General features: G+C 39.7%; 4 protein-coding genes across 11 annotated transcripts; 2 read left to right on the top strand and 2 right to left on the bottom strand.

The window, feature by feature from the left end:
- Nucleotides 1–43037: 43037 nt before the first annotated feature.
- MSANTD3 (Myb/SANT DNA binding domain containing 3) lies at nt 43038–51484 on the bottom strand. 3 transcript variants are annotated; one of them, XM_082330419.1, is made up of 6 exons: nt 51114–51484; nt 50734–50906; nt 47832–47888; nt 45288–45591; nt 45146–45194; nt 43038–43882 (listed from the first exon to the last, which is right to left on the bottom strand). In XM_082330419.1, the coding sequence occupies exons 4-6, from the start codon at nt 45558–45560 to the stop codon at nt 43473–43475; spliced, it is 732 nt and encodes a 243-aa protein (XP_082186545.1). In that variant the 5' UTR covers nt 45561–45591; nt 47832–47888; nt 50734–50906; nt 51114–51484; the 3' UTR covers nt 43038–43472. The 3 variants fall into 3 exon arrangements, with proteins under 3 accessions (XP_082186545.1, XP_082186543.1, XP_082186544.1); XM_082330417.1 differs by having other exon boundaries at nt 45146–45591; XM_082330418.1 differs by lacking the exons at nt 50734–50906; nt 51114–51484 and adding an exon at nt 49100–49179 and having other exon boundaries at nt 45146–45591.
- Nucleotides 51485–52646: 1162 nt separating this feature from the next.
- On the top strand, nt 52647–75240 carry LOC309598475 (uncharacterized protein; the record flags this gene model as incomplete). The annotated part of the gene is made up of 16 exons (XM_082329107.1): nt 52647–52697; nt 53609–53677; nt 54156–54186; nt 56385–56444; nt 56859–56939; nt 58213–58349; nt 60252–60374; nt 62013–62055; nt 63238–63357; nt 64141–64282; nt 66344–66389; nt 66726–66785; nt 68856–68963; nt 70674–70770; nt 71779–71976; nt 75161–75240. 16 exons carry the CDS (start codon nt 52647–52649, stop codon nt 75238–75240), a joined length of 1446 nt encoding a protein of 481 aa, XP_082185233.1.
- A 3410-nt stretch (nt 75241–78650) lies between these two features.
- On the top strand, nt 78651–143218 carry TEX10 (testis expressed 10). Of its 6 annotated transcripts, XR_014229116.1 has the most exons (17): nt 78651–78724; nt 79205–79331; nt 83323–83511; nt 84325–85031; nt 90834–91077; nt 93120–93232; nt 95516–95754; nt 101067–101202; nt 107326–107501; nt 108392–108569; nt 123961–124049; nt 125273–125406; nt 136830–136910; nt 139076–139257; nt 140270–140480; nt 141735–141934; nt 143201–143218. XR_014229116.1 is itself a non-coding variant. In XM_082321000.1 (16 exons), the coding sequence occupies exons 3-16, from the start codon at nt 83332–83334 to the stop codon at nt 141846–141848; spliced, it is 2784 nt and encodes a 927-aa protein (XP_082177126.1). In that variant the 5' UTR covers nt 78651–78724; nt 79205–79331; nt 83323–83331; the 3' UTR covers nt 141849–141943. The 6 variants fall into 6 exon arrangements, 5 of the variants coding, with proteins under 5 accessions (XP_082177126.1, XP_082177125.1, XP_082177124.1 ...); XM_082321000.1 differs by lacking the exon at nt 143201–143218 and having other exon boundaries at nt 141735–141943; XM_082320999.1 differs by lacking the exons at nt 141735–141934; nt 143201–143218 and adding an exon at nt 140603–140813 and having other exon boundaries at nt 107329–107501.
- Nucleotides 142275–239734, bottom strand: INVS (inversin). Its single transcript, XM_082320863.1, has 16 exons — nt 239608–239734; nt 230987–231153; nt 201232–201405; nt 196111–196278; nt 189795–189975; nt 186003–186112; nt 181526–181697; nt 175415–175570; nt 173650–173879; nt 171747–171853; nt 168215–168427; nt 159314–159615; nt 154454–155261; nt 147086–147318; nt 145993–146073; nt 142275–143127 (listed from the first exon to the last, which is right to left on the bottom strand). Exons 1-16 carry the CDS (start codon nt 239711–239713, stop codon nt 143012–143014), a joined length of 3324 nt encoding a protein of 1107 aa, XP_082176989.1. The 5' UTR covers nt 239714–239734; the 3' UTR covers nt 142275–143011.
- Between the last annotated feature and the right edge of the window lie 4461 nt (nt 239735–244195).

The raw sequence follows: 244195 nt of genomic DNA, 5'->3' as shown, positions 1-244195 counted from the left end.
TAAATTCACCAGCATTCCTGGTGTTACTGTCCCAGCCACCTGTGTTTTAATACCTTGCTTGTCGTTTCATCAGACTTTGATTGTCCGGGGTTTCGGGTTCTCTTTGAAATACTAGAAGAATGATCTTTGCTAAGACTATTTATCGTCCTGCATCCACCAGGCCAAACTAGAATTGTGGTGCAATTTTGGAGCAATGCTAACAGCGTGATGGGAAACCCTGAGTTATACAAAGGGAGGCTACAGATAGGTTAAAGGATTGAACAGATGAGACAGAAAGAGAGGAACACTAGGAACCATTTTTAGGAGTTTTCTACTGTAAAGCCAAAATGGAAATAATTTAAATGGAATTTTTATCAGGAAAGGATTGCTTATCAAAATCAGGGAGACCCTCCACAGTAGCCAGTAAGCTGGTGATGCCCTCCTGCAAGTGGGCCAAGATCCAATTCCAAGTCTTTTGAAGAAGTCTGCCATACACCGTAACTGTACTCTCATTTCCCTGATTTCTCTCTTCTTTTCCACAAAAGGCTTCTTAAAAGGTTTTAGTTGCACTCCAGTGCAGAATAGGAGTCAAAATGTGTGACAGCTCATATATTTTGTATATCTATTTTTTCATATATATATATCATATATTTGTATATTTCTGTATCACTAAAGGCAGTGTGGAAAGCGAAAGAAGCGGCTGTCGCTGGCTCAGAGACACAGCCTGTCCTCAGAGAAGCCTCTGTGACACCAGAAGAACACAGCACAGCGTTTTCCGCAAGAAAAGAAGCAAAAGAGGGCTGGATCTAAGGCCAACAAAATGGGGACTGACATCTTCATTAGTATAAAAGTTATTACGAAATGTGTGTGTGTAGGAGTAGGAAAGCAGGGAGAAAAATGACTTATAAACCTAGATGTAACGTCAGCTTGTTGGGAGGATGCAATCCCATTCTTCTCCTGGCTTTGCTCTTCTGTGTTCCTCCTCCTCAGTCATTTAGTGGAAGAAAAGGAGAAGCAGAGGATGAAATGCCAAGAGCCCCGCAACAGAGGTTCAGCAGAGTTTAGACATCTGAAGATCCACAGAAAAAAAGCCAAAAACTTTCAGGGAAAAAAGAAGGCGTTTTTCTCAAAGCTTGAGATGGAAAATAGGAATGCAGAGAAAAACTGAAATGAAACATGAAATATTTTCTCCTAGAACTGAGCAAGTTACGTTAGCTTGATGCTTAAATTGACATTGTTATTATTGTTATCGCTGCAAGTCAGTCTTTTAAAATGTTTTTGCTACCAGCGTAAGCAGCACTGCAGCACTTGAAAGAAGCAGGTCACAATTTAGAAACGCACACCGAGAGCCAGGCTGGCATGTGAGTTGTCAAGATTTTGCTCAGTTCTTGAAAGTCTTCAGTTTAATGAAGTACATGAAAATCAGAATGAAAACTCAAAAGTTCCTGTTCTTTCAGATACAGAATCTGAAGACAAAAGTAAAATAAAACCTGATGTAGCTATTATTGTTGAGATTATAAAAGTAGCTAAACAAGTTATGCTGGTTGAAAGGTTGGATAGTTTTGTCTGCTACGCTAACAAGTGACTACTCCAGTACCTTGGTTTGGATTCGTACTCAAATTTACTGTGGGTCCTTAACTATGGATATATAAGTATACGATTTCCTCTCCAGGAACGCGAATTGCTCCTTTGTAAGCAGTATAACATATCTATTCCCATTCTGTTTCTGAGATCTATGAACATATCTACCTTGTTTTGTTCGTTATTGGACAATTTTTGGCACTTTCTAATACTTTTACTGTTTTAGAGACACGTCTCCAGAGGAAAAAATCTGTTTAAATACATTTGCAAGTTGTCTGCAGTACAACTCTGTCTTCTAATACTATTTATATCTGTTATATCATTATATACAAATTTATTCTCATTAATAACACCAGCAGTAGCATTTTCTATGTGCTATATGATTTTTCACATATATTTTTAGATTTTTTCAAAAGAATTAAATTTAATTTTCATAAACAAGTAATGACTGCAAGTATTTCACTTTATATAATTAGGGCAAGTGGTGGGTGGGGGCAAATTTGACCTCTTGCCTTCAAAACTCCCAGAATTTTTTTTAGTCTCTAAGATAAAAAAGCGAACATTTTATGGATACATCCTACCACAATATAATTTTTCATAAAGCATTTGCTACCATCCGAAACCACCTGACACTAATAAAGCAGCTAGTTTAACATTTACTGATCCTCATCCACTCCTGAAAAGCAATAAACAGGAATTTTTCATGGAGTGAAAATCTTAGGGAATCTTCCCAATTGCAGGGTAGGGGAGAGCTCTTTTATCCGCTTTTATAGCACGCCTTCCCTCCCCAGTCCCTGAACGCCCATCTATCCCAAGACAGAAAGATTTTGTTAATCATTACATCTTTGCAAATGGGGCTGAAAGGACCCTCAAGAGATCATACAGAACATCCTTCCCTGCTTCATACAGAAGCAGCTGTACCAAAACCATTCAGAGGTTTCAGATCGGAGAAATGGCTTGTGAGCATGAAAGCCTTGTCTGTTTTTTCTAGCTAAATCAATTGATATAATAAAAAAGCACCACATCTTTCTAGTCTTTTACATGCTTAGGCCATCATAGCTGTAACAACACAGCTGTTAAACCACTCCCAAAAGCTGCTTATACTGAAGAAATATAGTTTCTATGAGTACCCCAGAGATTTTATTCCAGCATTTAACTATTACTAAAATCACAAAATTCTTCCCAAGCATCTTAACCTAAATTTTCCTTACTGTAACATCAGATCGTAATTTCTTGCCCTAGCTGACATGAAATTAAACAATAGCAACTAACTTCACAGCTAACCCTATATTTCTAAAGATTTTAAACTTTTTTCCCTTTATTCTTCCCATCTCTAGACTAAACAATTATTTTAATCCTTTCTTGTAAGTGGTGTTTTCTCAGTATCTGATCATTCCTGTTGGTCTCCTCTGGACTCTTCATCTGGTCTGCATTGTTTCTCAAGTACCCCGCTCCCAAATGAGCGCAATACTCCAGCTAAGGACCTACCTGGGCTGAGTAGGACAAAAAGATTATGCATGTATCTTAGAAAAAACACTCCTGTTTTTACAATCCCATTTTTACACAGCATTTTCACAACAGTGCAATGCTACTGACTCAAGTTTAGGTTGCGATCCACCAGATTTCCACATCCTTTTCTCCTTAGCTTGTATTGCCGAGCCAGCCATTCCCCATTTGAGTACACGATTTATTGCTGACTGAAGATAAGCCTTTGCACAAAACCTTACAGACTCGCATCCTGCTTGGTTTTCCGGAGGTTGTGACTGTCAAAAATCACTCTGAATTTGACTCTTGTCTCCCAGGGTGCCTGAAACCCGTTTCAGCTTGGTGACATCTGCAGGCTGAATGCCCACATGCTCTGACCCATCAATCGAGCCATTCATGAAATAGGGAACAGCTCTGACAGACCGCTGTGGAATCCCAACCTGAATGACAGTCTTCTCAGTATACCCCTCCAAAATCTCTAGTACCTGTATTCTTCGCCCACAGAACAACCTCAGCAAATTTTGCTTCTCTAGAAATGGCCCGAAACAAGAAGAAAACACCGTCTTTGTGGAAGGATTCCTCATTTGAGAACGAGGAGAGGAAGACTCAAACCGACAAGTGCACTAGGAGTTCTCAGACATCAGAAAAACATATGCTGGAGACGCAAATCCCTGTGAAAGACAACGAGGCCAAGAAGAGCCCGCTTTCCAGACAATGCTGCCGTGACTGCGAGGTGAGAGCATAATATTTGGAGTTTCAGCAAAGGAAAAAGTTTGAGAGGCTACTCAGCATCATGACTCCCAGGGATCAGTACACTACCAAATGTAGCAAACAGCTCCTGGGAAAGCAAGACAATGACCCCAGAACTGCCACGTCTTCAACTTCACTCTGTCTCAGCTCCAGCGTTACAGAAGAGGGAGAAATCCACTAATGGTGGATTTTTACAGTCCTAATGAGGGACAAAATTCGATTTTATGTTAGCATATGTTTTCAGCAAGCTAAACGTACTGAAATGACCACCATTTAGCATCAATACAAACAAAATTTAAGAGTGAAGGAAAAATATTTAATGTGTTTAATGCATGCACGGATGTTGCTGTTGAATAGAGAGCAAAAGCTCTGGTGCACCAGGCACCACTGCAGTCACAGAGCAGGTCAAATACATGATTGCAAACAACACGTTTTGCAGCCCCAACTTAATAGACTGCATCATGCAAATTATTTATTCGTTGTCTGCCGATGCAGCCTTGATTCAAAACCGTAGCTAGTACGGTCTAGCCCAAAGCAATCTCATCATCGGACAAGAGCCTGGGTACAGACCAAATCCTTTGCTCATATACGCTCCTATTAAAGGTGTTCCACTGACATAGGCTGCTAAGCACAACCACCTTGCACAATTTTACACCACCATCCTGCACTTGCCCTGGTGCTGCATACCAGAAGGCACTTATCAGCTGGAAAAGATACAGGCCACAAAAATGATCAGAGGGATGACACACCTCTGCTATGAGGAAAGGCTGAAAGAGCTTGGGTTGTTCAGCCTGGAGAAGAGAAGGCTGCGGGGAGACCTGATTGCAGCCTTTCAGTACTTAAAGGGGGCTTAGAAGAAAGACGGGGACGGACTTTTTAGCAGGGCCAGTAGTGATAGGGTAAGGGGTAATGGTTTTAAACTAAAAGAGGGTAGATTCAGACTAGATATAAGGAAGAAATGTTTTACAATGAAGGTGGTGAAACACTGGAGCGGGTTGCCCAGAGAGGTGGTAGATGCCCCATCCTTGGAAACATTCAAGGCCAGGCTGGACGGGGCTCTGAGCAACCTGATCTGGTTGTAGATGTCCCTGCCCGTTGCAGGGGGGTTGGACTAGATGGCCTTTAAAGGTCCCTTCCAGCCCAAAGCATTCTGTGATTCTATGATCCAGAATAAGGTTTCAAAAAAAAAAAGGTAAAAGAGATACGCTGGGTATCTTGCAATTGTAGCTGCACGCCTGCGTACCTGAGGATTGCACTTGAGTGAACAGATCCTACCTTGTCTACACTGAAATGGTTGTATCACACACTGTCACTGGGGACCCTGGGGGTTCATAAGTATTCGGGGTGCATTTAGTTGGCATTATGTTGGCAGTACCTACATTTTGTCCAACCCACCTGTACAATCCTGTAAGTCCATCCATTGAAGTTCTGCAATTACCCACGTAGTATTTTTTATCTTGACAACAGCACAACACAGCCTCAACTGCTATAGAAACCTCAAAGATCATGACTCTGAAGGTAACTTGAACTAATTCCACAATTACTGTCAACAGCTCTGTGGGAGCTCTGGACCGACAGAGCAATGCAAACGTGTTCCTAAAGCATTTCCACCTCAGGATGTTCAGCTGGCCCCTAACTCAGTCAAATTCCTTGCAAAGCACCTTGAAATTTTCATTGTTCGTGCAGACCCAGGAGTCTGCATTAGGGTCATCTTCCTCTTAAAAAAAACATCCCCTTGGTACACTTAAGGCTGCATATTTGCTCTTGCGTACATCTTCTTTGATTTGACCTCAAAATGTTTGTAGAAATCCTGGTCTGTGTTTCCTAGTAGTGATTTGCATAGAAGGCCAACAATGAAACTGTTTCTTGCAAAGAGCAGCTCTTGCTTCTGCTGGCCAAGTATGGCTGGATTTATTTATTTATATATATATATATATATATATAAGCATATACCTTTGACATATAACTGACCTTCTCGTACCAGCTGGTAGCTGACAGGAAATTAATTTCTGGGGCAAACACAATGTTTTGCTTTTCACATCTTGTAGCAGCCGTGCCCCATTCTGAGCATCGGCGAGCGCTGCAAAGTCCTCCTGTCCTGCTCGCCGTGGCCGTGTGGTGACAGCGACCACCGCCAGCGAGCTGTCACAAACACAGCAATTAGGCAGTAATTGTGTGGGAACATTCGTGTTGAAAAACTTCCCGTTGCTTACCTCATGGCCAAACCGATGACGTCTTCGCTCTGCCTGTACCAGGGAAGCAGGCAGGCGCTGCCTGCTGTCCAGGTAACCCCCTTCAAGTGGGAGCAACCACAGCTGAGCAAAATCGCACTTGTGCCGTTCAGGCAGATTGTGTTAGCAGTTGATGAATTGTGGTTATCTGAGCTATAGCTTATTCCTCATGGGTAAGCCAACTCAAATTGAAAACATCACCACTCTTCAGCAACGAGTTTGTGTGTGTGGACATGAGTCAAATTAGAAGCAACGTCTGAGTTAGGACTCCAGTTATTCCATAGTGAAGACAAGCCCGTGTTATCCAAATCACCCCCTTCCCAGGACTCAACTTTATTGGTTATTCAAACATTACTGTAAAAAAAAAACCCCTGGCTGACACTTCCTACCCAAACTTGGCAATTCCTTGAATTTTCCTCCAAAATCTGCTTTGTCCTAGCTGTCTCTGGGCACAAAGAGACACTCCCACATCCTTTACATTCCAGTTGGGGCTAATTGAACTCACATGTCAACATGAGTCAGCAGTAATTACCAGGAATATTAAGGAAAGATTTGGCACCAGACCTTGGTTATTCAACAGCAGAGCCCCCATGTTTAGTGGGGTCTCGGCTTAAATCGAACCCCTTAAAAACACAACAGCAAAAGCCGTACCCAGTTCTCAGTCCAGTTCGACTATTATAGGCAGTTCCTCATACCAAAAGTGTCTTTACTATATTTTTAGATATACCTACAGAAAGGCAAATCTAATGGAAAAATCATTTCTGACTACTAAATCCTCCACAGTGGAGTTTAAATCTGTTCATACGCTGAAACCGATGAATCAGTATTAGGCTGGCTGGCTGGTTTTCGTAAGCATCCGCACGGCAAAGAGGGCCTAGCAATGCATTTCCTCCTTACGATTCCCGGGCAGAAATCCGAATCGATGGGAAGTTAAGGTAATAACGTACCTCCCCCTCCCATGGCTTCAGTTGGAATAAAAATCCTGAAACCACGACAACACGGATTTTCCACATGCGGGTGTTCATTTCCCCGCCGAAACAGTCCCCCTCAGTACACCTTCATCCTAGGGGCTGCGGAGCCTTGGGCTTCCAGAGCTGAAGGCTGGAGGTGTTTACACACGAGCCCAACACAGCCCCCAGAAACCCAGTCCTCTCCTTGAGACCAGAGAACACCCAAATACATTTTTACGGTCACCTACGGAAAAAAATAGGTTGTCGCAAACATATATACTGATGCAGAGCTGCGGTGGATGCGGCATTGAAAAGCGAGGACTGTCTCAGCGTGTGCTCAGGCAGGGGGTGCCGGCAGGAGCAACGGCGTTAAAGTTGCTTATCCAAACCTTCACTGGTAACTCTTTCTGGTTCTTAACATCTACGGTATTAGGTACTTTGTTTTTCAAGGAAAGAAATTCTTACTCTTGCTTGCAAATTAACCGAGTTGTCTTGCCAGTGAATTTGATCTTGTCAGTCATTACGTCTCTCGCTTAAATGCAACGATTTAGTCTTAGCCCTGGATAATAACACTCTCTACGGTTCATAAAGGAGAATTGTTTTATTTTATCTACTGCAAACATATGTGCATCAACATTCTTCTCAACAGACTACTTCTGAGCCCAACCAGATCAGTCAGTTTTATTTAAATCCAGTCCTGCTTGTCTTTTTGAAACCTCCAACTACCAAACAACGTCAAGCATATTCTTGGGTTTTTCTGGTGGGTTTTGTTTCCTTTTTTTTTTTTTGGTCTTAATAGTCTAGCTCCTAGAAACTCACTAAATGACGCACAAACATTGTTTGTGCCCGTCTTCGGAACAGAAAAAAAAGTTTTTTACGTGATATAACTTGGTTTTATGCTATTTGCGTTCTTCTTTAATAAAGACACAAAACTACAGCTTCACCCGAAGACGTACAAAATCCTTGTTTACTAAACAAAGTAAGGCAAAGTCAGAAAAAGCACTGGAGCCCGTACACACGCTTTGCCGCTCCCTCACTGATTTCTCCCCCTTTGGTACGTCAAACTGAAACACAACACGAATTTTTAGCTCTGAAGTTATAAACCGCTGAAAATGAAGATTTGCAGGGGAAGTACTGACTGACCCCAAAGCATACCCACCCCGTTCAAGGCCAAGCGAGCGCAATTCGGGCTTGAAGGAGGCAACGTGAAACTTTATTTCGCTTGCTTTCCCCCCGAAGGTCCCTGGAGGCACCGGCGGAACGGATGGGTGAAGCCAGATGCGGCCAAGGCGCCCGGGCAGAGCCCGCCGCCCCGCCGGTTTCAGCCCCGGGACGGCGGGGCAGCAGCCCGGGCACCCCCGCCCGGCGGCCAGCGGCGCCCCGCACCTCCCGCCGCTCTCGCCCGGCAGCTGCCGACCGACCGCCACCGGCGCTCGGGTGGAAGGAGCGGAGCGCGTCCTGCGCGGCTGCGGTCCCGCCGCCGCCGCCGAAACGGCCCGGAGGGGAGCACCGACACCCCGCGGTGGGGGGGGGTAGGGGGTGAGGTGGTTTGGGGGGCGAGGTGGCCGGAGCCGACGGTCCCCCGGCAAAGCCCGGGCTGAAGCCTCGCCTGCCCGCCGCGAGCTGTCGGGATGCAACGACTTACCCCACGGTCCCCGCCACGACCCGGGGCGGGGGTGCAAAGTTTTTCCGGGCGAGGAGCAGCCCCCGGCCGCGGCGCAAACCGGGCGGCCGAGGCGCGGCGACGGTGCCGGGGCGGAGGTGCGGGCGCGGGCGGCGGGAGCGGGCCGGAGGGCGCCGGGGGGCGGGGAGGATGCTCGGCCGCCGCTTCCCTCGTGATTCAGGTGGCGGGCTGGCGGCCGAGTGACAGGGCGAGCCGCCGGCGCCCCGCTCGCACGCGATCCCCGGCCCCGCCGCCGCCGCCGCCGCCGTCACCCCCCGCCGGCGGCAGAGGGCGCTGCGGCGGCGGCCGGGGGCGGGCGGCGGCGGCGGCGGGGCCGGGGGACAGCGGGCGCCGCCGGACGGGGCCGCGGCGCTACGGGCGCGTCTCCGCCGCTGCTGCCCGCCGCTCCGCCGCGGGACAGCGCGGGGCCGAGCCGGGCATCGCCATCCCTACCCCTACCCCCCCGGCCCCGCTGCGGTGCACCTGCCCGCCCCGCCGCCCGGCCCGGCTCTCCCGAAAAGTTGAAAGGGAAGAGTACCGTGCGGGTCCTTCCCCGCCCCCGGGAGGTCCGCAGCAGCCCCGACCCCCGCCCTGCACCGGTGCCTGGGGGCGGGCTGCCCTCTCGCCGCGGCGGGCCGCTCACTGCCCCTCGCCCGCCCCGGCCGCTGCCCGGTGCGGGTGTCTTGGCGCTTGTCGCCTTGCCCGGTGGAGGTGCACCTCCCTCGGCGTACCGGTGCCCTCCGTTCAGCACCGTATTTACCGGCTTCACCAGGAAGCTGAGTAATAGCTGGGATTTTTTTGTTTTTTTAACTACCAAGGGGTTTTTTTCCCCAGAATGTTTTGCCAACAGATTTCTGGTTTGTACTGGAAGTGGCAGGGGACCCCAGTCAAGCAGCATGGCCTTTTGCGAGAGTGGTGTTAGATGCTGGTGCTTGCTAAGTACCTAAAGCGGCTCTCGCACAGGAGGCTTAAGGGCAGGACAGGCAAAACCAGAGCAGGCTGATGCGGAAAGTCCGAGGTAACCAAGTGAAAGAGAACCCTCTCCCTGGTGGGATGCCAGTCCTTCGTGAGGAGATCCAAACGATGAGCCCCCAGCAGACTTCTGGGACTGGTTGCTGCGGGGAGGAACTGTCTACCGCTCCTCAGCCCTGGACGGCCGAGGTGTCCCCTCGGATGCAGACGCTGGGGCAGGTGCCACCTTCCGATAGCAGAGCCCTGCACCACCTGCCTTCGCCCCAGACACGGTGCTGCAGCTTCCCAGGCCCCAGCTGGCTTAGCTCTATAACCATGGGCAACCCTTCTGGGAAAGCCCAATTATCAAGATACAGGTGGCAGGAATAATGTATAGGAAAGCAAAGAACTCCACTTTTGCTAATTATAGAGTCATAGAATGCTTTGGGATGGAAGGGACCTTTAAAGGTCATCTAGTCCAACCCCCCTGCAACGGGCAGGGACATCTACAACCAGACCAGGTTGCTCAGAGCCCCGTCCAGCCTGGCCTTGAATGTTTCCAAGGATGGGGCATCTACCACCTCTCTGGGCAACCCGTGCCAGTGTTTCACCACCCTCATTGTAAAAAGTTTCTTCCTTATATCTAGTCTGAATGACCTAATAGATGTTTCATCCATACGAAGCTTTACTCTCAGATTGCTTGTGGTACAGACTGAACGAAAATGCAGTGCCTGGCCATGAATTTCCTGGGGAAGGAGTGGAGAGGAACAAGGGTGTTAGAGAGTACCTGAGCCTTCCCTTCTTCCCTCTCGCCCTGGTCAGCAGTGAGGAGGGGGCACCAGCTCCATGGTCGGTCTCTCTGCTTGCGGTTGTGTGGCTTCCCGGCTCCCCCAGCAGTTCAGAGCTGTATCTCTCTGCAGTGCCCCACCGCCTGACCTCCCAATCACTGTTAAGTCTTTGCCTTGACCGCTCCGTCTTGCTTTCAGCAGGGAGACCTCATTTTGAGAAATGTACCCGCATAATAAGCTTCCATCCCTCTTTTGCCCATGTTCTTCAAGACGAGGGGAAGCCCAGACCCCAGCCCTCCTGTCCTGCACATGAAGATTGACGAGCCCAGCTCGCAGGAACACTATTGTTCCAGCAAAATAGAACCAGTCAGTGTTGTTGATTGCTCTGTTACATCTTCCCAGACAGAGCCTTGGCTATAAAAATAGATGCAATAATCCACATGGACAGTTGCAATTGTAAACGACATTCAAAAAGCAAAAACGGAATTCATAGTTTGACACAGACATATCCCCAATCCGTCAGGATGTGACACACTGGCAGCGTGTCTGTGCCAAACTATGAATGCCATTATTTACTTTTCTTCTGAATGCTATTTACTATTGTAACCTTCACAGTAAATTAGTGTATCTATTTTATATTGGACATTTTCTGAGAGGCTTTGGTATTGTCTGCACTTATTATATTCACAGAATTGATGTAAGTTAGACCAATTTGGGCCACAATAAATCTTCGGAGACTACAGACTGTGCTTATGTTAGGACGATTTGCCAGCATAACCCTACCAGCAAAATCCTATCTGGCAGAGGCGAGGCCTATGTTTGGAAAGAGAACTCAAAGGCCATCAACACTGAATAACTCTCCACTGGCTGGAACAATGGTGCTTCTGCTGCCAGGCCATTGACAGGGAGTGATTTACCCAGAAGAGAATTGGGGGGGGTTGGGGGGTGGAGCCCAGAAAGTGCTGGATAATGGTGAGACAGTCATGGGACAACTATTGTTCATCACTTCTCCTGGTGAAGGCAATGCTGCGGAGGAGAGCCGAGGAGCTAGGAGGTGTCTTGGTGGGTGAAGACACATCTGAGCTCGTTGAGCAGGCATGAACCGCTCTCAGTTAGAAGCGGTGTCACCACGTGGTGTTCAGGCCACTCTACCAAATCTCTCAGCGAGTTCATTTGGCTGGGAACGGGGCCGAGATAGCATGTGTCCAGCTTGGAATTTGGACCCTTTTGCACCTGTCTGCATCGATACGTCCGAAGATGGTGGTTCAGATGTTTCATGGGAGCTTATTCCACGTACAGCTGAATGACCCAGCCTGCAGAGAGAATATTTGTGCCGTGTTCTCTTTGCTCCCTGGTTTTTAAATTTTGTTAAAAGTAATTACATTTGCCAGGCAAGAATTGTTTTTTATAATCTCATGCTGCTGACTGTTTATACTTATACCAGCTATGTGCAGATCTTTTTTATACAAGTTAGGCTTACTGAACAACTGCCAGATAGTTCTGCTTTCCTTCTTGAATTTTAATTGCTTACTTGCCCAGCATCTATTTTTAAAATGGAACTGTAAATGGAACAGTAAGTTCCATCACTCACCATAGAGGCAGAGGGTCAGCACCCTCCTTACTCCTCCTCCGCTCCCTCCTGCAGGGGGAATGTGGAGGAATCGGGACCTGAGCTGTCAAAGCATTTAATCACGGGCATAAGCATTTAAGTTTAGGCATGCATCTAGATGCTTTGCAGGACTGGAAGTAGAGCTCAGTATTTCACAGGGCTGAGACCAAGGTTATCAGGACGTACTGATTTTATATTAGAAGTGCGATCATCTATAGACTCACACGCAGAAATGCACACGTATACGCAGAGACACAGAAATGGCTGTAGTTGCAGTGCACGGAGAGTGGGAGGCTACAGACCCGTGCAGTCTCAACTGCGTTGTGTGACCAGGAAAGCAGGTTCTGGATAGTGCTACTACTTGGTTTATAGACCCTTCATCCACTTAGTAAATCTGTGCCTGCACGGGATTTCAAAGCTGAAACTTTGAAATATCAGTCTGCTTTCTCCTCACACTCCCTCTAGTTGGTGGAAAATGCAAGTGTGTTCATTCAAAGGTTTGAATACTGAATCTAGACTCTCATCCACACCTTCGTTTTCAAGACCACGTGCCATCAATTTCTCACATAACCCCACTTCACTTCTGGAAAATAATTATAGACCTTAGTCTTCATCTGCCTTTTTATGGTCATCATTACTTCAATCCCCTATACACTCAGAACATCCATTTTATCTCTAGAATTATTGCTTTTCAAATGTAACTGGCATCTCAACGGTATCCTTTTGATCATTTTTTAATATTTCCCATTATTTTTAGACTACCGGGAAGGGAGGTGATCTTGTGCAGGAAACTAGCAGGGAGCTGGAAGCCAACATAATTTTCTTCTTGATGACTTAAATGACACACACTATTTGAAAAAAAGAGACAGACATTCTTAATATTCTCATAAACACAAGCATTTCCTCATGAAGCAACACTGCTTGCTTCTTATTCTTTCCATACTGCTTTTATAAACTCTTAAAGTACAAAGTGATTGAAATACAGTAGGTCTCCAGATTGCCAGAGCTAGCAATTTCAAATTACCTTCTTTTCTTTGAATAGAGTTATTCAGAACGATCATATCCTATTTAAGGGGAAAAAAAGAAAAAAAGATGTGCAAGATGTTTGGATAACATTCTTCTTAAATTGCAAGCCATTTTCACTCCATATTTAGTCCCTGATTCAATCAACGGCCCATAATAAATGCAGAAGTCAAATCATGGCTCAAAAAAGCATCATGATGACCAGTTGGTATTTTTTTTTTAATTTTTCAAGATGTGTTTAGCTGATAGTGGATAGCTCTCTACACTTGCATACTTCTAAGGGACGTCTCTATTAATCTCATCTGACTGTTACACAGCAACAAAAATTTCATCATCTGAGCTACTTTTGCTTCCATTTTCCTCTTCCTACTCCTCAGAGGGCTGTAGGTTGGTAAAGTCTGTTGTGCTGATGGTTCGTTGAAGGCTTCTGAATGCTGCGGAGAGGGAAAGAGGAACTTCAGTTGATGCACTGCTGCTGCTGCTGCCTGCATGCAGCGGCTGCTGCTTGCTTGCTTGCTCAGCAAGAAGCCGGTCTGGGGGCCGTGGGGGACAGAAGGCTGAAACCGCTGCTCGCTGCTGCCTGGAGTAGTGGTAGATGTGAGATCTCAGATAACAGCACCCTGGAAGTCACAGTGACCTCCGTATTGAAACTCAATCACTTTTGTCGTCACTTCCCCACCAAGGGGAAGGCTGGCTTCAGCCAGGGGTGGGACCCGGTGCCTAGCCCAGAAACTGTAGGTGGGTGCCTGGGGAACAGAACCACCTTTACAAGCCACCGGGGAAATGGAGATGAAAAAGAAAAATGAAGCGTTTTAAAATAAATGCAGAGAGCTCAAAAGAAGAATGAGTGCTTATAACGAGATACTTCTTGCATCCTTCTGTGGCACTTTTTGCATCCTTCTGTGGGCTCCAATTCTGTTTCTAGCAATTTCCCCGACCTTTCTTACCTAGAAGTCCATATCAGCCTGTGAATTGCAGCAAAATGCAAGGAGAGATGTTTAGCGCACTAATATAGAGACTGGAGAAAGAAGAAAAGATGTTTAGAAATCTAAATTTAAATCTGTATTTTCCCAATGGGAGTAAGCAGAAAGAAAATGATAAGAAAATATGTATAACAGCACATTATGAGATACCAAAATATGACTTGTTATATTATTCATTTATTGTGAGAAGGCATAGAGACAGCTAAACGGACTTGATTTCTTTAAGTATAAAAGAGAGTGCTAAAGCAACAGGGAAACAGTAGAGTGGAGCCCTTACAGGTCATTATTGTCTATAAAAATCAATAAATAACTGCATCATGACAGTGAGTTTTTAAGTCAGTTCATTCCATATGGTCCATCTTCCCTCAGACAAGTCAGTTGCTAAAAACAAGCAATAAATCATCCCCATTCTTTTATTTTAATACTGTAAAGAATATTTGTTTTTATAACCAAATTGATTTAAGACTTAGCATGGCCACAAAACATTCTAAACAGATGTCTGACTTGAAAGACACTAGCATACTTTCTTATCCTGCAGTTACGGAAATTTGGGGTGCATGTAACCCGAAACCCAGATTTTTAAGCCCAAAGGAAAATGCATTTAGATCACATAGATGTTATTATAAATATGTATTTGTAATAACTGACTTCAATGAATAGAAAACTTGCTTGCTACACAGCTCTGTAACTGAATTAAAAACTGTGCAAACAGAAAAGTTGTTACGATACTTAGGATTTATGTGCAGGGGAAATATCACGGTATTAATATGTGGATTTCTGTTTACAGCTATAGATGGCTCAGAGAAGGGAAAGTTTTTATTGACACATGTATGAAGAATCCGATGGGTAGCACAGCCCATGAGCTTTTATAATTGTTTCTGCATAGCACTTTCTCTGGGAAGTATTAGAAATGTTTTATCCTGAGGGACACAGCAACGGAGGAGCACGGAACACTTCTTTCTTCGACCCTGGGCTCAGAGTTATGCCAGTATGGCACCAATATTCTCTTTCAGCAAATTGCCTGCTGCCTACCCCTGGCTGGTGCGTTGACTGGTAAAGCGGGCATTGCACATTCATCAGACTGTTCTGGAGCTTTGCCAGTAGACGATTAGGACTGGTAAAGCAGCTAAACTCAAATCAAAGGGCGAAAAACCAACCACAGTGAAAAGGGGCATAGTCCTGATCTTTTTCTGAGTCCTGCATAAGATAGAGGGTATTTCTTCTGTCAGGAGAAAGCTCACGGATCTGATAAGAAGCTACGCCAGTCCATCTCGCCCCTGCACACAACTCACTTGGACAGCGCAGGCATGGGGAGCTTGTGTGGCCAGCTAGCACCGATCCCACGCTGCCCCATCGCTGACTTTCTGCCTCTGCTCACCCTGCTCCCTCTCCAGAGCCCCCAGTTAGAGACTACCTGGGAAGGACAAACGAGGCTGTTCCCTGAAGGAGCCTCTGGCATATGAAGGAGCATGCTATGGGAACGGGTGCCTGGCCGTGATGTGGATGAGCAAAAAGGCAGTGCCGGGCAGGGACACCCTTAGCTCAGCTCCCAGTCCCGCTGGGCAGAGCTCCTTGAGATACTTGGAGCATCCCTAAGCTGCCCCCTCCCAAAGAGCAGCAGCCCATAAGATGAGGATAGGGCACAGTGGACTTCTGCTGTGGAGGACAGAGATGTAGAGCAATTGGTTTTTCATGCTCTGGATGGCCTTGTGAATTTTAAACTGGCAGAATAGCACTCGCCAATTGTGCATGCTTGTCTGTGTGCATGTGGTGAGGAATGGGAGGGTAGATCTGGACACATTTTTGTATTTTCATTGAATTTAAAATGTTGACTACCGTAAACTGCAATTTGATGTCCAGTTTGAGTGCCTGGACCTACCAGGTTCCTTGTGGACGGTCTGAGGGAGAGAGGGTTTGCATATGGCTAACAGTACAGAGAAGGAAAGCTCTGCACGACTCAACAGCTTCTTGCCTGTCCCACCATAAGTTTAAAGTATTCATCTTGGTGAGGGAAGGCAGTACTGTCTCTTGTGTTCTCCCAGGAAATAGTTTGGCTGCGGGTATTTCATGGACATGACTTTGTACACAACTAAGTACAAAGTATAGGTGTTACCAAGTGTGCAAACAAGTGTGCAAATATTATATATATATTATATATATATTACTGTGCTAACAGTTCAAATTAAGGAAAAGGGAGAATTTGAGGTAATATCTTGAACACAATGAACACAAACTTACTGGAGTAGACTGCCTTCCTCAGGGCTGTTGCAAGAAGACAGCAGCCCAGCTTTTAGATCTATAGGGACTTTGCTCCCTCAGGAAGGGAAGAATTGAGACGGGTGAGTCTTGCCAGCACAATACCTGGTAGTGGTTGAATCACTTACGTGCTGACAGAAATAAGGTTTGGGAACCCTGTAGCTTAGAAGACAGGAAGCAGGCAGAAATTTTGCCAGTGCCTGTCCTCATGGAGTTTGGTTGTTCACCTTTGCAAGGTGCCATGTCACCCTCTGTGTCAACTGGCATTTTTAACAGCCACATCCCATTCAACCACCTCAGGTCCCTCTTCTGCTAGGTCATCTGGAAAGTTTAACATTTTCATCTCCCTCTGCTGTCATCCTTGGCCTTTCATTCTCTGTCTCCTCCTTCACCTTTTCCTTGCCTTAGAGACACCTTTGAGAAATCCTGCTGTTTGTCCCAGAGGCTTCCCTTTCCCGCAGACAAGCCAGAAGTTTGGCCTTCCTTTAACTCAGCAGGTCAGTACGTTTCAGGAACAGGCACGAAGCTGTGTTTGTCACTACAAGGCTCCATGGAGAAGATGCAGCCAAAGTGTTGCTTCAGTGTGCCTTTGCCATCTTCCTCACTGTGATTTACAGAAGAATTGAGATAGTGCTTGATACCTTTACTATCAAAAAATGCTCTGCCAAGATACATAGTGAAAATTCACAATCTTTTTCTGAAGTGATTTCCTTTCTGATCAAAATCCAATATGTACATTGTAGGAGACAAATACTCAGCTATGCTATGCTCTTCTCTCAAATATTTCTGTAACAGGGTTCACGGTGTGTCAGGATGGCCTACGAAAGCCAGGTACACAGCACTACAAGAGAAGCAATGGCCAGGTTAGAAAGCTAACACAGAGGAGATATTAGATATTTGAGTCAAATTTTGGCATCTTTTGTAAAGACAGGATAAGTAGCATTAGCAGGTCTCATTGTTGAATATCTTGACATTGTTATATCAAAACCAATGAAGCTTTAGAGGTTTGATGTAACAGGCCAGCTGAACTGGATGGCACTAGACCTTTACACTTGTTTTTCCAGCTCTGGCCAATCTGGTCTTGCCCCTTGCTTTCCCAGATACTCACCCCTTGAGCTGGGAAGGATTGCTATCCCTTCTCTAAGCTCACAAGAGGCAGATTTTTTGCCCCCAAAAAAATGAAGGCAAGGCAAAACCCAAACTGAGATGACATATGTAGCAGGCTGGGCAAGGGCTCACGTTCAGTCATTTTCACCAGTGTGCTAATCCTGATATTCCAGTAAAAAACAAGAGTCCCTGGGGTCAAAGAAGAAACATCTAGTCTTTCCCTTAGGGAATCCTACGGGATTTTTTCTGCCTCTTTGGAGCTTTGAAATCAGCATACCAACCTGAGGCACAGAGCGGTTTTTACCATCTTCTCTGAAGCGTTGCTGACAGGGAAAGCGTTCTCAGGGGAAGGAGGCTGGCTGGTGGTGGAGCGAGAGGATGGGGTGCCATCTCCATTTCTGCAAAGTCTTGTCAGGCTTCAGCTATCTAGTGCACTCTTTCAGGAGGAGTCATCAATCTTGTTTTCTTGGCACCGGTTGTCTGTCATCAACCTCTCTACTGTTGGCCATGCCTAAATGTGTGGGTCTGAATGAGTGTACCATGCCAACAATCCTGTCCAATTTCAGAGCTGGGAGACATGACGGGAGCCTTGCCAAGAGTGGTGTTTGCCTCTAGTGCTATTGTTGGCCACTTTTTCAAATCCTTGGTCTTTAGTCCATGCTGTAGTGTCACATCTGGAGCCCTACACAAGCATTACAGTGGCAATACCACCAAGAGCATCAGCTTCTGCCTTGCTACAGGACTGTCTGCATTGTCACTTTACCCCAGGGACAGGCAGCAGTTGGAGCATGATGACCAGGACTAATCAGCTGTATTTGCCAGGGTGTGCCTGTTGAGTCCTAAAGAGTGCAAGTGCAGCAAGATGAAAACTTGGCTGTACCAGAATATTAAGGTGGAACAGTAGCATCTGCTGACTTTCACCTCAGGAGCAGTATCATCCTTCACATTTCTCTCCCCCTGTCTCATTCCTCCCATGCAGCACAGCAGCAACAGGCACTGCCATGCCCTGAAGCAAGAGGCAGCTGCAGAACAGCAGCCCTTTACAAACTGGCTAGCCAGAACTTGAGTACCCTACTGCAATTGCCCCTATGGATGGGGCAGATTTGCATATCCCTCTGATCCCAAGAGATCACCTTGGGCAGCAGTTGGACTCCAGTCCTGTATACTTAGGCAGGGGCATAATCAGACAAGAGGTTGTAGCTGTCTCCCTCTGTCTTTTATAGGAGTTGGAGAACTACATCAGGACTATTGCCAGAGTCACCGCAGTGTGAGAAGCTCATCTACTATTCACTAAGACTCTGCTAGTTAAAGTTTTCTTGCACTGTCTTTCCTCAGGAGTTCTCTTTAGATCTCCTCTATGTGTCACATTTTGCAAATGGAGAGTCTTTGCTCGCTTTTGAGTGCCCAGATGTGCAGATAAATTTTCCTGGTTTGGGGGTGAGAAGATCAAGGCATCTTTCTTAAGCATTTTGGTATGTATGCCTGGAAATTGAATCCAGTCCCTTTTATAGTTGATCATTGCCTGGCAAAAAGGTTCATATAACAAGTTGGTCGGTGATGCAGAACTTAATACTGTGGTCACAGTTTTATACCAATGGTGAGAAGCATGCAATAATGCTATTTTTGCAAATTAGATTGTTAGTTTTGAACTTTCAGAACTGCTTAAGTTGTTCTTTGCCTGCACTCTTGAGAGGCTCATCCTGTAGGTTTAAGAACAGAAAGCCACATGCAGGCTCTGGTTTTGTTTTAGGCTCTTAGTGAAAGAAGCTAGTGTTAGGAGAAGATCACACTAAGTGGTTACAATATTGTCACAGTGACTTGTGCTTTTCCGGTATTCTAAGCAATTGAACCAAGATTCTGACTGGGTAAAATGATATGGTGCATCCCATCTCCCTCTCCAGCACGATCTGCTAATGTTATTCACATTCTTGTAACTTTTGAGGACAGATATAGCTAGTGAGGGATAGTGAACAATGTAGTTTTTAATCTTTTTCTAGTATTTGTCTTATAAGGCTGTTCTGTGCAACTCTTGGGGGAAATATGCTTCTAGAAAATTCAATATAAGTCATTTGAGAAATCTCATTTGAGATTCCTATTTTTTGACCAACACTTAGAATGACAAATGGATTTTCACAGTTCACCAATAAAGTATGGTACCAGAGTGATCTTTGATCTCTGAAAGCTCAGAAGTGCTGATATATATTAACACAGATGGAATATATATATATAAACATATATAAATATATATATATATAAAAATATATGTTTTTATATATATATATGAGACAACTCCAATCTGCTAAGCAACTTCTTATCCGCTATTAAAAGGAGAAAGTGGCACCCATCTACTAGTTGTTCCCCAACAGGCACTCCAGCTACGAAAGGGAGATACCGCTCATCTCCTTTTCCTCCAGTATTAACTGACCAGGGAAAGGAAACCAGCCATGCTCTCCTTTCTTTGCATTGCTTTTTCTGGGAAACTGTGATCTGTGGTGGGAAGATGGATGTAGCAGGCACATAACTATCAAAGCCTCAAAGAGAGAAGCAGGAATACTCTACAGTTCTGAAAAGAGCAATTCATGATTGTGTCATTTCATGTGTCATGCTTGTTTTGTTCAGCTGTGAATGTCAGCGAAGAGACGGATTCATTTCACACTTGAACCTCCCCTGCTGCAGATGGAAGTGTGCAACCGCCTTCTAAATTCCTGGTCCATAACGTGCATCACTTACTTCTGCCTGCAGATGGTACGTACTGTTCTTACAATTCACCATCTTTCTTCTCTCCTGGGTGGCCAGGAAAACAGTGAAAGCTTGGAGAAGAGTAAGGGAAAATGAGCGGAAAGAAAGTGATCAAAGCTGTTTAGAAGACCAGTGATGAGAGCTGTTTTCTTTAAGGCCATCCTTTATCGCTATATCCGCTGTGGATGGGCCCAACCACTCTATACAGGTGAGGTGCAGTGTCTACCGAGATTATCCTCTCTAGGTCAAATCCCTGCACTGAGACATTTCCAGTTGTATGTAGACCACAGACAGACAACAGACGGATGTTGAACTGAAGAATAAAGAGTTCCCAGTGAGATTCCAGAAATTCCTTTGGTATCCTGTTCAAGTGCTTCAATATCCTATTAAAAACTTTCCCATTATTATTTTCAGCAAACCAAGTCCATTTATTCTTGTCCTTTTCCCAGTGGAGGTTAGTAATAAGCAATCACCATTCCATTCTAATCTGTAGGATTTAATAAGTTCCTTCTAGAAAAGAGAGGAAAACAGAAAAAAGCCTGTCTCCTGTCCTTTGCCAGACATCATTATTTCTAAAACTCTGGTCACTCTTGTTGCCCTACTTGGGTTCACTTTTGGAGGTCTTTTTTACTTGAAGTATTGTGTTTAAAACTAGGCACTGCTTCAGTTTGCTAGCAACTTATCCAAAACCAGCACTCTTACGTGGCAAGATGGGCTGGATGATGTTTGTCCAGCAAGGCTTGATTCTTCAGTAGAAAGGTAGATAAAACAGGAGCAACAAAGCAGTTTAATTATGTTTCCCTGGAGGTAACGTGGGCCGAGGAACATGAAGATTCCAAAAATCTAATCAACATAGAAATTAATTGCTCAGATCTATCTTTAATAAAGGGGTATAAAGCTATCTGGTGGATGCTTTGCAGCCTTTCAAAACATGCAGTTCTGCTACACTCAAATCTTTGGAGAGAAGATAAAGTACGTGTTTGTCCCAAACCAGAGCTCAACTCTGCATGTCATTTCTCTCCCTTCAAAGGTTATAGGATTTTTTCAGAATGACCTAACCATGATTTTTTCCATAAAAAGACTCTGCAGGGTAAGATATAGCACCTCTTTTAAATTAGACAGCCCAAATCTGCTCATTGCGCTGTGTTAATTCCTGTTCATTCATTATGTTAGGGGCTAGTGCACCAAAGAGTGACAAGATTAATTAAAGCAGCCTGGCGAAGCTGCCTAGGGTAGGGGAGCTGCACTAGAATATCCTGAGCCATATTTCAACGAATTGCTCTGCAGATTGTGTCTGTGGCAGCCATCATGGTCAGGAAATTTTCTTGCCTTAGCAATGCCAGCCTTGTGCAATAGCACTCCCCATAGCTTTAAGGATGACAGGTCTCAGCAGGAAGAAAAAATGAAGCTATGGTGATTTCTGGTGGTGTTCTGCAGCAATTTGGAAGCTTTCCACTTTCAAGACTTCATTTCCCAGTGTGGAGAAAGAGCATGGCTAGAACTAGCACTTTTCGCTGCTGCCACTGGTAGTCTTACCTTCACTAATGACATTTGGGAGGGGGGAAGGAGGAGAGGGACACATTCACTGTGCACTGCAAAAGATGGACCTGTAAGACTTCTACTATTTCCTCATCCCCTGTTTTCAAGACGTAGCGACACCATGAGATCTGTCTCTGGGCAGATTGCAGAGACACACATTAACCAGCTATGGAAACCTGCAGACTTCTGCCAGCATCTCTAAGTCTGTCTTGCTCCTCAGCTAACCTCTAACTTCTTCAGGTGTTTTGGTGTTTTTCCTCTACAGCATCTGCAGTCTCTCCCAACCTCTTCACAAATGCTTGTGTCATGTAAAAACTGAAGTCTTGTGTAGCAAAAAGCTCCTTCCCCTTCCAGGAGCTGACTTCTTTCTTGTGATCACCTCTGGAGTAAGGACAGATGGCTCCAGTCTTTGCCGAGGAAAAGGAGTGGATTGCTCCTCTGCCAGTCCCACCAGCGCAGGTCTCCTCCCACTGCAGCGAGACAAAAAAATGAGGAATCATCTGAAGCGGTCCCTCTCGCATGCCAACTGGAACGCTGTTGTTTCTGAGTCACCGCTAGGGCTTTGAGTACTCTCTTCACATGTCTCTTATCCACTAGTCCTACCCTGACAGACAGTGTGGGAAGAATGTAAGTGTTGTCATTCCAGAAGTCGTCCCCCACTGTCCTCATAGCCAAAGGAGAGGGTTTGAGGCACGACTGTGTTGCTGTTCATCTCTGCTGAGCCTCCTTAGTCCTAGGCTTCAGGCTTGTCTCATGAAGGCAGAGAGTTTTCCTGCTATGCAGGAAGACCAAGGCATCTGCCACAAGCCGCTTGCCAGCACAACTTTTATGCACCAAAGATTCCTTTTTTTACAGGTTTTTTGGACAGCCCAAATGCAACCTGTATTTTCAGACTGTTAAAATATTCAGTAATAGTTATCAGCAGCACTGAAATTCCCAAGCATGCTTCTTCAGAAAAAATACAGGTGATAGCAAAGGTATTTGTCTGCTCGTTTTGTTCTTTCCACTACTTTCTTTTACTAGCAATTGGAGGGATTTTATTTTGTCAAAACAATTATGGGAATGGCAAAACTTTTATCTGTTTTAAGCAGGTGAAAGAGTGCAGAAATGAACCCCCAAAACAATTTGGACATCTGTGTTTATAAATGCAACTTGACAAGTGGAAGAACTACACCTGGCACATGACTTATTGATTACACATTGTGATATGATGTGCTGATTTCTTAACATGCTGACTTAGAGTGGCTTACAAGTTTCACTATTGTGTTCTGAACCAGTTCCTTATTCTTTTCCAGTATAACATTTGAGTTAAAGACAAGTATTTTTAAAGCACAAATGGATCATCATTGACACCACACCGTTCACAGCTTCTGATTGTCTCTAATGCCCATTCATACATGCTCTGTGGACTTAGTGCTGACGTTAGTTAGCTTCTCTGGCTTTCAATTCAGTGTTTCTTTGACTATATTTAGATAATACAGAGTATCTTATGTTACAAGCGAATGAAGACATATATGAAAAAGGGGGAATCTTATCAATGTATATAAATACCTGAAGGGAGGGTGCAAAGAAGAGACGGTCTTTTCAGTAGTGGCCAGTGACAGGACCAGAGGCAATGGGCACAACCTGGAACACAGGAGGTTCCCTCTGAACATCAGGAAACAGTTTTTTGCTGTGAGAGTGACCAAGCACTGGCACAGGTTGCCCAGAGAGGTTGTGGAGTATCCACCCTTGGAGACATTCAGAAGCCATCTGGACATGGTCCTGGGCAACTGGGTCTAGGTGATGCTGCTTGAGCAGGGGGATTGGCCCAGATGACCTCCAGAGGTCATCTTCCCACCTCAACCCTTCTGTGATCTGTTGTGATCTACGATTCTGTGAAAAAAGACATGATAAAATTTATTTAAAAATTAGAATACTCTGTCTGTGTAAGTCAAATGTTTCTGGCACTACAATAAATTATTTGCAGAATCATAGTTTAAAAGTGTCTTTTTATTTCAGTTAAGTAGAACTTGGTATCCCCTTGTTTTGCTAAGGAATAATTAGATACTAATTAACTTCCTGTCAAAATACAGAATTTCTACCCATTTTCTACCCGTGCTGTCTGGATCTTCCTCAGTCGCCCAGAACTATATTGCACAAGAAGGGTCAAACCAATTCTTTGATGAGTCAGCCTGCTTATTTTTCTGTCCAAGTTCAAGTCAATGAAGCCTGACTTTCTTAGTACTCAGAAGGAATGGAGATGAAGAGGCAGAGATATGTAGGGTATTCCTGTGACAAGTGCGTCAGCCTTTCCCTTAGTACATTTCTCCTGTGGTTTTTGTGGTATCCAGTATGATACACACCATTCTCGTTGCTGAGTGCATTCATTTCATCTGATGCCTGATGTCTGCCTCTTGTTTATTAGTTGCACTGTTGACACAGTCCATAAACCTAAAAGCAAGGAATTTATCATAAAAACATAGGTATTACCAACAGCACAAGAGTAATTCTGTGTACTGTGGTCAAAAAGTCAAATATCCCCAGTGGTTTTCTTTGCAATGGCTTTGCTGATGTATCAAAAATGGTGGAAAAGAGAGTGGAGACCGACGTTATTCCAGAGATGAGTCCTTCACAATCCTTCCTCCAGGAATCGCCCCAAGTCCCCAGTGCAAAGGAAGAGTCCTTTAGCTATGGCTGTACATTTGATACCTATGTGCATCTGACAGTCCTCTCAGGTGCAGAAATCGCTCTCAGGCCTCTGGGACAGACATCTTCTGCAAAAATAGTATTGAGAAAGAAAATCTGGAGACAGTCATTTCGGAACTGCACATGGGGGATGCCAGCGGAGCAGTGAAGCTCCAGTAATATCTGGTGGAAGGGAGGAGAACTGGGACAATCCCGTGAGGTATATTGTTTACGTAGGGTTTGGACATCCCGACCCCAGTTTTCTTGGTGGAATGGGAAGTGCCCTCATGTTTCCTGCTTAGACAATTGTTGCGTTGTTTGGGCAAGGGTACCAATGCATGGCAAGAGAAGGAAGGCAGAGCAGAGCTGGTTTGGACCTGCCTCTAGCGGTCATGGCTGTAACATTTCTAGGACAGAGCCGATCTATCGTTAGCATTGGTGCTTGAATAAAGCACAGAGCTCAGGCTCACAGATCCTGCAGGACCTCTGACTGTTTGCATAGACTATGTTTCCCACAACTGCGTGTCTCAGGAAGGTTTGTCAGCTTGGGCACGATGTCAGACTCAAAGCGCTTCTCAGTACTTATGAGGGCCTGCACATTGGCAAGTAAGCTTCCTGCACAGCGAGGGACTTGGGAGCAGGAGGGAGATAGCTAAGGAGGAGTTCTCCTGGTGTCAGCACGGGTCCAGTGGGACTGGCACTGATCCAGAGCTAATGGGCTCTGGCTGAACAGACCTGACTCTGCCGCTGGGCATCTGCCCACCATACACTCACCTCTGTGTTTCAGCGGTAGAGCATTTTTCTGAAGCTACCAAATGTTGTGAGGCAAAAGCTGACACAGGCTCTCTCCCCATCTCTTACTTTCCTTATCTCCTCTACCAATCGCCGCGTTGCCCATAGTTCCCTTATCCTGCTATCACAGTAACCCCGAAGCGGTTCACGTCCAGGAGGTGCTGCATGCTGTCTGCCTGGCCGAGCAGTGAGCTAATAAGCCTTCCTGGATTTCAGAGCAGTGGGTATCGGCATAAGATGCTCAGAAAGCACTGGGACTTTGCCAAAGGTAACGAGCCCAGATAGACTCAAGCTCATAGCTGTTCATCAGATTACTTAACGTAGCCCAGAAACAGCTTGGCTATTCTGCTGACAAGAGTAGTGCAAAATTGGTGGAAAGCAGTAACTTTACTGGCTAGCAGGAGTGCTCCAGACTTACCCAGACAGGCAGTGGTCTTTAGTTACTTGTTTACATTCTGTTTCTTCAGTAATACAATAAATATCAAGTAACTCTTCTGGAACTTGAGATAGAGATCTGTCGCATTTTTCAGTCTTGGCACAGATACTCTTTATTAAAAACAAAAATTGGGGGAAGAGGGGGAGTTGAAACCAGAAAACTTATCATAGATGGTTTTTCTGTTAAAGTGAAGGAAACTGATAATGTCTGTAGATTTGACTTCATTGTAGCTTGCGCAAGTGCCCGGGTAGCAGTAGTCCACAGGTTCCTCTTTTCTGCCCACTGCAGTCTTCTGATTTTCCCCAAAGTGACTAGAAGCAGAGAACAGTTTATTATTCATTTAGTTTACTCTACTATAGAATACATGGTTTACTACTTACTCTTTGAATAGTCTCACTCATGTTTAGAAAATCCTTTGGCATTTTTGTATATTACAAATATATTGGCAAATGCAAAAACTATTTCTGTATTTAGCTTATGTCCTCTGTGGGTTCGGCCATGCCATTTCTAACGAGATCCCAGCAGCCGGAGAGTGCAGAAGGGGCTCACTCACAGCAGCCACCTGCGAGGGGGGTGCGAGCCCCTCTCAGGCCTCCTCCCTCCAGCAGAAAGGCCGTGTGAGCAGCTGACTGGAGTGGGGTGCGTCTCGGTTGACATCTGTTTGCAGCTTTTGGTTTACAGCTATCCCATTAAAATAAAGGTCTGGTGGCGGTAGGTATTTGTATTTAATGATAGAGGGCCAAGAGATGTGTGCCTGTGCAGCTTTGATACTTGAGATGAAGGAGCCCCAGGCAAGCAAGACAGGAGAGAGGGAGAAAAAAATTAAAATAAAATAAGGATGTCTTTCTTTGCTTGTAGGGACTAGATGTGGATCCTGTTCACCATTCATTTCTCTGCTAAGAAAATAGACTTGTGGTACCCTTGGACCTGTAATGTCCCAGGGGAGACAAGGAGGCTGGGGAGGCAGGACAGGGAGTGGGCTGACGGGACTGCAGTGGCTGGGGCGGGCAGCAGAGTGGTGACCAGCAGGCAGCTGGTGGTAGGCAGCAAGGGTGCCTGCTGTACCGGCCCGTGCCAAGGCCCCTGCCTGCAGCGGGAGCACTGCCAGGGCCTAAATACCAACCCCTGGAGCACCGGGATGCATCCAGGCCGGAACGATAAGCTGGGAGCGGGTGCAGCGACTAGCTGGGGCAGCGTGGCTGTCTTACCAACCGTGCAGTGCTGAGAGTCAGGACCGGGTCAGGACGACTGCCAGCAGTGGATGGCTATTTCTCCTATTAGTTAAGCAGGTTTTCCAAGTTTGTATATTGTTGTATTTTTTTCTCCTCTCTGGCCTCTCTCCTTGGGTCAGAAAATGTGTACATCTAGTGCCCTTTTGTTTAGCTCTCAGCTTGGGACCGGGAAAAAGTTACTCATGGCTGAGCTCTCAGGGTATAATTTAATTTCCTGGGTCTGGGGCTGGTAATTTAAACTGGTGTCATTTAGCATTTTTTTACCAAGAGCACCTAGAAGCTGAATTGGTGGAAATGATATGACAAGGTACAGGTATGCTTTCTTTGAAAACGAGAAACAAATGTGAATGCTGCCAAGAACCATGAACTTCGGTTATTTTGTGTGTATTTTAGTGTTATCTGCTCTGATCAGCCTCCCCAGTCTTTGGTTGTCTTTGTTTTCATTTTCGCATGAACACAATGATGGTGCTTTTAGACTGAGGTATTTCAGGCACTGTGTCTTACGCAATTTGCTCTTAAACAGCTGAGACATGGGTGCCTATCTGTGTATGACAAGGATTAGTTTATTGCTTATTTAATAGAGATCTTGAAAACTTGTTTAGAACTGTTTACATACAATTTTTTCAACAATTCAGATTGCCTCAGGCTACGGCATGTTCCCCCCATGCTTAATGTGCAGTGTGTAACCCCCGTGTGGCCTCAGGCAAATGGAGTGGTTAAAAAATTTATGCACTGCGTGGATAAACAAAATCTGGGAGAATTTCCCTGAGCCTTTGCCTGGATTGGCAAAATGGTGTGATTTTAAAACATGAGAGTTAGTACCTGGCATTTCTTATATATGCTGGCTTGATGAGGAAAAACCTGTACGAGAGAACGAGTGTTTCTAAAGAAACCCCACTTAGGGGGTATGTTAGCTGTGTATGTTCACAGCTAGCCCTGTCTAAATAACTTTTTATAAGACAGCGACTACTATCACTGAAATACAACCCTTTTTCCTAGTGTAGACGTAACCTGAGAAAATAAATGCCTCAAAGACTTTCAAGAATTTCCCTGACTGGGGGATGCAAAGGACACGCCAGACTGAGATGGAGATTTGGGGAATTTCTGATGGAAGAAACAAAGAGGAGGCTGCCAAAATCTCCTGCGGGTTTAGATCCTGCCCTGACCCTTGTCAAGGATTTCCTGGAGCCCGGTATCAATGGCAAAACTTCCACAGGCTGAAAAATGTGAGGATTTCACCTGCAATGTGTTTCCCTTGTTCTGGTTTTGTGTTGAACCCACAAAGCTCTAGACTGGGAGGGGTGGGGGTGGTAGCCAAAGGATTTGGAAAGCCTTGCTCACTCAAATTCTGCTTTTAAGCAAAATACAACAGGCTATATATAGGCCATATGTAATTCTGATTTCTCTAGGAAAGCGATTGATTTTCTTTCAGGATAAACCAGTCTCTCACTGGCTTAGGCTGAAACGAAATAAAGATGTTGGCTTGGCTTCCAACACCAGCGAGGAAATTAATTTTAAAACAGCACCGTCCGTTGCACCAGGCCAGCATTCGCCTGGGCCTCAGGCCGCCGTGGAAAGCCGGGGGCGGGGGGGCAGCCATTTTCCTCACACCTCCGGCGCAGGGCCCCGGCCCCTGAGGGGGAGCTGGCTCTCGGGGGCGTCGGGCCCCGCCGACCCCCAGCCCCCGCTTTGAAGCCAGCCCCTGGGTGCCGGGGGTGACCCCGGGGGGGCCTCCCCACCTCCCGGCAGCCGGTTTGGGAGGCGGGCGCAACGAACCGCTCGCACGGAGGATGTTTCCCCCTGGGGAGCTGCAGCCGCCCGGCGCTTCCCGGGAGGCCGGCGAAGGCCCGGGGACTCTCCTGCTCCTCGGGGAGGAGCCGCCTTCCCCCCTGGGAAAGCGGCTGCCGCCGGAGGAGCGCCCCGACGCCGCGCTGCCCACGGCGGCCCCGGCCCGCAGCCCGCGGCTGCCGCCCGCTGGAGGGAGCGGGCAGGGCCTGGGGCAGGGGGGGCCGGGGCGTCCCCTCGTCCCGCTCGTTCCCCCGGGCCCGGCGTTTCACCCGCCGCCACCCGCTGAATCAAGCCCGTAACCGGCTTACCGCGCCCCCGGGGGAGGCACCGGGTCTCCACGGGGTGGCACCGACACGTCAAGCAGCCCTGTGGTGGTTTTTCTCCCGGGCTTACTCCGCTAGAGCACCTTTTTTCTCGATTAAAAAGCCCTTCAGCAATCTTTTTTATTCCCGAGGGGAGCTCTTACGCACTCAGACCGTGCTACTTTACCAAATTCTTATTGATGAGCCCAGAAGGCTGCTCTCAGTAAGACAGCTGGTAAAAGGAAGCCTCTCCCACCCGTCACCCTGAGCACTTCATGGCTCGTATCCACACCCTCACCCCTTCAGTGTTAACACGGCGTGAAGCGTAGGCACGAGGTCCAACAATATTTTGTTGCTGGATTCCCCGGGGCTGCCTAGGGAAGTATCACGTCCATCTCTTACCACCATCCCACGTTTATATTCCCTTTTAGTCCTCTCCGCAGGCGCGCGCCCTCAGGAGCGCGGGTCGATGCCTGCCCCGGTGATCCAGAAACGCCGCCCGCTCCCTCACGCGGGGAGTCCGCTTTTCCCTTCAGGCACGGCCTCTGCGCGTCCGATCCAAAGGCAGCGCCTTGGGTTTGCACCGAGGTGCTGCCGTGAACCGGCCCCTCTCGCAGGATAAGCCCGGCCGTATCATATCTCTGCCCTGCCCTATCGCTGCTCCCTTGGCAGACTTGGTGCTAACTCTAAATGGGAGCGATGACTTGCGCGTTTCCTTCAAGATTATTCCCGCTACCAGTGCCTGCGGAATGACTCTAGAGAAAGCTTTGACCAGCAACTGCTTTTCAAGCGTTTTTATGCCTGTCCGTTAAGCAGTTTTTAGGCCATTTAATTTGCACCATTTCTTTTTCATAAATCATGTTAGACTGAAGCAAAGAGTTTGTCAACGTCCATGTGTTTTTTATCAGTGCAGTTACCTCTTTTATCACAATTCTGACTTTGTCTAAGAACAAAACCAGACTTATTTGATAAGGTTTTTTTGGGGGTTTTTTTGTTTGTTTTTTCTCTAGAAGGGATGCTAGTTACATTCAGATTTCCCTACATGACCCTTTCCTCAACTAGCAACCATCAGCGCTCCTCCAGGTTTCTGAGTTTTCCCAGTCTTCTGAGATGAGTATCAGTTGAGCAGTAATGGTCAGCCGGCATTTCTGGGACTCTTGGTACAAGTTTCCTGCACATTTTAATGAAAAAACCCCAACCACCTAAACCCAGTCGTTCCCTCTAGCACAAATCTGATGTTCTCTTTCTGTAGAAAGGACTGTGAGGTTCTTTGTCATCCTCATATGACAAATCAACCTTCACCCATAAATCAAGATCTTACTGCTTTCTAAATACAGAAGAGACTACTCATTTTAACATTTGCCTTTTCTGTATCAATAACAGTTTACCATTGGCATATAGTAACAGGACTATATACTTTACATTTTTAAGTGTTTTTGTTCCCTGTCTTGTGCACCTCAAAAACTCTTTTCTTGTGTTTAGGTCTGCTGGTCTTCTTTTCCTACTGTGTTTAGCTTTATTTATCACTATTGAACTTCATTAGCGTCTTGTCTATATTTATTACTATCTATTTTCATTCCCTTCTGTTTGATAAATAATGCCCTCACTGCCAACAGGTACATTCGTATCCCCTTTGAAGCAGACTGTGTCTGTGTTGTTCTCTTCACTTCACCACCAAGAGCATGAAATGTGGACACTGTCCTGACCCACCCCTTCGGCTGGGGCTGCACGGCTAGAAGGCGCGTCCCCTGGGTGGTGGATAGGGGATCCCTCTCTGGAGGGTGCACCGGATAAAATTGAAGAAGGTGCCGCGAACCAAGGCAGCCTAAGGGAAGGCCACCCTGACAGAAAAACCACTGGCCCTCCAAGTCATGGGGGCTGGGCAGGAGGCCAACTACCTCCTCCTGGAAAAAAAAAAAAAAAAAAAAAAAAGTTGCAGAAACGACGAGCATCAACTCGGAGATGGAGAAAATCAGTAATGAAGTGAGGAGGAGGAGATGGAACTGGATCGGTCATGTCTTGAGGAAAAAACCAACAGAAGACTGCGCTGTGGCCCTTGGGTGACTCCAGAGCACGCAGCCGCAGACCGATCGAAGTGGAAGAATGATGTTCGCGCCTTGCGTGCCTCCTGGCACTGAGAGAATTCAGAGATTCAGTCCTGACCCACCTGGTTTAAAAACTAAAGGGATATGGCGGCAGCACGGTAGTGACTGCCACCATGGGGAGCCAGTCAGGTTTATAATAATTTGTCATATGAGATCCTTCAATTCATGGCTTTACCTTTTTCAAGGAGCACTCAAATTAGCTGCGAAAAAAATCCAGATTATGGCATAACGTGCTGAATCTTGCAGATGCGATTACAAGGAAAAAGTGCTGAGTTTGATGGTGTCATCAGCCACAAACCTGGTTACTTCTGTTCAGGAATCAACAGTGGTAAGACAAAGGTTGTAGACAGAAGCCTTCAGGTGCACAAACCTGTATTCCGCTGTCCTGTGGTCACATTCTGGAAGTCTTCAGGAAGATGAAACGATTTGAGGAGCATCCTGCTGGCCAAAAGCAGTCATCTAGCACAAAGGCTTTTTTAATTCAGGGGAACTATTCTTTCCTATTGTAAATGAGTTAGAGAATAAAAGAAGCAACCTTATTTTTAAGTGAAGAGTGGCTTCTTGAAAAGTATAAAAGTGAAATTCCATCCCTACTTTTATATGCAATTATGCTACCCTTTCTTTTTTCTTTCAGATTTCATTAAAGTATTTGTTGTCTTCTGATCAAATGCACTGGAAGAGATTTGCTGATATTTTTCTGTATTGATTAAAAACCAACCTTGTGTTGATGTAAGAGAAACTGACTGAATGAGCTATTCTAACCCTTATCTGATTTGAACCAGTCTTAAGACCTATGAGTTTGTAACTCAAGGTTCTACAAGGAGAGATAGGGCTGCAAGCTAAAATAGCAGGAATCGGCTTCAGAGCAAATAAAGGAAAGTATTTCTTCACTCCGCATATATTGCAGCTGTGGAACACATGGTTACTGATCGCTTACATAGATTCAGAAAGATCTTGGAGAGATCTATACAAGAAAAATCCATTGAAGGTCATTATATGCAAAGATTCCACTACGGTCTCATGGAGTATCTGCCTCATGGAGCAGTGCATACTATGGAAGTATTGTACACGTGCTTTTATTTTTACTTTTTGCTGGGCAGATGCAATTGGCCTCTTTTGTAGGCAGGATACTGGATTAGGTGGAGCTGTGGCCTGATCCAGAACAGCTTTTGCACGGTCTTATGTACATGAATCCAACTGCCTCTAAGGTCTTGTCCCAGTTCCTCTGGACATCATAATACTCACCCCAAAGTTCTACGTGTGGCATAGATGAGACACCATTGGGAAATTGTCCTGTACCAACATGGCTTTCAGTACATTGGGTCTGCACAGAAAATCCTAGAGAAGCAAGGAGAAAGCTCAGGTTGTCCTTGTCCACTCGTTGCTCTCCCTCGCCTCTGCTCGCTTCTGAACACTCAGCCTTGTGGGTTTTCACACCCCGCCGTTCACCTTGCCGCTTGTGAGTGGGACGGACTTTCACTTTCTTGAATGTGTCACAGCGTGGTTTAGTTTCCTGGATTTCTATGTAGGCTCTGAACTGATGTCGTCAAGATGGTCTTAATAGGAACCCAATTATTTTTATTGCCCATCAGTGCCCAACACAGGCTGCCCAGAAGCAAGGTGCTAGTGCTGAACTCAGGTTCAAATCTGACCTACTCAATAGACCTGCAGGATGAACGTTTCAGAGGGACCGATGACTGTATCAGCATTTAATCGAACAAAATATAAAGTTTTGTGGAGAATACGTACAACGGGCCTCACAAATAGCACTTTCTCCCACAAAATTTGGCAGTGTAACTGAGAAAGTTTCTCTGTTTCATGCAGCTGAGTAGAGTTTAGTTTGAAAGACAGAAATAGCAGTCGTGTGTAAATTAAATGACATTATTTGAAAACAACTCTCAACGAATGAGACTAAAAATCTCATCTAATTAATGCGTAACAATAGTTGATGATTTATTGGCTTTTCTGTGAATATACAGCTTCTATTAACAATATTTAGATACATTTTCTCAGAAATTCTTAATTATTTATGTTTAGTAATTTATGATTAAACATTTTACAAGAAACAAGGCACTAAAATGTACAGTTAGTCATCCTTATTACATACGCTATGAGTTTCAGACACACAGTAGATTCCCCTCACTTAGACAATTATTGAATCTCTTCCTCCCGTGGTACTTTTTGTTGCATTTCATACATCCCCAGCCTTTAGAAAGTATACATTTTAGGGCCCTACTTTTGTCTCCGTTTGCTCACTGTTTCTGTAGCAAAAGCAAAGATTTTGCTGTGAAAATTAGCTACACAATAAAGATGATGAAAACCCCATTCCTCACATTTCGAAGGATTTGGACATACTGTGAGTTCCTTAGAGATTTAAACTATAATGTAGGCATTATTTACCAATTAAAAACAACAGTAACAAAAAAATTTTGTTTAAAGGTGCAATTCCCAAAGCTACTTCCATGCAGGGCAGAACCAGCTTTGGTGGTGTTTGAGGCACTAAAATACTAACCCAACACTTTACAACAGGTGAGATGACTGAGGCTGACACCATGCTAGGAAAGTCAGATTAGCCCAGTGGCTACCATTTGGCTAAAATGGGGTCTTAAATAATGTACAGTTTTTAGTGCAATTTAAAAAGCAAAACCCAGAAACTGTTGCTAATAAAAGCAAAAACCACAAGAGATACCATCTAATACTCCATTAAAATATTTAGTATCAGAAGGAGTGTACACATTTTCAAGTATCTTACAACAAATAGCCCAGTACTTAAGTGCTAGTTCCGTTTTAGATGCTCACCGACTATAAGCACAAACACGGCACAATGTAATTTTATATATTGTTAAAATACAACAGAATCTAATGTCACATAATAAATACAACATGGTGTAAAGAAAGAGTGATTTCCTAACTATTTGATCACTTACTTATACAAAAATGACAAAAAGGGGAGCACCCAGATTCAAGTTTCTCCTTGAGATTCTCAAGCTCTTGTGCTGGCAATATTTTAAAGGTCCAATTTTCAGTGCCTCTGCATTTAGACTGCAGTGATCCTGAGCCCCCTGAACACACGTGGAAAGATTACCACTTTCAGAGGTTTTCAGAGGATCCTTGCAGTCTCCTTGACCAAAGGAATTCAGGTGCAATTCCAGTGCTGGTGGAACAGACACACAAAATAGGGGAAGATTCTGCAGGACAAGACAAAGTGATGGGTGGAGAGAGAACCTCGCGGAACAACCTCGAATAATACCCCGGCTCGTTGCCAGATTAAAGTGAGAGGTACTTTTTCCCCTTGGAAAGATAAGACTTCTAAAAACTTGGCCAATAAGACTTCTCAAAACATGGCCAACATGATGTACCATCACAAGATGGTAGTACTGGCAGAGAGGGCAACAACACATTTGGAAACAAATTATCTCTTAAAGCGTTTTCACTTCTTGGGTATTGTAAAAATATTTCTGTTAAACTGCATGAATTTTTGGAAAAGAGAGGTTCTTACTCACTTAGCAATATGAGTCATTCGAAAATCACAGGAAGGAAAAATGTTAAAGAAAACCATTATGTGATTGCTTTTGATAAGCAAAAACTAATTTTTTTTTTTTCCTTGTAGTCGCATAGGTTGGAAATTCCAGAAGATGCCCAGAGGAAGCGGGGCTCTGGTGCTCCCTGGAAATTGGTGGGATCTGAACGTGTAACCAACACGCTCTGTTGAAAATCCCACCCATGGTTTCTAAAGGCCATTTTGCCCAGAAGTCCCGACTTGCCATGACCCATGCTGAAGACAGCGCGTCAGCACCTCTGAAAAACAGGCCCTGTAAGTACACTAGTGCTGCTGGATGCTAGTTGGTGGTAAAACAGCTTGTACATCTTGTAACTGGAAGTTGAGAAACACAACCACAAAAAAAAAGCTATGATTAGGGCTGTGCCTTCTAGTTCTCTGGAAAGTAGAACAGACCAGAATATCTCTGTATGTGCATTTACAGATTACCAGAACTTTTTTCTAGTACCGATCTAAAATGTCAGGACATCTGCATCTCGAGAAGCTGAAAATTGGATCTCTCATTATTTAACCTTAGACTCTTCAGAAAAAAAAAAGGTGGAAAGTATAAATAAACACAAAAGTCCACATATAGCTGAAAATACAAAATATTAGAAAAAGATTTGATACATTGTTCCTTTGGTTGAATTTATGTATATATGTAACTGGGGATGGATTAACATAGTTGGCTTTATTTTTTTAATTAAGAATGTGAACTGCTTTGATGGAAGTAGCAAAGATTTTGCAAGGAAGAAAGGTGAGAGTGTGCCTGTGTGATATATTAACCATAGCAGTTAACCAAACCCTAAGAGAAAACTGAATCTGTTGGACTGAAGCTGTGTTAATTTATCGCTCTTGGTAGTTGAACGCTGACAGGCCATAATTTTAACCTGTCCCATGATTTGGAAGATTCTAATATATAACAATTTTAAAAAACAATTGCTTACCACCCAAAGCTGTTTTTACAAATCACCAAAGTAACCCACTGCTGTTACTACGTCCATACTTGTGTTTTAAGTTGTGACAGGATGTGGGCTAGAGTTTGCTGTGCCGTGGGGCTCGAGATGCTTATGTCCATACTGTGTGTAAGAGAAGGGCTTAAGTTTAACCCAGTCTTTTCTCATGCCTGATTTTCCCAGCCTGGTTCCCTGACAGTGTACTCGTGCTGGATTTACAGACGCAGCCTTGGTAGCTGTGGCATTTGGACCAGAACGAGAGCGGAGATCTACACTTACCTATCAAGCCCGCGGCAACACGTAGCGAAATGTATTGGCTTTAGCGGGACTGTGGAAGTATAAACTGGAAGCAAGCAGTTAATTTATCAGTCTACAAGAGGAGTAAAAGCAAGATTTACCCCAGAAGACAGTGTTGTAATGGGCTGAGACAAAGTACCGTTGCAATCGTTTATTGATTATATCTCTAAATTTGCCACCTTATCAGTGTGACAAGGCACCTTAGTGACACAGTCAGCAATGACGGTTGTTCCTGCTGGCCAAAGCTCCTTATTTTTTTATTCAAATTCATCCACCACCGCCGATTTGGTAATCGGAAAAGATGCAGGGAGTCAGTGCCAGGCAACTTGAGAACGTGAGCCTCTCACCATGGTCTGACAGGCACCACTGCTTGGCTAAGTGCAGCCAAGTAGGAGTATCGCGTTCAAGAGGAACAGGACAAAATCGGTATGGGAAGTCCTCTTCAAATGCTATCGGCCACCAACGGAGTACAACATAAAGCCCAGTCTAGCCTCAGAGCCCTCATGCAAGCCAGTAATTGAAAGCAAAACAAGTGCCTTTTGGAAACTAAAGTTGCTTTATTTGGCAAGGACTTATTACACCTCATTTTAGATGGAAAGTTGGAGGTAAGGCAATATTTGGATTGGACATTATTGTTCCTTAAGCAGAGGTTGAACCTCTCAGGTCAGCACTGATAACTCCCAGCCTGCCAGAACTTCTGCCCTGGTTTAAATACCAGATCCGTCACATCACCTCCCTAATTTGCACTTTTCAGAGTCTCAGTATATGAGAGCATTTACAAGATCTTTTTCAGATAAATGGAATTTATCACGTGTGTGTCAATTCGGACTTTGTACAATCCACAGGCTTGGTATTCAAAAGTTATAAAGCCACATGGCTCATTGAGTTGAAGGGCAGTTCTGTGGGAACACATCGGCGTCTAATAGAACAAAACAATTTTTAGCAGAGCTTCGGTGAGAGTAACAACAGGTCAAAATTTCAAAACTTCACAATTAAACAGAAGCAGGAGGTTTTTTTCCCCACATTATACTATGATACAGAATGCGTGGCAGGAATTTATATCAGCGATTCAACTGGTCCGTTTGTGGCTTAATGCATAATTTCAGGGCATAATTCTAAGAAAAGGGAAGGGACTTGTACGTGACCAAGTAATGGACAGAGCTTGAGCAGCTTATATGTCACCTCGTTAGTGCCATATAAATAATAAATTACTACTAAATTGGTGTCTAATGCCAGTTTCAGATTCAGAACTGTCCAAGAACAGCCTCTTATATCTGAGAAGAAATATCTGAAGACTTGTGGAACACAATCAATCTCAAGTCGTGCTGAATACAAACCTGCTTCTACTCTCTTGCCAAACAAATTTGATTAATGAGGTGCTCTAACATTTGGTCAGAAACTGAAGCACACAACTATTCTGCAGCTGGACTGAATAACAAAAGGAAAACAAACAATCTCAATCAACATTTTAAAAACCCCACATAAATTAAATGAGGATGATCTAAAAATCTATCTTGCTTTATTTCTGTTATATTAGAGAGTTATGTCCCTACATATATATAGGTAGTGTAGCTTTCTATCTAGCCAGCTTTTCATCAGGAAGGCAACAGACTGTTTCTAGCTATTTTGGCTGTTTAATTCTTTTTTTTTTTCTTTTTTTTTTTCACTTTTGTTTTTGTCCTGTGGCTGTTTTGACAGATTGGGAAATCTAGACTAGGATGAATTAGAAGATTTGGCAAAAATACTTCTCGATTCTTACTGTTCAAGAAGTTGACCATCCAGTGAGATACATCCACACGCCTTCATGAATATAACAATTTTATAACCCACAGCCACGCGGTGGACAACCTTTTCCTTTTCCTTCCTGTATAGCCTATGCCACCTGGCAGACTACGTGCTGGACAAATTTCACGTGCCTTTCCGCAGTGCATAACATGCGTGTCTGGATAACGCAGTCCCAGAAAACTGTCCAACTTCAGTTTAGTAATGAGTGATGTCTAAAACAACTCTGGCAGGATTCCTACTTGATGCGGTTACTTTTCTTATTGTCAGGCACTTGGAGCTGTGAATGGTGTAATAGAGATGTCCAGAGTCTCAAAGGAAAGAGTAATGAGGGAAGGTGAAGACCATGCGGGGGAATTGTTTGGTGTACATGACAGCGTTACCTCTTGGGACAGCTAAGAGCTGTCTTCACTTCTGACTCAGTATGAAAACCGTACCAGCCCTCTTTTTTTTGCCTTTGCAAGTTTTTCATTTGTTCAGTGTTATTAACATGACTGATGATGTTGTGGGATGCCTAATCCCTTCACCACCAGAACAGTAAAATGTTCAGAGCCATGGCTAGTACTTTTCTATTTTATTGCTCTTGTTTTAGGCCCAGAAATCTGTCCACATTTCTATGTGCACCTTCATTACATATAGGGGAATCAAGCTGTTTTATGTAATTCCATGACCAAAAAAACAAAAAAAAAAATTAAATGATATCTAAGAAGCAAAGTCCCTTGTAAATCAGCAGCACAGAGGTTAATCTGTGATACTGGAAACAGAGATCACTGCTTGCTTTCACTGTAAAAATATATTATTATCCTATTCTTATAGATGGCAACAAATTGTCTTCTTTCTTTCTATCAAATGTACAGAGCTGTCCTCTGTAATGTTTTTTAGATTCTATTAACCGTCACTGCGTATTATCCTATCATCTTCTTACTTGGTTTATTAGCCTAAATGTATTAATTTTAGTACACATTAGTACTTAATTTGCACGGAAACGTCTCTGAATATCTAACTAGAGACAAAGTTCAGGAAGAGTGATGATGTGTGAGTTTACAGTCAGCTGCTTTGAGAAGAAACAGAAAAATAATGCAAAAGACAAGCAATTATCGTATGAAAACAACTAAGATGCATCGGTCTTATAAAAACAGCTTTGAACAAGCTAGCTCAAAATATGAAATCACAGGACTACTTATGAGGGACTTTACTTGCCTGGAAAAAAATACAATGAAATGTTATTTTAAGATTTGCATGTAATTCCCCTACCCCCAAAGTAACAATAAATAAATGTGTAGCAGTTTATTGTTTCAAAGTCGTCATGAGAAAAATACCTGAAAATGTGATACTGCATGGATGTGGGGTTGTACAGACTGTGACCATAGAGATTCAGAACGAAACTGGAAGCATCACTATGCAAGTGGGCAAGAAGGAAGAGGACACATTGTAAAAGCCACTGTAACTATAACCAGCAAAAAAAAAAATCTGCAAAAGATCATTGAAAAACACCTATGTTATCATACAAATCTTTGGGAGACTGCTAAAACTTGGTATTGGAAACACACAAAGATAAATATTCACTAAACAAAATTCAGGACAGCATCCTCAGCTGCACTAGATGTGGTACAACTCAGAAAAGGGTGGCCCTGAGCCACCCTTCCTTTCTCTGGTCACGGGGCTGCAACGGGGCGATGTCGACCCCGCGGTCTGAGCGCCGAGCTCAGCCACACCAGCTGCACCTGCTCCGTAAGGACGGCTTCTCGGAGCAGCGGCTGCCCAGGGGGGCTGTACCTTTCAGCCCTGGCTAAGCACATCTCTGCAGTGTGGGATGAAGCATCGTCGAGAGGATTTGTGGCAAGCAGCGAGATCCCTTGCTCCTGCGACAGAGCAGCCTGGGCGTTGAGAGTAGTAGTATAATAAGACGGCAGGATGGGTTATTTCTTTGTCAAGGTAAGAGCCTCAGTTTGAGGAAATACCTGTGAAAATCTCCACTGAGACTCTTCCACTAGTGAGAAAGAAGGAACTTTGGAAAGGAAACCCCAAACTTAACTTCTGCAGAACCCCAAGGATTTATGAAGAATCAGTACCACTTACACAGCTTCGGCACCCTGCATTAGCTCTGGTCCTGAGGAATGACTTTGCAGTCACAGACTGTCCTCCCAGAATTACATGGAGATGGAACGGGGAAAGTGCTCTTCTCTATACAGACCTTTCTCTGTACTAACCTCTCTTCAAAATCCTCTAATACATTTCCTAGCCTGCGCGCAGCATCCAGAATGTACGGGCAGCTGTGTAGAAAAGGCTAAGTAACCATGCTTTCTGTGGAAGGGGAAGATGACGACTGAGGAGCACACACTTCATGCTCAAATGTTATCATATAGGCAATCTGGGCGAGAGAAAGGAAAGAGCAAAACACATAGCTATGGATGAAATCCTCTGCTCGTGTTGCTGGTTAAAAAAACAAGAGGGGGACACAGATGTAAGGAAGAAATACAGGAGAAAAAAATCAACGAATAAAAAAGATTATACCAGGTAACAAGTTAGATGATCTCCAAGGAGAGACAGCACTTGGAGCCAGGCTCGTGTCATTTTGGGGAGCATAAAGGAATTCACCGCACCTTGCCTAGAAGGTCATCGTTGCTCTTCATAAGAACATAGAGGCTGACAACAATGGCCGCTACAGACCTGGTATACATTTTTTCTTACGGAGTTTAGCAGGGCTCATTTTGCCCAGTGTATCTTTTAAGTTCATTTGTGCCAACAACTTGTATAACAAATCCAGAGAAGAACAGGCATGTTCTTCTTCTTAAAATACTGCTGTATTTTATCTCTGGGAGAACCTTGGGAAAATGCCTGTAGAGCTTGGCCAAATGGTTAACAGGAAAACACAGTTATATGAAAGTATTTGAATGATGTAAGCTAGAAAAAAGGGAGAGGAACAAATGGACATATCGTCTGAGGTGGCTGTATTACATATAAGAAAAGTCAAATAGAAGAAAAGATAAACCCTAATACCAGAGGAAATAACAGCAAGGAAAAAAAAAAAAAAAAAAAAAAAGGTAAAAGCCACATTTCTCAAGTCATTTAAACTCCACCAGACCAATCACTTTATAAAGCCTTTAGATGGAGAAGCCAAAGCCATGCCCGGAGACACATTACTTCGTCTTGTTGATCTTTTACATTTTTCTGTGTCTATCACCCAACCTTATAGCAACCAACAGTCAGCCACAGATGGGAAAGCAAAAGCCTGTGTCACCAGGAAGCCATCTATTCCCTGTGCCACAAAAGCTTCTTGTATCATTTGTGTTAGGTGTGAGATTGCCGTTCTTCCTCTACGCATGTACTGATCATTCTTTCTTTCATATCTTCATCTTGGCTCTTCCTAATTTTTCTCCTGTGATCTTCTTTCTTTTAAATAGAAGCTGAATTAAGAGGGTCTATTGTTTGGCCTAAGAACTGTAACTGTTGGTCTCAGAATAAGAATATATACCAAAATGCAAGGCATTGCCCACTTAGTACAGTCTGAAAACATGCATATTTCAAATGATTTTTTAATATAAAAATAAAACAATCTTTCATGAGCAATGGTATAACTTCCAGGAGTCAAAACTACCCTTATCTCACATTTCATGAGATTCTCCCTGGACTATTTCATACCTTCTCACAGGGTTATCTAGACCTGGATTGTCTCTCTCTTCTTGTTCTCTTCACAGTGCTGAAATTGTCTCCATTCATCACCTGTTGACACCTTAACACACATGGTTTCAATTTCACAGTTTCAAATTACTTTCATTTAGAAGGAGTGCGGAAGGAATCCCATCATTGGTTAAGACAAATCTCTTTCCTATTCTTTTTTCTGGATGGTGCCTGAACAATTGTCATAACCACTCAAATAACTGACTCATCTTCCAGACCACAGAATGCAACCTCAGAACAAAAAAGGTCCTCACTACTGTTTACTTCTTTCTTTTGCCTCTACTATTATTATACCTTCCAATAGTGTTTCCATTCAGCAGAAGAAAAAGCGTCCATAATGATATCCTTCTTTGGAAGTCCTGTGCTTCCTTCATACAGCCAATTTATAAGAAAACTGAGTTTGCTGGCAAAAAGATCTGTCTTCAGATTTCATACATGGGCTATTTTTTTGATCTTGCAGCAGCTCTACAATTTTTTTTTTCTCTGTCATATAAAATAAGCTGTAATAAATCACTCCCATTGTGATTGCTAGTGTTAGCACGTTGAGGGGAGCAATGCAGGTACCACAGCATTAACCACAGTGAGTACTGTGGTTGATAATGGCAGTGCTTGCAAAGATGAATCACCAGCAGGGAAAGCAGTTCAAGGAAAAGAAACACAAAAAAAAAAAAAACCAAAACAAAACACAAAACAAAACCAAAAGAAACTCACTCCACCAGAAAGAACATCCAGGGAAGAGATGGGAGTGTAGCTGGGAATGTGTGTTTTGTAACATGCTCTAATTTGAATATGTTGTTCACTGTATGGACTTGCCCTCATGAATCATGATCTGAAAATACTTTATTGAATAATGGGATACTTAGGTTTTTCAATGAAAATTTATGGTTTTGTTCATTTTTCTCTCTGCTTCAAATGACGGTCGAACGCCTTCCTGTAAAACTGCTTTTCACACATCAGAAGTTCTTATGAATCTTTGCAGTTCTCTATTCACATTTTCTTAACCCTTGCCCCACTAGACTAAATGATTGCCTGGGGAAGGATTATCTTTATTTGTGCTTTCCTACCGTCTACTGTTCCGGACCCCAAACTCGGTGGGGCTGTTCATGTGAACGCTTTCATACAAATCATGTCCGTCACCCCTCACTGACAGCAAAGGCAAGAAACACACCACCGTAACACACAGGACAGAACAAAACAGAACAGTGCTCCAGGACAGGAATGGTTCCCTTGAACTGCTTCCCACCCTATGTGAAGGAAAAGAGGGCGAGTCTTAGTCTTTCCTTTTAGCTAGGGGGAGGTTGAAATACTCAAACTAGCTGCTACGCCATCAAGTACTGCATAGGGAGGTAGAGGGAGACTTCCTGCCAATGGACTGGCTGGCTCGCTAAGTTTTAAGAGCTTTATGAATTGTTAAGAAGCTCTTCCCCTCAGAATGACTCCAGGTGAAGAGCACACAGTGCTGGCAGCAGCGTGCAACCCTCCTATTTTGTTATTCTACTTGAATACGAGATGGGCCTGGAAAAGAAAGGACAAGCACAAAGGCTTTTGAGAAAGAAGTCAACTTCTTTCCAACTTCTTAAGTGTCAAGGCTCAAACAACAGGAGGGCCAGTCCACAACCATTTCTCTCCATCAGCCAGCCAGCTGGAAAATATTACCTTTCTTCATACGCAAAAGGCTCAGTTGCTACAGTGCTCCTTTTGCTACTTCCTTCATTTTCACATCTTCTATGAAGAATATGTTATGAACTACATTACCTAGAGACAAGTTTTTTTTCCTAGGCCCCAGCATAACAATCCAACCAATACCTGTCAATTGCCTTTTGTCTCAATGGCAGAGAGCAACTCCAACCCTTGCTTTCATTTGGGAAATGGTAGATGGGAAGAAACAGAAATCAAAATAAACACTATAACCTGACGTTTAAAGCTGTTAAGTTTTCTTAAGAATATCCAATGTAAGAATACCCAGAGTACCTTAAATTTCAAAAGGATGCTAGGGTATTCTGAGAGGGGAAAATAAGTTCACATTTTAGAACACGATGCATGTCTGAGACTTAAACAAATCAGAACTACCTACAAATGGACAATACAGTTTTCCCCTTGGTGGACTCTACCACTGTTTCCCTAAACATGAAGAGTCAAAGTGTGTTCACTATCAGCCAGGCACCTATCCTGTCACTGTACACTCACATTACAAAACCCTCTTTCCAGTGCGCGTTACTCATAAATGTGCTCAATCAGACTGACTCTCTGCCCCTTTGTGTTCTACGGTGAATTAGGAAAGGGTCTGTTAAAGGATGACACAGGCCATTCTTTTGTGATGGTCTGCAGTTTTCTCTCCCAATACATTTTCTTTTTATTTAGCACTTCCATTTTTATCCTGTGTTCCTCTTCGGCCATCTCACACTCTCTTTCTATTTGCTGTATTTTTGCCACATGAACTTCATTCATTTGGATTAACTGCAGTTGCAAAATTGACATTTGCTGATGATGTTCTTCCTCATGCATCTTTTTCAGAGCACTTTCCTGAGACGCTTTGCTTCTGTAGTTCTTATCTGGTGCTATTCTGACATCAGAACACGAAGGCTCAGGTTGGGAGGTACCTTCACACACCGGGAAATGTACCAGCTCTTTCTCTTCATCACAAAGTTCTCTATTTGAGACCACAAATGACTCTGCAAAACATAAGAGGAGAAAGTATTATAGCATTTCCTTCTTCTCCCTCAAGAAACACAATCTTGTGATAATATAGTTATTGGTGTATGCATCTAAACCTCGTGCTCCTGTACCATAGAGAGACGTCCATGGCTGTAACGGGAGCTTGGAAAACTAAAGTGAATGTAGACATTTATAAGCGGACACCTAAATTTAAGTGGCTGAGCCTGGAGCTGAACCTTAATGCAGCTGTTTAAGCCAAACCTGTATGTGACTTGAAATATTTTTATGAAAGATCTGAGTGTCGGGTGAAGAGCTGTATCAACATGAATACCAAGAGACTGAGGGAATACTAGGAAGAATACTACTTATTCCTTTCTTATCGCTACTGTACATGTTGTAAATGCAGTGGTGTGTATTTTTAGGAAAAAAATTACATTATTCTAACTTTGAGAAGGTTCTACCAATTCTTCTGAAATAAAAGAAACTACTCATGGAATAAAATAGTTACCACTGAAAATAAGGGTCTCAAAATACATTCCTTTACAAATTCTGATGACTACTTATGGTAAATACAATTATGAAAGAGACGTTGTAAGAATGTTATCTAACAATGTAGTTACTGTTGTCTTTTGAGCATGAACAGCCTTCTATGCGTGATCCTGACATAATAAAGTTTGCAGGAAACCACCGTAGCCACCCTCCCTTCTGGTTTTGGATTATTCCTTCTGCGTATGCTTGTCAAACAAAGAAGAATGTAGTGCTGAACTTTTTCAGAAAGGCCATTCTCCAATGGGGACTGCAGTATGAAGTATGACTCTACGTACTGTTTTTAGTCCGTGAAAACAAAGGAAGAAAGACCTACAGAGAACTCTTGCAGCAGACAATTGTGTATCAATTTGCTGCTGGTGACTTTTGGTTTTTTTTCGTGCTCAGACAACCTTTTCCTAGCAACACAATACTTTTAAAAGGATCAAAATATCCTTGGGACTGTTTCCTGGAAAGCCAGCATGATAGGTACTGTGATGCTTGCCACAAAGTAGCAGATATGTCAAAAACTGATGGAAAAAAAAAAAAAAGGAGTAAAAAAAAGGGTAAAACCTTGGTTTGACTCCTGGGGTCCTAGGGAAACACATGGCGTCTTGGAATATCATAGCCCTGAAATTACTTTTCTATAACCAGCAGTCACAGCTAAGTGGAGAGATTTGGACTGCTGAAAGAGAATCACTGGCAAAATCACATACAAAACAATACTACTTGCATTATTACAGTAACATTTATACCTTGACTAGAAGCATCAGGCTGATATTCAGAATCTTCTTCTGGTGGGCTCTGCAAAAAGTACATTTGCTCAGGCATTATGCTGGCAATCTTCTCTTTCCCTATGATGTGAGCGTTTATAAGTGGACTAATACTTCTTTTTACCTTCTCCCGCCTTTCATGTGCCATTATCTTTTTTGTCCGTGCCTTGATATTTTCCCAGCATTTCTTTAACTGTTTGAAGTCTCGCAGTGATACACTGGGCTGTGAATTATATTCATGAGCTAGTGCTTGCCAGGTACGTTGTTTAAGAGCAATAGTTCTTGCATCACTTTTTTTACATTCAAGCACGTATTTGTATTTTTCAACTAATGCAAGCAGCACACTCTTCTCCACTTCTGAGAAGTACTTAGCAGGCTTTATTATTTCGTTTTGCATTTTCTACTGTTTCTCCAAGAAGCCAAAAATCCTATGAAAACAATGTTGAAAGCAAAAAAAACAAACACAAATTAGAATTGGTTACAGTATCAGGAAACTGTTTCAACAAATAACTCCTAAGCATAGCTTCCGATTCTAACACACTTCATTTTCTAGAATAGTTTGAGTAGTTCTAGAGTACATAATGAAACATTCAGGTCAGATATTGTATAATTATATGCTGTTTTCTATTGCCACTTTAGCGGCTACACTGTTACAGAAGTATACCATAATGTGGAGATGCTTCTTATCTTTATCTTTGTCTTGATACAAAATATTCAGTATTCAATTTACTTAGTAACTTATTTTTAATAACTTGTTTTCCTATTCATTGAACTTTGTTACACCCAGAGAGTTTTCAAAGCCCTGAACGGGTCGAACAAGTTCTGAAATCCAGCCCTCGATAGCTTCAGGTTTAAGTTTAAAGCCACCTTCAGCAGGTTTGGGTTTCCTTTGGTACACAAAAGACCCTCTTCTGCCCTTGCTGACTGCGTATAACTAACTTCTCCCCTCTCTCTACAATATTTGAAAATTGTATGAGAAATAATAGTAAGAAGTTCTCTTTTTAAAGACTTCTGCTGGTTTGGTTCTCCCCCATGCTCAGCTGTCCTTGACTAACAGCCAGCAGGCAGCAGGATCCTGACTAGTATTACAATCCTGAGAAGAGGCAAGGGTTGCAAGAAGCCATTAATTAATGACAGAAAACAACTGCTCTGAAGTTACAGGTCCTTCGCCCTTTGCTGCTGACTCTGCATGTGTGGCACTCTTCCTTATGCTTGCACTGCTGGTCACTCTCAGGAGCGAATGACCAAGCTAAAAAGAGTTTTGGCCTCACTCAATGCAGCCACTGCTGTATACTTACGCCATGTTAACAACTGCCTCTCTTCTCAAGCCTAGGATTTACATAGTCAATAGGAAAAAGGTAGATGATACCAGAGAATTCTTAGCCAAAAAAAAAACCCCAAAACCCAAAAACAAAAAAACACCACAAAAAAGCGCAGTGTTTCCTTGAATTATTAACACATGACTGTGCTGCAAAATGTAGGTTTTTTTATTTTATCTTTCCACACCTCTTTCCCCATTCCCTCCCACTACAACTCTGTAGCCCCAATTACTTTTGCATTTTGGGTAGAAACTTCTGGATAATTAAGTAGAAAAAGGGGGAGCAATGCTGTCTTAGCTCACATTTCTTCTGGTTTTAATCATAAAACTCAGAGATGGAACATACATAATAAGATAAGTGGTTCATATTCCTAACAGTCTAGGACTCTCCCAAAATGAATTTTCTAGTATTTTGCCCATTGTTTCCACTACTTCCCTTATAACATTACTTGAAGATGCAATAGATATCACCATCAGATTTCCTCTTTTCAGTAATTTTTCCTTAATTCCACTGCACTAGCACTCTCTTCGTAGCATCCTGGTAATTCCTTTCCTCCAAACGTCTTAATACTTGCAGTTATTCTCAACTCTTTCAGTGAAGGCAACTACTTATATTTACAAAGAAAACTAACAGACAGGCTAATATCAAAATGAGAACCCAACTCTGACATAAGAAGAGGAGCTTTCTCAAGTAGCCCATTAAATAGGATAAAACCAAGCAAAAGAAAAGAGTCAAAGAATAGAGGAGGCAGCAGGACAAAGCCTAGAATAGCAAAACTGAAACAAACTGGATAGAAATAAGTAATAGTCTGAGTTTAAGGTAGGTATCTTAAGTCATTAGCAGTGGCTAAGTTGTACCCTTACTGAAAAAAAAAGGCAAGAAACACTCAGTTTGTACTTTCTGTCACTGCTCAACTGGGCCATCGCTGTGCATGTACCGACTGGACAGCTGGCACCTGTGTGGTTCCTGGCTAGTCACCGTTCTGCTGTCTCTTACCAAATGCTGGTGTCATGAGGACATGGGAGAGCTGGAGTTTTTGCAGCAGACAGGATTTAGGGAACAAAGGGAAAGATCCATAGGAAACCAGACTTTATTAGTTCTGCTGCTCGCGGAACAGCTTGTTTGTTTTGCAAGAACGAAAAAGGTGGAAGAAGGAAGAGAGCTGGGTGGCTGAGCGTAGGGAAGACAGTTCCCTAATACAGCATTTCTTCCATCACATGATATCAAGTTATTTATTGCTCTCTGTGAAAATTTAGTCACCCCATGTGTTGGTGACAGGAATTCTTAAACACCTATAATCCCACAGAAGAAAGTAAGTGTATGTAAACAAAGTTGAAAGTATCACATACCAATCATTATAATGTCTAGGTCTAACAGAGAGAAGAGAACATCTGCTTCAGAAGTTCCTTAAATAAAAAATAAATTAAAAAAATAAGCAAAAAGTCAGGAAATGGACATCCTAACAAAGAGATACTGAAAACTGTCAACATCACTGCATGACAACAGCTCTCAAAACATGTAAAGTAAGGAAGACTTATAATGAAACAGACTCTATCTACTAATCTGTTTTACTTATGTACTTATTGTATCACTCCAAACCATTGAGCAGCTTTGAACAGCTGCTGAAATGAAATTCTTGGGAATAAATATTGATGCTTTGTCCTGTCTCAGCTTCAGTTTCACTGAGGAACAGAATGAAAAGCAGTCCCACCAGCAAGTCGTAAGGTCCAATAGCTTATGACCCTGAAAAACCACGATCAGAGACTCCATGTGATCAGGAATGGCTGATTCTGCCTTCTGGTGATGCATGTAAATCTTATTTCTAGCTTTGAAAAGGTGTGAGAATCTCAGACCAAAAATCATGACATGTTTGTGTGCAGCAAATCCCTTTAATTAGAAAAACAATGGATTTTCAAGAACCTTAGAGATCAAGTTCAAAAAATTAAACAATGATACCGGGAATTCCGGATTCCAGGTGCTAAATATTTAGCTACACAGACTGGCAGAGATCAAATGATATAAGCAAATATTTTTAAAAAATTCCAAATATGACTTCATATATATTAATAACCGCTGTACTAGGATAAAAGCTCATTTTTCATGGATGGAGCCACAGCAAACCCTTAAGTATCACTTTCATACCACACTATCATTTATCACTATTATTTTCACTGTGGTACTATCTGAGATCCCCAGTCACAAGCTCAAATATTGTACATTTAAGAATGGAAATGTAGGTCCTACTCTGAGAAGAATACAATGTATTAGTCTTCCCTTCCCCCACACACATTTGTAACTATTTTTTTTCCTACACATACACACTGTACTTGTGTCCTTTCCATGAAAAAGCCAGGATTATGATCCAGGATGCACGGAAGAACTCAAGAACTGGTGAAAGCAGGTCAATGCACTTACTACACAGAAGAAAAGAGTTCTTGAAGATTCTTTTCAAGCTCTTACATGCTTAGCCCGCTTGCTTCAATATATTAAAGCCCATTTTCAGTTAAGCGAACAGAAAGCACTCTGAGATGTCAGAGAACTTAGAATACTGAGAAGCTGCAGCAAAACACCACCATATATTTATATTCACCTCTTTTTCTTCATGCATATCAATTACCTTCTGGCAGCCCACCGGCTCCTCTGCAGAATATGAGAAAGGACTCTCACAAGCCCAAACAATTTCCATGTTGAGGCTAAAAGATCCTTCTCGGACATACGCCCAGGACACAATTTAGCATGTAGGAATCTGTGCTGAAATGGAAGTAGTTTACTGTGTACAGCTCATACAGTAAACAGGATTGACTTGGGAATGTGTAGGCACATGAGGACAGTTGCACAGTAAATTCTAAGAAACAAAGAATGGAATGCTTCTCCCACTCTTACAGGTGCCCAGGCTCTAAGGCATGTGCAGTAAGGAAGTACTTTATCCTAAATATCTTCTCCTGGCATGGCTCAATTCACAACTTGCCTTAAAACAAATCAGTTTCCTAAGTATCTGTCCTCTCACACAAACCTTTATCGCTTTAAAGTAACAAAAAAATCTCTCAGCTCCTCATTGTTACTTTGAAATGTTGTGTGGCATTCTTCTTTTAAAGACTATAAAGGATGTGCTGTGATCTGCTGGAAGAATATCTTGAAAAAAAATTACACAAGTGAAGAAGTGCACATATGTTCATAAATATGTATATATGTAGTATTTTGCTTGCACACACCTAAACATACACCCAAACTCCAACCAGTTGCAAAGAAGCCCATTTAAAAAAAAAAAAAAAAAAAAAAAATCACTTCAGGTTGGCATGTGTGAGCATTTTCAGTCCCTGAAGTATTTTTTAGGCATAAGAAAATGCAAAGAGAAGGTTATGGTGGAAGATTTAACCCAAATGTTAAGGTTACACTGACCAAACCCAAAGAAAACAGTTTGCTAGCAAGCTGTGGTCACTTACGGTGTGAAAATGGAATTAATTTACCAATGCCAACAGGATTACTACCAGAAATAGTTAGGGATTGAAAAAAAAAAAAATTATCTATCTTAAATTGCAGATGAAGCTTTAAGCATAGTCAGTAATTAAAAGCATTGGAAATCAATCATAATTCTGTCCTTTTCATCCAGCATTTGAGGGTGAAAGAAAGGCATGGAAATGCAATGACCCAAACTAGTCACAACAAGATGTTTATATTTCATTTGAATGACAGAACCAGCAGTAAACCGTGTCCTTCTTCCTCAAATGTTAGGTTTTCCTCACAGAGCTTCCATCAGGGTGTTCCAGGCCTGACCCTGTCTACCTTGAGATTTGAAATCACTAGGTAATTAGGTGCATATTACAAATGTGAATAAGATCTATATGGAAATTGTGTTACATATAATCAGATTTAAACAAACAAACACACACAAAAACAAACAAACAAAACAAAAACTCTTTGGGTGCTTTCCCCCACTGTTTTAACACAAATTAATAGTTATCATGGATCATCCAGCAAATGAACACAATAACCAATTAGTAAAAATTCACAGTACTTCGCCTAAATTTGTCGTGGCAAATTTTATATACGTATACACGCAAATGTATTTTTTAAAAATATATATAGCATTACATTATATATACACACACACAGATATCTTTTAAGCTGGTCATTCCGCTACCTATGGAGGACATCCAAAGCAGTTTGTGCAAAGAAAGGTAATGGACGCAGGTTGTTATTTCCAACGATTGCCTGAAATTCATCAAAAATAGGCATAAACAGGAATCCTACCAGACTCTCCTGCACCCGAACTTCTCAAACATTAACTCGAGCTTGTTTTTATTTCCTCGCTAGCTCCTCTTCTGCTTGAACGAGAAAGGAGAGCAGGTCCCGGCTCGACAAAGAAGACCGCTCCACCCAGGGCGGGCATGCAGGCTGCGGCTGAGGCGCGGATCCAGGGACATCTACCGCGGCAGGAGGAGCGGCAACCGGTCACGGTGGCACCCAGCGCCCGCGGAGACCGCGCTCTGCCGTGCCGGCGGGGACAACCCCACCCTGCAGCCCCCGGCTTTCTCCCTCCTGGTAACAAAGCGCCGCCGAGAGCCGCCGGCTCCCCTCCCTCCCCTCTCCTCCTCCCCCCCGCGCTGGGCGGCCGGGCCTGCCTCCCTCACCTCCTCGCCGGCAGGTCGCCGGCAACTCCTTCAGCTCCCCGCAAACCCCGCCATGGATTTCCGCCTCTCCAGACGAAAAGCGGCGCGGCACCGGCCTCTCCCTCACGGGAGGGCCGGGCGGCGGGGGCCACCGTGCCGGGGGGACGCTGAACCTTCAGGTGCTGCCGGGGGGTGCGGGTGCGTTCTGGGGAGCGAGGTGCGAACGCCCAACGGCCGCCGGGAAGGGGTCGGGCAGCCCCGTCTGCACCTGAGGCGGGCCCGCGGGCGGAGCTCCCGGGCCGCACGTCGCTAGCGCGGCACCCCGCGTCCCCCTCCCGCGCCCCCGCGGCGGAGCGGGGTGGGGATCCCTGACCCCGCCCGCCCGTCCGTCCCGGTGCAGCGGCAGGAGACGCCAGCTCGGGCTTTACCTCCGACAGCGCCCGGCGGAGCGAGGCGCCGGTGCGCCAGCGCCCCCAGCGGCGACTGGGGGAGGCGGGCGGGGGGTGCCGCGCCGCTCCCCCGCCTCGCCCCGTTCTCCTACCGCCGGCGCGGAGCTGCCGGTCCTCGCTACCGTACCGTCCCCCTGTCCGGCCCAGGCTCCCGCGCCCCTTCCGCGCCTAGCGTGACGCAGTTCCTGCCCGCCCGCTGCGCCCCGGGCCCCGCCGGCGGCGGCGGCGGTTGGGAGCGTAACGGCGGGCGCGCGCGAGGGAGCGAGCGGCAGGCGGGAGGCGCGCGCGTGGGCTCTCCCTCAGTCCCCTCCCCTCCGCGGTCGCCTGAGGAGGAGCGGGGAGCCGCGGCGGCGGTTCCTGCGGGTCGGCGGGAGGGGGCCGGCCGGGCAGCGCCGGTGGCCGCTGGGTGCCGGCTCCCTCGGCTCCTCCGGGTGCTGCCCGCTCCGGGGCTGGGGTAAGCTGGGTGCGGCGGCGGCCCGGCGGTTTCCCCGGCTCCTTGAGGGAGCAGGTGCCCGTCCCCTCCCCGGCAGAGCTGGAAGTGTCGGCAAGGCCACTTCCCCGCGTCGTGCTGGGCCAGCTCCGCGGGCGGCCCGGGGGCCGGCTCGCTTTCCCGGCGCCTCTGTTGGCGTGGCGTTTGCAGCTTCGGCCCGCCGCGGTCTTTTCTTCACAAAACCCCGTCGTGTCCTTGTTCCAGAGGCGTACTTCGGGCTCTGCGTGCCTGGCTCTTGCCGCTGTGTGTCATCTGTCCCGGCCCGTGCGCGCGTTTCAATCCCAGGAAAAGAAGGGGGGAAGCTTGGAATAGTTCGGATTAGTTTTGCTTCGGGGTGTGCGTGATCTTCTGGTGGCTTTGTGTTTCCTGAGGGAAACTCTTGGAGAAGAATTGTTTCTTTCCATGCTGTACTTTTGCTCTCCAGTTAAAAACATGATCGCTAGCCTGGAGATTTAAAGGCTGAATGTAATGGAGGGTGAGGCACAATTAAAACGGGAACATGCATGATCCTTAAATGGGTGGAACAAGAATATGAATGATTTTGTGAAGCTAAAGTAAGAGTTTGCAATCTTTTTGCAATTTATCTAGAGCTTCCTTATCATCTAAAAATCAAATATGGACCCTGAAGCTGAGATAAAGAAGCAAGTAAACCCTTTCTACTGCAATGTAAGTATTCCTTACTGAAAACTGTAACTAAAACAAAATCATTTTGGTAAAGTTGGACCAAACTAAGTGTGAACTTTTTTTTTTCTCTTGAGCAAAATTGATAAACAGCACTGGAGTTGAGCTTATTTTGCTGTCTTTGTCATGTTTGACTTGGATGTGTCAGGAACGAACTTACTAAAATGAATAATTTTAATAATATTATGTTTTTAAATAAAGGCATTCTTTTACAGTGGAAGATTAAACTGCAGCTCCTGTTCAGGGAAAAAAAAAAAATCCTAGTTTATCTGGTTCTCAGATTTATTGCTGTTGCACCTTGGTTTTTTTAGCACCTTGTTTTTTTTAGAGGAGGAGAAAATATTTGGACTGCTTTTGTGCATTCACATGAATTGAAACCTAATCTGCTCCTGTTCTGAATCAGCCCAGGCATAAACCAGCTGTGACTGGAAAACTTAATATGCATGTGAGTGAGGCAGGCCCCAAACTGATGAGAGTGTTAGTCCAGATGCAGCACTGAGGAGAACTGGCTCATCTTAGACAGGTGTACTGGCGTGTTACAATTATGCTATGCCTCTGGTTCAGACTTGGTTAACGGTGTGTGAGGAAGATCTTGGATCTGTCTTTACTTATCCACACAAAAATATGCTATGAGATTTTTGCAGGATTCTGGAGACATCTGAAATTTTTATGTGATGTGGAGAGTCCTTTTCATTGAACTGTATTTGGGTGGTCTTGGAGTCTCATAAAGAAAAGTTCTAGAAGCTGCTTTAGTGTGTCTTTGGAGGAATAGTGCTTTTGTAGAACTTAGCTATAGTGACATTTTGATAACAGATTTGGGTTTTTTTGATATCAGTGGTATTTTTTTTCTGTTGGTTTGTGCCCAATGCTAGAAATACTTCTTCTCTTTAACCTAGATTTGCAAAATCTGGTGTGCTTCTGCATTAAACTTGCAGACTCACTTCCTTGGATTCAAACACAAGACGGTAAGATCAGTTTTTGAATGCACCTTTTGTCAGATTTTAGATTTATTTAGCAACAGAATATGGGTTTGAAATCTGATTTTTAATGTAGTGTTAAAACATGCAATTTCAGATATTCAGCTAGTTTTGTTGCTTTACTATTTTGTTTACTGCAATAAAGTAGAACTTAGTTTTTGTACATTAGTCTTATCAGAAAATGTTGTTACAACTTCGTGTCTTGTATTCTGGATTAGCAAAGACAATACGTGAGAATACGTGGCTGCTAATAAATGCAGAATGGAATTATTTAAATCATAGACAATCTAGAAAAAAAGATGTGTGTGTCTCTAACGTTTCATGTAATTATCTATTCACCTGTGATAATCTGTGGTGTTGGTGTTAATCTAACTTATTTTATAAATAATTAAATGTTCGCATTGTTATTTTTTGAATATTAAGTGTCTGTCTTTCTTCCTGGTCGGTTGATGACTTGGTAACTTAGGTTGAAGAAGCACTGAAAGCTCATGGCATTGGTAAGTGCAAGTTTTTTTACTTCCTACTCTGTTCTATAGATGCACCTTTCTCCCCACCCCAATGTAGTTGTTTATGAAACAAACAAGAAAAAGACTTTCTCAAGACTTGCGCTTTAAGACCTGTCTTGTGTGCTTTAATGACATATCTATCTAATCCTACAGAAATCAATCAACAATACAAGCAAGAGGTATGCAAAGTTTATTAAAAAGAGCTAGCTACAATACTACAAATCACTGACACTGAAGTTTTGAGAAACCTTAAAGCATTCAAGACCTTAGAGACCTTCGAGATTTAAAATGCATTTTAAAAAAACTATGCTTCTTAAAGCATGTAGAAATACTTTTTTCTGTATGTATTTTATATTTGTTTTTTAGAAGAGCTTATTAAAAATACCTTAATTAGCTGAAGCAAAGTACTTTTAATAGGTTTAATATATCATTAAACCTTCCCCAGGTCTTTATGAACTGGTCTAGTTCCAGAAGGAATGAAGGTCTAACTATGTTCATAATTGTTCTCCTGCTTCTGTTTCATGATGCACCAAAATGTATTTACAGGCTTCTACAGTGCACTGCTACTAGAATTTGGTTTGAAAGTTGTGGCCCAAGTATACACAGTCACTGCACCTACTCAGTCTGGGAATTTTTGTACAGACTGTAAAGCAAATTTAAATATTTAGCAGCTCGATGCTGCTGAAATGGATGCCCTGAAATGTTTAGAGGTGAATTGGAAGATAGTCATCATGTCTTTTTATTTCTTCTTTTTTTTTTTTTTTTAAAGGATTGGTTTGCCACTAAAAAACTTGATGAGTTCTAGTGACCAGAATGTGATTCATGTTATTAGAATCTCTGTAGGTTTATCTTCATAACACTTTATTTCTTTTCTTTTACTCTTCTGATCTTTTCATTAAGATCATTTCAGAAGGTTGGTGATAATGCAGCCAGTATTAAGTAAAATCTAATTGGCAGGAATGAGCTGGCAACTTTATCAGTTTATAAACATGATATAGTTTGTAACTTAAATACTCAAGAAAAGTTTTAATGAAGATTCTCTCTCTAATCAAATCATATGTGACTCTTTCTGATGTGGTAGTATAGGCTGAAGCCTTTTGACTCACACCTTCTGTTTAGGGTTTATTGTAAGCCTTATGCTCAACTTTTTATCAATATCTGATGTTTTAGTAAGAGATTACTCGCAACAGGAGAATAACAGGGTTGAGGGGCATTTAAGAGATGAAAAAAATAAAATTTGCCATCAGCTGGTGTTGTTTCAGGTACTGCTTTATTTATTTATTTATTTTATTACCATATAGTAAAATGCTGAGCTTTCTGAATTTCTGAAATTCTATTCTTCTTGTCCTATAGTGAATGCGTGAAGCCCCTATTCACAGAATAGCAACTTGCTTCCTGTGCATGCTTGGCATTCCACTCCCAAACACACAGAATCTCATCTTGTACAGATCTCTCTCCAGGCTCCTCAATGGCAGATCATGTTACGTGGTCACCTCTGTCCTACCTTTCTTACGGTTCTGCAGCCCCAGCCCTATGACACGCCATGTGTGGACAGGAAAAAATATTTGACTGGGGAGAGGATAGCTGCAGAACTTTTCAACAAGATGGGAAGGTTATGGGCTGAGTCAAGTGCCCTGGCAGGCAGCATGTGGGTTGGCAGTTTAAGCACCTCAAGTTCCGTGGATTTAAACTGAATTGCTGTGATGTATTGCGTTACAGTAGTCCTGAAATTTATGAAATGAAGCTTTGCTCATTATAGAATAAAAGATATTTGCACCATGGTGAATCAGTCAGGCTTTTCCCTTGTTGAAGGTTGTCTTCTATATAAATTACATTACAGCCAAAATTACTTGCAATTTAAGCCACTATTTACTAATTTAATTTTGTGATGTGTGTTTGAACCTATGTTGTGCGATAACTAGTGGCTTGGTTGGTCTTCCTCTCTGTCTGCTTCGTTGAATTGCCTGATGTTAAATAACTTCGTTATTGTTTGGAGTAAATGTTTTTTGATCATTTTTTGCAAAAAAAAAAAATAAAAAAAATCTCATAGTACATTCAAAACTAAACATAGATTGTTTATCTTATGTCACCAAAAGCTCAAAGAGTTTTCTTTAAAAAAATCCATTATCATACCAAATTGGTTTTTGTACTTACAATTTTATTTCCACTTCTGGTTTGTTTTTATTTAGTCAAAACTGCAAGTGGCTCAGGGGAGCAAGTGAAAACACCTGTAAAACTTCCTGATTATGGTAAGAATGTTTAATAGGAAAAAAAAAAGAAATAAAATGTTTTGAGTACAGTATTATAAGTGATGTCTAGACCTTAGCAGGTCATTGGGAATTCACTTTTGTTCATTGTATTTTCCATCTGCAGTAATATTTTTTTAATAACACTTAAAACAATATTTGCAAACAAAATGCTATAAAAAGAATGAAAATAGAATTGGGGGGATAATGTTTGTCAACAACTGACTTAGTTTGTGATGTGGGGCCATGTATAAGCAGGACTCACTTGAATATGAATTTCTCAGCATATTTTCTCTAGGCCAAAGGTGAAACTCAGGAGTTCGTTTCATTTTGGAGTGTTTTTGTCACGTGACTTGAGACTTGGAAGACTGACAGATGGATGATGTGGGATTACATAAAATTGATTTTATCTTACAGTGCAAACTGAGCCAGAGAGGTTTCATGGACAGACCTTGGAAGAACAGCTTAATACGTGTAAAGATTCAGAACCTGCACTTGGTGAGGGTTTTTAATACTGAATTGTTTGCTTGTGTGATGTTTACCTTTAAAGAGTACCAAGTAATTTTTTTAAAATGTAAAATTAGATAATGTGTAATAAAATCTTACTAAGTTTACATTGAGTACCTAGTAGTATGGTATGAAAGTGACTGATCTTAGTGCCAGAATCGTTGGATTTGGCCTGGAATATTTTTTATTAGGGTAGATACCATAGGCTGAAAGTATGCTCTAGACACAATCTAAGGTGAAATGACAGAAAGGAACTTTGACTTAAATGATTGTTACTGTTCTTTGCAATTTAACTGCTAATCCTGTGGAGGGAAGGGAGAGAGAAGTGGACAGGAAAAATAGCTACAAGGCATATATTAAAATGCATTCCCTTTAAATAGTTACAAAAGAATTGTTGCTATTAATTTTTTAGGTGATTTAAAAAAACAAAATTGCCAACTTCTATGCAGCAAACATAAGGTGTCTTAAAGAAATTCAGTTTTCTACCTTTGGTGTTGAGGAAGTGTTGTGGTTTAACCCCATCCAGCAACTAAGCACCACACAGCCGCTCGCTCACTCCCCCCCGGTGGGATGGGGGAGAGAATCGGAAGAGTAAAAGTGAGAAAACTCATGGGTTGAGATAAAGACAGTTTCATAGGTAAAGCAAAAGCCGCGCATGCAAGCAAAGCAAAACAAGGAATTCATTCACTGCTTCCCATGGGCAGGCAGGTGTTCAGCCATCCTCAGGAAAGCAGGGCTCCATCACACGTAATGGTTACTTGGGAAGACAAACGCCATCACTCCAAACGTGCCCCCCACCTTCCTTCTTCTTCCTCCAGCTTATACACTGAGCATGATGTCATATGGTATGGAACAGCCCCTTTGGCCAGTCTGGGTCAGCTGTCCTAGCTATGCTCCCTCCCAGCTTCTTATGCACCTGGCAGAGCACGAGAAGCTGAGAAGTCCTTGACTGGTGTAAACTCTGCTCAGCAAGAACGAAAACATCAGTGTGTTATCAACATTATTCTCATCCTAAATCCAAAACACAGCACTCTACCAGCTACTAAGAAGAAAACTAACTCTATCCCAGCTGAAACCAGGACAGGAAGTCTAGACACGCAAAAGATAAAATAACAAAATAATGATGGTTCTGAAACTCTTGGTTCACGTGTTTGGCGTGTTTCCATTAAAGTTTCATTTAATGTCTCTTTTGTAACTAGCACTGATTATTTGTCTCAGCAAACATCCAATTTCCTAACTTTTTTTTTTTTTTTTACCAATACAGGACTTAATTATGTAATTGAATACCGATCAAAAGACAATTTCCCTTTTCTCTACGAATGTCAACTGTGCCACTGTAAAACAGGACTGAGTAACATGTTCATGCATGTTTGTGGTTCCAAGCATAGACTGGCATACTTGGTAAGTTTTTAAAGTAAAGATTTTGGGGTTTTTTTTTGGTTATAATAATTTAAGTAGAGAATTCGCTACTCATATTATGATTAAAAAAAAAAAGGTGTTATATAAGCTTTTGTGAAAATGTGTGTGTGTTTGTGTTGCAACTGTGCAACTTGGTTTATGCATCAATAATGTGTATGCCTGTCCATGACTGACACTGAGTTTTAGTTTATTCTGCTTTGGTTGACCAGCAATGCCAATAGTGAAATCCACAGCTAAAATTGACTAGAAGTAGGTTTTTGGCTAAATTTTGTATTATATTAAAGAACTGGATCAATGAAGAAATTGTTCCATCTTTCAGATGCTTTAGACTAAAAGGAACTTAATTATAAATGAACATGATATGTATTGGAGAGAGGCTGTGACTTGGAATGTGGGGGGAAAAAAAAAGTTTTATTCCCAGTTTTGTGGCTGGACAAGCGATGTAAGTTCTGTGCCTGCTTTCTGGAAATTTGCAAAGCTCTTAATGTTCATGTCAGCCCACGAATGCTTAAATACATTTTGCTTTGAACTGTTGATTTTTTTTAGTATGTTTACAGAAATGAAGCTATCCAGTCTTTGAATGTTTACTTCAATGTATTTGTTCAGGATGGGCTTAAACAAGACCGAGAAAGCAATATTCTGAAAAGTATTTTGATACTTTCCATAAAATACCTGCTGAAAGTTGGTATTCTACCCCACGTATCTTAAAGTCATATAAAGTTGTTGAGTTCGTATGGCATTTTGAGGGAGTTTTAGAGCTAATGTTGTTATCGGGTGTATTGTGATGTGTCTGCCATGATATCCTCCATAAACATCATGCTGATTTTGGTTATTAACTCCGATGTATATGCTGAGTGAGACTTGCATTGGTAGTTTTGATATTCTCAGCTCTTGTATTTCTTGTTTACTTTGAACCGTTTCCTGCAATTCTGAATCTTATGCTTGTTAACTGCATCTCTGTTATATTCTTAAATACTATAAGATATAATAATTCAAGAAGGATAACTTTTAAGTCATGCACCTGGGATGGAATAACCCTAGGCAGTGGGACAGGCAGGAGACTAAAAGGCTGGAATTTGCTCTGCTGAAAAGTAGCTGGGGGTCCTGGTGGACAGCAAGCTTAAGATGAGTAGTGTGCCCGGGCATCAATGAAGGCTAACAGAAAGCTGAGCTATGCTAACAGCAAGCTGAGCTATACTAACAGGAGTATAGCCAGTAGATCAAGGGAAGTGATTATTCCCCTGTTCCTGATCCTTTTTAGGCCATATCTAGAATATCGTGTCCAGTTTTGTGCTACTGCAGACAAGAAAGTTAGTGATGAAATTGAGCAAGTCCAGTGGAGAGCTGCCAAGATGGTCAGGGGGCTGAAGCACTTGCCCTGTCAGTAGAGGTTAAGGTAATTGGGCTTGTTCAGCCTGGAGAAGAAAAAGTGTCAGGGGGATCTAACAGTAGCCCTCTAATACCTCAGGTTATTAAGATGGCAGAATCAGGCCTTTAAGGAAGTGCATGGCAGTAGCATAAATTCAAACATGGGAGTTTCATACTTGATAATAAGGAAGAAGTTCTTCACTGTGAGGGCAGTCAAGCATTGGAGCAGGTTGCCCAGAGAGATGGGGGAATCTCTGTAGTCACAGGATTTTAAGACCCAAGTGGACAAAGCCCTGTGCAACCAGGTCGGCGTTCAGTGTCAACCCTGTTTTGAGCAGAAGATTTGGCTTCAGTTCCCTAAATTATTCTGTGATTCTATAAATAATCATTTTAGAAAGTTCTGCTATGTATTTGCAAAGGTTGACTTATCTCCTACGATCATTAGCTGTGCTAGGTCTGGAAAGACTCGCGTAGGATAAAGTGTGACTTCAGGATTTGTGTTTCCGTATTTTCTAGAAACAACATTATCCTGAGATAGCAGAATCTGATGAAGTTAAGGGTAAAGGCTCCGAACTGAACAGAAAAGTTAGGCAAGTTGCATTAACGATTGAGAAGAAAGAAGGAAGAAAACAAATAAAGGTACATTTCTTTAAGAATTCCAGAAGTTTCATATTTATGTAAAAAAAAAAAGTAATTTCTGTTATGGTGGGCAGATCTGCTTTGGATGGTAGGAAAATCTTGCTTTTTTAACCTTTATTACAAGTGCTTTCTGTCATCTTAATAATTTTTCCAGGATTACTCTGGACACAATTTCCCATTGGTCACTCCCATCATAAGTATTTCTCTTGTTTGAAATAATACTCTTGCTACCTGAGTCTACAAAAATATGACTCTGGAGTGCAAAAATAACACAAAATATCTATATTAATATTTAATCGATTCCCAGCTGGGGGCGTGTATGGGTAAAATAACTTGTTTCGTTGTTGCTAGGAAACTATGACTTTTCTGAATTAGTTTCTGCTTTGTTAGCACCTTGTGCCAATTCTCAGAGGAGCCAGGTAAAAATTCTGGTAGTACAGAGGGAAATGTGGGAATCTGCAGGTGGATATAAGGTTATCAGCAATGCCACAGGATCACAGGGGCACCACAGGCTTGAATTCTTGGGGAGCTGCACCCTTAGAAGCGTGTTTTTATGAAGGTATCTTCATATTGCTCTCTGTTGATGTTTACACCACAGTAGTATTTAGAAATGTTTACCACCTTTATCTGGGCAGGATATTGACAAGGTTTCTTCTTGAGGTGTACCTTACCACTGATTCATGACAAGTTTACTCAGGTGCTTAGTGTTCTTTATGGTATGCATTAATTTTTTTTTCTCCATCAATTTCAACATCCTGCTTGTTAAGCAGTGTTTTTTGGCAAGATCTCTTGCTAATGCTACTAAATGTGCATAGGCTAGGTCTCACTTCAAAGCGGAGTTCACAATACTACTGTGTTTAAGCTCGCTATGTCCTGCTCATCTGAAAAAAGAGCCATGTTTCTTTCTGTGCAATAGTATCACAGCTAGGCTCAAGGATGAGAGCCTGTACTGATCCTACTCTTTTTTGATTAAAAAAAAAGTATGGGAATATTGGAAGATCAAGTCTTTCTTCTAGAGTGAATGCTCTAGAAAGGAGAGATTTCAGATTATCAAATTCAATCTGTCTGCATATCCTTCATTTTTAACTTCTGCTTAAAAACAAAACTGACTTGGCAGCAAATTTTTTTTTTTTACCTACTTAATTCAAATTTCTTCTTGATTCAAGACTGTATATTTTACTTGAGGCTTATGTTCATGGATATAGAAATAATTAATTCCATCTATATTTTGTAGACTGTTGTTTTTCTAGGAACATTTTCACTACATCCATAGCAAATCCATCCTTGATTTAAGAGACTTTTAAATAGAGTGTGCATAACCTGGTTTAATTTTACTGCTACATTTTCTGAAACCAGCTATTCGATTTTTTTTTTTTTTTTTTTTTTTTTTTTTCTCTAACAAAAATTTAGTTGTGGTAAATAAGTGTCCAGGTAACTGACTGACTGACTTTTTTAATATACATTCATATGTATATTTAATTTACATATTTCATTTAATATACATTCATTAAACACATACTTATGTGTTTAACATTACTGGTCATATATCAGTAAAAAAATAAATATTTCCCTCTGATGAAAGACCTATGGAATAATTTTATCTACAAAATAGCTAACATAAGTGGGTTTTATTTTTAGGTTGTTACAGATGCTCCGATAATGAGGAGGAGATGGCAAGAATGTAAGTGTGTTCAGTGGGATGTAAATTGTACGTTTCTAATTTGGGTAAACTCCCTTTGATCTAAATCAGCTTGATTTAAGGGCAAATAGAAAGATTTGGTCAGTAACTGTAGTGTGTGCTTATGTTCTAAGCTGCATTTTGTATGGTTTATATTGAAAATTTGATGGATGAACAAGTTCTTCCATGGGCAACATAACCACAGAGACCTGTTTTATATGGCTTTGTTCTCTCTCCCTCTTTCCATCCCAGTCCCTCTCACTTCCCAGGATCCTTTACCTATGATTTCTTTTTATCTGGTAACTGCTGTAGTTCCCACAGTGCCAACTACTCACAAGCATTTTGGTGAAATGGGCAAAAGCAGCAGGTCGGAGCTCCATGCGTGTATTTAATTTGCAGTCTGGAAAGCCAGACAGAATTTTTAAAGGGTAGCTATAGCTCTTATGTGTGAAAGAAAACTTCCTGTTTTACTAGCCATTGATACTCACAAACCTGTAGGAACATGGTGTCTGTGAGACTTCTCCACTCAGTTTAAATCTTTCAAAACTCGTCGTAGTACAGTGTCATGCAGACAGACAGGCAGTACGACAGGCAAATTGCATGCCACTTTAGGAAATAGCTAAAAATTGCTACGAGACCCTTATTCTCAGACCTGCATGAAAAATAAAGATTTGAATTAAAACTAATGTGCTTAATTTTAATGTGTATTAGTATGTAAATGGTGTCTTAAAATAGCTCAATAAAAGTAATGAGAAGATTATTTCTATAATGATCTAGATTAGCAGCGTCATACCCTGAAGAGGAAAGATATCCATTTCGAATCTAGGAAAGTGTTTTGAAATAAGTTGAATACTATTCAAATTACGTTTCTTGACTGTAACCTATTGATTAACGTGTCTAATTTTGCACATGGTTATATGGCATTCTACTATATTTATAATATTTACATCTTTTAAGAAATTTATGTATGTAATTATAACCAGGGTATAAAATATTTAAAACATTGTTATTAATTTGTAGTTCCTATTTAATGTGCTTTCACATAATAATGCTTATAAAATTATTCTTAATGTTTGTAACTAATAGTGCACAGAAGCAGAGCTAGTTGAAATTGAAGTGCAGTTTTAGAACCCTCCTCTATCAAGGTAACGTCCGTTGTGCTACATTTCAAGCATGTTTGTTTAGATCCTAGTGCAGATGACAGCCCTTCAAAAGCTAAAGTTCAGCACGTGGATATGTCACTTGGTAATGAAGAAAAAACAGATTGTAAAAATAAGGATGGAAAAATGCCAGACCCTATTCAAGGTAAGAGAAAAATGATTTTTTTTTTAATTAATCTTTTTTAACTTTCACCAATGCATGAATTATTTACTCTGTATGTGCCTGTTTATAGCCTCTATAGTTACGTTCTGCTATAAAAGGTGAATTTGTCCAGTGTGTGGATGGGTTTGGGGTCTGTGGCAGAGGAAAGAAGAATCCCAGTGTTTGCAAAGAAACCAGTCCAGTTTTACTTAACATTGCTGGATATGTTAGAACAGAAACAAGACAAGATTCATGATTAGAAATTTTTACTATGTGTATTTTTGGTGGAAAGCACAGACTCTTTTTGGGCATATAAGCTGTTCTTCAGTGTCAGGAAAAAAAAAATGGGAACAGCTGCATGCCAGACTGTTTGTTTAGAGCACAAGAATAAAAAGGAAATAGATTGGATAGATTTTTTTTTTTGCTTATTTTCTTGAAAACAAAACCAGAATTAAATATAAAAACCAGTGAACACCATGTAACTGAAGAAACATCAGAAGTTGCTGCTTTGTTGTAGACTTAATATCAAAGGTGAGATTAGGGTTCTGTCTAAATGCATTATAACTATTCAGTGTATTTCTGATCAGAAATACAAACTTGTGCTTCATGGCTGAACCAAATCTTTGATTTTTAGGTTCAGTTTTTATTTTATTTCTTCACAAGATACCTCACTTTCACCTTCAGGTTTTATTGATGTTATCTTTCAAAAAAATTATAAGCAAAGAATACTTTTAAATTTAAATATTGGAAAACCATTACTAAATATACTGATTTTTGTTGTTTTAGATGAAAAGAATGTTCAAGAGGAGCAGGAAAAAAGTCAGAAAGAACAGGCAAAAACAGATGAGAAGGTTGAACCTAATAAGGCTATTGAAAGCAGCAGAGGCAACCAGACTGAAGAAGGCAGCAAAGGCAACAACTCAGAAAAGTAAAACAAACAAAAAAACAATCCACCACCCCCAAAAACCAAAACCCTTTAAACTTACTCAAAGGAAAATGTAGATGATAACTGTCTACACTGGATTTGCATACAGTGTGCTGTGACAAAGAAAGGCATACTATAATAGTAAAATGCTTGTCTTCTGAAATTGTGCTCAGCTGTAAAATTCTCTCATCAACAGAAAACCTGGTGTATGTAAAGTGACCTCAGATTTTGCTCTAGATGCAACTAGTTTTTATATTTAACTGTGTTATCCTTAAAGCATAATCTTCATGTAGTACAAGTTCAAAAAGAATGTTCCCTCGTGGTTTAAAAAACCCCTCTGGTATGGGTTCATGTCAGGTAATTAGCGTGGTATGTGAACTGATTTTAGAAGGAAAAGATAATCAGTAAATAGCTGTAACAATTGGGGTTCATCTTTACAAAAGATTTCACGGAGGAACAATAAGAAGTATTGTGTGTGGTTCTAAAATGGTGAAACTGTGCTTGCTGTTGTAAACATCTTTATTAATAACAGTATTGTGAGTTTAATTTGAACTGTCAGCCTTTGTGCGAGGGGGATATCTCCAACATCAGTCATCTTTCTGCAACACCAGGAACCACAGGAAAGCATTCGATAAGGGATATGCATGCATCAACCCAAACATAAGACTTTTGTTCCAACAATTAGTTCTTTGATTTTGCTCTAATGACATTCTTTTAGTTTCTTAACTTCCAACCAGTAATATCTCTCCCAGACATGGAGGGCTAAAATCTTTTGCTTGTTTACTGTTACCCAGTAAAAGAAGAAATTTTCTTGTTCCTGAAATGCCTTTTTGTAGGACTTCTGCCTCTCTATGGGGCAACCATTGAGGAAAAGGATTAATTGAAACCAGATTCAAGTCCAGATTTATGAATCTTTGTGTTCATTTGTCTGGCTTTCAAATAACTGTAACAGTTCTTAATCTGCAGAGTGAACTAGTTTGGGAAAACATCAAAAATAGGGCATTAATAAAAGCTCAGACATCCACATCTGGCAACGCTGCTGTCTTTTTTCTACCTGACAGTGAACAGCACCCTTTGGAAAATCACTTAATGTTGTTCTTTTAATCCAGTTTTTCAGCTAGATCCTGGGTAACTATAAGCAGCCAGGTGTTTCAGTGAGAGACTGATTTGGAAGTGAGTTACTAAATTAGGACTTCAGCTTGTTCCTTTACTGTTTATTTTTGTGAGACTTCTGAGAGATGTGAACTCAATATATAGTTTCTTAAAAGGAATAAGATCAGATTCTCATTGACAGCAAGCAGTCAAATGATGTTTCCGCTTAAAGATTCTGCAATATCAGTCTGAGAATTTCTATTACTGTGAATTTCTTTGTAGTGAAGTTCTGCACAGACAGTCATCTGAAGATGTAAATTGAGTTCATTAAATGTATCATCTGCTTTTACTACACTTTTGATTCCTAACAAGGATATCAAGAAAGAGGGGGGGTTAGGCTTGGCAGTCATATGGTTTTGGTTAATTTAAAAAAGACAGGCACTCTCAGCCCTGGTTCCTGGGCTTGCAAAAGGATGGAACGCATCTATAGCAGTTGTAGTTGCAGAACAGCGCAAATATGGGTTAGTAACGTTTAGTCATATGAATCTTTGTATGCTCAGTATCTCTGTGGCTACATTGCAAAATGCTTCTTTTTATAGCTGAATTTTTGTAAAGGCAAGTTTGTGAAGTGCTGGTAAAAATCATACTGTAATTAGAGGCCTTATCTTTCTGCAATGCATACAAAAAGCTTACAGCTTTTATTACCAATGTCAAACTTTTTTCTTAACTCTGGATTTTAGAACTCGTGTACTAGCTAATCACACTAAAAAAAACCCTCGTAAATAATTTTTACGATGATATCTGGGACCACTGGGATTTCTGCAAGGAAATGATGGGACCTTTCAGGGTGTGTCAGAACTACTGCAGTAGTAGTGAGTCAGGAATTTAAACTGATTATCAGTTATTGACTGGCTACACTTTTTTGATAGCTCAACCAACTGTATACTGTTTATTTATTTATTCTGTCTTAAGGTGTGAGACCAGTAAACAATCACAGGAAGAAAACAAGGAAGTGGAGGTGAATATTTTTCCGTTAATGGGTTGCTCCAGTTTACAAATGGTTGGGGAAATAAGTACTTTATTATATGATTGGCAATGGTGTTTGCTTTTGCTTATTCAAATTAATAATATTATTGACAATAAATTAGCTGCAAGTTACTAAGCAAAACTATTAAGAACAAGGTTTTTTCCTACTTTGTCGTGAAAATACATGTACATGTTTCATACAAGCACACACAATTTAATTAGAGCAAGAATCTAGAATAACCATAATAATAATTACTGTTTAATTTTAGTTATAAGTACTGCACATAACTGATCTCTGGACTTTTTTTTTTTTTTTAATATTAAACAGCAAGAATTTACAGCAAATCCTGAAGAATTCACTAGTCAAGAAGAACTGTTGGGTTATTTGGTGAGTGTTAAATCTTACCTTGCAATGTAATTTTTGGGAAAAAATTCACCGAATTACTAAGTTTTAAAATGTAGCGAGTAACATGAAAGCCAAAATGCAGGCAGTCTCCTAATCTAACAACATATTTTGTCAGAAGGTAGGATTCAGAATAAAATTAATACCACTGAATTTATAATACATCTATTCATTCTAAAATTTCTAGACAGGGTTTTTGCCAAAGTACTGGTTTACTGTCAGAGGAATGACTTGCATTGAAAATTAATGCATTTTTCTGAACTACATGCTTAAGTAAAATGACCTTTTAAATTTTTTTTGCCTTTTATAATTGGTCTATCATTTTCAAATGAGGAATTTGGAAAGATGTAATTCAATAATGGAAGGAAGCGGCATGAAGAAAAATATCTAAGGTATGCAGAAAGGAAAGAAGCGATTTTTAAGAAATAAAATACAAGTTTTATACTTCAACAAAAAAACCCTATAAACTAAAAAAAAGGTACCTATTCCCTTTGTAAAGTGGAAGAACACCTGAGTTCTGTTCAGCTGTTGAAAATCTGTATTATGTACACATTCACAGCAGAGATACAATCAATAAAAAACTAGCAGTTGCCAGTTAGATGTATTAACAACATTGGTGGTCTTGCATACAGAAGTGGTGATTTTATTAAAAGCATCATTGACAAACTGTACGAAAATCTTTACTGTGTGACTCAGCTACTGCATGGTAATTTAAGCACTATTAACTATCATAAAATCTTTTTTCCCCTTTTTAATAGGGAATTATTAGGTGTAAAGATTGCACCTTGCTAATAAAACTTGAATTTGTTTTGAGGCATCCTCTTGCTTAGTATGATTGTCCTCCAAGAACAAAAGAGGACCATTGGGAACGTGATTGGAACAATGTTCTGTTTTGGAAAGTTTGAAAACTGTTTAGCTTCTACAGTCATTTTTTTTTTTTTAAAGCTGCATTATGTATTCCCATTGTTGTTGGATTCAAAAGGCTTCTTATGTACTGGAAAGTAATTTTACAAGTATCTTTCTCAGACTTGCTGTTCATATCATGGAATAATTCCAGTTGTTCAATAAATAGCCACAGTGTATAATTTTTTAACTGTGAAAATCAGTATGCTCAGCTTTGTCATTAAAATAATTCTATTTCTTTTATTGCCTAATAGCAGACATATCCTTGCCCACGTTTAATCTTCTCTTTCCATCTAGTTTTTAACAAGATCTTCTTTAAATATAACTTGTGCAAACCAGGAGGGATAAATACTTTTAGTGTTAAAAATAGAATATAATCCCTGTTATGCTGTCACATGTGGATTTAACGCTAGTTTTTTTTATTACGTTTTTCCATTGTCTGGAGTCTTTAAAGGTGTTTGTTTCTAATCCAGAAGACTTTGAATTGTTAGGACAGACCTGCAGTTCTATTACATTGTGCCCGGTGGAAGTGTCTCCAGCAGAACTTTATTAGTACAGACAAGAGGCTGAGGCAGGTAGCTCTCTTTGTGAGGGCTGTTAGCACCAGAACTTGCTCCTCTACTAGAGCTTCAGAGTTTCAAAGACTGCTTTTTCCTTAGGCTTTTTGGGAAGAAGGCGGTTAGTATAAGGCAAGGTGGCATATAGTTTCACATTCAGTAGCGTTCTAGATTTTTGCTACTTTCTAGAGAAATGGGTTATCGCTATATTGCCTCAGGAGAGTTGTACATATTCATTTGTATGCAGGTATCTTGGGAAGAGATCAAAATACTTAAGGAAAAGCATTTTCCTGTAGGTATTTCCAGGCATATTCTTGGGTTGTTCCTCTTCAAAGGATTGTATTGGGTAGCTGCAGCTTCCTTTTGTTAGGGTCCCCTTCCATTTCCTGCCCTCCCTTCCCCCCCAATTTATGGGATTAAAAATAAAAACTTTATTTGCTTTGTAACTTCAGCTATGTCTGACAGGAGGATAGAGACATAAAAAATGAGGTTCCTGCAGGTTTTGTTTATACATGATGATACTTCAGTCTTTCAGAGGGAATATTTTTTTATTGTGTGTTGGTTTTTTTTTGTTTTTTTGGGTTTTTTTTCCTAGCAAAGTTTTGAGATACTGAATGAAGATGATGCTTCATTTATCCTAAAAGTTACACAGACTCTTACAGATGCACTAGTGGAATATCGTCAGCAGGCTGCATCAAAAAAGGTAATTTGCATTTTGTTTTGGTTCTGTTCTACAAATCTGTAGATTCCTGTAATTATGCATTTTTATTGTTATAGATAGTTTAATTATACTTAAAAAATTGCTGTGGAAACTGTATGGTACGTTTTGGCCATTAAATACTTGAGTTTTTGTAGTGACGATAAAATAACTAAGCTTTATAGCTTTTCTGTTGAGCAGTCTTAATACTTTCTCTTCAAAGGTGTTTGGGTATTTTTTTTTTTTAATAGAAGCTAAAAATCATCTTGTCTCTTATTCCCCCTGCTCTTCCTTACATCTAAGGTTTTCTGCTCTTTTTACCCCCTTTCAGTTCTAACTTAAGCTCTTCTCATCGCTGCTGACTGCCCTGACACTCTTGTTCTGTATCCATTTCCTTTCCCAGCCTTCACTTTATTCACTGTGTAATCAAACATTATTGACATCAATTTTCTTTTTATACAAGTTTTTTTTTGGTCCTACTCTTTGGACTCTTCCCTTTGAGGTCTCTTTCTTCCTGGACTATTAGAAACCCAGTTTTTCCCCCTCTCTGCTATTACTTTTGACTGAGCTGTCTTTACACAGGCTTAGTATGGAGTTGTTCTGAGGAGTAATTTGAGGCTGCTGTGGTTGCCACTTGCGTTCCTTATACCTGCAGTTTACGTTCCGTTATACCATAATCTCCACAGTTTCCACGCTTGGGATGATTTTTCATTCGTTCCCCCATTGTCAACAGGGATGGTAGAAACTTTCCTCTTGTTGGTGATCAACATATTTGCCATAGGAAACGTTATTCCTTATCCCTTCCAACATTTCTTGGAGAATTGTCAGTATTGAACAGATTTCTTGTTCACTACAACAGCCTATCCTACTACTACAGCTACTTAACTACTTTTTTTATTTAAAGGGTGAGCTTAAGTGGGTAAAACTAAATGTGGGTAAGTACCAGCCAAAAAGCTGGAGAGAATCACAGGGGTGACACTTCAAGAAAAAAAGTTTCGGGGGTGGTTTGTTTGTTGTGTTTTGGGGTTTTTTTGTTGTCTTTTGTCTTCAAAAATCTTTCTTAATTCAGGACTTTATTATAAAGTTTATCTTTGTTCACCATATTCCATCTTTCCTTTCTTGCTTTCTTTCTGCCACAAAGGCTGTACTTCTCCACAATAAATTCCATGCCTACAGTTCTCATTAATTATTTACTGCTTTTTACTTCCTCATTAAGCTGACTTTCATCTTATTCCTGTTGGTTTTTCCATACAGGATTTTGTTGTTTTATTTATATGGAAAGAGGGCAAAATCTGATCTGTTACAAAACAATCAAATTCTAACTGAAGTAACTTCTAACCTACTAGTTGTAGAAAAATAATTTTTTTTTTGTATTCTGAACTGTGATCTTTCAACTGGTAATTTTTTAAGAAAATCTTTTATTCTGAGTGTAAAATGCTTCCTTTTTAGACCTGACAGGTTGAGAATTAGGCTCTATAAGTATCACTTCTTGGTCTAATAAAGTGCTTTTTCAGATGTAGAGAGATACCATGAGCAGTGTATGCATGGAAGTTCATTACCAGCTGTATGATTTTCAAATAAATTTTTTATTTTTCAGATTTGGTAGCAGAAATGCTGGTCTTTTATTTGTTTTGTGATCACTAAAAATGTTGTAGTTTGTCATTTTAAGAGATTGTCTTGATGAAATTCTGAACACAACTTTTTTCAAACTCATAGGACATCTTAGATACTGAATATAATGGAGAAGAGGCATTGGAACATTCCACAGAACAGTCTGACCTGACTTCAGCAGATATTAGTGACTCTGATACTGGTAATGTTAGCATTGCAGTCTTGAATGTGCTTTAATCTTAACACTGAACCTTGCATAAATTTTAGTAAGCTTTTTTTTCCTGCTTCTCTAAAAGCAGAACTTACGAGCAGAACAAAGCCAAGGTCAAGTAGCGTAAATTAATAGTTTTGGGGGTTTTCTTCCACCCTCTACAAACATTAGAAAGGGCAGACTATTCAAAAACATTCACCCTACTTAACTGTAGGATTTGGGGAAAAATTGAATTAGTTATGACTCTGACTTTCCTCTGCCCAGAGGCAAATGTTTCTAAGGAAGCTTTCAAAGTTTAACTCTGGCTTCCCCCCGCCCCATTTCTTCCCCTTCTTGGTGGAGAAGAGACTTAGTGCAGGTGTGGTGCAATCAAGGTGCTAGTGGAAAGAAAATCACGTTGTACAGGATGGAAAATTCTGTTTAATACCAGAATATTGCAGCTACTTGGCCTCAGTACTTCTGGTTGATTTTTTTTTTCAAAGAATCTTGGATTTCTTTGAACTTGTTTCCTTCTTGATATAAGGAAATGGTTATTTTTCTCAAGCATAGGAAGTACAATCCTGTGCTCGGAGAGGAAAAATACCCAGAATACTAGTGAAGCTATTTTGTATGATTTTTTTTTTTTTCTGTGTGGTGGCAATTTTATTTTTTTCTAGGAAGCTTAGCTTTTGAAAACCTCAATTAATACAATGCTCATAACAAAAATTGCAATGACCTATAATATATGAGACTTGGAACTTTTAGTTCCTTTTTGTAAGCATAATGGAAATAGCTTTCACCCACCTCCCCACCCTTGTTTCTGCAGGATTTTCTGTAAATGGAAAGCATTCCCGACTCTCGGTTGTAGGAAAATGTAGCAAAGTCAGATGTGAACCTTACCAGCAATGCTGCTGTGCCAGACTGGAAATGCTTGTTTTGAAAAGCCCTATTTAGAGAAATAAGTAATGAAGACTCCTCCGAATCTTCTCTTACTGAAAAACAATATTTCTCTTCTTTAAGACTATTCAAGCAGCCGATCAGCTAAGCAGTCCTTACCAGTAAATGAAGATGAACCCCAAAACTTTTCAACTGGCTCTTTGGAAACAGCATATGAGAACAACATCACTACTGAATTTTTGAACAGTGTAAGAAATATGAATGTTGAGGAAGTTACTGCTACTCTACACAAAATAGCAGCAGCAAATCCAGCTTTCAGAGGTAATTCACATATACATGCATACACACATCTATAAAAATTTACATAATATAATTTTGTTAGCTCTGTGAAATACTAAGGACTGTATCAGTCAAAGAACTTTGAGGTATTAAGGAGGACTGAAGAGACTTTTTTCCCCCCCTTTTAACTTTTGCAGGATCCAGTTTAGGAATGGTAATTCAAAACGGCTGCCTTCCCACGAAGGTGTTAATAATTGCTGAATTTCTTTTTAAATTCTTTTCTCATTTGTGCACAGTAACATTTACATGGTGAGAGATAGTAAACTAAAATCAAGCACGTTGTTATTAGAAAAAAGGAGAATTTTTTGCCTGTGATATAACTGGTGAAATGCTGTTTTTGGGAATGCCAACAGCAAAGAAATTTTTACTTATTGATTCCTGAAAGAACTGTACTTGTACAGTAACATAGAAATAATAACAGAGACAAGTAGTCTTTCTTTTGTTTACAAGTTTCTAATAAGTTTCAGCTACTAAACCTTCCCACGTCTCCAGTCAACTGCTGCCCTTTCTTCAGAAGCTTCCTGTGTACATTTCTAAGCTTTTCTGAGTGTGTTTAGGATCATCGGGGTAAAAAAAGAACACTGAAGATGAGTACATTGTAGAGAAGCTTAAGATATTCTTTGCCTGAGTGCTCACTGTGGAAGAAACTGGAGAGACTGCAATCTGTGCCATAACCTCTCCTTGGGCATGCGTGTGTGCGCAGGCACACCACGAGCTCAGCAGAGTGTCTGTTTGGAATGAAGTTCTGGAACAAACTGACAAGATAAAACCATGAAAACCATGAAAATTGTTATAACGCTTCCATGAATATCACCTGGTCCTAGGGACCTCCAGAACTAAATGGTTAAGTTACTGATAGTAGTGATTTCTCCCATAAAGCTTCCTTTGGAACCTGAAAATTTGTGGGTGGCAAATGTGGTTCCCTTTTACGTATATTTCTCTTTCTTTAGGGTTTTGTTGTATGTTGAACATAGCTGCTTGGTCACTGTCCCGCCCCTGCAGCTGACAGGGAAGAGAATAGGAAGAACAAAAGTGAGAAGACTCGTGGGTCGTGATAAAGACAGTTTAATAAGTCAAGGAAAGGGAGGGGCGGGGAACAAGTGATGCAAAGACAATCGCTCAGCACTTCCCACGAGCAGACTGACGTCCAGCCAGTCTCTGAGCAACAGCCACCTTGGAAGCCAACCCCACCCCCTCGCCTCCCCAGTTTTTATTGCTGACCATGATGTATGGAATATCCCTTTGGCAAGTTTGGGTCAATTTTCCCAGCTGTGTCCCTTACCCATCTTTTTCCCATCCCCTGCCTAATCATTGTGAGGGTGCAGTGTGGGAAAGAGAGAAAGCCTTGACGCTGTGCAAGCACCCTTGGGCAACAGCCAAACACTGGTCTGTTATCAATGCTGTTTTGGCCACAAATCCAAAACACAGCACCCTACAGGCTGCTATGAAGAAAGTTAACTCCATCCCAGCCAAAACCAGTACAGGATTCCAGGTGATCTTTGAAACTGCCAGCTTCTATTGGATAAGTGAATAGAAGCTGTTCAGAGAAACAAGGCAGGAATTAGTGGACACCTGGAAAAATATGATCTGCTTAGAGTGGTTGGGGGGGGAATAAATATGGCTTTTGTGATAAGCAATCCTTCCTTACAGACTTTCTGGAGTTGTCTGAAAGGGGTCAGGAAAGGAGTCAGATAAAGGTGATCCAGTTCATATAGTCTGTTTGGAATTCCAAGAAGCTTCTGATAGGTACCCTAATCAGAGGCTTTTAAGGGAACTAACTGGCTGTGGGAAAAGACGGAAATCCTTGCATTGTTTGAATAATAAACAGATAGCAAGCGGGCAATTACTTTTTAGAGTGAAAAGAGGTTCCAGTAGACAACTGTGGCCCTGTGCTTAAGACCTGTGCTGTTTAGTATCTTCACAAATGACCTGGAAAAAGGGATGAGTATCTGGATGACAAAATTTTGTCAAATTCAAAACAGTTACAAGTGTTGGTTGACTGATGAATTTCAAAAACTCCTCACCAGATCAGTGGAAATACCAACTGATTAGAAGAATATGTCAAATACAAGGAATTAAGGAAAGAATGGAAAGCAAGATGGGAGTCATCATTTTGCTATTGCATAAACTCATTCTTTGCCTGTATTTGGCATAGGGCGTATATTTCTGTTTGCCTTATTTCAGATAAAGGACTTCATTGCTGCAAAGGTTTAGAGAAGGCAACAAAATATGGGAATATCTTCCATATAAGAAGCAATAGAAAGCTAGGACTCTTTTTGGCCTGGAAAAGAGATGACTGAGATATTATAATAGAGATTTGTAAAATCATGAGTGGATGGAGATGACAGGCAGGATTCTATTATCTCCTATCTCTTTTGATCCATACACTTGGAGTAGTGTGGGAGTCCAGCTTCAAAATGGACAAAAAGAGATGGTTCTTCGTGCAGTAGTAGGCAGATGATTTATGGAACTCCTAGCAAAAGGATACCGAGGATACAGAAATATTGCACGTGTCCTTGTCTTTGCTGTCTGGGCCAGACTGGGCAAGTGTTTGGAAGAGGGCTACTGAGAAGTCTGCGGTATCAGACTTGGAAAGTTTTGTGAGCTGAAGATGATCTAAGATTGGGAGAACATACTCTTCCCACACCCCACGAAGCACCAGGCACACTGGCCTTGCTCTTACTCTGCCCTTCGCGTTTGGTTATGGGTGCTGAAAGTTTATTATTACCACTTAAGCACTCCCCGTGTGTCTTCTACTTCTCCTCTCCCCCTCCTAAAGTCATGGGCATTAGTTTCATCAAAGCAACGTTGGCTTTCTTGCTTGTGTTCGGACGAGGACACTTTGACTTATTGTTACAGTGATAAAATCAAGCACTTCTGGTCATGCTTTCCTGATTATCAGCTGCAGATCTTTGAAAGTCAGAGGCAGAGTAGAGGGGCAAGACAGACCCTTTAACTGAACAAGCGCAGCTGTCCATAGCAATATACAGGTATAGTTTCCAGGCACATTCTGACTGTTAACAGTTATGGTATTTTTCATTTAATAAGAAAAGATCCAAACTCATGTCAGCATCTAAATGTTTCAGTATAATTTGTGCTTTTAAATGTATTTTATCACCAAACCACTTATTTTCTGTTTTTACTTGTTTGTTTGCCTTTAACTAAGGAATTGATATTCCGAATGTTATAAGGATCCTGACTGAAAGTGGAACTCTGAGAAGACCAAGCAATGGCAGCACACAGTGACATGGTAGTTAATAGGGTTAATATAGCAATGTTTACTTTCTGTAAGTTTGAGATTGTTGTTTTACTTAATATGAACTCGATGTAGCTGATTTTGCTATGTTCAAATTTTGTACAGTGTTATTTTAATTAAATTAATAACTTGGTTTTGAGATTCTTGTTATTTATTTCTCCATATAGCTCAAATTTCTGTATGTGTGGAAAGATTGTAATGCTCATGTTCTTTCTTTACATGTTAAAACATACTTTTAAAACGGATAACTTGTTTTTCTAAATATCTTTAAATACCCTACATTGACAGTCTGATCTTTTCTTATTGTTGGTTCTTTTACAAAGAGTTATCGACAGAATGAACTACTGCAGTCAGCAGTACAAATTCATCCTACAACAAATACGTGGAAGTTATTCCCTGTGGCTGCTGGGCCCGACTCAAAAGCTATTGTAACCAAAAATCCCTTCCCGCATAAGGATTATGAATAGGTTTCCACATATGTTTTTAAGTAAAGATTAAAAATAGTAGTAAAAAGTCAGTGCTGTCAGTCTAGTTCTGAGTTGAGAAGTTCCTGCATTATAGGCAATTTAGGGAGCCTAGATATTTGGAAGCTTTAGCAAAGTCAACAGAGGCTGGCTATGTCTGCAAATTCAGGGATATGTCCAAAGGGATCTAACCAGACTCTGGTTAAGAGGCACTGATGTGGTAGCGAAAGTATCTTTTGTCTTCTCTAATCCCACCAGTATGCAAATGAAGCGAAAGCTGGCTTACGCTGTCCTTCAATTCAGGCTCTTTTAACGTGAACTTTTTCCCAACTATAGTAGTGGTGGTTTTGAGTGAATGTAAAGGTCTATATATAAATGACTACTACTTTTGTAGGATGAGGAGAAATGTTTTGGATGGTTACAAATTAGTGTGCTTGGGGGAAAAAAAAAAAATTAAAATTAAATTGCGTAATTAAAATTTGCTTCCTGCTTGTGATGTTGGGTAGCATTCAGTGGTTCTATTTAAAGCTCTTCAGCTTTGCAGCCAAATGCTGGTATAATATAGACATGCTGGGGCCAGATGGTAAATGAACCTTTTAATGTTAACTTACATTTTTTTTGGGATCTGGATGGAATTGAGAATCCTCATCCCGACGGTTTCACATCCTCATATCATGGAATGCAAGACGCCATAAAAATAAGGTAACAAAGAAAGCAGCAACAAAATTGGTTAGTTTTGTTCTATCAACAGACACAGGAAAGAAAACAGTTCAATGACAATTAAAGAAATTAAAACACAAAACGCTGCTTTAAAGAAACTGTGAAGAATTTCTAGAACACCTCTAAATACGTTCTTGTCAGAAGCAGAGATGGAACCAGAGCTCTCACAGCTCATGTACTCTATAATAGGGACACTGTTAATGCCTGCTTAATGAAGATGAACTTGATCAGTAAAACCAACTTTTAGTTGATACGAAATTCTGAATTCTGTTCCTGTAATACAGAAAATAAAAATAGAAACATCTTTTTGTTTGTTTGTTTTCGAAGTGCAGAACATTCTATTAATTAAAATAATAAAATCGGAATTTTCAGCTGTTGTAAATGGCCATCTCTGGGACAGCTTCTTTTTTCTCTTACTGTGGAATCATTCCTAGTGGAAATAAAGTTAAAATTAAATGGAAATTGCTTGGATTTGAGTATTTTTTTTTTTCCTTGGGTGCAGAAGGAGCATGCTGAAAATGGAAGGACCTCTGAATCTATAGCACATTGATATAAAACTGTTTGAATGGTGTGCTGCTGTACTTCTCAAAGACAGCCGAGAAAACTGAACTGCACAAAAAGCATGAAATGTATGCTTCTGGAAATGTTTTTTCGGAGAATTTCTAACAGAGTCTATAGTCAGTTGTACAATAATGTTCCCCTTAAAACTTTTTTTCTGATGCAAACAGAGGCTGCAAAAGAATTATATTATTTTGTTCCTGTATCTGCCTGTGTTTTGTGATGGCTTGCTATATTCTTATACTAATGGAAAACTGTGTGTTAGTTCCAAAACAGTTTTTAAGGATAATGTTTTACTTGTGCCAGAATTTTAAAGTAAGGAAAAAAGGCATTCTCTTTCCTAATGGTGCTTAAATGATGTTGTGGACTGTATTTAATATTATACGTTTTAATTGTTTCTCATGGTAACAGCAAGGCAGACATCTGGGGTAACTGGAGAATTAATAGCATTAAAACTTAAGCAATAGCAGGAAAAAATAAACCAAGAGCGAATCAATTTTTCTTTTAGCTTTACCTTAGTTTTACACGTTTTACTCGGAGACCGGAGAGCTTTGAGGAAGCGATCTCTAACAGAAAAATGCAGACCTTGTGTACTGCTTTTGGAAGGCAGAAAGTGGGAAAAGAGAAGGGTTTTCACAGGTGACTTGACAGGAAATGAAAAGTTGTGAACGTGCGACAGGGGACTTGGTGGCCCGTGTAAATGGTGCTGTCTGTTCTAGGCAGGTATGGAAACATCCCCTTCTTGTTTTGCTTCCCGCGTCTTCTGGGATTGCGCCCTGCCCTCCCGGCCGAGGAATCCGCTACCCGGTTGGAAGCGGCGAGCCCCGTCCGGTCAATTTGGCCCGGGGGTCGGTGGAGGGGACGACAAAGCCGCAGGTGAAGCCTGAAACGGTAACGCGGGCGCTGCATCGCCTTCGCTGAAGTTACTCGCTCTTCCGAGTGTTCTCCAAGTCTATAAACTCAAACATCGGTATCTGTTACCAGGGACGCGTTCTCGCTGGAGGAGACGAGGTACAAACGGAGAGCTAAAGTAGCTGGGCTCGAGGAAAGCACGAAAGCACTGCTATTGCTTACTACGCGTAACGCGCCCGAGCCAAGGCATCGCTGATTCCAGTCGCTGAAGTGACGTAAGGCCTCGCGTGACGGAATGCCGACGCGTTAAAAAAGTGCTGCCGAACCCTTAGCAGTCACCCACGCTGGTTCGAATCAAAGCGTCATTCCTCGGGGAACCGTCCTCCGGGTTAGGAGGGTCGAGGTCAGCCCTCCCGGGGCGGCGGAGCGACAACGGGCGGTTACTCCACAACTGCCCGCCCCCCCCGCTGCCACCGCACCTCCGTCAGGCGGCGAGGCGGAAAACGCGTCTCTGAGGGGAAAAAAAACCCTCCCGAAGCCGTCGCGGCCCACCCTCTACTGCACATGTAAAGGACGACGATCGCTTGCGCCGCTCGGTCTCTCTCCAGCGGAGACCTTTCGCCGCAGCAAGGGGAAAACCCCCCGCACCCCGCCACGGGTCACCGCCTCGCCCCCCCCCCCCCCCCCCCCCCCCGGCCGCTCCCGCGCGGGCGGAGCTCTCCGCCCCTGCAGGTGGCGCCAGCGCCCCGGCCCCGGCGGCGCGGGGAGGAAGCCCGCTCCTTCCCGCGGGGGGCGCTCGCTGGTTGCGGCCGCTCACGTGGGCGGCCGTTTCCGGGCAGGCTCTCGGGGGCGGAAGGGGGCTCGCGCTGCCGCGTGGTTGGTGAGTGGCCGGCGCGGCGCGCACGCGGGGCTCGGCGGTGCCGTTACCGCTACCGCGCGGGGGGAGGCGCCCGGCCCGGTCCGCACCGCCCCGGCCCGGCCCGGGGGCCGGCGGGCTCGCCCTGCCCTGCCCTGCGCTAACGGCCGCCTTTTGTGTGACCCACCCCCCTTCCCGCAGGCTCCTGCGCAGGGCGGCGGGAAAGCGGGAGCACAGCCGCGGGCGTGCCGGTCCCGCGAAACCGGCGGCCTCGGCTCCCCCGGCCGCGGGCGTCGTCCGCCGCCCCCGCCCCACCTCGCCTGCCCCGGGGCTGCGTGCCGCCGCTCGCCCGGCGGCTTCCCTCAGCCGCGGCTCCCGCCTCGCCTGCCGCTAGTGGAGCCCCGGCGCGGCTGCGGGGGCTCCCGGGAGCCGAACTCGCGGCCTCCCCGCCGGGAGCCCCGGCATCGGGCGGGCACTAACGCGCTTTATTTAAACGCCTCGTAGAGCGACGGGAGCGGAGCGGCTCCCGGGGAGCACGGCGGAAGATGTCCCGGGACGGTGAGGAAGGTTGCTTAACGGCCTAGACCTGCGGGAGGAGCCGCCTCCGCCTCGGCAGCGCTTTGGCTTTGGGGTACGGCGTTTGCGGCGCGGGCTTCGGCGCTTGGGGTTTGTGGTGACTGGGGGGGGGGGGGCGTGGGGGGGTGGTGCCGTCCAGGGCGGGAGCCTCGGCAAGTTAATTGCGAGTAAGTATTGCCCTTCGCTGGGAGAGAGCTCGCCCGGGTGGAAAGCTTTATCAGATGAGAGGAGTTAGGGCATGTACCTCGCCTTCTGGTTTCTCAGGATTTTCCTGATTGCTTGAGCCTGTAAATGTGCTGGTAGCGAGATTCCCTGAGGATACCACCCCAGAACTGCGAGGGAGTAAATTACAGGTGAAGCGGTCGCTTCTTTTGGTTCCGCTCTGTTTCCCTAAGGCTGATGCAAGGATGGCTGAGTGACACTTGGAGTAGCTTCTGAAAAGCGCTGCGTGCAGCTTTATGTTAAAGGAAGTTAGTATTGATTTGAGGTTGTTTTAATGTTTTGGATTGTAAAACTGTATTAGTGCAGAAACTGTTAGCTGCACTTAGCTCAGTCCTGTTGGAGGGGGGCCAACTGAAAATATGGTTGAAGTCAAAAGGCCAACAGTTGTTTCAGTGAGAAGTTCCATTAAAATATTTACGTAACTTCGTAAGCTGTATACACTTTTGCTTAATGTCTTATTAGGTAGACACCCTGGTGTTTTCATGGCTTTGGTTTTGTAACCGTTTTATCTCTGATTTAGCGCGGTACATGTGAATTGGAAATGGTTATGTTAAGATTTCCAGTAAATTATTTCCAAAATATGCAGTGCAAGGTAAACTGTGCTTCTTTGTTTTAGTAGGAGAAAGTATATTTTATAAGCCTTCTCCTTTAAAAGAATTTATTTGACTTTGTTCAGGTGTGTGTGCACCTGTATTGTAAAGTTTTTAATCCTAATTGGAAGCCAAACATTTCATCTTGTAGAACGAGGCTTCCTAAATATTTCCATTAAAGCAAGCTTTGTAAGTGGAAATAACGTTCATGTCAAAAGCTTCTAGCTGTTTCTGTATTTTTTGCAATCATGTAGTGAAAATCTTGTTGTAATTCTTTCCTAAGATGCATATGGTAAAAATCAAAAGCTTATAAAACCATAGTTGTTATACTTGGACACTAAAGGACCTTTTTATTTTGGCACCCAGCCCCCAGTTTTTTTAAAGCCTTTTCAGCTGATAGGTTACTTACACTAAATTTACACTTCAGTTAAAGCGGTCTTGCAGATAGCTGTTTTAAGCTAGCATGTGAAAAGCAGAAATTAAGTTGTAGTCAAATGTTTGTATAATCAGTTGTTTAAATTGTTTTAGAAGAATAGAAAATGACAATTGGATTTAAAACATTCCTTAATGATTATCCTGATGATGTGTATATGAAATACTGTAATACAGCATGAATTTACGGTTTGAAGTACAGTGGGAAAGTCAGCTGTAGAATTCTGTTTTCTAGAGTGAATGATGATCCTATCCACCATAAAAGAATCATTGTGTGGTGGGTTGATCCTGGCTGGATGTCAGGTGCCCACCAAAGCTGCTCTGTCACTCCTCTCCTCAGCTGGACAGGGGAGAGAAAATATAAACAAAAGGCTCCTGGGTTGAGATAAGGGCAGGGAGAGATCATTCACTAATTACCATCATGGGCAAAACAGACTCAACTTGGGGAAGTTAGTTTAATTTATTACCAATCAAATCAGAGTAATGTAATGAGAAAATAAAAACTAAATCTTAAAACACTTTCCCCCCACCCCTCCCTTCTTCCTGGGCTCAACTTCACTCCTGAGACTGGGGAATGGGGGCTGCGGTCAGTTCATCATGCGTTGTCTCTGCTGCCCCTTCCTCCTCAGGGCAAGGACTCCTCACACTCTTCCCCTGCTCCAGTGTGGGGTCCCTCCCACAGGGGACAGTCCTCCACAAACTTCTCCAATGTGGGTCCTTCCCACGGGCTGAAGTTCTTCATGAACTGCTCCAGCGTGGGCCCCTTCCATGGGGTGCAGCCCTTCAGGAGCAGACTGCTCCAGCGTGGGTCCCCCACAGGGTCACAAGCCCTGACAGCAAACCTGCTCCAGTGTGGGCTCCTCTCTCCCTGGGACCACAGGTCCTGCCAGGAGCCTGCTCCAGCGCGGGCTTCCCATGGGGTCACGGCCTCTTTCCGGCATCCACCTGCTCTGGCGTGGGGTCCTCCCCGCGCTGCAGGTGGAGATCTGCTCCACTGTTAACCTCCATGGGCTGCAGGGGGACAGCCTGCCCCACCATGGTCTTCACCACAGGCTGCAGGGGAATCTCTGCTCCAGCACCTGGAGCACCTCTTCCCCCTCCTTCTTCCCTGACCTTGCTGTCTGCATGGCTGTTCCCCTCACATATTCTCATTCCTCTCTCTGCTGCTGCTGTTGCACAGCAGTTGTTTTTTTTTCCTCTTTTCTTAAATATGTTATCCCAGAGGCGCTACCACCGTCGCTGATGGGCTTGGCCTTGGCCAGCGATGGGTCCGTCTTGGAGCCGGCTGGCACTGGCTCTGTCAGACACAGGGGGAAGCTCCTAGCAGCTTCTCACAGAAGCTGCCCCTGTAGGTCCTCTGCTACCAAAACCTTGCCATGCAAACCCAATACCCATTGTTTGGATATTTTATTTAGAAATTTCTGGATTTAGTCAGCTCTATTGTTTTTTTTTTTTCTTTTTTTAGTTTGGTCTTTAAAATTAGAATGTTGTGTTTGCAACTTTTTTGTCTAGTTTAGATATTGAGAATATGCAAAACAGTTACCCAAAGAGTAGTTTGAAAGAGAGAAGAAACAAAAAGTTTATGTACCTGACAGCGTGGACTTTATACTGTGTACAGTGAGATCTGGAAGTATTCAGATTTCCAGCTCTGTAAATTACCTGTTATCATTAGAAAGTTGTGAGATGATAAACCTCAGCATCATAATGGCTTTGTGCTTGTCTCCCCCTTCCCCCTTTTAAATTGTAAGTAATTTCTACAACCACTTCTAGGAGTCATCAGACCATGGATTCATGGTCTTAATTAACAGAAGTCTAGGCACAATTTGTATGTGATGTTGAGTGTTGTGACGTCAGCTTCTGGAGTTTCATAATGAATGAATTTAGAAGTACGGAGATCGAGGGAAGGAAGATAAAATAAAGGAATCTGTGGTGTAGTGTTTGTTGGCTTGGGGGGGTGGGGTGTTTGGTTTTTTTTTTTTGTTATAATCTGGTAGAATTAAGAGTACTTTTATGAGTAGAGATCTATCAAAGACGAAAGATCATTCAGAAACTGAAGTATGTGGTTTAGTTTGTTTTGGTTGTTGTATGTCTGTTCTAGTATGTCTGTACGACTTCTGAGTATATCTACTTATACTACCTTATTTCTTATACCTTATTGAATTTGGCATAGTTTTTCAGTCTCTTTTTACTTTATATATGCCTGTTTAACCTCGTTTCCCCCCCTCATTCTTTCTAGTTGTCATTTTTAAATGCATGTACTGGACTTTCCAGTGTGTAGTGGAAGTTTTCTTAGATTCTTGTCTGCTGCTGTTATCAGCAAAGGCCTGATTAAACCCATGATTTTACCTGTGCAGACTGTATGCTATTAATGATTGAGTTGGTAAACAATGTACAAATTAAACGAAACAGTTCACTGAGCTCTTTTGGCTTGACAAGGGTCAAATATGTAAAAAGTTGCTTAATTGGCAGGAACTTTTTAAAACAAACCAAAACCAACAACTTAATCTGATAAAGCAGTGGAAGATGCAGATACTTAAGTCATCTTTTTCCAATAAAGTAGTTCTCAGAGCAAAGACAACCAAAGGAGCAGCAGAATGTTTTCTGGACACTAGACGAACAGCTGTACTGTATCAGTCTGCATGTCTGTTTAGCTTAGTATCTTGTCTGAGGAATGGGCACTAGTTTATGCGTAGGAAAAAGCATAAAAACAGTAGCCTTCATTAGGAAGTTGCTGCTCTCTGGTGGAAAAAAAATGTTTGTAGCGTATTTAATCAAATTAAAATGCTGAATATCTTTTTGCAGAGAATCAGAATGACTAAAAAAAGGAAACATCAAGAAGATTTCCAGAAAGTGAAATTAAAAGTTGGGAAAAAAAAGCCTAAACTAGAGAATGCAACTGATACTACCTTCAAAACAAAGGCCATACAAATTCCCGAGCAGCTTAAAGAAGATGGATTGCTTCCTACGCAAAATAGAAAACTTAACATAAAGGTATGCTGTGACATTACATTCTGAAATGACAGCAAATTACTTGTACTTTATCTAGGTTTACTATGTTTACTAGGGTTTAGGAAAAAAAGATTTATTTAAAAAAAACAAAAACACAAACACTTAAACCCAGCAGAGTGTCTGAATACAGCCTCTCTGTCCTTGACAATAAACTGACCCATGAATTTAATAAATTGCTGGACCAGCATATAACCCAAGGGAGAGGTTTTCAGCAGTGCAAAAACTAAAGGTGTGCACTGATTTAAGTATCTAGGATTAACATTTGTTTTTTGAAATTCTTGGATCATAACTAAAGGACAGGGGAGACAAAAAGTAGACTTCCTAATATGTTTTTAAAAAATTTTGTGTTTCTTTGGGTGGTGGTTCCGCTTTCCTTCCTTTGCGTCGTCTTCTATCTCTTGCAGCTCTCTGCTTAAACTGAAGAAAGCTGTTGAGACTGAGATTTCATAGTTCTACTTTTGAGAATAAATGTGAGAGGACTTACTTTGGTCACCCCTCTGTTAAGTCAGTAGGGTTGTGCATAAACTTAAGAATGGGGATTATCTAATTACCTGCAGGACAAGTCACGGTGTCTTGTTTTTCCTGTCATTGAATTTTGATGATTTGTTCATTGTTATACTTTAAACTAATGTTATATTTGTTCTGAACATCTTATGCTGCTATGAACAGCAGTACATCATGAGAATAGATTCTGTATTTTTGAGTGTTTAAGAAAAATGTGCTGGAAATAGGTGGGAAAGTTTAAAGGGCTTAAAGTAATAATGATAGCAAGTATATATGTTTCTTTCCTTTTAGGATCTACTTTCACAGATGCATCACTATAGTCCTGGGGTTAAGCATAATGCACTTCTTGGGCTGAAAGATCTCCTGTCTCAGTATCCATTTGTAATTGATGCACACCTTTCGAATATAATAAGTGAGGTGGCAGCTGTGTTTACAGACAAAGATTCTGGTGTCAGAGGAGCAGCTGTTCACCTGCTGCAATTCTTGGCTTCAAAAATAAGAGCGGAACAGATTGCTCCATTTTTTCCTTTGGTAAGTGCCCATCTCTCCAGTGCCATGACCCATATCAGTGAGGGGATTCAGGAAGATTCATTGAAAGTCTTAGACGTTTTATTGGAAGCATACCCAGCTCTTCTCACAGACCGCAGCAGTATATTGTTGAAGAATTTTGTAGAGCTTATTTCTCACCAGCAACTGTCAAAAAGACTGAAAAGCAGAGAGAAACTTTCCTGGATGCTCTCTGTTAACCCGAATCGCAGAGTAACTTCTCAGCAGTGGAGGTTGAACGTACTTACCAGGCTCAAGAAGTTTCTCCAAGCAGTGGTAGATGGATCCAGTGAAATAGAGGATGAAGGGCTTCAAGAACAAAAGGATAGTCCTCATTCTGTGAGGAACCCAGTATGTATAAGTTGGAAGGTCCATGCAAATAATCAGCAACATATACAACTGTTTGAAAATGGTGGCTTACGACCAAAGATCAACTCATCATTTAGACTGAGGTGAGAAAACATTAACTAATTTGGGAATTAATGTCAACTGTACGATCACAATGTTAAACTGTGGTTTATTGCTGTTGAAGACAATTATTTAATTTTTATTGTGGGATTGTCCCTTAGCCATATATTAGGGCATTTAGTGTAATGTGCAGTCTTACTGCAGTGGCTTAAAAATATGGAAATACTCAGCAGATAACTGTGCTATGCGTATATCATGAACTTTCCCATTATCAAATAAAAGCTGTATTTTATGCTATTCATAATAATTTTGGAAGACCAACTCTAGCGGGTTTTTTTGGAAAGCGAACTGACAACTACAGGTTGTTGGAGGACATCAAACAGACCTTGGGGAAAGCAGGCAAATTTCTTTACATTAAATGTAAACTTGTTTCTTATACTGTGATAATGAATTTTACTGAAAATTTGTGCTTTTACCTTCAAGAGTCTATCATAAGTTTAGCAGTCTATTTTCTTTGAATATAGCTTCTTTTAAAAAGGACAGCATGATACGATGTGTCTGGCTGCATGAAGTTCTGCTGAGTTTCCTATTCTAGGTATTTTTAATCAATTCACTGGTTTATGTCTTCACTATGGATAAAAGATGTCTTGTCTGGGACATGTTGATGAGTATGGAAGAAGGCGTAGTGTGCTTAGTCACAGGAAGGTTTGTGTGTTTTTTAGTAGTACTCTAAATAGATGTGAGCTGAAGTTAAGGGAGAAACAACTAACCATCTTTATTTCTCTTCCTCCTTCCTGATTTACCCGCTCTTCAAACTAGAGAGGAACCTCCCACCCCACTTTATGGTACCTTTTAAACATTGGCATCCTCATGTATATGCATTACTGTAGATGTTACACGCCTGATGGTAGGAGACCTGGAATGACGACTTGAAAAGTGGGGACTGTTTAGCCATTACACAGCAATTCTAATGCATAGATATCAAGGTGGTTTGAAGAGAAACCACAATCCTTGTTTTACTGCTGGGGGAGACTGAATAAGGGGTATAAAGCAGTTACACCAAATGCATCTAGGAGGTCAGTGGCAGAAGAGGGTATAAAACCTGCTGCCTAATCCATTGCTATGTCCATCTTATATCTTTGAATGAATGAAGTGCAGAAGAAGAGGTGTTCTCTTTTAATACCACAGGTGTTGGCCTGAATTAGCAGGTGTTTTCCATCTCTGTCATGGAGACACACAAATGACCATTCCATTCTCACTGTCCTAGGCTTCCTCTTGGTACTTGTGGTAGGTACAGGAAATTTATATTAAGCTAAGTGAAATGTGCAGCTTATGCTCATAAAAGTGGTTGTTAACATAGCGTAAGAGTTCTGTCATGACCAACGATATCTGCTGCAGGTAAAACTTTAGTTGGAAAGTAGACCAGTGAAGCCCGCTTGAGGCAGGGGGCAAGGGTTCAGCGCTGAGCACAAAACAGTCCTATGGACTTCATCTCTGCAGTCAGAAGCATACAGTTGTGAACCACCATATATCAGAGGATTCTGGTATTGTGCCCTGAATGATATGCAGTGTGTGATATACCATGACCTGTAATAGCTGAAGATGCATTGTATCCAAGGTCTAGGAAAATAAACTTTACATCTGGTGTCATCTGAATTGGATTCCACATTTCTGAGGAGCTAGATTTTGGTGAAACACCATGATGCACTTGTGGTTATAAATACTTTCAAAAAGGCGTTTGCAAGCCTGAGGAGAAGCCAGAAGAATAGAAGGAAACATTGCTAGAATCCAAGGCGAGATTGGCAAAGCAAGCTGATGGCAGCAGAACAGAAGAATGGAAAGAGAAGGGGCATCTGCAGAAGGTACTAAAATGTTCTCATTTTATTGCATTTGCGCATATTTTTGGTATATTGTTTTTGTACAAAGGGCCAGTGCAGCCTGTTCTTGTGGATATCTGCGAAATCCTAAGAGTGGAAGTTACTGTGGTGGCTTTTGTATTTGCCACTGAAGTCTTTTCTAGTCATCTGAAGATGTTGAATTGTCTCTTTCAGTCCCAACTGTGGCCTTTTACAGGCATTCCCAGGCCTCTGCTGTAGCCATTACTGCAAGGACAGAAATTACTTCTAATAAGAGGTGCAAAACATCTGTAATGCTCCTTGAGTACTTCCAAAATCTCAAACAGTGCGTGTGTTTTTTTTTTTTTTTAAAGAAGCCAATGCGCAAATAGTCTAGTCCTAACTATAGATAATGAGTTGACCAAACCATAAGTAACTAATTGCGGTGTCTATGTATTGATGGCCTCATCACTAATACTGCAAGTAGGTTTCAACTTTGTTCTTTAAAAAGTAGGCTTCCAAACACCACTAATAGTATGCTAAATTTTTAAAGTTCCCGTGTCTTTTTAATCTTGCAAGTTCATTGGGTAGGGATGGCGCCTCATTGATAGCCTAGTGATTATGGAAAGGGGTTTTTAGAATCAGTTTGCAGTATGAATGTTCAGTAAAACGTGTAGATTCTGAGCTTGGAATGCTGGATGGTTCAACAATGCAAATCTTAAGACTTTATTGTTTTCTGTTGTGTGCAAGATCTTCCTACTGTGTGTGAATTAAAGATGACAGTGAATTAGGAGATTATTAGAATATATCCTCTGCTTTATGTGCTGACTGTGCTGCTTTCTGCGTCAAACTCATTTCAGATGTGGAAAAATGGAAAGCCTTCACAACTTAAATGTGGTGATACCAAGGTGTGTGACCTTTTTTTTGGACTGGAAGTGGTGCTGAAGAGAAATGGTAGAGCTTCTGTTTCTGCTGAGAAAGGACAAAATGAAGCTGCAGAGAAAAGCAAAGAAGACTTGAGAGACCAAAACGGAAGACAAAGCATAGCAAATAAATATGTATATGGTGTGACCTGTGCATCATAGAAATGGAAAATACAGTTCACTTTGTGTACTGGGTGTTTCTTTGCTGGAATTGGCAGTACACATAAAAAAGGAGGACAATAACCTGGCTTAGACTCTGAGCCATAAAAACTTACTAACTTCCAATGGCTTTTCCTGTTTTAAGCAGCAGAAAGTTGTTTCCTTATCTTCTGTTTCTTTTACGTTTCCTTGATGTCCCTTTGCTGAATTTCTGTTGTCCTCTTACTGTCAAATGGGACATATGTTATACAGTTTTCTTTCGTTTGGTCCTGCTTTATAAAAATATTAGCATTTTAAAGAAAAATGACAGCTTAAGGGGTACGCAAATATCTTGCAGCTCCCTTCAATAGTATTTCATACCCATATGAAGGTAATAGGTTTTGTAGTTTTTTTGAGGGCCACCTTACCATTAAAGAATAGTGATAACAGATATGTGACAAAAAGATTAACACTTTAACTGACATCAGACCCTCCCAGTTCCAGTGAACCTGTATTGCTAAAGATACTGCACTAATCAAATGCATACTGGACAGATTACAGTAATACTTTGTCATCATCTGTTACTGGCCATCAGATTGTATTTACCCCTTTTGTTGTTAACCTTGAGTATTTGGAGGAGTCTTATCTTAAGAGATGGGGGCTTCTTTTGCAGGGGTACGTGAAAGCTATGCTAAGTATTCTTGCCCAAATGCTTTCAGTAGCTAGGTGGAGTATCCCTTTTGGCATGGATTCTTCCTTCTTTTTCCATCCCTTGTTTCAGAAAAGTACTGAAATAGTTGGGTGTGTGTGTTTTATACTTTTGTAGGAATCTTCAGGTATGCGTTGCCAACTTCTCAGGTTTCATGCACTGTTCACTGTTTAATGGGGAGTTTTTTTTGTGTTCCAGAAATAGATTGCTCGAATTCCAGAGCTCTGTTGTAATATCAGGTATTATTTTCAGAGAAACAACTGAAGACTACTACTTCAGAACTATTTCAGCCACTTACTGACATTGCAGAATCTCAGCTGAGTGTGTAGTCCTGTCACGGCATAGCATTTACAGGACAACGTAACTTTTTCAGTGAGGTTATGGTCTTGGGATCAACCGGCTTGTCCAGTGACGCTTTAGAATTCATTGTGGTTATAACTGGAAGATGGGATTTGTCTGCTCTGTCTTTAGATGACAGAGTTAAATGTCTTAAGTTGGAACCACTCACCCTAAACTTTTTGTAGTCTGAAAGAAACTGGTGTCTTCACTGCAATGTCTGCAGCATAGAAGGGACAGAGCAACAAAAAGGGACAAATAAGACAAATTACACTGACTGCATACGTTAGTTGCTGCAGTTAATGCTAAGCTTTATAAAATTTTCAGATGTCTGATAGTTGTAGCAGGTACTAAAGATAAAACTAACATTTTTTTTTCTTATGACCAGTTATGTTTTCACTTGTCAGTTTTATTTTGTACTGGAGATCTAAATTCTCTCTCCCATCTTTCCTTCATTGAAAAGGAGCCTGCATTTATTTCGCACTTTCTTTTTATTCCTTTGCAGATGTCTTCTTCCTGTTCCTTTTACAGTTTGTTAATACCTGTGTTTGTTTTAGTTTAGTAATTTCAACCAGAGAGAAATGATAGAATAAAATTTTCTATTATGTGCGTATTATAGATGATTGCAGCAGCATGAGAAATGTAGCTTCGTAGAAGGACATAACTAATTGGATAATTTGGAAATGACAGGATGACCAGGAAAAACTGCTTTACCTCTTTAATCCAATATGAAATTAAAATATTTGTAAACAGAACTTCCCTGCCTATCTGTGGAAAGAAAGAAAATAGTTTTTCAGATCCTATTTTGGGTGTATATATAAAGAAAAATCACTTGGAGAACATCACTGAAATAGAAAGGAGTTTTACAGGAGGCTCAGCGTACAAATTTGATGTATATTAGGAAATTAGAATTACAATGGGAATTCCCTGCTATGAGTTAGAAAACAAAATCATCGTGGAAAATAATGTAAAAAAACAGCAGTTGAAATTATTGTTGCCTTTTTTTTTTTTTTTTTTTAGGGCTCTTGTTATTTGGAAACCCTTTCAGAAACTTCTGTATTGCTTAAAATTAGCAGGAGTTATTCAGGGGTTTCTTTCTTTAAAGAACCTTCTTTTTAAAATGGATAAAAATTGCCTGAATTTATGTGTGCTGATAATCCCTTTTAAAATGCAAACAGAGTGTATGGGGGGGGGGGGGGGGGGGGAGAAGTCCTTGGTTTTCTTGCTTTTTGGGAGATGCTCTTTTAATTTAAACTATATATCTTCATTTTTTGATAATTCTTGTTTAACTTCATTATAGGATCATTTTAATAATTTTCCAGCTAGTTGCTCTCCAGAGCATTATAGTTAAACATCAGGTGGGAACGAAAGTTATATTTTTGCAGAATGTTTTTTTTTCTATTAATATGAACAACCAGTATGTTTATTATAGCTGTCAATGGTTATTAACTGTAATAAACCTCATGCATTTGACAATATTTTGTAGTCAGTTTCATTATTTTGCTTCAAGGAGCTTAAAACTTAAAGCTTTTTTTTTTGTTGTTGTTGTGCCAAGTACAGTGAATTCTTATCTGTTGGTTGAAGGTGATATGCAAATCATATTTCTCCCCTTTATAGACTTTACATATAATAATGGGGAAAGAAATACTGAAATCTAAGAAGCTGATACAGAAACACACAAACTTGCAGGGAGATTCAGGAGCAGGTTTGTTGTAGATGGTTTGAACTCCCTTTTTGCCTTACTGAAATATCTAGCAAGAAAGCAAGCAAACAGTTAATGTATGAAAAAAGTAATTTTTCCTGTTATTCAGAAAGCAGGAAAATGGTATTGCTCTAATCTGTTTTTAAAGGTGTGATCTTTTATCTTTTTTTCTTTTTCTTTTTTTTTTCCCCTTTGTTGTTTAGGTCTCTGGCAAGTGTAATGGACAGTGCAGAAAAAGGCCTGTCCTCGGCTGAAAACTTAAAAGGTTTTATTGAGATAATAATTCCATTACTGATTGAGTGCTGGATTGAAGCATCTCCTGCACAATCAGCTCCCATTCTTGGAAACCTTTTGGAATCAGAATCTCAGCAGCTTATGCAGCAAGTGCTTAGTATAATACATTTATTGTGGAAACTCACAAAGCGACATGATGAGACATACAAAATGGTAAGGGAGAAGTGATCAGTGGCATAATAATGACATGATCATTTTGTTTTGATCGGCAACTAGTGATTTGGTGATTGGAGGTGGTAGAAATATTTTATTCAGAGAGAAAAAGCCGAGGTTTTGAGTAGAATTTGAGTTTGGATTTTGTCAAGTCTCTTTACTCTAGAAAAGAATCTGTTGAACTGAGCGATGAGTTCACTGATAGTCTCCAGGAATCCTTCTTGGCAGACTGCAGCACAAAAGCTTTTGAAACTGAAGGTGGTACTGGAGAAGAGGAGTGTTTTGTCTCCCAGATAACCTCTAGAGTATAAATTTGAACAAAGTGTAGGATGGAGGTGTTTGTTCCTGGTTTTTATGTGTTGAAAAATTTTATGGGGGTGGGAGGGTGGAAATGAACAAACCGTAAATCCTTGGAAAGGTAGGGGATAACGGTGGTATGAGATCCTGTAATTGCTTGGTGCAACCTATGTTGTGTCATGATTGGTAGTATCACAAGACATCGAATCAAAACCTCAATAAGAATTTTGGAAAATATCCTTGAAGGTTTTTTTGCCATAATTATTTTGTCTGTCTTTGATAAACGAATTGCTGTTTTTTGTGACTTTTGCTGCTCTTCCAAAGATTTTGCAAACTGGGAAAAGAACACTATTCTCTTTCCATTTTGGCTATTGAGAATAGTTGGGAGGAATGTCTCGACAGCTCTTTGTTTTACCTGTGTGTAGGACTGTAGGTCCACTTGCTAAACAAAAATCTATGTATAGAATAATTACTGGAAATCATTTGTGGAATCATTGTGTTAGACCAGAGTTATCCAACATACACAGCCCGAGGGATGGATTCAGTGTGTCCGAACAAAACATGCTGTTCCCCTTTCACCTCTTCTAGAAGGCCTCTTGGAAGCCGGCAGAAAGCAGGCCGTTGGCCTTGTAAATACCTGTGGCAGCCTGCTGCCCCTAGCCTTTTCCTGTAGGGTGCTGCGGAGCTGCTGCCCTTAGCCATAGGGTGCCTGCATTTCCGTCGCATGAAAGGAGCGTTCCTGTGTCAAGATGTAGCTGTTTTAGGTACACGCAGTTACATTAAGACCTTAGGATGTTTCGGGGGAAAAAAAAAAAAATCTGATGTCCATACAACTTTTTTTTTGGACCATACTGTGTTTTAGATAAGATAAACTGTTTATCTTATTTTCCCTTTATAGTCACCTTTATATATAAAATGCATTAAAATGGCTCTGTTTGAAAATGGAGGCTTTGCTTATTTAATAGCCTTTGGGCTTACAGGCCAAAGTGGTTATTAGAGACACTTTGGAGAACCACTATGAATATGCCTGGTGGAAACCTATTAATCTTTGAAATAGTTTAACGGTCATTCTCTGTTCTTGAATATCAAAAAACATTATTCTGCCTGACCAGTTTGATAGCACTGCAGGCTTTTTTGTGATGAGTTCTGCAGGACAGTTTGTGGAATGGTGACTGTGAGTGTCTGCTAACCCACAAAGTGGTATTATTTTTAAATATTTAAAAAAATCCTTTTTCTCTAAGGATGGCCTTTCTACTGGAAGATGTTTTGTAGTTCAAAGCCCACTGACACAAGTACACTAATAATGGGGAAAGATGAAGGCAGTGTCAGAGTATGTCTTAATGGAAAACTCGGGACAGTCAATGCAAGTAAATTAGAGTTCACTCTGATTTTAAGTACACTGATAAATTGATATAAAAGCACTTTCAATTCATATCTGTAACTTACTTGGTTTAATATTCCATATACCCACATTAGTATGTGCTAAGAAAATATACTGGTCCAGTTTGGATCAGATATTTTTGCTCAACCTTGACTTAAAATTTTTCTCCCTTGTTTTGTGAACCTTCAGGTTCATGCACAGGACTTCACATTGGTTTCTGAAAGTAAATACATATGAAAACTTGGAAACAGAAGCTAAAGTTCCTGTTTTGCATTGATTCCAACAATGGATTTTGGAAGATGATTGCATTGATTTATTTCACTTACTACCATGTTTTCTGTCTATCATCTGCTTTCCTTAACAGGAACTATGGCTTCGAATGAATTACCTTGTTGATTTCAAGCACCACTTCATGCGTCATTTTCCGTATTCTTTACAAGAAACAGTAAAGCACAAAAAGAAAGATTCGTGCAAAGGGTAAGAATAAAATCAGTGTCATGTTATGGCTTTTAATTTCGTAAGATAAGTGAGACAACGTGAGTCATATGCTTTATCCAGTATTGTTTCTGATGTTGGAAAATAAAACTTTTTTATTGTGTATTCCTTGAAGATCTGTAGAGAAGTTTTTATAGGAAGATAGCATTGCTTTGAATTCAGAAGTTTTGGTTGCTCTTTGTAAAAGTATTGTATAGGAAGTTATCAGAATAGCCTCCAGTAGAAATTAAAATGCTGTCTTAGAGAAATGAAAATATTCTATCGAATGCTTGATCTGGAATTTGCATATTGCTAAATGGTGATTTGTGTTAGTCTGACTAGTTTCATATTTCTGCATATTTCCTTCAGTTGATTGCTGAATTACATCAAAACGTAGTCAAAACTTTTTTTTTTCACCCACATCTACTCTTCTATAGTTGTATTACAGGGCTGGATAAGTACAGCTGGGAGGGGAGATGGGACATGTTGTGCCTGCCCTGTATGGCAAAGCAGTACCGGAGCAGGGGAAGTCAAACACTCACACATTTCCTCACTATTGAGCTGTCAGAGTGGGTGTACCATTTCTGTTCTGGTACAGGCCAGCAACAGGTTGTCTCCCCTCTCAGCTCCCAGATGTGACACTATATTAATACAAAGTCTGTTCTGGAGTCATTCTGTGCCATTGCAGTCCATGTAAAACACTGGTGTATGTACAATGGGTATCAGCCAGTGTCTGTCTTGGTTTCAAATACTTGCAAACTGTGCCACTGCAGATCGAGCTCTAGTAGTAGAGGCTCTTTTTATAGTAAGAGTCTCCCATAGTGCAGGTGTACTTGAGGCTGAAATCCTATTTGATAGTTTGACTGTTGCATTTTCTCTTCCTGGAAGGGCACACAGGTCAGAGGTACAGCATAGCTCTTTGTTAAATGCTTTCATTTCAGCTGAGTCTTACCCATTGGGTTCATAAAGCCAAAAGGTGTTTTGCTTTTACAGGTTTTGACCTGAACACCCTTCCTTGAAACCGAAAATCTCAGAATTAGTAGTTAGGATGCAGCCATCTTGTATTATAGATGGCACCCTGACTAGCCATATTTCTGTTGATCCTTCTTCGCTCTGGTACTAAGTTTTGCCTCATTCTTGCACTTTAAAACAAATATATTGTTGGGTACATGCAGGAGAAATACTCTGTGAAACTTTTTTTGTGTTTTTATTTTCATTGTGACTTCAAGACTTCTGGAAACTTAGCTTTATGCCATGAAAATAGAAATAGTTGCTTTTGTTTTCCTTGCTTACCAATATATTGGGTTAAAGGCCTGCATTTGGAAACCTTGCATGACATTTTGAGGCTTCCTTCCTTCTCCAGTTTGCAAAATGTTGCAGAAATTTACCACAGTACTACAGATAGTGCTTAGTACCTATATATTCTGAACATGAAAAAGTTATTAGCGTTTACGCCATGTGTAAGTGATGTCCACAGGTTGAGATTTATTTGCTCATATTGTAATGGTTGGCTCTGAACTGAAGGGTGACTACACATGCGTTAGTGCAGGTTGAAGTGCTCTTCATTTTGTTTTCAGAGCTCTACTTTGTTTTCTGAATGTAGGCATTCATATTGTGCAGCTTTCTGTAGATAAATGCTGTGATTTTTTTTTTCCATACTGTGAGTGACTAATCAGCAGGTAGAGAAGTTCTAGCATTATGTGTCAAGCTGCAATACCCTCAATTCCTTTCTTGACATCCCTTAATTTTGTCTTTCAAACCTCTGTAGGGCAACAGGGTAGTCCTGCAGAATATTGTGATGGTGAAAAATGTGTTTCTGATTCCATATGAGTTTGGCAAAAAGTACATAAATGGATTTCTCTATGCAGTTTATGCTGCTTTTTGTCATTGTGTGATAATGACAAAATCCATGTGATTCCTCACAGAAGAGACTGAAACTAAGGATTACTTTTTTTTAGCCTTCCTTTACTGGTTTCAGTCACCTAAAAGTGCTGCTAGGCCCGAGTAAAAATGTCAAACAGGAGAAACTAGCCACAGAGATACAATTTAGACCTTCAGTTGTTGCTGCCACTATAAATATGAGAAATAGACATTTTGGTGGCAAAACAAAAATTTTCAAGTACCCAAATGTCAAATATGAAGACTTTTAAAATGCATATTGGCTTTAAAACCTTAACGCTTAGAATTTTTTTCTACATAGTATAGTTTCTGCCAAAGTAATGTATATTAAAAGGCACAAAATAATTTTTGAAATCTTTCTTTTCTTTTTTCCGCTCTTCCCCTTAGCAACAAGTATTGTATGACATCCTCAAACATCGTAGACCATCTTTTACTGAACTTAACCTTGTGTGACATAATGGTTTCGCTAGCAAGCACTTCAACACTTCAGATGGATTCTGGTTGGCTGGATATGATAAGGAAATTTGTGACAGATACTCTTCAGGATGGCAGCAAGCTGAATAGCAAGCAGGTGAACAGATTGCTTGGTGTGACTTGGAGGCTAATGCAAATACAGCAAAACAAAGGTAAGATATGAGTAGTTCCTGAAAAGCGAAATTATGCACTGACAAAGAGCGTGAGTTCTTCTAGCGTTTTCAGGTCACTTCATCTTATATTCTCAGTTGTTACATCATAATGTATTTTGTCTATAGAGGTAAATTGAATTTCATGGTCATATCCCTGCGCATAGCATTGAAAACTGCTTGATTTTTAGGAATGCTGTTAGATTCATACTGTTGATATGTAAAGTATTAATATATAAAGTAAAGTATTAATATTTGTGTATCTGTTTTCTGTTTTTTCTTCTTAAGATATTCTTAGAAAAAGGAAGATGAGTTTTCTTCATTGAAAAAAAAAAATTACTAGGATGTAGAGGCGCATAATACATTAATATTCCTTATTTAAAATGACTAATGTAGCTGGAAGACTCCCTTGAGCACTGTCAGATGACCATTATAGTTCTGTGATGACATGAAATGCCAAGATAGTTCTGATGGAAGCTGCTGTCGAATATTTTCCAATGTGTTTGACTTGAATCCTTTTCCAAGAGAAAACATATTTCCAGTTGTGACTTGCAGGACCAGTACAGTATTTTGGTTTGGTTTTTTGTTTGTGTTTTTTTTGCCTTTCAAGTACTACTTCGTTGTGTTCCATATGAGACCTTGGTTGACATGTCTGCTAAGTGATTGATGGAGGACTTCTTTAAGAAAGGAACTTTTCAATAAGACTAAAGGTGGCAAGGGTCTATTGTGTCTTACCAGTCTGGTAAAAGTGAATTCCACAGCCATGCAGCCAAGTAGAGTTTATGGAAAATGCTTTGCCCTTAGCAGCAGGTTTCATTGTTAGTGTTGTAAGATGAAAAGATGTTAAACGTCCCTCAAATATGTTTTGGCAGTTACTTCTATCTCCTTCGAAATCCATTTTAATTGGGAATCTGTCTATTCCTATGTCCCTGATGACAAAAATACAAGTAATCATTCCTATCTGCACTCCAAATTTAGCTTCCTGTTGAAAGCAAATAATAGTCCACAGTCAGAGATGTGCCTGTCTCACCAGCTGAGCTAAAAGAGCTGTTACTCAGGAAAGTAGTTGTTACACTGTTAAATAAGATACTTCACACATTGATTTTTCCTTTGTCTACCAAACTTTACCAGACAGTGGATAATGGCTGGTGTTTTTCTAACCAAAGTGGCCGTTTTAATGCAATAATTTTCCTCTGGAATGTAGAAAATAAATAAGCTTAAAAAAAAGTTTAAATGAAATTCCGAAAGATTAATATGTATGGATCTTGTCTGCTGATCCTGTAAAGGTTCAGGAATTTCACCGCAAGTAGGAAATTCTTTACCTCGCGAATCTGTATCTGTTTGTGTGGACAATTTATCTCATCCCTTCAAGATAATCCTTGTGCAGTACTAAAAGCCTGACTAGATGTCAGATTAAAATTCATTTACTAGCTGTAGAGGAAACACAGCCTCGACATGCTGGAGAAATGGGCTGATGGTTCAACAAGAAGTGCAAAGTCCTGCACCTGGGGAGGAACAACCCCATGCATCTGTAACTTGCTGGGGGATGACCAGCTGGAAAGCAGCTTGACAGAAAAGGACCAGGGGCTCCTGGTGGACACCAAGGTGAACATGAGCCAGCAATGGGCCCTTGCAGCAAAGGAGGCCAGTGGTGTCCTGGGCTGCATTAGGAGGAGTGTTGACAGCAGGTTGAGGGAGGTGATCCTTCCCCTCTATTCTACACTGATGAGGCCACACCTGGAGTACTGTGTCCAGTTTTGGGCTCCCCAATACAAGAGAGACATGGAAAGAGTCCAGCGAAGAGCCATGAAGATGATGAACACACTGGAGCATCTCTCCTATGAGGAAGGGCTGAGAGAGCTGGGATTGTTCGGCCTGATGAAGAGAAGGCTCGGGCATCTCATCAGTGTATGTAAATACCTGAAGGGAGAGTGCAAAGAGGAGGGAGCCAGGCTCTTTTCAGTGGTGTCCAGTGACAAGATGAGGCAATGGGCATAAACTGAAACACAGGACATGCTGTCTGAACATCAGGAACATCCTTTTTCACTGTTAGGGTGACTGAGTACTGACACAGGTTGCCCGGAGAGGTTGTGGAGTCTCCATCCTTGGAGACATTCAGAAGTTGTCTGGACATGCTGATCCTTCTTCAGCAGGGGTGTTAGACCAGATGACCTCCAAAGGTCCCTTCCCACCTCAACCATTATGTGATTCTGTGGAAGAAGAAAAGCTTCCTTCCTTCATTTTTTTTTTATTTTTTACAGTGCTCTAGAAATTCTGAACTTTATTGTGTCAGATAATACTGCAAAAGATGGTACATACCAAAAATATAACTCTGACTTGTTTAAAACCTATCTGACATTGAGAATAAGGGCCTGGGAGGGTAGTCTTCTTTAGAAGATGATGCAAAAGAAAAAATAAACTATTACAATCAAAAATTTTTTAGAACACAATGGAAATCACAAGAGAGGAAATTTAGATAGAAAAAACAAAGAGGTAATGAATGAGAGATTAAATAAGACCATAGTCAACCTCTCCTGCGCCTTGTGCCACAAAAGCATGGTGGTATCTTTGCAGTCACATTTTTCAGGATTCCCTATTTTGAGTAGCTATTTATGCTGGGGCGAAATGCACCTCTTTGTGGATGTCTAGAAGAGCTTTGAGCTGTGACATCTGAAAATTTCTCTCCATTGTTTAAGATCAAACTCTGGATCTGTTCTCTGTAATTAGGAGGTCTGCTCCTTTCTTGCATTTCTCAGGTATGACTTTAGCAGCAGCTTGTCTGCTAGTTGTATTTTTGATAAATTTTCTTCGAGTAATGAAGAGTACACTTAGTCACTTCAGAAGGAGCCTTGTCATGTGCCAGTTAAAACTGAAATATGTTAAAAATCATGAGGACTTTGGCCACATTTTGGAAGTTTGTATAATGTGGACCTTTTAAGTACTACTTTTTAAGAATATGTTTTTAAATTGCCTCTGTTTTTAAACTTGTCCTGTTCACATGAAGCAATTCAAATAGTAGGACCTGCTTTACTAAACGTGCCACAGAGTTATTGGAAGGTGGCTGAACGTTCTACACACTTCAAATATTTATTTCTCATTATATTTGTTCAGTTAACTGTTCATTAATTAGCTAAAAACTACATAAAGGTATAATTGTTATTCAGTTAAGAATAAGCAAGTGTTTTGTTTAAGAAATGCTGTCCAAGATGAATCTTTGCCTGAAGAGTATGTGAATTCAGTAAGTCGATGCTCCTGATGAAATGAAAAGAACTTAATTAAAATCCATTCTAATATTTGATGTATTTTTCTGTTGAGAAATATGTTAGATTTCAACTTCTAAATGGATCCCTGTATTATGCTTGAGTATGACCACGTGTCGTGCATGGGCGATTTAGATCACTTAAAGAATCACCATCAAAGCTGTTAGCGAAAGTAGTTTTAATATGATGTTATGAAAGTGTGACTTAACATAGTTCAATGGCAAGGTTCACTCTATTACTGTACGGCACAATCGTTTGAACAACGATTCAAAGTTACCAAGGCACAAACCAAAGTTACCACACTATGAAGTTATGCGTGGTATCAGTCGCTTACCAAAGATCTGCTGTTGGTAAAAGGTGTCTCTGCCTTGAGGAGCAACCATGAGAGGCATCCTGGCTCAAGGGGAGATCACTGCCATGCAGCCACGTTGCCTAGCAGGGAGAGCTCAAAAAAGTCTCACTTCAGGCTGTCATATTTATGGAATAAAGTGGTTGGCTTGTAGTCAAACTACATGTGATGGGAAAGGTATGCATGAGACTTGTTGTACCCACAACTTTCTTTGTTCCTTGACAAATAAGTCTTGGAAAAGCCACCTGCTATTCATGTGTTAATCGCATGATCGGTTTTCCAAGCTCATATGCATGGATGCTCACTGTGTCACTCTGCTCCTTTGTGGGTTTTCAGGGAACGGATTGAAACCAGAGGAGTTCTTGGCCTGTTAATGGCTTAGGCCTTTTCCTTTGGAGCCTGTACCAAACTACTGCTAGTTTGGTTAAGGGGTCGAGTGCATCTGTCACACCAAGGCATCTCAGGTGCTTTTTATAGTGTGTCTTTTAGTGAGAATCCCTGTAAGATAATTTAAATATGTTCCCTGATAAGAGTTTCACTGATGAAGACCAGCCCCTGACTGGATTCGGAATCATTTTGAGTATGGAGCATTCTTGTCTCTGTGGGCAGTAGCTCTGTTCAATGTGGAACACAAAATTATATCTGTTTTTAAACACGTAACTTACTAAGACTGCTCTGTACACCTGAATGGACAGGCAAAGGTTTCCCAGTCTTGGTTTATGAAGATAATGAAGTGATTGCTGCTACTTAAGTATATCTTGACAGAAATTAATTCATTGGCACCCCAAGCTCTTCTGAGGCAAATTGAGCCAGGTCTCATATCCTTTATATATCTCAACTTTTCAGATGCTTCCCCATTCTTTCCAGGTTTGTCTTCTCTGAATTCAGATGTTTGTATGATTTTTTTTTTTTTCCCCACGCTTTGTTAATTTTTACATCCAGTGGTTTCATCTGGTTTCCAAAGAAAATGTTTGGTCTGTTTCTCAGTCTACTATAATAACTTCTGCACTTCCTGGCTGGTTTTATCTAACTTTGACATCGGGGTAGAACTTACATACGTTGTTTTAAGCCTAGTGATAACATATAGCTGATGAGACCTTCAGAGAAGAAAAGGTTGCAGTGTGAGTTTAGCAGTTCTCTTTGTAGTGGCTTGCCAGTGGCCTCTTGAGGTATGTATTTTCTGGTTAATCAGGAAATGTGATTTGGAGCCAGCTGGTTCAAGGACATGGAGAGCTGATAAGGCTGGTGTGTGTGGCAGGGAGAAAGGGATAGTATCGAGAGAACTGAAGGCACTGTGACAGTGAAGTTTGGGTGCACATAGGTGAGGAGCAAAAGAGAAGATCAGTGTGAGGTTACTGCAGTAGTGGAAAAGGATGTGGAAGACAGCAGTGGAAAGCAGGACTTTATTGGTTCTCAGCTACATTGCAACCTGTGCACTGTCTTGTCTTCAAGAAGGTCTAAAGTTTTCACTTACATGTGGTCTCTATTCGTTCATGTGGCTCTTCCACAAGCTACACAAGAAGGCGGTGTTTCAATGATTAGAAGTCTATCCAGTAGTTGTTTTAAAACATTTTGGTGCTTCCCTGTGGAGTTAAATGTAGACAGTTGCATATACAGATTATAGCTGTTCTGTGTGTGTGTATGTATGTATAAAATCAGAATATTAAGAAGCACTACTTCAGGTTTTTATATATTTTTCTTTCTAGTGGCAACAGAACCCTTGATAAAAGCAGTATATACACTATACCAGCAAAGGAATCTCCTCTTTCCTGTTCGTACATTGCTTTTGAAATTTTTTAGCAGAGTTTACCAAAAAGAAGATTTGAGGACTCAAAGAATCAGGTAAAAAACATTTATATATTCTTTCTCATTTCAACATAGTATATTTATTTCAAAAGTTAGAATACTGAATTTTAATGTAGAAGTTATAAAACTTCGTTCTGAATCTGTTTTGGTACTGTGTCATTGAAATTTTAAAGTTTAGATTCTCTGTGAGTTGTGAAGTTGAGATGTGTATTAGCTTCGTTGTCTTTTTAGTTGTCTTTTTTTTTTCTTAACGTAAGTACCAGGTAGATCTTAAATAATTTAAAATTTAACTTGAAGTACATTGTTGCAAGCTCAATGGTACTGACTGTGTGGTAGTCAGTAGATGTGTCATGATTGTGCAGCTATAGCCATGGAGCATTTCCATTACTTCAGCCTGAGGTCATGGACTTGTGACTTAGTGATTCTGGTAGTGCACGTCTAGCCTTGTGTACTTATTTTCTTTAAGAAAAGTATTCTATTGTTTTGGGTGCGTGGTTCTACAGAGACTAGGTTTAAGAAACTGTTCTTGTCCTTTTGGGTTCCTAGTTTCATGCATGTATTAGATATCTGACTTTCTTCAAGTAAGAGGAGATTATTCTCTATATTGCTATTATTACACTTTTTCATCGTAAGATTTGTACAAATTGTCTCCAAGTCTTAACTTTTCCAGAAGGCATTTTTCAGCCAAGTCATCTGGTTCCAGCTACGTAAAATCCTTAAACACAGATCAGGCTGCATTAATCCTACCTCGTTTGAGAACTGCAAAGGGACATAAGATCATACCTATGATACCTGTTTCTGCTACTAGGTGAAAATCAAACTGGGGCCCCCAGAAGTACTGGTATCCACTAGCAGAGTCAAGCATTGGGAAAATTGTTCTTTTCTGCAACTCCTTTGCTTTGTTAAATCTTATGCTGCGGTAATGCCTGAGTACATGTAATGAGATCTATAGCCAGAAATAATCTAACGCTACCTTATGAACATTATAAAAAGTATAGGGAATTTGTAAGACAGGAAAAAGGTTAGAGAATAGCCCATTTTCCTCCTCTTTTCACCCAGAGTGAAAGAGATCTTTTTCATACTGACTCATTTTCCCGAGTTACGTAACCACTGTTTTCTGTACTTACCTGGAAATCTCGAGCATCTCATCCAGTTTCATGTGATTGTCTAACTATCTAGAAGGCTTTAACTTTCTATCTTTAGGCGTTGCAAATAGCAGTAGTTTTCCTGCAGTTCCTCTTAGCCTTCTACATGGAATTGTGACATTTTTAGTAGCAGAAGAATCTCAAAAATTCTTTGCAAAAAGGATAATTGTACTTATGTCTGACAAGACATTTTAAGATGACATAATGTTTTGTACTGTACTGATCCATTTCTTTCCTTTAGAAACAAGTGAGTGTTTTCATTTCTTCAAGACAAGGACTGCGCAGTAGATCCCGGCTGACACTGATGTTATTCCATTCAGTTTGACGTCAAAGTTCCTTCAGCCCTCCTGTGACTGCTCTCCTCACTTTTTTTTTTTTTTTTTAACTCAGAAGCTTGTCAAGAGCAGTCTAAGAGGAGCAGAATTCATGTTGGAACATTTTCCAAGGACATTTAAGTGAAGCTGTTTATTTTTTAGGTGTATCTGATTCAAAGGCTAGGTAGGAGCTTTTGGCCTATTGTTGCCCTGTGAAAGAAAACTTGATTGATTTATTACAAGGTTCAGAATTAATATTTTGGTCTTGATGTTAGTTATGTTCACCCCTAATTGCTACACACATGTGTAGTCATTGTCTGTGTATACATATGCACATGTGCATATATACACTAGTAGAGACTTAAAAGGCTATTTAGCCTCACAGCGTGCCTTAAACTCTGACCTATGTGAGATGCTATAGGAAGAAGGCAAGAATTACTTTTCTGTAGTACTCTAAGCTTCCAACCATTTGAAGCCTCTACTTCCTCACTGCGCAGAACTTCTGTGTGTTAGTGTCACTCAGTGGATGTCTTTTCCATGAGCTTTTCTGGTAATTCCTTGGACCGGTCTAAATCAAAAGCAACTGCAGCATCCTCTGGCTAGGAGTGACAAAGCTCAGCTGTCTGAAGACCAGCTTCCTTTTGTTTGTTTTGATCCTGGCTCCTTCTAGCTTCATTTGATACCAGCACCCACTTCTTCTGTGGGAAGAGAAAGCAAATGTTTTATTCCTATCTACCATTTTCATGTCAAGTGATGTGAGACCTATGTTGAGCCTACCTCCAACTTGCCCACTTGAGTTGTCTCTTTTCCAGGCTTTTCTTACTGTTAGACACAATCTGTCTATGCAAGGCCCTTCCCTCTTATTTCATGGATAATTAGTTTCCTTAAAAAGTTTTTGGTGAGGGATTTTGTAAGGTCTTTCGAAAATTAAGTAATTTTTATCATCATTATGATACTCTTGTTGATGCCTTCAAAGACCTACTTTGAACTTCTTGATTTACACTCAGCAGCTTCTTTCATGTAATCATCACTTTAGTAGTAAGCTGATGAAATGCATTTGGTGTATAAATGATACTTGATTTGATAAGCCAGGGTGTCATAGAAATTGCAGCCCACGAAAGATAAGATTGGTCTATAAGATTGTTTCAGTTTGAGCTAGAAAGGATAAATAAAAGCAGATCTATAATGGAGGTTGTCAAGTTTTAAAGCTCAGCGCCAAAGACGTTTAAAGGAAAGAAAAAACCTAATTAGTGAAGTTACCTGAAGTATGAACAGGCCAATTGATTGGAATGGGGAAGAAGGTCTGGAGAATCAAGTCATAAATACAAATGAAAATTTCTCTTAGGCTAGGGAAGAGCTTGTCTAAATTTTTTTTGCTGTTTCCTGATCAGCTTTTAGTGGGTGTTTACAGTAAACAGCACTTACGGAGAATGGGAAAAAAGGAATTGGTAAGCAAACTGGTTTCATCCCTATTTTTCTGACAAGCAGGTTGGAAACAGGAATTCCTAAATGTCAAGCTGAATTTTTTCATGGGGTGTGAGAACAGCAAAAGCTTCTTAACCATCACACTATAGTATAAGGGAAGAAGTGGGTCTAAAATTAGGATGAATTCAGGTTGTCCTTCAATATAAATAATATCTTGTCACGTTTTTCAATGAAGATTATTATAATTCATGTCAAACACAAGGCATGGTCAAAGTCCTCAGATATGGAAACAACAGTGCTGTAAACAAAATTGAGTTGAATGCTGTCAAATGAATGCAAAAGTGGAGAAGCAGGTAAATTTTATTCCAGAAACCTGAGAGAGCCGGTGTGTGAAAATGCAGATAGTAAGAACTTTGACTATTACCTTTAAAGGCAGGTAATGCAATCTGGATTTGGTATAAAAGATGGCATCTTACTTAAAGAATAGGAACGTGTACAGTGGGATACAGGACATAGGTGACAACAGGGGGGAGTGGTAAAACTGGAGAGAGTCTGCTTATACAGTTCCTCAGAGCTCTCTTGGAGCTAAACTTCATGTTGTCATTAATGACCGGCACACAAAGCAGGAGCATGCTATAGACACTTCCTGGTGACGTATAGTTCAGAAGCATTACCTGAACGGAGGAAATGAGAAATAAACCAGAAGAACTGGATTGCCTGAGGGAGTGGTAGAAGAGGGAAAAGGTGTATTTGTACAAAACAAAAATTGGTGTACTTAGCAACTAACAAGATTTTTTTTAATGTAAAATTCAACCAGGCAGCTGCAAACAATAACCCTGTGATTGATCTTTCTCCTTCTATATGCTGCCTGTGTACTAAGGTAGTGGGAAACAAGCAAGTGTAATTTTTAAAGATACTAAACTGTAGCAGAAGATACATGGAAGCATTATAATGTTTGAACAAGATCATTTGATACCTCATTCAGTTGACTTTATTTGTAGTTACTTATGCCCAAGAAAGCCCAAATTGTAAGAGCTGCAGGGGCAACCTAAGCTATGGATTCCTTCCGCTGATGTTTAAATTCACCGAAACATCTCAGTTGTGCTTGCTTGAGGCTCTGGATAAAGTCAATACAAAGCTAGGTGTTCCAGCAGGACAAATAAGATCTTATGTAAAGAAAAGCCTCTTTAAATTTAGCAAGTGAAGGATCCGATCAGCTGAATGTAGTGAAATCCGTGGCCCAGACAAGTATGCAGGGAGGCTGAAAAAGTTGTCTCATGTGAAAGTGAGGCCGTTGTTTGTCATAGATGAAAAACCATGGTGACTGCAGGAGGTTCTGTGTGACTGGAAAAAGACTGTTATTAACCTGTCTTGAAGAGAATCTGGCGAATTTCAGGCTGATGAGCCTCGGCTCAGTGCCTGGAAAGATCATGCAGCCTCTTGACTTGGAATTAATTTCTGAACATGGAAGGGACAAGCGGGTCATCAAGAATAGGTTGGGATGTATGCAAGAGCAAATCATGCTTTACCAGCACAATAGCCTTCTGTGATGAATGACTGGCCGCATGGACAAGGGGAGAGTGTGTGACACAGGACGCTTTCTTAATACTTCGCTTGCTGAGCAGCAGCACTAGTGAAAAAAGGAACTGGGTGTATGCCAAGCCAAATATAAGTTAACAGTGCATTCCTACCATGAGTGTAAGGCAGACTGCCGTGGGTTACGTTAGGAGGAACGTGGCCAGCAGATTGACTAAAATTCATATCTGTATTTGGTCAGTAGTGGTCAGGCCATACCCGTAATGCTGTGTCTGGCTTTGGCAGGAGCCAACTGGTAGTTTAGTGGAGCTGTACTGTGAAAGCTAACCTTGAGGGCTCAGCTATTAAATTTTGAAGTAGAGAGCTCGAAGTGCAATCCTGCTTTAAAAAGTCACAGTAGAAAGTTTCTCTCTTGACATTTCTTCATTCTGATTTTTTTTTAATTCCTTTTCGAATTGCTAGTCCTGCAAATTCAGCTAAATTATTCTTGCAGTTGTTCCTTATGCTTCTTTTCTATTGTGTTTTCTACATTTGGAGTGTGCAGCTTAGTAATTAGCTGTGCTGATGTTCAGGGGAAAATAAATGATTGTATCAGCTCTGTATAGCTTGCACATAGAGTAAGGATTTGGTTTGATCCCTGAAGTTTTTGGTGTCATTTTGAATATGCAGATCTATTAAAGTCTTTTAATAGTAGCACCTTTAGGAGAGCCATGTTTGAAGTAACTTGCTTGTGTGCCATAAGAATTCAGTGGTAAAACTATAAATGGGATTCAGGAAGCCTTACTTTGTGTGAACTATTAAATTGCACTTTAAAAATTTACTTCAGAATTTGGAAAGTCTTAGTAAAAGACCTTCCTGAAAACCTTTGTTACAATAATTCAGTACTTACTCTTTATAAGTAATATAAAGAGAAGTATAATAAAATAAAAAAGGGGAAACACTAGTCTCTAATTACCCAAGTTAATTTATTCAGGAAAAAAATGTAAGTATAGAATTTGTTTTGAACACCTTTGTTTACATTTTTAAATCTCATTTTTAATATTGTTCCTTTTCTTTTAACCATCGCTCCTGGTTAAGAAATGAAACTATGCCTGAAAAACAAAAAAGGGGTTTGGATCTTGGGGAGGGGGTGGGGGGAGAAATTTGATTATGGTTGACGTAAATAATTGATTTACTGTAGCAGTTGAACAGGGCAAGGAATAAACCAATGTTATCAACTCCTATTTAAAGCAACCAGTTCTACTTTTTCATTCTGCTTTAAGCTGTATCTGAATTGACAAGCAAGACGTCAGCAAAGGTATAATTGAATTTAAAAGTCTAGTGTAAAGAGTAGTAGCTTGATTGGGGGGCTCAGTATTATTCAGGGTGTAGTAGTCTCGTGGCTTTTTAGCCTGACTCATAACTCATTAAATATAAACTGATAAAACTAAGGATAAATGGAAAAGTTGCTTTGCCAGCATACGATCAGTTCACACAAATATTTTCTGAGAGAGTTGAAAATATGCAGTGCAAAGCCTATGGATCAAATAAATACTTCTGATGTAACCCTAGTAGCACACAATTGTGCTCAGATCTTCTGGTGAAATATTCTCAGCAAATAACAATATTGCAGTTTATTGTCATTTAATTGAACCTGACATTAAAGCAACTTAGTCAAGACTGGAAAGACTAAGTGGGGTTTTTGTTGTTGTTTTCTTGTCGTCCGTCCCCCCCCCAACTAATTTTCCCTCTTTCTTTAGAAGTCGAAGTAAAGTTTTGTCTCGTTGGTTGGCTGGCTTACCTCAGCAGCTTGCTCTGCTTGGCTTGAGAAACCCTGAGCTTTCAAATCAGCTGATTGATATCATTCATTCTGCTGCTTCTCGTTCGAACAAGGAACTATTACAAAGTTTACAAGCCACTGCTGCTCGAATATATGGTAAGGCTTTTACGCTACAGCATAATGAATTTTGTCCATCACTTATCAGGGAAATTGCAATAGGCAGAAAATACTGGTGTTTCGTAGGTGAGCGTGATGTGTGGGGCGGGGGTGGAGATTGGTTCAATCCCTTATAATAAAGGTTAAAATGAACTGTGTGTGTCATTCCTATGGGCTAGTGAAGAGATAAAAATCATAGAATACGAAGTTGGAAGGGACCTCAAGGATCATCTGGTCCAACCTTTCTAGGCAAGAGCACAGTCTAGACGAGATGGCCCAGCACCATGTCCAGCTGAGTCTTAAAATTGCCCAGTGTAGCGGAGTCAACCACTTCCCTGGGGAGATCATTCCAATGATTGACTGTTCTCATGGTGAAAAATTTTCCTCTCGTGTCCAGTCGGAACCTCCCTGGGAGTAACTTGTACCCGTTACCCCTTGTCCTCACCGTGTGACTCCTTGTAAAAAGGGAGTCTCCGTCTTCTTTGTAGCTCCCCTGTAAGTACTGGTACATGGTGATGAGATCCCCTCTAAGCCTCCTTTTCTCAAGGCTGAACAAACCCAGCTCTCTCAGCCTATCCTCATACGGCTTCCCAGGCCCTTGGTCATCTTGGTGGCCCTAAACCTTTAGTTCAAGTTACCAGGACTTTAATCTGATGGACTAGGAGTTTTGGGTTTTGTGAAATCTGCTTCTGGTAGTAGTGCTTCTCCCCGTCCCCCCCCCCCCCCCCTTTCAGTGTTAGTTGTATCGTCCTCCCTTCAGCAAGTGCTGTAGGCTCTTAACGAAGTAAGGAGGAGGGGTCGGTGCAGGACCACTGCATGCTTTGGGGCTGAGGGGGGTTTCGGGGCGGCCGCGGTGGCAGCGTTGTGATCGCCTGTCCGTGTGCCGGCAGATCCGCTAGATGGCGCCCTGGTCCTGCTGCCGGCGGAGGCCCAGCGGCGGCTGGTGCAGCTGGTGTACTTCCTGCCCTGCCTGCCCGCCAGCCTGCTCGCCTGCCTCAGCCGCTGCTGCATCATGGGCAGGGTGTCCTCCGAGCTGGCCGCCACCCTCATCGGGATACTGCATATGAGGTACGGCCCCGAGCGTCCACTCTAGTTCGCTGTTCGTTTTGGTTTTTAAAAAAAAAAAAAAAAAAAATGTGACCGCTTATTCATTAAGCGTCAACTTGGTTACTGGTTTGCACAAAAAAAAATAATCATTATAGCGTGCAAGAATGGCATCAGGAAGAAAGTTAATGCTTCCATCGAGCTTTACTCCAGGCCTTTCACTTTGACTCTGTCCTTACACTGACCGATTTTCTCCACTGGCTGATAACATGTAGCCTTACAGGTAACTGATACGATTTTGTTATTGAGCACACTCTACCCAGAACGTCGTCGCCGGTAGTCTTTGTTCTGCCACTGATTGCAGCTTTTTCTCCTAAATACTTTGACCTGACATATTGTAGTGAAAAATAACCAACCAGTGTGTATTCTCATGTTCTACTTGTCTCAGATTTTTAAAACTCATTCTTCCTATAATTACCACACTTAAATAGCCAATTCATAGTTGCTAGGCAAGTGTCTTGTTAGAAAATTTTCACTCTTATTGCTTTTCTCCTGGCTCGAAAAGAGGGTAAGTTTGCGCCTAAAGTCAGGGAGAGAGGCTGCTGTTCCACTGAAGTGAGTGGAAGGCTTGCTGGGATTTCACAAGGATGTTTTGCTTTGCTGCTTCTGGAAAAAAATATACTTGCTTTTCTCTATTGCTCAATACTGTTGAACCTTGGATAAATAAGCAGGAACTAAGCTTATATGAATTATGCTTAAAGTGATTTTTTTTTTTCTTAATGCTTTTTGGAGTTTAAACATTTTTTATTAAAATATGACACAACAAAAGGTACTGTCAAATACAAACCTGTTCATATTAGCTGTATAACATGTGAATAAGGTGACTAATATATGAAGTGATGGTGATGAAATTTATAATATCCTATATATAATGCATTACCACTATAAAAAGGAAATTCTGTCTAGTTTTGGGAAGGTGGACCTCAAATTTTATTTTTAAAAAAGAAAAGTTCTCTGCCATATACTGGAAATTCAGTGGCAAACCATAACCAATTCCCAGTCAGTCATTGTAAGAACTAAAGTCAGCAATAAGCACTGAGGTGCTTATTTTGTTGTTAGATCTTGCTGGATTTTCAGTGTGGAAGATTTTTATAGTAATAGTATAACTGTTTCCTCAAGATTATCAGAAAGCTGCAAGTGGGCTGTGGGCATTTGATCCTTTTGGCAGAAGATGCAAGAGACAGCTGGAGGGTGGTGTTCTCACCAAAAGTAGGTTACATCCTGACAACAGAGGAGAAGGAGCAACTTCTTATTTTTCAGAGGTGTAAAGAAAGCCCTTTGATTTTAATTTATGGCGCTTGGAACATGTTTTAAACTAAGTTGGATTCAAAGACTGTGGATTATATACCCAAGAAGTCAATCTGAAATAACCAGATGAAAAAGAAGTACTGACGTAGTTATACTAGTGCAGTTTCTTGTATTGATAAGGCCTAACAATCCTTCTTTCTGGAAGACTGCAAGTTCTGATGAAACTTGGAAAAGAGATATTACTCTTGATTGAGCGTTGTTTTTCTTTGATAAGGCTGTTCCTACTTCATTGAGAGGAATCAGTGTTAAAAACAGGAACTTGATCAGTTTTCTTTAGAAACACATCTGAAAACAATGCAAGTCCTTGGAAAGACGAGTCTTTTATAGACAAAGTGGATGCAACAGCATTGAAAATACTTTCTCACCTATATAGCCAACTTAAAAACTTGCACAAGTTTTAAAGGGCTTATCAATGACACGTTTCTTTTAGCTGTGGCTCAGCTTCTTAATATATAGGTGAAATCTGTTTTGTGAAAGAGTACTTTTTTTTTTTCTTATCACGATTGTAGACTTTTTTATACTAAAAACTCCATCCTGGGATGCCTTAAAGAATTAGAGAATCGAGATGATGTCAGAAATGTTAGTGGCTGCTGAGAGGCAGAAAGAAAAAAAAAAAAGCTTTGGCAACTTAAGCATGCAGAGATAAGGAGATAAGTAACAATATTAACTTCTCAAGAACAGAAGAGTCTGATATATCTTTTTCCTTGGAAAAGAAATTGTACAGTTAAAGAAACAGTAGTGGGTTTTCTAGATACGAACCTTAGCTGGGCTTTACGGGCTTCATAACCTGTCGTTGCACAGAGGATACATGAACTAATTTTCCATCTCATATCGGAAAAGCCAGGCTGGATTATTGTGTCCTGTTTGTGGCTTGCTGTTAGATAATGATGTAGACAAACTGGATTGAGTTTAAATGAGAGCAGACAAAGAATGATAGTCTGTAAACTGTGATAATGGGGAATGACTGACAAATTGGCATTGTTAGGCAAATACGGCTGGGAAGGAAGGCTGTTGAAAAGGAATGGGAGAATGCAGTTTTAGCAGGATTAGACCTTAAATGTCATAAAAACGTTTGGTTTGAGTGCTAGCAAAATTTTCTAAAAGCAGAGGTACATGCTGGAATAGGCTGTGTAGGAAGGGGCGTAAAAATATACTTCATGGGAGATACTTAAAATCAGGTTGGACAAAAGTGTATCATGCATGGCAGAGGTAAAGCCTTGAAGGAAGCAGAGGGACTAGGTAGCTTCTGGTCATCATTTACAGCTCTTGTGATGCTCGGAGATAAACGTCCAAGTTTTTGAAATGAGTGGTACTATAACAAAATGTATATAATGTATAGTTCTGTGCCACAATCTGGTTCATGGGACACTTTGTGTAGTTTTAGATTATGGTAGTTTTGCTTAGAGAAACTGATAGCAATCAGTCCAGCGGGAGAGGTCGTTCATGAGTAAATCCGACGTTGTCAGTAGATGGCACTGTTTTTCTTCCAGTACATTCATGTTCTGTTTGGTGAGGGGGCAGTTTTTATACATTTCTTTTCTTCTGTGCCACCTGCTTATCTGTCATGCTTTAAATAGATTTCATTCAGGAGCGTCAGAGGCTCACTGCTGTATTTGGTAATTGTTCTTAATTCCTTTAAAAGCCTTTATTTCCACATTATTCTCAAATGCATGTAAAAGTGAGAATGCATGTACATACCCATGTATACTTACCAGGGAGAAGCTATATTAAGGGCGACTTGATGAGAGTGCATATGGATGATAATAAGACTGTTGCAGTTATTCCAGGAACAACCATTATAAACTCAAGGAACTTATAGCTTTTTTTTGTGTGTGTGTAAACTATAAAAGTAGATAGTAAATGTATCCAGATGGCTTAAACCACAGCCCTGTGATGATACCAGGCAGTAATATTAAATTATAATTATTGCGTGTTACCTTTTAGAATTTTTTATTGATTAGAAATGAGTTTCCACTTCTTATTTTTGCAATGGTGAAATGAATAGCCAGGTGGTCTGCAGGAGCCTATTACGGGAGCCATGGTGGGCTCCGTGTGCTGAGAATGAAGATGATGTTGACGGTATTGCCGTATATAATGGGAAGGTTTCTGAGCCTGGGAGGGTGATTATCTATACTGTTAAATTATTGGGATGATTCCTGTCATGCTTTTGGTCTATATTCACTAAAACTTTACCAGTTAGCCCAGGCCAAGGACCATTCTGAAATGAAAGCTGAAATGCAGCCACTCCATTTTGAGTGCCGGTATGAACATGGCCGGATTTACACCAATTGATCTCTGTGCCAACGAACAGAGGTTGCTGCTGTTTGGGTCGCTGGGACAGCTACAGCTGGTGAGTTTCAGGTGAAACTGAGGGACAGGTGGTGTTGGCTTCTCCTCCAGTGTTGGCTGTTCTCCTCCAATGCCTGCCTTGTGCCTGCTGTGTGGGACCTGAGATGTAAGTAGCTTCAGTAAATCCAGGCAGGTGGGGTTCTGGGAGATGGAAGCGTGCCAGGGTTTTGGGGTATAAATCTTTCTCCTCCCTCCTGTTCATGAACAAACAGGTGAGGAAAGGTGTGGAGAAACATGACCAAACAATCTGCGACTTCAGACTGAGAGAAATGAGAGGTAGTGGCTTCTTGGAAGGAGATGAGTTCTCTGAGTCGGCCTCTGATTTAAGCCTCTGATGAGCTTAAATTTACAGAGACGAATGGAAGGGTGTGGGAAGTATTTTAGAAAGTCTTTGCATTGAATCTGTTGGATGGGTATTTCTGTGGTCTTTAGGTAGTATTACTTAGAATGATATACTGAGACGAACCATTTGTCTTGATGCGGTGTGCCACACTTCTAAAAGAATTAACTTCAATATTTATTTTTAATTCATGATTTGTTAGAAGAACTGGTAAATAATGAAATAGTAGGTCTCTGTTAATTAAAGATGAATGGTTTAAGTGTTGTGTGGGAATATGTAATGTTTGGCATGAGTTTTTTGGTTTGAAATTCCAGTCTTAGCTTCATCTTGATGGTGGAGTTCTGGTGGTTCCTTGAGGATGTGGGTATGGACAGGTACACAATTCTCTCCAGGAAGTGAAGAAATGTGTTAGTTGTTGAAGGTCTAGTAGGGACTAAGGTCATAAACTTTAGCAGTATTACAGGTAGAGCTGGAAAGAATTTTTGGTGTGATCCCTCTATACCTACTTTCTACATTTGTAGGGCTGCTTCAGAATGGTTTTTAAAAGACTAGTGAGGCATGTGGTTATTTTTGAGTACTTTTTGGAAGACTGGCTTTGAAGCAAATCTTTTCGTCAAATATAGAAACATATTAAATGTTGTAAACTCACCTTGTATATGGTAGATTGTCTTGTTTGTCTGACAAAAGGGAGGTCTGCTGTTTACATACTAAAGTCTGTACTGTAACAGTTGCAGAGGAACACCATTTGTCACCATTTATTAGGATCAATGTTTTTGTTTGCTACTTCTTAGTGACTTTGTGGTGATGGAATGGCAGATATTCTTGCAAACGCATTTCTCTTTTTTTCCTTCCCTTTCGTATAAGGTAGGATACTTAAGGTGATTAATATATAATCTGAAGCTTACTGTGATGTGTTGTATTCTATGAAATACAGATTAAGAAATGCAGATTATGACATTGTGATCAAATATATAAACTAGGACGTTAGATTGCTGACTTTACAGGAAGAGTTCTCTGTCTCCTCTTAACATGTATTGAGGTACAAATAAGGAAAACCTATTCAGTGTAATTACATAAATGCAATTTATCTACGTGCCTTTATTCAGTGTAATTACACAAATGCAATTTATTTATGTGTCTTATTTATGCATAATAGTTATGATTTTTTTTTAGAACTTTTTATCCATTGGAACAGTGTGTCTGGAAATTATTTCACTGTAATAGAGAATTGGACAGATAATATTTCACTGCCTAGATAAAAAACAATGGGAGTTAATTTATGGCATTTCTTTCTTGAAGTAGAGAGTCCATAAATGAGATCTCCAATGGCTTCAAACGGCCATTTCTTATTCTTGTGGGGCTCTTTCCCTGCTGGGGTCTTGCAAAGAGTTGTTGTTTCTGTTGCTGTAGAAAGGGAGAAGGGTGAGGACCATATAAATAAAAGCTGAGTGCTCTCTCCTAGCGGGACATAAATTGTGTGGGAGTTCCTAGTCTTCACAGGTTTGAGATAACTCTGGGGATAACTTGCATTCTGCTTGTCATAACTGTGAATGGACTCCTTCCTTAAGAGGCAGTGCCTTTAAAATATTCTGTTGCTTTCCAGACAATAATGAGGGAGCTCAGCTGGCGTCTCATCAAGCAGCCAGGCATGCTTGTTGGTTCCTGCTGTCCTCAGGAATCTGGTGTTTAGAAAGAACTGGGATGGACATTTTAACATCTGTTTGGTATAAGGTGTAAAATTCCATGTCTCCAAATATATTACCCAGAGATTTTTTTAGGGTCATAATAGAGTTTAAAGTTTTTTGTAGATACTTCCTTTGTAAGTAAATACTACTTTTACTTACTTTAGTCATCCTAGTTACGTGAGCTGCAACCTTTGACAGTATAGCTTGAGGAGGCACAGTGAGAATGCAAAATGTAGGTAACGAAGAGCCTGTATACTACTTCACTAAAGCCTTACTGAATGCATTATTGTAGACAAGAAAAAGAAAAACCTTATATTCCCAAAAAGTATTTGCAAGCTGGAGAGAACCTGGAGAGGATATTGTAACCCATTATTGTGAATAGCAACACCGATAGAGCAATTGAATACAGTAATTCTCATACAAATGAAGTGTAGAAAAGATTTCAGAACAGTATATTTATTTTAAAAAGGAAGACATAAATAAAATTAAAATTTTACCAAAATAAGCCCAAGTTCTTATTTAAAAAAAAAAAGGGAAAAAACACTTTCAAGTCATTACAAATGGTACAATGGAAAGTCAACTCAATACACCTTGGAGAATAAGTGGAAAAGCATACATGTATCGGAAAGTGTAGTGACTATGAATGGGTTGCTAAGAAAAATGTAACAATAGTAAGGTCTGTGTTCACTGTGAAGTGCTTTTTCTGGCTATATTTTCATACCTCTCAATTTAGAAACAAAAATGAAGGAGGAAAGTATTCAAAAGGTAACAAAAATGCTTAAGGCGCTATTGAATATAAACTAAAAAGAAGAGTGTGCTTTCAAAATGCTGACATTTCGCTGACGGGGTGACACCGAGGATGATGGGTAAAAGATTGATCTGTTTTCCTTGCTGCAAGATCAGAAAGGATCCATAGTTCCTGAGAATCGGATCCCGGGGTGGGTTACAGTGCATTCCTTCATCCACATCTGGTCAGCACATTTCCTTTTCCTTGCTCGCTGTAATGTAAAGGTCTAGGACTTGAGAGAGGGAGAAGGCTAAGCTTGTGTTTAAGGACACGGCCCCCTAAATTTGTCCCCAGGTGGTTGTTTGTAGTTTGATATTCCTAACCAAGGGGAAAAGAATTATGTTGCTGCACTTACAATTGCACCAGTCAGTAAATGCCGTTTGCTCATTAGTGAACGTTTCTTCTGATTTGTGCTCTTGTTTATAATGTGTAAGCAATTCTTTTCTTTAGACAACCTTTGCAACCATGGAGCAAATGAGTAGCTGACAGGCTTACTTTTAACGATGCATAGCTCAAATTGTTGTTTTCTTAAAATAGGGTTCATATTTTTTCCCAAATCCCTGGTAATTCCTTGCAGATGTTTGTTGTATTTTGCCACATCTTCAAATGGAAACACTTGATCCTTCAAAAGAGATAATGAAAGTTAAAACAAAAAACTCAAGCTAACAAACCATTGCCTACATATGGTAACCTGTCAGAGGAAAAGGAAGATAAAAACTCCTCACTTACTCTCAGAGTTTATTTTCAGGACCTGTGCTACCTGTAGCTAAATTGGTGTGAATGATGAGATAGGTAGAGGGTTGGAAAAGTATTCAAAGATTCTTTTTTTTTTTTTTTTTTTTTTTTAAAAACTATTTCAACATCAGTTTGTGACAATCGTGGTTTCCCGTCTTTTCAAGAACTGGTATGAAAACTGAGAGTGCTGATCCTCATTACCAATGTAACACAAAACTGATTTGGTTACGTTGATGCAGGAAACCTGAGTTTATACTTTATTGCAGTTGCAAGCAGTTGCATTTCGATTTGACAGAAATTATTTTTCATTAAAGCTCAACAGGAATAAACTATGCCAAAGCTGAGATAAATATTGGCACAGGGCTTTTTAGCGTTTTAAAAGAACATATTTTACAGGAGTGCAAGTACATGCCTAGACTGGGGGAAAATGCTTTATGTTTTTCTTCCATAAAAGTACAACAGTCCTAGTATGGTACTTGCACGTGGTTTTGCTCCTTCCAGTGTGTATTGTTGTTTATACACAGGCAGTTCCTGAGAATGAGAACATGGGAGTGTTTGGGATGTATTGTAACATACTTGCCAAGCTCTCCAGAACAGCTAATTCCATAATTGTTCCATTACCTCATATTTGACAGGTGTTTTTACATGTAAGCACCATTTTAAATGGTTGTCAGACAGCGCTGCTACTAATTACGCAGCTAGGTGTCTATGTAAAACATGAGACGTTCTTAACAATCCTGTGAGGAGGCTGGCTAGACCCCATGTATGTACAGTGTTGTCCTAGCATGGTTTTATTCAGCAGAGCGGTGTTTCTGGGCTCAGGCAGTGACCCCTGAGCAGTGTGCTGAAGAATTTGAGTGGAGTCCTCTTAGCTCTAGAGAAGGATGCTGCAGTATCTCTGTGGAAGTCTCCTGCTCCTGATGAGTACTGATCAGTACCTGAGCAGTTTTGTCTTGATAGGTGAACTCCCTGGGCTGATATTAGACTCCCTGTGTTGAGAGGTTTTAGATGGCACAGGTCATAAAAATAGGAAGCCGAAAGAAAGAGGAAACCTTTTCTTTACCCCCTTTCTGTAGATCAGTAAAGACTTTTTTTCAACACAGTGCCTGGTTGATCACAGTGGAAGATTCACAGCTGATAAGGGGTATTGTCCTACACATCTGTGGTCCTGGGTTGTGTAGGAAAACTCAGCCCTGTTTCATGCAGTGAGAACAACTTCTTTCTGATCCTTGGTTGCAGTGTGATTATTCTGGCTATTGTGGAAGAACCACTTTACTCTGCTTCTCATATTTCCAAGGTCTTAAATGAACTCCTGGATAGGCAAAAAGAGCAGAACAACAGAATGTGCATCTGGAAGGTGGTGGTGGTGTCATCTTCAGACTGCAGGTAGATGAACTGACTGAATAGTTTTGGCAAGAAAAAAAAAAAAAGACAGGGTAGGCTTGATTAGCTCTATGCTGCTATACTGAGTACTTTGGTATACTAAATGGGAATGTTGTTAGTGGACTTTGTCGTCTCTCTTTCTGGGTTGTTCCTGAATAGGCTGTACAGCCCAGTGCCAGCACAGATCTTGCGAACCTCCAGTGATGTCTGTCTTCCACTGTACGAGCTGATCAGTTAGCTCTACCCACCATTTCCTACCTTTAAACCAATTATCTCTTGATGTAAGGGCCTTCATTCCTGCACTGTGCCTGCCTAGTTTTCTGGAATTCTTTTCCTGAAGTATTATAGGGTCTTCCATATTCATGTGCACCTACCCCTTATGAAGATTTCTAAGAGGTATGTAAGGCAAAAATTCTTTTTTCAGAAACCATTCTGTCTGTTCCCAAGCACGACATAGGTATTCATGTGTCAGCTAATTTTATCCGTCGTTATAGTGTGTATTAATTTGCCTAGCGCAGGCATTAAAGTTACAGACTTTCATTATGTAGAACTTATTTTTAAAAACAAAAACAAACCCAAAAACATCACGGCATTTGACACTCCGCAGCCTGCAGGTGTCAGGGAAGTTCTCAGATGGCAGGTTGCTCACAGCTGCTAGTAGTTTAGTTCATTCTTGCCTTCCCTTGGAGCTCCTTGGGTGAATGCCATCTCATCCCTTCCATTCTATTGAGTTCCATAATACGTTGTGCAGCTGCTTGAAGTTACAGGAGGTCCTCTTGAAGAGTCATTCTGGGATGGGAACGAGCACAGTTTCTTCTCTGATGATCAGAGGTGGGCAGAATTCCTGTAGCTTCTGTCCTATAGCCTTATCTTGCCTGAGTGCCGCTCTCATGCACTGGTTGTCTGCTGGGTGTGCAGAATCCTGGGAAGTTTTCTGCTCCTGATGTGTTTGAAGGACAATTTATTACTAGCATCTTGGTGGTTAAAGTGCTTGCTGAGGATGCAGAAAATCTGGGTTCACTGCCTTCATCTGAAGGGGAGATTGATTTCCTATTTCCTAGCACAGTGACTTAGTCATTGAACTATTTTGAGGAGGTGTACTTAATTTAATAATAGATAAATAAATTATATTAATTTTATTAAATGTTCACGGAGTTGAGGCCTGGAATGCAGTTAGTTTTTTTCAGGAAATGAATGAATCAGCTGGTGGCTGTGCCTATGAATATTTACATGTTCTGTGTGGAACAGAAGTATCAGTGGAAGAAATAGAGGGGAAACTCCTTTTAGAATTGTTTTATAACCTAGAATTAAAGAAATAATTGTGGGAGGCCTTGGTTTACATCTGATCAATGGGTGATAAATTTAAAATGGGATCAGCCACCACAGTCTAAGTTAAGTTAGGTTTCTCAGGCTATTCTCTTGCAAATGTTTAATTCTGTAAAGCTTCAGGAACACCCTGCGCTAGAATATTCTCTATTATGGCAGTGGAAGCACTTTCCTGAAAGGTGAAAGAATTGGATTTTAGTTTCCTTGAACAGAAAACCCAGACCCTTGGTCTTACACTTCTTGAGTTCTGTAACCCTCACATTTATGAACAAAAGGGTGATAGTATCAGTGCCTCAGAAGAACTGTGAATCTTGCATTTGTTTTTTCTTGTTTTACTTTAAAAACACTTGAAGACTGAACTCGGGGGTTTTTGAGATTAATTACGCTTTTTTCAATTTTATTGCTGAACAACAACAAAACCAAATAATCAGAAACCCAACCCACATTCTAAGCAAAATTTGCCGTGCTTGATAGGTGTGTTGCTGTCTGAGTTGGAGTTTGAGCATTGTGCTTTACAGGAGGGCAAGTGGAAGGAGAATTTCTAAAATGACTGCAGCAAGGTTCATCAGAGTTCTGCTACCAGACACCTCTAAGTTACCCAAAGACTCCTTATGACTACATAAGTCAAAACCGACACCTTAAACCTGAACCAGAAATCAATTGGTAGCTAGTTTAGGTCAGGAAGCCCAAAGATAATATTCTGTAGTTGAGAAAAAACCACTTGTGCACAAACTGCAGTTGTATTATTTAGCAACTGTGTGATGTAGCCCAACCTGAAAATGACAACAACATGAACAGAAGTAGTGAGGTCTGTCTGGAGTTAAAAGAAAAGTTAGCAGCAAGTGAGAAAAGGAATGCATTGCACAGTTGCTGTGACTGAGAAATATTTGCTATGCTAATGGAGAGAGAAGCAGTGATTTTTGAGTTAATTAGATTCAGCTTTTCTTTTAATACCATTTGGCATACAGAGCAGGTTACCCAAAGGTGCAATTCTAAACCTCAGTAGAGAGGTTCTCATGGAGAGCAGGTAACCTTATGGAAATTACAACACGTAATTCATCATAGTTAATGTGGATTTGGACTAGCTGACTGGAGAGGTCTCACTCATATGCAATTTGATAACAGGTTCCCATTGTCAGTAAAAATTTATTCAAAAAAGGGAGGTTATAATATGCCTATTACCTCCCTCCCTTCCACCTATAAATCAGATTTTTTTTTTTTTTTAGTTAAATGTCTAACATGTAATTTACAAGCATCTCAAACATATTTTAAAAGTGCACATAATTCTTCATTTTCCATGGTAGTCTTAATATATTAAACTAAGATTTTTGAAGTAAATTGCAATGTATTTTTAATATATCGGCATCCATTCTAGAATTAATTTTTTTTGTTCTATGTTCTTTATCCTATTTCTGATTTCCTTTAACGTGAACCTCAAAATTGAGTAGCTTTAGCTACATTATAGACAGTTGGGTTCTAAGGTAATTGAGGCATTGACAACTGGTTAGACTTGTATTTAAACAAACTTCTATGCTGTAATGCTGTTCTGCTTGTATTTGTAATATTAGAAAGACATTGGTCTTGATCTTAATTTGTTATGATATATCTGTGAGATCCTTATCTAGTCTTTGATGACATGATCTCATGTTATTTTTCCATCTTACATGCTGTATTGAGCGCACCATGCTCACTGGAGGAGCATTTACGTAACGTTATACTTTGTCCCTGTTGTTTCAGTAGAAGGCTCCATGTTTTGTCAATTGTATTATATTCCACTTGGAAAACAAAGTGATTGCCCCTGTCCATGGAATTTTGTCTTGTGCTCAACTATTTTCACAGCTGTAGGAGATGAGGAGGTGATATTTTTCCCAACTGACAGATGAGGAACTGAGGCAAGGAAAAGGTGTAGACAGAAGTACATAGAAATACCTGCTGACTTTAGGAATTCAGCATGAAACATTTGGGCACTGATTTTTCAGAATATTTAGCATTTTCTATCTTGAAAGCAAAGGATTGATTTCAATTTCACTGTAAGTGCAAGTGGAGCAGTAGAGATCAGATGGGTGTCTATGTGGTGCTCTTTAAGATATGTGAAGCTGTATCGCTCCACAGCTGTTACGGTTCTTTTAGTCTTTTACTCACTGTTGAACTGTTGCAGGGCTAGTGATAACTAGCAGAAAGAAGGGATGAGAGAAGCCTCCACTATGAATAATGTAGTGTTTTTTTCTATTCTAAAAGTAAATTAATACCTCGTCTGGTAAGACTTGGAGAAATGTGTTACCACTGATTTCCTGTCCTCCGATTTTAAGAAGTATTTATCTAGCATGTCCCAGAACCTCTGCAATACAGACAGGAGGGTGATCCAGTATAATGCCTAAACCATATTTGTTTACCTGAATTTGGGAGCTAATCCTTTCTTCTACCTTTTTTTTTAACCATCTCATGCCTCATATGCTGTGCACATTGTAGATGATGCAATAAATAAGGCAGGAACAGGTCAGGCTGTGTTGTCCTTCATTGCATAATCCTGATCGATCCATTCATCCATGATTTGAACGAGGTATAGATTTTTTTTTTTAGCGAAAATATGACATCTAATATTATCATACTCTAAGACATATGCACAAAGAGGCCAAGCTGAAGATTGCAACTTTCTCTGTCACTTTCTAAATTGAATGCTAGATCATTTTTAACCTTAATGCTCTTTTAACATTGAGGCTTCTTTCATGTGTGTAATAGATTTCACTTTTTAAAAAAAGTAAACTGCAACTGAATTTGGAAATCTTGGTTTTGTGTATTCGTATCTCAGTGTAGCTCTGCTTATAGATGAGTCTTGAAACCGTTTAATAGCTCTGTCAAGGGTTTGTGTCTTACACTGCCTCCATGTTCCCGGGGCAGAACAGCAGCGATCCTCTCTGCTTCCTCTTATGTCTACCTCCGTCGCACTTTGCTTGGCATGCTGTTAGGATGCTTAAAATGCTTGTCCTGCTTTGCAAGTGTGCAGATAGTCAAATGTGGGTGGAAAATGAAAACTGCTGAAGTGTTTGAAAAATTTCCAGATATTTAGCAATGAGCTTCAGAATAATTTTTCAGGGATCTCCTGAACCTATTGCAGTTTATGTGGTTACTAGCTGTGAATCTGAGTTTTTCTTCAGTCTCTTCTGGAGTTCACGTAGAATTCTTGCGTTCACTCGTCCTGTTATGAGGAATTTGACACATCTGCTAACAGTTGCATGGAAAAATATTTTTATATTTTATATTATTTTAAACCAGACTCTGAGTAGCTTTGTCATGCAAGTCTCTACTCCCTGAATTTGGGCTTATCACAAGTTGTTTCCATGTTTTCTGTCTTCCTGCCCAAGATTTTTTTTATTTTCACATTTCCCCGATTCCCTTTGCAGCTTGTCATCTGATGTATCTCTTCCAACCTCTTGAATTCCCACCATTTTGCTCAGTGATTACATCACAGTTTGGATTTCTGTGTCCAGGAAGTCCTAAATTATCCTGAATCTCTCTTCATGCTCCTCAATGCTTATTTTGGTATAAGGAGTGATCTCAAGTCTGACTCTTGGTCCCTCTGCTTTGGATTCAGGCAGCTTCTTCCCCTGTGCTGAACAGGACATGGGCTTCATTCTCTCTTCTGGTATATGGATCTAGTTCTAGTGTGAATATTCACCTTAGGTAGAATCTCTGGGGAAATAGGTTCTAAGACCTCTTGCTGATTTAGTTGAGTACGTGTGAAATCTCTCAGATGCTGTAATGAATTGGACTGGGACTCCCTTGGGAGGAGGGAGGAAATTCTTCCTTCTCCTGGGAGAAGACTACTGGCCATGGCCAAGGGGTTTGTCTCTGGAGAGCTCAATGTTGCCAGCCAAGTGGCAGCCTTGTGAATGCAGAGAGATTGAGGAGACTACAAGTTACGAAAAGGAAGCCATGAGCCAGGCCTCAGAGGAAGACCGAAGTCCTCCTAGGGACTAGAAGGGACCATGCAGAGCTGCCTGCACCACAAAGTCACTAGGTTGCCTGAAATATGCCTGGAAATAAGGATTTGCCATTAAGGATACAATGTGAAGTGGGAGCTTTATTTCATAAAGCCTTTCTTTGTTCTCTCTCACCTAGCCGTGATTTCCTTTTCTGTTCCCCCCCCCCCCCGAATTAATTATCCTACATGGTAGTCTGATTAAATCCTGAATTTTTTCTTTACATTAAAGAAATTCTGAAATTCCCTTTTTTTTTTTTCCCCCTTTCTTTTTGAGGTGCTCCAGACACGTGCATATTCTAGCTGTCATTTTTGTGGATGCTGAAATATTGTGGATGGATTTTCATGGGGTGGCAAAGCGTACATGCCTGGCACAAAGTTATTCCAAATTTGATATTTTTGCTCCTGAAACATGGAGCTGTAAAAAATTTCTGAAAAACAAGCTTTCCAGAATTTTGTTACCCATGAGCTAAGCCATTTTGGCTGTTAGCGAAGAGAAATTAGGAAAAAAGTGATCCGAGGCAGATAGTTGGCTTGGAAAACTGCATTCAGAAGTTCTGAAATTTCGCAAGATTGTAAGAGCAGAAAGCGGCAATCTCTTACAGCAAAGATACATAGTCCGCAGTGCAGGTGCCAAGAGCAGCATACAAGTAAATTTGAATAATACGCATTTTGCATAATGTGATGTAGGTCTGAGCTGCAGCCTTTTGAAGAAAGCACGTGTGAGATGTACTTGCTCCCAGCTCCTGACTTTCTCTTGGTTCTGCACTGATAGACGGGCAAGGTGTTGCTGCTAGGTGATCGGTGGTGTCTGTTTGCTCCGAGTTTCCACAAGCACATATGGCTTCTAATTTGAGAAATGAAAGTAGGCTGGTGTACCACTTCTTACAGATTGCCCCTAAAAAGGGAAGCGTCAGGCAGCTTTGAGAAGGGATTTGCTCCTGTCTTTGCATGTTGCTCCTTTATATGTTCTAAATCTGAAAGGAAGTTTTAAATTTAGTTCTGTGTTCAGTAGCTTAAAATAGACGCTGAAACTGCTTTTAAATGGGATCTACTGTTAATGTAAAGAGCTGTATCAAAACTAGTGGATATAATGAAAAATACAGCTCAACTTTGTAACATAATGACTTTTACCAAATAAGGGAAATAAAACTAATTTAATTTACTGTATGTTGGCTGTCATCACTATATTAAAGGTTATACCTGTATTTATGAAAAGTTGCTATCTCAGTAATTTAATCAACTTAACAACCTAAGCCTATACAAAGTTCAATGTTACTTGTCTTGAAAAGAGTGAGTTCTGGTTTTGAAGCTATTTTAAATGCTACTCTAACAACAGCAGTTAGAAACAGGAATGCTAAAATTAACAGTTTAGTCATGCTAATTGATTGTATTGTGGAGGTAGGTTGTGAATTCTTAATTATATGGCTTTTAATAAACTATCTGCTATTGGTTTTGTGTAGATCGTCCTTTGCAGGCTGGAAGTGCCAAGTGCAGGATAATTCAGTGAATGATGTGGACTATTTCAGCTTCTTGTTTTCAACCCTTATAGGTAATCCATGTGAATGTCATAATTCAGAATTAACAAAATGAAATTTGTTTTGATAGTCAATTGCTGGATTTTAATTTAGAATAAATGGTATACTAAGTACTTCCTGAAAGTAATTCTAAACTTGTTACTTTTTTTTATGAGATACTCTCTTTTTTTTTTTTTTTTTTTTTCCCCTCTTGATCTGATTTTTGACACCCTATTTTTACACTTTGAATTGCCATTTAGGCTGAATATTTGCATATATTTTCTTCATTCTGGCAACTTGCTTTGGAAAGTATGAGGAAAACCTAAATTCAGCATATGACTTGAACAAGATTTTTTTCCTAGATTTAAGTCAATGCCTTTTATTGGCTCGTAACAATACAAATGAGTGCCTCTGGGATTTCCTGTGGACATGCTTACGCTATTAAAAACATTCCATCAGAATAAAGTAATCAAAGTACGTTGAAGTGAGCTGCCCAGGGTCAGCATGTGAGCAGAATTACTTCTGCAACTATATTCTTACTCAGATATAAAAATAGTTGTATTCTGGGGTGATGCAACTTTGGGAAATTACAGTGGTTCAAATGGCATAATATTTCTGAGAAATATTTTCCAGTAACTTATCCTGTGGTAAAAAGAAAGTGTCTTTTCTCTATCACCTCAGTCATTCATAATGTTCAGCTACTTTGCTTTCAAAAATTACCTTTTTTTTCCTAAAACAGTGAAGACAGCGTTGTACTGATAACTGAGAAAACAAAAGCAAAACCAAAGTGGCTGGTTTTGGAGCAGTAGTCCTGTTTTACTAAAACACCTATTACCTGGCTAGAAACAATTAGCCAAATGATTTTTTTTTTTTTTTTTTTTTAAACCCTGAGGTTATGTTAGAAGGTTACTGAGTACTGTGAACACATAGTGAACTGTCTTGTATTATACCTGTGGGTTTTTTCATTTTGTAAAGATACACACCTTGAGAAGAGCAGCATAAGGTGGGCGCCTTACAGTTTTTATACCGCATTATAGTTTAAATGGCTATGCCATCAATTTTTCAAATATTTTTGTTTTCTTTCAGAAGCCAGAATTTGTATTTTGATATACGTGATTTAAAATACCAAGCAAGAGCTTTTAACAAAAAAATGTTATGCAGACATAATTTAAAAGACAGTTTTTGTCAGTGATGCTGTTGAAGTAGAACAGTGCTTGGCTTGTTTCGTGATACTGTTGTATTGCTTTTTTTTCTCTAGGGTTTTCAAGAGAGGAGTTGACTAGTCTCCAGGGCATTAGAGGAAAGCCACACATTAGCCAGACACAGCTTTCACCTGTCCGTCTTTACCTAACTGATCTGGACCAGTTTTTACACCACTGGGCTGTGACAGAGGTAATACATCAACACTAATTCTAAATGACAGCATACAAACTCCGAGTGCTCTCCATCCCTTTTCTGCAGATGCCTCAATCTTGTTGTGAGTTTAGTTGAAAAAGGAATGAAAAAATATAATAGCTGTCGAACAGCCAATGTTTTCCTGTAGCCATCAGATGATATTTTGAAGGAAGCTGCTTTAGAAGGTGAACGTTCAGGCACATAGCATGCAAAACAATACTCATGGAAAAAATGGGTAGAAGCCTTGGTGGAAGATTCTTAAACACTAATAAGATTAAGACCAGCAATATGTTTTGGCTTTCAAAAATAAATTAATTGTAAAAATACTAATTATGAAGAGTTTTCTTTGACAGTAAATTCCACTGTTAATTAAAAAGCACTTGCATTAAGTGACATTTTAACTTGGAAGTAATATTAAGTTGGCATTGGTCGTTATTTAGAATAACTTCTGATGCTTATTTAATCAAAATTTACTGGGATTAGAAACTTCACTGTGAATTTGGTTCCTGCTCATAAGATCATAAGAACTGAAAGTTTAATTTTATTGCTGGTTCTAAAGGGATCTGAGCCACACGATTTTATTCAGAACAAGTGCATATTAGTTTTCATTCTGGCTCAACTCTTTTTGTTGCTTAGCCCACCATAAACCACTTTAAGGTGTGAAATCATGTTTTAATGACATGCCAATTTGACAGTATTTATGAAGTCTCTGTCATGAATACAGAAAGAAGAGTGTAACATAAGTTTTTAGTTGTATGATTTGTTCTGGGTTTTCATGGCAATCTTTGTGGTTCAAGAAAGCAGTACAGTAGGTTTTGCTCTTCCAAATCGTAAAGTTTAAGTCATAATCCACTGAAATTAATGAAACTAATGATAGTCCGAGGCATATACTGCATATGTGCTGTTATGTACTGAGTGGTGTTTTAAGCAAAATTGTTATTTGGTACCATGACTGACACATATCTTCAGATGTCCTGCCTTCGGTCAGTTGGCCTGTGGAGCAGCTAAACTTTCTTCCTAACTTGTTTCACTTTGTCTCTTCTGGGTAGTAGTGATGTGTTTTCTCACCAAAACACCTTTCTCCAATATTGAAAGACTAGAATGTCTTCTCTCCCGGTCCTGTATGGAACACAGGATTGTTCCTCTGTGAATGCACTAGGGAGATCACTTTCAAGTGTTTCTCAAAGGGTTAGCATAATCCCATATATTTGAAGGATTTATATATGCTTTACCTGCTTCTGAAAATGCCACCCCTCATGTCCTCTTTCCTTCCTCTTTTTGCTTCTCTTCCACAAATCTGTCAAAGTTGGTTGAGAAACCACACAATAAAAATGTTTTGACTTCGGGAAGGTGAAGTAGTTTGATCGTAGATACCTTGTTTGTGCCTTTGGTTCCTGGTTGCAAGTTTGATTTACTACTTCTGCCACAATCTTTTCAGTGTTTTGGTGCCATCAAGGAGAGTTTTTACTTTTCAGAAACTTGAGACTTGCTTTTGTTAAGTACCTTTACCTGGGAAAGGTACAAGGTGCTCTCTCAGGTTCTCAGAAATGGATGGCAGTCATTAGGCAAAGAGCTGGATATCCTTGGTTAGTAATGAAAGAGGATTTGGACATCCTATGGAGCATTGTGCTATTTCTGCAGTTATGTGTCAGCCTGAAGTCTTTTCTGGAGATTTAAGTTATGAAAGAGAGAATGGGAACAAAAATCCCACGCATCAAAAATCTGTGAAGAGCGCTGAGACCTTCTAGACCTACCTCATTTTGTAGACTCTGAATCAAAGGGAGTTCTGGAGTGCCACTTACAACTCTGAACTTGAGAAGGAGAGTGGAGGCTTTTCCTCATAAACGTCTTCATGATTGTGGAGAGAAAGTTTGTAGTAAACTTGGTTATATTGGGTACACCTAGGATGCGATCAGGAATATTCAGCAAGGATTTATGAAGGGCAGATTGTGCTCAACCAACCTGTGGGCTTTCTGCAACAAGGTGACTAGCTTGGTGGGTGAGGGGAGAGCAGTGGATGTCCACTTAAAAAAAAAAATCAGCTGTTTAGGCTTTTAGATGGCTGTTTTATCTGTGTTTAAATATCTTATACAGTGCTGTGTTCATTAAGTTTTCTCTTTTCCTTGTTGAGTACCATTCTCCAACCTCAAACATGTTGACCCATATTCTATTTCATGTTCAATTTGTAAAGAAAAACATTCCGGGGACTGGAGTCCATAAAAACTTTGGGATTTGAAGGCTGGACCATCTTAAAGAAAAGAGGAAGAAAAAAAAAAAATCCTGGCTTGGGAAAAGCCTTTCAGTTCAAGATTTGCCAAAAGTTGCACAGGAATACTTTTTGTAGAGCAAGTAGTTTCCACCAGGTATTGAACAAGCTGCTCTCCTCTCAAAAGAAAATAAACCAAACAGCAACACCACCCCCACACCCCCAGATCTGCAGCCTCTGGGGAGAAGAAAACTGCCAACAAATCATGAGGCTTTTCTAGGATGTCTTGAAGGGCAGTGTGATATGACAGCTCTATGTGCATTGAGTTTCAGGAAGGTAGGTTTGGAGACAACTTTCTTCCAAGTGGACATAGTTCAAGGTATGACACAATTTCGGAATCAAAATGCTTTTAGCTGTGACAGAAAAATATTTTCTTTAAATAAAGAAGTGCTCCAGGAAATAATAAAACCCAGCTTGAGTCACACTTTTGATGGAATTGAGTGGCACGGCTTCTGAATGACGAATCTTTCATGCTTTCCCTTGCTGGATAATGAAGTTGATGGCGATGCTGTCATGTTAAGCAAAATATTTGTAGTAATTTGAAATACCCAGTAAGTGAGAGCAGCCCTCTGTTGGCTGCAGAGCAGGCAGCATTCAGGCCTCTATGTTGAGAATTGTTCATTTAGAAGAGTTCTCATTGTGTAGCTGTACTTTTCCGTTATGAGGGAAACCTGAATTACTTTATTGTGGATGAAAGTAAATAAGGAACTGATGCAATTATGATTGGACAGCCTGGTTTCCTATGAATAAATGCAACTAGTGATCAGATTATTATTAGTGCATTCATTCTCTTCTTTCTTCTCTTCCACCACTAGTTTTTGTCTAAACCATTGGCTTTTGGCTCTCTGCGAAAAGAATAAAGTTGCAAATACTAGTGGCGTGTAAGTTTTATGAAAATAAGCAGGTGGAAGAGAAAAAGACTCTAGGTTAGCACAAGGCAGTTTATAACTTGGTTTCTGCGTGCTGCTTGGCAGCAGCCAGCTGGCCAGCCTGCACGTGCGTCGCTCTGGACCAGGCTCAGCAGACGCTGTCGCTTGGCCTGCGGGGGTATCGGGGTTGCGAGGCAGGAGCAGCTGGGGTTGTGGTGCTAAGGAAACGGAAGGGGAAGGGATGAAGGGTCCCAGGTGTGAACGTGTAGGAGGCCACAGCTTGTTGGCTTGATTGCTTGCTGCTCGACTTTGCCTTCCTCTGGATTGAACACAGTCCCGGCTTTCTGTCACTGTCTAGCTGTACCGTGCCAGTGAGTGGCGTGTATTTCTAATGGTAATGAACTGTAAGAAGGTGTTTAATGTATAACACACACATACCAGAGATGCAGAAGGAGAAAAGGTGTGCCTCTGGAGAAAGAGCAGGTTGTGTAAAGGAAAAGAATAACTTGAGGCATTTTCAAATGGCAGTTTGGACTTTTGGAGTGTGTTATAATACACCCAGTGCAGTTAGTAGCATGTGTCTAACCGTAATTGGTGAAAAGGCCAAACAAAGGCACTTCTAATAGGAGTTAATGCTTCTCAGTGGTTTGTAACAAAAACTGTTTTGAGGTGGATACTATTTGTAACTTTTTTTTTGTCTAGAGAGTGGTAATTGGTATAGTGGAAATCTGAAACCATGTTATTGTGGGAGCTTTTAGGTAATGGGTGATTTTCAGTTAAGGAGCAATGCTTAAGTAAAAGTGTCCCTTTAAATGCCATTTTGCATAGCTGTAAAGGTTAATCGTCATATTCTGTCTAAAAGATATGTTAAATGTGGAAATCTTGGTTCATTTTCTGGAGCAACTTCTACTTAAAATGACTTCTGCCTTATTAAAGCCAATTATTTAAAATCATACCCCTGTAGCTGAAATAGATGGGGCTCCGGAATAAATGGTTGCAGCCTTAGGGAAGAGGCTTCAGTCTTTGTTCATTTTAACTGTGCCTATAGTGTTTGTCCGTAATATTGTTCACTCCCCTGTAACTGAATTGCTCGGCTACTATTGAATGAAATAGTGCCAACAGGAATGAACAGTTTAACAAGGTAACAGTGTATACATGATAATTTCTGTTGTTGTAATATTTGATGTTTATGACACTTGAACATTTTGGAGGGGGAAAGCAAACAATAATTCAAAAGTTCTGCTTGAAGTCGAGATTCTAGAGTTGTACTGAGCACATAACTGACTTGAAATAAAATACTCAACGTTTAAAACGTTTAAGAGCAAACACTAGGGAAGGCCAGCTGCTTTTAAGAGCAGTCTTGAATTCAAAAACCTTGGGATGCGTGTAATGTAATATACTAATTTGTGTCACAAGCAGAGAAGTCTTATAAGTGAAATAGAGTTGGGAAGGCTGGATCTGCTCTGATACACTATGGAAAATCATGGCAAATCATTAAAGATAGCAAGTTAATGCATGTAAATTAAAAGTCCTGCAAGGACTTGGTGGTGTTGCGGTGCTGAAGCTTAACTTCAAGCAGAGATTAGCACTTCAAAAAATTTTGAGTTGAACTTCCTGTAAGATTTCAACTTGTGGTCTTTATTGAGATTTTCAGATTAGAGTTACATTGGGGAGAAAAAGCAGCTGAGGGTGAAAAGTAACCCTTCTGAACCAGAAACACGCTATAGTTTTTACCCTCTTAAAGGAGGATAAAAGAATTCTGTATAAGCCCATTAGTGTTTTGTAAAACTAAACGTAGATACATCGTATCTACGTTTAATGTTCAGAAATGAAAATAATGGGGTTTGTTTTTTGAAAAGTAACGCAAATTCCAAAGAAACAAAAGAGAAATTATATAAATAAATGTAATGCCTCTGAAAATGAATAGAGCTCTTTTTCAGAGGTCTCTTCCATCATTTTCTTAAGATAGAAAACTTAAAAACCAAACAACCAAAAAAACCCTATAAAACCCAAACACCAAAACACAGCCCCCCAAGAAACCTAACTCAGTCTTCGGGCCAGTGCTCCATTGTGCCTGCATCTTAAGCTTCCAGTGTATCTTGTGATGTTTTATAGCTGGGAGCTTACACGTTACTGCATGTGACTAATGTGAATTAACATCTCCACAGTCACTGTGGATTACGCTATAAATTCACATCCTGGTTTGTGATACCTGAACTAAATTTGCTTAAAAAGACAGGCTTTGTGGGACAAGAGCTAGTTTCCTAAGTGTAGGGTTTTCTGTTTTTTCAGCTCCTTTCGTTTGGCGAGGGGGCAGGCAGGTGAATTTGGAGACTTGTATGTCAGACGTTCCTTTGACTGTCCCGCATGTGGTCTGACAGGAGGAATCGGCCGTGGTCACGTTTTTAGCTGCGAGGATGCTGCAGAGCTGTGAAAGAGGGGCTTATTATGGCTGCAAGAGGATGAAACGAAAGCTCCTTGGGTAGCAAAGCTATTTCATGGTGTCCTTTCTTTGAATTTTGTTAGTAAGGTGGCTCTGAGAAGAGAGCCAGACCTGTGCTCTTTTTCAGGTACGGCTTTGTCTCCTCCTGGATAGCATGTTAGCTGTGGAGCATAAAACCTGGGTTTGCTTGCAACAGAATAATATTTTCAGAAGTGCTTGTCACTTAGTGAGACAGTAGGACTGTCTCTAGCCCATAGTTCTCTGCCTCCTGGCACCGTATCTTGCTGGTACCCAGATTTAAACGCGTGATCAAAGTGTTGCGCAGTAGGTGAGCAGTGGTGATTGTCACCCATGTATTTGTGTCCAGTGGCAAATAAAGATAACTTCACTTGGTTTAGTTGACTTTTAATGTAGGTTTAGTATCAGACTGTGCGCACGGCCTAGGAGTCTGCATATAGGCAATGGCTACAGTTCAACAGATTTGCACGGTAAGTTTGCATGCTGTAGTTACTCTGTTTCCCATCCAGCAATTAACTGTTTCATAATCCTAAGTCTTTGGAAATACATACTCCATCAAGATGCGGGACACGATACATGTTCTTAAGCATTTGTAATTCTTAAAACAAGTTTCTGCCTTCCTGTTTTGCTATCCTGTATGTAAAATTAGCCCCATAGTGTTTTTTCCCCCCTGTTGCCCACCTATGTATTGTTCTCCTGCAGACTCCCTTCCCTCTTCTTGGCTTTTTCCTTTTTTTAACCTAGGTTTTGTTTTATTGTGATTGTGTGGGGGTTTTGTTGTGGGGTTTTTTTGTGTTGTTTTTTCTTTTTTTCTGGAGTCACTGAATCAGGAATACCTTTCACATCCGCCCCTGTGAGCTTAGCCAAGGCAGATGAACAAAGATCTCTTGTTGTACACAGCTTTCTCAACAACTCAGGGCACTGTTAATATTGCCCTGTCAAATCAATTTATTTCAGAAAGAGAAGCAGCACCTGTCAAGGGAGTACACTGCCTGATAAGCTAGGGTGCTTCGGGGGAAGCTGGCCAAGCTTCAGACGACAAGCTTCATTGCCTGCCCCATCACCTGAAAACTTCTCGTTTTCTACGCTCTGCAGTAACGTGTTATACTGGATAGAGTCCCGCTCGAAACAGTCATTTCACGAGGGCTTGGGAATTGACTGCAGAACAGCCTGTTACATTTTAGTTACCCATGTTTGAGGTGGATGTCGATGTGAATTGAAAAATATATTTTGAAGTTCACATTAGGATATAGTGTTTGGTGTGTGCCAACTTTCTTTTTTGATAAAATCACTTATTTGGAGTCTGAACTGTCTTTGGTCTGACTCCACATAGTGGCTCACTAAAATACTTGATGCATTATTTTTTCTGCTTGCTTGGTTCCTCTCTGTGCTCACGCTTGTGCGTGTCTTCAGAGGGAGGTGAGTGTATATATATATATATATATTTTTATTTTTTTTTAAGAGAGTACTTTGCAGCATGATTAAACTTGAAATTATATGCAGATTTCCTCTGGAGAGTTCCTGCTAAAGTATTTCCCTTAAGGCTTTTTGAGTCGGGAATCTATCACGTTATGGGAAGCACCGAGTGATTTAGGGAGTGGGAAAAGTTAAATAATGAACAAAACGGTACTCTCAGTTCATCATTTGTGTGTGTGCCTGTTGCCATGAGGGCTCAGATCGAGACTGGACTTCCTCGGTTCCTCCCAACTCTGCCTTTTGGAGTGGAGAGCATCTTACAGATAAGCAATATTAAACTGATGGATTCCTCTGATTGTACATTAGGGCTATGAAGAGCCTGTTTCAGGTTGGATTAAGAGTCAGTCAGGCTGACGGTCAGCAGCAAAAATGCTTTTAACTCATCCAGTTGAAGACTAGAGTAAAATACTCCATGGTGTCAGGATCTCCAAAAAGCCCAGGGAGTTCTCCTGGGTGGCCTTCCCAGCCTTCCGCCCGCCCCCATTTTAGCTCCATTTGGAGTATGTCTTCAGTGCAGCAGGCAAGGAGGCCTGTGTAGTCACATTTTCCTGAAGCACTAGTAGGGAGCCTGCTGTTGTGGTTGTGTGGCTCAGAGTGATGGGTAGTTGGGCTTGTCTGATCAAGAAGGTTTGGTTTGAAAAGCTGCCAGTGGATTATGAAGCCTGTAGTATTTGCTGCATAATGCTAACAGTTAATCCCCGTATTTAAGAGAATGCTTTTCTTTGGCTTAATTTACTCAAGTGGCTATTCAAACAAAATTAAAAAGAAAAGAAAAAAAAAAAACAACCCCCAAACCTCTAAACCTAAACCAAACCTGTTATAAAACACTTGTCTCAAAAAGGTATAAACCCCCGCTATGATCAGAAATGCTCATTCTCTGTCTGTTCACTTCAGGAATACTCTGCAACAAAACTACTCTGGCTTTAGTCCAAAACCAATCTATGAATGCACCAAAAATGTGATAAATGCTAATCAGATGTAAAATAATGAATCAGCTGTGACATTTTATTATGGAAATTAAACATCATGCAAACCCTTGCCTAAGGAAAATTGTCAGGAAAAATACTAATTTTCATGTGATAATTACGTTTTCTTTGCTTTTCATTTCCATGTCTAATAACGTTTCAGTTTCACTTTTTATAACAGGCATTTGTTATGAAAGCCATTTCAAGCAGGATTTAATTTATGGAATTGAAAAGGATTGCCACTCCCACTTAATAGTACGAAAATAGAACTGGATGTAGGGAATGGTTGTGCTATTTTGAGGGTCAGAAAGATCTAAAAGGTCGAAAACCAGACTTGCCAATGCGCTTTACCACCACCCTTCTGAGCAAGTATGCTGCTCTTGAATGGTATGGTGCCCGAGTGTCGGTGAATTGTACCTGTTAGGAAATGCTCCTGCAGTTTCTCATCTCAGGGAGAACCTCGGTGGGCTGGTAGGCCTGTTCTAGGGATGTAGTCCTAGGGGCGAAATGTTAATGATGGCTTTATTAAGAAAATCTTAGTTTGCTTGGTGGGCCTGGTGGATTTGCCTTCAAGGTCTTTAATTTGTTGACCTCATGTGGGTAGGTATCAAATGAGGAGGAATCTCCCTAGCTTACCGTGTCTAGTGGCGTACTCACAAGCATACGGCATACCCTGTTTGTAAACTTCCTGAGCTCTGTCTTACGAGCAGCAGATGTCTCCTGCAATTCCCCTTTCATAATAATCCTTCCGAATTTCCAGCTCATCTGCATTCCTGGCTAGCTAGGATCATCATTATTTTTTGTTGCTGTTTGGTTATATTTGTTTTCCTGCAGCAGTCTTCACCTCTTTGCTGTGTTTGTAGGTGACAATAGTATCCCTTCTCGGGTATAGTTTTGCCAGCCTCGGTGGGTTAAGTTCTTTCCATCGACACCTGTCAGACAGGATATCTGTGCCATTTTTCTGTGCCTGTTCAGTTTGAATTTACCTTTCTTGAAAATGAGTGACTCCTGTTTTGCACAGTATGTCAGAAATGGTCTAAGTAGGGTCTTAGAGTAGTATTGAACAGATGATCACTCTATCTGATCACTTCTATTGTGATTATTGTTATTTTTCCATCCTAAAGTGACATTTGCCTGTTTCATGGTTGTATCGCAACCACCTTGCGGTCAGTTGTTACGCACAGAATTTTCTCCTCATTTCCAACGGTTAAAACTCCTAACTGCATGCAGAAGTTTTTGTTAGTCTCCAAGTGCATGACCTGCCACTTTTGTTTCACCGAGTTTTTTCTGTATCTGTTATTCATCAGACCCATGCGATCTTTTCTATAGGTTAGTCCAATCCTCCTGTCATGGCAGTGTTTTTCAACTTTGAGCTGTCAGCCGACAGATTTCATCAACGTAGCTTTACCTTTTATGTGTTACTCATTAAAATATTCAGTCAGATGAGCATCAGAGTTTGTCCTTGACATGACAATCCCCAGTAGTAACCTCTGTCTCAGCTTGACTTTATTCCTTGACACTGCTAATATGCAAATGTTTTGAGTGCGTTTCTTGGGAATATTCCAGAGTACTTCATATTTTATCACTTTAAAATTGCAGTGTACAGAAGCACTGCCGTATCTAGGATGGAGTACACAGTTTTAATAGTATTTTTTCATTATTAAATAAATGTATAGTATCAAAAATAAGGGTATTCAGTGCAAGAGTATCTATAAACTTGTCTTTTAAATAGTCCTACTAGTCAAACAAAATACTTGCATGATTACACCTGTAATACTAATGAACATGAGCAATGTCCTGACAGTATTATGTTCCGTCAAGCAGATGTGTTAAGGATCTCCTGAATTTGGCCAGCTTAAGCAGGGCTAAAAGCATGTGTGGCATGTAATTTTGAAAGAAGCTGAGCACGCTTTTCTATCGCCACAGCTGATACTGCTTGGCCATTTCTGATTAAACCACCACTGGCATCCACAAGACTTAGGGCTGAGTTTTCATACCACAGGACCTTGAGCTAACGGTTCTTTTCCTAACCTTTCCTTTCCTCAGGGTCTCTCTTCAGCTGGAAATACTGTGGACTATTATTTTTGACACAATGTGGGCGATGTTTTCTATTTTGTCATTATCTCTTGTTCAGGTGTCTTGACCTGCCGTGATTCAACTTAAGTCTCAAAACCAGGACGCTATCACAGAATTTAATCCCTCAAGTCAGATCATTCCGTGAAAGTTTTCTTTAGCTCTTTCTTAGCGGAATGGTTTTTGCTTAGTCGAGATATTTGTAAAACTCGGGGGCTTAAACTCTTTCCTCCCTCAAACGTCTGATCTTGCTGTTCTCTTTCTGATTCCCTTAAGCACAAACAGGAGATTTCATTCCTCTTGTATTGGTTCTTCCATCTTGTTTGTGCTTAGCAGGACGTCATGGCTTCTAATGGTCTCATAACGCACTCGGGCTGGGCGCGTTGCTCTCTGGAGGCTTCAGTTGACACTGGTGGGATAAGCAACAAATGTAAGCAGAGGGAGGCCATCCCAGCTCTGACTGGTTTGCGAATTATTGGAATAGATGGGAAGGAAAAGAGGAACAGAGAAAGCCATCTGCCAAGGGTTGTAGTACAGCTTGCTACCAGAACTAGAGCTCTGGTTTCTTTATCCTATCCGGGGGCTATATAGCATTTCATGGGGTCTTGGTCAACTCTTTTCCCGCCCCCCCCCCCGGCCATTCTCACTCATATGTTCTTTACTAAAAAATGAAGATCTGAGTCTTCAGTTCACTTTTTTTTTAAAAAACTTCTTTCCTTCATGCCTCTGGGCAGCTAATAACAGCTTGCTAGTGCCTGATTCTATAAGCACCAGGAAGTTTTTGGCAGTTCATAAAACAAGATTTCCCATTGTAGTATTACATTTCGTACCATCATCGTACCAACGTGATATTTTTGGTGATGTAGAAGAGTAAATGGATCTTTGCTACTTTCTTCTTTTGTTATATTATTTTTCTCTCCTGTTTGATTGTGATTCTTCTGTTTCATGCTTGATAAAGTTATTTGGGACGTTGTTTTCCGAAATTCTTGAGCTCTGAGGAAAGGCATGTGGAGGCTTGGCGTGGCAGTGTAGCTGGATAGAACATTTTTGGCCTTCTATAACATAGGTAAAACAAAGAAAGCCACTGCCAAAAAACCTAATGGTCTAGGCCGTCATCTCTTTAAACACTGAACAATTCATGTTGGCTATGTTACTCCTATACACTATAAAGAATCAATACTTTGAGACAAAGCTGCTGCGTGTCCCCGTAGGTACTTTGTATTTAGGTCTGTCAACAAAGTATGACTACGCAGTGAATGGTTGCCGGTTGCATTAGAGTACTCAAATATAACTTTGTTTTATTTAAACAGATGATCTGTCACAGCTTGTCCACTGTACCTTCACAAAGTCAGTGTTTTGACATTCTCCAGACTGGCATCTGTAAATACCTGGTAAGTACCATTTTGTCTTCTATGTTAGCTTTTTTGTGATAAATTTTGTAATGGTCTCATTAACCCTCAAATCCACTTATTCCATATATTTCATGCATAATTTCAACATTTGCAAAAATTTTCAATAAGATAAGCAGAGTTTTAAAAAAAAAAAAAAATCTAATAACTGTTGGTATCCAAACTTACATGGATTTTTTTGCTCTGATTTATGAATAGTTCAGCTTGTTTCCAAGCCAGGCCAGCCGCAAATGAAAGGTTTCTTGGTTTGGTTTGCTTTTCAAAACAGAGACTAGCAGCTCTAGATGAGGTTTACAGTCTGTCTTCTCCTTCTAATCCTGAACACACCCTGAGCTGAGGATGGGGATGGCAGAGCCAGAGCTGGATAACAGAATTGTCAGGGACAGAATTTGTAGTTCCCTGCGATGCTGCCTGCCGAGAGGAGGACCTGCCTGTCCCCTCTCGAGACGGTTCTGTGATCTAACAAGTATCTGCAGTTCCCTGTATGGGTGGAGGCCTACTGAAAAATTGCCAAGACGAAAGCTTCCATAGGAGTGGCTTACCTATAACTGTAGTCTGGATTTTTGGGGATAGATGTTGACTTAAATCACAATTTTTAAATCAGCTTATGTGTTCTCCTACACCGTCTCTTTGAGAGTAAACAGTTAAGTGGATTTTTATAGCTGGTTAGACTGCTGCCCGAGGTCTCTAACTGGATGATGGGCAGGGAAGAAAGGCACTGTGTAAGCAACATCCTATATGGGAACTTATTTGAGCAGTCTCATCTACTGAATTTGTATAAATTGAAATGTCTGTGTCCACATCATCTTCCAGGCTGGCTGACTGGTGCGTTTCATCAGCAGTGTTGGCTAATTTGATCTTCAGGATGCTTCTTTATATGCAGACATCCGTCTAGCTCACTATCATTATTTCCTATTTGGGGCCGGTCAGGAACATCGTTATTAGTTTTTATTATTTAGTGCCTCGATGTCCTGTAGTATTCAGCAGGGTCTTGGGGACAGTTGCAGTCCGTCTCCTGTCACGCAGGAACGCCATCCGTCTCCTACCCCTGCAGCTGGCCGGTGCGGGGCCAGCTTAGGACGGCGATCTGTGCTCGTGGCCTTGAAATACACCTAGTGTCTTACATTGGAAGTATTTCAAAGTTTGAACCCGTTACTGTTCTTTATCTTTTCCCTCTCATGAGTAATCTTACCAGTGAAATACATTCCTCATTTCTGTAGCTTGTACTTTATTGATCTTTTTCTAAACGTTTTTAAAAGAAACAGCTGACCTTGTTAAGTGAACCAACTGCCTCTGTCAGCTTAAAACAATGTACTTGCAGGTGAGCAAATTAGGCTGCTCTAAAACTCCTTAAATTAGTTTTTTTAATAAGATAAATGGTGCCACATTAGCAATGCGTGAATTTTTTTTAATGGCTTTACAGGACAAAAATCTAGGATAGTTACTCAATAGAACTTTGAAATTTAAACTGCTTTCTAAGTCACTGCCTCTACCCCCAAAAATATTTTTTTCTAAATTATTTATCATGCCCATAAAATCCTTACTCGAGATGATGTTCTCATTTTAACAAGAGCAGAGTATCACCCCAGCTGTGGGCCCACCATATGTTTCCTTAGCTTTAATTTAACTGGGCTCATAATGCTCTCATTCCTGTGGAGCCTGTCGGATTTCTCAGGAGACTCACCCCCATGGCGATCCAGGAGAAGCTTTTCCTTCTGGAGAGTAAACCCGAGTTTCCTTCTGCCTCAGGGACTGCTCGCTGCTGTTTCAAGCCACGGAAGGGCTGCTCTGTCCATGCTATGTGCTTAAAAGGGAAGGCCTCTTCGGTCCAAAAGATTCTGTTTGTGCCCGCACCATCTTTCAGAGCAAAGCTCAAAGCATTTGGTTGTTTTTTTTAAATATGGTTTAGATGACTTTATTTAGAGGGGATGGAATGAAGATGCCAGTTTAACCTGCTGTTGGTATGGGTGACAATTTCTTAGGAAAACAGGGATTTGAAAAAAATGTAGTAGTGTGTAGAACTTGAACAGGAACAAAGTAATATGTGTTATGATGTGAAAGATTCGTTCAGCTCTAGACATGCTTGTACACCAGCAAAAAAACATGTGTCTAAAGTGATGAACTTGGGTTTTTTTGTTTGAATACAGGTTGGATTGGTTGTAATACCCGATAGCACAGCTGGATCTGTTCTATGTGCCATAAATAAGCTCTTGGATCAAGCTTGCATCCTCAGTGAAAACCTGCACAAGTTCTTAGCCTCTTGTTGTTACAGTCTTCTGTACTTTCTGCTAACTTTAGACAAAGAGGATGCAGAACATGTACAGAAAAGGTAATGCTGCTTTTCTTACCATGTTAATTGTCTCTGCCTTTATACCCACAAGTATTTAGAGATGTAAAATGAAAGGATGCCCCCCCCCCTACCCCCCAGTTTGTTTTGCTGTCTGTCTTTTGCTTACTTCAAAACAGTACTTGGATTTAAGAAAAAGAGCTGCAAAGTTAGCTGGAATTATTTGAAACAATAACTGAAGAAGGTTTCATCTCTAATTGTTCTAGTTAGATGTCAGAACCATCCTGACTTTAGAGAGGTGGATCTTTATACCTTAATATTAAGCTTTAGCCTTTAGTTTTATTAGATACATGGAAAAGCAACATGCAAAGGATTTGGCTTTATAAGCTTGTACTCTTAACTGACTTGATATTTCAGCTTTAACAAAACTTCTCAGGCATCATTTTATAGACTGCAAATCCATTTGATTAAAAAAAAAAAAAAAAAAAAACCAAAAGCTACAGATACCAGATTTAAATAAGTTTATTTACCTGTATAACAGAAATGTCTTTAAACAGTTTAAACTTCAGATTTTTCCTCTAACTGTTATATGTACAGGAAAGTTGTTCAAAGCTTACTTAAATTTTAAGACGTGTTTTTAAAGCCGGCGTCCTCCTTCACTTCATTTAATGACTTGCATACCACAAAAAGCTGATTCCATTGTTTAATTTCTTCTGAGTCTTAAATAAAGACCCGGGTGTACCTGAACAATGACTGAACCAAAAACCTCTTCCCAGCTGCATCAAGCAGAAATTACACTGTGTAAGAGCTTCAGCAACATTTGAAGCTCCAGGGCAGGAGCTTAAATTTTTTCCAGTGCCATACATAATTTTGGAATATTTTCAAGTTTAGCATTTTCTGGCACAAATGTTCTGCTTCGGCACTAATTATGGTGAAGGCAGTCAGCATGACTGAATTCAGAGGCGCGTTTCCTCGTGCAGCTCTGAGGCTAGTTCACAGAAGCATACTTGAAATGTCCTCAATCGTTGCAATTTTTATTCTCTTTTCCTCTCAGGGATGTGCTGTGGGGATCATGTATTTCTGCGTTAGCACTCCTGCCACGATTACTGAGACTGATGCTGCAAAGTCTGCAAGTGAGCAGGATCTGTCGGGAAGAACTGCCCGTTGTTGCTCAGTTGCTTCGCTTACTAATGCAACATGGTCAGCTCAGGAGCCATATGATCACAAACGAATTTCTGGTGCAACAGATTATCAAGGACATCATGGTATGAAACTTCTTGTTGTCTCCCACAGATTACAAGGGTATATAAGGTTTAAAAATTACTGCAAACACAAAGAACGGATGTTTAGCAAACCACGAGCTATTCATTGTTATTACTATTATTAGGCTTTTAGTTGTCTTGGAAGTCTGGGCCGTGTAGAAGGCTGCTACTTGTCCGAGCTCCGGTGGTCATTGCACGGACGGGAGAGTTCTGAAGGTTTGCTTGCACCCAGTCCGGCCGCCCTGGACAACAGCTGGCTTCCTAACAAAGCGCACGGGGAGCGGATTACCTACCCGGCCTGTCTGAGGGAGAGCTGTCCCAAAATAAGAAACTAGTCTTTTCTGTTTACTGGAGCAGGGGTATACAGGTGTACAAAGATGTTATTAAATCAGACAAACTCTCTTAAATATGTACCATGCAAAATATATTCTCTTTCAAATATTGCAAAACCCGGGGTTTCTATTGACGTGTCTATGTTCCAGTGGTTTTGAGATTATTACAGTTGCTTCTCTCTTCAGGAAAAAAAAAAAAAATCTGAAACTGCCTTTGCACAAAGCTCTTGCTAGTTTTTAGCGCAGAGAGTTTGTATGTCCCACAGCGTTGAATAAGCCACACGTATCCATTGGTACCTTTTCAAAAGCCCGTTACCAGAAACATAACCTCAGTGGTGGCGAAAGCAGATGTAAGAGATATCGTGCAAATTCTCTGAGAACGAGGTGGTTGGTTTCTTTTGGCGTTGAAAACGCCTCAGCCAGTTTTTGTGATGTTCCGCTGTGGCTGGGTTGTGTTTGTTGTTGCTGGGGTTTTCTAACCGCTTATGAATGCTGAGGAGAGTGAATTACCGGACCGTGGGCTGTGTTGGTCTGTTGGGCCACGTCTGTTCTCCTGCAGACCGGGGTATGGAGCGCTCCTGCTTTAGCAGAACGACGCTCATTTGCATTTTAATGGACTATAAATTGCAGAATTGGAAAGTAAGCAAGCCAGTAGAAGGGTAGGGAAATCACATCTGGTGCGATTCACACGCTGCATAATGTAACACCAACGTAGCGCACCAAGTAGTAACACTTTACTATTTCGGCTTTAACAGCCATAGCGTGTTAAAACGTACACGCGAGAAGAAGAATGTCGCTGTGTGCAGGTGAACAAGGCCACCTGGCACCTTTAACAGCGCCCCGGATGAACTGTGGAAACAAAGGGAAGCTTTGCAAGTGCTGTTGGTGAAACTGAGTTTTACCTTTTTTTTCCCCTTCTTTCCAGACACTGAAGAGTGGTGAAGTTCAAGAGCAGTGGCTAACAGACCTCCATTACTGTTTCAACATCTACCTTGCCTCTCATCCCCAGGGACCTGGCCCGATGAACGCAGTATATTAAAGAGGTCGAACTGCATTTATTGTAAAGCATTTACTTCTATTTAGTTTTGAATGGAAGATGTTGGAACAAAGCTTGTCAATTTTTTTGTAAGTGAAACAGAATAAAAATTTTACAAAGAACTGCATACCTCTGTTGCCTTTCCTTTCAAGCAAGTAGGAAGTTGTTGTAGTAGGTGTGGTGACCACAGTGAGGGGTGTTAAAGAAAATCAGTCTCCTTGAAGCGTAAGTGCTTGCAGAGAAACAGACTTACATTGACTGCCATCACCTATTATTTCAAAGCATCATATTAATTAAAAAAATTAGAATTATGTAACACCATCTAGAAGAAAAACCAGAAAACAATATGCTTTGAAACTAGAGTAATGCTTTTTTATTTTTGCTGAGTTCATATTTTTAAATACTTTGTGCAAGGTAAATACTGTACGCTGGCAGCTCCAAAGCTATTAAAAGAACAAGTTTTCTTCTAAAATAGGTCCCATCTTGCTTTCTGTAGAAACTTTTTGTGCAGTATAAAAGCAGTTACGAATATGGAAAAAATTGGTGATCATCTCAAAGGGTAGAAAACACGCCCCTAACAATTTCCATAGGCTGTGGAAAGCAATTTATTTACTGAGTGTTTTTTGTCAACATCTCTACTTTTCCTTCCGAACCCACAGCTAGCTAAGAAACAAGTGTTTCTTTAGTACGGAAGTGGCGCACGAAGGCTGTTCTTCCGTTACGGTTTAGATTTTGAAACACATGTAGTGAATCTGAGGTGAAATGGAGCAGCAGTCTGTCAGAACGGTTACACCTCTAGCACAGTTTCCCTCTCCTTTGAAACTGCGTTTGATGAACACATTCAAAATTCCAACTTTAGACAACGGAAAACTTTGGGAGCCCCTGCAACTCTATTGTAATGCTGGGCTTAGAGCTTCATTTTCTGTTTCCAAATGCAATTCAGATTTCATCCTGCCAGTAAATAAATTAACGGTTGCATTTAAAAACTAATTTGTACACAAAATAAAATGAGTCCAACTCCTTAGAAGTCTGCTTGGCCTGGAGTGCCGAGATAATACAAAACTGAAAATTTGTTCAAGTTTAATATGTTGTAGGCGACTTGTACATTGTGAAAGATAACAGTTGTACCGGAATGTGCTTTTTAAATTCCAAACAGTCAGTTTTGCTTAGTGCTTGAGTCTTGTATTTCTTGATTTTGCAGCAGTGCTTGGTCTCATGTTGTATGAAAATTGCTTTGATTTTCCCATGTTCTCCAGCAAATTAACACACTGTAGGTTGTTTACTGTAAAAGAACAACATGGTTTTGTGAGTAACTCGAGTGGATAAAAAGAAGTTTAATCTATGCTGCATTCTAGATTTCGTAACCAATGAACCTGCGAGGACAAGAACAGGCTTTTTTCCTGACATCTCGCTGTTGATGACCTGTAAAGAGTTTGGCTTACGTGGAATGCTCCTGCCTGGGTTCAACGCAGCCTGTAATAACGGAGCTTCGCTTGAGATTCACCCTCGTCAGCGACCGACGGTTTGCGGGCTGATGGGTCGGTCGCTGACACCAAGCTCTTGGCTGACTTTGCTGAAGAGCAGCAAGAGGTGGTTGTTGAGCAATAGTTGGCAGCGTTAGGTACGGGGTCAGTTCTAGAAGGCGGGGGACCCCAGTCCAGGCAGGGCTGAAGCGAGCGCTCTCTGAGTTATTAGAAAGCAAAAATGAACGTCAGCTGACCGTGCTCTTCAGTTTTGAGTCTAGCTGAATGTCTGGACTCATTCAGTGTTTTTATTTACTGTAATGTGCTACAAATAATGTGTGTTTTCCTTTCCCGGTTTTGTAGAGACTGGATGCAAACATTTCAGTGCTTTATCCCCTTCTAGCCAGGGTCATCCCAAGTGCAAACCTGAACATTTTATTGAGGGGGTGAACCCAGCACATCTTAAGGATGTCTTTCTAAGGCCAAGAATCGCAAAACCTCCTCCTTTACAACTCTATAAACACACTTTAATGTCCCCAGTGAGACAAAAAGGGGCTTATCTGTCTGGCCTGCTGCAGCGAGCCTCTTTAAATGCCATTCGCTGAATTGACAAAAGGCATCTATTTAATAAAAAAATATATTAAAAAAGGATCAACTTTCAGGTTCGAAAACGTTCTAACAACCATAAAGGCCCTATTTGCCATATCTGTCTGTCCCATCGCGGGCTCCTTCGCTGCCTCTCACCCTCTGCTCCCCCGCCTCTTTCCTTTCGCTGCCTTGCGCGTGTCCCCACGCCGAAGCGTTGGGCCTGCTTATGCCAAGGAGTTAGGGGAGCCTGGTGTCAGTCTCCTCTTGCAGGTTTGTCGCCGCGTGCTTTTTCCACTAGCTATGAACACGAAAGCTCGGGCTGACGGTCCGCCTTCGCCTTCCCAGGCCGCCCCTTCTGCAAGAGGAGACTCAAACGGAGCAGCCCGTGCCGACCTGCTCCAGGCACCCAGGCCAGGAGCGGGGGAGCTGGCATTCGCCACTGACAGCTCTGAACTTTTCCAACAAACGTAACGTTGTCGTGCACGAAGGCAGGCAGGTGAAAAACATGTTATTGCCTTCAAGTAAAGGCGAAAGTTCCCTGAGCTCCCATTAGGTGAATAAAAGCAGGTAGTGTTCTACAGGAACTGGGCAGGCTTCCTATCGCTATCCCATTCGTCACCAAGTCATGAAAGCAAAGGACGCTCGGGCCTCAAAAGAAAGCCTTTTTATTTCAGAAGACAGGGAGATCTGTTGTCCTGAAAAGTTAAACGAAAAGAAGCATTATTTGCTAAAGCTCTTTTAAATTTAGATTCATGTCTGCATGAAGAAGTGGCAATCGGACACCTGGCCGGTCAGGCCTCTTAATTAAAACAGTTTTTAAAAAGTGGAAGAAGAAAGCCTCTGTCTCTTAGCGAGGCAGAAACTCCCAATTCTAGTGAACTCGGGGACAGGCCTACTGGCAGCTTGCCTTTTGACTTCATAGTTTTGTAAACCAGTTGGAAAATGTATTTTGCTTCCCTTTTTGCAAATGATCTGAGCTGCCGTCTCCTCGAAGCATTTGCTTTGCTGCTGTCTCGCTGGGGCCTGCCTCCGAGCTACGCCTGCTGCAGCCACACAGAGCAAAGGACCGGCTGGGCGCTACATCTTCAGCTGGCGAGGAGCTAGCCTTGCCAGAGCTCCCGTCCCCGAGCGAGTGAAAAAGTCTTAAAAATGCTGTTTCATAAAGAAGTAGGAGAGATGACTATGTACTCTAACCTCATGTTTTAAGCTGTATCTGTCAAGTAATGTCACATGCATAAAACTTGCAGCCTTTAGTGACTTTGATGATACTTTTACAATCTCTGTTCTTCGCTGCCGTGCTGTATCCCGCGGCGCAGCCCCGCCTGCCTGCCTGCACGGCGTGACAGCCCCCACGGCGCCAGCCCTGCTGCCCCAACAGCAGTCCCATCACACGGAGCGTCGCAGTTAGTTACAGACGGAACTAAGGCTTTCCCAAGGAAGACCTGGTAATGCCTACATGGCTTTCGAGTTAAGCAGCAAACAAACGCATGATTTCGTTAGAGCCTTAAAACTTACTGCGAGTAAAACTCTGTGAAATGATTGAGGGTCTGTGCACAGCGCAGGAGCCCCCGTTTTAGAAGAAAGGGCAGAGATGGGATGAGTAACTTTGGACTGTCAAGTTTTTGTCCATGCACTAAACCAAGTATTTCTAACAAACAAGTGCGTACATTTTTGGCACACGTAGAAATCCGCTCGCTTTACTTCTATAGGACTTGTAAATACTTGTGCTGCTAAACCAAAGTATGAGCACCTGTAAGCAGTTTTAACCGCAGGTGAATGTTATCTATCATCTATCTGGCTTATCACTGTGCGAGTCCATTATATTAAGGTCTTTCCTAGTAGCAGCCCAATGAAAATAGGTTTTCGTATAAAGGATTCAACATAAGGATAAAAGTACAGTGCTCAAATAAGTCCAAAAGTAGTGAAAGAAAGAGCGTGCAATCACAACAGCTTGGTAGCAGTTACATGTTTTGATATGAGATCTCAGTTCTTGAGCAGATTTTTTTTCTTTTCTAAGATGAAACCGATCTCGTATACATATATATATATATATATATATATATAAAAACATTATTCTTAAAGTGTACGTGTCCTACCTGAGACCAGCTGCACATCAGAAAGTTTCAGCTTAGAAGGAGGTCTTGTTGGCTGATAGACTTTGCCTTCCTGAGAACGTCCTTGAACAAACAACATGAACAGCCCTGTGTTTATTCATATAAAGATGTGGTTGGGTATAGCTATAAACTATTTAACTAGGCTACAGCATTATTTTATCCTAAAAATTACTCTCATTTATGATGAGGAAACTCTCTATGTGACAGAAAATTTTGACAACCACAACTGAACTTCAACTAAAGTTAAAATACATCTTGCAGTTGCAAGAAAGAAGAAGGAAAATAAAATTATTACCTTTGTTTATTTATTTATTTAATCCTTTTTGGCTATCTACAGAGCCATGACAGAAGTGACCTACCACCTGGTAAAGCACATCTAGTTAGCACGGCCTTACTCCATCAGTGATCCCCGCGGTAAAGGAACGCAAGGTTTAAAAGCAATGCTTTCCCTCTACCCTTTCTTCAAGACGCATTCCTTCGCACCGCGCGCATTCAGGCGTAGCGCAAAGCAGGGCAGGGCTATCGTAAGAGATGATCTTGCTCTTCCAATGAAGAGCAGCTGTCTTCACGCAATTATTAACATGGAACAAGACCATATTCTTCAAATGGAAATATTTAACAAAACAATACAAACCCCAAAAAATTGAAAACAATGCTTAAAAAAAATTAAACCACAATCCAGATGATAGCCACTGCGCATCGGTACAGCCAGCTATCCCCGGTTTAACTGCTCTGTTCCCTTCCCACGTTGATATACGTGAGCAGCGCTGGCAACAGAATTATTTGGTTGCTCAAGACCCTTGCTGGAATAATGCTCCGTGGTGACTGGAACAGCTTTAGCAGCAGCCGTTGCAAATCACAGCGGTATTTTTTTTTTTTTCAACCTGAAATAGAAATACAACTACCCAGAACACCTCAGATTCAGACTAATTTTTATAAATCGTTGAAATCCCTAACAATTAGGTAAGAAGTGTACAGAAGAATCCAAAATACAGAGAAAAATAAAAAATTATAAAAATATAATGTTATAAAAATAAAAGCATAACTATTTAAAATACAGTGAAGACAAAATTACCATATATCTGCTTAAGGATGGACTGCTTGCTGGTTTTTATGGCTGAGCTGGTTTTGTTTACAGATTTCGGATTTTTACATGAAGGAACTGATTTCAGAGGGCTATGGTTCAGCTGTTTCTTCCAAGCAACCTGAATGAAGAAGGCAGCCGTCTCTTGTCTCCATTTGTCTTCGTCTTCTTTGCACTGCCGCTTAGCACCGAGAAGCTGAAACAACTCCTGTCGTAGCTGGTAACTAGAGAGCAGAAGAGAGAAGAGCGCTTGTTTTAGGTGACCTGTTCTAACTTCAGTGCTTTCCACGCATCAGTTCACATGGTGGATTACGTGAGTAACTGGGAAAACAGAACTCCCACTGATGCGCTAAGTCATTTAGGTAAGAAATGTTTGCTCAGAAGAAAAAGTAGGAGCTGCGTTCAATTCTGGATGCACCCGTTATTGCGCACAGCTAATAAAGACCTGGCATCGCAAAAGTTACAGTACTGCAACATCAGCTTAGCAACTGCTTTATAGTATGTGGAAAATCTGGAGAAGACAAAACCTATAAATATTTATGACGTAACAGCACAATCAATACTGTTTTCTCATTTTCACTATATTCACAGCATAACAACACCAAATTTTCTTGCGTGCCTTACCACTTTGTATTCTCAGTCAGCGCAAGAGCCGAGCCAAAGCTCTTACGGGTTCAACTGCACATTTTCCCTACAGAAAACTGAGCTGGTTTCCATCCCTTCTCTGAAGATGCTCCCCTCACCTTGTTTTCAGCAATCTGTTCTTGCCTTTTTTCCCTTCCCTTCCAGGGCTCCCTGTCTCCCAACCCAACCTTGCCACGGCTGCTTTGATCTTAGGCGCAGGCACAGCCCTGCTCCACGCAGCACCAGGAGATGATCTGACCTTCTTCCCACTTCGGCCGCTAACGGCACCAGCAGCAAGGAGTTGTTTGCTTTTTTTTCCCTTGAATCAGATACAAGTGTTCAATCAGATATTGGCATTTCACACTCACAAGTCAATTAACTGGCCCAGCAATTAACTCTGAATCTTCCCAGTACACACCTGTCACAAATGAACACCGAGTAACACTTGTAAAATATTAATTATAAACGTGTTTGGTAACGGGCCAAAACCCATTTATCATCATTCCCTCCAGCATTCAAAAAGGCTTCTGCTGGATGCCCCGGGAAAGGGAAGGAGGGAGAAAGAGGCGATTTTGTTCTGTTGCTCCATCTGCAACAAGTTCTAAATTAAAAGAAAAGACAACACAACCAGATACAAACGGTTTAAATATATGTTATAAGCCAATGAACGATATAATTCAAACAAAACAGCAGCCATATATAGAAAATGAGTCCATAAAAGCACAACAGAATGCCAAAGGGGGATGATATGCTCACTTACAGCCCCAGTAATTTTAAACTTTCCATAAGCTTAGTAAATTCCCTCTGTGAAATTTGCTGGGTGAGACAAACGTATTTAATCTTAAGTTAGTGGAGCTTCAGAATTCGGGCATCTACTGTTATACAGCTCATTAAAGTACGTAACAAATGTGGGGAGCAACTGCAGCTTACCAACAAACGTCCGTAGTGCCTGCGAGTTGCAAAGCACGGTATGAATTCAGAACAGGAACAGTATTAAGAGACAGAAGAAAAAAGAGATGGAGTTTTGTTAAATAACATGTCACTTAGAACTGTTCAACGGGGTAAGAGAGGAAGAGAAGCTGAAGGGGGGGCACAATTACAGTGACTTGCTAAGATAACTTGAGCTAAGGACGGGTTATGTGAATACCGCTGCAGCAAAAACGATTGGGGAACTGTTTCATACAGAAAACCTTCGGCTGGGGCTGCACGGCTAGAAGGCGCGTCCCCTGGGTGGTGGATAGGGGATCCCTCTCTGGAGGGTGCACCGGATAAAATTGAAGAAGGTGCCGCGAACCAACGCAGCCTAAGGGAAGGCCACCCTGACAGAAAAACCACTGGCCCTCCAAGTCATGGGGGCTGGGCAGGAGGCCAACTACCTCCTCCCGGAAAAAAAAATACAAAGTTGCAGAAACGACAAGCATCAGAAATGGCAGGGATGGAGAAAATCGGTAACGAAGTGAGGAGGAGGAGATGGAGCTGGATCGGTCGTATCTTGAGGGGGAAACCAACAGAAGGCTGCGCTGTGGCCCTTGGCTCCAGAGCACGCAGCCGCAGACCGATCGAAGTGGAAGAACGATGTTCGCGCCTTGTGTGCCTCCTGGCACTGAGAGAATTCAGATTCATACAGAAAAGAATACCAAGCTCTTCCCTTGGATTTCGGTAATTACTGGCAGAAGCCTTTGCTGATATGTGAAATGACCCATTCACGGGCACCCCACCTTTGCACCCCGCCGCGATTTCATGTTTGTAGAGAACTTGCGGTAGTTTTTGGCAACAAGAAAACAACTGCGAGGCTCTGACGCGGAGAAGATGTAGGCGGTTCTCTTTAGAGTGTGTGCGCGGTTTTTTAATTCCGCTCTCCTGTAACAGATCGTTCTGATCCTAGTGAGAAAAAAGAACGGGACCGAGTCTGATGCTCTATGAATCCGATGTGGCGCCTTAACAAAATAGCCAACGATTAGTCAACAAACCTACTGCACATGAAAGAAACGTGGAATATATGTGCAGAATGACAAAGCTGGCAAATGGTATTCGGATTCATTGTTACAGAGGCTTTAATCTTAAAAAAATACTGCTGGTAAAGTACGCATATAGCAACAATATATAAAAAACTACAGCTTGACTCCAGCGGGAGAGCAACAGGGACAGCAACCAACTTATTTCCAGCTTCTGTCGACTCACTGTGGACCCTGGAGACCGGCGCCGGCCTCGGTGCCCCCCGGGAGAGCAAGCCAGACACAGAATCTGTAAGCCTCGACGAGCAGGATAAGCAATTAACCTTTGGCAAGCCACACACCTTAAAGTACACTTTTGAGGACTACATTTATAAAGTTTGTGGACTGTGGGAATTGAAACATTTTCCCGAGAAAGGCAAGTTTAATATACTTAAGTAGATCGGTGCCATTGTGTTGCAGCTCACAATAGCTCTCAATAAACTTCCAATAAGTAAATCTTGACTGTAAAATTTGCAGAGTGAGACAAACGCATTTAATCTTAATTTAGAGAAATGCCAGAACTCAAGCACGTACTTCTACATGTTTCTAATGTAGAATTATACATTAACGATGTATGATTTTATTGCTGGATACAAGTACATGCTATTTACTAGTGCAAGCCTGGACCCAACAGACAAACACGAGACCGAGTGGGACCCGCAGCCACACAGTAGGTACCTGCTTAGAAACTATAATTTGGTGTACAGTGGATGGGAAATGAGGTGTTTCAGAGAGAGGGTCAGAATAACTGCCATATTAGTAGTCAGCACATAGAGCTGCGTAGGGCGAGCTAGCTGGAAACGCTAACCGTGACTTCTTGGCAGGCAGGTGCCACCATCTGACTTGGGATCCACATCCTAAAATACCCACACCACCTCTTTTTTTGAGATATATCTGAACTCTGCTTCAAAGGAAGAGGCAGAACTCTCTTCTTTTTAAAAATAAACATTGCTGTAGTGATAGCATGGAAATCGGGAGGAGGAAATAATCTGGTCCAGTTTCACAGCTCTCATCACCCATCTGAGTTTCAAAACGCCCGGACAATGAAGCTCACATTGAGCTTGACACGTAGAGCAGAAAATTCAGCAGCACTGGTGGGCCTGGGAGAGAGAACGCAGGCGGGAAGCACGGCTCTTCCTAACAACGCAGTGCCCTCACCTCAGCATCGCTGCCCAATGAACTGTTCTCTGTTCTGCATCAAAACATCCACTGAAATAAATGCATTACGATATCGCTGCAAACTCTATGAACGCCATCAAAGCTCTAGCAAGAGTAAACTGCCCGCCGACATAACGAAATGACAGTGGAGGAACTGCCAAACTAATCTCTCCTGCAGTCTTGCAGAATTTATGATCCTCATTAGTGTTCTATAAAATAAGAGTTTTGCAAACAGAACAAATATATTTATTTTTCTTTATTAATTCTTTAAATAACAAATGTCATTTAAACAATCTTTAATCCCCACAATTTCCAAAGTGTTTTAAGTAAGTGCATGCACTTCTTGCTGAGATAACACACCACTGCTGTTTCAGCAGGTGGATAGTTTAGAAAGATCTATCCAAAATCTTTAGATAGTCAAAACTTTAAATGGAATGCAAAGATTTCAACACAGGTAAGCTAGCTCGACACAAGGCTTTAGATCCCAGTTCTCGTGAGGAAATTTGCACAAGCACTCACTACACATCTTTACACTTTGACTGAAAGCTATGGCATGTGCCTGCTCCTCTGCAAGGATTTTAATTTGGTGAAAGCAGCATAGCCTTCAGAAGCAATAGTATCACTTATACTCTCCTGACCTACTCCTGACTTACCTTAGCTTTTGATATCTCAAAGGGTCTGAACACATAAGACAAGAATTCGGGATCTAAATTAGAAAAGAAGGCCAAGGAGGACATTGCCAGCACTGAGCTGCTTACATAGCGTTTGGAAAAATGGGGGAAGGCGGGCAATGTTTATTCAGCCTCTAGCAAGCAGCAGAGAGAGCTGATGGGAGAAGTGGTGGATCACTGGGAGAAGCAGTGGATGCTTTGCTTTGCAGTTCAGTGTGGGTATGAGGAATACAGCACAGCATCACAGAATGTTTTGGGTTGGAAGGGACCTTCTAAGATCATCTAGTCCAACTCTCCTGCCACGGGCAGGGACATCTTCAGCTAGATCAGGTTGCTCAAAGCCCTGTCCAGTCTGACCTTGAACATTCCAGGGATGGGGCATCCACAGCTTCTCTGGGCAACCTCTTCCAGTGTCTCACCACCCTTATCATAAAAAATGTCCCCCTTATGTCCAATCTAGCCCTACCCTCTTTCATTTTAAAACCATTGCCCCTTGTTGTATCACTACAGGCCTTAGTAAAAAGTCTCTTTCCACCCTCCTTCTAAGCCCTCTTTATATACTGAAAGGCTGCAATCAGGTCTCCCCGCAGCCTTCTCTTCTCCAGGCTGAACAACCCCAACTCTTTCAGCCTTTCCTCATAGCAGAGGTGTTCCAGCCCTCTGACCATTTTTGTGGCTCCTCTGGACCTGCTCCAACAGGTCTGTGTCCTTCCTGTGCTGAGGGCTCCAAAGCCGGATGCATAAATAGCAAACGGAGAGCAAAGATGATTAAAGTACAGAAATAGGTGATACTGCACAAAAAAGTCAGAATTTTCACCAAAAAAGAAGCTCCAAAATGAATTGAAAATACCATGTTCCAAAATTTTAACTTTTCACTGGAATAGGAATGTACTCACAAAAGCCAGTGTGACATTTATACTCCAACAACAGTGAAGAGAGAACCTGGAATATTACTGGACTGCAAATCCAGCCTCATGCTGGGAAATATTTAGACTGATCAGTAAAAGAGCTGGAGCAAACCAAAGTATTTGCTGAGCCAACACAAATGTTTAAATGGCCACATTTCAGTTTAGGAACAAATGGACTGCCAGCTCGGACCGAGGGGCGGCTGGTCTGGTGTCCCTTCCCTGGTAATGGGCAGCGTCAGCTCTTTCTGAGAAAGACAAGACACTTCGTACTTCATCAGTTAACTGTAAAAAGCAATGGGAGAAAATACCAGTTCTCAAAACTCCATGAATAAGCAGCCTGTAATACTTGTCTCTTAGCTCCCTGGTGTTTTGTGCAACAGGGAACGCAGGTAACACTCCACCTTGCTAAACAAGAAACGGGATTTTTTAAGCCTGGAAGCATCACTGTAAGCAGGCAGCACAACCTCATGCCTCCTTATTGCCTTTCGTGGTACTTGGCCACAAGATCTTTTCTTGTCGAAACAGCAGGCTAGTACAATAACCATTCAGAACTGTTCTCTCTTAACTTTTGGTCCTGGCCTTGCTTGCTGCGGCCCAGAGGACGTTACTGGAGTGGCTGACCAGCCCCGGCTGGCCGCCTCCTGCGGCTGGCCGCGGTGACAAAGAGAGCAGGCCCCGATGCTCCAGCTGCCGAGTGCTCCCCTCTGCTCCGCGCCGTGGCTGAGCCGGTTGGATACAGACGCTGCCCTGCACTGGGAGAACAGCTAGGACTTTGCTCCTGGCACAGCAGAGGGGAGAAACAGCCCCTCCGAATTTCTCCGTGAGGGAAGCAAAGCTTCCAGCACGACCCAGAAGAAGGGAGGTCTACCAGCAACTCAGCATTTATTCTGCAGGCAGTTGGGCATTAAGACCTGATTCTGCTGTTGCAGGAAACTTGCGGGTTTCCCAGGGAGTAGTACCGAGGACGCCTCTACTCTCTGTATGCTCCCGGGCACCTGCCAGCTGCTCCCTTTCATACAGTTTGGTTGGGGGAACAATTTTTGCATCAGTACTGAACTATACCATAGGGCGTGAGAGTTGAATTCTCAAAGGAACTTCCTTGTTATTTTTTCATTAATTGCCTACTAAGAAATATTAAAACATAAATGAATCTGTTAAGCTAGTGAGAGACCTGGAAAGATCAGTTATTAGTAAAAATCAGCAATTTATAGTTTTCTGCATCCACATAAAAACTGAAGAAAATTTAAATAAAAAATAGGAAATAAGAATTACATATATATTATATGCTTCACCTACGGCTGCCATACTCTCCCTGTCAATTTTGATAAGAAATTAAATATTAAGAATCACGTATATCAAGAATGACTATTTCTGAGGTCAAAACTCATGCATTCATAAAAGCAGGACAATACTGTGGAAAGCAAACACTGGGACATCTCGCTCCCTCCTGTCTGCCTCTTCTGTAGAGCAGTCATTCCTGCTGAATCAGGTTATTCCAGTTAGCTTCAAGTTTTGGCAATGAACAACATCTGAGCTTCCAAATCTCTTGCGGTTTGGTTATCCAGTTAAAAGTCAGGTCAGAATACAATTCCAGGTGTGTCAGCAAATGGTGCTGAACGATCTGGTTACAAAAACCTTTTTCCAGAACAAAACCTATACCCCTACCCGTGCAAGTTTGCTAATGAACATGACAGCAGAGAACTCTAGGCTTAGGCAAATCTTGATCGGCACTCTCTAAAGAAATATCAGTGCTTGAAACAGAGGTTTAATAACTGCTCCCATTATTAAAAATCATCACTTACCTTGCACTTTTTATGAACTTACTAATGTAATTCCAGGTGACTGGAACACACTTCCACTTGTTTGGTGAAAGATTATTAAATTCCTGATTTATCACTGGCAATGTTGTAAGCAAAAGGACCAAATAAAGCGCATTGCCGACAAGGCTAATGTAATTTACATCTACTTGTATCTCTTCTGTAGCTACTGAAACAGTAGTCTTACCTTCTCCATGTCCTCTGTATGACTGTAGCAGCATAGTTCTTCTTCCGAAACAGCTCTTTTCTTTTTCTTTCTTTTTCTATTATCTGCATTCGAATCTCTAAAGGGATTAGTTCAATATTTGTATTTTGCCATGCGACAGAACATAATTGATCATCTGCATTCCTGGATCCAATTACGCCTGTTTTTTCCAAGTTCAAACTGTCATCAGGAGCAGAGCATGCTGCTGGGTTTCTTGGCACAGTTCTGGTAGGTTCTGCCTCAGCAGACAACAAAGGGGAGGCCTTTTTTGCTAATTCGTTATTTCCTACTTTGCTAGCTTGTTCTACAGCATGCACGCTGTCCTTTCTGGTGTTTCCAAATACAGTTTTGGCACTACCTGGTCTACTGGAGCCAGCTGGTGAACATCGCTCATCGTTTACCTCTTTATTTCTGGATTTCTGCTGACGCCTTTTGCCTTTGGAGGAAGCTTCATACTGCTTTGAGTTTCTTGCCGCTCCCCCAGTACAACTGACGTTGCAGAAGAACACAGCCGTTCCTTCACAGTGGTCTCCGTTGCCAGATGAAGACCGACTTTGATCTCTTAATTTTTCCCCAACACTAGCAGTCCTAGAAGCAGAAGAAGTATGCCTTCTGCTCCTCCGAGCACAACCACCCGTTGCCTCGACTGCGTGCTCCTTGTGCTTTTCTCCGTCCAGCTCTGTAGCAGCTGCAGCCTCACGTTTCACTTCAACTTTCGTTCCCTCTTTTGCTTTGCCACAATGGAAATGGACACAACTTGACTTGCTTTTGATGTGTTTCCTCAATGAATCTTTAGACAGAGAAATGGAAACCAACATTCAGTCTCTGGTTCAGCAAATCATAGGTTATGTCTCTACTTTTTTTGCTCACTTACCTTTGAGGCACACTGGGATTTACTTAGATGAAAAAAATGCGTAAGCAGGAAGAATCAGAAGAGGATGCGATTGCCTGTAACAGTACAGTCCCAAACTTTTTCATTTGCTTACTGTTCTACAAGTATTTTTCTTTCTCCCATTACGCTTGAGTTAGACGCCTAAAAAAAGTTCAGAGGGAGAAACTATTTCTTCACCTACCTGAATACGCTGCTGTTCCCCAAAGAAACCAGCTCACCACGTGGCGCAGGAAGGCAGCCCCACGAACACATCTGCTCGTTCCAGTGAAGACGCCGTCACAGACCCTCAATGTTTCAAGCTTCCTTGCTAAGCTTCTGCTCTAGCCACCCTGCGTCCCGGCGCACGACGACAGACAGGGTAACCCACTCACCCAGGAAACCCAGAGCGCTCGGCGTCTCAGTACTTTCCTTGACATCCTAAATGAAACTATCAATTCCTTCCCATTTTTCCCTTGCTGCAAGATTTCTTTTCCAAGCCTAGGGTGGGAAGATAAATCCTGTGTGATCGCTGCTTCTGGACATTCTTGTGAGGATGACTCGGAAACCAGACTGGAGTGTAAAACTGAAAATCTCCATCTACCATCCACCTTCTATTTTGTCAGGAAACTAACAGGGGAATGAGAAAATAGACCAGACAGGATGAAATGTAACAGACAGGGTGTTAAAGGGTAGGTAAGAGGGGAAAAAGAAAAGAAAGAGATCTTTGATATAGGGGAATTACAGAAAATCTTCTGGATTATCTAAAACCTGGTAAAACCATGCTACATTTCTCCTCGCTGTAACACTTTTACAGGATACTCCCTTGACTGGACAGCAGAATATGGCAGATTAACAGATTATACAGAAGAAACTCAGGATTATCATCAATGATGTCTCCAACAGAGAAGATTTATCACGGTGACAGGTCAGTATGGGCTGAGAGGTTACTCTTATACCTGATTGTCGCATGGGTAATTAGCCCTGTATGTTCTGGGACAGAGGAAAAAAGTCTATTTTTTAAATCTATTTTAATATATTATTAATTTAATTAATTAAAAAAACAGAATGAAGAAGGAAATTCCACCCCCGCCCCCCGTCATGACACCAGGGGAATAAACAATTTAAAAAATGTGCCTTCTGAAGCCAAGATTTCTGTGGGCATAATCCCGCTCTTAAGGAAGGCAGGTACAAAACTGCCAGTGCCATCAATAAAAACGGTATAGGGCTGACAGTCAATTCAAACGTATGAAATTTCCAGCACAGTCACAACACTATTTTGATCTCCCAACAAGTTAATTTTTACAGTTGTGAGGAAAAAGAAGACAGCCTTTTACAAATGGCCTTGCCATACTCAGCTCACCAAAAAATGCCACCTGGTTTGTACGTATGGCACGTAGGACGCATTTACTATAACACATTTAAAGTAGTATGTGCAAAACTTCCCAATCTGAACAACTGGATAACTGGGGAATGGAAAAAAACATCTTTTAAGTAGTCTAGATCATCTCTGGAGGTTGAAATAAACTTTCTTAGATAGGAAGACACTAACAAGTACAGGGCACAAAAAAGAACTTATTTGTTGCTACTATAATTAAGGCAAACGAGGTAACGTACATAGGAAAGAGGACTTGTGAGTGGAGAAGAGATCAGAATAGACCCGCCAACTAAATCGCAGTCTTCATATATTGTTAGCAGATGCAAAAAATCTATTTGCAATTGGTGAAAATCTTTCTAAGTGACAGCCCACAGGATCTAAATTTATATTTAATTCCAATAAAACATTCAATGAAGTCCGTTAAAGTTTTGGTCACAAGAGGATTGATAAAAACACCAAATGAGAACTGATTAAAGGACTTTGTTATTTGATTCTTACTGCGCCAACTTTCCTGGCATCATTCCAATAACAAAAAGAGAATGCTTATGAAAAATGGCATAGCATTTTATTTCAAACACAGGCTTTTTGGACTGGGCAAGAGGGGGCTTTCTTTACGATCTCTGAAGGTAAACTGGTCTTGCTGTAGAAGTAGAGATGTTATCATGTATTTTCAGAAGAACCTTGAGTAAAGAGTTTTGTTCTCTTCGTGCTCAACGCTCATGGTGAAGAAACATAATAAACAATAGTAAAGAATTTTCTATTTAAAATTCTATCTTCTCCAGAAATTATATTCTGCTTTTAAAGATATGTTGAAAAGCAAAAAATCTCCAGGCAATAGCCCATATGATTTTAAAACCATCAACATGCAAAAATTATTCTGACATAGCTACTTCAGGAAATCTCCAACTTCAGGGAAGCCTTCAATCAAAAGTCCAAGCTACATGCTGCTAGCATTTGCTGCTGGCTGGAATTCCCTAAGTTACTGTGAAGGGCAGTATAGACAACTGAATATTAATGAGTTTTTTCAAACATAAGTATCAATACTAGAATCCCCTGCAGAAAATTTGGCAAATTCAGTCCTGATCTCTGTAGTCAGTTTGACCCCATAGTCCGTGTTTCCCATGGACTACCTACTACCTACTTCCTTAGGTCATTCTCTCGGTGCAAAAGCACTATATTTGTTCCGAGTGGGAGTCTGACTGATGCAACGCAGTTTCCATTGGCACAATCAATGTAAGATTTTGGCAAAGAATGGATAGAGGAGTCGGTAAAAGAAAAGGCTGTTCAATCCTTCTTTATAATTTCTTTTTCCTTCTCTTCTCTCCCCTTCACTGTTCTAATCCTCCCCACATCTTTCTTTCTCCTTTCCCTGTTTTCCATACTTACCAATTTCTCCTCACTGTGTTCATTACAACTATCCATTTTTCATTTGGCAGCCAATGTTTCTTATTATTCTTATGGGTTTTACTTTGCCATCTGAATATTTTAATTAATATAAAGTTAATGCATATGCAGATAAAGCTCGCTAGGATTTTTAACACCTCTGTTTATCATTACTTAGTTATCATAGTATATGTTAGGCTAAGATACATATATCTGCTTTTACGATGAACATATAGTCAAGTATCTGTTTACCAACACATTTCCATGTAAAAGCTAAAGAAATCTAGGTAAAATGATTCAGTAGGAACAGCTCTTTGACTTTCTTTTTCTTTGGATTATTATAATATTCTGATGAGCAGAATTTCCAGAGGAATTAGCAATAATTTTAGATCTGAGAAGGAGTTCTTGCAACTTACCTTAAATAAACTACTTATCCAATTTTTGCTTCTAATGATAACAAAGGTGCTTTAACATGACCAGTTTTAAAAGATTTGAGCCAAGGGCTCCTATACCTGACTGAAGTCAGAGCTGATTGAAATGTTATTAAAATGTGTATCTTGCAAAAACTAACATAGGAGTGGTCAAGAATTGATGATAAACTGATGATGCATTTACATATAGACTAAAGGAGTGGAACAGGGCAAGAAAAGTAACAGAAAGAGCTTCGACACACTGTTTCATAATATCATTTCTAAAAAACAGTCTCACTTCTCAAAAAATATCCTTGAGTGTTCTCAACAAGAGGACTTCAAAGACAAATCATGGGAGAACCCTGTCATGGAGAATGAGCGCCTGAGCCTGAACAACTCCTTCGGTATGCTAGCAAAGTCACTTAGAAAAATTTTATCCTCATTTTAACCTTGTTTAAAAACAAGAGTTACAATTTCTCCATTAACACTCTTCAAGAATCCCACCGATATGCCAAGTATCTTTAATCTCATTTTCTCCAAACAGTGCAACCAATTTAACAACTCCCAACAACCTGTTCTCACATATTTTAGGTATTTTTACAGACACTGTAGATACTGGTATTTTTGACTAAAGTTGACAGAACACACAGAGTAAAAGAATCTGTGTCTGTCTATGTCCTATATGAATTGCTTAAATAATGAAAGAACAAGAAATGATGGAAAGATAAAACAGGTCCTATACAGAAAACACCCCCAGATATGGACAAAAAAGATAATCAGGACAATTAAAAAAGATTACAAACCTTGCCTGATTTTATGACCGTTATTCTGAGGCTCTGCTGACGGGCAACTCTCCTTTGGGGTCCCTTTGTTGTGACAAGCTTTAGGTGAACCTCTACTGTTTCTCCCTGATTGAATTTGTGAAGCACTGAGGGAGAGAGGTCTCTTATTCTGTGTATCAATTGGTTTATTAGGTAACTGCGAGACGCCGGTAGTCTTCTCTCGATTTGCAGGATTCTGTTGTACTCGAAACCTATTTTGTTCCACGTTCTGCATCCCTTTCTGCAGCTTGGCTTCTTTTCTCTTACTTTCCTCTTCACGTTTCCTGCAATTACAGCCGATACCATAAGAATTCCAAAGACAAAATCTTGGGAGCGCATATCTAACTCGAACACATTCCTCTCTAGAAACCTGACACTGCCACAATGAAACCTGGACTATAACATCTCTCTTGTGAGAAAGGGACACCTATTGCATTGAAGCGTCTTAGCTTGATCCAGAATAACAACTGACTTGCAGGTACAGCCTAACGAAGGTTAAGTCCTTATAAGCCACCTGCCCATTTATTTTGCAGCGGTTTAAACTGATTTTAAAACACTCTCTTATTGAAAACTATGAAACTTAGTTTTTTTAGAAATATATGAAAATTAAAAGCAGGATTTTGAAAAGGTGTCAGAAGACAAAAAATATGATACTAGTAACTGTGTTTTTAATTAGCAATGAACAATGCTTTAATATAAGTAGTAATGCAATGCACTGTATTTGAAAATCAGAAAACTAATAAAAGACATCATCTCTCTGAAAATTATTTTTCATACTTACCTGTGTCATAATTAATACAGACAATTATAAACCAACTTCAGACTAGCTACTGCTACTAACTTGCTGCTATATATTTATCATTGGTAGATAATTAATTTATTTTACATAAACAGATTATACATTATACAACTGAAAATATGAGATGCGCATTAAAAACTTGTCTGAATATAGTATGCCATTACAATTACGACATTTGGTTTTCAAAAATGAAAGAAGTCATGCATCTCTTAAATAGCGTAGATATAAAAGAGAATTTTGGACAAGGTTAGGAAAGGCGCATCTGTTGAATCAAGTTTTGCAGCCTATTTTGAAATACAGTGGGATGCCATTGCACTTTAGCTTTTAAATTCTTTTTCCTACAAAGCAGAATAAACCCAATAGCACACAGCAAACATTACATACCTACCTACCACTGAATTTGTTTTTATAAATTAAGCGCTAGTTGTAAGATGAAGTGACACTTTTCCTGTTGGAATGGACAGGTGGTAAATGTCGTATCATGTAGCTGCCTGATATTTTAACCTGCTTCCAATGCTACAACGTCGTTTGCAGACTGTTGACACATTAGCTCACAGCACAGCATATGACAGGTTAGTTATGCAGCATGCCATCCCCAGTTCCTGTGAGTCGCATCAATGCCAGTGTGTGTCATTCCAGTGTGAGCTGCCAGGGAGAAGCCTGAACTTTATCTGTCAGTACTATCTTATCAAATACGCTCTGCAGAAGAAGCTGATTGAACTTTGTACCTGAAAAGCTGTTAAAAGCTGTTAATTGATCTAAAAAATACACTCCTGGCAGCCTGCGGTTCAGTATTCCCTCTGGCACAGAAAAAAGTGGCTAGTTTCAAATAATATTGGCATTCCACAACCGGACTACGTGGGGATGTCTGTCTTGTGTACAGTATGGATCTCACTGCCACTACTCTGCCATTTGAGCTGATAAATCAGATCTTACTATTCACAGAATGGTAATTTTCTTTTCTTTACAAGAATCAAGCAGCTAGTACCAGTATCCTCCATTCAAGGTATTAAAAAAGAAAGTGTGAGACGAGTTGTGGGATACACAATCAAGCCAGAGTGGCCTGCACTCTTTGGATGAGCAGATTAACTCAAAACATTAACTTCAACAACATACCAATTGTAGAGTTATTGAGATGACACAGGACCAGAAACTGAGAAGAAGCAAAAGGGGATGTTTTTAAAAAGGTCTTGTTTGCGTGCTAATTTTTCAGATTAAACTGAAGAAATAATAAATTGAAGGGATTTCAAAGCTGCCTGTTGACAGACTGTCATCCTAATTGTCACAGTAGAGCTTAGTTGATTTAACAGACTCCTGAATACTTACGAATCTCCCCTTGTGTTTTGCTTTATTTAGTCAGAAATTCAGTTTGTATTACAAGGAAGGATATCTTCGAAATTAAAATTTCCAAGTTTTACTGTTGTCTAAGTTGAGAGACTAGGTTTCATGAACAAGTAAAAGAAGTAGACAAGTTCCTAACTTGAGGGCTCCCAGTCGTTCTCAGGAAGTTCTGCTGACTCAACAGGATCCAGATTTGGGCTCTAAAGTTAGACAACTTCAGCTCGATAGTGATAACAGAGCTGGCAGGCCAACATTTTCCACTATAATTGCAACAGAATTTTGTCCTGAATGGTCATAAATTTGTATTTTGTTACAAAAGTAAGAGAATGGAAACTGAGCCTTTAGCAGATGGAAAGGAACAGCTTCCGCCTTATGCATTTGTGAAGACACAGAGATGCTTTGAATTTTTGATCCTGCTAAAATGAATCCAACCTTTTCTATTCTGTTAAGAACACTTTGCTTCTTGTACCTACTCTGTGGAGGATGTTTTAAATTTAGAACATGTCCATGCGTCTGGAGAGCATTTTCAAAGTTATCTTTGCAAAAAAAAGTTACTTAAAAAATCATAACTGAGAATATATCTCCAGGTATGATCCTACTACTGCTGAAGATTTATCTGGACCAAGAGGAGTTATATTTCACGTTGTATAAACAGCTGCCTCCTGCCATACAATCTAGCATCATGCTTGTTTTTAAAAGCGTGACGCTGTTGACTGACGACATGTTCAGCTTCTGATCTACTATAACCTTTTAATAGATAGTCCTTAATAAAAATGCTAAGATGACAGTCAATTTCTGTCTGGTGTTCCTATGTTGATTTGTCTTCCCAAAGGCGTAGAGTAGTCCATTTGTCCTTACCTAACTACCTATTTTTTCCTCAGTCATTTCTCATACGTATTTTAACACCATTCTGATTTCTGATTCAGTCTTCCTACAGTCATCTGCATCTTGGTGCTATTTGCAAACTTCACATTTTACTTTTTAAATGAAAATACTGCATGGTATCAGATTCAGGAGAGATTTGTGCAAAATTCTCATCAATATACACTTCCAGTTTAAAGTTGAACTATTAAGAACTACTCTTTGCATACATTCTTCCAAGCAGTCTTCACCCATCTAATAGTTTAATTGCCCTACTTTGCTAATGAGAATGGCACACGAGAAAGTGTGAAAACTTCGGGCAAGTCTGAATGACAGCTACTGTTTCTCCATGGCCACAAAACTTGTTATTCTGTCACAGAGAAAATTGAGTTGGTTTGATATAATTTGTTCTTAGCAAATCCAGACCAGCCATTACTTCTTGCTTTGTTATGTTGCAGATACATAGAAGTTTGATTACTCATTCCAGGATAAGAAAGGTATGGAGTTACTGTAATGAGTCCAGTGAAAGGCCATGGAGAAGCTTAAGGGACTGGAGCATCTTTCATATGAGAAGGGGCTGAGAGAGCTGGGACTATTCAGCCTGGACAAGAGAAGGCTCAGGGGGGAATCTCATCTATGTCTATATATACCTGATGGGAGGGAATGAAGAAGATGGATCCAGACTGTTCCCAGTAGCACCCACTGCCAGGACAGCAAGCAATAAGCATAAATTAAAACTCATGAAATTCCATCTGAACACAAGAAAACTTCTTTTACTGTGAGGGTGGTGAAACACTGCAACAGGTTTCCCGGAGAGGTTGTGGAGTCTCCATTTGCATAGATATTCAAAACCTGACTGGTGGTCCTGGGCAAGCTGCTCTAACTGACCCTGTTTGAGCAGGGGCAGGGATGGACTACGTGATCTCAAGAGGTCCTTTCCAACCTCAACAATTCTGTGGTTCTTGGGACTGAAGTTTATAGGTCTACAGACTCTTCTTCTTCCCCTTTGAGAATGTGGACACTTTGCTCATTTCATGAATCCTCCAGTCCCACCAGTTCTCCTAAAGTTTTTAAGGGTAACAATTTTAAGATTATATCACCCAGTTTTCTAAACAGCTCAGGATGAATTTTATCAGGATAAGCTGATCTGAAAGCATCTCACTCATCCGATTAATCTCTAAACTGTAGTTTCAGTATTTTAGCCTGCATTGCTGCCCTTCGTCACTAGTGCGAATTCCATTTGCTAATGGACATCATTTGACATTTAAGGAAGACTGAAGCAAAAAAAGACATAGAACACTTCAGCCTTCTTAGCATCACTTGTGGACCAACTCTTTCTCTGCTCTTCCTTTTACAATTTGTATATTTGTAATGATTTATTGTGATACCTCACATCCCTTGCTAGTTGTTCTTTCGCACCTCAGCTTGTTTCATTTTATCATTGTATTTTAGTAATTGCAGCAAATTTTCACTATGTGCTTTCCCTTTTCAGGTTGCTGAAAGAGCCCATTATTTTCTCTCTTGCTACACTTCCTATCTTTTCTCAGCACACAGTCCTTACTACCAGTTTTTTGAAGAACCTCATAATCTACTTGTACTCTTTTGCCGCTAGAACATTTTTCTAAATATATTGAAGGCTGTTTAATTTAATTGTTTTAATTTCTTGATGTTTTTCTCTTCCTAAGTATCATGAGTTACTCACTCTTACTCACTTTCATCCATTTCCCTTTCATATTCACATTCTCAATCAGTTTCCTCCAACTGGTCAGAATGAAACCCAGAAGACTTAGTAAAAACAGAGGTATGGATTCAGGAACTTATTCTGAGAAATTCAAAGGGAAGGTGAACAACTGATGAATGAGTTCTGCAGCGCTTTCAAAACCTGATATATTGGACATCAGTTTTCTCCGAATATGCTTTAAAACCTTAAATATTATTTTCCTAAAGACCTGGTTTTGTAAAAAGTAAAACAAAAGTCTCTTTGTAAAAAAGTTTTAGAAGTCCATAATTTTACCTGTATGTAGTCTGACTGGTTTTTAAATGCCTCCTTCCCAGATTGTCTCTGTGCTACTCTCCTAAAGCACTGCTTCCCGCCTGCCAGGTTCTCCATCCCACCTATTAATAACCAGTTACTTTTACTCCCACTGAAGAAGAGCACCTATTGTATTGACACATTTATGGCTGTTAAAATGTTTAATGCTCATACGTCCCATCAACATTGCCCTCTGCCAAAAGATCAAAGGATCCTAAGGTAACAGATATTGGAAGGGATCTCAGGAAGTCATCAAGGCCAACGTTCTGCTCAAAAAAGGGTCAACTATGAGGTCAGGCTGGGTTGCTCAGGGTTTTATCCAGTTGGGTCTCGAAAACCTTTAAGGATGGAGACCGTAAAACATCCTTGGGCAACCTGTTCCACTGCTTGATTGTCCCAAGGGTGAAAAAAATTTATCTTTATTTCTAGTCAAAATCTCTCTTGTTTCAACTTCTGTCTGTTATAAGTTTCCCAGGGACCAAAGTGAGACCACGCAGTCTGCAGCTCCCCAGATTGTTCTTTTGGCCCTTTTTGAAGCTGGGTGCAACATTTGCTTTCTTCCAATCACTGGGGACCTTCCCTGGCCTCTGTGACCTTTCAAAGGTATTGAAAAGTGGTCTTTTAAGGACATCAGTTAGTTCTCTCAGCACCCTTGGATGCAACCCATCTGGACCCATGGACTTTTCTGGGCTGAGTTCTCTCAAGCAATCCCTGACTTAATCTTCATTCACAGCTGGCAGCTCTCCTCCTCCTTGAACCACTTCTCTGAGCACAGAGGCCTGGAAGACCTTCTTGGTGAAGACTGAGGAAAAGGCGGCACTGAGTGCTTCTGCCACACCTGTGCCTGTTGTCACTAAACCACTCGCACCATTCAGCAACAGGCCCACATTTTCTTTGCTTAGCCTTTTACTATTAATGTAGAACCAGAGCTCACCTTGTTACCTGTGACATCCCTTGAAAGCCTCAGCTCCACTTGAGTTTTGGCTTTCCTGACACCACCCCTACATGCCCAAGCAATGTTTTTACACTCTTCCTTTGCAGCCTGTCCCTGCTTCCACCTCCTGTATACTGCCTTTTTGCATTTGAGCTCTGTCATGGCTTCCCTGCTTACCCAAATTGGCCTCCTGATATGTCTCTTTGCTCACTGACATAATAGTGTGCATGTTGTTTTGGCCTGCATCAATCTTCATTTTATAAATTACCATTTCTTTGATATAGGTTTGTTCAACATGGGAGAATATGTTTGTATAGAAATATTTCACAGGCATTGGATACAGTCAATGTAACTTTACCAGAAAATAATACAGGTATGAGATGTTGGTTGACTTTTTGTTAAGGAGAAAAAAAAAAAAAGGAAAAAGAATGGATTAATTAAAAACATGCAGACTTAGGAATGATTTATATTAGTGAGACTCCCTAAAATAACATATTACAAGCAAGTTTTAAATACATACACTGAAATAGTTGGCGGGGGGTGCTCAATCTAGGAGTTCACCATCATTCTGGATTCCCACATAATGGCTACTTTTATCTGGAGAGCAGATTTTTAAACATCAGTAGGAATATTAGTTTTTTGTATGTAGCAACACCCTGGCCAATTTTAGCTGTGGAATGCACAGATGGGTATGCAGAATGATGACAACATAATGTCCCCTTCAGTTTATTACAGATCATAAAATTGCAATTAAATAAAATTTGTTACATGACAACTCGATTCTCTTGTATGCTCCAATTGTATTTTAATTCTGTTTTTATGGTATTTGGTACACAGACTTTGTTTCTATTGTTTTCAAACAAATCAACAACAGCTTAGTAAGTTTCAGAAAGTACATCAGAAACTTGCAAAGGAAAACAATTATAAAAACACCCCCCAAATTTCCATGAGGCAATCCTCTTTCATTTAATCTTCTAGATGGAGTATCACAGATCCTTCTAAAAATGACTGTCATCACAAAGAATAAAATTACCTCATTTGGTAAAGTCACTTGTGACCACACAGCAAGAAGCAGAGTACTCCAAATTAAAAAGAAATACATAAAATATTCGGGATATTTTCAAAGGCAGCTTCTCCATGCATGGGTTTGACTTCCACTAACTTTAGCAGAAAAGGCAAATAGTAGGAGGGCTGCAAGTTACAACTTCAAGATCTAAAGATGTGAGCAAGAGATTAGTTATCTGATATTTCTAGCTTTGGTTTTTACTGGGAATTAACAATTATTAACCAGCATAGTAGTAGCATTCAAACCCAATGAAGGCCAGACTGGCCAGTTATGCAGAACATCAAACTACCAAATTTGAAATAGATCAGAGTGCAGCTGACTTCGGCTATGATATACAGATGCAACAAAAATACATCTAGGTGCAATAATTATGTTGTGTGTTTATTCATATGACCTTTCTTTACAGAAAGAATACTGCAAAATCATGCGGAAATCATTTCAGACTGTTTTGTTTTTTCATTCCAGAATCAGATTTCTTCAAGAGAAACCAGCTGCTAATTTGTTCTTCTTGATATTATGAATCTTAAGGATAAAGCCCAAGCAAGCAAAGTATTTTGCTGGTCACTTATGTACCTCCTGATTTTAGAATTTCACCACCTTGCTACCATTACCTCCTTAAAATAGGGTCAGAACCTACACATCTGTCCTGGTTTCGGCTGGGATAGAGTTAATTTTCTTCCTACTAGCTAGTATAATGCTGTGTTTTGGATTTAGGGTGAGAATAATGTTGATAACACACTGATGTTTTAGTTGTTGCTGAGTAGTGCTTACACCAGTCAAGGACTTTTTAGCTTCCCATGCTCTGCCCAGTGCACAAGAAGCTGGGAGGGGGCACAGCCAGGACAGCTGACCCCAGCTGGCCCAAGGGGCTACTCCATACCGTATGGCGTCATGCTCAGTATATAAACTGGGGGGAGTTGGCTGGGGGATGGTGACCACTGCTCAGGAACTGGCTGGGCATCGGTCGGCGGGTAGTGTGTGGTTGCATCACTTGTTTTTCCTGGGTTTTGTCCCCCCCCACCCCGTTGTTTTCCTTTCATTACAATTTTTTATTACTGTGGTTATTATTATATCTTATTTCAATTATGAAACTGTTCTTATCTCAACCCATGAGGTTTCTTACTTTTGCCTTTCAGATTCCCTCCCCCATCCCACCAGGGGGAGAGAGAGAGAGAGTGGCTGGATAGTGCTTGGTTGCTGACTGGGGTTAAACCACAACATCTCACAAATAACTATTTGAATTGCATATGTTAGTTATCTATAATCTAATGTAATGATTTAACGGTAACTCTCTAATTCAAGAGCAGAAAATGTAAGTGCAGACAATGATACTGACAAGACAGAAGTTGCAAATAAAATCCAGTTCAGTTTGCTACAAAAGCACAACCTCCCCTGTGAAACAGTAAGTTAAGTCTTATTAAACCAGGCTTTTCCTGTTTTTTTTCTTCATCTACTTATTAATTTCTTTCCAAAACTGATATAAAAGACTTGATAGGTCAATAATTATTTCCATTACCTTAGAGTGATAAATATTTTCCAAACCTTTTTATCACCATACAGAATTTCAGGTAAAGATTCATGGATGTTAACACGCTAGTTTTTCCGCTTTGGTATTTTGCCTTGTTCTTGTATATTATATAAAGCTTGTTACTTAATTTGGGGTTATCTGGAAAACAATTTCCATCTATAGGTGTATGGAAAAAAATCCATGATATGCTTCCTACAGTTTCATGAATTTTACTAAGAGGACCAATAAATCATGATGAGTAACAGATAAAATCATACACTGATATATACAAACTTACGACAAATGTCTATTTGCTGGAGTAGATTTCAAGTCTCAAACTTACTTGGCAGCAGCATCTTTTCTCAGCTGTTCATGTTTCATTAAAAGATTCTTCCTCTCTTGAAAAGCCTTTCTAACTTTGTATCCTTTGTAGACGGCCTGAATTTTGAAAGCAGCAATGTCCTGTATGGCAGCTATAGACAGAGCCCCATGTTCTAACATGAACTGAATCACTTCATGGTGTTCACCAAGCAAAGCATAATCAAGTGGAGTATATCTAAAAAAAAAAAAAAACCACACCAAAACAAACCCACAATAATTATCATTGAACTAGAATTCTAACCATAAAGTACATTTACTTCATCCTCATTTCATAATAAGGCAACTTCTAGTATGAAGACAGATTAAACACTGTTTTCAGTAGGCTGTTTTACTAATTTTTTAATATTATTTTCCTGTCTTACTCATTCTACACACTATGTGACTATGTTTAAGGCTTATTTTAGTCTCCTAATATAAGGGGAGGGATGGGGACGGGCAGACTATATGAAGTGTTGGATCAAAATTCTCCAAAGCCCTATCCATAGAATTACCTGCTTTAGGCAAGCAATCTTAAAAATTATGGAGGTTCTCATATAGAAATATGATGTAAATAAAAAGCAAGTTAAAACATTTTTTGTGCTATTTCCATATGAATTTAAGTTCTACAGATTTACTGTCAAATCTGGCTTAGCTTCTGTAACAATGACTGAGGACAGTATGACTGACCCAGCAGCAGGATTACACCTGCAGCAAGGGATAATTTTTTTTTAAGCACTAGGAAGACTTAAGTCTGTTTGAAAACGGACACAGGTGCTAAAAATATTAAATGGCTTTGGTTTTTAATGGTGTCAAAGATGCCTAAGTCCTTTTAAAAATAATTCCCAAGTTTCCCATTGTCAACACAGGAGCAAAATTCACATACCTCCCTCACCAACACTGAAACATTAGGCAAAGACATTTAGCGACCGAAAATTATCAGTCACAAACCATAATCAAGACCATATAATACAAGACTATCAAATAGCAAGTGTCAATGCATGCGATTGTGAAAATTAGGGCTCTTCTTGATGGTAACTTGCTAGGACGCAATGCTGGTAAGCAAAGAAAAACAGACAGAAAGCACAATTGGACTTGCCACGCAGCAATGATTTGATGGAAGGATTAACAGTATCTGAACTGAAGTGTCTGCAGGAATAAAGACAATGACATAACATGAAAATTTGTGTGTCAAGGTGTGTTGCTGAGAGCATTTAAAGAGATACGGATTTTTGATAACCCAGGAATGGGAACTTCAGAAGGGACCTCATTTCAGAACAACACATTTTTAAAGTATACCTAGTTTTGAATATTTTAATTAACAGGTACAAAAGATACTAAGGTAAACTTTATGCTGCTAGCATGTATGTACCAAGACAATTTATTATATTATGGATCCGAGTCATGAAGACCCATATTCTTAAATGTGGATTTTCTAACTCCATTAGAGCTACCTTTGAAAGTAAAAAATCACTCAAATCAAATCTGAATAGTGGTCTGTACGCCTGGGCACTACCCATTCAAGGCTGCTCGCATAGACTCCTCACAGCCAGCCGTTACTCTGCTGTTTCAGTTCAAAAGCCTGTTATTAATTTTCTTTTCTACTGGTTACCTCTAAAGCAGTTAGCTTTTAAACCAAGCTGGCTTCACAGGAAAACGCATAAAGAAGACATGAGCCATCAGCTGTTACATGCAATTTAGCATGAAGGTGGTCAAGCAGCCGCTAGCCTGGCATCACGGGATGCACCCAGGACATCAAGTTGGATTACGAAATAAATTTGCGAAGAGCAACGAACTTACCACCCTCCAGACTAGCACTTGATCACATATCTGCAAGCAAGTGAGCAGCTTAAAATCCTAGATGCTATCTCCGCTCCATCTTTTCACGAACCTATTTAGTTTTAACCACTACGTTTGAATTTTGAACTGGTATCTCATATTGCACTCTAAGAAAGTGAAGAAGGGAAGCTTCTTTCTATAGGTATATTGGGAAAAAATGCACTATTTGGTGAAATTGTTACTGATTAAAAAACAATTTCATCCAATTACTGATGAACCATATCCATGAAGTTATTTTTACTCTCTCTTACAACACTCAACTTGATTTTTCCACTTTCCAAACTTCTAATCTCTTAACAATAAAACAAGGTTTTGTAGATGTTTATTAAGAGGCAATTGTTCAATTTTTATATACTATATATATATTTTTGAGAGAATTATATTTAAAGACTGATTCATCTAGAAATATTGGGGATCTGTTTTGTTCTGCACGTGGACTACTGCTTAAGAGCTGACATTTGGAATACTGCTAGTTATATTTTGAGTAATCTAGGTTTATGCATAAGAACATATATTAATGCCAGAAGGGAAATGAAAATAGATACTAACTGAATGACTATAGTAAAACCACAAATAACGTCTTTTCCTGACACTTGAGCATCATTTGTACATTTCTACAAAGTAAGGAAAATAGCAGCCTCCTTTCTGGCAAAATAGTGGTTTTTAATCTTACTTATTAAGAGTAATTTAATGACAACTGTTTATTTAATTTTCTATCAAAAATTACTAAAGAGACCATTGGCACTACTTAATTAGGAACTACTTATACTTTCATTTGTGTTTCTCAATAAAAAATAAGAACAGAGAAGGAAGAGAGATCTGAATGCTTTAGAGTAGAGAACAAAAGAGAAACGATGGGGGAAGAAAGCAATTAAAAAACTGGGATAAGTATGGAAGTCTCAAATTTAGCACTAAAATATGAGGCTTCAAAGTCCTTAAGTTATTTAAAATGTTGAAATATTCAAATTTATATGGCATGCTGATCATAATTTTATTTATAATTATGAGGAGGTCATCTACTCTAAAAAAGGCATTATAAATTTCTGCTAACAGTAATTATCTTCATGGTCAGGTGCCTAATTCAAACTCCACAACCCAAACCACTTTTAAAAAACTATTATTTATATGTCAATGAAAGACAAAGAAAAGAGATGCAAATGTACCGTCTCTTTGTGATTATAGGAGAATTTTTTTTTTAAACTAGGCCTTCAGAATACAGTTAACCACCAGGTAATTTGTAATCACTATTTTATAATGTAACATTACATTTCTCCCATTTTCTTTCTTCTTGCTGTATTCCTACCAAAGAGAAAAGAAAAATTCCAGTCTACTCCAACAGCAGCAGAAATGCCTTTTCATCCTCTGCCCATACATATTCACAGTTAACTTCATATAAATGAAAAAGATCTTTAATATTTCAAACAAGACTAGAATGAGTAAATACTTGCAGGAATCTCGGAAAGTTCAAGGTTCAAAAGTATAAACAGTTGAAGTTGCAATGTCTTACTTAGAAGAGATTTTTTCACATTAGAAAAGCTGCTTATAACGAAGCCCAAAATTACAGCACTCCTTTTAGATACAAGAACACGATTCTCTGCCAATATCTGAACACTTAACATTTAAATCAGTAGGTAGCACTTTTGCTAAATTACAAAATAATGCATTCAGACAAGCAATACCTCTCCTCGCTGTTCTCCATATGATTAGGGAAAGCATCAAAACCAAGCAGCAACTTTATAGCATCAAGGTAGCCATTGTTACAGAGCCAGTGCAAAGCAGTTCTTCCCTGTAAACAATAGAACAGAACAAAAATAAATATTATCCCCAAACTCTATCACGCCACAATAAAAGTCATAAATCATACTGTAATTCAATGCTTTTCTGGACAAACTAATTCTTCTAAACAAACTTCCTTGTTACAATAAAAGAATACAGCACTTAAAAATGAAGTAACTTTTTTTTTTTTTTTTTTTTTAAAAAAACCAGATTACAACACTAGTGCTTTTTCACCTAAAGCAGCTGAAAAACAGCATTAGGAGACTAGCTTGAGAGTTGCTTTCTTTGCTGCTATGCCGGCCCGGTCTGAAGCAGCTCTCATCAGCCTTTGTAGCTCAGATTGTTTTCTAGGCTGCTCCAAAACACTGTGACGAGACTGAAAGAATTACTACAGAATTCAAAATCAGGTGAAGTTTGAGGAAAGCTTATCAGCCCAGGCAAACAAAGAGAGACTCCAGCTGTGCTTTCAAAACCAGCTTGATTTCAGAAGTCGAGTTTCTCTCGCATGAAGCAGAAGTCCAGCTCTCAAGCTGCACTCTATACAGCCAGCTCATACATGACCACTCTTGGAACTGGGATCACAGAACCACAATATGAACACCTCAAGCTCTGTCAGTATCAACAAAACAGATATTTCACTTCGCTACCAGGCCATGCCTCCTGTCTGTGTCTTGCTTTTCTGAACTCCAAACGTAGGAAATGCCTAGAAGGCTGGGGACCACAGAAAAACATGAAGATATTCTGAGTTCAGCGCTAGCAAGCCGCCCCCTGAACCCCAAGGGCTGAAGAGCACGCTGCAGCGTCTCTGTGTGAAATAGGTGGAGCTGATGGTGTTCAACTGTACTCAAGCTGATGCCACACAGAGCTGGCAGCAGGTTGGAAAATCTCCCCAGCATGCTCTGTAGAACCCATAATAAAAAACACTTTTCCATTACCTGGAATTACCCACGCCCTACAATGAATAGCTACAGAAAAGTTTAACAAATTGGGTGAAATTCTTTTGACTGACGAAGTTCTACCGACTTCTAAGAAATTATGTCATATAACAAAGAAATCTGTTACATATTGCACAATTATTCTGGCTCCTAACTTCATTTACTGCTTGAATAATGGCACAAAAGGACATAAAAACTAATCAGTGTTCTTCTCTGTTTGCCCAGAGAAGCTGTGGATGCCCCCTCCCTGGAAGTGTTCAAGGCCAGGTTGGATGGGACTTTGAGCAACCTGATCTAGTGAAAGGTGTCTCTGCCCACGGCAGGGGGGTTGGAACCAGGTGATCTTTAAGGTCCCTTCCAACCCAAACCATTCTATGATTTTATGATTCTTTTTTTTTCACCTGGAAGAGTGATACATATGCGGATGCTTATATGGATAAGTAATGGAAGCAGTTCTTGTGCAATCTCACTTGCAATATCTTACTTGCTCTACCTCTATGCTGAAGAAACACATTACAGACCATGAAATCACATTTCCATGTCAGCTGTTAATAAGCAATGATAGAAGTTAAGAAATCAGATGATTAATATGACTCCTCATAAGATCACACTTTGACAAGGAAAAGTCAGAAGTGATATAGAAAAATATGAATGTTCAATTCATGCTGCATATTAAAATACTACTTTTCATTCAAGATTTTAGAAGTGAAGCTATAGGGAAAATTATGTCAGAGTGCATTTCCTTTCATGATAAACAGCAGCAAAGATGCTTCTATGTCCCAGAAAACAGAATGACCTTGAAGAAAAGGAAAACGTTTTGATTTATGGTTATTCTGAAGTTAATTAAATAGCCCAGTAAAGAACAACGTACCTCTTTATCCTGAATATTTGGATCTGCGTTGTTTTCCAGTAACACTACCATGCAGTTAATGTAACCTCCATAAGCAGCACACTGCAGAGGTGTTCTACCTGCATAATCTTGCACGTTAGGGTTGATTTTATTCTCTATCAAGATTTGGCACACGTCAGCGTTTCCTCCCAGGGCTGCCCAGTGAAGGGGTGAATGGCCATCTTGGTCAACCAAATCTACTCTTGCTCCTCCTGTAACAACAAATACATTTTTCAACATAAACAGAAAATACTCCTGAACTAAAAAAAAAAAAAAAAGAATAGGTTTATGTTCAACTAGAACTTATTTGGTAAACTGACAATTCAGAGAAATATTTCTGAAAGTAACTTCAACTTTGTTACTCGAATTCTAAAACCTAAATCAAAATTAATTGGGAATGAAATGGTTTCAGTGAGGGGCAGGCATCTAACTTTTTTACAAGCTTCTGAGTATCCTCTCAGATGCTTTAGAATCTCCAGATCTGTCAAATGCCCTTGAAAAACCTAGCCTTTATTTGTTTCAGGCCTATTAATTTTCAGTGAAACTTTTATTTCTTAACAACAAAATCATTTTTGAAAATTAGACTTCAGATGAAATATCTTTTTAAATCTCTAAAGCAGACAAGATAAAATACTCACAGTGTAAGAATTCCTTTTGAAAAAAGCTTGATTTTTTTTTTTAATTCGAGCACGCTAAGACTCTTTTATGCAGATAATTAATTCCTCTACGTGCTCTTGTAAGATGTGAAAACTCCGTACAAAAATAAAACTCCACAAATATAAAAACTTGAACCAACCAGCAACAATGACTGTCTGTATCATAAAATATTTAATTAAACATAACTCAATTCTGATCACCAAGCTTCTTGCATCTACAAAAGCTAAATGGCACAGGGGGTAGGAGGAAGAGCTTAACAGGAGGTTAAAATATACCCAGCAGATCACAGAGGGAAGCGTGCTTTCCAGTAAGAAATGTTGGTTGATGGAAAACTTGCAACTTGTTAGCCTTGATACTTCAACTGCCCATAAATGGGATAATATCTCAAGTAGGAGGGAGACTGCTTCCAGCTACTTAGAACTTTTCTGTGAAGCTAAAATGACAAAATTTTGCATCTAAGTTACCACTGTTCTTTCACCATACTTCTTCCACTTCAGCTGAGTTTTTACAATTATCTAAAACTGTGAATGTTGTTAAATCTTATTTCTGTCTACAAATGAAATATTGCTCATAAAAACCAATCAGAGGAAAATATTAATGATTTAGGAGTTTTGATGATTAATATTAATATTAATGATTTAGGATTTTACCTTCATTAAAAAATAAAGATTCATTTAAATAGTCAAAAAGTCTTCAAAGAAGCCTAAAAACGCTTTCTCACAAAAGAGAAGAAAGCTTAATTTGGTCTTATTTACTGGAGGAAAAAAAAGAAAGAAAAACAAGGACTTGCTGGGGAAGAGGGGGTTTGAGAGACTAGAACGTACTTGAAAAGGCTTGAGCCGGTAAGAGCTGCAAAAAGAACTACCCCAATTTTGAAAGTCTTATATTTAACTCTTCTAGCCATTTTGCACAACATGGATCACCTTTTACATTTACTAGTGCTGTTTGACAAAGGGTACTTAAACACAAAACCTACTTTAGGGAAGTAATTTTCTACCCCATCTCTTGCTCAGCTATGCTGTTTATTTCCCAGTCCTGCAGCAAGCAGCACCAGAAGTCTGAACAGGTTTGTAAATTCATAATAGCTGACCTTTAATGAGTGTTTGTATCACTTCTTTGTGTCCCATCTCACAGGCTCGGAAAAGTGGGGTATGCTTCATGACATCCAAAGCATCTACCTGCGCGTTATGTTCCAACAGCAATTTCACTGTGCTGACGTGGCCAGAAAGGGCAGCAGCGTGTAACGCTAAAAGAATAAAGTAGTAGGAAAAAGAAATCACAATACCATGAGCTTTGGAGGTTCACAATTAGAACAGTCAAAATAAAAATTAATTTCAAGCATTTTGGTGGAAAAGGTGCTTTTCAACCACAAGAAACTGAAGAATCGCAAGAAGTGATCACTAACCACATTTTCTTGCCATACAAGCAATAAGCAGAAAACCTGTTAGCTGTTAGCCCTGAAACATGTTTCTAACTTGTACAAATAGGAATTTTAACCTCAACACCACCAAGACTGGCTTATACTGAGAATTTGTGGAAGGTTAGCAACTTCTGGTTAAGAGAACATAACATGATCTACTCCTGCCTCTGGTTTGTGGCATTTCCTACATCACCCCAATGCAGATGAAACCGCCCATTGCCAGTGAAAGAAAGCTTTCATGATTTCTTCAATGTTTTCCTGAAAATACCTCTTTTATTTCCTTCAAATAAGTGAAGCTGTCTCAATTAAAACTAACTCCAGATAATTACCCAGCTGTTTCCGCCCCCCCCCCCCTTTTTTTTCTTTTCATAATTACTTGGAGAAAATTTTACACAAAATTATGTAGCAAGGCCATCACATCTTGCACAGTATCTGCAGCTCCCTGTTTTCTTCAGGAAAAAGAAAATGATGATGGGAAGACCAGATACTACATTTTGTCTCATCCCTACAATTTATGCAGTTCAGTTGCATGTAAACTATGCAAGTTGATTCTGCAGACTCCTACTCTTCTATAGTTTCCTTTGCCCTCTAATATTTGAATGTATGCAGACTTCACTCGGTCCAAACCAACAAATAACACAGGGATACTTTAGATACTTTAGACCTCAGAGGTAAGGACATGGTGTCCTATAACTGAAGTCGCTATCGCCTCACACAGCATCCTGCGGGCACTGCCAGCTGGAGTTGAGGAAAACGTTGAAATGCCACTCTGACCAGTTCACAGTTCTTTCTGAAGGAAAGGAGAACTACAAACAGCAATGAGATTTCAAACCAATGAAGAACACATATACTGGTGATTTCACTTAAAATTTGATTTCAAAATGCATTGGATTGTTTCCTATAGTCAGCAATCAAATCAGATAATCTACATTCTCATACTGCCTTACATGTAGAATATCTCACAGATGACAAAATCAAAATAATTTAGAATGAAAATACAAAACTGCAGTTCATAAATCATAGAACAGACTCATAGAACAGAATCACAGAATGCTTTGGGATGGAAGGGACCTTTAAAGGCCATCTAGTCCAACCCCCCTGCAGTGAGCAGGGACGTCTACAACCAGATCAGGTTGCTCAGAGCCCCATCCAGCCTGGCCTTGAATGTTTCCAGGGATGGGGCATCTACCACCTCTCTGGGCAACCCGTGCCAGTGTTTCACCACCCTCATAGTGAAAAATCTTGCATTTAGTGAAAAATGTGCATTTAGTAAAGTGAATTCATATTTCCCCATGAAATTTCACAAATATTCGTCCTTGGTGAGAATTCAGTCTGGTCCAGCAAGCAAAACGTGGGGCTGTAAACAGTACCTACATGTCTCTACTTGTTTAATGTTAAAACAGGCAGGGTCAGGATCCAGCAGAGGCATTATACAGAAACGCACACCACGAAGGCCAACGTTAGAAGGAATTGCTTCTTGAACCATAGCCAGAATATCAAAACAGTCAGGCTTTTTGTATTTGCCTGCTACTGTTTACCATCGGTACCAGCTCCACACAGCTTATGAAACAGTAACCCAGCATAACCTGTTACACAGGCACTGCTAAAACGCACAGACTGTTCATATTGCCTGTGAATCAAATCCAGCTGAAGTGTGTTGCCTTAAAACACAAATTCTAAAATTCAGTAACTGGAATTGCGATACAGACAAACGAGGCGCTTCCTACAAGAACGGGGGCCACAGCCAGAGGCAGTATGAGAAGTGCTGCCTTAGCAATTGAAATTGTGCCTTTGAGATGACACTGATGTTTAACTGTTGCAGCCAAAAAGCACAGGGGCACTCATCGCACTCGTGAAAAATATCTGTAAGCAGCAAGACCTGCAGTAGCTATGCGAGTGGGTGGCTATCAGTAGAAATTTGACAAGAATAAGATCCCTGTCGCTTCGTACATTTGGATGGGCCTGGTTTTCACGGTCTGACCTCACAGTAAACTCTAGGTTCTGGTTTTTGTACTGCGCTTCTTATGAAGCCAAAGGCAATAAACCACTCCGTCAGATGACACATGGGGTGTGTATAACAATACAATAGAAAAAGAGCTGCTGTGTCAGCTTGGCCGGTTCTTCCCCCCTATCACTCATTCTGACGCAGGCATCTCGTTTCGCACTTTGTGCTCAATATTTTCTTGTAAGCCAAATTTTCTGTGATGGAGTCACGGTGACTGAAGAGATTCTTCGGCCAGCTGGTCACAATAGGCCCTTTGTTCAGCCGACAGACAGAGCCCTCTCCATTGTACGGAGTGACGGCAGAGCTATAAAGCTGCCCCTGTAATGCTCCTGCAGCGCTGATCTCTGACAAGAGGGAAATTCCTTTCCCTTGGTGTCATTCTCCTACACAATACGGAGAGTCTCGATGTTCTAGCAAAGCTGAATGGAGAGCTTGCTCTTTTTAAGTAAATGCAAAAGGCTGCGTGAACGCGTTATAACTGAGCCTAACTGAGTCGGCATACAAAAGTCAGAAAAACACAACCTTGAACTCTCCTCAGTAACTGTATCCCAGGCACGGTGGCATGTACGCTATTTTCTATCAGTGCATAGTTTCCCGTCAGAATACAACGCTACTTTTCCCTCACCAAAACTTGGGAATGATTAAGAACCTTTAGGAAAAAAAAAGCAGGTCTGAAATCAGAGAGTGATTTACTGGTGGGCTTCCTTTTAAGTTTACAGCTCGCTATAATAAAGCCCATGTTACTGCACATGCTTGCACAATGGTAAAGTTCAGATTGCTCGACAGCAAGCGACAAACGGCATAGTTCCCCGCTTTAAGACTATTAGCGTGTTCTACACAACAGCAGTATCAAGTAAATGGAAAATCCATTAATTTCCTTGGATTAAAAGCCCTACAACAAAATCGAGATTAAAAGGTGATTACACTTCACTGCTATGAAAGGTTTAAGACTGAAGGATAATAAACCCAACCACCTGAATTATTCAAGCATGAAATCCACACCTGAGTAATTTCAGAAACACAGTATGTACTTACTGTCTGCAAAGAAGAAAACCCTTTGTAAGGAGGTTTGCAGAGTGACTACAACATTACTGCACCTTAAGGTCTGAAACAAATACTGTGAGGTATTTAAAAGGGAACTGTCAGGAAGAAGCAAATATAGGTGAGACTGATAGAAGATGAAACAAGATTAAAATTGTACAGTATGCAGTTGGTAAAGTCATAGAGTCATAGAATAGTTTGGGTTGGAAGGGACCTTTAAAGGTCATCTACTCTGACCCCCCTGCAATGGGCAGGGACATCTTCAACTGGATCAGGTTGCTCAGAGCCCCGTCCAACCTGACCTCGAATGTCTCCAGGGATGGAGCATCTACCACCTCTCTGGGCAACCTGTGCCGGTGTTTCACAACCCTCATCATTAAAAGTTTCTTCCTTATATCTAGTCTAAACCTACCCTCTTTTAGTTTAAAACCATTACCGCTTGTTCTGTCGCAACAGGCCCTGCTAAAAAGTTTGTCCCCATCTTTCTTCTAAGCTCCCTTTAAGTACTGAAAGGCTGCAATCAGGTCTCCCCACAGCCTTCTCTTCTCCAGGCTGAACAACTCCAACTCTCTCAGCCTTTCTTCATAGGAGAGGTGCTCCATCCCTCTGGTCATTTTTGTGGCTCCTCTGGACCCGCTCCAACAGGTCCCTGTCCTTCCTGTGCTGAGGACCCCAGAGCTGGAGGCAGTGCTGCAGGTGGGGTCTCACCAGAGCAGAGCAGAGGGGCAGAATCACCTCCCTCGACCTGCTGGCCACGCTCCTTTTGATGCAGCCCAGGATACGGTTGGCTTTCTGGGCTGCGAGCGCACATTGCTGGCTCATGTCCAGCTTTTCATCCACCAGTACCCCCAAGTCCTTCTCGGCAGGGCTGCTCTCAATCCCTTCATCCCCCAGCCTGTATTGATACCAAGGGTTGCCCTGACCCAGGTGCAGCATTATTCTTTGCATCCCTTGCCAAGTTCAGCCCTAGCTGCGCCTTGGCCTTCGTGACCCCATCCCTACACAACCAGGCAGCGTCCCTATACTCTTCCCAGGATACCTGTGTCCCTGCTTCCGCTGCCTGTGCATTTCCTTCTTGCCCTTTAGTTTGACCAGCAGGTCTTGACTCATCCATGCCTGTCTCTTGCGTTCCTTTCCTCATTTCTTACACCGGGGTATTGAGAGCTCTTGTGCTCTACGGAAAGCATCCTTAAAGATCTGCCAGCTCTGTTCTGCTCCCTTGTCCCTGAGGGCAGTTTCCCAAGGGGTCCTATTGACTAACTCCTAAGTCACCAAACATGAAGACTGAGATTTTATTTGTTACACTATTTCTTAAACTCAAAAATTACAAACTATCATAACTTGGAAAGACTGATTTTTTGATGTGTTACTTTGTAAGGAAAGCAAGAATTTAGATATTTAAATAGAACTTTATGGTAACTGTATTTGGCTTTTTGTGTAAAGACCCACCATACCACCAAAGGAAATTAAAAATTTCCATTTTTTATATGAAAGTAATATTCATACATGCTGTCTTTCAAATCCTGAACCATGCAACCCTGAACTTGCATTTATTTACCATTTGTATGTTATTTGAAGTGTGATCTGAAGAGAAAAACTTTTAAACTCATATCTTTGTTTCTTGGTTGGGATAGATCTACGCTGCAAGCTCCCTAAATGTAAGCATGCAGCTTAGGCTAGTTTGTGTGTGTGTGCAGCCAAAAGATAATGCTTGAGTATACTTTAAAACAAATATATTATAATCTATATAAACAAACATTGCAACATACATTCTTGTTTGTTTAAAATAAGATAGTTTTCTTTTCAGGAGAAATGTCCTCTACTGTATTATTCATGGATGTGTGCTCTGACTATTAGCTTGGCTACCATTTTACTACTTACTATACATAGGTATACATTTTTGCACTTAACTGCTAGATTTGTGACCTGGCTGTGACGGCGTAGTTCATGACCTCCCCCCACACAGCTTACCCCTGCAGTCCCCTGCTACCAAACCCCTCCAATTTATGCCCAGTATATCCACATTCTCCTCTTTTGTTATTCAGATGCCATCAGCACACTATACAGCTCCACTACTTTTACCTGTATTTCCAACACTGTTGAATACATATACCCTTCAACACCTGTCTTTCAGAACTCTTATTCTATTTTTCTTGAAAGTACTGAATAGGTACAATAATTCTATCAGAGAGGGAGATATCAAGTTTAACCTCTTGTTTGGACAAGAGGAATACAATAGCTCTAATATTTATTACACTATCTTTACAAATAACTATGGTACTTGTGATTTTCCTGATGATAATTTAGCCACTTCACTGGTTAGTTTGCTCTATATTGTTTCAAAGCATTTATTTACTGACAAATAAATTTTTTTTAACAGGCATTTTCAGGGAGGGCTTTTTATGCAATTGTATTTCATTTTATTCTTTAAAATACAGAACAGCTCTTCTTTTCCCAGGATTACAGATCTAACTGAACAGCAGCATAGCACTACACTTCTTCTTCTTGCTATGTTTCAAATGAACTGGTCCAATCTGCGCAGAAAAGATTCGTTTCTTTCCCACGATAAGGCAAAGAAGTGACTCACACACATAATTAAACTAATGCAGAAATATTTTCAGGATTAAGGAACACATCCAGGAAAAGATTAATATAGTTTCTAACAATGTTTTTTATTTGGTGGAAATCACACTAACTGGAAACATCCAGTGGCTCTTTACTGTAAAGCATCTTACCTGTGCCAGCGTATTTGTCTGTCATATTGATATCAATATCCAATTTTAAAGTCAGCATAGTCCTAATGACATCATCACTGCCTTTGCCAGCTGCCCACATGAAGGATGTTCTTCCCTCAAGATCTGAGTCATCTTTTACAGAAGGATGTTTCAAAAATACTTCAACTGTTTCCTGAAAAGACATACTATTGAAATTAACATTAAAAGGAATCTGTAACAACAAGAAACTATTGTATCTCATTTAGCTGTTTATGAAGCAAATCAAAGCTTCATTTTTCCTTTTTATGTGTATATAGAGTAATAGCTCAATAGGAGCACTGTATTTTCTGCTATGCCCTTTTCTTCATCAATGTTCATAGTGCATCCTTATCTATGAGTTTAACACTGTCATTTATTTCATACTTTTTTCTTTTTAGTGTCAAACATCATGTGTTCATCATAAGGAAGTAAAAGACAATGCAGTCACTGTGAAGAAAGCAATGGGAAAAATATTATTGGTTTATCAAAACATTACTGTAATACTATGATACCAAAACAATGTTCCATCGAAATATTCTCCTGACATATTTTTTTGCTCCAACTCTAAATATGACTGCACATACAAATATTTTAGTTTGCCAAACTCTAATCATTTAACTATTCAAAAAAAAAAAAAAAAAAAAAAAAAAAGGACTTTTGGGGCAACACAGACGTATTTCCTAGTGTTTAATAATATTAACAGGTTACTAATTACTGAAATATTATAAATCAAAAAAAGATTAAGAAAATCTTTACACCTGAGTCCAGGCTTTCCACTGTAACTGTTACACTAAAATCTCTATTTAAATCAAAGCAAAAAGAATTATTTCTTCAAATGTTGTGTTTGTGTTAAGCTCTCAGCAAACAAACCCACTTGTTTAACCTGCTACTAAATTCTTAATAAGCCACACAGGAAAGAAAGGGAGAGGAAATCATGAGCACTAGAAAAAGAATTAGGGGAAGATTTTCCCTTTTCTATCTAGTGCCTTACAAAGGCTATGTATTTAACAGCTGGTAAACATCTCTCTAAGAGCCACTGATAGCCAATAAAAACTGAAAAAAGTGGGTTTCATTATTTTATTTGTATATTTTAGTGTGAACACTATTTTATCCTTTCCCCCATGTGACCCCCAAATAGCTGTATGACTGCTCTGGCTAGGATGAGAATTCCTTGGCTGTAAGGAATCAAATGCTTATAATCACAAAGGTGTTTAAATGCCTAAGTCCTATTGCTTAGTTTGGATTTTTTTTAACTACTACTTATTATTTCATCCCTCTAAAGAAATAGGAAATTTCTCATTTATCTTATGTTAATGTGATCTAAGATCCTAACAGCTTCGTGAATTTGGGTCCATATCTGAACTATCAGTTTATTGTAAAAACGTCCAGCCAGAAATAATGAGGAATGGAAGCATTAAGCCTTCCACACAAACCAGCATGTGTTTATAGCTTTGTGTACTCACACTGACCACCGCTACACCTCAGACACAAACCGCTACTCATTAGGCCAGCAACTCAGCACCCTACCAGTACTCTGCACTGCTTGAAATCCTGCAAAGTGAAAAGCAGTATGAAGGCTGGACCTTTTCAATACTAGGGCACACATCCTACAAACATAAATAAGTAATTTTATTTTTCCATTAAGTTTTAGCAAAGAAATGTTTTCTTTCAGCGACTATTTTTTTCTAGAGTTTTTCATGGGAAAAAATGGAAGAAAATCCCATAGCGCTGTAAGAGTTATTTTCCAAAATAAAGTTATCACAACTTGAAAACAAAATGAAATTAAACTAGAACAGGATTGTTAAGAAATGGGAAAACAGAAGTATCAATCAGTTTAATTCTACATGTATTTTGTCATGAAAAATCATATGTATTTTATCTGTATTAAAAAAAGTGGAGAAAAAATAAAAAACCAAGCAAGCTGAAAAACAAGAGTAAAGGAGAAAAGTAAACCTGGATCATTTCATTCTGTGCTATCAAGAAACTCTGAAAAATACTAAATATTATTTTTGAATATTCAAAAATAAGACGGGGTATCCACACTTCATTTACTAGATCAATCTATACAAATATTTGAAAGGGAAGTACATTGTCTTGGACATCTCTGGAAAAATTCAGAAAAAAAAATATATTTAGTCCTGCATTCTGCATACTAAAATTAATACTAATAGAGCATCTGCCTTCACACATGAAGTTCAAAAATTTAAAAAGGATGTTTATTTGGACATTCTGCAGGATACATAAGCCATCTAAATTTCAGGCAACCTATTTGGGTGGTTGTATTAGGTAATTTGTCTTCTTCTAGAACTTTTCCTTCTGTAATAAGTGGGTATAAGTTAGTCTTAGAGCACAAATTCTTCATATAAATTAAGTGCCAGCTAAGTCTCTTCAGTCTTTAAAAAACCAAAAATATCATAGTAGAGTAAGTAACCCACAGAAAAACAGAGCAAAGAACAAGATACTGAGTTAAGTAAAACTGAAAGCAATTCAAATATTTATAACAAACAGAAAAGAACAAACTTTCTTCTTGTTAAGGACTAAGAAACATACCACACCTGTCCAAACTTGGGCAGACTGAACAGAACAACAAGGTGGCTCTCAAACCATAAATATACAGATGCTACTGCTAAAACAAACACGGATGTGTCTCCACCCTGTTGTTTGACTATGTATATGGAATGCAGTGGCGGGAATTACTCAAGGATATGTATGTAATCGAGAAAAAAAGCAAATAGTGGTGCTCAGAAACAACCAGAGTGGTAAAAAAGAGAGAAGCTCTTTTTTAGGCATGCATAAACAGGGGCTCTTGGATACATCACCAGCTAAAAGAGGCTCACAGATCTGAATGAGATTCTCCTGTTTTGATTCTTCATGTAAGATGGGAAACAGTACATTCATTGTAAGTACACAAGATTACAAAAGAATGACTGATTCCATCACCTACTCTATTTCCCCATAAAAACCTAAATGATATCATAGTTTGGCTGGCTGGTGGGATCAAAAGGCAGCAACATAATGAAGATGTTTCATACAGCTGAATCAAACCCAGAGAAAGTAAGTCAGTATGAAAAAATCATTTTTTAGGAATGTATCAATATAGAAAAAAAAAAGATAAAAGCATGTGGAGATAACCAGCAGATTGTAAATAAAAACATTCTATCTTTCCCACGAGTCTGACTCAAACTAGAAAGAAAGGCTTTTACAACATAAATATTTTAGGCATGTGAGTCAGACCCAAACCCATAACACGTAATGGACAATAATCAGCATCAATACAAAAAAATCCCTAAAAAGGTGTAAATTATACAGAGAGAGATGCTTCAATGAAAGGCTGAACTTAAAAAGTATCTGTATGGTCCTACTAAGACCACCTCCAAAAAACCCCACCAAAACCCCGAAACTCACTCTCACAAGGAAACTACTGCTCTTTCAGTAGTACTTCTGGGTTTGCTAACTTGAATGGTTCTCAAGGGCATTGAAATTGTACTTGTTTTATGAAAATTAACATGTGGGTAGGCAAGAAAGACCCAAATTAGTATCCCTGTTAAGAAAACGCTGCAATATGCACCACATAACTACATTAATTAGGCACTAAATAACCCTTTTTGTAAAGGAAGGTTATGAACAATACAACTGAAGAAAAACTTAGATAGGAGCTCTCAGCTTACTATGCATGGCATAATTCAACTATGAGAGACAGAGCAGCATGAAAAAAGCCTTCTTAAGTTCCAGTGCTTGAGAACTACTTCTATAATAACATCTAGGACCAGCAATCATTAAACTGCTGAGTTTTATACTTAGCTCTACCGTATCTGATCTTGCTCTGGAAAAAAGTTACCTATTCTACCAAAACAGAAGAATTAAGCTGAGAAACTAATCTTCTTTGTTGTCTGAATTTAAAAAAATATTTTAAAAAATATTAAAAACTTTTAAAAATACAGTGTTCATGGAGAATTGTGACAAAAGGTACTCACCCTTTAGCCATGCTTTATGAGACAATGGCTCATTCATAATAGCAAATATTCATAAGCTAATCACCTTCTTGAAGGCAAAGACTGGTTTGACTGGTACTGAAGCAGCTGTGCAAATACTCATACAGGTGATCTTACTCTAGATACCTTATAACTGCTTAGATTTTGCTATAATGAGCCTTAAAAAGCGAAAGCACTGTAAAACAAGAGGTGCCATTCTGCTTTCTATCGAAGTACCTAAATGACTATTCTGTGTTCTGATGCAAACATATAGATCAAAGGGCCTTTCTTTGTACAGCAGATTAGTTTTTTAAAATCTATTTTTAATAGTTTGAAATTAACAACATTTATATCACAGAACAGAGCAAAACTCTGAATTAAAACAGACAACACTTTATATGATTTTAAAAATGACTCAAACACTTTGTTACATTACAAATATTTCAGCAAAATATATTTACTTCACATTTAGGGTATGTGCTACTTACAGCAAAGTTGCTCTGCGCTGCATAATGTAGGGGTGTTGCACCTTGACTATCAGATGGGATAGTTCCGAACTTATTTCTTTCTAGTAAGAGATGGACAATCTGCGCATGACCTAAGAAAAATAATATAGTAAAACCACATATGCACTGAATCCTGAAGTTAAACACTTCTCCATTAAAAAAACAAAAACAAAACCAAACAAAACAAACAAACAAACAAAAACAGAAGAAAAGGAACAGACTTCAGTAAATAATAGTATGTTTGTGTTGTAGCCATTATAGTCTAAACATAAGAGAGAAACATAACACTTCATATTTGAACTATTAAGCCTGGCATGCACCTTATTCCCAACAGTGTTCCAGTTCCACACTCTGTATCCTCATTTTTAAGGGGCATCTGTAAATCAGAATGACCTATGAATAGGAACATGTGGAAAGATTTTCTGTTTCATTTAAAAGAAATCACTAGAGCATTTCCCTAAACAAAGGAATTTCCCTATTCATATTGGTTTTTAACTACTTTTTCTGGAAATATTCAACTCATTCATTGCAATGTTAATATCGCAGCTGCCTGACTTCTGATAATTCAGCTGAGATGTTGCATTTGAGTGAGAGGTCAGTCAGAAGGATTAAAGTGAGCACAGACTGATGATGGCGATGAGCATTTGTTCATCTACATTAAAAGGCAGGCTAAACCAACATTGACAATTTCATCCTACATCACACTGTTTTACAGAAATTAAGTGTAAATTCTTTACTTAGGTTTTATTCAATCAAAATTTCAACTGAAGGTGTATAGCAGAATCTGGAGGCTAGTCTACTACCAGCTGCCATATCTGCAATAAACAACAAACTGACACATGCAATTCCTTCCATCAAAACAGATTAGAATGTTTTTAGATTAAAATCACAACATTTCGGGGTGGGGGGGGTGGGTAAACTTTATATCCACTTCACAGATAGGAAAACAAAGACACAATATAGTGTATTGCCACTAAGGTCAACTGATCCTTTCATATTCTTTGTTTTGTAGGCCTACGCAGCTCACAGAATATCTTAATGATTTTGTATTTTAAGAGATACTTTTAGGCATAAATCACATAAAAATACTCTGATTTTCAAAGGAGAAATCTCCCAGTATCTTGCGTGTGGGGAAAACAATCAATTTTGCGGCTTGTTACTTTTGCAAAGTTGACTTGAATTACTTTAGAATAAATGAAAAAAAGTAGGTAAACCTTTCTACTAGCAGTAGACTTTTTTTAATGAAAACACCGACAATTACAGAATGAAGCTGTGTAACAATTGGGGTGTGTAGCTTTTAAAAACCTAAGAGATGGAGGACTAGGCAAGCCTTCTTTTGTGGAATGGCACTGTCAGACTTCATATGTACAGAAGTATCAGAAATGAGAGAAAATGGTCAACTTAGGTCAAAAAGGATGAACAGCTATGTGGGGATTATTTTTTTCTAGGCGTTTAAGGTGTACAAGAAGGCTCCTCTTTCCTTTCAGCCATTAAGACAATCCTGGACCCAGAACATCACAACATTCTGTCCCTTCCTACCAGAAAAACACAAAAAAGAAGAGATATAATGTTGCTATTCTCTTCCCATCTCAAGATGTGAACTAAAGTGCACTGGAAGAAGCTGGTTCTGAGTGCAATCCTGGCAGGAAAAACACAGGAGTACTGAGCCTAGAAAAAAAGTTGTCTCAACTTTCAGGACACACAACTAGAAAAAGGGTAACTGAACTCTGTAATCAGGACAGGAGGTCTACCTAAATTATCTATGAGAAAGAAGGCTTGAGGGAGTTGAAAAAAAAATTTGTATTGGGTGCAACAGTAAATAAATGGGTGCAAAGATGGATCCCACTTGGATATTAATGTAAACATTAAAACTCAGTTCTTGAGGTCAAGAACTGTCATTTCTGTAGTACATTTATTTAGAAGAGATGTAGCTTGGCCAAGACTTTTATCTACACAAAAGAAAAGGCAGCGGGAGGAATAATGCCCTAAGATGCAGCCACATGCAACACATCACCTTTAACAGAATATTTGTGGCTGTATCCATGCACTACTTAAAACCTCTTACTGTTAACACATTTAGTAACATTTTAGACTCTTTGAGATCTATATACAGCATCGAGTATCTAACCTAAAAACAGAACCCTAAAAATTAATCATGATTTACCAATCAGAAGTTCCCCATGGGCATATGCCACCTAGAGACCTCATCAAGTTCACAAAGGACTCTGGAGGTCTTGGCACATCTTCCCCCTTTATTCCACATGGATTAGACAATCCATTTTTCCAACAGACAAAACTTCTCTCTTAAATACAATCAATTTCAAAACACGATAAATTTTGCTTCTTGGACAGAACCAAGTGATAATGACTATTTCTTTGGGAGACCGATCCTATGACACTTAAAATGTTTCACAGTTTCTCTGTAAAAATTCAATATCCCTACTTGAATGCAAATGCAAACCTGAAAACATTCTTTTTTTTTTTTTTTTTTTAAAAATAAACATAATCAAACTACATGTATATTGTCACTGGAGTTGCAGTAACTCGCTCCAGTGAGCAATCTGATTCTTTTATTGGCATTCTTTGTCTGCGGTGTCCCAAAGGGTCATGGGGATGAAGCCTGTTAAAAGCGGAGAGAGAGGGTTTGAAGATTCTTTTTGTCCTGTACATGGCGTTTATTTTTCCCTCCTGCACATAGGAGAATGGAAAACAGGAGGTCAATTTTCTAAATCATACTATTTTTGTGCTTGTCATTTTATGAGTTGCATTTCCCTGTATTTAGACTATTCATATTTAATCATTTTTTTTTACCTGTTTTGCAAAGATCTGGTTTTGTAACCTGTAAAACCAAACTGTGCAGAATTCACATATGCAAGGTTATAATTTACAGAACATCTGAGTCTCAGGGTAGCAATCTGAACAGAAAAAAGCTTTATCTGAATAAAACTTCTTGTCAGATTTTATTAGATTGTCATGTGGTCTGATGAAGAGCTTGTACTAGGAGTAGGAGAAGCATCAGCTCTGCCATTTCCTTGCTGTTCGCTTGTCCCGGCATTATCAGATTATCTGTGGTTTCTTTGCGGGAATCTTTTTAAGTCACTTGTCTATTTGGTGAGGGGTAGTTCAGTAAAAAGTAGATAATATAATCCATAAATCCACTTAACCAGGCACATGTAAACTGCAACACATCGCAATAAGCTGAAGGTGAACAAATGAGTGATGATGCCGCTGCCCACCCCTCCGCGTTGTGGAGCACTCACTTCCCTCAGGCACCTCTCAAACCCTATGTGACCATCTTACATATGGACCAAGTGAGGGTGCGAGCATCAATCCGTATATTAAGTATTAGTAAAGTTTTCTTATTTTTTCAGATAAATAAACAGAAGTTCTGGTATTTTCTTCATGCATGGATTGTCTTGCATACACTCTGGGGCATGCACACCCCACTTCGGACACCACTGCTCTAGAGTACCCAGGCTTTTTTTAACCTATGAACAAAGCTACATATGCAAGAACATCTCAATATGCTCTAATTGTACCTAAATCACGAGCATATATAGCTTGCTGAAGTAATGCATTTTACAATGCTTTGGGGAATCTGAAGCTAAAAAACCAGTCTACACACAGACTTCTAACCCTGGTCTAGGAGAAACTATTATTGTTCTGAGACATTAGTTAGCATAATGCCAGCCTGGAATTAAATAGAAAACAGACACAAAGATTAAACACTACAATCAATTAATTATTAAATGACTTCAGCATTGCCCAGTTTACCAAGTAAGGCTGCCCAGTGAAGGGGAGTTCGAAACAAGTTGTCGTAAGATGTCACATTGCAGCCTTCGTAGGAGGTCAGAACATCAACAACTGCTACATTCCCATCAGCAACAGCAAAATGAAGGGGAGTTCGTCCTTCATAGTCTTGCCAGTTAAGCAGAGATTCTGTAGGTGCAGCCTCCTTTAAAAAAAATACAAAATTAAAAAAATATTTAAGTTGAAGAGAAAAACTACATAATGTTTACAGATTTTTCTTTTGAGTCTTATAATAAGGAGATAAACTGCCCTTGCAGTAGTTCTGCAACCAAATACTTCTGTTACATTATAGGTTATTTTCAAGTATTTCTTATGGAATTTTTTTTAATACTTACTTAATCATTGTACAAGACCTGATTTTTGGTACATACCCTGTAGTTTTACCAGTCTGTTGTGCAAGTGGCTCCTTACACAGATCTTTAAAAGACTAACTCGGGCTCTTCTGAAAATAACTAGATCTTCTTCCTTGATTTTCTAAGTTGAACACAACATATATATCTTCACATTTTTCTCCTAGAACACTCCCCCTTTTGCACAAGTTAATCTTATGGCTTTCATCATAGTACTTTTCTAGCATTTTAAAACCACATGACTATCAGAGAATTTCTAAAGGATATGTCAAGGTGTCTAGCTGACAGGATAGAAGTAAGGTAGAGAGTACTTCTACTGAATGCATCTATTTGTAATGGGATTAATTTTGAATTAAAAAAAAAATAAATTTTTTTGAAGTACCATGATTAGTCATTTGACCACATAACATAAGCATTAATAGATATAACTTGACTTTCATCACATTTTCTTAAAAAACATGTTAATTACTTTCACATTAAGGCCCCTAGCTATATAGTTTCGTGTTATGATAATTTCTTCTCTCCTTAACTTTTCTAGACAGATTTCTCTTCATGACTTTCTTAGGCAAAAGAACAGAACAGGTAAAAATGAACATCATCTTAGCATTGCAGAGATCTCCAAATGGCAAATATCATAAAGGCCTATGAAATACAAACTTTACATTTCACTTTCCTGAAAAAAAGAGGTATCTCTAAAGAAAATGATAAACAATAAAACAATAGAAACTCAGGATGCAGGACACCAAACATCTAGAGCAGAAGCAGAATGTCAAAACAAGACCTTAAATAAACTATAGGGAGTAAGTCTGCTGTTCTATTTCCAACAATACAGAACAATTCACTGAAGTCATGGGAAGCCTGTTCAAAAGAAAATAGGACTGTAGTCCTGAGATTTTTAACTTCCAACACTAGAGTAGATTTTAACCCGTGATAACCGAGAAAAACAATCCTCCTGAAAATACAGAGCTACACTATATCTTACAATACACTTATGAAAGAGGAGGGAAAGATTGTGATCAGTGCATCTTGTTAACAGTTAAAGCAAGTTCCTGATCTCTTTCTCACTAAACTAATTGCAATTTTTCCTCTTAACTTCACTAGGTATGCAAATAGGCCATAAAATCACTTGTATTTGCATTATTTGAAATGCAGTAACTATTACATAGAAAACTAACATCTAATGTTCAGACTGATAAATCAAGCAGCAGAAAGTCAGGAAATTCCAGAGTTATGGTTTCTATCCAAATCTTAATTGACCAAGGTTGTACATTCTGTATGTTGTATTTAATAGATAAAAAAATAAATACATTTAGAGTTATATTTAACCATATTTCCTAAGTGTAATCTGGCTAAATTAATACTGCAGTAGTAACCTCAACTCTGCAATTCCCTGATTCTTTGTTTCTTACTGTCTTACAGTCTAACAGTGTCAACTTAAATGTCCTAATATTTGATTAATGTAAGTTTTCTGAAGTTAAACATTTACATACTTCGCATACTGTATCTAAATGCTAATCAAGTTGCCTGTCTCATATTAAAAAACTGCATCAGTCTTAGATATCAGTAGCGTTAACCGTGTTTTGCTAGAGAAAAAAAATTAACATACTTGAAACATAGTATAGTTCATTACTATAGCTAGCCACTAGGACGATAACAGATAATCTATTAAAACCATAAAAAATTGATAAACGTGACTCTCTCAACTAAAAATACAATCAAAGTTAACATTGTTACACACACAAACCACAATAATCAAAGTATGAATAACTCGTCTTAATAAGTATTCAAAAGCATTTATCTGAGCCATTACAGTGAAAAGTGAAGTTTTATGTTCTTCCCTAGCTTTAATAATTCTCAGGAGGAAGCTAACTGATAATATGCTTACTTTCTGTCTGTTCAAAGAGTTCAGCAGGGGGAGTATAGAGCCCACTGCAAAAATTCAGAAGTGATCTTTATGAGAATCACTTTTAAGAATGACTAAAAATGAATGATGATATGCACAGAAGTTATTACTGAAATTCTAACTCCATCAGAGAAAAACCCGTTTGAACAAAATGGACAAACAAGAAAACAAATGCTTCTTCACTTTACCTATAATTTACTGATGTAATCTGGAAAGCTAATTTTCAAGCCTTCTAAAAGCACAACAACATATTAAATAAATGACTCCTAAAACTCCTCACTCAAAGTCACTGATGTTCCCCAGAACATATCCCCATAATCAAAAGTGTTACTTTTGCAAAATGGTAAAGAATCTTTTAATGACAAAGCCACTATTGATATTCTAGTCTAAAAGTACTCAGGAGTTTTGAAATTTTTGTCCACTTAAACTAAAATTTTCTAGGCCTCTTTCTGCCTATATTCAAGAGTATCATTTCTTCAGATTTTAAGTGGTTTTGGTGTAAAACTAGCTATCAATAAACTGTCATGCTATATTAATATTTTAAGTACAATACACAGAAGAAACAGAAGCTACGCATTTTTCTGCAGCAATTAGAACAATGGAATTGTAGGCAATAATGGAAAGTGTTGTACAAATAAATGTCATGTCTCTTACCATGAAGAATAAATAAAGAGAAGAAATACAAAATAGAGAGAGAGTACTAAGCAGTTGCTTCCATCATATTAATGGAACCTTATTCTGTTCTTTTCTCCTTAAATCTTCCCAACGTTTTTCATGTAACCAAGCACTGCTGAATCTGGAAAGGTGGAAAAGGAAGTTGACCATGAGAGGATCTCCAGATTAGAGTTTCTCTCTACTTCACATGCTTACTTTCTAAATATGTCATGAATGCCATTTTCACTGTATTTCATGGATTTCAATATTAGATATAACCAATTTGTGCATAACTGTCACCCCTGCAAACCCAACCTACTTCTTCAGCATCCTGTTGAGATCTTTTCATTGTTTATTTTGACAATCCCAATGGGCTAAGTACTATACAAACATCAAACAGAAATATGACCCTTAATTTTATTAATTTATAAACAGGAGAAAACAAATGGACACAACCAGATGGCAGAGCACAGAAGAACAAGACAGTATTTTTCAGTATCATAGACTGTGGTCTCAATAAAACCAGCAGCTTAACTTTTGTCAATTTTTTGTAAAGCAGCACTGGAGAATTCTGAGTAGGACACCAGACAAAAATAATTTTCTGGGGAATTCTTCCAGTGTGTTAAAGATAACACTAGAGAAACAACAGTGATGCTGTTTTTCATGACTCAGTCAGCAGGCAACAAAGACTGCCAATGCAGATTGACCAGCAGTAGATATCAATATCTGACTGCTATCAGAGCAATGGCACATAGCTTACAGCTTATAGCACTCTACCATGAAAGCAAAGACAAATGGTTTGTGTTGGATGTGATTAAAAAAAATGGAGAGGCAACAGTGACACAGAGCCTTTTGCACTGCTATCGCTACAAGACAATATTCTCGTGAACTTAGAAATGCAATTATGTAAGTTAAGACACAAGATGACAGAAATTTTAACTGTATGGTACGTACATTAGAAATATTATGCGGAAAGAATATGAAAAACTATAAAGTCAACCTGGTTGTGAAGACCTAGAGAGGAATGAGAATCAAAGGTAATGCTTGGGCAACAGATCTGGAACTGGGTAATATGGCAAAAAGTAGCTAAGAAAGGAGGGGAAGATTGTGAGCTCTGCTAGGTAGATATTTATCAAGACAAGTAAGAAAAACCCTTCAGTCTGGAGAGAAGACAAGATCTTACAAAATGATTAAATTCAGAGACACCACCACCAACAAAGGAAAGGTATTTATACTCAACAACAGATTCAATCAACAGATTGATTACCTAGTAACAATGTTTCTGTATCATCAACTTTTACAGGATATTCTGTAAGCTAAATTACTTTTTCATTTAAACTTATTATCTTACTCCATCAATAAGCATATATAGGTGTAACTATTTGGAATATAAACAATTCAGCTGATGCATAAAAAAGCCTAGATGGAATCAAGACTACACTCTTTTAACTGTCAGAGTAAAAAAAAAAAAAAAAAAAACAACCAAAAAACCTGGACATGATCATGATTCTGTATTACCTAAAGAGAATCCTTGAGAACACCTTCAGTAAGGAGACAGGTATTTTTGACCTTCTGTAGTGCATCTGTCTGGGACGCAGTTAATTTTCCTCACAGCAGCAGGTATGGTGCTGGGCTTTGTATTTGTGATTAAAACTGTTGATAACACACTCATGTTTTGGCTATTACTGAATAGTGCTTGCACAGCACCAGGGATTTCTCTTTTTCATGCCCTGCCCTGCTCCCCTTCTCCCCTGAATGAGTGGGCAAGAAACTGGGAGGGGGCACAGCCGGGAGAGCTGACCCAAACTGACCTGAGTGATATTCCATACCGTATAACATCATGCTCAGCAAAAAAAAAAAAAGCTCAGGGAAAGCACGAGGCAGGAGGGATGCTCATGGCTACACCATTTGTCTTCCCAAGCAACTGCTACGCGTGCTGAAGCTCTTTTTCCACTTTCCTGGGAGTGGCTAACATCTGCCTGCTGATGGGCAGTAGTGGATAAATTCCCTTTTTTGCACACAGCTTTTGCTTTCCATACTAAACTGTCATTACCTTCATCCATGTGTTTTCTTGCCTTCATTCTGTTTTCTACCAGTCTTGCAAGAGGGGAGTGAGCGAGGGGCTGTGCGGGTGTTGTGCTTTTGGCTGGGGCCAACCCACCACAACTTTTAAAAACATTTACCTCAACTATCTAACATTTTAAAAAGTCTGTATTTCAATACAGCAATCCTTATCTACTTTACAGCAAATTTATTTCTCTAGTGTGGCAGAAAAATAGATGGTATATAAAAACTAAAACTTGGTGACAAAATATTGTTTGTGACATATTATTTCACAACTGAGTCCGAATTACAAATATCTTCAATAAACAGAACTAATACAGAAATAAAATCACACTAATTTAACACTGGAAACTTCTCAAAAACTATTTTTATAGCAAAAAAAAAAAGTATCAGTAACTGTAAGATTATCAATGCGATCTGGAGAAAAGCAAGCAAATTTTCATATGCCACACGTAAGTTCTCAACTTGCAAGCTAATCAGGCAAACAGACATTGTAGTTACCTTACAATCAATACGTGTCTAGTTCTGAGAGATCTTTGACAGACAAAGATATAGAGAGACTGTTGTAATATGAGAGAAAAATTCAATTGAGACTTCTGTACCTTTCTATGTTAGTGAAGTTCAGAGATTTCCACAGAATTAAAATCAAGGTAAAAATCAAGCTGAGCACATGATTTCATTGTACTCTTTGTAACTGTCAGTGTAGAAAATGAAACTGAAATACTGCAGAATGAGAAAATACACCATGAAGGAAAAATTATTAAATCTGTACAGAAAACTAGTTGGAAAGTCTCTCAATAAACTGATAGTGGGCTGACTGATAGTTGATCAAACATTTCCCAGAATTCTGGCTCGAAAGACCAAATCAAATTAGACTTTTCAGTACAGTTAACTAGAAAGAAACTTTCAAATAATGAAGACACACAACAAAGAAATCAGTCTGCAAGATGCAACTGAGATGAGTAATATGACTGGTCATTTTAGCTAGGAGAACTTGCAACCCCTTCCTCCCTCCCTTCCCCCCTAGACGAATAGTTACACATATCAAACTAATTAAGAGAATATATATATAATCCGCGAGTTAGAGTAAGGATATTCACCCACAGAACTCAGAAGAAACCCCTTTCAATACAGCAAATATATTTAAGATGATTTCTTACAAAATTCTGGATATTGGGAAAAGCAAAGTATTTCATTCTCAAAGAGTCAGTGGACTAAAATGAAAAATTTCAAGAGAACAAAAAATATTTCTATCAGAGTAAAGTAATAAATACAGAAAGTGTTATATATATATAAAAGAATTTCTTACCAGAATACATTTCACTGTGTGAATTGCACTAGGGTCCTTGTTGTTAGCTGCCCAGTGAAGTGGGATTTTTCCTTCAATATCAGGGATTCCAATATTTGAATCATGTTTTATGAGAAGTTTCACATGCTCTGGGTTATTGTAGTAGGCACTCCAATGCAATGCAGTTTGCTGGAACACAATATTCACAGGTTTTACAAACACAGTGAAAAATGAATAGAAGATGAAAATTAAAGTTTCTTAGAACCTGAAATATGATTTAATTATACTTTCACAGAATTAAAGAGATCACCTAGTCCAACTCCTCTGCTCAAAGCAGGGTCGACTAGAATAGGTTGATCAAGGCACTGTCCAGTCAAATTTTGAGTTATCTCCACAGATACAGTTTCCACAACCTCTCTGGACAACCTGTTTGACCTCCCTCACAGTAAAAAAGTATTTTCTGAGGTTTAAACAAAATTTACTAGATTTCAACTTGTTCCCATTGCCTCTTGTCTGTTCACTGGAGACCACTCAGAACAGTCTGGCTCCATCTTCTTTACTGCCTCCCATCTGGTATTCATACACATTGGTAAGACCACCCTGAACCATCTCCTCTTCAGGCTAAACGTTCGCAGCTCTGTCAGCTTCTCGTTGACGTCAGATGCTCCAATGTTAATCACCTTTGTGGCTCTCCACTGGACTTGCTCCAGTATGTCTATGCCCTTACTGTACCGGGGAGCCCAGAGCTAGACACAGCATTCCATTTGTGGTGCCACCAGTGCTGAGCAGAGGGGAGGGACCACAGGTAAAACCAGCTTTAAATAATGGGTAAATGAGCAATCTTTTGTTATACTTCAGTAAAGAGAACTGACAGAAAATGGAGCACATGTACAACTCAAAATGTGGGTGACAACTCAAAATCACTGGAAAAAAGCTTTAAACAAAATTGAACAAGAGGCTCATCTACCTAAGTAAGAGTAGATATTCACACATCTTTGCTACTGAGGCCTGAATTAGGTCTGAGTTACACCATCTTACGTGAGACCCACATTGAGAAGCCCTTATGCTTGGATTATAAGTATTTCTGGTAAAAGATTAATTGCTTTGTATGAGGATTTCTTGGACTATGGCAGGAGAATATGGTCCATGCTACTTAGCCAGCCAACAGGGCAATGCCACCAGGTGCAGCAATTTCAGACCTGGAGAAAATATCTGAGCTTGGTATTAAGCAATCATGTCCAAGTTAGAATGGTCATCTGAAGCAGGCCTCAGCGTCACAGCTGCAGTACACAACAACTGTAGTGATTAGTTTTGTCCCTCTTAAATTTGGAAATCTCTTGGAATAACACAAATTGACGGAGAAGCATATAACAAGATTACTTTCTGCTAGAGGAAGATGGTACTGAATACTAAAACTAGACTTGGATCCATCTTGACTTTGTACACTGTCCTAGATCACGCAGAACTCTAGAGGTTGAGTATTACTGAATCTAATGCCCCCCCGACCCATGGCAGTCCAATAAAACAACAAAAGGCAATCCATGCTCCTATTGCAAATTCCTGACTGCCAGTGGCTTTTTATGGGCATTACAAACGTTCATAATTATATAAGCAAATCAACCTGTGTTTTTTTTAAACAGTAAAACATTGGTATATTAACAAGTGCTTTACTGATCAGACACATCTCTCCCAACTGCCAAGTCATAGAGGTTTGTAAGATACAGAATGAATTTTATTTCCCCATTTCCCTTCCTCCCACCCCCACCCCAGCAAGATACTACATGGCACTTTGATTTGAAAATGGAGAGAAATAACTGCTGCAGGACATTTGTGTATAAGCCTATGATACCCTGGATTAGCATCCCTGAATAGCGAGATAGAATGTCTGAGTTCACTATCATATCCTTAACGTCTCCCTAAAGGAGGAAGGCAAAAAGGAGACTATTTTTTGTGTGTGTTGCTTTAAGCTGTTAGTTTAGTACCATGGTAACGTAATACGACAGCACAACTTTTTTGTCTACTTGGTAGTTCACTGAAAAAGAGCTCATTCTAAAACATAACTAAAGGGGTTGCAAGGAAAGGTCTGATAACTGACTCCACGTACAACAACATACAGCCTAGCACCATAAAGCATGTTCAAACCATCACAGCTTGTCGGGACTGAATCGAAAAACTTCTAGCAGTAGAAGTTTGTAGTAAGTTAACAAATGTTATTTCTTAAGTGCAGCTGACCAGTATCCCTAGAAACTGACAGATGCAATGAAAGCAAAAACTTTCTTGACTACCAAGAGGCCAATGTAGTCTTCATTTACTGGCTTCTCTCACCTACAACCTGCTTTTCAGCCAGTTGCCTACACAGAACTAGACATAAACAAACAGTTGCTCTCTCTGCTGTTCAGGAATTATATTTGACACTCTTGATGCACATATTTGCAGTAAGGGAAACGAATAAGCTATGTGCCCAACAGGGTCAAACTTGTTGGACTCTGTCCCTGAGACCTGCCTTTCATCAACCTGAATTCCAGCTTTGCTACTGTGACTACTCATGACACGAACTGGAACAGAAGTGCTCTACATTTTGTGGGAAATCTGGCAATGCTTTAATACTGCCTTGGAAATTTGCTAAACAACAGGCAAGGTTCCTAAATGGTTTTGGCTGGTTTCCATATACCTTTGTTAATTAATTAATGTGGTCAGGAAGTCAGCATGACCTCTCCAGAATGACTGCTATAATTATAGCCAAGGTTTCCATGATACACATTAGAATATCCTGGAAGGCAAATAGCTGATTGCTAGGGCACAGGCTGGTTGCACTCCATTGTCCGGAGGGGACAGAAGATTAATTTGTTGGAAACTGGGCTTGCAGCTCTCTTATCCTGCTTCCTAGATGATAAAATCAGATAAGGATTTCAGAGTCTAAGCAGTAACACCACTAGAAAGTCCAGTCCCCTTCTCTCACTACGTCCTCTTGTGGCAGAATGAAAACCCACTACATGAGATACGGAATGACGATTTCCACTAAGACCAGCCTTCCCAAGCTGGTATGTTGATTATCAGCTGATCTAAATACCTTTACTTGAACCGGGCACTCACATTTGTATCAGTGGTAGATTAGTGCCTGGTGAGGAGATTTGTTGCACCAGTTCCAAGATCACTTACAAATTGTAGGAAGGAGACACTCCTGCTCAATGCTTAAAAAGCCTCCATCATCAGTAACAGTTCCAGTTGTATTCGATACCATGCCTACCTTGCCAATGGTATTTACATAATTGTTTTTTTGGTCTTTCTTTTGCTATCTACATTCGGAGTGTCTCACTTTTTGTTACTATATCCTTGAGGAAAAAATTTGGCTTAGGGAACATCCATATCTCTGGATTCTTTGAAAGAAGTCTCTCTCAGATTTCAGGATACACAAACCGCTCAAGCACAAGAAATTTAAACCAGATATTCCCAGATTAACAGGTCTGCAATAATTACTAGAAATCTGTCTACTAAAGGCAATGTGGTCATCTCCCAAACAGAATACACATCAAACATTCCGACAAGGGGGATGCATCTGTTTTGTTCAAAACATATGTGGAAACACAAGAAATCCTTTACCTAGAATGTCTGTCAGGACTGTGTGAAAGTCCTATGCCTCCTCATACCCTACTATTAATGCTAATGGAGGCAACTGTTTCACATCAGTTTTAAATCAATCATTGCTAAGCACTCAAACTTAAGAACCACACTAATCTGAGCATCTCAAAAAATACAGTTACTATATGCTAAATAACTAGTCCTTCTTCTAAAATGGGTTAGTGTGCTATTACTGTGGACTGGCAGTCCTCTCTGTATGAAGAGTAATAGTAAATCAGTTGTTTAAGAACTGTACCATTTTCCTTCTAAGATCCGTTGTCTCTCCTGGCTGGTCATTCTAATGATAGTCCTTTTTAACAAATATCAGTAGATTATTTCCTGAGGCTCTTAGAAGTCAGTGTGCTTCTGAAGCAGGCTGGTAATTTTATGGATGTAGCAGAGCATGAATCAACTTTGCAAAGGGACATCAGACAACTCATGACAATATATGCACTATGTGATATACCTGGAAAGTCACCCGGAGATTTCCTGGCCCTTCAAGCAACAGTTGTCACTACAGATGCAGAAAATTAGTCTGAAGGACTTTATTCTAAGAAGGTAGTAATGTAAAGCATGAAGATGTTAAGATTACATTTTCTACCGAGGAAGTCTGCAGTTTCACAAAACAAATGTCAGTGACTAACTGGTGCTCTGCTCCAAATGAAAGTCTCATGCCAGAATGTCAATCAACTTCATCATCACATCCCTCTCACTAAATGATGCACTCATGGAAGCAACAGTGCATGTGCATTGATAGCAGACCTTCTGCTGCCAATTGGTCTATTTTATGATGATGATAATGATGATGATAACAATAATGGTGATAATAATAATAATAGTAATAATAATAATAATAAAACCAACTTGATATTTTTTATTGTCCCTGTTAGAAAATCTTCTTGACAAATGGCATCACATTCTAGCCCAGGCCAAAAAGTCATGTATGACTAGGAGACTCTAAATAAATTGTCCATTTTTATTTACAGAGATACAGAAAAAAGGACAGTTGACGAGATAGATTTAGTCTATGGGTATTTCTACCCTTGGAGCATCCTTGTGGATGGAAGTGAAGGAGCGGAAGTGAAGGAGTAAAGTTGAGCCAGGAAGAAAGGAGGGGGACATGTGTGGTTTGAAGGTGTTGTTCTAAGTTTTGTTAACCCTAAATGTAGGGTTTTTCCAAGGAAGAAAAGCAAGATAAGCACCTGCTATCCAGATTCTAACAAGGATCACAATGTTACAGAAAGACTTAGACCTTAAAACCAGTGGGTTTTTAATCCTCTATTATTCTATGTACTCTTAACAAGAATGTCAACGAACTCAGCGCAATGAATTTTTACATCATTATTGTCAGGAAAATATTAATATTTCTAAAGGTGATCATTATAATACCAGCATTAGCCACTATTTTGAAGACTCAGAAAAAGTTTGTTATGACTGAAATAATTTTTCACGCACAATTGTTTGATGTAACATAAATTTCTAAAGCTGCTACAACTGTTGTCTTAAAATAAGCAGTATTTTTACCTTGTTTCTGTCCTGGGTATCCACTTCTCCAGGTGCCATGTGTTTTAGCAACAAAGCTAAACATTTTGGGCTTTTGTGACGTGTAGTTAAATGTAATGGTGTCATATCCTCTAAGTCCTTCTGCATCCAGTTCCCTCTACGAGCCAGTAAAAGTTTCATGAAGCGGTAATTTCCCTGGGTGAGGAAAAATACCAGAAATTTATTCCAGTTTATCAAACCAAATGATGATACTGTTCAGATATATTTACTGTTGCATTACAGTGCCTAAAAAAATGCACCAAAACAGCTCTAAGCTTTGGAAACATCTAATGAAGATTTTCTATTAAAAAACATTAACTTTTAATTTTTAAGTCTGTTTTGCTACGTGGTATTAGATACGTATCTTCCATTAGCGGAATGTGTAAGACAGGGTTCAGTAATACCGAAAATTCTGCAATATAGTCAGAGTTTCTTGACAGTTTAACCTCAATAAACATCATGTAAAAACTGAAATAAGACCACTACATGCTGGTTTCAGCAAGGTAGACAGTTATCAGATGAAGAATAAAACTAAACATGAAGAAAGATGAGCATTTTCAAATTCAAAGTAAGAAAAATAACAGAGAATGATTCAGAGAGATAAAATGTACTCATCTGAATGAGTAACAAATACACGGAAAAGGGACCGTTTCTTACATTTTTAAATTGGGAACTATATATGAGTTTTGATCTACTGTACGCATGATAAATGGATGGGACAGCTAGCTTTGTAACATATTTAAAATACTTAACACTCTGGACTTACTAGGGTTTCAAAAGAAATAATGTAGAAATGCTCCTGCTACTAATAACTGAGGGTGGATCCCAAAGAAAACAATCTGGTTTTATTTCTCAAATCATTGAAGAAGCCAGTCAAAAAGCAAAGATATAATCATGCAATCATGAAGAAGCTGTAGTGATTTAAGGTATAGCCAGCCTTGATTTGCTACTTCCCGTCTTGGAGATTATTTTCCGTATAACAGAGATGCTACATATAACATTTTGATGCTTCCACTTCAATATAACGTCTATTGGGTTTTTCAAACCACCTTCAGCAGTTAAGTTTCAGTCGAGGACCAGTAACAGCTGGAGCAATAACTCATTAAAGCAAAATATCTGGATCTACCTCGTGTGATCACATTTTAAACATCCCTATTCTTTCCCCACTCGAACTTTGAACCTTTCCTAAAGTGAAAATGCTTTCCTAAAGTGCTGCCTCCCAATTTTGCACAGTGTCTCCCAGTGTTTCCCAAAATATTAGTTTTTGCCAATTTCACATATTGGCAGTTTAAATAAAAGTATCAATTACCCATAAATATAACGAAAATAGAAAGCTCAGAAGAGAAGAGAAATTGTACTAATTCCCCCCACTCAGGGAAAAGCTGCAGCATTTGATGAAGCTTTATTAGACAATGTACACAGGAAAGGTGACACTGAAATCAATAGAAGTCACGGCTTTGGATTCTTCTGCTCATGGAACTACCTGCAAATTAACATATTTCAGTCTGCTACAATTCTTTTATAAATCCTGTATGTTAACTTAGTCCCTTTAGGCTGTCTCTGGAAAAACAATGAGAAAAAGGTAGCCATGTAGACAAGTGCAAGCAGTGGGGGGACTTCTGTATATCATAAGACTCAGAATTGCGAATCACTTTGTCAGCAGAATGGCAGGGTGGAGATGGGCCAAAGGATTCCAGAGGCCCCCACAGTATCCAGTGCCAGGGTATAAAAATATTCTAGTTTCTTTTTTCATAGCAGCCACAAAAATTAGAAGGGCAGATTTTACACATATTACTGTTCTGCTCATTGTCTAATTAAAATGGAAGAGTTGAGCTTTATGTGGGCAGAATGGATTTCATCAAGTATGCCTAAAATAATGTGATTTTTTTTTTCCCCTGCTACATTATTTTATTTTAAAATACAAAACAGGGAAAGCAAATCATGAATAAGCTCAGACAAAATAACCTCTTTCTGCTTCTACAGTTTATTGTCATCGGTCCTTGCTCTTCAATAAAAGCCTACAAGAAAAGTCTGCCAAAAACCTTACCACAAACCTGCCCGAAAATGCAAATTTCTCTTGCAGAGACAGCATGGCTACTCTACTCTTCAACAGCATTCACTGCAAGTAGTGACTGACTAATTCGCTTTCTTCTGCTGGGTGTCAGGAAAAGCATAACCTTAGGATTTTGTCCCTTTAATACAAAGACACGCATCAAGGCATACACTGAAGTACAGAGGCAGAACAGCATAATGTCTGCACAGCTACTAATCCACACAGAACACACTCAAAATTAATTCATTATAAATCTGGGAATGAGTTAGGGATGAGAAAACTCTTCATTATTGCCATTATATTTTACAGGTAAATATAAGAAGAATTTGCAAAACTCATTAAAAAAGAAAAAAAACTAGCAAAAAATCACAATGTATCATGACGTGGATGGGAATTAGACTGGGGGAAGACAACATTAAATAATTTAAGAGAATATTAGTCTTGGAAGAAACATAGCTGCTTTTCTCCATCACAGAGGATAATGCATTTGGGTTTTTTTCAGCATTTCCTGCTCAATGTGTATGCATACACATGAAAGAAAAAAAAATTGATTTTCTCTTGTTGATGGATGCTTATTGGAAGATTTACAAGTATATTGTGCTCTTTGAATGAATTCAACTGAAAAGAAGAGTCAAAGTTAAAATAACACATAAAACTAAGGAAACATGCATTTTTATTATTAGAGTTCCTTTCCCTATACTGTATTTTATTTTTTGCTTTTACACATTTTTCCACCATTTACTACTATATTATTCTGGTTCATGCTTAGCCACCAACAAATCCCTCTCCTTAGGAAACGAATCTGTAATAAATCCCCTCATTCTGAAACACAAAAGACTGTTTCTTCCAAATGATTTAAGATTTTTTTTAAACCACCACCACAGAAAACACCTGTACTTAAATTACTTATTTGTAATGATCTTATTCATGCTCTTACTTCTGACTGCTATTCTTTTCTTTAGTAATACCATGAACATTGCTGTGTTTCTTTCACTTGTTGGAAAATAATACCATCCCTATTAACAACAAAGGAAGAATTCCCCACCTTCGACTGATTACTGCTTAAGTTTGTAAATATGCAATGTATCAACATGTCTTGAAGGTAGATTTAATTTAGGTCTTACTAGGTGGAAGGGGAAAGAAGTATGCTTAATCTGAAAAGCAGTTACTAGCTGAATTCCCTCGTTTTTATAAAATTCTTGTGTATAAGAAGTCTTTAAGCTTGCTAGTTTGTACTCATATAAAATGCACCTGCTTGGCCTAAAGATTCCTGGGCAGCATGAAGCTCTTTGGGTCAGTCCATGGTCTCTTAATATTGACAGTGTCTCTAAAATGATTCTGTTATACTGTGAAAACATTATGAGTAAACAGGATTAAATACCAGTATAGAAAATTCAGTTCCTGGTAGCCAGAATTTACTATTCCAATAGTGATTCTCAAAATTCCTTTATATTCTATTAAAATTATTTTTAGCCAAAAGGCTCACTCTGTACGCAAACTACAGCACGGTTTCAGAGAACAGCTGACAACTAGCTTCAGCATAATCAGAAGAAATATTTCTGCAATTTCAAAATTTCAGCCACATATACTAACTGCAATGGAGTATAACACATTTTTTGGTAGACAGTTCAATAAGCAATCATTGCTCTGCCGTCAAGTAATGACTTTGAAGAAAGTTCTGGACCCCAAGCTTAACTGCTAAGCAGTCAGAAAAACTTTCCTTTCCTGAATGTTTCAATAGAGGAAAGAGTGATGGGAGAAACACCTTAGTTGGAACCAATGAATTTGCCAGAATTCCTATTATCCCTGAAATTGAAAAAGTTATCCCCAAAATTGCAAACTCATTCAGAAAAAAAACCAACCTGTTTAGTATTTTCAATATGAGCCTATAGCCAGGAACAGGTTCCAGCAGAAAATTGCCAGTAAACTCTTTTCTACCTACTTGTCTGGGCCTACAATATAATGTGTTTATTTCTTCATCCATCTAAAGCAGCTTTTTCAACCTATTTTCTCTCCCTGGCCCCCTGAGAAGGGGGAGTGAGAGAGCATCTGGGTGGGCATCTGGCAAACAGCCAAGGTCAACCAACCCCATATGGTCACCTAAGTGAAACACTAAAGAAAAAATGAGCTTTGTATTGATAACAGTGTTGTTATGATTCTAATTGTAGGTTGATACCGAAATTACTGATGGTTGTATTACCAATGCACTAAAAACATTAGCCTCACACTTCACATCACGCCACTGTACAGCCCAGCACGGTCCTGCTCTAAGTTGCCCAGTTGCCTTGTGCCTCTGTTTCAAAGACTTCCTCAGAACTTGGCTCACGGTACCTTCACTCAGCAGTGGGAAGACTAAGGAAAGAACACTTCTTTTTCCTTTCTTTGGATCAGTGGCAGTCCTCTTCTTCCCTAGCAAACTCATGGAGAACAGGAGATCTAGAATGTGACTGAACCTAACATGGGCATATGTGTATAGGGAAAGAGAGGGAAGCCACTCTAACATCGAAAGCCCTTCTGGGCCAGGTTTCAGCCTTTCCCCAAACAAATAGGCAGACACAGGTTCCTACTGGTCCATTGTCCAAAACCGTTCAATTGTACTGCAACATTTAGAGCAATCATATTTTTGTATTAGTGTTGGGAAGGTTTAAATAATGTTACCCACCTCTACTAACTGGCTCTCTGGTAATAGGTAGCACAATGTCCTGGTTTCAGCTGGGATAGAGTTAATTTCCTTCCTAGTAGCTGCTATAGCGTTGTGTTTAGGATTTCGGATAAGAATAATGTTGATAACACACTGATGTTTTAGTTGTTGCTAAGTAGTGCTTACACTAAGTCAAGGCCTTTTCAGCTTCTCATGCTCTACTGACTGAGAAGGCTGGAGACACACAAGAAGCTGGGAGGGGGCCCAGCCAGGACAGCTGATCCAAACTGGCCAAAGGGATATTCCATACCGTATGACATCATGCTCAGTAAATAAAGTAGGGGAAAGCTGGCCGGGGGGGCCGCTGCTTGGGGACGGGGCTGGGCATTGGTCGGTTGGTGGTGAGCAATTGTTTTTCATTTGCATCACTTGTCTTTCTTGGGTTTTATTTCTCTCTCTTTGTGTTATTTTCCTTTTCATTACAATAATAATAATAACAACAACAACAATAATAATAATAATAACAACAACAATAAAGTATTATATTTAATATATAATAATATATCATTATATAATGTATTATATGTTATATATAATAAATATATTATTATATTTTATTTTAATTATTAAACTGTTCTTATCTCAACCCGTAAGTGTTCTCACTTTTACTCTGATTCTCTCCCCCATCCCACTGGGTTTGGGGGGGGAGCAAGCGAGCGGGTGTTTGGTGCTTAGTTGCCAGCTGGGGTTAAGCCACAACACACAAAAGACCAACCAACCTAACACAGAAAACACTATCATAAAAATACAGCTACGTAAGTACTGCAGCACCCAAAATCAAAAAGAGTTTTTGGCAGACATTTTTGTTCCCCACATGATATCTAGCAGTATAAGAAAGATTCAGAGTTGTTAATGGATTTTTTAAATTTACCTTTTCAATACATGTAGATAATTTAATACATTCCAAGACACACTGTTAAAGCCTGAATCTTAGACTACCACAGAGCTAACAACAAACTGCTGTAGTTAATCCTGTTTCTTGTGAAAGGTTTTATTCTTCACGTAAGCAAAATTCTTCCAGAACTTTCTTAGCATACACAAGTGTGAACCTCCTTAACAGGTGACAGGATATTCTCTCCTCAACTGTGAGATATCATGCATGTTCCCTCTGAGACCCAGACAGCTTAACTTGCCAGCAGAGAGGTCACGTACAGTGCTCTGCTACATTTGGTAGAAGCCTGGCAATGCCAGCAATGGCAGTTGGGATCACTGCTCAGCTATCAGGAGATAAAAGAAGAACTGCAATTAATACTTACTAGGAACATCTTACATCCTCTCCTCTTAGCTGGCTAAAATCTGATGCTTTTCTGATTCAGAACTGAAAAGAAACTGAATACAGTTCCTGTAAAACATATACAATTTTCTTTCTGTGAACTGAAAGTCTGTAACAGCCATAGGGACATTTAAATTAACACCATATAAAATAAATAAATGTAAAAACCTGGATTACTGACTGTTGTTATGTAAAATAAAACACCATCTGAAATGGAGGAGTCATTTTATCATCTTAATACCAAGCGTGCATATATTGAAACTAAGTTTCATCACAGATGTCTCCCGGATAGTCATTAAGTAGATAAGGGTCCAAATGCTTTTCCAAACTACAGATAACACCAAAAGACAGTAGACAAGTACACTTATTAATAGAACAGGAACCAGCACTCTTAATCTGTTAATATTCTTTCTCCTTATATTACTTCCATTTTATATGGCTAAAGCCTCAGTAAATCAATATCCCTGTCCTGCACCAGATGTGGTTCTAGAAGAAATGGAAAGGATAAAGGCAAGGGGGAAATACAACTATTTCATCTAAATCCTGAATGAATGACAGCGTATCAGTTTCGCTGTAGTCCAGATTGCCATTTATTATGCACCAACAACCAAGAAGATTTTGCAGAATCCCAAATAAAATGATCCTGGGCACATAATGATGAATGACACAAGTATTTTGCATAGCAAACTTTTAAGTATTTTGGAGACATACAAGTTTGCTTTAAGGAGTTCACCTGGGTTCTAGAAACGTTCTGCTGATGTGCAACAGAGCTCTGTGAAAATTTATTTCCCTTCTCATCCCACTATTTCGTGGTGAGTTACCTTGGGCATTATATAACCATGTGCTTCTGCGCTCCGACTAACCACTGCTCCTATCCTGTAGCGTGGATGTACCTCTGAGGTTGCGCTTTTCATCTTTGGATTTTAAAAACGTACTACATAGGTAGATAAATATAATACCGTTTTATAAAAGGAGAAACTGAGCTGTTCAAGATTAGGCTAAGAGTCAGAGGAATATGTGCACCTCTCCAAGCATGAAAAGCACATCCATAGATGGGCTACCATCACCTTGTCATCAGTGGGTTAAAAGGGGCCAATACATATAGAGAAATTGCTTATTTCCCTATTCATTGCTGAGACCACATTTTCAAAAAGCATGACAATTCTAATCCATGTGAAATATTTAACATGACTTGAAAGACTGATTTGTAATAATTTATAATGTAGCGCACATGAGCTGACTACTGACTGTTACAGCACAGCTACACTTGGTTTTCGGAATACCTACAATAGGCTTGTGAAGATTTATTTGACTGTAAGGGTTGCTAGAGAACCAGGAAAAAGGCAGCCCAGCATCTCTATATAACCTCTTGGTAAACAAGGCAGGGGTCATTAAAAACAATGCCAAGCTGTTAAACCGTGAAGATGCTACTTTGGCTCCAATTCAAAATTACATACCTGCTTTCCCAGTACTGGGAACAGACAGACCAAAAGAACATAAAACAATTTAAGAGTGATCCTTACAAAGGAGGTGGTTTTTAAGGGCTCTTCATTGCCGACAGTCATAAGCAGTGAAGATGCAGTCAAGGCATATACTTCCAGCAGAATAGAAAGCCTTAGAAATATTTACAGATAAACCACAAATTAGAACTGAAAGTTAAAATGACCCTGTAGGTTACTAAATGCAATCCTCCAGCACCACAGGGAGTAAAGACATCTAATCCTTTTCAAAAAATTTCTAGAGATTTCATTTAAGTGGAATCACGGTGTTTTAGATTTTTTTTCCCTGTTTCTCTCAGTTTCAGGCTGGATGTTTTAGGTTTTGTTTGTTATTTAAGACACCCCCCCCACACTTCACTCTTTCTACCCATGAGAGTACAGTGCAGGTTTTAAAACCTAAAGAAGTATTGGTCTTTCTGTCTCAATAACAAAGGATAAACCCTGCATTCCCCCCAAAATATCGTCAGCTCTCTGCACTCATTCTAGTTTGAACTCATTTGTTTTGAACACAAAGCAAGCAGAGATTACAGACTACACCAGAAGAGGTCCCACTAAGTAGCCTACCAAATGGCAATGATACTTGTCTATTGCAAGTGCGCATATCTTGTCAGATATACCAAAAACTGCATTTCTCTCATTAGTTAAGTACATTCTCTGATCAATTAGCACATTGATGTCCTTCTCAGTCATTTTCAAATAATAAATTCATGATACATAGAAAAAATTGTTCTGCCCCCCCCCATCCTCGCACACAGACTCGCAGTTTGAACTATCATATTTCCAACCATTTCAATCACTTTCAGTATTCTCGTACTTCTGGTGTCCCAGACACTCCAATCCTGTCTTTGACTGACAATAATGCCTAATCTGCTGTCACTCTGAAGTATCCTTAGAAAAAGTACTACTTGTGATGCTAAGTTTGCTAATGAAAAGTATCGACTAATACTGGATTCAAGTGCAACTGTCAAGGAATTCTAATATAGTCCTTCTGATCTTACAGTTCATATTTCAACTGTATTTGTTTTCAGTTCATTATCAAATTCTTTACCACACCCTGATATTTTGTGTCCTAATTTCCCATGTAACTTGCCATTTTCCATCTAGCACTACAGTAAATACTTTTGTACAGGCCTAAAAAGACAATCCATTGAATTTATTTCTAGAAAATCAGCTGGCAAAATATCCAGTTAGTCTTGAAGAACCTACCTCTGACAGTGTGGTGCACATTTTACCCAATTTTCTGTTTATGTTTACATATTTATCCCTTAGAAACTAATTTTAAATCCTTGCATGCTACTGAGGTCAAATAGGCTACCTCTCTCAGCTACTTTTCTTCTTATTTAAAACAGTATTCAAAAATGTTACTGAATACCCCAAATTCTGCAATGTTATGATTCCCAAAGAATGTTTCATTGATTAAAACTTTCCTGTGCCTTGTCCCTTGCTGTTTCTGTACTATTAAGAAGAGATTTATCAAAACCAGGCATTAACCACTGCCCCTGCAGTAACTAAGCCTGGTCAGCAAGTGCACAGAAGACTGCAGGCAAATGGTAAAATACAAGTCCCCACAAAATCAGAAGCGCGAAGGTCAGCCTGTTTAAAGGGGTGCGTTTGAAGACAACAGAGAAAGAGTAACAGTGCAGCAAGTCCACCATCCATGACAGTAGGGATTTTGGAGATCTGATAATTATACATCCCACCATAGTTTAATAATTCATTAGCTTATTAAATTTTGATTTTTGAAATATATTCATTATTAATTAAGCAGCACTTATGTAAGACGTTTTAGCACAATTTCTTCGGTATTCTTTTGTGAAAAGAGAGACCATTTAACAATCAATAACTCCTCTTCAGAGGAATATAATATATAATTCAGTCACTTTTACTCTTTCACAAACAGAACACCACAAAATTATTACAGTTGAATTTGCTGCAAAGATAAAACAGGCCTGCTTTTCTAATACTACACCCATCGTAGTACGGGCAGTGATTATACTTCTACTGTCTTTAAATATTGTTCATGTTTTAATTTTCCTTTTTAAACTCACAAATCATATTTAAGAAAGTATAGCTGGATACATAACAACGGCTTGAGAGCAGGAGAACAAATCGTATCATAGATTATTACCTATATATTCACTCACGTACACTGTTCCTTTGGTTTAGACCCAGTTTGGGGCAGAACGAGAACTGGAAAGGTGCATGGAAATTTAGCATACCAGACCACTGATCTCCTTTCCCAGAGAAGCACATTCTATCCCAAATATACTAGTTCTTCTTCTAAGATAATAAAAAAAGTGAAATAGATTGCTATGAGTTTTTAATTAGATTAGATATTAAACCTTTTAAACCCAGGACTCCTTAAAAGTTGGAGTTAAGATTTAATCATTGCTCATGTCTGAAACACAAAATTGTCTATGCTTTTTAATAGCGATATGTGAGTTTCTGAATAGAGTATAAATCTATACATTGACACATAATAAATTGTATTGTGCACTCAGACACTCACTGGGGTAAAATATGAACAACATGAAAGTCATTTAGATTTTAGCTTAAAATCCAAGCAGAATATAGCAGCCACTTTGCACTACATTAGCACGCTTTGCCAACAGATTAGCACAGATGCTACAGCGAAGTTGAGAACAGCTCTTTGCTGTCAGATGCTTTCAAGAAGCAGTGAAAGTCAAAAAATGTTAACTCCTTAATTGCTAGCTAAGCCTTTAAAAGAGAAACATATCCATGAGCTCTCCCTTTAAAACAAAAACGGCAACTGAATTTAGTCTGCTCACGTTCACAGAGCAGAAACTGCTGTCTTTGACCTACTCAATCTTACAGAAGATAATCTTACTATATACACAAACATACATACGTGCTCTCTCTCTTTCCAGTGAGTAGGTGCTGAAGAGAGGATGCTTCACCCCACAGACCAGCTTGGTCACGAATTTTCAAAACCTGAGAATTTTAATAACTTTGGAAAGAAAAAGGGCTGTGCATGTGGTTTCTTTAGAGGTCGTTTCATTCCTTTGAGAAGCAGCCCGTTCTCAGAACATCAGAAACAACTGAGAATGACATGGAGCATATGAAGGACTTTCTGTCACCAACACCTGCCAGTTTTAGTAGCTTTTCAGTGAACAAACTAAGCACTTACAAAAACAGAAGCTGTGACTATCATACTTCTAATTTGATATATATAGGAACAGAATACTGTTCCAAAAGCAAATGAAATCCATACATCAAAAGGAGCATTTTGATATGCTTATATTATCAGCTAACTGCCAAAAATCTGACAAGGATTCTTCAGAAGAAAAGTTATTAAAATAGAGACTAGCAAGTAGAAATATTAATTAAATTGCAAATAAGAAATTTTTAGATTTATAAATTAACAACACTTGTGTTTTGAAAAATTATTTATGCATGAAATAGTGAAACTTCTTGATTTCTAATACACTGAAACCGAATTAATATTGCCTGGTTACAACAGCTATAAGCCCTGTAAGACCTACCCTTTAAATGTATATGACTGCACCACTCTTACACTCCTTGAATATCACTATATTTTTTTTAACAGTTCCTGAAAAAAAAATTGAATCAATATAGCTAATTAGAACCTCAATTTCTATTAAAATGAGTAAAGTCACCATCAAAATAGCAGGCTGTCTCTCTGGTTATCACATGCTATATTGCCATACAAGTTCAACACACAGAATATTCTTATTTGAGCAAATAAGCTCAGACAAAGTTTATATAAAATTTTGAATACGTTTAAATGTTAATACATTTTAATAGAACTTAAATTTCAAATGCTATATCAAGAATATACAAAATTAGAATCACAGGCAAGCTCCCAATAACTTTTTTCCCCATCTCTGCCATAATAAATATGATTTTGATATGTAAACCATTAATAGGGAAGGAAATTCTATTTTATCCATAAATCTTAACAGTTGGATTAATCATTCTTCATGAAAACATAGCAGGTGCAAAAATATTGTCACTGTTGAATGAGAGGGTGTCACCAAAAGAGAGGGTGAATAAATCAAATTATTTCACAAATTTAAAGTAAGGTGATTGTATTCATCAATCTGATTGCAAAGTCCTACAGAACAAATACACTGAAGTGTTTCTATTAAACCTAACAGTTATAAGGACATTCTCAGTCCTTTCAAATACTCCCCTCAACCTTTGGGACATACATTTGGTACACTGGGCAAGAATTAGACACTGAAGATAATAATTCTTAGCTCATTTTTGCTGCATACTGTCTACTCACCGTGGTAGTCTATACTAACTATATTATAAACAAAGTCAGCAGAGGTAGTAGAGAAACTGCTCCTTCCTGTTCTCTGCACTCCCTAATCATCTGGCAGATGATAGTCAGAAGACTTGATTTCGACATGCATCTTCAGAATAGCTGCTGCAGAGTGAATGGAAACAACCCATCTCTGAACAGACAGATAAAATATAATAATGTAAAGTTTATTCATTATAGGGAGTTAAACCAGTATTTCTTCTAACTCTGGAACAACTTCAGGCACAGATGGACCAGTTTAATTCAAGAAAACTTGAAATCAAGTGTTTAGGTAGTTTTAATTTGAGCAAAACTAAGCAATTAACTCCTTGATTAAAAATGTAACTGAAAGATAAAAGTAAGTAAAAGAAAATTTTTAGGATTATTGTTTTAGACATAACCCTTAACAGTCATCCATTGAACTACAGCTTTGAAAAAAATTCTGTAAGCTAGCTATTACCTCTGCGTGGCCAAGGATGATGCCATGTCTTCTATCTAACAAACCACTGTCAGATTTAAATATGTGATGTTTTGCTAATCCTTTCAAGTCAACCATGGCAAAAACGTCACTGATTTTGACATTGGGTTAATCTCACAAAGTAGCCTTTTAGCAACTTTGTTAGCAGCATCCTAGACTCAGAAGTAAAACACTCAACTGGAGAGAACCTCTCAGACAGCTGAATAGAAACCTTATTTACCAGTTTCCAAGCTGAACGTGTTCATCTGTCTGGCAAAGCATCTTAGGCAATACATCAGCCAAGAACATCAGTACGACTTGAGGCCAGTTCTGACTATCAGCCATTTTGACTGAAAGCAAGGCGGTGTCTGAACTTAGAGCACTTCTCCCTAAAGCCTCTTGCAAGATTGGCTTCAATATCTTGGTTTCCATAGGAATAGACAGAACTATCAACTGGCACGCGGTCAAAGAATACAATAAAGACAACTGACCAGTGCTGTAAAAGCCAAGGTAAAACTGTTTCCCAGCATAAGTTGAAGGAAAATAGGTGTTTGCAACTTACAGCCTTTGACCTCATTTATCCGTGGCCTGTACATGCTGTTTCTGTGTAGTGTCTCGGCTCTTCAGCAATAAATTTTATGGTCTACCTATAGAAATTAGTGGCTTTCATGTAAAAAAACACTTCAAGGATGAAAATGCAATTAGCATTCTCATTTCCAGTTGATCTCTTCTACTGTCACTGAACTTGTTTTCCTGTAGTGTTCTTTTGAAGTCATTCAGGCAGAAGTAGCCACAAGACACAATCTCTGGGGATTTACGAGAAAACCTGAGACACATCATCCATATTTACAGGATCACTGCCCACCTCTTCATAAAGAACCAAAGATTACGTTTTCAAAAAATACTGTATTTCAAAAAATATTGTGATTTGAAAGATTTGGCAGCAAGTACTGACCCCCTCCTCCCCAAAAATACAAGTACTAGGAAATATTTACTACATTCATTTTCTTCATCTTAATGGCTTTAAGCCAAACAGCCTTGAACTAAAAGTAGTGTTAAAAAACTAAGAAAATATATCCCTGAAATACATGTTATTCTTCACTAATAAAAAAATGTGTAACAAAAAAGGATTTCAAGCTGCTCTATAAAGAGACCAAAAAATGATAATTTGAATAGATAAGGTAAACTAATTTTGCATTTTATGAAATGCTGACATTAGCTGTTGCCTTCCAGGAAAAAACAGAGTTTGCTTATGTAGTTTATACATATCCATTTTGACTTGAGTGTGATTCACCTAGTTCTCTTTAATCAACAATTTAACCAACTGTTTACAGACAAAAAGAGAGACAAATGAAAAATTGGTGCTCCTGGAGTTTGTGGCTGGCCATAAGATCAGAATTTATTTTTCAAATACCTTCTATAGCAATAGCCTTGCATGCTGAAGACATCCTATCTTATATACTATTGATTCAAATGACAAGCCTGAGCATCAGATTAAGGACGTGTCATACACCTGATAAAAGATTCCTGGAGAATTCAGCAGAAAGGTGTCCCATTTCAAAATGATCTATTGCTAGTACTACATTTATTGAAGCATATGTGGAAACATTTAACACAAAGCTTAATTCACTTAAAACTAGAAAAACACTTAATAATTAGTGAAAACACATACCTTCACTTTATACTACAGAATACCCAGAAAAAGTCACCTCATTCAAACAGAAATCACCAAACAGCTCACAAAAGTGAACTAAACCAAATTGATGAGCTAATACTAGTGATAGTCCTGTTTTAATTTGTCAGTGCCAAATCTGGACAGAAACAAGTAAGCAGCTTCTCAGTCCCAACAACAATATTTCTTCTTGTAACCATTAAAGATCAGTCGTGAGGTCAGCTGCGCAGGGGCAATTAATGCAAGAATGATGTTTTATAAAGGACACTCAAACAGGGAGATGCCTTTGCCTGTAAAGCTATTTTTTAAGATACAGACTTGGCAGCAGACATCAATGTCCTGGGAGAAGAGCTGGGCAAGACTCTTGTGCACTGAGGGATGCCACAACGCTAAACATGCTAAAGGAACAGCAGTAAGTGAAACAAAGCGAAATCTATTCATATATGAACCGTAACACTCCAAGTACAGTACCATGTTTAGAAAGAATCGCATTTTTAAGATGCGACCATTAATTTTCATGTTCAAATGCTAGAGAAATTTTCACCTACCCTTTGAGTAAAACAAAATGAGAGAGAAGGGACAGCCATTTGATAACAGTATGTAAAAGAGACCTAGCAGTTGAAACCCAGGATAATTAAGTCAATTTAAAACGGCCAAACATCAAACAACACGTAATAACGTTCTGTAGAAAAAGCACTGCTCATGCCTGCACAAAGTATTTGCCTTTGCTGGGCAAAATTTTGCCTAACTGTCCTAAAGCGTGTTTGCATCCTCTTCAGTTCTAGTCTGTCTTCCCAACAAAATACCTGCATTTAAGTTATGCACCAGCTTGGGTTTTTTTAGTCTTACATGGTCTCTTAAGATTTTTCTTTTAAGGACAGGATCACTTTACCTTCTCATTCTTTTAACTGACTTTCTGCATAAACTAATATGAATTATTTTATTCACTGATATCCGCTTGCAAAATTATCACTACAGAAGAGGACTTAGAAAAGATCTGAAAAAGTAACAATAGCCAAGTCATCAGCCCAGATGCTCTTCTAAATTTTACTCACGAAAGTACGACCGTGAATTTGATAGATGAAAATAAAGTAATTCTACCAGCTGGCTGTACAGATATTTAAGATATCATTCCATATGCTATGCAGAATTAGTTCCTTTTCACTGGGAAACACAACACAAGCAGGGCTGCTCTATGTTCTGCCACCACGGCTTGCACTTCATTCATATTTTCAAAATCTTTTAGAAAATCACTGCAGTTGGAGACATTTCTTATTATTTTTAATGAAACCTGAAATGCTTGAGATCAAGACAGCTCAACAGAGGCACTAGTATGATAATACAATGTATGTTTTGGGCCTGACAATATCCTCTTTGGCAGTCTGAATCATAAAAGCTTATTTCAAGCACAGGAAACACGGGAAAAGAAGATACAAAGCCAAATGGTGGAAGGGAGGAGAGTTAACAGAGCAAGAAGCAGAGCAGAGATGCAGAGAAGTGAAATTACATCGTGCTTGAAAATGAGAGAGAATAGTTTGTACAACGAAAATAAGTCAATTAGGTTAATAAAAATAGCTGTGACATTGATGGAGGAGAAGAGAAAGAAACCACCACCAATAGTGGTGTTCTAGCTAGAGTAAGACAGGGAGAAAATGAGGAAATCACAGATCATTGCCATGGCAAGTAAATTGTCTCGTAAAAAAAAAAGGGGCAAGGATTTTGGTAGCAAGTATTAGGTAATGCTCTAGAAATTAAGATACTGAATTGTGACATGCTTCTTACCACAATGAATTAAAATAAAGCAGGAATTTGACAAAAAAAGTAATTTTTCAGAAGAATGGACAGATTTTTAATAAGCTAAAAATATAATCTAAAAAATCTTCTAGTAATAAATGGGCCAGGGCTTATTTTATTATCAGGAAAAAGCCCATTTTATCACAGTGCTTCTACAGCGCAGACTATAACAGAGTGTAGAAACACTGGGTCAGCATCATGGATATTGTGGATACTGGAGCCAACCTGGCCACAGCAGCATAATACTTCTCTTCCAGCTCAGCAATCTCAACTATCTTCACCACAATCAAATCTGCAAGAGCAGGCCATTATCTCAATTCTTCATCTGTCTTCCTATACCTTACACCAGCAGTTTAAATGTGATTAAATCAGATTATACAGATTCAAAACTAAATACCAAGATCATAACATGAGAGTTAGGGAAGCAATAAAACAAAACAGGGAGAGAAAGATGAGGCAGAGAACTGGATTATAAGAAAAGTTAGAAGTTTAGTCCTGATAAAGCCTAGACTAGAAATGACAGAGGTACAATACGTGTCGGATAACTAACTGCAAAAGCAAAAATGATTCAAGACCTATGAATCCAGACTCTCACAAAAAGGTGGGTCTTTGGGAGCATGGCAGTCAATCTGAAAGGGGAAAAAAGCCACGATTTCTGACACATTAGCCATTGAAGCATGATAACAGATAATATGCTCAAGATTTCTGCTTCTGAAATACTCAGAGCATTGCACTAACCTACAAAGATAAACCTGAGATTAAGGATGGGTCTGCCAGCATTTACAGCGGACCACCAGTAAATACGGTGCCATGAGTCCAAATGGCCATAAGTGGTGTAGAAAAGGAATCAATCCAAACTGAAACACCAATAGTAAAACCACTAGTACAGAACAAATGATGAAAACCAGAAAAAAAAAAAAATCTATGAGATTTTTAAAAAATCTACAAGATTATCAAAAAGAAGAAAAATATAAAATTGTCTTTTTTTTAATTAGCCAATACAAAATAAAGGGCTTCCTCCCCCCCCCAACTGCCATTTCAAGGTCATCAGCAGTTAAGGATACTAGCTCCTTGTAAGAGATGGCCAGTTATATGAAGGATAACTTTGGCCAAGTACTACAGATCTCAAGAAAAGTGTGTTACATAGAGAGATATTGGTATGGTTACAGTTAGGACTCGCCTTGAAAAGAGTGACAAAGTAAGATGACAAAGAAAGAAACCACTATTTTAGTAATTTTATAAACAAACAATTCCTCCTTTAAAATCTAGTCCTATTATTTATTCTGGTAAGGTAAATACTAGTACCATAAACCTTCTGAGACATTAATCTGAAAAAAATAATTTGTTCCACTAGCATAATGGTTCTTTCATTGGATTTATCATCTTTAGAACAATTCAAATCTTTCTCCAAGAAACAGGCAGAGAGCAAGGGATCAAAAGCAAGAACTGTAAGAAAATACAGACAAAATTCAACTGACAATTTTACCGTCCAATGTGGGACTACAATAGTACTTATTCTACTTCCAGCAACATTGAAACAACTGCTTATATCTCAAAAAAACATATTGGTACTAGCAGACTGCCAAATCTTTAAACAAAATATTAAAACAAAATATTCAGTTTCTTTATAGCTTCTGATAAGCAATTCCCTCCATTGATGGATATTTTCCTCTCCTGTGTCATAATCTTCCACACTTACATTCCTCATCTGAGTAGTTAACTGGCTTTTTCTCAGTCCGATTTGGTATCACACTGCCAAATCTGTTCCACACAAATTCTGTCTGTCTCTGTGTGTGTGTCTCTGTGTGAGAGAGAAAGAGAGCGAGATACAGAGAGAGCGCACACCACGCATCCTCATTAACCGGAGAGATATATAATTAAACAAGAAGGGGTTAAAGCGTACATTAGCCTGTTCTACTTTTCTATCTATTACTTTTTAAAAAGCTTTCATGTGTCTTCTTCCTTGTTTCTGAAAGCTAACCATCCCTTCTTCCTTTCAGGAAGGCTGACATTTGACAGCTTAACATAGCTGACAGGGTTACCCAACAGCCCACCCTCCCTATTCTCAATCCAATTAGACCTCTAATCCTCCAGATGAAAGGCCCAACTACTCACGTTCCTCATGACAAGGACAGCTATTGATTATTTGTCACTACAGCTAACACCTTCTCTGTCGAGGCCACTCTGACAGAAGCAAACCTACCAAATTAGACAGCACTTTATCTGCCCTGGAGGCCAAATGGCACAACAAGTAAAGGCTAATAAATGGTATAAAAATGAACAAATCATAACATTATGACAGGTTGATCGTTGCCAGCAGCTTCACAGCTCAAGCTTGATGCTCTGTTAGACCTGTTCCTTCTCTTTTCTCTTCCACTCCTGCTCCAACTTTGACTGAATTAAAGGCCAGAACAATTAAGGCATTTGACCAGCAAAGATAAGCTAGGATAGAAGTATCATCAAGGGACACAAATGTCAATAGCAGACTACCGTTTGTCAATAAAAACATTCCAGAGATGCAAATGCTTATGACTCTGCTCTCCACTAGGCTGTACTGACTCCCTTTGTACAGAGCTCTTCCCAAGCCCAGGCAGAAACTCCGGGAAAATTAACCCCAGAAAACCAAGCTTGAGCTGGGAAGCGTTCTTATCAGGCAAGGATTTGGATCATTAAAAAAGGAATCCCAATACCGAGCTACGTGACAGAAGGTTGCTACGGTTGTTATTGCATTTAATATCTACAAAATTTTCCGTTCTTTTTGGTGGAGTGATATAAGCCAGGAATACATCATTTGAATTTATCATTATAAATTTTCTTCAATTGTTTCTCAAGAAAAATAAAGTCTGTTTCTAGGACAATATGCAGTACCTAGTAATATAGGACCTCACAAGTCATACCACTCTAAGGCAAACTGAAAAGCAGCAACAACATTTATTATTTTTACAGTGCTACTCTCTGAAAACATTAACAGCGAGATCAGAGGCACAGTCCCTGAACTGAGGCTGTTTAATGCAACGAACGACAGGAAGAGAACATTAAAAAAAAGAAACCAAAATAAAACACCACAACCACGGGGAATATTGTTAAGATCATGCAATCACAAGAATAATTTGAGTAAAAATACACAAGTTCTTGAGACAGTTAAAACGCGATTAATACTGCCCTGCCACAATTAATTAGTTGATTTCTCAACTATGCCAGCGAGGGGTTCCTACGCTTTTGCAATTGCTTCCTAACAATAAAATAATATTAAATCAAATTACACTAAAACTTAAATAAAATAAACGCTTCTTTAGCTAAAGAAGACAGAAGACATGAATATGTGCTATTCTAGTTTGGAAAATCTAGTCTAACTGAGGAAAATGTTACTGTGTAACACCTAGATCCTACAAATATACAAAACTACATGCAAGTGCAACATGATGCTACTTAAAAAAAAAAAATTCTAAACACTGTAAAAAGATTCATTCAGTAAAAAAAGTAATCAAATTATGTAGTATTTGCCCTCAGACTGTTTTAACTTGTTAGGTTCACCAAATACTCTTGTGGATGAACACATATTTATTAATTGTTTCAATCAGACACCGATGATTAAACTCTTTAACAGATGTGCATTTCAGTACAGTAATATCACAAAACATAGATATTAGAATGAATATTTGGCAAACAGATCCCTTAAGATTACTATTGCCCTTAGAAAAAAAGAACCTACAGGACATTTAGGTAAGTCGGGTCTCACAAAACTCAAGCAAACTGTAAAAATACTGGTAAGTTGGAATTGTATATAATATTTCTAGGAATAAACTTAAATTATTACTATACTGCTCTAAAATGTACTCCAAATATAACAAATCACTGCAAAGAGAAGACAAATATTTTAATTTTCAAATAATGTTGTGTACCATTTAGTAGATATATTTTCATTTACAGTGATAAAGCCCATTTTAATACCATTCTGTCCTTTCCAAAACCAGACTGGTTCAGGATTCCTAACGCTGAGCCCCCACAGGAGCACCTACCTGTGCCGAAGGAGGCCTCCGGCAGCACGCCCGGCCCAACCCTCCCCATCGGGGAGAACGGAGCACGCTCATTCCAAACTTATTCACACAAAGACATTTATGCCTACGCTGGCGACAGCGTTCTCGGGAGCTGTTCAGATTTTCCAGCATGAAAAATTCCCTTATTGTTTATATTATAAACCTCCTACTTATCCTAAGTTGTACTCACTGCTATGGCCTGTTCTTATTTAACAGATTCTCATTCTTTTTAACACATACCTTGTTTCAGAGGAATGGAATACATATCACTCTCCCACTTTGGTTTTACCTAGTTCATTAAAAGTATTTTCATTTGGGCTTTTTCCCCCGTTTATTATTTTAAGACCTTTTCTTTTTCTTTTTTTTTTTTTTTTTAAATCTTTGACTGTGATGGCTAAAAATCCAATGTTATACTAGAGGACCAGCTGGTGCCAACTAGCGAAGAAAAATTACTGTTCTTCTTCTTCTTTTCTAATCATATCAGAAAAATCTGTAAATGTCTTTGTGTAAGTATTAGACTTATTAACCCAATGAGTTGTCTCCCCCATTATTATTTCTGAGTTTTCTTTTGCAATACTTATTTATAATATTTGGTTTACAATCACTATTCTTGATAAGTGTGCATCTTTTCCATCATTATAGGTCAGAATCAGAAATCATATACCGCTATGTTTTCCAAGTTGGGTCCCAGGAGATGTGCCTCCCTAAGACTCACACCTGAACATCCTTTATGCATAGCAAGAGTTAATCCATCCATCTTCACAAAAACCTGAGATGTATTTATTCTTTGTTTTACTTTTAAATTAGGTTTGTAACCCTCAAAGTTAAAACAAAATCCTTCAATATATGGATGCTACAATGAGGGCTGCCAGTCATCAACTGCCCCAGGCAACTGGAGATCACCACTTCATATCCACGTAAAAGAGAAGGCACTACACTTGGTCCACCCCTTTCCACACAAATATACTCTACTGTGTAGTATTTATCTAAATATGCCACAAGTGCTCCTGCTGCAAACCCTCTCTTTGAACTTCCCCCATCCACCTTCACCGTTTGCTTCTACTATTCTAAATGGGGAAAACTAGTATTTTGCTATTACAAGTGGAGGTAGATAGAAGCATTCTGTCTACAGCAGGCTAGATGGCAAACCCATCAGATATTTACAGTGTAATGCATTTTAGTGCCTCAGCCAGCTGTATTTGTTCTCTTTCACAGTCCAGTTCTACCCAAAGAGAATAACAGACGCTATGTTTTTTGTTTAGCTATGCTGTAATTCCTTTGATGCTCAAAATGACTGCTGAAAGTAGGTATATTCAGGGAGGCAGCCACAAATTGCAAGCAATATTTTCAAACATGTTTTACTAGAATAAGTAAGTTTAGTAACTAACAGTTACTAAAATAATTTAAAAGTTGATTTTACATGTGCCATAGCCTATAGACATTCATACCATATTTATCAGTGCAGTCTATATAGAGACAGAGTCTGATCTTTAGCTACTCTGAATTTCTGATCTTGAAGTCAAAAGAGCTACTTTGGCATGTATAACCTTGTCTTAAAATGTGATTTCATACTAACATAAAACCAGTGAGAAATCAGATTCAGATGCCTTAGTATCTGCTGTGCAACTGAAACCTGACTTGTAGAACAGTATTTCTACAGTTTTATCTTCTGCAGACAAGAGAACTGCCTGGATGTTAACCCACAGTTTGACAGTAGAGGCAGATGATTGCTGGATACCAAATGACTATAGTGACTTAACACTTCATGAGCAACCAACAACGGGCACGTTCTTGCCTTGTTACAAGGCACGACAAAGTGTGTAAGCTCAACCCTGCACATTTCAGTGGGGAAACAGTGAAATTTAAGATGCCCTGGAGCTATGTTGGAATGCTGAGTTTCATAAGAGGAGACCAATACTTTGATTTCATGATCACCATTTCATACTTTAATATTTTGCTCAACGATCACTAAATCAAGACAGGTTAATGCAGAGGCAAATGGAAGTATTAATGAAATCTGAAGAACAGTCTGTAGCAGAATTAGAGAGACATACAAGATCCTGAAAGAAAGCCACAGCTGCTATTTATCAGACAAAAACCCCTTCAAGTCAAATGGATCACTGCTAAATTCTTATGTAAGATTTTAAGAATATTTTTCATGATGTCAAGGTTCATTTAGGCAGTTCCAGCCCTGCACAGTCACTGGCTGCTTTATTATTCTTCCTTAGCGGTGACAGCACAACTTTCTGGGGGACCATATTGTAAATCAGTTCCCTGTAACAATGTGAGTTTTTTCTTCCTAAACTTTTCCTGTAGTTATTTTTAACCATTTCAGTTAGGCTTACAGCACAGATCAATAGTAGCATCAGCACAACCAATAGTGAAAAGCATTTAGGAACGTGAGGACTTGTGCTAAACAGGCAGAAAATGAATCGTTACTTTGTAGAGTTCATTTTCTGTCAACTCACAGAACTCACTCAACAATGAGCAGTTCTGTGGTTGTGAAAAGGGGTCGGGGAAGGTCACGGGCAGGACCAACCCTTCGGTAGCTAGATCAGCTTATCTCTAATACAACACATACACATCACTTACAAGGAACTGTGCCTTCCATCCTTGAGCATCTTCAGGCTGAGTTCACTAGAGAGAACCCTTTGTTCAGGAAAGTAAAGAAAAAATTTGTATCACAGTTATTGTTTGTGGCTCAGTTAAACACAGAGGAAACTGTAGTCCTGCATGTAAAAAAAATCACCTCTTCTGGCCAGTTGGCCAACATTCCTGTTTCACACCTTGGTTTGTTCAGATTTTTCACATTTAGTCAAATGGTACATTCACATGAAAGTATGACAAAATGAATGTAAAGCTCATTCATACTTCATGAACCTCCTACATGCACAGAATTAATATTACTCATTATGAGCTCTCACTTAAAGGTAACCTTAAAATGTTACCAGCCTAGAGAAAAAAAAGAACACGAACTGACCACCATCGTCTCTGAAAGGCAGCGTGATTACTTATTTTCGTGATAGATATTGGGAAAGAAAGTTAGAAGTGCATGTGCTCTTTTATGCAGTTCAAATAATGCCTTATGCACGATTTGAGAGACTATAGCTTCAGGAAATATATCTTGAAAAAGGTAGTGAGGGAAAAATGTATAAGCTTGCTCGCACGCAAGTTTTATTTACGAGTTTTTAATACAAACATCTTTTACTTGGACAAGAAAGGGGAAATAACATTCTCGTTTTGGGGCTCTTGGACTACCTTCACTATACTCATCAGAGAAGACTTGGGAATAAGCTTTCATAAAATAAGTGAACTAAAGACTACCTTCTGTTTCTAATTTTCTGCCATGCCTTATCCTTGCCACAGGCTGTCTTTTCTTACTTCCTTCTTTACCTGTGTGGTTACTGGTGAGTATACAGGAACAACCGTTTTTTCTAGTTTAAGAAAAATTACAATTAGAGATCATTAAAATATACCCTCCTACTTCACACAGAATTCCTAGCTGCATCCTGGATGTACTGTTATTTATCAATAACTGTGTCAGCAAAGAATTAACATAACCTACAGAATATTTAATGCTTCTAGATAATGAAAGCCACATTGTCCCACTGGGGTGGTATTAATCTTCCTGAAGCCAAAATTAATACCCTTCTGACAGTTAAGTGTCCTGATAGATTATTTTAAGTGCATATTATTAGCATCCAACAACAAAACTATTGAATTGTTTCTTCTATCCCTGTTAACACAAAAGGCTGTGCTTGGGGAATTCATAGAGTTTGTTACTTCCCCAGAGCAAACAGACTGATAATAAGTGACATCCTCTGTGAGAAATTCTGAAAGAAGCAAGCCTGTTTTTTTCCTTATATTAAACTGGAATTACCTAATGGAAGAGAAATGAAAAAAATTATATACAGGTAATTTGGCTATGTAGAAACATTTCCTTTCAGAAGTATCACATATGGGTGTTTAAGCAAGTTGCAATTTAGGACTAGAAGCAAATTGCTACCAGAATGCTTACAAGTGAAAATGAATGTCTGTAGTTAAACTGCAATCCCAGTACTCATATCTGTCTCCACAGCATGTTTATTTCACAATAATCTAAGTTCTACCAGCTTAAACAATCTGCACCCACATAGTAATACAATTCCTCAGTGTGAAATCACTGGCAAATTATGTTAATGATTTTACTTCTGTTGCAGTCAGTCACTGTTTCAGCTCCCAGTAAATTACATCCATGTTCATGAAGTCACAACTGTCCTCTGAAACTCCTATAGCAATCTTCACAGGTGTACTCCTGCAATAATTTATATCATTTTCTGGTGGGTTTGGGGATCTTTTTGGTTTGATTGCTTTTTAATTTAAATTTTCTTTAATTGACTTGACCTCTCCTTTTTTTTTTTTCTTTTTTTCTTTTTTTTTTTTTTAAGGGTGTGCACCCTTTCAAAATTGCTTGGGAGATCTGTCCATTTTAACAAGAGAGACCAAAACATTCTACCTTTATAGTGGAACAGAAGAAAACTCAAGAAGAAAAAGCAGGTAACTTAATTCATTTACATGGCCTTCTGCCTACAAAGACCGAAACATCTCCCATTATAAGGCTGATGAAGAAAAGACAGATACCACAAAAGATCATGTCAATGAAGATTTGAAAAAGATTACTTGCTAAAAAATTTATGCCTTGGGTGAGATTCATTTGTCACAATTTAGACATCGACGACATCAAAAACTACATCAGTCAGATGCCTGAAAGGATGACTTAGCTAGTCGGTGTGTCCCAAGGTACTCAACTGTACTTTAGGGTGAATGACCTGCAACCTAAAGCGCATTAACTTCAAAAGTGACCTAGATGACTAGCTCAGATTTAGATGTCTGCAATGTAAATTTCTACAGTTACTTGAGATTATTCTCACCCCACTGTCTCACATTGTAGTATATTTTAAATATTTTCCATCAAGAGAAAAAGAGATTTGTTACATTTAAGCAAAGAGTTTAACTTTTTAGCTCCTTATTCATGCTATGAATCTTTTCCAGACCAACAGATGTGTAAAGCTTAAAAGCTGTAATACAAAGAATGTCTATCACCAAATGGAAGACTTATCATTAAGAACATAATTATTATAATTAAGCAACCACACAGCAAAGGTTATCATATCAACGTATAACCACACTTGTTTCCAAAAATCATTGCTATTTCAAGTAGTATTAACAGCTGAAATTTCTGACCCTACCTTATTAACTTCAGGAACTTTCTGCAAAGAAAGGTGGCTAGGTGGACCAATAAGTACAGGAATATCCTAACTCTTACTTCCAGAATAACATTAATGAAGTCTGAGACAGAGGCATTACAGGAACCCTTTGTTGAGAACCTAATACATCTTTCCAGGTAACTATCACTTTATAGATATGCTCCAGTGACAAAAGCCATTTGGACGAAGCATGGCAAGATAAGGATGACATAGCAACTTTGAGTTCCGAGACCTCTGTTTCCTCATTACTTGGTAAAGATGACCTAGATATTAAAACCACATTAGACAGGGTTACTGAAATCATCAGATCACCTTCACTTTTTACCTATGTTGAAACGCTTGGAACTGGAAGAACATGGAATACCATGGGTCAGTATGCCTAGCTATGCTATCAGAAATATTTTTGGTAGACTATGAACAGCATTTGTATCAAGTGCAGAAATTTTGATACTGTTTATTGATATCCAAAGCAAAATAGAGCTATTTTTGACAACTCAAGAGTTCTGAAAGATGGCTTCTAGGACACTTGTGGGATAACAAGCAAAAGCACTTGAGCGCACCAGAATAGCTAGGAGGAGATCAGCTACGCAACTGCAAATAATAAAGTAACTACTTAAAAAGGAGTTAGAGATGCCATTAGGAAAAGATGAAGTATTAAGGAAGTACTGTAAGACTATCATATCAGATAACGTTTTCTGTGACCATATGGGTAATTTTGTAATTTTTACCTATAATTTAGGAAGAACATCTGTATTATCAACTAATGAGGATTTGAATTTTGATCACTGGATGTGATTGGTAGCATTTTGGAGGACTGGAAGAAATGCTTTTAGTAAGTAAAATCCTTATGCAACACTAATAACAAACAGGACAGGGAGCAAAAGTTGTCTGTTCTTCTGCAGACAACAGCTGGAAGTATAAAACTTGCAGAAAGGTGGAAGTTAAAAATAAAATATAATAGAGAGCTGGTATGTACATATGTATATGTATACACACACTCACCAGTCACAGCCAGGTTTGCAAATCACACAGGTGTAGTCAGAAGCTAGTTATGTAAGTGTTAATGGAAGGATGTTACAGCTGTTAACATTTAAGTCCTATCCAACCAGAAATCCATCCTAGAGAAGAAAGGCAATTAAGAGTCCTAATTCATTTTACTTAATACTACTGATTTATGATTGAATTCAGGGCTATGCCACATTTCTGAAAGTTTGTTCTATAACAGGGATAAAAAAAACCCATGCAAACTATTTTACTAGGACTGAAAGACATGACCGGGCAGTCCTTCTAGTTAGCTAGTCCTTCAGTGAAGTCTCCAGACAGAAGAACAGAAATAGCTTCATCTCAAGTGAGCATTTCTACCAATACCTTAGCACAGTTATTTGATGCTGGAGAGAAAAGAAAGGAAATAACCTTACATTGGCTGTAGTCTTAGCTGATACTGAGGGCAAGATTCTCTGACAGACAAATGGCAAAAAGCATCCTGCAGAGAATGAAACCAATTTTTCTTTTGATAGCCAGGATTACTAATGGGAGAGTCACCATCTTGAATCTAAACACATGAAGGAAGACATTCAGCTTCCTTCTGTCCAAGATGGCTAAATCATTCTTTCTGTTTGGCATTAAAAGAATATCTTCTCACAAACTCTTTGCCTCTGAGACAGTTCTGTGGCTCCCAAATACAGCAGAGACCATTTTTTGTCAACTCAACTGCACGACTGTTTCAGAGGAACACCTGTAAAGGGATATGTAAAGGAAGCCTGTAGAATGATAGCCTAAAGAGATTCAAATATTCTGGCAACAAACTCTAGCTCTCAGGATGTCTGCTGCGATCTGATGAGTAAGATGTCCCAAAACCACTCCCAAGAGACAGCAAGTACCTAGAGAGGAAGGTTCCTACTCAGGAAACCTAACTGCATCTATCTGCTTTAGTCCAGAACGTGCGTGTGATAAAGTGTCTTCTCTTTCCTGCCTCTTCACTGGTTGCATGTAAAGGTCTGTGCATTAATCTTAACCTCTCTCTCCAAAGAAAATTAAAATTAGGATGCAACTCAAGTGCAATTTAGGAATCTGAAATCTCCAAGCACTGTCATTCTGTGACTACAAGTGAATGGAGATTTAGAAAGTCATGTAAACCTGTTTTGAAGACGTGCAGGATAGTGACTGACTGACTCACAAGCCTGAACACAAAAAACTTTAAAGTGGCCCTGGTAAATATGTAGATTCATGATTAACCAACATTGACAATAAAACTTTGGAAACAGGTTATCTCACAGCATTTTTCTTTTTCTGTCTGAAAGTCAACTTTCAGTATTGCTTACTGAGGAATTTCTTTTTTATTTTTTCTTTTTTACTTTGGGGAAAAAAAGTAAAAATTAGCCCTTATGTTAGAGGAGAACATAAACCAAAAGTATCAGAGAGGAATAAGAAGAATGCAAAACATTATTCAAACAGCCAAAACTGCATGGAACATGAAGTTGTTTTCAATTTTAATTTTTTGTATTTTGCAGCAGGCATTCATGATAGAAATGCAGATCTTAAAATGTTAATAAGGAAAGACTGAAGACAAAATTTTACACATATGAAATGTTAATTTTGTAAGCTGACATCAATAGTGAGTAACAGCTCAGAAGGCACAGAATGCAGTTTTACAGGACGGCAAAGCAGTCAGCCAAGTGCAAAGCAGCTGCGAGGGCTGTCTCCTGACCACTTTTTGCTACCCCAGCACTATGATGGCACAAGCACTTAGGTGGCTGTGGGGTGAATCACATCTGTCTAGTACATTACATAAATGGGTGACTGCATAAAATCTTCTGTTGAAACAGCATGCGGTAAAGACAATATGTTTTTTTTCAGCTGCACTGTCAACTGAAAACACATCTAAGATGGTCTAAGCGTCACATGGTACAAACTGCCCTTTCGTGATTGCAGCAAGACATAAGGGAAACGGAAAGCACATGCAGTTAATGGACATAATATGCCAAGGCAAAAGATCTCTTGCCTTGAATAGCTGCAGTACAAATATCCACGATACGGACATACAGACAAGTATTTAAACAAGAATTTCTATTGTTTTAATATGCTAAAATGTATTTTAAAAACCTGGGGAAAACGTAATTTTTAAAATTAAGTTTTAATATGATCAAAACGTTCATGTGCCTATCAGGTCATAAAATATAAAGCCTGTATGAACATGACGCAAGTATAGTATCTTACAGCAATTTTTTCAGTCTCTGACATAGTTATGTTTATGAAATACCTACCTTTGAAACAACGACATTCATACTAAGCTGGTCACTTAGAAATATGAAGTTAACCCTCGTACACTAGAGACAAGGTTATGATGATGACTGAAATATTTCGTCAGGGTGTTGTGGTAGGTATGTAACCAAATAGATGAATCAGCCTGTTTCAACTCAACTATAACCTACTGTAACTAATTGCGATGATAGTCAAGTAAGGTAGCGCATTACTGTACACATTTCAAGAATGCATTCACACTAGTTTTTAATAGTTAACATTTTTACCTAAGGAATTTGTAAATTTAAAATATTAAATGAACACTTAGTTCCCAATAAGGGATGCGGTAACACAGACCACACAGTCCTTATGGACTCCCATGCAAGCGTAACTGAACAATGTCACCTTATAATCTTCCCAAAAGGTTCTCTATTCAATTGCATACATCCCTCCTTACTAAACACTGTGACCACACTATAGCTACCTTTATGTAAACCTAACTAAAATAAAACAGAATAAAATGCAGAATATATTAAAAAGTATATAAAACATCTGAACAATGTGAATGATTATGAACAGGGGACAAGTTATTATAAATAGAAACGGTTTGCTACGAATATCATGGCAGGCACTCTAACTGGTACCAAAAGACACAGCTTACATAGCCAAACCAACTTTAACTTTTGCGCAGTTACAGTTTTAAACATACTATAAAAGGTAAAATAGTAAATAAAAACCTGTTCCTTTCAGTTTGAGTTTTTAATCTTTCTGGAGTCTTTTTCATAGTTTATGAACTCAACTTTCGTGGTTAGCTAGACAACCCACATTATCCTGTAACTGTAGACACTTCCCCCAGCTCTAAATACACTCAAAATTTATTTCAGCCCTGAAGTTGCACTTTAAATTACCTTTATCATTGAATACTTCCTTTAGCACCTCTTCAGTGGGACAATGTAATTGGACAATATTATAGACTGAAATTGTAGAAGGAAAAACAGACAGTAATGCATTTCCGTCCTAGTCCTGGAAATGATTTGGTATTCCATATCCTTGACATTCTCAGGCACAGCATTAATAATTAACAGTATATGGCCTTATATTCACTGAAATTAATGGTAACATCCTAAGGAATACCAGAGTGTACAAAATTTAGTCTTTACTTAGAACTGGCTATCCCAAAATAGACAAAGACTATTTTTCCTAGAAAGTACAAGTTCTTAAAACAGCAATGAATTATACTGTCTCTGCAGACAGCTACAAATACACTGAGTAAAAACATTAAAAAACAAAAAATAACCCTCCAAAGACTTACTTTGGGATGGGCCAAGTTTTTAAAAAACTCGTAGAACTATTTGCCTCTAAAATAATGAAAGCCTTTAAAGATACAGCACGCGTACTCAATACAAGAAAATCTCCTTTATAGCTGTTGTGAATGCTGCAAGTTTATACAACAGCAGCGCACTTTTAATATAATTACCTTTTGTGCAGCAAGATGGAGAGCGGTTCTTCGGCTACGATCAGCTCTATTAACATCGGCTCCAGCCTTCAGCAATGCCTCTGCACAGTCTAGCCTGTCAGCCAATACACAGTACATAAGTGGAGTTCTTCCAAACTGGTCCTCTTTATCTTTCAGCTCAGAGTTTCCTAAAAAAAAAAAAAAAAACAACAAAAAACACAAGAAACAATTGAGTCTATGAGTGGTACTTTTTTCTTAAAAAGTATTTTTAATTAAAAGTAGCACTTTCTTATTATAAATGAACAGAGTGATCAAAATAAAGGAGTACAAGATAAACCTAAAGTTACTTTTTACCCTGTTTTTACTGACATTCATAGGACATTTCAAAATATATTTACAGAAAAAGGTACATTCAGAAAACATTAGTTTCACAAATACACCTACCACCAGTAACACTCTGCAGCAGCATAATTATAAATAATTTTTAAATAGTTATACAGTTCTTGGCTGCGAAGACTACTTTAAAAAATATCATCAGCCAGTAAACCAAATAGTCCTTCTGAAACCTGTGAACACTGTAACTAAAACAAGCTTTGAACCCTACTCACAGCAATGTTTGTTTATAAAGCATAAACAAGTCAATATTACATCAATACCACTATTTATTTCATAGTGCCTTACAACATGGAAGCTACTAAAATACTTCTCAAGCTTTCTTGAGCTGATACAGTTAGTAAGGCAGCAATTAAACTACATAAGAAGCCTGAGGTCCTATAAAAAAATCAAAACATTGTATTCCTATTCACAGTCAAAAAAACCCCTGAACAGGTACGGATCCTCCACTACAAAGTTTCGTATGTCTATTATGTCACCACATAGAAACTAACACCTATAAATTCATGGCTATCGACTATCCTACACATCCCAACTCTAAATACATCTCCCATGTAGCAACGTCGTCTACAGTTATTCAAGGAACACTGAATTTTAACGGGTAAGTGAATTTTTCTTTTTAAATATTCCCTTGTTTGCATCATTGTTGGTGCTTCAAAAGAACTCCAGCAGAGGCATGCTTCTCCTTTACAAACACAATCTTCACCCTTCCCCAGCATATTATACTTATCTACATATCCAGTAATTGTATTCTCAATTATAATTTCTATTGATTCACCCAGCAGAAGAGTCAAGCAGATCAAATGTGAATCAAGGGGAATATCAAGGATTAAAATTCTTTCCCTACCAACCAAGCCTCTCACACAGAACACTCTTAAGCAGGATATTGCCCGTTAGAGCAATCATTTGCTCACTCACTTAATTTCCAAGTTCCTTTAAAACTGTTGAGTGAATGCCATGTTGTTCTCATGATTCATTCCGTAACACCTTCTCTTGCTTTGAAATTGTGATTTGCACTCAGAAAACTCTTTCTGCTCTGTAAAAAACAGTTTAGGAACCTTTCAAGCTCTTCTGTGAATGAAGATACAGAAATTTTTTTTTTGTTCTTCACCCATGGCCTCGTCTTCTCTGACTGCTCCCTCACCTTGACAATCCACTAGTTTTACAATTAATTTTTATGCCTCTAGCAAATTATTAGGGAAAAAAAAAAAGTTTTTTACTGACCTGCATCTACCTTCCTCAGACAGAGGTTATGTTTTTTGAAGAACACCTTCTTGCTTTTAATACCCACTGTTACACTGCTGTTTAGCCATGCTTGCTTCCCTTTGACCTGCCTAAACTTTTTCTTTTGTTAAGTGCTTTTGCATTCACTTCACACTGCAAGCAAGGAGTTTACTCTTTAGACTAATCTTTAGATTATTCTTAGCAAACATTTTCATTTTAATGTCCTTCACCATTTTTAGAATACACAACTGTAGTGGGATGCTGTTGCTTATCCGTGTGTACTCTGGTCAAGAGTTAGAAAATCTCACTTAGTAACACTGATTCAGGTCCTACACAGCAGCCAAGAGCAACTCAAGAGTTGGTTCTGTTCTGTTGCCAGTCCATTAATGATTTCAAACAACTTAGTTTTAGGATCATATCCTCAATAGCTGTTTACCCAAAACATATGAAAGTAACCTTCATTACTATTGTGTTTCCTGTCAATTCAGGCTCTCTGATCTCCTTTAGCATGTCACACATATCACCATCTGATCAGACAGACAGTAATAAAATGTTAGTACTATAGTTTCTTATTTAGGCCTGTAAATGCAATAATTAAGTGGTTTTTTGGTGTTTAAGCTTGATTTACATGGTCATTTGTAAATCTCATTTGAATCCAAGACTTGTTTTCTGCTTTGGTTTTTAAAAGTGTATTACCACTCCCATACCTACATGGCTTCCACAGACATAGCAGAATACAAACTGTACAGAAAAAACATTGTCCACATTGATGCCTTCCCTTCCACAGATTTTACATTCTCAACAGCCTCATTTAAAGCATGACATCCTAGTTCTCCCATCTAACTCTTTTTTTAGACTTCCATGTGTGTAGAAAAACGTATACATTTGTTTTGGATTTCTATGCAACGTCAACTGGTTTGAATAGGATGCTATCTTTTCCTACTGTATTACTACACAAAAGAAGATACAGAATAACTACGATTGCACCTTCTGTAGCTAAGCCACTGGGAACTGCACATACCCTTGTCAGCTTTTCCTCATTTTTACCTTTAGAAACCCTCTCATAATGAGCATAAAAGCTGCCTTGGATTTTTTCAATAAATAAATGACCAAAGTATATTTTTATACTGAATAAAAATATAATAATAATAATAATAATAATAATAATAATAATAATAATAATAATAATAATAATAATAATAATATAAAATTACATTTGTAAATTTATACATGTGATTTGTTTCCTGTGGGACCTTGCAATACAGCTGCGTAAGAATCTGGTTTGAACTTTGCTTAGAATTAGAGAAGATAAAATATCAGATATATCTTATTCATTACTCTTCACATAGAAACAAAAGATATCAAAAAAGCTTAATTTTATGGTAGCGTATTTAAAAGTAATTTTTAAGACTTTTAAAAAATAATTTGCAATATGTTTCTAAAGGGGGGTTAAAAGCTGTGTAGGTTGAAAGGTATTTGGATTATTATTTATGTCCTGTTATATGTAACTACCTTTTGATGTGAAAAACTAAATAGGTAATATGATTTTAATAACACTATGTACATATTTGATACCGTTAAAATTTTAATTTTTATCAACATTTTTTGAGAAAAAGCTCATGTATTTTCTTTAAATACTCACTTAAGTGTCATCTTATTTTCATTATTGAAGCTTATAGTTCTTTACTTCTACTCAAAATGAAGAGTTGTAATCTTTACTAAATGCATTAGAAAGCAGCATGTAGAAAAGAAATAATGTAACTTGCTTAATTAATTACATGGCCATTAGGAAATAATTCAAAATGTAACATATGAGTTACACAGGAGAATCAATTTTCTTTTTATTTTCCCTAACTTGTAAAAACATTTGCTAGACTTTCATTTCACAGTATTACAATTCCATTGCAAACTGGATGCAGTTTCAAGATAATTTTTTCCTCCACTATTAGAAGGAAGTATTTTAAGAGTTATACATACATACTGTGAAATTGTCGATGTCTTACATCTCAATATTTTAGCTAACAATAAATGCTTTTTCCATTGAATAGAGCATAGTGCAGAAACATCAAAGCCAGTTATGACCAACCATGCAGTCCTGTGCAGCAACATGCAGATACTGAGGTCCAAAACATAATGTAACATGGCACTGCTCTCAGTCAACAAGCCAGTTTCTTTAATTAGATAAGTATAGTCAGGTGCTCTTCCAGTATTAGTTCAGTCTGGTAATTTTAGACATCACTAAACCATATTCCACTGTTCAGTGTTAACATAGCCTCAATAGCATCTTAAATTTGTTGAAGATGATGTGACTTAGAGAATCACATATATTTTTAAAAAGAAATACATAAACATGCATTTATCCCAATAAGACACATGAACATGCCTTATGTTCATATAACACTTGTTCTTAAATCAGCAGTGTGCAAAACTAGCCCCTCTCCCTCAGATTCCAAGTGTTCTTTCTGTTATATAATGTCAGAGGACATACAGAATGTAGAGACTAAAAGAAAGAAATGGGTAAGGTCAAGATGAGCAAAAATGGCCTAAAGCTCAAGTACAACCCAGCTAAGTAGAGCAACAAACATCTAATTTCATGTACAGCTCCCAAAGAGTGATGTAGCTGATGACAAAGAGTTTCCATGACTGCAGACAGTCTGAGTGAAAAATGAGCAAGACCTTCAAAACTTGATGCCAGTGATTTGCCTGAAGCTGTTGCACTGTTTTTTAAGGGAAAGAAACTATCTTCAGCTAACAGTAGGTTTCTTTTTGTTATTACTTCATTTGCTTACAAGACTCTGTAAGGCCCTTAGAATGGTTAAGGTTCTGTGGGCATTTCCCTGAAAGGGTGTCTCTGTGCTCAGGGTAAGAGACAGGACAAGGACTAGGAACTACTGTATCACCATCAGGTGCTAAGGGGGACTAACCTGATGAGATGCGCTAACCACAGCACCTTGTGGACCTCACAGCTGCAGTAAATTATTATTTTCTGCAATCAAGAAAGCACAGGGAGCCTTCTAAACATTCACATCTTGGTGTATCTAAAATGTGCCTTGGCAGAATTAAATTCTCTTCCACATACCTGCCTAAGAAAGGAAGTTTGTTTGATCCCTCCCCTTTCAGGATCAACATCCTCACCCCACCCAGATTATGCATTTCATAAGCTTGTTGCCAATGGAGGTCATGAACACCACGGAATCAAGTGGCCCAACTGCAAAAGTTAATTCTCATATTCATACCTCATCACTTCCTCACAGTCTGTGCAAGCAGTCACATCAGACTAACATGTCTATGCATTTTTCAAACCAGAAGAGGAGAAAGGGCAGGAGGAGGACATGAATTCTTCTTAATTATTAGAAGACAGACCATCTCTTGTTACTTGCAAGAATCATGCCTTTTGTAATATCTGATCTGAGTTTTAGTCAACCTCGCACATTGCAGAATATGGAAGAGAAGCAGAGAATCAAACAAGACCATACAACTGCATATTTGCAACCCAGAATTCATTGTTAACATTTACAATCGTATCAGAGTCTTAGAAGCACTTGTATGCAAGCAATACATGATAAAGGTTTTAGAATGAGGAACTGGCTGAATGGACACTTCAGTATAATGAAGTGTGTACGATGTACAATAACACAACTGTTATACACATTGTTGTGTTCTTATAAACAATTAAAACAATTAGATGCATCTTTCTGAAATGTGATAAATGCTAAATGATCCTCCAAACACAAAATTAACTTTTCCTCCCTTTTTGCCTAGATTAAAATCATACAGATGGGTTTTAACGCTGAAGAACTGTTAATTAAAGACACGTTCGGTGTTGTATAAAACATAGAAAAGAAAATAATGTGAATATTCCCCAAAGCCTGAGATCATGCAGCTCTAAAACAATGTGATACAGTACTAAGCAACTCATGCAATGCAAACAATTAGCACCCTTTTGTTAGAGCATTGGTTATACAATAAACACTTGGCATGTACTGTGCTTTACGGTATTTAACCCATAGGCTGTTTAGAAAGTCCTGTAATTAAACACCAGTAGTGGTTAACATAAAGGGATACTTTGTTCCAAAGCCCTCTTTCTCTATATAAATTTTCTATTTTGATTCTATTTTTGCCTCTTATTGGTACAGGATGTCAAAAGGAACACTGTATCTGGAACACCCTGTATTATTTCAAACACCTGTTCTTTTAAAATCACAGGCTCTTGGGCAGCAGATTACACATGCATCCATACTCATGAATTATAAGCAAATACAATGTATATGTTTGTATACAGTCACACATGCTCCATCAAGCTACAGATGGGAAAAGGAATAATCACAAACCAGGGTAAAAGGACTGCTCTACGAGACTGTTTAACCAGCCTCTATGCCCCTCCTATGTTGTCCTGGTTTCAGCTGGGATAGAGTTCATTTTCTTCTTAGTAGCTGGTAGAGTGCTGTGTTTTGGATTTAGGATGAGAATAATGTTGATAACACACTGATGTTTTCGTTCTTGCTGAGCAGAGTTTACCCCAGTCAAGGACTTCTCAGCTTCCCATGCTCTGCCAGGTGCATAAGAAGCTGGGAGGGAGCATAGCTAGGACAGCTGACCCAGACTGGCCAAAGGGGCTGTTCCATACCATATGACATCATGCTCAGTGTATAAGCTGGGGGAAGAAGAAGGAAGGGGGGGACGTTCGGAGTGATGGCGTTTGTCTTCCCAAGTAACCGTTACGCGTGATGGAGCCCTGCTTTCCTGGGGATGGCTGAACACCTGCCTGCCCATGGGAAGCAGTGAATGAATTCCTTGCTTTGCTTTGCTTGTGCGCGCGGCTTTTGCTTTACCTATGAAACTGTCTTTATCTCAACCCATGAGTTTTCTCACTTTTACTCTTCCGATTCTCTCCCCCATCCCACCGGGGGGGAGTGAGCGAGCGGCTGTGTGGTGCTTAGTTGCTGGCTGGGGTTAAACCACGACATATGTTAATAACTGAATAGGGAAAACTGAAAGAGGAACATAATAATGAACTCAGGATAAAAAGCCCTCCCTAAAAGAAGGAGAAAGTCAGACTGTGTGTTACTGCATATACTGCTAGCCACATAATCAAGATGCAAAGCTTGGCTGTGTTAGGAGAATGCTGTCAAGCAATCCAGCGTACGCGCACCTAATGCTGAAGTACTGTCTTGAATTAGATGCTGCTGCTAAGTGCAGTCATGAAGTTCAGTGAATAACACCAATTGCTCAATTTACTTCTGGCATCAAGTTATACTTTCAACAGTGCCTGGTAAACAGCTAAAAATATTACCCTGATGCATTCCTCTTCTGCTACGCAATACTTTTTTTTTGGTCCTGTCCTGGCAAAAGTAAAGGTCTCTGTCATATCCTGTCAAAACACGACAACGCAGAAAAGCCAAATTTTGCTATTATAGCAAAGGCTGCAAGGATTATGCAGTTTTCTCTCCCATGTAAAAATGACACACAGCATTTTTATTCTGTTGCTGCATGATTGCCATTAACAGAATAGTGATTTCCATATCTGGTTCTAATGGCTGTTTTGTGGTATATTTGACAAGATGTACCAGCAACACAGAAGTACTTGTTCCTTTGTGTTTTCAAAATACATCTTTTGGCTGTGAGATTAGCGAAAAAAAACTGAAGTCAACAAAAACTCTTCATTGTCACTTCTGATTGTTAGCTACAATTTGAAAGCTCAGACTTTCTTTCCCCCTCCATATGCAGGCAGAGAACTTAAAAACCCCCAGGTATTTAAAGCTGCTTTGTAGTTGCATCCCATAGATTTCTAGAAGCACCTGCATATCAACTGCTTATATGTTGTTTAAAAAATGTTCTACAAAAGAGTGAACAGATAGCATTAAATGCAATGGGTGTATGTTTGAGCCATCATATGACAAAGTAAAGTTGAAGGCCCAACAAAAAATATTTGTTTCAACCAGTGAAGGGTCTATAAAGTCAGTTCCCTCAAACTTTTTCTCCTGTTTGAGTTAAATCACTTCTAATTGTCTTTTGAGAGAACTAGATGTACCTTGTAAAGAAGAACAATTTACTGCTTTCTATACAGCTTAGACAATAGATCCACATAGCTTACTATTTTGTCTTCAACACAGGTCAGCAGAAGATACATAAAGAAACTTGACTGTTGGTTTAATGGGATTACCATTACATCCTTTACACCCATTAAAATTGACAGTTAACAGCATAAATACAGACTAAGTTTCTTATTATTTCAGTCCTTCACCCTCACCAAGCTCCAGGAATGGGATTTTCAAAAAAGGCTGAGCAAATAAAACTTCTACAGTATCAGCTGGAATTGCATTTAATCAGAAGCTCTGAAAATCAAATTCTTCACCTATGATATGACAGCCTTCCAAATGTATGCAAGATTGTTTTAGGAACACAGAACATATACTGCTTTTGAAAACTACTAACCTGAAATGCCATGCAGTTCTTGGACAGAGAGGGAAGGTGAAATCCTGGGCTTTTTAATGGATGAGAATTTTTTTTTTACTTCAGTTCAATAGTACCAGACTCTCTCCTTACCTTTAATTTGTCTTGAGAATCATTGTTAGTGTATCAGAATCAAAGTAACAAATAGAGCTGGCTCATTTTCTCCCAAATGCTACACTGTGACAAGACTTCATTAACTATAATAAATGATCTGTAAAAACAAGTTTATCTAATTTTCCACAAACGCAATGATTCCAAAAATGAGGATTTGGGGCCAAAATATTTCAGCCCAAAGCACTTCTCCAGAACTTCAAATTCCCTGAAACAGGAGTCCTGAATAACTCTTCTGATTGTATCACGAATTTTCTATTTTACTTCACACAGAAGTACCAATCACAGGCAACAGATAATGAAAAGTAAGAAAAATCAGTCCTATTTTCAGGACTACATTTATTCTAGAAATACATATAATCAAGAAATGAAAACCTATCTTAAAGATCAGAGGAGTAAGTCAAAAACAAAACCTGAGAAATCTGAAGAAATCAAAATGCATCTACAATGAAAACATTTACCTGCTATTAGCTTTTGGAGGGTACTCTTATCTCCATTAACAGCAGCAGCATGCACTTCAGATGCTAATGAGGAACCACTGAAGAGGCAGTTTGCTGAAATATTCATACTCTTTCAAGGTATTACCATAGGTCAGATCTGCACCACCACCATTTCTTGTAGGAATTCAGTTCTAGGGAAAAAAAAACCAAACAATAAAATAAAATGAATCTTAAAATGAGTCATTAAAATGACTCAATGCTAAAGAAAATAAACTGTTCTGTTAAAAACAGAAAAGAACAAGCACGTTTTTTATTTCGTGGATTAAATCTACCTCTAGCCAAGATTCAACCAGAAAAAGCCTACATTAAGGAGATATATACATATATATATTATAGTTTCATTGCCTTCAACATAAATTTCAGTCAATAAGCTTTGCAAAAGTCTGCAAATAGGACAGTGTTTATGTACGAATCCAACAGACTGCTCCTCAGAGTCTTGGCATGCATGGTTCACTTCAGTAACCAATGAAGTTTGTTATCAAGTACCAACTTGATACCCAGTACTGGAGGAATGTATCTGGTGTTATTTTACCGTGATGGTCTATGGACATATGCAGGACAAGGTTTGTAAGTTGAAAGAGTATCTTTTATTTGACCAACTGGCATAACTGAAATAATCAGATCACCTTTCTAGATCGTAAGTGTTTTTCAAACCTGAACAGAAGTGGGAAAATGTGTGTGTAAGAAAAGCCACAATGAAATAGACCAGGAGTCTGGCTCTAAATCCTGTCTCACACTGGCCAATGGTAGCTGCCAAAGAACAGAGCAAATATAAATATATATAAATATATATATATAAAAATAATAATTGACACGCCTGAGGGGTGGGATGCCATCCAAAGGGACCTGGACAAGCTTGATAAGTGGGCCCATGCGAACCTCATGAGGTTCAACAAGGCCAAGTGCAAGGCCCTGAACCTGGGTCCGGGCAACCCCCGGTATCAATACAGCCTGGGGGATGAAGGGATTGAGAGCAGCCCCGCCGAGAAGGACTTGGGGTAATGGTGGATGAAAAGCTGAACATGAGCCGGCAATGTGCGCTCACAGCCCAGAAAGCCAACCGTATGCTGGGCTGCATCAAAAGAAGCGTGGCCAGCAGGTCGAGGGAGGTGATTCTGCCCCTCTGCTCTGCTCTGGTGAGACCCCACCTGGAGCAACTGCCTCCAGCTCTGGGGTCCTCAGCACAGGAAGGACATGGACCTGTTGGAGCGGGTCCAGAGGAGGGCCACAAAAATGACCAGAGGGATGGAGCACCTCTGCTATGAGGAAAGGCTGAGAGAGTTGGAGTTGTTCAGCCTGGAGAAGAGAAGGCTGTGGGGAGACCTGATTGCAGCCTTTCAGTACTTAAAGGGGGCTTAGAAGAAAGATTGGGACAAACTTTTTAGCAGGCCCTGTTGAGATAGGACAAGGGGTAATGGTTTTAAACTAAAAAAGGGTAGATTTAGACTAGATATAAGGAAGAAACTTTTAATGATGAGGGTTGTGAAACACCGGCACAGGTTGCCCAGAGAGGTGGTAGATGCTCCATCCCTGGAAACATTCGAGGTCAGGTTGGACGGGGCTCTGAGCAACCTGATCCAGTTGAAGACGTCCCTGCCCATTGCAGGGAGGTCAGAGTAGATGACCTTTAAAGGTCCCTTCCAACCCAAACCATTCTATGATTCTATATATATGAATATGATTTTGTCCCCCTCTTCCAGATACTCTCCCAACCTACAGTTATTTCTAGGTCAATCACTTCCTGAAGTGGACTTGGCTTCTGTGTATTTAGTACTCTGCAAATTCTGTTAATATTTTTCAATTAATTTCTCTACTATAAACGCATCCAGTCTCCTCCTAAGATCATGCAAACGTATAGCATCCACAACATCCACTGGCAAGGAGTTCTGCGTCACAACCACACACTGCATGGACAAACTGCTTGCTTTCATCTGTCTTGTCCTGCCTCTTGCCATCTGAGGGCACTTAATCCTTGTCCTGGAAGGGACAGTAAATAAACAATTCTTATCCACCAGTAATTATTCTACAGATTTTTAACATATCCTCCCCAATCATATCTTCCTCTAGCTGAGAGAGTCATAGCTTACTTAGCCGTTACCCAGGCAGCAGCTTTTCTTATGCATGACCATTTTAATTGCCCTTTTTTGGACCATTTCACAGTTCTGTTCTAACCCTTTTGAGATGGAAAGAAAACTCCACTAGTTATTGAAGACATGGGCAAAACACAGATTTATGCAGTGGTATAAAGGCATTCTCTTCTTTCTTCTCTAGTTCTTTCTTAAGTCACATCTACCACGACAGTTGCCTTCCCAGCCTCTTCTGAAACAGAACTGCTACCTTCGCTGAACTACTACTGCCTCAAGATCTTGATAATGATCAGCTCAGGTCCACACACTATTTCAGAAACAAAGAAGAGCCTGCAAACTTGTTGATTTTCTCCAAAAGTATCCAACACTTGAACTTTTACTTTCAATTCTTACCACACTTCACATTTGGAATGGAAAAGAAACTAGAGGTGAGCAAACAATAATTATACACACCAGGAAAAAAAGGGGAGGTATCACTGAGGCTGTCTACTGAATGCTGGGAATTTTTCACCTCATCTTCTGTTCCACCTTAATTTAAATATAATAATTTTTTCATGTCCCACATTTACATCATAGTACACTTGGAAAACAGCAAGAGGAAGCTATTTTGCTTCAATTGTTATTTTCAACCATCTTTGGTTTATTTGTTCTATAAATTTGATATATTGCTACACAGCATGTGTTGTTATTAAGATAATTGCAGATGGATACATATCAATGTTGGGGGGAAATGTTATTAAAATACCAGAAAAAACATTCACTTTTGTGTAAAATGAAGTGAAAATTTCTACAGCAGATATTAAGCATGAAGTAATAAAGGTAAAGGCCTTCACCTGCAAACAAACAAACAAAAAAATCAAATACAACTTAATATTCTAATATAATTGTACACTCCTCTTCACAAGCTCCAAACATCCTTGGAGAGCTGATAAGAAAATTAATACAGGAAGCTTCATGGCAACTCTAATCAGTTACTCAAAGAACATCTGCGCAATCACGGTATCAGTTCATACCACATCCCTGGAATAAGCACAAATACAGAACCATGAGGTTGTGCAAACCTGCTCAACAACACATCAATATACTGCATCTGCTCTACACGAAAACACTCAGGTATAACTCAGACATTGTCTAGAGTATACCACACAATAACTGCAGACAAAGCTTTTAACATACCAGCGTCTAAACTGCTGCTTCTCCATCTTGTCCTCAGACAGCCTAGTGCACGCTATGCCACTTCTTTCAACTGCTAACACTGAACACTCCTTTTCTGAAGTCTGTCTGGTTGAGTTTTCATGAGCCATGAAAGCAGGTTCATCATGTCCTACAAAATATAGCACCTTACCTTCCAACCTATCTCCCCTACAAAAACTAGTAATGGCGTGACTAGAAAGGCATGAGATGCTGGTTTCCTTGAGTACATATACTAGAATTCCTCACTACTGGAACGCTTCCTTGCTTGTGTTCACGGATCTCCCTCTGCCATCTGTCCGTCACTTCAGAACCAGGAGTAAGCACGGTATGCCCCAACTTCATCACTCCTTAGAGAACGGGCATTATGGAAACATGCAATGTCTCACCACACTTTAATAAAGCAAGCAATTTCCCCCAACCCAACTTTTGTTTCAGGCACCCCTATAAAATTATTTCAGAAATCACCCAACAACCAACTTCCCAACACCAAGCATGTATGGCATTTGTACCTCTCTGAAGAGACCAGTTATTAGTGCGCAACAGATACCTGCTTCGACACGAGCGCTGGTGCACTCCATTGAGAACGCTGGTGCAGAAGTATGAGGACGAGCTCCTCACATAACTTTATGAAAACTTTTTTTTTTCATTAATAGTTCTGGAGCCACTTCTGGTCATTTGAAACCTGTGGAACAACGTGATCCTATCCTACCGCTCCCCTCTTCTTCTGTGAACCTCAGAATAACATGACAACGATGATGTTCAATATCTCTTGGAGGTCATGGATGCTTCCATCCTTACTGAGTCTGGTGAAACTCTACATTTCAGAAAAGCCATCGAACATTTTTTGACACACTTGTTTTACCACATAAGTAGGTGATCCTTCCCATAAACAGAACTATGTCTGATTCATGGGATTCAAGGCTTTGTTGACTTCTAGGAGCAGAGAACAGAAAGGAGTTCAAAGAGTCTCATGTGACAGGAAGTCACCAACATTTTCACTTTTAGAGCCATGTAAGACAGGCTAACAGTGCCATAATACACCACAACAAATTACAGAAAAGCTGAACTTGACATGGTGCTTAAGAAAGCCAAAGAAAGTGCAGACGCGTACACAACAGCGCAGGGCAGAGAGAGCTTACGCCAGCCCAAACAAGCCCAAATACACTTTAAGACACAAAGCACAATTGTTTTAATTTTAATGTAACAGCCCTTCAAACACTCCCAGTGCTAGCTACAATCGTGTCTTTTTAAGGAGGATAAAGAATATC

The sequence above is a fragment of the Platalea leucorodia genome (assembly GCF_965183815.1).
Source record: "Platalea leucorodia genome assembly, chromosome: 1".
Lineage (NCBI taxonomy): Eukaryota > Metazoa > Chordata > Aves > Pelecaniformes > Threskiornithidae > Platalea > Platalea leucorodia.
The sequence above is the reverse complement of the archived record's forward strand: the minus strand, read 5'-3'. Positions and strand labels throughout refer to the sequence as shown.

What these genes read in the sequence shown, in the direction of transcription:
- MSANTD3 (XM_082330417.1), bottom strand. Translation starts at nt 45,560, where the DNA reads ATGCAAAACGAAATAATAAAGCCTGCTAAGTACTTCTCAGAAGTGGAG. An exon ending in GCCTGATGCTTCTAGTCAAG is followed by an intron (nt 43,883 to 45,145) that starts GTATAAATGTTA and finishes TATGTTTTGCAG; the next exon opens with AGTCATTTGTGGTCTCAAAT.
- TEX10 (XM_082320998.1), top strand. Translation starts at nt 83,332, where the DNA reads ATGACTAAAAAAAGGAAACATCAAGAAGATTTCCAGAAAGTGAAATTA. An exon ending in ATGATGAGACATACAAAATG is followed by an intron (nt 91,078 to 93,119) that starts GTAAGGGAGAAG and finishes TTTCCTTAACAG; the next exon opens with GAACTATGGCTTCGAATGAA. An exon ending in AAGAAAGATTCGTGCAAAGG is followed by an intron (nt 93,233 to 95,515) that starts GTAAGAATAAAA and finishes TCTTCCCCTTAG; the next exon opens with CAACAAGTATTGTATGACAT.
- INVS (XM_082320863.1), bottom strand. Translation starts at nt 239,713, where the DNA reads ATGAATATTTCAGCAAACTGCCTCTTCAGTGGTTCCTCATTAGCATCT. An exon ending in CAAATATTCAGGATAAAGAG is followed by an intron (nt 171,854 to 173,649) that starts GTACGTTGTTCT and finishes TATTGTTTACAG; the next exon opens with GGAAGAACTGCTTTGCACTG. An exon ending in ATGGAGAACAGCGAGGAGAG is followed by an intron (nt 168,428 to 171,746) that starts GTATTGCTTGTC and finishes TTTTTTTTTTAG; the next exon opens with ATATACTCCACTTGATTATG.